Genomic DNA, 288,358 nt, shown 5'->3' with positions numbered 1-288,358 from the left:
GTTCGCTGTTCGCTGTTCGCTGTTCGCTGTTCGCTGTTCGCTGTTCGCTGTTCGCTGTTCGCTGTTCGCTGTTCGCTGTTCGCTGTTCGCTGTTCGCTGTTCGCTGTTCGCTGTTCGCTGTTCGCTGTTCGCTGTTCGCTGTTCGCTGTTCGCTGTTCGCTGTTCGCTGTTCGCTGTTCGCTGTTCGCTGTTCGCTGTTCGCTGTTCGCTGTTCGCTGTTCGCTGTTCGCTGTTCGCTGTTCGTGTTCGAATTCGAATTCGAATTTGAATTTGAATTTGAATTTGAATTTGAATTACAATTTGAATTTGAATTTGATTTTGAGTTTGTGTTTGTGTTTGTGTTTGTGTTCGCTGTTCGCTGTTCGCTGTTCGCTGTTCGCTGTTCGCTGTTCGCTGTTCGCTGTTCGCTGTTCGCTGTTCGCTGTTCGCTGTTCGCTGTTCGCTGTTCGCTGTTCGCTGTTCGCTGTTCGCTGTTCGCTGTTCGCTGTTCGCTGTTCGCTGTTCGCTGTTCGCTGTTCGCTGTTCGGTGTTCGCTGTTCGGTGTTCGCTGTTCGGTGTTCGGTGTTCGGTGTTCGAATTGGAATTTGAATTTGAATTTGAATTTGAATTTGAATTTGAATTTGAATTTGAATTTGAATTTGAATTTGAATTTGAATTTGAATTTGAATTTGAATTTGAATTTGAATTTGAATTTGAATTTGAATTTGAATTTGAATTTGAATTTGAATTTGAATTTAAACGTTTATCGTCGGGTACCTTTCTTGTGTCAATACGTATTGAGAACACTCAGTCGAACATAATTAATTTAAAAAGTAATAAGTGTAAATATTGTGTTAAATCCGTGTTCATCACAAAGGACTTACCTTCAGTGTATCAAAACCTAAAAAGTTTTAATAATTAACAGTGGTAAACACAAACTTAAGTTTAACAATTGTGTTGAATGATACTGACTTTTCTCGAATACCCTCAAGTTGAGAACGTAATATCAACCGGGAGCATTTATTAGTGTGCTTTTTTACAAAAACCGGTAAAACACCGAAGTATTGGAGCATTTATTACTGTGCTACTTTGACTTTTGAATTATTTTTATTACTTTTATTGTTCAACTTAAATTTGCATGATGGTAGCCTGCTCAGCGTGTAATGTGAATATTTTAGTAACCCAAAAAAGAATTAAATGCACCAATGGAAACTGCCATCACCTATATCACCAGGATTGTGTCAAGTTTAATGAAACAACTGGTTTACGTTCAAAATGGGTGTGCCCTGTCTGCGTGGCTTCCAGACCCAAGGTGGGAGACAACTCCAATACCCCCGTTCACGACAAAGTTCCTAGAGATTTGATGGCAATGCCAGTAAGCTCCGTGCCGACGACCTCAGACAATGACACGGTGATATTGGAAATTCGCAAGCTCCGTGATGAAATGAATTCAAGATTCGAAAATCAAGAAAAATGTCTAAATAATATAACTCCACGCTTATTAAAGTCCAACAAGACTTAAAGGATCTTGGCTCTCAATTTTCTTTAATACGAGAAGAATTGGATGAAGCTGTAAAGTCTATAAAATTTTTATCAGACGCACACGACGACCAAATAAAAATAAATGAACATACTGAAAGTTCTCTTTCGAAAATTCTTGACGAGAACTCATTTCTCAGGTCTGAATTAAATTTATTAAATACAAAAATGGCTCAGCTAGAACAATCCACTAGAGACAACAATTTGGAAATTCAGTGTGTCCCTGAACAACGAAATGAAAATATTCTTAACATTATAAACAAAATAGCAAGCACAGTAAAGTATGATCTAAAAGACACTTACATCGCGGGTTTCCACAGAGTAGCTAAGTTGGATTCAGAATCAAAACGCCCACGCAATATTATACTGAAAATGAACAACCAACGTACCCGAGATGATTTCCTAGCCGCTGTAAAAACCTTTAACCGCCAAAACGGAGAGAAATTAAACACATCTCATATTGGCCTTGCTGGTGCTAAGTCACCAATATTCATCTCGGAGCATCTCAGCCCTGCCAATAAACAACTTCACGCTGCCACTAGACTTGCTGCTAAAGAAAAGAAATACGACTTCATTTGGATAAGGAATGCCCGCATTTTTATTCGTAAGGATATTAAATCAGAAGCAAAGTGGGTAAAAAATTTAGATTTTCTAAAAACCTTGTAAACTTTAGCAACAACATATTTTCTCTTTACTGTATTTATTTTAAAATTCACTCTAAAATGTTATTACCAAAATGTACGAGGCCTCAGAACCAAAACAGAAGAATTTTACAAGTCTGTATTGTTAAATAACTACGATGTAATAATTTTAACCGAAACGTGGCTTAACAATAGTGTATTTGACCATGAACTTTTTGACCATCGTTATAATGTTTTCAGACGAGATAGATCGTCAACTTCTTCTAGTGAGAATAAACGAGATGGAGGTGGTGTCTTAGTTGCAGTGAATAACCGTTTTCGTGTTATAAGAAATTCCAACTGGGAATCAGCATGCGAAGACCTTTGGCTCTCATTAAAAATTAATAATAGTTTTTTAATACACATATGCGCTGTTTACATACCTTCACCTGTTAACTCGTCGTACCTCGAAACTTTTTTAAATAATACTACTCAAATCATACATAATGACGTGAACTCTCAGCGCTCTTCCACTTTTGTGATAGGTGATTTTAATCTATGGGAATTAGTATGGCAACGCGATCGTGATTTAAATTACCTAAAAACGTCTTCCCGTTGTAGTTCACTTAGTACATATTTCCTCGATTCCCTTGCATTTAACAATTTACAACAATGCAATGCTGTCGCGAATTCAAATGATCGTATTCTCGATTTAGTTTTAGCCAGCGAGCCGTCGCATGTCAACGTCTATAATGCTGATTTTCCTTTAGTTTCGATCGATGCGCATCATCCCGCTCTTAAAATTAATATAGAAAATCCATCTCAACGTCGTTTGAAACCAAATAGCGACATTGTTTTATATGATTTTTATAAGTGCAATTACGAAGTAATAAATTTCGAACTGGAACAAGTTGACTGGACTTCCCAATGGACAAACGCCTCCAACGTTGACGAAATGGTCACAACTTTCTATGACACTGTATTAAATATTATTAAAAGTAATACTCCAGTACGCAAACTACGCAATGAAAAATATCCCACATGGTTTAGTCGCCCCTTAATAAAATCTCTTAAAGAAAAAGCTAAGTTTCATTCAAAATACCTAAAATATGGGAATCTCAGAGACAAGCTCCAGTTTGATTTACTTCGAAGGCGATGTAAGGACATGCTAGACCACTGCTACTCAGAGTTTAAAAATCACGCGGCTGATCATTTACGTCATCGTCCTAAGCATTTTTGGAAATTCTTTAAAGATAAAATGAGCAACTGCACAAATTTACCACATGAAATGGTTTTTAATAATACGGTTGTTAAAGGTGGTCAAGAAATATGTAATGCTTTCTCTGATTTTTTCCAATCAGTATATTTTTATTCTTCGAATTCAACGACACTATCCAAAAATATGCATGATGCAGATACAGACAGTGGTGTCGCCCCTTTTAGCACGTTGGTGATATCTGAAAAAGAAGTGTTAAATCGCTTAAAACTTTTAGATGCCAATAAAGGCCCAGGACCCGATGCAATACCACCAATATTCTATAAAAATTGTGCCAAAAGCCTATATGTACCACTTACTCTAATCTTTAACGAATCATTAAAAATCAGCGTCTTCCCATCTACTTGGAAACTCGCACACTTAACTCCGATTCACAAAGCAGGCTCATTAAACGAGATTACCCAGTACCGACCTATCTCAATTCTAAGTACACCTGGAAAAGTTCTAGAAGACATAGTAAATACTAAACTTTTGGCCCACATTAAATGTAAAATTGATCAAAACCAGCACGGGTTTCTGCCCCGTAAATCAACAAACACAAATCTAGTAGGTTATGTATCTGATATAGCTGAAGCACTTGATAAGAATCTCGAAGTGCATGCCGTGTACACCGATTTCAGAAAGGCGTTCGACTTAGTAAATCATGATCTTCTATTACATAAGCTCTCAAATATGGGGATACACGGATCCTTATTAAGATGGTGCGAGTCATATTTACGCAACCGCTCCCAGCTTGTCTCAATCCGAGGTTTTAAATCTACCCCCTATACTATTCCATCGGGAATACCGCAGGGCTCCCATCTCGGTCCTCTCTTCTTTTTAATATTTATCAACGACCTCCCCCGTGTAATACAATCAAACTATAGAATGTACGCTGATGATTTAAAAGTTTATAGAACGATTAAGGATAAAACAGATGTTAATATACTTCAATCAGACTTAAATAATATACAAAAATGGTGTACAAATAATCAGATGTGCTTAAATATTAATAAATGCCATCACATTACATTCTCTAGAAAGAAAATTCGAACACCCGTAACTTACCTTATCAATAATTTACCACTCACGGAAGTGAGCTTTATTCGTGACCTAGGCGTGATCATGGATAGTTCTTTAAGTTTCAGAAACCATTACGATCATATTGTTAAAAAAGCTTCACAATTATCCGGCTTCGTCACGAGACAAATGAGATTCCTGAAACAACCTCAACTTACCATTTTAATTTATAGCACCCTCGTTCGTGGAATACTAGAGTATTGTTCAGCTGTCTGGAGCCCTAGTTACCAAGTCCATTCCGATAGAATTGAAAGAGTCCAGAAACGTTTTTTGTATTATCTTAGTTACTCAGAACATAAATGTAGGGTTTTAACTTCCTATGACCAGCGTCTATCGTACTTTAACTTGAGTGGTTTACATACACGCAGGAAAGTAGCAGATATCTTATTTCTTTATAAGGTTCTACATGGGGAAGCAGATTGTCCTGATGTATTGGAGCGCATTTGTCTTTCAGTTCCGCGTATCACTACTCGTTTACATAACAGATTATGTTTTCTGCCAGCTTCAAGTAAAACTAATCTTGGTCAACATGCACCTTTGTTTCGAATGTGTACCTATGCAAATAGTATCCGATCAGAAATAGACATATTTAGTGGTTCTCTGGTCTCAATTAGGAATAAATTATTAAATTTCATCAAATAAATAGTTATTATAATTATTGTTATACATAGATAAGGTATCCAATTGAAATTTGTAAATTTGCATGCTGTGTCTACATCCAGAAGGTTATAAATCAACTGCATGATAGTACATAATTAATAGAATAAATCACAAACATTTGTAACCAGTTTTGTAGACCAATAAATAAAAAAAAAAAAAAAAAAAAAAAAAAAAATTTGAATTTGAATTTGAATTTGAATTTGAATTTGAATTTGAATTTGAATTTGAATTTGAATTTGAATTTGAATTTGAATTTGAATTTGAATTTGAATTTGAATTTGAATTTGAATTTGAATTTGAATTTGAATTACAATTTGAATTTGAATTTGAATTTGATTTTGAGTTTGTGTTTGTGTTTGTGTTTGTGTTTGTGTTTGTGTTCGTGTTCGCTGTTCGCTGTTCGCTGTTCGCTGTTCGCTGTTCGCTGTTCGCTGTTCGCTGTTCGCTGTTCGCTGTTCGCTGTTCGCTGTTCGCTGTTCGCTGTTCGCTGTTCGCTGTTCGCTGTTCGCTGTTCGCTGTTCGCTGTTCGCTGTTCGCTGTTCGCTGTTCGCTGTTCGCTGTTCGTGTTCGAATTCGAATTCGAATTTGAATTCGAATTTGAATTGGAATTTGAATTTGAATTTGAATTACAATTTGAATTTGAATTTGAATTTGATTTTGAGTTTGTGTTTGTGTTTGTGTTCGTGTTCGGTGTTCGGTGTTCGGTGTTCGCTGTTCGCTGTTCGCTGTTCGCTGTTCGCTGTTCGCTGTTCGCTGTTCGCTGTTCGCTGTTCGCTGTTCGCTGTTCGCTGTTCGCTGTTCGCTGTTCGCTGTTGAATTTGAATTTGAATTTGAATTGTAATTTGAATTTGAATTTGAATTTGAATTTGAATTTGAATTTGAATTTGAATTTGAATTTGAATTTGAATTTGAATTTGAATTTGAATTTGAATTTGAATTTGAATTTGAATTTGAATTTGAATTTGAATTTGAATTTGAATTTGAATTTGAATTTGAATTTGAATTTGAATTTGAATTTGAATTTGAATTTGAATTTGAATTTGAATTTGAATTTTAATTTTAATTTGAATTTGAATTTGAATTTGAATTACAATTTGAATTTGAATTTGAATTTGATTTTGAGTTTGTGTTTGTGTTTATGTTTGTGTTTGTGTTCGTGTTCGCTGTTCGCTGTTCGCTGTTCGCTGTTCGCTGTTCGCTGTTCGCTGTTCGCTGTTCGCTGTTCGCTGTTCGCTGTTCGCTGTTCGCTGTTCGCTGTTCGCTGTTCGCTGTTCGCTGTTCGCTGTTCGCTGTTCGCTGTTCGCTGTTCGCTGTTCGCTGTTCGCTGTTCGCTGTTCGCTGTTCGCTGTTCGCTGTTCGCTGTTCGCTGTTCGCTGTTCGCTGTTCGCTGTTCGCTGTTCGCTGTTCGCTGTTCGCTGTTCGCTGTTCGTGTTCGAATTCGAATTCGAATTTGAATTTGAATTTGAATTTGAATTTGAATTACAATTTGAATTTGAATTTGATTTTGAGTTTGTGTTTGTGTTTGTGTTTGTGTTCGCTGTTCGCTGTTCGCTGTTCGCTGTTCGCTGTTCGCTGTTCGCTGTTCGCTGTTCGCTGTTCGCTGTTCGCTGTTCGCTGTTCGCTGTTCGCTGTTCGCTGTTCGCTGTTCGTGTTCGAATTCGAATTCGAATTTGAATTCGAATTTGAATTTGAATTTGAATTTGAATTTGAATTTGAATTACAATTTGAATTTGAATTTGATTTTGAGTTTGTGTTTGTGTTTGTGTTTGTGTTCGCTGTTCGCTGTTCGCTGTTCGCTGTTCGCTGTTCGCTGTTCGCTGTTCGCTGTTCGCTGTTCGCTGTTCGCTGTTCGCTGTTCGCTGTTCGCTGTTCGCTGTTCGCTGTTCGCTGTTCGCTGTTCGCTGTTCGGTGTTCGGTGTTCGGTGTTCGGTGTTCGAATTGGAATTTGAATTGGAATTTGAATTTGAATTTGAATTTGAATTGGAATTTGAATTTGAATTTGAATTTGAATTTGAATTTGAATTTGAATTTGAATTTGAATTTGAATTTGAATTTGAATTTGAATTTGAATTTGAATTTGAATTTGAATTTGAATTTGAATTTGAATTTGAATTTGAATTTGAATTTGAATTTGAATTTGAATTTGAATTTGAATTTGAATTTGAATTTGAATTTGAATTTGAATTTGAATTTGAATTTGAATTTGAATTACAATTTGAATTTGAATTTGAATTTGAATTTGAATTTGAATTTGAATTTGAATTTGAATTTGAATTTGAATTTGAATTTGATTTTGAGTTTGTGTTTGTGTTTGTGTTTGTGTTTGTGTTCGTGTTCGCTGTTCGCTGTTCGCTGTTCGCTGTTCGCTGTTCGCTGTTCGCTGTTCGCTGTTCGCTGTTCGCTGTTCGCTGTTCGCTGTTCGCTGTTCGCTGTTCGCTGTTCGCTGTTCGCTGTTCGCTGTTCGCTGTTCGCTGTTCGCTGTTCGCTGTTCGCTGTTCGGTGTTCGGTGTTCGGTGTTCGGTGTTCGAATTGGAATTTGAATTGGAATTTGAATTTGAATTTGAATTTGAATTTGAATTGGAATTTGAATTTGAATTTGAATTTGAATTTGAATTTGAATTTGAATTTGAATTTGAATTTGAATTTGAATTTGAATTTGAATTTGAATTTGAATTTGAATTTGAATTTGAATTTGAATTTGAATTTGAATTTGAATTTGAATTTGAATTTGAATTTGAATTTGAATTTGAATTTGAATTTGAATTTGAATTTGAATTTGAATTTGAATTTGAATTTGAATTTGAATTTGAATTTGAATTTGAATTTGAATTTGAATTTGAATTTGAATTTGAATTTGAATTTGAATTTGAATTTGAATTTGAATTTGAATTTGAATTTGAATTTGAATTTGAATTTGAATTTGAATTTGAATTTGAATTTGAATTTGAATTTGAATTTGAATTTGAATTTGAATTTGAATTTGAATTTGAATTTGAATTTGAATTTGAATTTGAATTTGAATTTGAATTTGAATTTGAATTTGAATTTGAATTTGAATTTGAATTGGAATTGGAATTTGAATTTGAATTTGAATTTGAATTTGAATTTGAATTTGAATTTGAATTTGAATTTGAATTTGAATTTGAATTTGAATTTGAATTTGAATTTGAATTTGAATTTGAATTTGAATTTGAATTTGAATTTGAATTTGAATTTGAATTTGAATTTGAATTTGAATTTGAATTTGAATTTGAATTTGAATTTGAATTTGAATTTGAATTTGAATTTGAATTTGAATTTGAATTTGAATTTGAATTTGAATTTGAATTTGAATTTGAATTTTAATTTTAATTTTAATTTTAATTTTAATTTGAATTTGAATTTGAATTTTAATTTTAATTTTAATTTTAATTTGAATTTGAATTACAATTTGAATTTGAATTTGAATTTGAATTTGAATTTGAATTACAATTTGAATTTGAATTTGAATTACAATTTGAATTTGAATTTGATTTTGAGTTTGTGTTTGTGTTTGTGTTTGTGTTTGTGTTCGCTGTCCGCTGTTCGCTGTTCGCTGTTCGCTGTTCGCTGTTCGCTGTTCGCTGTTCGCTGTTCGCTGTTCGCTGTTCGGTGTTCGGTGTTCGGTGTTTGGTGTTCGAATTGGAATTTGAATTGGAATTTGAATTTGAATTTGAATTTGAATTTGAATTTGAATTTGAATTTGAATTTGAATTTGAATTTGAATTTGAATTTGAATTTGAATTTGAATTTGAATTTGAATTTGAATTTGAATTTGAATTTGAATTTGAATTTGAATTTGAATTTGAATTTGAATTTGAATTTGAATTTGAATTTGAATTTGAATTTGAATTTGAATTTGAATTTGAATTTGAATTTGAATTTGAATTTGAATTTGAATTTGAATTTGAATTTGAATTTGAATTTGAATTTGAATTTGAATTTGAATTTGAATTTGAATTTGAATTTGAATTTGAATTTGAATTACAATTTGAATTACAATTTGAATTTGAATTTGAATTTGAATTTGAATTTGAATTACAATTTGAATTTGAATTTGAATTTGATTTTGAGTTTGTGTTTGTGTTTGTGTTTGTGTTCGCTGTTCGCTGTTCGCTGTTCGCTGTTCGCTGTTCGCTGTTCGCTGTTCGCTGTTCGCTGTTCGGTGTTCGGTGTTTGGTGTTCGAATTGGAATTTGAATTGGAATTTGAATTTGAATTTGAATTTGAATTTGAATTTGAATTTGAATTTGAATTTGAATTTGAATTTGAATTTGAATTTGAATTTGAATTTGAATTTGAATTTGAATTTGAATTTGAATTTGAATTTGAATTTGAATTTGAATTTGAATTTGAATTTGAATTTGAATTTGAATTTGAATTTGAATTTGAATTTGAATTTGAATTTGAATTTGAATTTGAATTTGAATTTGAATTTGAATTTGAATTTGAATTTGAATTTGAATTTGAATTTGAATTTGAATTTGAATTTGAATTTGAATTTGAATTTGAATTTGAATTTGAATTTGAATTTGAATTTGAATTTGAATTTGAATTTGAATTTGAATTTGAATTTGAATTTGAATTACAATTTGAATTTGAATTTGAATTTGATTTTGAGTTTGTGTTTGTGTTTGTGTTTGTGTTTGTGTTTGTGTTCGTGTTCGCTGTTCGCTGTTCGCTGTTCGCTGTTCGCTGTTCGCTGTTCGCTGTTCGCTGTTCGCTGTTCGCTGTTCGCTGTTCGCTGTTCGCTGTTCGCTGTTCGCTGTTCGCTGTTCGCTGTTCGCTGTTCGCTGTTCGCTGTTCGCTGTTCGCTGTTCGCTGTTCGCTGTTCGCTGTTCGCTGTTCGCTGTTCGCTGTTCGCTGTTCGCTGTTCGCTGTTCGCTGTTCGCTGTTCGCTGTTCGCTGTTCGCTGTTCGTGTTCGAATTCGAATTCGAATTTGAATTCGAATTTGAATTTGAATTTGAATTTGAATTACAATTTGAATTTGAATTTGAATTTGATTTTGAGTTTGTGTTTGTGTTTGTGTTCGTGTTCGGTGTTCGGTGTTCGGTGTTCGCTGTTCGCTGTTCGCTGTTCGCTGTTCGCTGTTCGCTGTTCGCTGTTCGCTGTTCGCTGTTCGCTGTTCGCTGTTCGCTGTTCGCTGTTGAATTTGAATTTGAATTTGAATTGTAATTTGAATTTGAATTTGAATTTGAATTTGAATTTGAATTTGAATTTGAATTTGAATTTGAATTTGAATTTGAATTTGAATTTGAATTTGAATTTGAATTTGAATTTGAATTTGAATTTGAATTTGAATTTGAATTTGAATTTGAATTTGAATTTGAATTTGAATTTGAATTTGAATTTGAATTTGAATTTGAATTACAATTTGAATTTGAATTTGAATTTGAATTTGAATTTGAATTTGAATTTGAATTTGAATTTGAATTTGAATTACAATTTGAATTTGAATTTGAATTTGATTTTGAGTTTGTGTTTGTGTTTGTGTTTGTGTTTGTGTTCGTGTTCGCTGTTCGCTGTTCGCTGTTCGCTGTTCGCTGTTCGCTTTTCGCTGTTCGCTGTTCGCTGTTCGCTGTTCGCTGTTCGCTGTTCGCTGTTCGCTGTTCGCTGTTCGCTGTTCGCTGTTCGCTGTTCGCTGTTCGCTGTTCGCTGTTCGCTGTTCGCTGTTCGCTGTTCGCTGTTCGCTGTTCGCTGTTCGCTGTTCGCTGTTCGCTGTTCGCTGTTCGCTGTTCGCTGTTCGCTGTTCGCTGTTCGCTGTTCGCTGTTCGCTGTTCGCTGTTCGCTGTTCGCTGTTCGCTGTTCGCTGTTCGCTGTTCGTGTTCGAATTCGAATTCGAATTTGAATTTGAATTTGAATTTGAATTTGAATTACAATTTGAATTTGAATTTGATTTTGAGTTTGTGTTTGTGTTTGTGTTTGTGTTCGCTGTTCGCTGTTCGCTGTTCGCTGTTCGCTGTTCGCTGTTCGCTGTTCGCTGTTCGCTGTTCGCTGTTCGCTGTTCGCTGTTCGCTGTTCGCTGTTCGCTGTTCGCTGTTCGTGTTCGAATTCGAATTCGAATTTGAATTCGAATTTGAATTTGAATTTGAATTTGAATTTGAATTTGAATTACAATTTGAATTTGAATTTGATTTTGAGTTTGTGTTTGTGTTTGTGTTTGTGTTCGCTGTTCGCTGTTCGCTGTTCGCTGTTCGCTGTTCGCTGTTCGCTGTTCGCTGTTCGCTGTTCGCTGTTCGCTGTTCGCTGTTCGCTGTTCGCTGTTCGCTGTTCGCTGTTCGCTGTTCGCTGTTCGGTGTTCGGTGTTCGGTGTTCGGTGTTCGAATTGGAATTTGAATTGGAATTTGAATTTGAATTTGAATTTGAATTGGAATTTGAATTTGAATTTGAATTTGAATTTGAATTTGAATTTGAATTTGAATTTGAATTTGAATTTGAATTTGAATTTGAATTTGAATTTGAATTTGAATTTGAATTTGAATTTGAATTTGAATTTGAATTTGAATTTGAATTTGAATTTGAATTTGAATTTGAATTACAATTTGAATTTGAATTTGAATTTGAATTTGAATTTGAATTTGAATTTGAATTTGAATTTGAATTTGAATTTGAATTTGAATTTGAATTTGATTTTGAGTTTGTGTTTGTGTTTGTGTTTGTGTTTGTGTTCGTGTTCGCTGTTCGCTGTTCGCTGTTCGCTGTTCGCTGTTCGCTGTTCGCTGTTCGCTGTTCGCTGTTCGCTGTTCGCTGTTCGCTGTTCGCTGTTCGCTGTTCGCTGTTCGCTGTTCGCTGTTCGCTGTTCGCTGTTCGCTGTTCGCTGTTCGCTGTTCGCTGTTCGCTGTTCGCTGTTCGCTGTTCGCTGTTCGCTGTTCGCTGTTCGTGTTCGAATTCGAATTCGAATTTGAATTCGAATTTGAATTTGAATTTGAATTTGAATTTGAATTACAATTTGAATTTGAATTTGATTTTGAGTTTGTGTTTGTGTTTGTGTTTGTGTTCGCTGTTCGCTGTTCGCTGTTCGCTGTTCGCTGTTCGCTGTTCGCTGTTCGCTGTTCGCTGTTCGCTGTTCGCTGTTCGCTGTTCGCTGTTCGCTGTTCGCTGTTCGCTGTTCGCTGTTCGCTGTTCGCTGTTCGCTGTTCGCTGTTCGCTGTTCGCTGTTCGCTGTTCGGTGTTCGCTGTTCGGTGTTCGCTGTTCGGTGTTCGGTGTTCGGTGTTCGAATTGGAATTTGAATTTGAATTTGAATTTGAATTTGAATTTGAATTTGAATTTGAATTTGAATTTGAATTTGAATTTGAATTTGAATTTGAATTTGAATTTGAATTTGAATTTGAATTTGAATTTGAATTTGAATTTGAATTTGAATTTGAATTTGAATTTGAATTTGAATTTGAATTTGAATTTGAATTTGAATTTGAATTTGAATTTGAATTTGAATTTGAATTTGAATTTGAATTTGAATTTGAATTTGAATTTGAATTTGAATTTGAATTTGAATTTGAATTTGAATTTGAATTTGAATTTGAATTTGAATTTGAATTTGAATTTGAATTTGAATTTGAATTTGAATTTGAATTTGAATTTGAATTTGAATTTGAATTTGAATTTGAATTTGAATTTGAATTACAATTTGAATTTGAATTTGAATTTGATTTTGAGTTTGTGTTTGTGTTTGTGTTTGTGTTTGTGTTTGTGTTCGTGTTCGCTGTTCGCTGTTCGCTGTTCGCTGTTCGCTGTTCGCTGTTCGCTGTTCGCTGTTCGCTGTTCGCTGTTCGCTGTTCGCTGTTCGCTGTTCGCTGTTCGCTGTTCGCTGTTCGCTGTTCGCTGTTCGCTGTTCGCTGTTCGCTGTTCGCTGTTCGCTGTTCGCTGTTCGCTGTTCGCTGTTCGCTGTTCGCTGTTCGCTGTTCGCTGTTCGCTGTTCGCTGTTCGTGTTCGAATTCGAATTCGAATTTGAATTCGAATTTGAATTGGAATTTGAATTTGAATTTGAATTACAATTTGAATTTGAATTTGAATTTGATTTTGAGTTTGTGTTTGTGTTTGTGTTCGTGTTCGGTGTTCGGTGTTCGGTGTTCGCTGTTCGCTGTTCGCTGTTCGCTGTTCGCTGTTCGCTGTTCGCTGTTCGCTGTTCGCTGTTCGCTGTTCGCTGTTCGCTGTTCGCTGTTCGCTGTTGAATTTGAATTTGAATTTGAATTGTAATTTGAATTTGAATTTGAATTTGAATTTGAATTTGAATTTGAATTTGAATTTGAATTTGAATTTGAATTTGAATTTGAATTTGAATTTGAATTTGAATTTGAATTTGAATTTGAATTTGAATTTGAATTTGAATTTGAATTTGAATTTGAATTTGAATTTGAATTTGAATTTGAATTTGAATTTGAATTTGAATTTGAATTTGAATTTGAATTTGAATTTTAATTTGAATTTGAATTTGAATTTGAATTTGAATTACAATTTGAATTTGAATTTGAATTTGATTTTGAGTTTGTGTTTGTGTTTGTGTTTGTGTTTGTGTTCGTGTTCGCTGTTCGCTGTTCGCTGTTCGCTGTTCGCTGTTCGCTGTTCGCTGTTCGCTGTTCGCTGTTCGCTGTTCGCTGTTCGCTGTTCGCTGTTCGCTGTTCGCTGTTCGCTGTTCGCTGTTCGCTGTTCGCTGTTCGCTGTTCGCTGTTCGCTGTTCGCTGTTCGCTGTTCGCTGTTCGCTGTTCGCTGTTCGCTGTTCGCTGTTCGCTGTTCGCTGTTCGCTGTTCGCTGTTCGCTGTTCGCTGTTCGCTGTTCGCTGTTCGCTGTTCGCTGTTCGCTGTTCGCTGTTCGGTGTTCGGTGTTCGGTGTTCGGTGTTCGAATTGGAATTTGAATTGGAATTTGAATTTGAATTTGAATTTGAATTTGAATTGGAATTTGAATTGGAATTTGAATTTGAATTTGAATTTGAATTTGAATTTGAATTTGAATTTGAATTTGAATTTGAATTTGAATTTGAATTTGAATTTGAATTTGAATTTGAATTTGAATTTGAATTTGAATTTGAATTTGAATTTGAATTTGAATTTGAATTTGAATTTGAATTTGAATTTGAATTTGAATTTGAATTTGAATTTGAATTTGAATTTGAATTTGAATTTGAATTTGAATTTGAATTTGAATTTGAATTTGAATTTGAATTTGAATTTGAATTTGAATTTGAATTTGAATTTGAATTTGAATTTGAATTTGAATTTGAATTTGAATTTGAATTTGAATTTGAATTTGAATTTTAATTTTAATTTTAATTTTAATTTTAATTTGAATTTGAATTACAATTTGAATTTGAATTTGAATTTGAATTTGAATTTGAATTACAATTTGAATTTGAATTTGAATTACAATTTGAATTTGAATTTGATTTTGAGTTTGTGTTTGTGTTTGTGTTTGTGTTTGTGTTCGCTGTTCGCTGTTCGCTGTTCGCTGTTCGCTGTTCGCTGTTCGCTGTTCGCTGTTCGCTGTTCGCTGTTCGCTGTTCGGTGTTCGGTGTTCGGTGTTTGGTGTTCGAATTGGAATTGGAATTGGAATTTGAATTTGAATTTGAATTTGAATTTGAATTTGAATTTGAATTTGAATTTGAATTTGAATTTGAATTTGAATTTGAATTTGAATTTGAATTTGAATTTGAATTTGAATTTGAATTTGAATTTGAATTTGAATTTGAATTTGAATTTGAATTTGAATTTGAATTTGAATTTGAATTTGAATTTGAATTTGAATTTGAATTTGAATTTGAATTTGAATTTGAATTTGAATTTGAATTTGAATTTGAATTTGAATTTGAATTTGAATTTGAATTTGAATTTGAATTTGAATTTGAATTTGAATTTGAATTTGAATTTGAATTTGAATTTGAATTTGAATTTGAATTTGAATTTGAATTTGAATTTGAATTTGAATTTGAATTACAATTTGAATTACAATTTGAATTTGAATTTGAATTTGAATTTGAATTTGAATTACAATTTGAATTTGAATTTGAATTTGATTTTGAGTTTGTGTTTGTGTTTGTGTTTGTGTTCGCTGTTCGCTGTTCGCTGTTCGCTGTTCGCTGTTCGCTGTTCGCTGTTCGCTGTTCGCTGTTCGCTGTTCGCTGTTCGCTGTTCGCTGTTCGCTGTTCGCTGTTCGCTGTTCGCTGTTCGCTGTTCGCTGTTCGCTGTTCGCTGTTCGGTGTTCGGTGTTCGGTGTTTGGTGTTCGAATTGGAATTTGAATTGGAATTTGAATTTGAATTTGAATTTGAATTTGAATTTGAATTTGAATTTGAATTTGAATTTGAATTTGAATTTGAATTTGAATTTGAATTTGAATTTGAATTTGAATTTGAATTTGAATTTGAATTTGAATTTGAATTTGAATTTGAATTTGAATTTGAATTTGAATTTGAATTTGAATTTGAATTTGAATTTGAATTTGAATTTGAATTTGAATTTGAATTTGAATTTGAATTTGAATTTGAATTTGAATTTGAATTTGAATTTGAATTTGAATTTGAATTACAATTTGAATTTGAATTTGAATTTGATTTTGAGTTTGTGTTTGTGTTTGTGTTTGTGTTTGTGTTTGTGTTCGTGTTCGCTGTTCGCTGTTCGCTGTTCGCTGTTCGCTGTTCGCTGTTCGCTGTTCGCTGTTCGCTGTTCGCTGTTCGCTGTTCGCTGTTCGCTGTTCGCTGTTCGCTGTTCGCTGTTCGCTGTTCGCTGTTCGCTGTTCGCTGTTCGCTGTTCGCTGTTCGCTGTTCGCTGTTCGCTGTTCGCTGTTGGCTGTTGGCTGTTCGCTGTTCGCTGTTCGTGTTCGAATTCGAATTCGAATTTGAATTCGAATTTGAATTTGAATTTGAATTTGAATTACAATTTGAATTTGAATTTGAATTTGATTTTGAGTTTGTGTTTGTGTTTGTGTTCGTGTTCGGTGTTCGGTGTTCGGTGTTCGCTGTTCGCTGTTCGCTGTTCGCTGTTCGCTGTTCGCTGTTCGCTGTTCGCTGTTCGCTGTTCGCTGTTCGCTGTTCGCTGTTCGCTGTTGAATTTGAATTTGAATTTGAATTGTAATTTGAATTTGAATTTGAATTTGAATTTGAATTTGAATTTGAATTTGAATTTGAATTTGAATTTGAATTTGAATTTGAATTTGAATTTGAATTTGAATTTGAATTTGAATTTGAATTTGAATTTGAATTTGAATTTGAATTTGAATTTGAATTTGAATTTGAATTTGAATTTGAATTTGAATTTGAATTTGAATTTGAATTTGAATATGAATTTGAATTTGAATTTGAATTTGAATTTGAATTTGAATTTGAATTTGAATTACAATTTGAATTTGAATTTGAATTTGATTTTGAGTTTGTGTTTGTGTTTGTGTTTGTGTTTGTGTTCGTGTTCGCTGTTCGCTGTTCGCTGTTCGCTGTTCGCTGTTCGCTTTTCGCTGTTCGCTGTTCGCTGTTCGCTGTTCGCTGTTCGCTGTTCGCTGTTCGCTGTTCGCTGTTCGCTGTTCGCTGTTCGCTGTTCGCTGTTCGCTGTTCGCTGTTCGCTGTTCGCTGTTCGCTGTTCGCTGTTCGCTGTTCGCTGTTCGCTGTTCGCTGTTCGCTGTTCGTGTTCGAATTCGAATTCGAATTTGAATTTGAATTTGAATTTGAATTTGAATTACAATTTGAATTTGAATTTGATTTTGAGTTTGTGTTTGTGTTTGTGTTTGTGTTCGCTGTTCGCTGTTCGCTGTTCGCTGTTCGCTGTTCGCTGTTCGCTGTTCGCTGTTCGCTGTTCGCTGTTCGCTGTTCGCTGTTCGCTGTTCGTGTTCGAATTCGAATTCGAATTTGAATTCGAATTTGAATTTGAATTTGAATTTGAATTTGAATTTGAATTACAATTTGAATTTGAATTTGATTTTGAGTTTGTGTTTGTGTTTGTGTTTGTGTTCGCTGTTCGCTGTTCGCTGTTCGCTGTTCGCTGTTCGCTGTTCGCTGTTCGCTGTTCGCTGTTCGCTGTTCGCTGTTCGCTGTTCGCTGTTCGCTGTTCGCTGTTCGCTGTTCGCTGTTCGCTGTTCGCTGTTCGCTGTTCGGTGTTCGGTGTTCGGTGTTCGGTGTTCGAATTGGAATTTGAATTGGAATTTGAATTTGAATTTGAATTTGAATTGGAATTTGAATTTGAATTTGAATTTGAATTTGAATTTGAATTTGAATTTGAATTTGAATTTGAATTTGAATTTGAATTTGAATTTGAATTTGAATTTGAATTTGAATTTGAATTTGAATTTGAATTTGAATTTGAATTACAATTTGAATTTGAATTTGAATTTGAATTTGAATTTGAATTTGAATTTGAATTTGAATTTGAATTTGAATTTGAATTTGAATTTGAATTTGAATTTGATTTTGAGTTTGTGTTTGTGTTTGTGTTTGTGTTTGTGTTCGTGTTCGCTGTTCGCTGTTCGCTGTTCGCTGTTCGCTGTTCGCTGTTCGCTGTTCGCTGTTCGCTGTTCGCTGTTCGCTGTTCGCTGTTCGCTGTTCGCTGTTCGCTGTTCGCTGTTCGCTGTTCGCTGTTCGCTGTTCGCTGTTCGCTGTTCGCTGTTCGCTGTTCGCTGTTCGCTGTTCGCTGTTCGCTGTTCGCTGTTCGTGTTCGAATTCGAATTCGAATTTGAATTCGAATTTGAATTTGAATTTGAATTTGAATTTGAATTACAATTTGAATTTGAATTTGATTTTGAGTTTGTGTTTGTGTTTGTGTTTGTGTTCGCTGTTCGCTGTTCGCTGTTCGCTGTTCGCTGTTCGCTGTTCGCTGTTCGCTGTTCGCTGTTCGCTGTTCGCTGTTCGCTGTTCGCTGTTCGCTGTTCGCTGTTCGCTGTTCGCTGTTCGCTGTTCGCTGTTCGCTGTTCGCTGTTCGCTGTTCGCTGTTCGCTGTTCGGTGTTCGCTGTTCGGTGTTCGCTGTTCGGTGTTCGGTGTTCGGTGTTCGAATTGGAATTTGAATTTGAATTTGAATTTGAATTTGAATTTGAATTTGAATTTGAATTTGAATTTGAATTTGAATTTGAATTTGAATTTGAATTTGAATTTGAATTTGAATTTGAATTTGAATTTGAATTTGAATTTGAATTTGAATTTGAATTTGAATTTGAATTTGAATTTGAATTTGAATTTGAATTTGAATTTGAATTTGAATTTGAATTTGAATTTGAATTTGAATTTGAATTTGAATTTGAATTTGAATTTGAATTTGAATTTGATTTTGAGTTTGTGTTTGTGTTTGTGTTCGTGTTCGGTGTTCGGTGTTCGCTGTTCGCTGTTCGCTGTTCGCTGTTCGCTGTTCGCTGTTCGCTGTTCGCTGTTCGCTGTTCGCTGTTCGCTGTTCGCTGTTCGCTGTTGAATTTGAATTTGAATTTGAATTGTAATTTGAATTTGAATTTGAATTTGAATTTGAATTTGAATTTGAATTTGAATTTGAATTTGAATTTGAATTTGAATTTGAATTTGAATTTGAATTTGAATTTGAATTTGAATTTGAATTTGAATTTGAATTTGAATTTGAATTTGAATTTGAATTTGAATTTGAATTTGAATTTGAATTTGAATTTGAATTTGAATTTGAATTTGAATTTGAATTTGAATTTGAATTTTAATTTGAATTTGAATTTGAATTTGAATTTGAATTACAATTTGAATTTGATTTTGAGTTTGTGTTTGTGTTTGTGTTTGTGTTCGCTGTTCGCTGTTCGCTGTTCGCTGTTCGCTGTTCGCTGTTCGCTGTTCGCTGTTCGCTGTTCGCTGTTCGCTGTTCGCTGTTCGCTGTTCGCTGTTCGCTGTTCGCTGTTCGCTGTTCGCTGTTCGCTGTTCGCTGTTCGCTGTTCGCTGTTCGCTGTTCGCTGTTCGTGTTCGAATTCGAATTCGAATTTGAATTTGAATTTGAATTTGAATTTGAATTACAATTTGAATTTGAATTTGATTTTGAGTTTGTGTTTGTGTTTGTGTTTGTGTTCGCTGTTCGCTGTTCGCGGTTCGCTGTTCGCTGTTCGCTGTTCGCTGTTCGCTGTTCGCTGTTCGCTGTTCGCTGTTCGCTGTTCGCTGTTCGCTGTTCGCTGTTCGCTGTTCGTGTTCGAATTCGAATTCGAATTTGAATTCGAATTTGAATTTGAATTTGAATTTGAATTTGAATTTGAATTACAATTTGAATTTGAATTTGATTTTGAGTTTGTGTTTGTGTTTGTGTTTGTGTTCGCTGTTCGCTGTTCGCTGTTCGCTGTTCGCTGTTCGCTGTTCGCTGTTCGCTGTTCGCTGTTCGCTGTTCGCTGTTCGCTGTTCGCTGTTCGCTGTTCGCTGTTCGCTGTTCGCTGTTCGGTGTTCGGTGTTCGGTGTTCGGTGTTCGAATTGGAATTTGAATTGGAATTTGAATTTGAATTTGAATTTGAATTGGAATTTGAATTTGAATTTGAATTTGAATTTGAATTTGAATTTGAATTTGAATTTGAATTTGAATTTGAATTTGAATTTGAATTTGAATTTGAATTTGAATTTGAATTTGAATTTGAATTTGAATTACAATTTGAATTTGAATTTGAATTTGAATTTGAATTTGAATTTGAATTTGAATTTGAATTTGAATTTGAATTTGAATTTGAATTTGATTTTGAGTTTGTGTTTGTGTTTGTGTTTGTGTTTGTGTTCGTGTTCGCTGTTCGCTGTTCGCTGTTCGCTGTTCGCTGTTCGCTGTTCGCTGTTCGCTGTTCGCTGTTCGCTGTTCGCTGTTCGCTGTTCGCTGTTCGCTGTTCGCTGTTCGCTGTTCGCTGTTCGCTGTTCGCTGTTCGCTGTTCGCTGTTCGCTGTTCGCTGTTCGCTGTTCGCTGTTCGCTGTTCGTGTTCGAATTCGAATTCGAATTTGAATTCGAATTTGAATTTGAATTTGAATTTGAATTTGAATTTGAATTACAATTTGAATTTGAATTTGATTTTGAGTTTGTGTTTGTGTTTGTGTTTGTGTTCGCTGTTCGCTGTTCGCTGTTCGCTGTTCGCTGTTCGCTGTTCGCTGTTCGCTGTTCGCTGTTCGCTGTTCGCTGTTCGCTGTTCGCTGTTCGCTGTTCGCTGTTCGCTGTTCGCTGTTCGCTGTTCGCTGTTCGCTGTTCGCTGTTCGCTGTTCGCTGTTCGCTGTTCGGTGTTCGCTGTTCGGTGTTCGCTGTTCGGTGTTCGCTGTTCGGTGTTCGGTGTTCGGTGTTCGAATTGGAATTTGAATTTGAATTTGAATTTGAATTTGAATTTGAATTTGAATTTGAATTTGAATTTGAATTTGAATTTGAATTTGAATTTGAATTTGAATTTGAATTTGAATTTGAATTTGAATTTGAATTTGAATTTGAATTTGAATTTGAATTTGAATTTGAATTTGAATTTGAATTTGAATTTGAATTTGAATTTGAATTTGAATTTGAATTTGAATTTGAATTTGAATTTGAATTACAATTTGAATTTGAATTTGATTTTGAGTTTGTGTTTGTGTTTGTGTTTGTGTTCGCTGTTCGCTGTTCGCTGTTCGCTGTTCGCTGTTCGCTGTTCGCTGTTCGCTGTTCGCTGTTCGCTGTTCGCTGTTCGCTGTTCGCTGTTCGCTGTTCGCTGTTCGCTGTTCGCTGTTCGCTGTTCGGTGTTCGGTGTTCGGTGTTCGGTGTTCGAATTGGAATTTGAATTGGAATTTGAATTTGAATTTGAATTTGAATTGGAATTTGAATTTGAATTTGAATTTGAATTTGAATTTGAATTTGAATTTGAATTTGAATTTGAATTTGAATTTGAATTTGAATTTGAATTTGAATTTGAATTTGAATTTGAATTTGAATTTGAATTTGAATTACAATTTGAATTTGAATTTGAATTTGAATTTGAATTTGAATTTGAATTTGAATTTGAATTTGAATTTGAATTTGAATTTGAATTTGAATTTGATTTTGAGTTTGTGTTTGTGTTTGTGTTTGTGTTTGTGTTCGTGTTCGCTGTTCGCTGTTCGCTGTTCGCTGTTCGCTGTTCGCTGTTCGCTGTTCGCTGTTCGCTGTTCGCTGTTCGCTGTTCGCTGTTCGCTGTTCGCTGTTCGCTGTTCGCTGTTCGCTGTTCGCTGTTCGCTGTTCGCTGTTCGCTGTTCGCTGTTCGCTGTTCGCTGTTCGCTGTTCGCTGTTCGCTGTTCGTGTTCGAATTCGAATTCGAATTTGAATTCGAATTTGAATTTGAATTTGAATTTGAATTTGAATTACAATTTGAATTTGAATTTGATTTTGAGTTTGTGTTTGTGTTTGTGTTTGTGTTCGCTGTTCGCTGTTCGCTGTTCGCTGTTCGCTGTTCGCTGTTCGCTGTTCGCTGTTCGCTGTTCGCTGTTCGCTGTTCGCTGTTCGCTGTTCGCTGTTCGCTGTTCGCTGTTCGCTGTTCGCTGTTCGCTGTTCGCTGTTCGCTGTTCGCTGTTCGCTGTTCGGTGTTCGCTGTTCGGTGTTCGCTGTTCGGTGTTCGGTGTTCGGTGTTCGAATTGGAATTTGAATTTGAATTTGAATTTGAATTTGAATTTGAATTTGAATTTGAATTTGAATTTGAATTTGAATTTGAATTTGAATTTGAATTTGAATTTGAATTTGAATTTGAATTTGAATTTGAATTTGAATTTGAATTTGAATTTGAATTTGAATTTGAATTTGAATTTGAATTTGAATTTGAATTTGAATTTGAATTTGAATTTGAATTTGAATTTGAATTTGAATTTGAATTTGAATTTGAATTTGAATTTGAATTTGAATTTGAATTTGAATTTGAATTTGAATTTGAATTTGAATTTGAATTTGAATTTGAATTTGAATTTGAATTTGAATTTGAATTTGAATTTGAATTTGAATTTGAATTTGAATTTGAATTTGAATTTGAATTTGAATTTGAATTTGAATTACAATTTGAATTTGAATTTGAATTTGATTTTGAGTTTGTGTTTGTGTTTGTGTTTGTGTTTGTGTTTGTGTTTGTGTTCGCTGTTCGCTGTTCGCTGTTCGCTGTTCGCTGTTCGCTGTTCGCTGTTCGCTGTTCGCTGTTCGCTGTTCGCTGTTCGCTGTTCGCTGTTCGCTGTTCGCTGTTCGCTGTTCGCTGTTCGCTGTTCGCTGTTCGCTGTTCGCTGTTCGCTGTTCGCTGTTCGCTGTTCGTGTTCGAATTCGAATTCGAATTTGAATTTGAATTTGAATTTGAATTTGAATTACAATTTGAATTTGAATTTGATTTTGAGTTTGTGTTTGTGTTTGTGTTTGTGTTCGCTGTTCGCTGTTCGCTGTTCGCTGTTCGCTGTTCGCTGTTCGCTGTTCGCTGTTCGCTGTTCGCTGTTCGCTGTTCGCTGTTCGCTGTTCGCTGTTCGCTGTTCGCTGTTCGTGTTCGAATTCGAATTCGAATTTGAATTCGAATTTGAATTTGAATTTGAATTTGAATTTGAATTTGAATTACAATTTGAATTTGAATTTGATTTTGAGTTTGTGTTTGTGTTTGTGTTTGTGTTCGCTGTTCGCTGTTCGCTGTTCGCTGTTCGCTGTTCGCTGTTCGCTGTTCGCTGTTCGCTGTTCGCTGTTCGCTGTTCGCTGTTCGCTGTTCGCTGTTCGCTGTTCGCTGTTCGCTGTTCGGTGTTCGGTGTTCGGTGTTCGGTGTTCGAATTGGAATTTGAATTGGAATTTGAATTTGAATTTGAATTTGAATTGGAATTTGAATTTGAATTTGAATTTGAATTTGAATTTGAATTTGAATTTGAATTTGAATTTGAATTTGAATTTGAATTTGAATTTGAATTTGAATTTGAATTTGAATTTGAATTTGAATTTGAATTACAATTTGAATTTGAATTTGAATTTGAATTTGAATTTGAATTTGAATTTGAATTTGAATTTGAATTTGAATTTGAATTTGAATTTGATTTTGAGTTTGTGTTTGTGTTTGTGTTTGTGTTTGTGTTCGTGTTCGCTGTTCGCTGTTCGCTGTTCGCTGTTCGCTGTTCGCTGTTCGCTGTTCGCTGTTCGCTGTTCGCTGTTCGCTGTTCGCTGTTCGCTGTTCGCTGTTCGCTGTTCGCTGTTCGCTGTTCGCTGTTCGCTGTTCGCTGTTCGCTGTTCGCTGTTCGCTGTTCGCTGTTCGCTGTTCGCTGTTCGCTGTTCGCTGTTCGCTGTTCGCTGTTCGCTGTTCGCTGTTCGCTGTTCGCTGTTCGCTGTTCGCTGTTCGCTGTTCGCTGTTCGCTGTTCGTGTTCGAATTCGAATTCGAATTTGAATTCGAATTTGAATTGGAATTTGAATTTGAATTTGAATTACAATTTGAATTTGAATTTGAATTTGATTTTGAGTTTGTGTTTGTGTTTGTGTTCGTGTTCGGTGTTCGGTGTTCGGTGTTCGCTGTTCGCTGTTCGCTGTTCGCTGTTCGCTGTTCGCTGTTCGCTGTTCGCTGTTCGCTGTTCGCTGTTCGCTGTTCGCTGTTCGCTGTTCGCTGTTGAATTTGAATTTGAATTTGAATTTGAATTTGAATTTGAATTTGAATTTGAATTTGAATTTGAATTTGAATTTGAATTTGAATTTGAATTTGAATTTGAATTTGAATTTGAATTTGAATTTGAATTTGAATTTGAATTTGAATTTGAATTTGAATTTGAATTTGAATTTGAATTTTAATTTGAATTTGAATTTGAATTTGAATTTGAATTACAATTTGAATTTGAATTTGAATTTGATTTTGAGTTTGTGTTTGTGTTTGTGTTTGTGTTTGTGTTCGTGTTCGCTGTTCGCTGTTCGCTGTTCGCTGTTCGCTGTTCGCTGTTCGCTGTTCGCTGTTCGCTGTTCGCTGTTCGCTGTTCGCTGTTCGCTGTTCGCTGTTCGCTGTTCGCTGTTCGCTGTTCGCTGTTCGCTGTTCGCTGTTCGCTGTTCGCTGTTCGCTTGTAGTGTGCGGGTTGCGGGGTAATGAAACACGTGTATCTTCCTCGAGTGATTTATTATAACTGAACTTATAATACACTACAGTACAAGACAAGAAGCTTATATCTAATACACTACACCACAGGGGTAGGAAATAAAAAAAAAATGTTATACTAAAATTTTTTTTTTAAGTAAGTAACAAATATGAGATTAAAAGAAAATTCCTAATTTTTATACAATTTTGTTCGATTTTTGTGTACAATTTCTTCTTTATTGTTCTTCAAAATTATAACATTAGGTTCCTTATCTTCAATAACAATAAATGGACCATTATACAAAGTATCTAATTTATTTGCAGTTTCATTTTTTAACAATATTAAATCACCTTTCTTATATCGGACTTGATTTATGTTTTTATCATATACAGATTTTCGCACTTGTTTACATTTTAACAAATTGTTTTGTGCGTCTCTATGTGCTACTTGCAAACGATATCTTAATTCTAAACTATAATTATCTGGGTTATATAAAGGTTCTATGCTAGTACTTAGTCTACTCGGAATTTCACTTGGTTTTCCAAAAACTAATTCATACGGGGTATATTTTGTAGAGGAATGTACAGTATTATTAAAATTAAAACACCAAAAGGGTAGCCAATGGCTCCACGTTTCAGGGTAATTATTGCATTGTATTCTTAAGAATGAACCTAAATGTTTATGTGCATTTTCGAGTGAACCAATCGACTCGTGATGGTAGGAGGTTGAGTTTAATTTTTCAATTTCTAAAAGTTTACAGACCTCTATCATAGTAGATGACATAAACTCAGTGCCTCTATCTGTTGCTATAATTTTTGGGATTCCGAACCTTAAAATAAATTGATTAACAAATGCTCTAGCAACGGTGACCGTTTCCTTATTTTTAAGAGGATAAGCCTCAACAAACTTACTTAATTCACACTGTAACGTAAGTATATAATTATTACCGTCTACATCTTGATCCAATGGACCAACTAAGTCTAAAAATACTTTCTCGAAAGCAAACGAGGCTGTGGTTGTTATAACCATCGGCTCTTTGGTATTGCGGGAATACTTAGATTTTTGACATTTTTGCATTTAGTTACAAAATCTCTTATGTCTTTTTCCATTTCTGGCCAGAAATATTTTTTCTTAATATTATTTATCATTCTACGAATGCCTGCGTGGCCACTAGTGGGCAGTAAGTGATAGTCATTAATAATAAATTGTTTATCATTTTCATTATCAATTCTTTCTACACCTCGTAATATACATATCCGTGGACCGGTCCATATATCTTTACTTTTAATTTCTTCTATTAGTTCTTTTATAAATAACGCGTTATTATTTGTTTTTATTATACATATTTCGTCGACATTAATATTTTTACTTAATTCACTTAATTTCTTCACAAAAACGGCTCGCGTGTATTGTGCTTTGAAATCAAGATTAATGTATAAAATTTTCTTATTTTGGGAGAAAGCAAAACACTCGGTTTCTACATCTATACCCATTCGATTTCGAATCCTATTTAACTCTTTTCCTTCTATTAAAATCATCTCTATCGCACCACTCGGAACTCGCAATAATTCCACGATTCTCGGTTGATCAGGCCGATAGTCTGTGTCATTATTGGTAGTTGGAGTGTCACTCTTTACTTTAACTTCTTCTAGTTTCTTTTTCTGTGCTCTAGTCATTACGTTAATTATTTTATCGTTGATACATTTCAATTCGTTTGAGTTTATTGTAATTCTAGACAACGCGTCTGCTACGGCGTTTTCTTTACCTTTAATATACACAACGTTAAAATCATATTCTTCTAATGTTAACCTAAATTTTAATAATCTACTCGATGGATCTTTAATTCCGAATAAATACAATAATGGTTTATGGTCCGTCATGATTGTGAACTTTTTACCTAAGAGATACGGCCTAAAATATTTAACTCCCCACACTATCGCAAGTAATTCTTTTTGTATAGTTGGGTAATTTTTTTCAGCTTTGTTTAAAGGCCGACTTGCATAAGCGACTGGTCTTTTATCTTTATTGCAAAGTACTGCTCCTACTGCAATGCCAGAAGCATCAGTTTGTAAGATGAACTCGTTTTCGTCTGAAAAGTCTGGATATTGTAAAATGGGGGGTGATACTAACGCTTTTTTCATGATTTTAAACGAGTTTTCGCATTGTTCAGACCATATAAAAGGGACATCTTTACGACACAAATTATTTAAAGGGAAAGTTATTTCCGCGAAATTCTTTATAAATTTTCGGTAATAGTTACAAAATGCAACAAAACGTTTTACTTCTTCTGTATTTTTTGGTGTTGGGTAATTTTCAACAATTTTTATTTTAGTTTTATCTGGACTAATTCCATCTGCTGACACTGTGTGTCCTAAATATAATAATTCCTTTTTCAAAAAATTACATTTGATGGGATTTAATTTTAAGTTAACTTTTCTAAGTCTCTCAAAAACATCTATTAAATTTTTATTATGACCTTCTAAATTACGTCCAAAAATTACAAGGTCATCAAGATAAACAAAACATTTTTCATACGTTAGACCTGACATGGCTATAGTCATTAACCTTGAAAAAGAACTTGGACTGGTTTTAAGACCCATTGGCATTCGTTTCATCTGGTATTGTCCAGTATTGGTTGTAAAGGCAGTAATCTTACGTGATTCGGGGTTCAAGGTCGTTTGGTAATAAGATTGACTAAGGTCTAAATGGGTAAAATACACGGCACCAGCAAGGGACTCTAAGATATCAGTGATATTCGGTAGCGGAAATTTATCATCTTGTATAACTTCATTTAATTTACGGTAATCTATCACTAATCTCCACTTTTTGCTATCATCATTTGACTTTTTAGGAACAAGTAAAATGGGGCTAGACCACTCACTTTGAGCTTCTTCTATAATATCATCCTGTAACATTTTCTCAATTTGCTTATTTATTTCAGGTTTTTGACTATGTGGTAACCTGTATGGTTTTGTATAAACGGGGCTAGCATTCGGTTTTAAATAAATATTATGTTCATATGAATTAGTAGTTGTAAGCTTATCACCCGGTAAGTGAAAGATATCATTGTATTTAGTACAAATTGCTTGTATAGTCTCACGCTCGGTAGGATGTAAGTGATCCAATTTTAATAATTCTAACAAAATATTAGCTCTCTCTGCGTTTGATTTACATTTATTAAACTGACATATTTGGTAATCGTTTAACGAGTGTAGGTTTGGTTGAAAGGTCGGTATAGTAATTGATTCTTCTTGAGTATTTAATATTTTAATGGGAATAACGTTATTTACTGGCTTTACTATTAGAGCTGCTAAAAATAGACCCTCTTGTAATTGTTGTGGTAAAACAACACAGTCATTATTTAATTTATTATTCATAATTGGTATGTAGTGAATGGACTCGCTTCTCGCAGGAATAGTTAAGTAGTTATGTGAAGTAGTAGGTGACGCATATAGTGGTATAATATTTTTGCATTGGTTATATAAAATTAATGTATCGTTTTCTAGATTAATATGTGAATTAAATTTCGATAAGAAATCTAAACCGAGGATTCCATCTGATTTACACGGTAAATGATCGAACAAATAAAATTTATGATTAAATCTACTATTTTGAGTACGCAAAGTAAGATAAACATATCCTTTTGAGCATATTTTTCCACCGATACCATTTATTATAATGTTATCTTCATACAAAGTAGTATGTTCTAATAAGGCGTTCTTAGAAACAGCGGAAATGGACGCGCCGGTATCAAGTAACCACGAATACTTGGAATTGTTTATGTCGAAATGGACGTACCTAACATTTTTATTGCAGGTTAAAATATTATAACATTTAGGACCGAAAAAACTGGTTTTTGGTCTCTATTTCTTCGTTATTTGCTTGACGGTTCTCGCTCCCTTCGGCTGAGAAAATTTTGTGTTGGTTGTTCCTACCTCGACTACCTCTACCACGATAATATCCTGATGCATTATGATTATTGCCAAATTTTGGAAAATTATTACCTCTTCCGCGTATATATCCACCACGGGGATTGCCATTATAATTTTGCCGATAATAATAATTATTATTATAAACTTGACCTCGAGAATTGCCACGGAAATTGAAACCTTTATTATAATAATTATTCTGCCCTCTTCTAGTGAAATTATTATTATATCTGTTGTTTGACTTACCCTTGGCGCTGAAAATACCTCCGGAAGTCGAGGGCTGCCCCAGCTCCTCGTCCTCCGCCGCACGCACCGCATCTTTCAACTCGGAAAAGTTCCGCGCTGAAATGATAGTGCTCAAGCGTTTATTTCTTAATCCATCAGAGAATCTTTTAACAGCAATTTTTTCGTTTATAGGTCTCAGTATTTCGCAGGTCTTTTCGTTACCGTTAGCCTGTGCAATAGTGAGGTCTATAAATAATTCTGATAGTTTATTTCCATAATCACAAATTGACATATCATTTTGACTCAAATTATTTAATTGATATAGTATTGCATTGGCGGACTTTTTTGTAAGTAAATAAGTTTTTAAATCTTGTAAAAGGCTTGCTACATCATCATATTTGCATTTTAGTTTTAGTTTAGCGGTTTTAGTTAATCTAGTTTTCAAAACAAAAGACATTAACATTTTTTGTTGGTCTGTGTCCTTTAGGCAATCGCTATATAATTCTACCGCGTCTATGATTTTTTCTGTCGTACTTTCTGAACCATCCATAACAGGTATCAAGGATGTTGCAGTTTTGATTTCAAACTTCTCCATGTTTGAAGTAGTTGTTTCTACGTTACCTTGAAAATCATATGATAGAATCTTATCGTAAATAACTTTTATTCTCTCCTTCAAGACTTCATAAACGTATTCAGCTAATTCTAACGAGGTTTTTCGCTCAGAAAATATACTAATAATAGTTTTATAAGATGAATATAATTCCTTAGCTCTTAATATATTATCCTTAACTTTACTTTTATATTGTAACCTTCTAGATGGGCCTAACTTCCTCAAAGTAATTTGAATATCAGATAATTCATTAAAAATCCTTTCTAAATCTTTTTCCATATAAAACGAAATTAAAACATACTTACATAAAAATGATTTACCTAGTAGTTTGGTCCTTACATGAATGCATTATGGCCAATATATTTTCCATGTGACATTCCGAAATACTTAGGCTGTAAAATACAAGAAACATAAAATTATGACAAAAGTAACAATTACATTGGCATTGTAATATAATTATTAATTATTTTTAATCCGACACTTATAGTTCCTATTATGTCGATAGTAGATGACGCAACACAGTTCGTTGTTTTTATTACTTTTGCTCACTAAATGATTACAAAAAGAAAGCACTTAATATACGATATATGTTTTTCACTAGGGCTCACTAACACCATCACGGAAATCACTTTTTTTTTTTTTTACACGGATTCGTTTACTTCTTCACGTTCTCGCCTTCCCGACAACCGCAAACGCATTCTTCTTATAAATTGTGATTCAATTTGTTTCTCGATCCATTTCTTTTGTCTGTCCTTCAGCTTTTTCCATATAAATATGACAATTATAACAGCGAAAATTGTCAAAGCCGTCGCCAATAATATATTATTTATCTGGATATGGGATTCGACCGCAGAATTACTTCCTTGAGATGCATTTTGTGCAATTATCACCTCCTTGTCTCCCGTTTTAGAGTAACTTTTGCCCATTTTAGAAGCGACGTACGTGACTCGTTATGGAGAATGTTCCTTGCGTTATCTCCATTTTCATTACTTCAATATTATAAACGCTCTAACTTAGAGCACTGAGGCACACAGGAATCCGCTGAATTGCATAATTCGCCCGATACGCGACACCCGGCAACTTACACCGCGGCGCTCGCGCATGGCAGGGTCGCCATGTAGTGTGCGGGTTGCGGGGTAATGAAACACGTGTATCTTCCTCGAGTGATTTATTATAACTGAACTTATAATACACTACAGTACAAGACAAGAAGCTTATATCTAATACACTACACGCTGTTCGCTGTTCGCTGTTCGCTGTTCGCTGTTCGCTGTTCGCTGTTCGCTGTTCGCTGTTCGCTGTTCGCTGTTCGCTGTTCGTGTTCGAATTCGAATTCGAATTTGAATTTGAATTTGAATTTGAATTTGAATTACAATTTGAATTTGAATTTGATTTTGAGTTTGTGTTTGTGTTTGTGTTTGTGTTCGCTGTTCGCTGTTCGCTGTTCGCTGTTCGCTGTTCGCTGTTCGCTGTTCGCTGTTCGCTGTTCGCTGTTCGCTGTTCGCTGTTCGCTGTTCGCTGTTCGTGTTCGAATTCGAATTCGAATTTGAATTCGAATTTGAATTTGAATTTGAATTTGAATTTGAATTTGAATTACAATTTGAATTTGAATTTGATTTTGAGTTTGTGTTTGTGTTTGTGTTTGTGTTTGTGTTCGCTGTTCGCTGTTCGCTGTTCGCTGTTCGCTGTTCGCTGTTCGCTGTTCGCTGTTCGCTGTTCGCTGTTCGCTGTTCGCTGTTCGCTGTTCGCTGTTCGCTGTTCGCTGTTCGGTGTTCGGTGTTCGGTGTTCGGTGTTCGAATTGGAATTTGAATTGGAATTTGAATTTGAATTTGAATTGGAATTTGAATTTGAATTTGAATTTGAATTTGAATTTGAATTTGAATTTGAATTTGAATTTGAATTTGAATTTGAATTTGAATTTGAATTTGAATTTGAATTTGAATTTGAATTTGAATTTGAATTTGAATTTGAATTTGAATTTGAATTTGAATTTGAATTTGAATTTGAATTTGAATTTGAATTTGAATTTGAATTACAATTTGAATTTGAATTTGAATTTGAATTTGAATTTGAATTTGAATTTGAATTTGAATTTGAATTTGAATTTGAATTTGAATTTGAATTTGATTTTGAGTTTGTGTTTGTGTTTGTGTTTGTGTTTGTGTTCGTGTTCGCTGTTCGCTGTTCGCTGTTCGCTGTTCGCTGTTCGCTGTTCGCTGTTCGCTGTTCGCTGTTCGCTGTTCGCTGTTCGCTGTTCGCTGTTCGCTGTTCGCTGTTCGCTGTTCGCTGTTCGCTGTTCGCTGTTCGCTGTTCGCTGTTCGCTGTTCGCTGTTCGCTGTTCGCTGTTCGCTGTTCGCTGTTCGCTGTTCGCTGTTCGGTGTTCGGTGTTCGGTGTTCGGTGTTCGAATTGGAATTTGAATTGGAATTTGAATTTGAATTTGAATTTGAATTTGAATTGGAATTTGAATTTGAATTTGAATTTGAATTTGAATTTGAATTTGAATTTGAATTTGAATTTGAATTTGAATTTGAATTTGAATTTGAATTTGAATTTGAATTTGAATTTGAATTTGAATTTGAATTTGAATTTGAATTTGAATTTGAATTTGAATTTGAATTTGAATTTGAATTTGAATTTGAATTTGAATTTGAATTTGAATTTGAATTTGAATTTGAATTTGAATTTGAATTACAATTTGAATTTGAATTTGAATTTGAATTTGAATTTGAATTTGAATTTGAATTTGAATTTGAATTTGAATTTGAATTTGAATTTGAATTTGATTTTGAGTTTGTGTTTGTGTTTGTGTTTGTGTTTGTGTTCGTGTTCGCTGTTCGCTGTTCGCTGTTCGCTGTTCGCTGTTCGCTGTTCGCTGTTCGCTGTTCGCTGTTCGCTGTTCGCTGTTCGCTGTTCGCTGTTCGCTGTTCGCTGTTCGCTGTTCGCTGTTCGCTGTTCGCTGTTCGCTGTTCGCTGTTCGCTGTTCGCTGTTCGCTGTTCGCTGTTCGCTGTTCGCTGTTCGCTGTTCGCTGTTCGGTGTTCGGTGTTCGGTGTTCGGTGTTCGAATTGGAATTTGAATTGGAATTTGAATTTGAATTTGAATTTGAATTTGAATTGGAATTTGAATTTGAATTTGAATTTGAATTTGAATTTGAATTTGAATTTGAATTTGAATTTGAATTTGAATTTGAATTTGAATTTGAATTTGAATTTGAATTTGAATTTGAATTTGAATTTGAATTTGAATTTGAATTTGAATTTGAATTTGAATTTGAATTTGAATTTGAATTTGAATTTGAATTTGAATTTGAATTTGAATTTGAATTTGAATTTGAATTTGAATTTGAATTTGAATTACAATTTGAATTTGAATTTGAATTTGAATTTGAATTTGAATTTGAATTTGAATTTGAATTTGAATTTGAATTTGAATTTGAATTTGAATTTGATTTTGAGTTTGTGTTTGTGTTTGTGTTTGTGTTTGTGTTCGTGTTCGCTGTTCGCTGTTCGCTGTTCGCTGTTCGCTGTTCGCTGTTCGCTGTTCGCTGTTCGCTGTTCGCTGTTCGCTGTTCGCTGTTCGCTGTTCGCTGTTCGCTGTTCGCTGTTCGCTGTTCGCTGTTCGCTGTTCGCTGTTCGCTGTTCGCTGTTCGCTGTTCGCTGTTCGCTGTTCGCTGTTCGCTGTTCGCTGTTCGCTGTTCGCTGTTCGCTGTTCGCTGTTCGTGTTCGAATTCGAATTCGAATTTGAATTCGAATTTGAATTTGAATTTGAATTTGAATTTGAATTACAATTTGAATTTGAATTCGATTTTGAGTTTGTGTTTGTGTTTGTGTTTGTGTTCGCTGTTCGCTGTTCGCTGTTCGCTGTTCGCTGTTCGCTGTTCGCTGTTCGCTGTTCGCTGTTCGCTGTTCGCTGTTCGCTGTTCGCTGTTCGCTGTTCGCTGTTCGTGTTCGAATTCGAATTCGAATTTGAATTCGAATTTGAATTTGAATTTGAATTTGAATTACAATTTGAATTTGAATTTGATTTTGAGTTTGTGTTTGTGTTTGTGTTCGCTGTTCGCTGTTCGCTGTTCGCTGTTCGCTGTTCGCTGTTCGCTGTTCGCTGTTCGCTGTTCGCTGTTCGCTGTTCGCTGTTCGCTGTTCGCTGTTCGCTGTTCGCTGTTCGCTGTTCGCTGTTCGCTGTTCGCTGTTCGCTGTTCGCTGTTCGCTGTTCGCTGTTCGCTGTTCGCTGTTCGCTGTTCGCTGTTCGCTGTTCGCTGTTCGCTGTTCGCTGTTCGCTGTTCGCTGTTCGCTGTTCGCTGTTCGCTGTTCGCTGTTCGCTGTTCGCTGTTCGCTGTTCGCTGTTCGCTGTTCGCTGTTCGCTGTTCGCTGTTCGCTGTTCGCTGTTCGCTGTTCGCTGTTCGCTGTTCGCTGTTCGCTGTTCGCTGTTCGCTGTTCGCTGTTCGCTGTTCGCTGTTCGCTGTTCGCTGTTCGCTGTTCGCTGTTCGCTGTTCGCTGTTCGCTGTTCGCTGTTCGCTGTTCGCTGTTCGCTGTTCGCTGTTCGCTGTTCGCTGTTCGCTGTTCGCTGTTCGCTGTTCGCTGTTCGCTGTTCGCTGTTCGCTGTTCGCTGTTCGCTGTTCGCTGTTCGCTGTTCGCTGTTCGCTGTTCGCTGTTCGCTGTTCGGTGTTCGCTGTTCGGTGTTCGGTGTTCGGTGGAATTCGAATTGGAATTTGAATTTGAATTTGAATTTGAATTTGAATTTGAATTTGAATTTGAATTTGAATTTGAATTTGAATTTGAATTTGAATTTGAATTTGAATTTGAATTTGAATTTGAATTTGAATTTGAATTTGAATTTGAATTTGAATTTGAATTTGAATTTGAATTTGAATTTGAATTTGAATTTGAATTTGAATTTGAATTTGAATTTGAATTTGAATTTGAATTTGAATTTGAATTTGAATTTGAATTTGAATTTGAATTTGAATTTGAATTACAATTTGAATTACAATTTGAATTTGAATTACAATTTGAATTACAATTTGAATTTGAATTTGAATTTGAATTTGAATTACAATTCTAATTTGAATTTGAATTTGATTTTGAGTTTGTGTTTGTGTTTGTGTTTGTGTTTGTGTTCGTGTTCGGTGTTCGCTGTTCGCTGTTCGCTGTTCGCTGTTCGCTGTTCGCTGTTCGCTGTTCGCTGTTCGCTGTTCGCTGTTCGCTGTTCGCTGTTCGCTGTTCGGTGTTCGCTGTTCGCTGTTCGCTGTTCGCTGTTCGCTGTTCGCTGTTCGCTGTTCGCTGTTCGCTGTTCGCTGTTCGCTGTTCGCTGTTCGCTGTCGCTGTTGAATTCAAATTCAAATTCAAATTCAAATTCAAATTCAAATTCAAATTCAAATTCAAATTCAAATTCAAATTCAAATTCAAATTCAAATTCAAATTCAAATTCAAATTCAAATTCAAATTCAAATTCAAATTCAAATTCAAATTCAAATTCAAATTCAAATTCCAATTCGAACACCGAACACCGAACAGCGAACAGCGAACACCGAACAGCGAACAGTGAACAGCGAACAGCGAACAGCGAACAGCGAACAGCGAACAGCGAACAGCGAACAGCGAACAGCGAACAGCGAACAGCGAACAGCGAACAGCGAACAGCGAACAGCGAACAGCGAACAGCGAACAGCGAACAGCGAACAGCGAACAGCGAACAGCGAACAGCGAACAGCGAACAGCGAACAGCGAACAGCGAACAGCGAACAGCGAACAGCGAACAGCGAACACCGAACAGCGAACAGCGAACAGCGAACAGCGAACAGCGAACAGCGAACAGCGAACAGCGAACAGCGAACAGCGAACAGCGAACAGCGAACAGCGAACACCGAACACGAACACAAACACAAACACAAACACAAACACAAACTCAAAATCAAATTCAAATTCAAATTAGAATTGTAATTCAAATTCAAATTCAAATTCAAATTCAAATTGTAATTCAAATTGTAATTCAAATTCAAATTGTAATTCAAATTGTAATTCAAATTAAAATTGAATTTGAATTTGAATTTGAATTTGAATTTGAATTTGAATTTGAATTTGAATTTGAATTTGAATTTGAATTTGAATTTGAATTTGAATTTGAATTTGAATTACAATTTGAATTTGAATTACAATTTGAATTACAATTTGAATTTGAATTTGAATTTGAATTTGAATTACAATTCTAATTTGAATTTGAATTTGATTTTGAGTTTGTGTTTGTGTTTGTGTTTGTGTTTGTGTTCGTGTTCGGTGTTCGCTGTTCGCTGTTCGCTGTTCGCTGTTCGCTGTTCGCTGTTCGCTGTTCGCTGTTCGCTGTTCGCTGTTCGCTGTTCGCTGTTCGCTGTTCGGTGTTCGCTGTTCGCTGTTCGCTGTTCGCTGTTCGCTGTTCGCTGTTCGCTGTTCGCTGTTCGCTGTTCGCTGTTCGCTGTTCGCTGTTCGCTGTTCGCTGTTCGCTGTTCGCTGTTCGCTGTTCGCTGTTCGCTGTTCGCTGTTCGCTGTTCGCTGTTCGCTGTTCGCTGTTCGCTGTTCGCTGTTCGCTGTTCGCTGTTCGCTGTTCACTGTTCGCTGTTCGGTGTTCGCTGTTCGCTGTTCGGTGTTCGGTGTTCGAATTGGAATTTGAATTTGAATTTGAATTTGAATTTGAATTTGAATTTGAATTTGAATTTGAATTTGAATTTGAATTTGAATTTGAATTTGAATTTGAATTTGAATTTGAATTTGAATTTGAATTTGAATTTGAATTTGAATTTGAATTTGAATTTGAATTTGAATTTGAATTTGAATTTGAATTTGAATTTGAATTACAATTTGAATTACAATTTGAATTTGAATTTGAATTTGAATTTGAATTTGAATTACAATTCTAATTTGAATTTGAATTTGATTTTGAGTTTGTGTTTGTGTTTGTGTTTGTGTTTGTGTTTGTGTTCGTGTTCGGTGTTCGGTGTTCGCTGTTCGCTGTTCGCTGTTCGCTGTTCGCTGTTCGCTGTTCGCTGTTCGCTGTTCGCTGTTCGCTGTTCGCTGTTCGCTGTTCGCTGTTCGGTGTTCGCTGTTCGCTGTTCGCTGTTCGCTGTTCGCTGTTCGCTGTTCGCTGTTCGCTGTTCGCTGTTCGCTGTTCGCTGTTCGCTGTTCGCTGTTCGCTGTTCGCTGTTCGCTGTTCGCTGTTCGCTGTTCGCTGTTCGCTGTTCGCTGTTCGCTGTTCGCTGTTCGCTGTTCGCTGTTCGCTGTTCGCTGTTCGCTGTTCGCTGTTCGCTGTTCGCTGTTCGCTGTTCGCTGTTCGCTGTTCGCTGTTCGCTGTTCGCTGTTCGCTGTTCGCTGTTCGCTGTTCGCTGTTCGCTGTTCGCTGTTCGCTGTTCGCTGTTCGCTGTTCGCTGTTCGCTGTTCGCTGTTCGCTGTTCGCTGTTCGCTGTTCGCTGTTCGCTGTTCGCTGTTCGCTGTTCGCTGTTCGCTGTTCGCTGTTCGCTGTTCGCTGTTCGCTGTTCGCTGTTCGCTGTTCGCTGTTCGCTGTTCGCTGTTCGCTGTTCGCTGTTCGCTGTTCGCTGTTCGCTGTTCGCTGTTCGTGTTCGAATTCGAATTCGAATTTGAATTCGAATTTGAATTTGAATTTGAATTTGAATTTGAATTACAATTTGAATTTGAATTTGAATTTGATTTTGAGTTTGTGTTTGTGTTTGTGTTTGTGTTTGTGTTCGTGTTCGGTGTTCGGTGTTCGCTGTTCGCTGTTCGCTGTTCGCTGTTCGCTGTTCGCTGTTCGCTGTTCGCTGTTCGCTGTTCGCTGTTCGCTGTTCGCTGTTCGCTGTTCGCTGTTCGCTGTTCGCTGTTCGCTGTTCGCTGTTCGCTGTTCGCTGTTCGCTGTTCGCTGTTCGCTGTTCGCTGTTCGCTGTTCGCTGTTCGCTGTTCGCTGTTCGCTGTTCGCTGTTCGCTGTTCGCTGTTCGCTGTTCGCTGTTCGCTGTTCGCTGTTCGCTGTTCGCTGTTCGCTGTTCGCTGTTCGCTGTTCGCTGTTCGCTGTTCGCTGTTCGCTGTTCGCTGTTCGCTGTTCGCTGTTCGCGTTTCGCTGTTCGCTGTTCGCTGTTCGCTGTTCGCTGTTCGCTGTTCGCTGTTCGCTGTTCGCTGTTCGCTGTTCGCTGTTCGTGTTCGAATTCGAATTCGAATTTGAATTCGAATTCGAATTTGAATTTGAATTTGAATTTGAATTTGAATTTGAATTACAGACAGTGGTGTCGCCCCTTTTAGCACGTTGGTAATATCTGAAAAAGAAGTGTTAAATCGCTTAAAACTCTTAGATGCCAATAAAGGCCCAGGACCCGATGCAATACCACCAATATTCTATAAAAATTGTGCCAAAGGCCTATACAGGGTGTCCCAAAAAGTATGGATGAACTGAAGCCAGGAGGTAGAGGACCTAGAGGGCTATCCGAATCACCCCCATGTATGTTATGCGATTTTTCGTAGTTTCGGAGTTATGACTCTTTTTTCAATTTTTCACTTATCGCCGAGTACGATGAGATTTTGACTCATGGTGACGTCAATTATTGCGGTAGATGCTTGATTTTTTTTGTGTGCTAAGCTGAAAGATAGGTCAATTCAGTATGGTTACATTTACTGTCGTAAGATCTTTGAATGGAATAAAAAAAAGAATTAAATGCCAAGAAAGATAAAATCACCCAGTAAGTTCGCAACTTCAAGGGCCCGTAAAAAAATAAAATCACATAAAAATAGTTTTCCGTTTGGCATTTAAAAACTTGCTCTATCCATCAGGTAGCTACCCTAAAAATTTAATTTTATTATTCAGAAGGCTTCAATCGAAAAATTGAAATCTAAATGTGATAAGTGCAAAAATTTAATTAACATGATGATTAATAAAAACAAATTGAAACCAATAAAAAGGTGTTTAATTACCAGAAATTTTTAAAATAACCCCGCTGTTGGTCAATGCAAGTGCGACATCACCGTAAAAAGTTGTCTTTAAATGTCTGAATGCCCTTTTATCATTTTTAATGGTTTCTTTTGCTACTATGAATTTCGGGGTTATTTCGTCCAAATTGTGGCTTTCTCTCGTTTTTGTAGTATTCCCACGGAAAAAAAATCAATGGGATTTATGTCTGGGGACCGTGTAGGCCAGGCTAAAGGGCAAAGACACCCTGAAAGATGGATTGGTCGTTGCAGCCTGCGCATGCGCCGGTGACGCCTGCCTTAAAGCCTGGCCTCCACGGTCCCTCGACCTAAACCCCATTCATTTATTTCAATGGGGATACTACAAAGACCTCGGCTACTTGAGAGAATGCCACAATTTGGACGAAATAACCCGGAATTTCATAATAGCAGAAGAAACCATTAAAATGATAAATGGGCATTCAGACATTTAAAAGACAACTTTTTATGGTGGTGTCGCACTTGAATTGACCAACAGCGGGGTTATTTTAAAAATTTCTGGTAATTGAACACCTTTTTATTGGTTTTAATTTGTTTTTATTAATCATCATGTTAATTAAATCTTTGCACGTACCACATTTAGATTTCAATTTTTCGATTGAAGCCTTCTGAATAATAAAATTAAATTTTTAGGGTAGCTACCTGATGGATAGAGCAAGTTTTTAAATGCCAAACGGAAAACTTTTTTTATGTGATTTTATTTTTTTACGGGCCCTTGAAGTTGTGAACTTACTGGGTGATTTTATCTTTCTTGGCATTTAATTCTTTTTTTTATTCCATTCAAAGATCTTACGACAGTAAATGTTACCATACTGAATTGGCCTATCTTTCAGCTTAGCACACAAAAAAAATCAAGCATCTACCGCAATAATTGACGTCACCATGAGTCAAAATCTCATCGTACTCGGCGATAAGTAAAAAATTGAAAAAAGAGTCATAACTCCGAAACTACGAAAAATCGCATAACATACATGGGGGTGATTCGGATAGCCCTCTAGGTCCTCTACCTCCTGGCTTCAGTTCATCCATACTTTTTGGGACACCCTGTATGTACCACTTACTCTAATCTTTAACGAATCATTAAAATTAAGCTTCTTCCCATCTACTTGGAAACTCGCACACTTAACTCCGATTCACAAAGCAGGCTCATTAAACGAGATTACCCAATACCGACCTATCTCGATTCTAAGTACACCTGGAAAAGTTCTAGAAGACATAGTAAATACTAAACTTTTGGCCCACATTAAATGTAAAATTGATCAAAACCAGCACGGGTTTCTGCCCCGTAAATCAACAAACACAAATCTTGTAGGTTATGTATCTGATATAGCTGAAGCACTTGATAAGAATATCGAGGTGCATGCTGTGTACACCGATTTCAGAAAGGCGTTCGACTTAGTAAATCATGACCTTCTATTACATAAGCTATCAAATATGGGGATACACGGATCCTTATTAAGATGGTGCGAGTCATATTTACGCAACCGCTCCCAGCTTGTCTCAATCCGTGGTTTTAAATCCACCCCCTATACTATTCCATCGGGAATACCGCAGGGCTCCCATCTCGGTCCTCTCTTCTTTTTAATCTTTATTAACGACCTCCCGCGTGTAATACAATCCAACTATAGAATGTACGCTGATGATTTAAAAGTTTATAGAACGATTAAGGATAAAACAGATGTTAACATACTTCAATCAGATCTTAATAATATACAAAAATGGTGTACAAATAATCACATGTGCTTAAATATTAATAAATGCTATCACATTACATTTTCTAGAAAGAAAATTCGAACACCTGTTACTTACCTTATCAATAATTTACCACTCACGGAAGTGAGCTTTATCCGTGACCTAGGCGTTATCATTGATAGTTCTTTAAGTTTTAGAATCCATTACGATCATATTGTCAAAAAAGCTTCACAATTATCCGGCTTCGTCACGAGACAAATGAGATTCCTGAAACAACCTCAACTTACCATTTTAATTTATAGCACCCTCGTTCGTGGAATACTAGAGTATTGTTCAGCTGTCTGGAGCCCTAGTTACCAAGTCCATTCCGATAGAATTGAAAGAGTCCAGAAACGTTTTTTGTACCATCTTAGTTACTCAGACCATAAATGTAGGGTTTTTACTTCCTATGACCAGCGTCTATCGTACTTTAACTTGAGTGGTTTACATACACGCAGGAAAGTAGCGGATATATTATTTCTTTATAAGGTTCTACATGGGGAAGCAGATTGTCCTGATGTCTTGGAGCGCATTTGTCTCTCAATTCCGCGTATCACTACTCGTTTGCATAACAGATTATGTTTTCTGCCACCTTCAAGTAAAACTAATCTTGGTCAACATGCACCTCTGTTTCGAATGTGCACCTATGCAAATAGTATCCGATCAGAAATAGATATATTTAGTGGTTCTCTGGTCTCAATTAGGAATAAATTATTAAATTTCATCAAATAAATACATAGTTATCATAATTATTGTTACATAGATAAGGTATCCAATTAAAATTTGTAAATTTGCATGCTGTGTCTACATCCAGAAGGTTATAAATCAACTGCATGATAGTACATAATTAATAGTATAAATCACAAACATTTGTAACCAGTTTTGTAGACCAATAAAAAAAAAAAAAAAAAAAAAAAAATTGAATTTGAATTTGAATTTGATTTTGAGTTTGTGTTTGTGTTTGTGTTTGTGTTCGTGTTCGGTGTTCGGTGTTCGGTGTTCGGTGTTCGGTGTTCGGTGTTCGGTGTTCGGTGTTCGCTGTTCGCTGTTCGCTGTTCGCTGTTCGCTGTTCGCTGTTCGCTGTTCGCTGTTCGCTGTTCGCTGTTCGCTGTTCGCTGTTCGCTGTTCGCTGTTCGCTGTTCGCTGTTCGCTGTTCGCTGTTCGCTGTTCGCTGTTCGCTGTTCGCTGTTCGCTGTTCGCTGTTCGCTGTTCGCTGTTCGCTGTTCGCTGTTCGCTGTTCGCTGTTCGCTGTTCGCTGTTCGCTGTTCGCTGTTCGCTGTTCGCTGTTCGCTGTTCGCTGTTCGCTGTTCGCTGTTCGCTGTTCGCTGTTCGCTGTTCGCTGTTCGCTGTTCGCTGTTCGCTGTTCGCTGTTCGCTGTTCGCTGTTCGCTGTTCGCTGTTCGCTGTTCGCTGTTCGCTGTTCGCTGTTCGCTGTTCGCTGTTCGCTGTTCGCTGTTTAATTTGAATTTGAATTTGAATTGTAATTTGAATTTGAATTTGAATTTGAATTTGAATTTGAATTTGAATTTGAATTTGAATTTGAATTTGAATTTGAATTTGAATTTGAATTTGAATTTGAATTTGAATTTGAATTTGAATTTGAATTTGAATTTGAATTTGAATTTGAATTTGAATTTGAATTTGAATTTGAATTTGAATTTGAATTTGAATTTGAATTTGAATTTGAATTTGAATTTGAATTTGAATTTGAATTTGAATTTGAATTTGAATTTGAATTTGAATTTGAATTTGAATTTGAATTTGAATTTGAATTTGAATTTGAATTTGAATTTGAATTTGAATTTGAATTTGAATTTGAATTTGAATTTGAATTTGAATTTGAATTTGAATTTGAATTTGAATTTGAATTTGAATTTGAATTTGAATTTGAATTTGAATTTGAATTTGAATTTGAATTTGAATTTGAATTTGAATTTGAATTTGAATTTGAATTTGAATTTGAATTTGAATTTGAATTTGAATTTGAATTTGAATTTGAATTTGAATTTGAATTTGAATTTGAATTTGAATTTGAATTTGAATTTGAATTTGAATTTGAATTTGAATTTGAATTTGAATTTGAATTTGAATTTGAATTTGAATTTGAATTTGAATTTGAATTTGAATTTGAATTTGAATTTGAATTTGAATTTGAATTTGAATTTGAATTTGAATTTGAATTTGAATTTGAATTTGAATTTGAATTTGAATTTGAATTTGAATTTGAATTTGAATTTGAATTTGAATTTGAATTTGAATTTGAATTTGAATTTGAATTTGAATATGAATTTGAATTTGAATAAAAATTTGAATTCACATTCACATTCAATATTCACATTCAATTTCACATTCAACATTCACATTCACATTCACTTTCACATTCACGCTTGGCGAACGTTCATAATGCTACATCCACACGCTGGCTGTTTGTCACAAACACCGCAAACAGCAAACGAAGTCCCAAACACCAACCACAATCACCCAACACAAACAGCCATCCACATGCTTGGCGAACGTTCATAATTTTTATGCTCATGTACGAAATTAAACTTATTGACGTGTTCCTTAACTGCTACACCATTTTAAAGATTTTTTTACATCACTAGCTGTGAAGCAGAACGCTCCTTCTCCAAGATGTCATATGTAGAAAATAAATATAGGACAACAATCGATGATCGGCTAAATAATTTATCACTTCTTTCCATAAATTGTGATCTAACAAAAGACTTGCAATGTGATGACCAAATAAAAGAATTTGCAGCACAAAAATGCAGAAAGGTTGATTTCTAAATTACTTAGCTAAATTATTATTTAAATAACATAACTGTCTCATACATAATCTGTCAGATTCTTTTACTAATTTATTATCAACTAGCGGTCCGCCCCGGCTTCGCCCGTGGTACATAATATTGCACGCCTCATAAGCGAAGCGTTGAGGTGGGTACTACTGTCACTTCGCGCAAAACATCTGATTTTTCAAACTTAAAATGTCTTTATGTATCATACATTGCACTTGTAAGATAATACATACACACACATATTAAGAAAAAACACTATTTTTAACGTTCATGATATTTATGATGTCATTTTTGTTATTTAAACTAGTTAAAAAACAGTTTAAAAAAGTTCTGTCTTGGACGTCCGTGTGTCTGTATGTGCGGATCCTTTTTCTTGTTAACACGATAGCGACCGAAATACTTTACTAATCGAGTCTTTTTTTTTCTCTTACGCTTGAGTATGCTCAGGAATAAGAACCCTTTCATTTTTCAGGGTCTGATTCGATGTGGTTTAATTGTTATTAAATAAACAAAAATAATAATTAATAAATATTTATTAAAAAAAAATTATGAGGCGTGCACTTTTGGATTTTCCAAATTATTTACGTTTTCTCTACATAAGAACCATCCTCGTACTTCAAGGAATATAATAAAAAAAGAATTATCGAAATCGGTTCAGCCGTTCTCGAGTTATGCGCTTACCAACACATTTTGCGATTCATTTTTATATATAAGATTAAGGGCTGATTTTTCAATCCTTGGTTAAAATTTATTCGTCGAATAATGTATAAAACTACCATTTTAAAAATGTATTCTAATTACAGTTTACGTGACATTTTTATAGTATCGTGTAATACTTTATTGGACGGATAAGTTTTATCCAAGCATTGAAAAATCAGCCCCAAATAACATTATTTTATTATATTTTTATTATCTCTATATTATCTATAAAAAAAATACGTGTCACTTTGTTTGTCCGCGATAGACTCCTGAACTAATGAAACGATTTAAAATAAAATTTGATTGTGTTAAAATAACAAAATTGCGAAAGTAAGTATGAAACTAATATGAACATTTCCAAAAAAAAGGCCCCTGGGTAGTTACAGCCCAGGGCCCCAAGAGTTCACGGTCCGGCCCTGTATGACTTTCTTCATATTTTAATTAAACGAACGAGCAAACGAATTATGAAGTTGTTAACTGCGAATAATAAAATTTTCGCCAGCGGCCGCCATCTCCACACATAAACACAGCGCTTGCAGCGCCTCTACCAATGATTAATGTGATGATGTTACGATATGATCAAATAATTTTGATCGTTTCGTGAAAAAACCGCGCGTTTAGTTGCCAATATCGAGAAACGATTTCTTATCATTGATCTGCTCAAACCACATCATGTTGTGGCCAATAGACAATTAACCATTTCATGAAATGCGACCATTTCGTGTAATGATTAATCATTTCATGAAATGAGCAAATCTACGATATGGCCACGGCATATAATATATTAAATAACCAAATATTTCAATAAATAAGATTTATTTTCTACATATAAGTTGAAAATCAGCATGCAAACATCCTTTTACATGTTAGCAAAAGTTATTCACTGCCAAGTGTCTATATGTCAGAGATAAAATACGCAACTCTGATAACAAAGTTAAAACTGTTTGATAACAAAGTTAAAACTGTTTGGACAATTATTAATGGTGAAATGGGCAAAAGCCTGACAAATAGTACCATAAAACTTGTAAATGCTGGCAGGGTAATTGACAAAAGTGCTGATGTTGCGCTTGCTTTTGAAGATTTCTTTAGTAGTGTCCCTGTTAGTATTACTAAAAAATTAAATTCATCATCAGTGCTTGCAGAGTCCTATTTGAGGGACCATGTTGCGGAGTGTAATGTATTATTTTAATTGCGACATGTGACTGCAGATGAAATTGTTAAAACTTTTAAAACATTAAACTTAAAAAAAACATGTGATCTCTGGGGAATGTCTGTGAATTTAGTAAATAATATTATAGAAAACATTGCCAACCATTTAGCGTTTATATTTAATCAATGTTGTGACTGTGGTATATTCCCTGATTTATTAAAGTTTAGTAAAGTTATTCCTTTATTCAAAAGCGGTGACCAAGAAGACTGTAATAACTATAGGCCTATTTCTATTTTACCAACTTTGAGCAAAGTCTTCGAGAAATTGATTTTAAACCAATTATGTAGTCATTTTGTTTCAAATGGTTTACTGCACGCCAAACAGTTTGGTTTTACAAGGGGGCGCTCTACCACTGATGCTGGAATAGCTCTTTTGTCACATATATATAAAGCATGGGAAAATTCAAAGAATGCTTTGGGGATATTCTGCGACCTTTCTAAGGCTTTCGACTGTGTAGAACATTCCACTCTATTACGGAAACTAAATTTTTATGGTATCAAAGGTTTATCTCAGGACCTCATAGCTTCATATCTTCAGAACAGGGTACAGACCGTTGTTGTTAATGGAGAGAAATCTTGCGGTGCGCCGATTAACATTGGTGTTCCGCAGGGATCTATCTTAGGACCGTTTTTGTTCTTAGTGTATATTAATGACCTACCTTATTATTTGCAGGATATGTGTGAAATAGTACTGTTTGCAGATGATACCTCATTAATATTTAATGTGGATAGATATGACACAAATGTTGACGAAGTAAACTCTGCTCTTTTACGCATATCTAATTGGTTTAATGCTAATAATTTATTATTGAATGCAAAAAAAAACAAATTGTGTAGAGTTTATCCTTCCAAATGTAAAAAAGGTCAAAAGGGATATCATTTTAAACGGGGAGGTATTATACCCTGTCGAGTCTACTGTTTTTCTTGGTTTGACACTAGATGAGAAGCTACAATGGGGGACCCATGTTGCCACCACCGCTGCTAAGCTCAGCTCAGCTGCATATGCAGTTCGAAGAATAAGGCATCTCACCGATGAAGATACGGCTAGATTGGTTTATTTTAGTTACTTTCATAGCATTATGTCCTATGGAATTCTACTATGGGGCAGGGCTGCAGATATAGAAACTATATTTATATTACAGAAAAGAGCCATACGCTCTATATATAATTTACGTGCTCGGGACTCACTAAGAGATCTCTTTAAGAATATTGGTATCCTCACTGTACCATCACAGTATATATTTAATAATGTTTTACATGTACACAAAAACGCGGACTTACACACAAAAGTAGGAGATAGACACTGTTATGGCACAAGGAATAGAAATAAAATTGAAATGCCATTTTATAGGTTAGCTAAAGTTAAAAATTCATTTATGGGCCAAGGTATACGTTTTTACAATAGAATTCCTCATAGTATTAAAGAGTTTAGTAGTGTTAAATTTAAAACTTATTTAAAAAATGTATTAGTTCAGAGAGCCTACTACAGCATTAAGGAATATATGGAAGATGAAAATCCATGGAGGGTTGTCGCGTAAGAATAACAGGACAGTTCTTTGGCATATTATGATAATATATAATATTATGTAGTTAGATGTAAGTAACATGTAATGTAAAATTATATTGTATATGGACATGACTTTAAAAGAGCAACTATGGAGTTTCTTGCCGGTTCTTCTCCATAGATACTGCTTTCCGAATCGGTGGTAAATTTAAAGAATGTAATGACGATTCAAAAGTGCTTCTGGAAGAAGTCTAATTGAATAAATAAATGTTTGAGTTTGAGTTTGAGTTTGAGTATTGAAGTAGGTATGCGATTTTTCATCAATTTGTTTTTTGAAAACTACAGATTTTTTTTTTCAAATTATCGCCTATTTTTTTTATCGGGGTTTGGGGGCCCTTTTAACCTCGGGGCCCTGGGCTGCAGCCCATAAAGCCCTTGGGTAGATCCGGCCCTGTTACCAACACATTTTGCGAATCATTTTTATATTATAGAATAAGACGTAGGTATTCTATAATAACATCATTAATCGGTTTTACAGATCATTAGGAAAATCCTTTTCTTCATTAAATGAATATTTACAGTCGACTCTCGTTAATTCAAACCTGCGATAATTCGAACCTCTCTATAATTCAAAGTCATCACGAGGTCCCTACAAAATCTCTTTATATTTCGAACTAAATCCATACATTTTTGTGCACTTGGTAATTCGAATGAAAATATCATTGCTATATAACAAAACGACGCGTTAATTCGAACTCATCGGCGTCCAACACTCGACAATTCAAAGTTGCAAAGAGAAAGAGGCGGAAAGATTGTAAGCAGGTAGTCAGGTAGGTACATTTTGCGACAAGTTCAAACTTGTTCAATGAGCCGTTGTTTTTGTTATGATTAGTTTGACTTTACACTTCTCACGAATTGGTATGTTTAGTTATCATTCGGTTACTGTAGAATAGCATTTAATAAATAATAATTGATTAACACTTAATAATTCGAAGTTTTATTTATTTCTCACAAATTTCGAACCATTTGATATTTCAAACTCTTGATAATTCGTAATATTTTGAGAGTCCCTTGAGTTTCGAATTAACGAGAGTCGACTGTATATGCAAATAAACAATATGCATTTCTTGTTTATCAATTGGATTCACTTCCCGATGTGCTATGGACTTCCGTGTGAGATCACGACTGTCACAGCCTAATTGTGGTTTACTGCCAATTTCATACTTCCTAAAGATGTTATCAGGAAGACGATTTATTTTATGTATGGTGTTTTTATTTTAGCAGTAGAAGTATTTATTTTGAAGAGAAAACAGTTCGTCTGCTACGACAAATATAAAAAATAACTTTGATTGGGCCATTTTACCTTTTCATTTATGATGATTGTAAGTATAGTACCTAACTAACTATTTATTTTTTTATAAATGGTTAATTTTAAGTAGGTACGTCTACAGCTTTAAGACTTACAAGAGCTCTTTTAACTTAGCATCAAGACTCAGGATAATATGTATGTTCAACACCGGAACTGATGGCAAATATTTATGTTTAATAAATATTGCCTTTTTATTTATTTAATAATAATTTTTATTTCGAGATTTCTTATTACAAATGTTATATTTCTAGAGATCAGGAAGGGAAGAGATATTTATCGCATAGTATTATAATATTTGCATCAATATTTTCAACACATTATTAGTTTAAAGAAAAGTGTAATTCCTGTCGCCGAGAATATAAGAATAAGTATTTAATATAATTACGGTAGTAACCTCGAATCTTCTTACGATTTATGTTTTGTTTCTATATAATATCTATAACTAGCGGTCCGCCCCAGCTTCGCCCGTGGTACCTGCATGTTTAAACTATCCTATCTCTCAAGTTGGATTGAACTGCACATGGTGTGCGAATTTTATTATAATCGGTTAAGTGATTTAGGAGTCCATTGAGGACAAACATTGTGACACGAGATTTATATATATTATTAAGATTAATATTGTTTATTTAAATAATTAATAAACAAGGGAAATAAATCGAGCTTGTTTCTTTATTTTAAGGGGAAACAGGATGGCAATCTATACTAATATTATAAAGCTGGAAAGTTTGTTTGTTTGTTTGCTTAAACGTGCATATCTCAGGAACCACAGGTCCGATCTGAAAAATCATTTCAGTGTTAGATGGTCCATTTATCGAGGAAGGCTATAGGCTATTTTATCATCACGCTAAGACCAATAAAATAGGAGTAATTCGGGTAGAACCGCGCGACACAGCTAATGGTGAAATGAAATATGTAATTAATTTGAAATTTGATTTTTTAATATTTATAAGCATATTATATATATAATCCTAGAGAGTAAGAAAAAACATAGAAGTATTTCTAGTATTATAATTTATTTAAGTTTTATGTCAGGAAGTGCGATGCAACGACTTATTTGACTTTAAACAAAAACACGAAACCATTTGTCAAGTTCCATGACTCTCAATTAGTATTCGCATAAAATGCATGACGAACAAGCCGACCAAGTATTTCTGAAATCAATCACACGTATCGATAAATTAAAATTATTCACAGGAAATCAATTTAAAAAATACTCCATACAGAGACCGTAATGTGCGGTTATGAAGAATTTAGCGTTGTTTATATTTTATACATTACACTTGAGTTGTGATTAATGACAAAAACTTACCTTCCTCATTTTGAGGTGTGGAATTTAAAACGCAGTTTGTCTTAACGACTTTTTACGCTATTCGTGGAACACATCTTTATTCCTTTGGGTTGTCGCAAAATGGTAAAAATTGACAGTAGGTATTTAGTTGCCCCAGAATTTACTATTAAACAATTGCATATTTACTGTATGTATGCGATAGTAGATACTTTTTCATCGTTAAATTTAACCTATAATTGTCTATTATTTTTAAATTGGTCACCAATTTAAATAGATTGCCCCAAAATACTTTTCGAATGCATATACATAATATGAAACTTTATTATTAAATGTAGAGTCTTATTTTTTGTTACTACTTACAATACAATGGGATCAGATCGTGCCGTGTGTGAAATTTGTCCTGAAATATTTATTATTATTATTTTATTATTATAATAAATATTTTTCACAACCCTGACGGCAACATACTATTAATGCAAAATATTAAAGTGAATTCTGTTATAACTTGTAGCTTCATAAACGCGGAAAAAATAAACATAATAATTAATATGTAATAAGGTACTCTTGACGTAGGAACATAACTTCAGTTAATATACAGAAAACAGTTTTTTTCTTCTTGTACTTTTCTTGTTTAATAAATAATATGCAATAATACAATACCACTCTTTTTTATTTTATCACAGTTTCAATGCCCTGACATATTATTATGTATGACATAAAATATCATCAAGATTTATAAGAAATCTAGCTTTCCGCCCGCGGCTTCGCCCGCGTAGTCAAAGAAAAGCCGCATAGTTCCCGTTCCCGTGGGATTTCCGGGATAAAACCTACCCTATGTGTTAATCCACGTTATACTCTATGTGTGTGCTTAAGACGATACACAAAAAAAAATCTACTGCTTGGCGGGCGGAGTCTAATAGCTCGCTATCGCGAACGCGGGTGTGCGCGAAGTCATTCTTGCAAACTCGCCGCGCTGCCGCTGGCCGACTCGGGACAAACATGTATGGAGTCGTCATACAGTTATAATATTCTTATACATATATTTAATTGTTGATTTATTGGTTTTATTTTCTTGCTTATAAACAAATAATCTTCTTTTTAACAACTACTTAGACATTATTAATAATTATTATTATTTCGTAATGTTTACTTTATTACAAAATAATACAGGTTATAAATAATCTTTAAAATAACAAAAAATATTGTTACTCTGAAAAAATGAAATGGTACTCAATAACGCGGACTACTGAATGGATTTAGATAGAATTTGATGCTGACTTAGATATTACGTCATGCCCAGAAATGAAAGGTAATATTTCTGAATTATAAACCCTAATTCTTCTCAGTCAAAGTCAAGAGTGGAAGATATCACTAATACAGTAAAACTGATGCGAAACTTTGGATGTTAATTTGTATATTTTTTTGTTAGTTGTTACTTAATCACGTCAAGACTACATTACCAATTTTGATAAAATATAGCTAATTGCCTGGATTTACACATAGGATACTTTTTATCCGAACTGAACACTTCTGTGGGATAAGACAGGATTCACGATATAATCTAATTCCACGCGGGCAAAGCCGCGGTCGGAATGATATTTTTTTAAATAAAAAAATTGTTTAAAAAAAAACACAAAATATATTGACGCATGTATTTATTTTTTGCACTCTATTATAATTGTAATTATTCATTACAAATAATCAAAATAAAATAGCCAGAACAAAGTTAGGCCCTGGTAGGGTAGGTAGGCAGGTACAGCAATGTGAGACGAACACTGGTTTATTTATACCAATAATAATGTATTATAAACATTAAATTAAGTTTACTTTCTAACAACAAAAATACATAATATTAGCTAATGTGAAAGCGAATCAACCAATCATCCCACAAAAATGAAATGTGCACACAAATATTCATCCAAATCGGTTCATGTCATTAGGAGGAGTGACTGCAGCGCCATCTTCCGGGCCCAATTGTGTTTCCAGATCACCCAGGAACTCAATTTAATATACTTACACAAAATTTTTCGAAATGAAAACTCACATTACTATGTAAATATGAATATAAACCTGTTTTATTACTAAGCAATTTCCCGCACAGGTGTAGTAAGTATAAATGAAATAAATATCAACATCAAATTCTTTATACAACATACTTATCTACCACCTTCTAAGAAATGTAATTCTTGAAATTATTTCGTATTTTTTTTAAATATAATACTACTCCAATGAGCTCCTGTTCCATATTATGTCCACCATACTTCCACTAAGTTCACCATGATTTTTTATTTCTTTGCACTTTGTTGCTTTTTGCTAAAAATGGAATCATGCGATAAAACCAGTAGAGCTTTGATAACATACATTTTTGACTGAATAAAGGTACTTACGAAGGAGTGGATTCACATTGTGAACAATCAGTGGGTTTATTTTCCTTCTGGATTCCGGATTTCTGAACAGATTATTTATGCTATAAATGAAAAAATCTTACACATTCGTTATGTACTTAAAACAGGGGTACATATCAAACATCGTCTATAATACAATTATCATCAAATTTAAAATAAAACCAACTTACTTCATTAATTTGTTCCAATTGTAAGCATTCTTTTTCCTCCAACCTTTATGTTTCTTCTTCTTATTTTCTTTATTGTCCCCATTTGTCTCATTTTGTCTTATCGTGTTGTCGCCCTTTTTTACGATTGCGCGAGCGACACAAGTTCCCCGTGTGACGGCCGTAGCGGGAATGACTCGTGCAGCGATCGGTGTAGGAAGGTACAGGGCGGCTCTCGCTATATTGGCTGGTCGCGCGCTAATTTCAAGTATTTCTTGTTTATTTCAAAACCATCGCATATTTCAAAATTCTAACACGGTAGACGTATAGGTTGTATATTTTATAGTTAATATCCAAAAAGTCGTAACTTTACGTTTGTTATTTTGAAGATGCCAGAGATTAAAAAAAAATAACAATGATAACTTTGTATTTTTTTTCTATCGAGAAAATATCATGGAATCATGTTTCTAAAACGGTAGACGTATTGTGTTACTATTGAACTTTCTTGTCAAGAATTTTCATCACGACAACTTTAATAATATAAAAATTACGAAGGTTTGAAAAGGGCCGTAAATGTTAGAAAAATTAATTCATCACCTTAATTTCATTGTAATCGGTTCAGTAATATTTGCGTGAAAGAGTAACAAACACAAACACATAGTCACAAACTTTCGCATTGATAATATTACTAGTAGGATACACAAGAAGACTCTTCTTTATGCAATTACCCTATAATGAAAATCTGCTGGAAAATCCATGGAAATTTATTACACATACTTCTATAAGTTACACCTAGTAATATTTTACGTCATGTCCTCCTAAATAAATAATGATAAAGAACTTGAAAACCTCACTTTTAAACTAAAAATTCTTATACTATGAGTACTGTCCTTACATAGTTAAATTTAACAGCCCATTGTCTGCCGTCCTTAACCTAACTTTTAGTACATTGTTGAATTGCGTGTTATATTTACTAAATATGTATTAAATGATCTACAAATAACCTTATACGTTTGCTAGTATATCATTCATAATTTGTAACAAGGCATTGGATCTACAAATTAACGAACACACGCTAAATATTGTTTATAGCACACACTTAATTAACTTTAAGAATGTCAGAGAAGACCTTTGCTTATTAATACAAGATTTTATAGAATACTAGCATTCCGCCCGCGGCTTCGCCCGCTTTGTCTAAAACTTAATAAATTATATACTAAAACCTTCCTCTTCAATAACTCTATCTATTAAAAAAACCGCATCAAAATCCGTTGCGTAGTTTTTAAGATGCATACATAGGAACACAGGGCCATCTACGCCTTATCTACACAAATTTATAAAGTGAATTATTTTTATTAAGGCGACCAATTAAAAGAAAAAAGTTTTCCGTTTTAAGCATTGAGTTACTATGTACTACGTACTAGAGAGGCCATCACTACTACACTTTTTCTAACACGAGTTAGAGTCAATCGTCTCAAACCATTTTTTTTTTGTTACATTGGTTGGTTGTAATTGATAAGTTTATTCATATTTTTTTAATAAGATAAACAATATTTATTTGTTACATTGACTGGTTTTAATTTATAAGTAATAATAGGCAGAATATTTGCAAATTGTATGACTCACTAAGTCACTAGACGGCCCGCGCTGCCGCGCTTGTCGCACAGATTTTGTTCGTGGTGTCCTCTCTATAATAATACCTCAATGGTTTTAAGTGCTATTCTGGAGATAATAAAATAGAAACCTTTTTGGCAGTTTATTAACGTAATTGCATAGGTATTTGCTTTATTACTATTTCCTTTATTCATGTTATAATACATCATTTACAATATATAAAATGTATATTTGCTGTGTTATACAATATAACCATATCTACTCCCTTAAGACTGTTTCAATTACCATCTCCTACTAGAAGTCTCTCTCATTTATCATTTAATTTAAACACAACCTATCCAATTATTTTTTACAAAACATATTCTTTCCAAAGGTTTTCTTGCAGAGATTGCTTGTAGGCGATAAGGCGTATTTAACATGATGTATCTTTTAAGTTTCTCCCGTTTCTTTTTCTTTTCTTCTGTACGTGTGTGTTAATTAAAGAATTTTGTATTGTATTTTATTATCATCAAGTATGTATTCAATAACAAACATAATTAGTACGAACATCATAACGAACGTTTTGTTTGCATCACACAAATTACGCAAGACCAAACTGGACAGCGATCAACATACCACGTTACCACCACGCTCCACTTGCGTTTAGTATGTAACGAATAATTCGAATATATTTACACAAATAAATGCTTAAACCCGAATCCTTTAACGCTCTATTAACTATGCCCGTTCTGTGTGAAATAATCGACCAGAATTTTATAATTATTAATCTTCTGGAAATGTTAGTTTTGAGGAATCTTGAAGGCACGCTACGTCTGGAAAAACAGAACTGCATTTTGTAGCAAGAATTTTGAATATAAAATGCTGAATACAACGTTAATAGGATTTCACTATTATATATGGTGTTCGTAACTGGCTATTCAAACGGATAAAATGTACCTACTCCAGCACCATAGATAATAAAACTGTTGTTATAATCTATGCTGATAGGCATGAACACTTCTTGTTTGAATTGGCGCCAAAATCATTAACTTTTTTTTTATTCTCCGTTTGAAAATAGAACTTGAGCAAATATAATACCAATGAGGCGTCATCGTCGGACACGTAGCTGTCTCACTAAATAAGCATTTATATGGAACGTGAAGTTTATGCTTTATTTAAACAATATATTTCGAAGTAAGTTCTTAGTTTCTGACCTCACTTGGGCATGGGAAAATAAACAAATAATTACAAAGATTATATTGTGCAGATACGCCAAGACTTAATATAATTAAAGAGAAAAACTAAATAGAAAAAGTCAATAATTTAACATTTTAACACGTAAAAATTAGTGAGTCCGCTTGTATTAATTGTTTGCTTGAATCACAAAATCACGCAGTTAAAATTGTGGCGACTGGCGGTTTATATATTATAGTGCCTTGAAATAAAATGAGCATAGTACATATTATAACGATATGAGCATATTTCTGTCTATTATAAATTATTATAAAATATTTAGAAGTTCAAAAGTTGAAACGGCATTACATCAGTATTTGACCCGTGACTGTCGTGATTGTGATATTCCTCACAATAATTGAAAGGTGCTCTAAGAATCTCCAAGATTAGCTATGACTGAAGAAATACCAATTCCTATGACTTTATTATTGCTTCTTATTGTACGAGATATTGTATTTTTTGTGATTTTATACTACTTTTATTTAGTTCAAAGTTCAAAATTGTGCATCAAAGAATCAACTAAGAACTAAGAAGCCGCTACCAGAAGAAAGGAGTCAAAGAATTCCGATACTAGAGCCACTTTGGCCCATTTTTAACTAGGTCTATTAGTATTAATAAATAATTTTTCATAATTTCATTCTTTTTTTTTCTATATTCCATTTTCAAAAGACATCTCTTTCTGTCACTAGTCACTACAGACCACAGAGTAAAAAGTAACAAATTCAATTGGCTAGTCAATTGGTGTAGTCATGTAACGAATTCTGCATATTCCGTTCGTCGCATCTGCATTTCTCCAGAGATTTAATCTATCTCAACAATGAATAATTATATAACATCAACCGGTACTAGTGATGCAATAGATCAAGAGTAGGATGCGCATACGCGACAGGAATGAATGGTGATAATTTATTAATAATCCTGCTCAATCACTTCCTGCTTTTGATTTGTTTATTTTGCTGACCACATGGTCATTAAATGGTAATTATTTTACAATATATTCATTGGTTTATGGTTGTAGGTCATGGGAATTGTAGTTATGCATAACCTATAACCTACCTAAACTAATCCCTTATAATTTATCTATAATGTATCTCCGTCTGTCTGGAATATGAGCCCACGCTTTCTTCCATGTTTTAATAATAATTGTCACCTAAAGTGCCTCAGTATAGTGCTATCTAACTCATGAGCCATTTAGTGTGTATCATAAAATTTATTGATTTTGTACGAAGCATATATTGAACATAATATTCTATTAAACGTGTAAAAATATAATCAGACGTATAGATAGGTATATATAAGAATAAAATTATTATAAGATTGTTTGTACCTAAAATAAACACTTGAGAAAACATATTGAAATCAGACAGAGAGATGATTAAAACTGAATGTGAATTTATATTTGGATAGTCATCTTATAAGAAAGTTAGCATAAAATTAAATACCTACATGTTTCAAAAGTTTACTGTTTCCAAGCTAGCTAGCTCAGTAAGTAGTAAGTACTCTTTGAGCTTTTATATAATTTAATTGCTTTATTCCATTTACTAAATAACTATTTCGATAAAGTTGAAGTGGACATTGAAAAAATACATAATCATGTTATATACGTAAGTTGTAATATCGTAATATAACAAAATAAACATCAAGTAAAGTGTATTTGAACTCTGCTTCAGCAAGATGACCTAAGACCTGCATTAAAAAAATCAAGTCGTGAGAAGAGCCCAGTATCCCATTTGTTCACTAAGTGAACTCGCAAATTTTGCGCTTTCAACGTAGATAATTATAAGTTTGACTTGCGTAACAAGAGAACAGGCGCTTCTGTAGTCACGATCACATCAAACAACAAACCTCTTTCACCGTTCACTTTATACTCTATGCGCGATTATAGCTCTTCTCCACAGATACATAAGGATGACAGCTGTCAAAATTGGCGGCAAATTATTTTGGCGCGAGACACAAAGCAGCGAAAATTATATCAAAACTCCAAAGGTAGCCGTTGCATAACCTCGTGCCCAATACAATAATAATGGATGTCGCGAAAAAAAAATGAAAGTGCAATAAGTAGAGCGGGCAATTGATACAATGGCACGGTAGACACGAATTAAAAAGTATAGACGAGCAAATGCATGGCGGAAATTGAACTAATAAAACAAAGTTCCAAAAGGAAAGACAATTGAAATACTAATGACATCATGATGAAAAAATCCACAAGAATATAAGAAATTGGCTCTCAACGTGAATTTGAATAAACAGTCTGGATATTATTCTCGATAAAATTGTGACCCAAATATTTTAATACAAGCAAATTGAACATGTATACTTTTGTGCCAGGCGCGAAATTTTACAAATGTACAAATTATATATTTTAATCACGTATTACCATTTTAATTAAACATTTTCTGAATGAAGACATTCCCCCGTTTGAAGAAATTAAAGATCGTAATTACACACGTCTTTTTGTAGCGATGCGATGCCTAATCAAGGTACCTATATAATAAAAAGTGAGTCGCCAAATGTATTGTAAAACTCGATAACGGCATTTCTACTAATTTTATTAACGTTATTGGTACAAGGAATTAAGATATTTAACAAAATTGGAGCAACATATAAGGCAAAACAAACAAACAAAAAGTCTGCTGAGGCAGTTAGCTTGATAAAAAAAATCTTATAGGTCGTAGATGAGGGGAAATACACGAAAATGGACCAATAAGGCAAAACAACGTTGGCTGGGGCAGTTAGCTTAATATAAAAATAATTCTTATAGGTCCTAGACCAATTGAATTCGCTTTACCTCGACCATATCCTAGTTAGATAGTCTTGTATTTATTTTATTCAGATTTTAAGAAAAAGACTTAACATTTTTGTAGTAGAAATTAAGCGAAAGATACCATCGAAAAAGCGTTGCGTAAAGAGCATAGAGAAACTTTGTCTAATTGTAAGGTCACGACACGCATTGCTTTTAACCTTTACGCATTAAAATGATGTTCAAAAATAATATAATGAAGATATTATCATTGCACATATTTTCCATTTTTAACCGAATTTCACAAAAGATTAGAAGAAGATAGAAGATAGATAGAAGGTTCAAGAAATACGTATAGGTATTTTTTTAAACACTCATATCTGATTGTCAGACCTACGGTATTAGTTTTTATATATCAAGAACTTCGTGTACGGTACCTGAGTCTTTTCATTTAATTATTTTTTTCGGTTCCATGTAGGTGACCCATGGAAAACTGATAGTAAAACATTACCTCTTTCACTGTCCGTGTAAATTATAAGATATCGCTTATTAATATTTGTTACATCTTTTTAACAAGATTTAAGGTGGAGTCACGAGTTCACGACTATGTTCTCGCTTTTGGATTGCCAAATAAAATTCATATGGTATTTAAGGGTAATTATAACATTCACTGGTTACTTAATAAATATGATATAGCATAAAATGTAACTGTTTCACTCAGACCAATAAAAAAGTAGGTCTAAACTGCAAAACATCTTTGAAATGGGCATAATAAATTCCTGGTTCAATAGTTCAGTCTGTCATCATTACCAAATATAATAACTGCCTTGAACCCACAATCTTTCATGAAACCGTAAACTGCAACACTGAAATAGTTCCAAATTAAAACAAATTAGTTTTTGCGCGGAGTAAACACGGAGTGAGGCGAATTCCGTGAAATCGAACCTTGGTCTACTTCGTAACTAAAGGATTGTAAAATATAGAACCATTCTTGGAAAATCCGATTAGGTATATATTTATCAGATGAAATGTCAGGTTAAGTCCGGATCGTTAATGTACATAATAAGTACGAGGTGTCTTCAACTACATATTTATTACGTTATAAAATTGTCTATCTATAAAGTATTTAAATAGATAAGATTTAAATCTATACAGATAACAGAATACAGATGCTTCCAAAAATTTCATCAATGAAACGCGAATTAACGTCGTATAGTTCAGGATCCATCGCCCATTTTTGCAAGTGATTACCATCAAGCTAATTTTCCGTGAGTAGCTTTATTTTGATGAGACGCCCAATAATTTCCTATACGGAACTCTCGAAACTCTAAATATTTGAGAACCATCAAATCAAAAAATTTTATCCTTGTTACCTCTGTTAGCTACCGCAATCGAGAGTTTCGTACAGGAAATTATTGGTCGTCTCATCAAAATAAAGCTACTCACGGAAAATTAGCTTGATAGTAATCACTTGAAAAAACTTTGAGACACTTTAAATTTTCAATATGATCCCTTGATCCATATACAATTTGTATGTCAACTAAAAATTTGTAGAGCTGATGAGAGATGTTTAGAGAGTATCTATATTAGATTAATTGTAGAAAAAATTAATATGATAATAAATAATAATTAAAATGTTTGTAACATCTTTTATTTCTATTTGTAATATACCCAAAATTATGCAGAGTAAGCATACATGATTTGCCTATGCCTGAAAGAATTAGATTTTTCTTACCAAAGATAACAACTTAGATGCATTAAAAACTGACACAAACAGAATTAAGCAGTCAAAGTTGTTTTTTATAATTTACAATAATTAGCAAATAATTAACAATTTATTCTTAGCCATTATCAGTTATATCTTTTTCTTTTAAAAATCCTTATCATATTGAGACTTATCATTAAAGGAATATTGTTTTAAAACAATGTTTAGGACTTATACAATACTCAATTGCAACATTGAGATTTGATTTTTTAATATTTGATTAATCAGTCCCTATCTGGATTTTCATGTGAATGACATTGATTCATGTCTGCATTTTAACATTACTATTACAATAATATGTATTCCTTCTTATCCACTCAAGTGCGGGAGCCATTTTGCAAAAATCGGGTCTTGTGCGAAACCGGCTCCCGGTGCCGCCGCAGTTGGGGTTTTTGGCGGTCCAATATTTTTTTAAAGTCGATTATCTCAGATTCCTTTATCAATAGCACATTTGCAAGTATGTATATTCATAGATAATAAAATAGTCTATGCCTTGTCAAAACATGGTAACATATAAATAAATAAAAACAACTTGTAAGTCAAAGCAAATGTACCCTTGTAATTTTTGTTACATTTTGTCTGCTAATAAAAAATTAAAACAGCTGTTCAGTGAGATTTTAATATTTATTGATCCTTTGTTACACTCTTCTTACGAGAAAATAAAAACATCATACCCTCCCATACATTTTTTTTACACATTCCTTGTTTATTTTTTTGTACAAAAAACTACCTACTCAATGTGTCATGAAAAGTGGGCCACTTAAATCATGTGGTTATGTCGTTATCTTGATTTATAGCTAGCCTGTTCTTTCCTTAACATGTCATATAAGTTAGAAAGAGGAAGGTTATTAGACCGTTTTATAAAGCGAACGCAAAACCCACGACTGTTGATCGACCGGGAGCCGGTCGCAACGCACAAGCCCCTGAATGTGGATCGACCGGCTCCCGGTCGTCCCGCACTTGAGTGGATATATTATTGTTTCTCAAATTATATTCAATTTTTAACAATTCTCAACCTTTAACTGTAATAGACATAGTGTTCAGTACAAATTTATAAGCCTCCATTTCATAATAATCATACTTTTTATCACAAATTCATCTATGCAAATTAGCAGCTTGTTCGCCTGCTTCTGACAGTATTTGAGCCGATTTCAATATACTTTCATACTGGTATCCCATGTGCACTGAAATTAGTTGCATTTTCTTTAAGTTTGCCTCTGTACTCTCCATTAACGGCTCTGTGGATGCTGTGTCTCTTGCTGCTTTCATCAAATGCTGTAATAGAGTAAAATAAATACAATAATGTTAAAAAACTTAAAAGTACATATTTTGGATATTTATTAGATGTACATCTCAGAAGTTAGTGCTGTCACTTAAAATGAGCATATAAGTAATATGATATGGATATTATATATACCATATAAGAACTTAATTCTAATTCCTTCTATTATAGTAAAATAATTATTTTTAATACATATTATAGATGCGGAAGTATGTTTGTCTGTTTGTAGTACGATTATATGGCTAGAGATGAACATAGGCTACTTTTATAAATTTTCCCATAGCACAGTATTTGAAACCAAAGTTTTCTTAAACGTTATAATTATTTGTGAATATTCATTAGGTATTAGATTAGGTACACAAAATATTTACTTCGTTTGATTTGGATCCTCGTTGAATCTGTCGCGCAAGTGATGTTATGTTATTCATATTTACTTGTACTCTCTCAGCAAGACGCTGTTTAGATTCTGCAAATAGAGATCGAGCGCTGCTAGACGATGCTGAAGTCATTATTAGCAGAAGGTAGATGTTTAATATTTTGATAAAATACGCGGGTACTCTTTATTTTTATTTTGCAATTTTGCTTCAATAAAATATCATGAACATGTGTCAACTGTCAACTGTGTGTCAACTGTCAAATATTTGTTTTTTTTTTAATACCACAGATTAGATACTAGATATTACATCGCTGGATACTAAGGGCGTATTCAGGCTGTTTTCCAATTACAGAGCATGATGCGACTCAGTGCCGCACAATGCTGAATTATGCTGATGCTTAATTGGAACGTGAAACGCACCAGCAGGTTGCGCTATGTTCAGTGTTGAAAAAAAAAATATTCTTATAGTTAGCAATAACCTCATTAATGTGTAAATAAAGTGGTATACATAATAATTGGTTGAAAAATATTTACGGTTATTTTAAGTAATTTGGATTTTGATTATTTCATTAACATTTTTTTCAATGTTTGTACCTTCATCCATACTTATATTTATTTTTTTAACACAATTTGAATTAACTTTGATTATTTCGAAAAAACTACAATGAAACGAAAGCTTTAAATTTTTTTCCAACAATTAATAATTACTAACGATAAATCGATTGCACGCATCAATTCACGCGCATTACTTTTTCTAGTGCTCGATTGTGCGAAGCGTTGCTGTAGTTGGAACATTCAACGTTAAGCATTATGCCGCATAATGCGCTCTAGTGCTGTATAGTACGACATAAAAGAGATGAAATTAATTATTTTGGAACTAATTCGTTTTTCATTACCTGGCAACCCTGAATTGGCAATGTAGCTGTCAAGTTGAATAAAAATTTGTTGTTTTTTTCGTGAAGTGGAGAATTATTGAGATAAAATTGTTATTTAGAACAAGAAATTTAAATAAAAAAGGAGACATCATGAAAAAGGTTAAACGTAGCGGTGTCCGTGATGTGGTGTATAAAGTTTTTATTCGGTGTTTGTCCGAATTTCAAGCTGGAAATTTATTGACTGATTTGGAAAACGTTTACAAACGTACAGCAGAATATACCGGTGAGATTCCATTTATTTTTGCTCAGTACTACGTAAAATAGAATATTCCATTAGTGACGAGTGTTTAATGTATGTATGTATGGCGATTATTACGTTTTCGCAATTTAATTTGAGGTTATTTGTATGTAAACAAAAACTAGTTTTTATAGTGCGACCAGCACAATTTGAGTCAAGAAGTTATATCCAATCCAACCAGCCTCAAATAAAGTACCTAGTTTAGATTTTACTACATAGTATAGTGATAACTGTTTTCATACAGGTATTAATCAATCAAACTATAAGAAAAAAAATCATATTTACTGTATCATATTTACAGATACTGAAGATGCCCCGTACCCTCTTGCCAGTACTTCGAAACAGAGTGATGATCAGTCCTTTGAAGGAGTAGAATATTTAGATTATGATGAATTACATTAATGTACAAAATTTATCTACAAAAAAAATAAAAATATGTGGTTTTCAAATCGCCTTGTTTTTTTCTACCCGACGGACCCAGAAAGAGGGTAATGTGTTTGAGCTGCATGTATGCTTGTTTGTTTGTATGTTTGATTCTATGTGCGCCTCTGCAGTCTAAACACTTGACCGATTTTTATAAAATAACTAATTCCAAATACATTTAAGTAAAATTTGACCTAGGTCAATTAAAATACTAATGTATTTTTGTCTTAAATTTACACTATTGCTACAATGAAACAATTATAACGGTTTAAATCGCGGTATTTATTTTAGATTAAGTATATTATAATAGATTTTTGGATTTTTATTCTATAGTATCAAGATCGCTTGCGTCGCAGTATCAGTGTTGCTATATGAGCGACGGTGGCGCCCTCATTTATTTTCATCTCTTTTGTGTCGCACTGTAATTGGAAAACGGGGTCAGAAAGAAAGCTTAAAACTTATAAGCGCTTATCGGCGCTTATCGGCGCTTGTCAACGCTGGTTCGTTCTACACAAAGGAAGAAGGTTGAAGCTGACCAAAACAAATTTTATATGGCAGCGCCCAGCGCTGCCCCCGGGGTTTTTTAAGCTTGTCGACGCCGATCAGCGCTTATCGACGCGTGTTCATATATTTTCCTGCTCGGGTTACCAGCGCGGCGCTGACGCGCGGGTTTCTTTCTGAATACGCCCTAAGAAAGTAACTAGACTTAAAGTTGTAAATATTTAGTAGTTATAGAAATATGGAAAAGAGATAATGCTTTATCATTAACATTAATGAAACGTAATATCGGTTAAAATGCTAAAATAATACACTCTTCATCATAATTTTAATCCAAAGGGATTTGGCTAATGTGTGATTCTTATAAATTGTTTATCACAATTCCAAAATTATTAAGTAATTAATTTTATGATATTAAGCTTATCTTTTTAAATTATTATGCACGACTTCTGTGAAGATTTTGAATAGTAATATTATGGTGTGATGGTATTATTCTAGATTGTCTATGTTGTTGCCTGACTTTTCGCTCGTCACTGGACGTTTTTGTGTTGAAGAAAAATTTCTGATTATTAATTTAATTAACAGTGTTTTTCGAAATGTGTGTTATAAATTTTCTCGTTTTACCCCTCTGTACACTCAACAACACAATTTTGGCGCCGTACATGATATAGGTCATGTTTATTTACGTGACTGTTGTGATTCATTAGATTTGAGTTGAAATTTATATGTTTTATCGGATACCCAGTTGATTTATCGAGAAAATGGATAAAGGCGTGACGTGTGAACATCTCAATGCACTTGTTAACGTGCTGGAACAGGAATTATGGCAGTCAAAAGAGGTAATAATAAATAAATTTAGATGGTACCTAACCTCGAAATGTCAATGAAGTAGGTACCTATTTAATTAGCATTCCTTATTTGTCTTATGCAATGATAATGTTACAAGTAATATTATCTACATCTATCTATACATTACATTGTTGATAGAATATTTACTCAAGTCATTGTTTACAAACTTATCATATAAGAAAAAAATGATTCATAGGCCTTCCAAGTGTCATAATTGTAAAAATTACATCAGTTTATTACAGAAAATAGTTTTTATTCAATTTATTTATATTGCCTATGCTATGAAATATGAAAAAGATAAAAATAAAATGATAGAATGCTGATTGCTTCAATCCTAATCCTAATACTATTATAAAGGCGAAAGTTTGTATGGATGTTTGTTACTCTTTCACATAAAAACTACTGAACCGATTACAATGAAATTTAGCACACATATAGAGGGTAACTTGGATTAACACATAGGATAGGTTTTATCCCGGAAATCCCACGGGAACGGGAACTATGCGGGTTTTCCTTTGAAAAAGCAGGCGAAGCCGCGGGCGGAAATCTAGTATTTCATGTATTCTTCAGTCTTCTTGCTATAATAATGCATAAGTATATATGTGTAATGTAATGTTATTTAGTTCCTAATAGGATTTTTACTATAATCATATGAAATAGCTATTCTCAATGAAATACATAACTACAAAAAAATTAGAAAAAAATTATGTATTTTTTAAATTTACTCTTAATTTCATAGTATAGTTAATAGACCTTTAAACAATTGAATAAGTTGAACTATGGCTTCTATAGTAATATAAAGTAGTATCTTATAGGATTAATCCAATCAGTTTACAGAAGTACTCACAAGATTCAAAAGCGTTGCCATTATTTTTTCAATTATACAATGATACATACAGTGAGAACATATTGTGTTCATGTATTCTCAATTTAATAATCAAGTCAGTGTGAAGTCCCATGTCCCCTAGTGGGGTAAGGGGCAGATGCTTTATACATCTGTTCACTGATCGATTTTCTTTAGAGACAAGTAGGTGATCAGCCTTCTGTGTCCAACCAGACCGAGTCATTTTTTTTCTTAGTCTCCACCGGGAATCGAACCCAGGACCCCTCGGTGCTACGCTCACACGTCAACCACTGTACCAAGAAGGCGGTCAATTTAATAATCAACTCCCAACAAAATCACTACTTGGTTTTGTTGAGCAAATACTACAGCTACGTAACTACATTCTTTTATTTTAATAATTTGCTTGCATTAAATTAATAAATGACTAGCCGTGCCTCGCTGCTGTTGGTGGTTGTGTTAGACAAAGCGGGCAAAGCCGCGGGCGGTAAGCTAGTCATACATAATTTGTTATGGTAAAATTATAAACAGTTTAGATACAAAGTATACCCCTGATAAGAATAATTATATGAAGAAAAATTTTAAGGCCATACACATTTGAATATAATAAAAATCCTTAGTTTAATATGAAATACAATAAAATATCAAGGTAAATGTTACATTTTAATGAGAATAAATAACCATTATATGTATGAAGTTTTTGTAAAAGTTATAATTACTGTTATTTGGTGTTGTGGTTTTAATGTGTTATTTTCAGTTTATTTCTATATTATTCAAGGGCAATATTATTGAAATAATGTTTATATTCACCTTAGTGTCACTTAATTTATAAGTATTAAAATAACTACAAAATATATTGTAGGAGACGATAGTTTAACTACCAACAGACCTACGGAATATTTAATACAAACCAGCCAAGTCATTTCGATTTAGTAGAAATGATTAAATTTAGCATTATTTGTTCATATGAACTTGCATTTTAATGCTGAAGCCATTGCAGTTTTTACTCATTCTCACTATAAATAAATATGTACAAGAATAAATATATATGTAAGTACTTATTGCTTTTATAAAAACAAACAGTGATATGCGTAAATAGTAGGTTCTAGCAGATTTACGAATATATACCTGAATATATTGAAAAACAAACCTTGTTTTAATGTTAAAAAATGGTATTAGAAAATCTTATTTGATGTTTATTTTATAGTGTTATAATTAATCCAATTGTAATTTGAATAGGTATTCAACCAGTCTCAAAACTTTTGAGAAATCGTGTTTCATATGCTATAGATAATATAATATTCACTAGGCAGGTACCCATAGAGCCGCCTCTTTGGTACAGTGGTTGACGCGTGAGCGTAGCATTGAGGGGTCCTGCTCCTGGGTTCGATTCCCAGTGGAGATGAAGAAAAATAAATGTCTCGGTCTGGTACGGCACAGAAGGCTGATCACCTACTTGTCCCTAAAGAAAATCGATCAGTGAAACAGATGTATAATGCATCTGCCCCTTAACTTCACATTCCCATAGAGCAAGTAGCCTCGCATAGTAGTTACTGTGTGAAGCAGCTCAGACTTAAAGACCTGTCTATTGATCAAAACAAAAATACTAGCTATTGGCAAACATTTTTCTGCCCTACTTGTATCATTCGTTGTATAAAGGATAGATAATCTCCCATTCTCAAACCTATGCACACAAAATTTCATGAAAATCGGTCAAGCCGTTTCGTGGAGTCTAACTTCAAACATGACAATTTTTTTAAGATGATATATAACTCTTAATTATCTTTATATAATATACAGTTTTTAATTATCCTGTTTAATTTTCAGAACCTAGCATGTTTTGATTGTGGATGCCCGGGACCAAATCTATGGATATGCCTCCAACCTGACTGTCATCACATTGGTTGCTCTGAAGTTAATAATGACCACAGCACAAAACACCAAAAGGTAATAGTAGCATATCTATACATATAATAAATCTGTAGAAGGGTCAATTCTGTACATTGAAAATATTGAAAAAAAAATAGCAGGGGGTGTTACTGGATCGATACCAAACCCAAATATGTGATTAAAAAAAATTTTTGTCTGTCTGTATGTGAAGGGATCACGTAAAAACTAACGGTTCGATTTGGATGAAACTTGGTATAATTATACCTAATTATCCTGGGCATAAAATAGGATACTTTTTATCCCGGAAAAATACGTAGAAATAAATAAATCTTAATTTTTCCGTGCGGACGGAGTCGCGGGCGGAAGCTAGTAGTTATAATAAGGTTCTAGGAATTGTCTTAAACGAATTTTTAATACATTAGTAGTTTTTGATTAATATAATATATGCCTATTCAATAATCTACTGTATTTATTCTTAATAATCTAGATTATCTCTCTCTATATATTCTATCTCTGTGCCAAACAGGGGTGTAGCTACCGCCGTATCTGCCGTATCAATTATACGGGGCCCCCGCGCCAAGGGGGCCCCCAACGTGCGCTTTTGTGAGAAATCTTTACCCTTCCTAAGGGCCCCCAAACAAATTTTTATACGGGGCCCTGCCAAGGCACGCTACGCTTCTGGTGCCTCATGTTTTGTTTTATTTCGTTTTCGTGTAAAAGCTTATGTGGACAGGGAAGTATACTTGTCTAAAATTGATAAAGACCAGAGAAACAGCTATGAAACGCCATATAAGATCAGCGAATTAAAAAAAATAGCCACATAATTAATTTGAAAAAATCACAATACAACAACGATTATTATCATAATAATTAGATTTTCGCACAATCTTATCTTTTGCCACTCGAAAGTCGAAGCGATCATTACAACAACGATAATATTTTAGGTATTTTAAATCATATTTGTAAGTAGCGAATTTACCCCATTTTATAAAAAAGTATCTAGATCAATTCTTATGATGATGAAACTTCAATAAGAAAATACTAGAGCATAAATTAATGAATGAACGAAAATCCTTTATTGTTATAGAAATAAAAAATATATAAAATACAATTAAATTTAGCAAAGGGCGGCCTTATCGTTAGGTAGCGATCTCTACCAGGCAACCTTGAGCATATCTTGAATATGTATTGAAATCTCATTACAAAAATAAAAACGTCTCAGCTAAAAAACATTTTGTAAAATCTATTCAAACATTGTTTTTTTGTTGTATTGTATATGTTTACTTGTACGCATTTAATGAAATATTGCCAATTTGCAGTTTGCACAATTCATATGCCCTTTGCCTCGTGGTTCATCTTAATTTTCTCATTTGTTTTGATAATAAAATGTTCGATGCATTGTCGTAAAATATAATTGAAAACAATACATTATAATTCATAATATAATTAAACTAGCGACCCCGAACGGATTCGCACGGGTGCAATTAATATTGTAAACTAGTTTTATACCAATAAATTTTGGCTACTTGCGTCAGTAATGTTTATTATTTACATAAAAACTCACTGGACTTTACACATAGTGTGTGACGATTGTTATAACTTATTATATATGTAGTATCTAATACCAATGATATCCATACTTCTTACTAGTATGTATATCTATACTACTTAATATTATAAAGCTGAAGAGTTTGTTTGTTTGAACGCGCTAATCTCATGAACTACTGGTCCGATTTTAAAAATTCTCTTGGTGTTAGATGGCCCATTTATCAAGGAAATCTATAGGTTATCATCACGCTAAGACAACAGGAGCGGAGCCACGCGGGCGAAACCGCGGGGCACAGCTAGTTATACATAACTAGCTTATTAAACAGTGTTTGAAGAAATATGCAGTAAAATTTTAAAAGATAATATTTTGATCATGTTCTTTTCAATATTATATACTTACTTAAATTACAGTCCCCTATAAAACCTTTCAGTTGACCAGACAGTCTAATTTCATTTCCAAAAAGCACTGAATCATTGTACTTAATAATCTCTGAAACAAAGAACAAAGTCTTATATGAGTTGTATTAATTTTATTAATTTGGAACAAAGCCAAATCAAATCCTTATGTTCCTTGTTCCAAATATATGAAAATAAAAAAAATCGTATGCAGTTTTCATCTCGAATACGTAAAACAACGTTTTCAAGTATGTACTTTCTTTGCTTTGTTCAAATACATTTAGGTACTACATTTAGAACATAAGAAAAAAAATCTATCTACCCTGCAAATAAAATCTAAGCATGATTGAAATTGAAATCTTAATCTTAATACTATTATAAAGGCGAAAGTTTGTATGGATGTATGGATGTATGGATGTATAGATGTATGGATGTTTGTTACTCTTTCACGTAAAAACTACTGAACCGATTACAATGAAATTTAGCACACATATAGAGGGTAACTTGGATTAACACATAGGATAGGTTTTATCCCGGAAATCCCACGGGAACGGGAACTATGCGGGTTTTCCTTTGAAAACGCGGGCGAAGCCGCGGGCGGAAATCTATTATAGTAATATATCGGAAAATATAAGGGTTTCCTGATAACGCTGGAAATGATAAAAAAGAGAAACTTGATCCTAAGTAGATAAAGAATAGCACTTTTTTAGTCATGTTTTTTTTTATTTTGTTATTGATAGTAATAATATGTAGATAATGTACACGCACACCTTCCTGTATTGCCAACTTAAAATAATTTTTATGTAAAGATATTACATATTTATTAATGAATATCGGCCTATTAACGCACTGAATAAATTTATTTGGTTGTTGTTTTAGAAATGGTTCCAATATAAAACAATTGACCATGTTACCTATATTTGCCTTTCTGGGTCACACAGTCCATACTAATATGTATTAGTAACGAGATAGTTATTAAGCCTAACTATTAATTATGCCTATTACAAGTCATAGGAAAAAATGGATATGTGTATCGTAGTTATTAATATTGATAAGTGATATCTAAACTTTAATATTATAAAGCTGAAGAGATTGTTTGAACTTTGAACGCGCTAATCTCAGGAACTACTTGTCCGATTAAAAAAAATCTTTGGTGTTAGATAGCCCATTTATCAAGGAAAGCTATAGGCATATCATCACGCTCAGACCCACAGTAGCCGAGCACTGCGGGTAAAACCGCGGGGCACAGCTCATATGGAACCTTGAAAAAGTTTATAGGCTATTTGAAGGGTGCAAATTGGGGGACGGTAATCTTTATGGAAAAACCGTCGCGTGATAATGTGTGTTAAGTTTTTATATCCAACTAGCAGTCCGCCCCGGCTTCGCCCGTGGTACATATTTACGTTTTCTCTACGTAAGAACCATCCTCGTACGTCAAGGAATATAATAAAAAAAGAATTAACGAAATCCGTTCAGCTGTTCTCAAGTTATGCGCTTACCAACACATTTTGGGATTCATTTTTATATAATAGAAGATAGATGAACTTTTCGGCTCAGCAATAAAAACAATGACGACATTGAACACGATTTTGCGCCATTTTTTATTTTATACAGAGTTATTATTTTACAAATGTCATTGTCTTTTATTACGTCAAAGCAAAAAAAAAACTAGACGCGTCGCTTTATCGCATGTGATAAACGCATACAAACCTTGACGACGAGTACGAATCGTAATTCGACACTTTTTTTTTTTGATAGTGATCCTAGACGATTTATCAGTGAAAAATAGATGAACGCTGATCATAGCAATGATTATATTATCCATACTAATATTATAAATGCGAAAGTAACTCTGTCTGTCTGTCTGTTACTCAATCACGCCTTAACTACTGAACCAATTTGCATGAAATTTGGTATAGAGATATTTTGATACCCGAGAAAGGACATAGAATAGGTTTTATCCCGGAAATCCCACGGGAACGGGAACTATGCGGGTTTTTCTTTGACTGCGCGGGCGATGCCGTGGGTGATAAGCTAGTTTATAATATATATTTAAATTATATGATACAATCTGTTGGAACTATCTGAGTGGAAAGTGATTCTACAAGGATTAATTAGTTGTAAAATTAATGAGAAATTTCTAATTTTCTGCGCAATTTAACTACATTTGAAAACTTACAAGTCGAATGAATTCGGTAATATCGTGGACAAGGGAAAATAGGGATTCATTTTTATATTATACTTCCAAACCTGAATATTTGAAGCTTATTGTATTCAAGGCAATATCAAGATATTAGTTCCATCTGAATAGATCCGAAAGTTTGAATGAATTGAATACATATTATGTTTATTGCTCTCTCACGCATATTCAACGGAAAATTCTAACTAAAATTTGGCAGACACAAAATTAAATATAAAGACGTGTGGCACTCGGGGACTGCCGCGGTAAAGCTATTGCATGCTATGCCTTCAAGCCACACCTCCGTGCCCGTCGGAGTGGGGAGCGTGAGGTTTTTTCGTTACGGAATTTCTGGATTCGGTCCCCGCGCTCAAGGCCCGCGATAGAAGCTATGCAATAGCTTAAAAAAATAGGATACTCAGTAATATATTTTATTTTAGTCCTTTACATTTAGATAGCAAAACTCAAAAGTATTTTTAATCAATATATCGCAATATAAATCCTTAAAAAGGATATATTTTTCTACATGCTCACTTTTTATCCATAGGACCTTGTAGAAAGTGCGGTGCTTTGATTAACAATGAAGTTTTAAAAAAGGAATAAAAATAATATTTTAAATAACCTAACAGTATGCCTGCCTGCCTCAAAAAAATATTCATTTAATCTATTCATGAATTTTTTATTTTTATTTATGATGCAATGATTGTTGGTCATATTTGAAAGAATTACGCAAATTCAAATAACATGATGCACTGACGTTGTGTCAAATACAATATTTACTTGGCTATAAGTAGGTATACGTTGGTTGACTTCGTGTTTATATATAAGAAGGACCCTCTCTCGTATCGAAGGTCATAAAATTTATAAATGAATAATGCACGAAGTTATTGAGTATCAATAAGTTAATAATATTTAGATATAACCCTTCTATAGAATTTTATAACCCTTCTTCTTCTTTTACCCTACTCTGAAACTGAAGAGAATAGTTCCTTATCATGTATATCAATAACAAAAAAATATTTTCGCGTCGTCAAAAGCGAAGTATTTTGCGAAGGCGTGTCAGACTGTATACGAGTCCGGGAATTGTCTGACTTGAATATGTACTACATGTACTTAAAAGAACTTGAAAAGAATCTATAATTGAATATGAATATTGTCTCTTTCAGAATTTACCACTGCACTGTGTTCATATGAACGTATCCACGGAACGAATATGGTGTTACTTGTGCGAGAAAGAGGTCCACATCAGAGCTGCCTTGACACAGGCCAGGGTAAGATCATATTTAAAATATTTAGATAATTTATTGTAAAAACATAGGCCCTCTTCACAATGAGCAGCGTTGGCCCAACAAATGATCGTCTTTGATTGCGGCCATTACGGCGTACGGATCACAGACATTTAGGCCCGCTGCACTATCGATACTCGCCCAACGCTGCCCATTGTGAAAGGGCCCAATACACATTAAACGACAAATCAGTTTGATCTCTTTACATTAATTTATCAAATGTCTATACTCTATAATATTAATAACTCAGGCCCCGGAATCACAGACACAATAGAAAATCTATTGTGTCGTGGACCGATCGGGTCGTTCGGGGCTCAATGGGTTAAATATTAATGCTGTTGTATTGAAATGCCGGATTTGACCCCCGTTTTATTATAAACTCAAATGTACGTAGAATAGAAATATTAGAGCAATAATAACTCAATAATTGCGAGTAGGTAATAAATAACAAAACCTAACACTGGCATATTAGAATGACGTGTAAATTAAAAATCAACATCATGTTAAAGTTTTTTGAATTGTTCCTGTACATTCTCCAAATAAATAATATCAAGGAAAAAGCATAGTATATTGAAAAGTAATTTAAACTAAACTGTTTATTATCCACTAATGTTAAATTTATTAATAATTTCTCCAGATGAGCGCAGATTCAACAACAATAGAAGACATGGCGGTTAGTACACGGCTAGGGTCGGTTGGTATCAGTGTGAACGATGACTTGGAGGTAGAAGACACAGAGTATGATGATGATGAGCGGCCTAGAGGTGTGTACAAGAACACGTTATTAAATACTATAGATAATTTATAATGTAATTAAAAAAATCTAAACTTAAACTCTTGAAATTATTGTATTGTCACCAATCCTTGATAAGTGTACAAAGTTTGAATTAATTCTGTCTGTTTAAAGTGGGTCAAAATCGAGTCAAACATGTCCGTTACATACAAACATCTCTTGAAAGACTCTTCTCTGTTGAAACTGCTTTCCAAAACGATGGTAAATGGTATCTTTTCCATTTTTAACTTTAACTATGTTCCTTCGAGCCGGATCTCTACTTACGACCTCATTATTTTATTTAATTTTTCACTGTACATATTTATTTATTTAAAACAATTTACTATGCTAGTTATACTTACAAATTACTTAAAACTAAAACTTATAGCTAAACTAGCACAGAGGGCGGCCTTATCACTAAAGAGTGATCTCTTCCATTTATGTTATATTCCACACTATAATATAATAATTTAGTACAATTATAAACTCCATTTCAGGTCTAGTAGGGCTCCAAAACATGGGCAACACGTGTTACATGAACGCGGCATTACAAGCCCTAAGTAATACGCAGCCTCTGACGTCATACTTCATGGAATGTGCCGCGGCGGTATCAGTGCTGGCCGCTGATAAGAAGCCAGGGTTGAGTCGGTAAGTAGTTTATTGCGAGATTAAATATAAGAAAAAGAGCGTGTATGTCAGAAGTGAAACTTCTTTGGCAGGATTCAAAGATACGGACGGACGATATTGCTATGATTGGACGGTATCGCCATGACGCGACCCTGAAATTTTACACTCAACGCGCCAGAAGTTTCACTTTTAAAATATTGAAAATTTTGATTATATAGTATGTTGAAAGTGGACATTTTTGCACAGTCAAAAAGTAATGTGTAATATTGTAATTTGATTTTAAAATTAATGGAGTTTTATCGAATTATAATTCCATCAGAACTCGCACAAATAAAATAGTGAAGTAGTATCTAAAAATAAACATTCCAATCATTTACAATCAATCATTACGGCTATTAAAAAATGTTTAATTTTTAAATATTTTGCTTGTTACAGTGCATACCAAAAATTAATAAAAGAGATGTGGAGCAGGAAAACAAGAGGCTATGTTGTACCTAATGGTATTCTCTACGGGATACGACACGTAAGTATATATTTGTTTAAAATCTTTTTCCATTATTAATATTTTTAAGCATAGTTTCATTAAAAAAAAGGCCTGTTTCGATGTACAGTGGTAACTTGACTTCAGAATCAATTAAGTCCTAAGTTCGATTCACATAAAGATTAACTTAATATTGGTCACCTAAAACAAGTCTGCAAAAGAGAAATCGGTTTGTTGATGTTTCTAATGGACACAAAAATATTCAATTTACAGTTTTGACTTTCCTACGATTTTATTATATAATATATTATGTATAGATTAAAATATGATAAAAATATATTTTTCCAACAGGTACACCCCATGTTCCGTGGTTACCAACAGCATGACACGCAAGAGTTCTTGCGGTGTTTCATGGACCAGTTGCACGAAGAATTAAAAGAGCCGGTAAATTCTTACTAAAATTATATGTTACAATTTTAACTAGCAGTAGAGTAAATACGATAAAATATATATATAAATTTATAAAGAATAGAAAAAAATTCGATCACGAGGCGGGACTCGAACCCGCATCCTTCGCGCCATTCCGGGGCGGATGCCTCACCAACTCAGCCACTCGTGACCCGCCCGAGTGATCGAATTTATTCTATTCTTTATAAATTTATATTTATAAAGCATTTGAATGCCATAAAACCAAAAATATAAATTCAACAAAAAAGGTCGTGTTCCATCGTTACAATATTGTATTCACTGAAAAGTGCTTCATATTGGTTGAAATGGTTGTTAATCATCTCAATAGATGGCGCGCGGTGTGTCCCTTCAGACACATAAAACTGAAAGAATAGAATAAATTCGATCACTCGGGCGGGTCACGAGTGGCTGAGTTGGTGAGGCATCCGCCCCGGAATGGCGCGAAGGATGCGGGTTCGAGTCCCGCCTCGTGATCGAATTTTTTCTATTCTTTATAAATTTATATTTATAAAGCATTTGAATGCCATAAAACCAAAAATATAAATTCTACGATAAAATATGCCGAAGTGACATCAGAAAAGTCAAGGATTAAAAAATTGTAAGCTCTTTGAAGGTTCCAACCAGTTGTGTATTTTAATTTTTCCAATAAATAGTTGGTTTTGAAGTGGAACTTCTTTAGGCGAGAGTAAAATTTCAAGGTCGTAATCTTGACAAAGAAGTTTCAGTTCTGACACGTGTGCTCGGCACACACGCTCTTTTCTTCATATATTTAAGTTTTAATTCATTCTGTCTATTTTCACTCTAGATTCTAAAATGGAACCAAATGAAAATAACCCACAGAATTATCGAGTTAAAAAATAGTCGTATTGAAAACCTCCTTTTTAGGAACGTCAGATAAAAATAAAAGACGGGTTGCACTCCGGCAGTGCCGGCAGAAGTGAAAACTTGATTATTAACGTTGAGCATGTTTGATATCCATCCGTCTTACGCTTTTTCGATCAGGTCACGTGTCCTGGCGCGAGTTTAAGATTTTATACCAATTACAGAAAAAGTGCTCAACGCCGCTAAAGAAGTTTTCACTTCAAAAAGTTTATGCGTTGTTTCAATAAATGTATATTTCAGGTATGGGACAACACGCCGGAAGATAAACTAGTGACAGAATCGGAAGGTGAACCGCAAGAAAATAGGACATTGCATATACGGCGGAGAGCTGTGTCTTCCGGAGGTAATATTATAGTAATGAATGATATTTATATACGTTTAGGGGATTTAAAACGAGAAAAAAGCATAGAATTTTATTTAACACACGATTTTTTATTTAATTTATATGTATGATTGATGTTATTCAACTACTCCTTGCAGTATCAATTCTTTATAAGTTTATAATCAAACAAAAATAGAATAGAAATGTATTTGCAAAATGTACCATAAAATAAAATGCGTACGCACGTGCGTATGTGTGCGTGCACGTGCGTACTTTATCTGAAGTATGTATGTGATTGGGTGTAATGTGTATAAATTGAAGCGAAATTTCTTTAGGCGCGTTGAGAGTAAAATTGCAAGTCGCGTCATGGCAATGCCGTCACGTCATGGAGTAAGGCGACGATTTTTGTTTCTTTGAAACTTGCCAAAGCAATTTCACTTCTGACACGTGTGATCGGCACACACGATCTTTTTTATATGGTGATGCACGTATGTATGTATATTTTTACGTGTTTTTATCTGTTTGTGTAATAAAAGTATTAAATAATGTGTGTGTCGACAGCCAGTGACGCGCCATACTTCGCGCGCATGAGACGGAAATCACCCGCGTCCTACAATGAGCCCAGACATGATGGATATTTGAGGTTAGTATTAAAATACTTGCAGATTAATTGAGAATTTCATTTTTTGAAGTCGGTTAATTATCTCCGCGGTCGGTTATTAATCCATTATTCCGCAACGCCGTACAAAAATCATGGAGACAAGGGGAAAAAATCTCTACTTGTACTTTCGAATTCTCATCTGCACTCAGTTGGACAGCTTACAAGTGACGGCATAGTGCTGAATCTTATTATTTTATGCTCTTATATCGGTCTAGATAGGTCACCTGGTGGTTCAAATGACCCATAATTTTTTCAACATGGGCCTGTAGTCTATCATATGTTGATAAAGGTATCACATTGCACTATTAGCAATAATATGAGTGAAAGATACCAATAGTCATTTTAAAAGTTATTTTAAAATATAACAGAATACGGCAGCAATCAGAGAGTATGGGATCGCGGCACCGACGCTCGGCCAGTTTTGCGGGCACGCACCATTTCACTTACAACGTGCTCACACAACAAGTTAATGGTAATATGTTTTATAATATTATATAATGTACTTACCATTTTCTGTAGGACTTGCTTTCATGTTACTTTGGTAAGAAAACAAACCACTCAGTTATAAAATTAGAATACATATTTTCTGTACGCAGGAACATAGGCTATAGGCATATGTGTAGGCTATAATTCAACTTTTTGGTTGAAATTTTAGGTTATTTTTTATTTAATTTTTGCACACACATCTATTTTCTGGCCATTTAACAACTACTGTTCAAAATCTGCTTAAAACCTTAAATTAATGTGTCAAAATGTATCTTTATTCCCCCATCTTGTATTAATTTATGTTCCACAAAAAATCACAGGTCCAACAAAAGACTGGAACCAAAGGGAAGCGGGTTCCGAATCGGAATTATCCGGTTCGAGCGAAACCGAAGAACGCTACGAGACTTGTTCTAGTGGGCACAGTGATGCGCCGGAGTCGTTGCAACATACGTAAGATTTGTTTATATATATTTATATACGAATGAAATACTTGTTTTTCGTTTTGAATGAACTTCTAAATGTTTTTATATTATCATTTAAACTGTAATTTAAGGTATCACTGAGCGAAAATGGCAAAAAAAAAATATGTTTGTGTGTTTTAAGCACGTGTTCTCATGATAAGTACCATAGACCTATGAAATGTAGTATACCATAACGTTTCTTCTAGAAAGTAGAAACTACAGAATATGTTAATTTTATATTAAATATGTATGTTTATCAGCCATCTTGTTTCCATAACACAAGCGAAAGCTTAGTATGGGATCAGCGTGCCGTATGTGAAATTGTCCTGAAATATTTATTTTAACGTGATAACGTTTTTAAAATCGTTTTAGTCGGGTGACATGTTCAGAAACTTGTGTCACACCAAAACCTCACGAGCGCGATCGCAGGTATAACGAGAGAGAGACGGACCGATCTCCCGTCTCATCTCGAGCGCTGCCACTGCATTATGTTATCACATAAACATCTCGATCGTAAACCTACTTTACGAACAACCAATTTTTTTTTTCTAAATCTTTACTCGTCCTTTTTTAATGCAAAGAAAAAAATCAACTTTTTTTTCGGTTTTCCCCACTTTTCAGAAAATCAAGTTCAGGAAGCGTGTGCGGTGGTGGGGGGGATGGGACCAACCGTGGTGTGAGATACCGAAGTATTGTGTCTGACGTGTTTGATGGCAAGCTGCTGTCGTCTGTGCAGTGTCTTATTTGTAATAGGGTATGTTTTGGTATAATATAGTTTAGGAATAAGAAGTATTGTAGGTAAGAAGGTGTAGACTAGAGAAGGGTCATCATAACAACGTTCGATCTTCAAAATTTTGTTCGATGCAACATCTTATAGCGCAGATGAAGGAAAATTGTGAAAAAGATACATTTTAAGTTACAGCATAGAAAAAAACGTTTATACGGAACCCACGGTGCGCGAGTACCACTTGCAATTGGCCGTTTTTTTACTTATATTCATTGCTGTAAACAGCCATAAAGTTCTAAGTTGGTTGAGCTTAAAATTGATAGATTATGTTTTTTTTTTTCAGAATTTTATAGATACAGTCTTTCACTTCACTTGTGGACGAGCGTTCTATGTATATTAATGTATATTTTTACCTATAACCTACCCTACCTAACGATCAATAATTATAATAATCCATATCTTACCAATGTCTATTATATTAATTTCTAAATAATTTATATCTCCAGGTATCAACGCGAGTGGAAACCTTCCAGGACCTATCCCTACCGATACCTTCAAGGGAACACTTAGCTGTGCTTAGATGTCAACAGCCTATACTTAACCATCCGCATGTATCTCAAGAGAGTTGGGTAAGTGATATTTAAGTTAGATAATTTTAAATAATAGAAAAAATTCGCTTGAGACAGGATTCGAATCCGCGTCTTTTTGCCAAACCGGAGCAACGCCTAGCCTTTGCCACTTGTTACTTTAAAACTTTCTGTTAAAGCATTTGAATGCCACAAAACTAAATATAAGTTAATCAGTTATTAATAAGTTATCAATAAGTTATTATGTTCATATTAGCTTTCCGCCCGCGGTTTTCTTTCTATCAGTGATCACTCTATGTTTAAAAAAAAAACCATCAAAATCTGCTCCGTAATTTTAAAGAATTAAGCGTACAGACGGACGGCGGAAAGCTACTTTTTATTCTATGTATTTTCTATGTTCTTTGTTTTATATCTCAAATATTTTTAAAAAGTAATAACTAAGTATTTTTTAATATTTTTACCTATTTTTCAAGCTATGGTGGCTAGTAAGCTGGCTAAGATCGTGGTTCTACGGCCCCGTGGTGTCGCTACAAGATTGTCTCGCGGCTTTCTTCAGTGCGGACGAACTAAAGGGCGATAATATGTATAGGTATGTGTGTTTGTTGGAAATTGTGTTTTATGGTAGTGGTTATAAGGGTGAATTTGTCTTGAAAGGGATGAATTTTGGTTTGAGTCACAGATTTAATACAGTCTGGTTTCGATAATCCATCTTATAGACATTTACTGTATTACCTGTTTTTCCATATATTTTAAGTCAAAAACATAAAATATAAAACCATTTAAATAATAACAGTTTCCTATTTATTACAACGATAGTTTCAGTTTTACATTATTAAATTCTATAATAATTCTATAATTCTTCAAACAATGCAAATGTATAAGTCAATCATGATATAATCTTAAAACGTACACCAAACACCGGTTTCAATAACGGTATTAACACTATATAAATATTTGTCATTCAGCTACTAACTGGCTCCTATATTCATCAACTTGCAGTATAACAGATTTTTATTTATATAAATATTTTTTTTATGAAAAAAAAATATTTTTCTCAAATACCGATACCGATACCCATGGTATATATTTTTCTTAATACCGATACCCATACCGTTACAGCTGTTCCCGTTGCAACAAACTCCGCAACGGTATCAAGATGTCCGGCGTGATCAAGTTACCGGAAGTGCTCTGTGTGCACCTCAAGCGCTTCCGGCACGAGCTGATGTTCAGCGCTAAAGTCGCTGCGAGGGTCTCGTTTCCTATCAACGATTTGAATATGGCGCCGTATACGCATAAAGGTTAGTAATGTGGTAAAAAAAAAGACGTGTGTCACTCGGGGACTGCCGCGGTAAAGCTATTGCATGTTATGCCTTCAAGCCACACCTCCGCGCCCGTCGGAGTGGGGAGCGTGAGGTTTTTCGTTACTAGATTTCTAGATTCGGTCCCCGGGCTCAAGGCCCGCGATAGAAGCTATGCAATAGCTTCAAAATTAGATTCAGTTCATTATGATCAGTTCAGTTCAGTTCAGTTCCTTTCTTCTGTAATTTCCCTTTCAGAATGCACATCGAAAATAAGTCGCTATTCCCTCTGTGCGGTTATATGCCACGCGGGCACGGCTGGCGGCGGCCATTACACTTGCATAGCTCGTGCCAACAACAGCAACAACAGCAACAGTGACGACAACTGGTACACGTTCGACGACGCGGCGATATCGCCGGTGCCGGTGCAGCACCTGGCCACGTGCGAGGCGTACGTGCTGTTCTATAGGTGCGTATCGGTTTGATATCGGTATCGATTTCGGTGTGTACCGGTATCAGTATCGTAATTTCAGTAAGCTTGTTACCTTTTGCCCAGGTTGCCTGGAAGAGATCACTTATAAGTGATAAAGCCGCCTAATAAACTATACTTTTCTTCTTTTGCTTTGTATAAATTAGCAATAAGTATCCTATGTATAGTTTTATTAAAGAGTAATAAATAAATAAATATCGGTAACGGTTTGTGTACCACATGTTGAATGCTCGAGTAGACAACTACAGCAACGATAACTGATAATGCGCGATGCGTATGTGCTGTTCAATAGGTGCGTATCGGTATCGATTTCGGTGTGTACCGGTATTGATAACGGTTTGTGTACCACATGTTGATTGCTCGAGTAAACAACTACAGCAACGATAACTGATAATCACACGAGGCGTATGTGCTGTTTGATAGGTGCCGTCGGTATCGATATCGTAGTGTTGTTCGTATTGATAGCGGTCTATGTCCATGCTTTTCCAAAGTGACAGGTCTATGCATACAGTGCTCCATGAATGTGTGATATTGACGTAGACATTATATATTGATTACTATCGATAAAAAAAAACATGCTATGCCAAAATTTAATCGGTATTATTTAATTTAAATAAAAAAATGATCAAACCGTTATGAACCTTAAAACGGTACCGTGTAACGTTATAACGATAACATATAACGGTGTTGATACCATGTTCGTAACTATTTATTTATTTACAGGAAAGTTAACCCCCAAATGGCGATACTGCGACAGAAGGCGGCGGAGATATTGGAGTCGTCGCGGAATGAACCCAACGATATTAAGTTTTATATATCCAGGCAGTGGATTAATAAGTGAGTAGAAGTGTATTTATTTTATCTGTAATTCCTAAATTGCGTTATAATTTTAATATGTTACAGTATTATTGCTTAATTGTATTGTATGGTTATATTATTTAGTTATAACCAACTTCTCTAGAGCATTTAAAAGAAAATATCCTGCACGAAATGGCAGCCATCACTGTGTCTACCTGCCGAGCTGTCATAAATACTGAAATTTTACTGTTCGATTAAATGAGTGCCGTGAACGCAATGGACTGCATTTGGACGATATTATTTTTAAGAAATAAATTCCCATATTATGCACTTTAATAATTAATAAACATTTTTTCAATACACCGCTTACTTTTTTTTTTATTCATCCACAAAATATAAACTTTCTTTTGAGACACCCGGTATATCATCACGCTGGGACCAACTGGAGCGGAGCAATGCGGGTGAAACTGCGGGGCACAGCTAGTTGTGGAAAAAATGCGTGTTATTTAAAAAAATAAACTATGAAAATGTAGTTCCATCAAGAGTCTGATATGACCCGTGATGCTTGGATATGCCTAAACGCATTGTAAAAGACAGCTCGAAGGACCAATGAAAGGAATTAAATTTCTTGTCGCAATGCTTTACCAAGCAAGTCGGTAAGACAAAAATCTCGCGATCGAATTTTTTCTATTATTTAAAAAAAATTCCTATTACTATTTTATGAATTTACCTTATTATTCCGATTTATAATGTTTATTATATACTAGCTGCGCTCCGCGGTTTCACCCGCGTGGCTCCTGTTGATCTTAGCGTGATGTTATGGTGCCTATAGTCTTTCTCGATAAATAAGCTGTCTAACACCGAAATAATTTTTCAAATCGGACCAGTAGTTCCTGAGATTAGCGCTTTATAATATAAGTATAGATAAGTCATGTTTATGACGCCTCACTATGTGTTTTTAGGCCCGAAAAAGTTTCATTCTTGTTTTATTGGAAATATCTAAGGAGCTTCTCTTTTTAAATTCACGAGTAGAACACCCAGAGTTTTATTTCAAAAACACGATTTTTAAAAAAATATTTAAAATATTGGAATTTTCGCGGCCGACTGAGCTAAATAAATTCGTATAAAAAAAAATAGATACACTAGATAATTTATTATGTTGCTAATATATTATGTACTGACTACAGGCGCAAATTATCCCTTTTTGAAATTTTCGATATTGTCGATAGAGGCGAAAGTATTGTAATTTTTACTGATTTTCGTTTTTATTTTTTTATATTATCTGCAGGCGTTAGTAGTAGCTCTGTTTAGTACCAAAAGAAGCCTTGAACTGAGGGCTACATGTGACAAAAATACTACATTCTAACCACGAAGTTATTACGAGATATAGATTTTCAAAGAATTCAATGTCAGGGTTGACCCTAGTAAAGAAAAAGTCAAAACTTTTTTTTAACAATTATATATTTATCATCTATCTATTACCAAGTTTTTGTTTATGTTTTAAGTCGTTAGTTTGAAACTTGAACTTAAACAGCTTTGACTTTTTCTTTATAAAATATAAAAATAAGTCTGGTTTTCCTTCCTGACGCTATAACTCCAGAACGCATGAACCGATTTCCACGGTTTTGCATTCGTTGGAAAGGTCTCGGGCTCCGTGAGGTTTCTAACAAAGAAAAGGTGTCTCTGGTGGCGGAACGGAGTTCGCCCGGTTTGCTAGTTAGTGATATATTGTTGTCCAGATTCAACACGTGGGCGGAGCCGGGGCCGATAGACAACAGCGACTTCGTGTGCTCGCACGGCGGCGTGCGGGCGGAGCGCGCGGCGCACCTGCACGCGCTCGCCGCGCGCCTGCCGCAGCCGCTGTGGGAGTTCCTGCACCGCCAGTGAGTGTATATAGATAGACACTTCGTGTGCTCGCACGGCGGCGTGCGGGCGGAGCGCGCGGCGCACCTGCACGCGCTCGCCGCGCGCCTGCCGCAGCCGCTGTGGGAGTTCCTGCACCGCCAGTGAGTGTATATAGATAGACACTTCGTGTGCTCGCACGGCGGCGTGCGGGCGGAGCGCGCGGCGCACCTGCACGCGCTCGCCGCGCGCCTGCCGCAGCCGCTGTGGGAGTTCCTGCACCGCCAGTGAGTGTATATAGATAGTGTGGTTTTTACATGGAACGCCTCAGAACGAGGTAACGCCGCATGAGTCATGTTTTTTCGTGCGTGCAGCCGACTCTATCGAATTATAAGACGTTGTCACGTCAAAAAATATGTAATGACGCTTCAAAAGTGCTTCATATAAATAAACGTTTGAGTTTGAGTTTTTGAGTTTAACATATTATTTTTTCCACAGTTTCGGCGGTGGCCCTGCGGTGTCCCACGCCCACGAGTGCGGCACGTGCGTGCGCGCACAGCACAAATTGCGTGCTAGAAGAGAGACCGAACTAACCGCGTTTGCCGAATTACACGCTAGCTTCCAGGTAATATAGCTGAATAATCACTATTAAAGTATAAAACAAAGTCGTTTTCTGCAAAGTGATTTCTGTGTGTCTGTTTGACTACTTGTGACTCGTGTGCTCGACACACACACAATCTTGTTCAAAATATATGTAATACAATTAATTTTCGGTTTTGATTAAACAATTTCTCAAAATATTCGTGTTTCAATATGTTAATGTTGTTTGTTTGTACTACAGGAGCAAGACCATCCGCAGTCGATATACGCGATCAGCATGGCGTGGTTCCGTCAGTGGCAGGCGTTCGTGCGAAACAAGGCTCGCCGCCCGCCGCCGCCCGTCGACAACGCGCCCATACTGCACCAGCAGGTACATACACACACATACACACTCACACACGTCTAACGTGTTACACGTCACACATGTCTAACATGTTACAGTCTGACATGCTACACCTCACACACACGTCTAACATCTGACATGGTACACTTTACACACGTCTGACATGTTACACGTCACACGTCTACCATGTTACACGTCACACACGTCTAACATGTCACATGTTACACGTCTACCATGTTACACGTCACACGTCTACCATGTTACACGTCACACACGTCTACCATATTACACGTCACACACGTCTACCAAGAGACGTTACACGTCACACACCTCAAATGTCACACGTCACCCACCTCACACGTCACACGTCTAACATGTTACACGTCACACACGTCTAACATGTCACATGTTACACGTCTACCATGTTACACGTCACACATCTACCATGTTACACGTCACACACGTCTAACGTGTTACAACTTACACGTCATACGTCTATCATATTACACGACACACACGTCTACCATATTACACGTCACACACGTCTACCAAGTTACGTCACACGTCTACCATGTTACACGTCACACACGTCTAACATGTCACACGTCACCCACCTCACACTTCACACACGTCTACCATGTTACACGTCACACACGTAATTCACTACACGCCCTGCATTCGTTCGTGCGCAACAACGAATGCCGCGAAACACGCCGTACAACACGTCATACGTCGCAAACAATGTTAAAAGCTCATAATATCAAAATCTTAATCTCGTGTCACAATGTTTGTCCTCAATGGACTCCTAAACCACTTAACCGATTATAATAAAATTCGCACACCATGTGCAGTTCGATCCAACTTGAGAGATAGGATAGTTTAAACATGTAGGTACCACGGGCGAAGCCGGGGCGGACCACTAGTATACACATATATGCATCTATTTAACCATATGAAAACTTACACTTACCATCTCTTACAGGAGATCGACGGCACGATAAAGTGCACGCTGAAACCGGGCTCCGACCACGCGCAACTCAGCGAGGAACTGTGGCGGTTCTTCATCGACATTTACGGCGGAGGGCCAGAAGTGCGGCTTAAATCACCGCTCGAGTCTCTGCCAGACAACGAACGGACGAGAAAACTGTCCAGGAAGTACTCAGAATCCGACAGAGAGGAATACTGCACGAAATCCAACTCCGAAATGAACATTCGTGACTCCCTGCACAGTGAATTGCAAAAGAACCAATCGTTGCAAAACATCAGCAGACGGTACAAAGTACGCACGGACTCGGACGACGAAGTCAACTACCGACACTCGTTCCTATACAAGAAACATGAACCGAACGGCAATTACGACTCCGACGAAGACATGGCCCTTAACACGATACGATTAGAAAACGGTATAGACAGTTCCGATCACGACGCGCACGATATCGTGTGTAAAACGGACTCTGAACTACCGGCCAATAAGAAGAGACCGGGCAAAGTGAGGAAATACAAGCGGCGGACGGTTAAATGATTCCTTCTCGCGTTACAGTTCGTGCATAGACTGAGGAAGAGCGGACATTCCTAGTGGTTAATGGTGCATTTATAGTGTTCTGTGCGACTGGTGGTTCTAGTGTAATGGCCAATCTGAACATTGGGCAGCGTTGGCCCAACAATTAATGATCGTCGATGTTTCCCATTCAAACTCAAACATTTATTTATTCAATTAGACTTCTTCTAGAAGCACTTTTGAATCGCCATTACATATTTTTTACATTTCCCACCATTACGGCGATTATAAATAAAAAAGACGGGTTGCACTCCGGGAGTGCCGGCAGAAGTGAAAACTTGATTATTAACGTTGAGCATGTTTGATATTTTGGAATGGTATCCGTCTTACGCTTTTTCGATCAGGTCACGTGACCCATTAAAGAAAAAGTGCTCAACGCCGCTAAAGAAGTTTTCACTTCAACAATGAAGAGTGAAGACCAATCATAGACTAGGACTACACTATCGTGATTGCCTCTACTCGCCCAACGCTGCCCATTGTGTAGAGGGCCCATAATGTGTGTATAAGGTGGTGAGAGACTAAAGTGAAAATCTAATCTAATGTAGGTAGGTAAGGGGTATGCTGTTATGGTGTATTCGCTAAATATATTCGGCTTGAATATATGAGAGTAAGACTTTTAAATGTTTGTTATGAAAGTAGATAGTGATCTGTGGCCAGAATAAATTGTAAGCCTGTGTAAATTGGATAAGACATTTTTATGGTTTCATTTAATTTTTTACAGAAAAGCAAATAACGGCATGATTTCAAATGTTTAAGTTGATTTTTTCATTGCGACTGTTAAACCTAGGTTAGGATAGAAGTTTTGTATTCTTTTCCTAAAATTCATTAAATTACTATATAAAACCATGATTTTCTTTAATTCTAAAGTTCTGGGATACTGCATTTGTTTTTATAGTCTTATTGACCTTTGACCCTACTAGGAATTAGTTCAATTATTTGATTAATATTTACAACAATATTTTATACTGTCTCAACAATTTTTAAAAATATATGTCTGTTTTAAAGACGTCTACATTTTTATCATAAACAATTATTATTGTTTCATTTCAAATGCAATACATTAAAATAAAACTTATTAGGGTTTTTGTGTAAAATAATATTATACAAACGGTAAATAATTAATTTTGAATGATTTGATATCATCATATTGTAATACAAATATATTTTCCAAGGAGCAACCACCAGTCGCGCTCCAAAATCAGTAAGCCTTCTACAGTAAGGTTTCTAGTATTTTAGTACAATTTTAGTTCAAATTGATATAGAAATGAAATTAGATACCTAAAAAATGTTCATATAATCGAACCTGTATATTTTACGGATAATGTGTAAATGTATAAAAGTTTATAATGTATGCTGTACAATACAATGTACGCGTAAATGTAAATTTTGTGTTTATAAAAACTCCTTGCATTTCTTTATCACCAATGTACCGTGGGTTAGGTATTTATTTTGTTATTTCTGGTTTTAATTCTATGTGTTATTTGTTAATGGATTGATCAGCAATAAAATATATTTCAACTATGCTATTTTTTATTTAGTAGCTCGTAAGATTTAATAATCATTATGTTGCCTACACTACTGAGGCAGTTTTATGTACTCTTATTTCCAGACAGTTTACGCCGTGAATTGAACTGACTGGGAAATTCATATTATGCAGCCATATAATATTTTTAATTTCAAATTATGATCATGCGATCATACAAAAACAGTTGAATAGAAAATTGAAAAAAAAAGAGTCGAACAGTTGAAAAGAAAAAACAATATAAATTAAGTCTTGCAATAGAATTCTACTATAACGGGCAATTCTTCCTGATTCCTGGTTAAAGAATTAAAAAAAATGGCTAAGTTGTACCTACCCTAAGCTAAAAAACTGAATATGTATAAACTTATTTATTATGAGACATTCAAAGGCATAAGTATATTATTTACAGTAAAACCAACAAGAATGAAATGAAAACACTTTATTGCATATTTTAAAAGACAGAAGAGAAAAGAAATAAAAAATCGAATTTAAGATGCACTGTCGGCGTTATGGAGCGGCATGTCTTCCAGGTTTAGAAAAAACAATAAACAGAAACAGGAACAACGGTATGCATAATGTGTTTGGTGAATTATACTTTTTATTTTGTGCCGTAGCATATTCCATAGTGCGACTGTTGCCCTGGTGGGCAGTGCTGCGGTTCAAAACTAGCCATCGAAAACTCAATTGCTAGTACGATAAGAACAAAAGCTGACAATATCCACTTCATTGCGACTTTCTGGAATTAATTTGATACTGAACAACCTTAACCAGCTATTTATACAATTCACAATGATACAGTTATTTGCAAAATTAGAGTTTACAAGTTTCAATTTGTTATTCTATTAAATTAGTATTAAATTGAACAATAAAATGCGATAGGTCTAAAGGTTATTTAAAAATGTCACGATTTTAAACGGTTTCTAAGTGCTACATTTTATTGATTGTTACATTTTTAAATATAAATAGCGATTTCATGCATTCCATAATCCATGCTAGGTAGTTTATACCTATAAAACATCAGAGCCTTATTTTTTAAGTCTAACTCACTCTAAAAAAAATATGATGTCTATAAATTATTGCCTATTATTTAAAAAAAATATATATGTAGGTATACCATTAACCATTCTGAAAACTTTATAAAGATGTACTAAGGGACACCCCTTTCTATTTAAAGAATTATTGTTAAAGGGAATTAAAAATGGTTATTCTTAACTATATTATGACGTATAGGTAATGCGAAAAATTGAAGTCCCGTGTCCCCTAGTGGGGTATAGGCACGGTATAGGGCAGATGCATTATTCATCTGTTTCACTGATCGATTTTGGTAAGTGAAACCGTGACATTTTTACATAATAATAATTAAATTAATAACCATAGAGCATTTAACCAAATAATAACCATTAAATCTATCGCATTTTCTTGTTCAATTTAATACTAATATCTTTACATATATATAAAAATGAATCGCAAAATGTGTTGGTAAGCGCATAACTCGAGAACGGCTGAACCGATTTCGATAAATTTTTTTTAATTATATTCCTTGAAGTACGAGGATGGTTTTTCTGCAGAGAAAACGTAAATATGTACCACGGGCGAAGCCGGGGCGGACCGCTAGTATATAATAAAATCGTAGGAAAATCAAAACTTGTACATTGTATAATTTGTTTAAAAGAATACTTGAAGCGTGATCTACAATCAATATCGATAATCGAAGCCAAAATTATGGTTTTTAGAATGTTTGTCTGTATGTATATCCGGGCTAAACTTAAAGAGTACTGCATGGAATTACTTTAAATTTGATACAGAGATTGCTTGAGACCTTAGGAAGGACATAGGATAGGTTTTATCCCAGAAATCTTAGGGGAACGGGCACTCTGCGGGTTTTTATTCGGCTTGCGAGTTTACGCGGGAGAAACCGCTGGTGGAAAGCTAATAGGAAAGTAATACAATAACAAATTGAAACTTGTTAACGATTCACAACGATACAGTTATTTGCAAAATAAGAGAATTTTGCAAATAACTGTATCGTTGCAAATCGTATAAATAGCTGGTTAAGGTTAGTATCACTTTAATTCAAGAAACCCAGTCACAATGCAGTGGATTTTGTCTGTTTTTGTTATTATCGTACTAGCAATTGAGTTTTCGAAGGCTAGTTTTGATCCGCAGTATTGCCCCGCAGGGCCAGATGAGCCCTATGGAGTGTGCTAAGAGACAAACTAAACTATGTAACGTATACTTCACAAAAAACATAATGTTAACGTTGTTCCTGTTTATGTATATTGTTTTTCCTAAACCCATTGAAGACATGCTGCTGTGTAACACCTGTGCGTCTTAAATTTATTTTTATATTTATTTTCTCTTCTGTCTCATAAAATATACAATAAAGTGTTTTCATTTCATTTTACATGTATTGGTTTATATTTCAATAAGATTTCATTATAAATTTTTTGTATCAATGCAAAAAATTCTTTAGCATGATCAAAGAGATACCTAGTTTCTTACCTACCTACCTAAATTTACCTACCTAAATTTCTTATATGTATATTGCAAGAAAAAAGTAGAGTTATCATAGAACACGGAATTTTTTAATTATTGGTTTAACTGTATTTTAACCGCATCCCTTCAAAGGTATTTTAATCGATAAGTCTTTTGGGTAAACGCTTTTTTTCAATAACAAAAGTTGGTAAAATAATTAGAGCCAGGTGCTATTTCATATACTTACCCAGATATTACAACGAGTAGGCCTAATTATTATTGAGTTTCGTACTGATTCTAGCCAACAGGTGGCAGTTAAATAAAAAAATCGGTTCCGAAGACGTAAACGATAACACAAATAGTTTTGAATTTCATGACATATCTCCAAAGATTGGAATTATTGGATTTTCTCTTTTATAAGCATATTATCCACATTTGTCTCCTGGTAGGTAATAGGGCTGGGAGTTATAGCATGGACTAATAAAATATTTGTCTATGGTATTAATAGTAATATTATTTATCAAAATAATGTGTAAAATAGGTAAGTACATACGTAATAGATTTCTCTGGATTAAAATATTACAAAGACCTATAAGATAGTTTATATTTCTAATTTTCTAGCTGTGCCGCGCGGTTTCGCGAGCAAAAGGATGAATTCTTATGTTTATATGGTACATGAGCTTTATCTCAGCTGAGTATCATAGAAATTCGTTCAGTAGTTTTCGCATGAAAGAGCAGCAAATATTATGTTCTTACTTTCTTTCATGATTATAATAAAAGAGGGATAGGGATAGGATAGTAAGATTGTTTTAGCCTTTAGGTAAAATTTAACAATAAAATTAATAATATAATACCTATTATTTTGGCATTTCTTATAGTAACTATAAGAGATACCAAACTATCCAATTATCCATACTAGCTTGCATTTTACAGGTATAGGTAGGTGCTTAGATTTGCTAAGTGGTACGAGGAAAATCAAAACAATAAATATATGATGTCCAAAATATTTATTACAATGAAAACGATACACTATTTTTATTATAAACCAGGTACAATGTTTATTTATTGATCAGCTATTTTATCGTGGAAATAGAATCAATTTTGCGTGTCCACAAGAATTTGGCAGTGTTAAAAACTACAACAATTAGTTACTATCGTAAAAAAAGAAAAAAAAGACAGAAAAAAAGTCATTTATCTTTGGCAATACATAGATAATTAAAATCAATAAAATAACGGCATCCAAAAATGTTCCCGGTTCTCAAAACAAAAGAAAAAAACTTGAATAAACTTGAAGTTATCAATGAGTACATTCTTGTGGACAGGCATTCAGTATTATCAAGTTACAAACTGTTTTACATGAATTAAACAAAAAACAGGTTTCACAATATTCAAATTGAAATAATGATAATAATCCATCGTTTTATTTCTTTCTATAAAAGGATCGTTAAAAATATTTAGAATTACATAAAATTCTAACATCCAATATAAAATGCCTTACTTCTTTATAAAAAGCGTAACAAAAATAGATCACTTCTATTATAATATTGTAGAATTTTCAAAAATATATATTTTTTTGTTTTAATTTCAACAATCTTTTTATTATTTAAAACATTTTAAGGCCCCTATTTTATGTACCATTTTACGTATATACCTACGGATCAATGTCCTTCAACTACGAGTAAAAAATTTCAAATCAATTAAACCAACATTATAAGCGAATATTTATCAATTCGAACACATATCAAATATGTATAAAGCATAATAAACATTAACGCTTTCGCCTTCATTATTTCGGATTTTTTATTTATTTATATTTTAATCATTACTCGTAGTATATTCGTTGCTGTTAACCAAAACTTACGTATATAAAGTTACATATAAATAAAAAAAATATTCGAACTCTTAGTTGTAAACACGAATAAAATTATGTAATTATTTGGCTTTACACATAATGTTCACAATTATAAAAAATATAAATACGAGTCACACTCATTAGATGTTATATAAAAAAAATAAAAATAAAAACTGGGAAATAAAAATTTAACAATAATTACAATAATTATGCATAAAAACTCCAATAATAAGGGAATATTGAACACTTTCAGTGCTACAAAACAAAAAAGTGGATACTTAGTATATTCGTTTTAAAAATTCAGCTCTTTAAATAAATAATAACAGAAACTTTCTACCTAACCATTTGAAACAGGAAAGCGAATGAATATAACTGATATGTATTAGTAGATAACATTTTTTAATCTACATATTTATTAGGTTCATAAATCATATACCAATTTTTCATAGTACATTTTTCTAAACGTACTATGAAAAATTGGTATACATATATACCCAGAAATACTGTTACCAACACGTGGGTTACTCCTTTGCTGTTTATATATAAATATATTTAAAAATTTACATGAAAAATACCTGCTTTAACTATTATAGAATGTAGTATTTGTATGTATGACTAGCTGAAAGGCTTAAGACTGGTGTTAGTGTTAAAGATCAATTTTAAAATAGCTATATCCAATATATGTAGGCTTAGAACCGATATGTAACAATAAGATTTTTTTTCTAACATTTTTATCCATATTTCTATCTACACATAATAATATTCTATACAATGCGATGAATATTTAAATGTAATGAGAATGCCATATTTTCTTATTTTTTTTTTTTTAATTTAGAATTTGTTAATGATTTTTTTTTTATCTCACATTTCTCCTGAATGAGGATTTGGTATTGTACTTTTTATCAAATATAAAACGACAGCTATTCTTAATTAATATAAACAAAGCGAAATGATAACAATATATACTTATTGTATTACAATTTTGAATCAGCACACACTAAATTTAAACATAAACACAAAAAATCTATTGAATGCTAACCAGCCCTATATTGCGTGTATTTCTCATAAAGAAAAAAAGAAACGTCTTCCTCACTAACCTAACAATTAAATTTCTAAACGTAAGAATAAGTTGCAATTGAGGTAGATTAAATTTTTTACAGTCCTATTAACCTAAAAGATTAGAATTATTTACATATTCAATAATAATAAAGTGTGTCAACATTGGATCTCTCATACATTTGTTTCTATTAGACGCCACACATTGCAATACACAAAACATGTACATAAATATGTTATATTATATATTTTGCAACAAATTAATCAGAATTACAACAATAATAGTTATTATACAACACATAGCTAAATTTTTAGCTAATACAATTTCCAAAAATATGTACCTACATTTTAAAATTAATATGTATAATATAAAAATTAGGATTTATTGAGGTAAATTGTTCGTTTTGTATTACAACTCTTTTGTAATAAATGCAGGGCACCTAATAACACAAATATGTAACAAAGATAATAAAATATAATAGAAATATATGATTTGGGATTGTCGTTAAGATGCACACTTACAAAGAATCAATAAGACATATAGAGCCATAATATTGTGTATGGATCGCAATGTCAATAATAGTAGCAAATATGAATTTTGGCACATTCAATTTTTACATATTGTATTTTCGAAGACCCAAAAATCTGTTTTAAAAACTAAGGAAGCCAACGCTTCTGAGGTAAGAATATAGTTTCAATCTGATTCATGATTTCAAAACATTCCAAATAACAGAACATAAGTGAAACCATTGTAACTAATGAAGTAAATGTTTACAAGTGATTACTCTGGACACAACACGGTAGGTCGTAATGCATTCTATGAACAGATCTGATGTTGTCACCCAACTATTACTCTCCTATAAGACATACACTCTCTGTTGTATTATCGCGCAGAAAACAGTGAACATCTCTAAAACATATTATACAATTCACTGCCTTCAAGAGTCATATGCCTTCATACAAATCCTCCTCTCTTTGCTTAAATTATATCCCTAAAGAATAGTTAGAACTTCATGAACTATCCTACTCTCCCAAGTTCACAGAGTTGGTCCCATTTATACCCCATAAACGTCATACATGTACCTTATAAATAACAATTTACAATTCCGAAAGTACATACACGACTAGATAATATATTCATGTAGAATTCGGAAACGATATAACTGAGATGGGGCAACGAGTGCCATTAGATAACAGTGGTTTAAAAACAAATCGCAAACACGATTACTTGGACTATTACTTAGACCAACGTTACCTATGAGGTAGTTTGGTTTATAAATGCAGGAGATGCGCCGGTGACGGCGACGCTAGTGAGGCGGGGTCGGAGGCGGAGGCTTGGGGCTTTGCGCTGTTTGAAATGCTTGTGTGAAAGCGGGCAACCGTTGCTGACTGCGACTGGTACCTTCTTCACTCGAGTAGGTTGCTTCGTTCTCCTCTAACAGATCTAACATCTCCCTCGTCAGGCCGGATGGTCCTTCCCCTGGGTCCAGTAGCAACGACCCGACGTTTTCTGAACCGAGCAAATGCACATCCATTGTATCACTTAATTGCTGTGTTATAAACGGCAAGCCAGATGGCGTTGGAGGGTACGAAGGGGGCACCACATAAACCACAGGGTACTCTAGCATTTCACCTGGCGATGGTGGCTCTTCTATTTTAATATCTAATTGTGGTTCCACTTTTATCTCTAATTCAGGCATTTCTACAATTATGTCACAGGCAGGCACACTAGTTCTACCGTCTGGAACCTCCTGTTTTGGCGATGGTGGTTTCCAGATTCCAAATTCAGATGTAGCAATGGGAAAATCTGTGAAGCTTTCCTCAAAGGTAACTTCAGGGGGTGGATCTCTTGAAGTCCCCACTGCTGCAGATTTCCATGACTCTTCTGGATGAGCGTTCTTAACGTGCCTAACCAGATGATCCTTCCGTCCAAATTTTTGAGGACAGTAGGGACACAGGAAATCCCGTCTGCCTGTATGTACTACATTGTGCCGGCGTACATCTTTTGCGGTGAAAAACCTTCTATCACAATGATCACATGTATACTTTTTATCTGTCTCACTTTTAACAGTTCGACTCCCGGTATGAATTTTGAGATGATAAATAATATCTTGTTTTGTACTGAACACTTCATCACAGATCTTACATTGTAAATTGCCCTCTTCGGCAGAATGAAGAGCAGCATGCTTGCGGTAGCTTAGCAAAGATGTATATGATTTTCTACAATCGGGCCTTTCACAAGTATACAAATTTTTGACAGGGTTGTGCACCCTAACATGATTCGTAAGATGGTCTTTACGATTGAAAGTTTTGCCACAGACCGTGCACGCGAAGGCTCTAGCCTCGCTGTGAATGAGACTGTGGCGTACGAGTTTGAATTTAGAATTGAATCGCTTGTCACAAAATTCACAAGAGAAGGGGAGCTCACCGGTGTGGGACAGGATGTGCTGGCTGAGCTTGCCGGGGCTGGAGAAGCGCTTGTCGCAGGTGCCGCAGACGTGGCGCTTGCCGCGCTCGCGGCGGCGGCGCTCCGGCGCGGGCTGGCCGGCGCCCTCGCCCGAGCCCGAGCCGCTGGCGCCCGACGCGCCCTCGCTTCTCTTGGGCGGCAGCGTGGGCACTCTCCGCGCGACCTTCACGGTGCGGAACGTGTGCTTCACGCTGCGGCCGGTGCCCCCGCGCGCGACGAACTCCAGCTTCGTGGGCAGCTGGGAGGCAGGCGGCGCTATGAACGTCTTCTGCGGGGCGGTCGCACGTTGGCTTCCCGTCTCCTCCGCGAATTCGGAGCCGCCCCCCTTGCTTTCCCTTGGGTTCGGTGGTGGACTGGCCATCTCGCGCACATTTTTGACGCTCTTGACTATATCACCGTTCGTTTATCTCGCGTCGAGGTCGTATCGGCTCCGCAGTAGCGCTGGCTCGTCGAGATGGCAGAAAACATTTCTGTCACATTGACGGTCTGGAAGCCCTTTTTCGTATTCGTGTCACATGGTTCTCGTGGAATTTCTGGGGTACATCCTCATATTTTATCGCAAACTGTCTTCCATTCGACTGTGTGCTCTATTAATCGAGTGGAAAAAGCAGAGACGTTATGAAAAATTAAGAGAAGTCGACTTTTTTCAAAGAAATACGTAGCGGTTGACATCGAAATGTCAAAATAATAGAATAAAGCCAAAAATCTTAGGCCATGTCAAAAAAAATCCGCCGAATCCTCGTCAACGGGCTGATTCATTGTTGCCATTTTATCTCTACAAAATTTAAAAGGTGTCTACACCGCTCTAAGCCTAATCCTAGAGTGTATTCTTGTTTCAGAATCTAAGTACACATGTTTTTCTTGCATGCAATATCACATAATGATCACATACAATATTGAAAAATTGAAAAGAGCAGTTCTACAAAATTTCATGCGAACTTTTCTCTGCATAAGCCGATGGAGTAGTTACTACTCTATAGTTGGTGAAGAATGCATGAATGAATTGAATTACACCTTGGTGAAGAATGGTCAATCTATGGAAGACCATTCAAAAGTTCTTCTAAGGCCGCGTTTCCATCTGCAAGAAAACTTCCGCAAGAAATGTCCGACAGTCTGTCTGACAGCAGCTTGCAAGTCTTATTCCGCGTTTCCACCTGCAAGTAGACTTGCAGATGTTGTTTTTGTTTTGTTTTCTTGCAGATGGAATGGCGGCCTAAGTGAAAAAATAAACGTTAGAGTTTTTGTATGCAATACGCATGGGTGAAGTATTTTATTTATTACATATTCATTAATATCTTCTTGCCTATTGAAATAAATATTTTATTTAAATCTTATTATTATCATAAGCATTAAATACTTTCCTAATGTCCTTTGCCTACGCCAAAAAAAAAGGTTTTATCTGTCAAAGTGACGATGTCATGTCAATTTTGTCATCTGTCGTGTGTCAACAAATTTCAGAAAATCACTAATTTTAACCTTTAAATTTAGTCATCAAATATTTTATATTTATCTTTAATCCGGATAATAATAATAGCCACTGTCCGGCTAACGACTGATTATTGTTATATCAAGAATTTCATATAAAGTAAGTACAAATTTTTGGCCTATAAATAGAGACGCGATTCGAATATCTTACGATAAAAACACTTAACATAAAAACGGTTTTCTTTGTGAACTTTTCACAATATATTTGTGTTTTTTCAAAAATAATAAATTTCTTAATAATACCATTTTTTGGTTAATTTAAAGGATAAACTTTAGAATATGGACCGTCGAGTTGGATATCGGCGATTTTATAGCGATAAGATAAGACTCTGAGAAGTAATTTTACGAAGTTTCAACTTGTGAAGCCGCGTATTTTTTTTATAATAAAATAAACAAATTTGTTTAATTTTGTACTACTTTTCGTAATTTTGACGTTGACAGATGCTTGTCACTAGCAAAGGATTCACTCATAGGTACAGCTTTATATAGTGATATTTTTCTCACAATAATACTTTATAAAATACAAAAATTGATGGTTATTTTAGTATTATTGTATATAAAAGAACTAGAAGTTAAAATATGTTAAATTGGTTATTAATATTTAAAATTCATTAAAATAATTGTGTTTTATTATATTTCCTCTAAAATATAAACATATTGGATAATAATAACAACGCACAAAGTTAAATAAAGTATTTTAGTAAAGATAAAGACATTACATAAAACACTAGTTTACATATCATCATCACATCAGCAATGTAGCTGCTCGGCTATTAATTAATAATTCAGTTCAATTACATTTCATTCTAATTCAATTTAAGTTAGTAATTCTAACAATAACAATTATGGGTAATGTAACACACATAAATCCATTACACAAAAGATGAACAGTCACATAACCAAATCTGTCAACCCCGACTCCACGTGGTCCTTCCGCTGTTACCCCTAGAGTGTATGTAAAAAATCGGAAGCGCGGAGGGAGAGCAGCCCTCGCCCGCTGTAGCTAAGTGCAGGCACCGTACGAGCCGAAGCGGCTGAGGCTGGTCGCCGAAGGCGACCAAACAGCCGAAGCTGCGTAGGCGAGTTAGGTGCCTGTACTTAGCTACGCAAGGGTGATAGGGCTGCACTTCCCGCAGCGCTGGAGCAGAAGCAGAAGCAATATAGTGAAACTGGAGGGAGTTTGGGAGTGGAGGGAAGGGAAAGGTTTATCCTACCATCCATTATTTGCAACTTTAGGCCAAATTATAACCTCAAACTTTGACCTTGAATATCTCAGGAACTACTGGTCTGCGCCGGTGGGGGGTGGTACCTAGGAGTTCCCCCCGACCCCCCTCCCCTCCCCTCCCCCTCCCCGCCCCCCCATTGACGGTCCACATTCTAAATTTTTACCAATTTAAATTCAGGCTAACAATGTCGGAAGCAAATGTTGGATCGGCCCCTGCGTCTGCCGTGCCCTCTGCCACCAGCGTTGCAGAGGAACAACGATCGGGCACCACTACTGGAGGGTCAGGTATGCATCATTCATTATATGTATAAATACTGCTTATATATATTGGCATATCCATACTAATATTATAAATGCGAAAGTAACTCTGTCTGTCTGTCTGTTACTCAATCACGCCTTAACTACTGAACCAATTTGCATGAAATTTGGTATAGAGATATTTTGATACCCGAGAAAGGACATAGGATAGGTTTTATCCCGGAAAACCTACGGGAACGGGTTTTTCCTTTAAACGCGGGCGAAGCCGCGGGAGGAAAGCTAGTAACAAATAAATAATTATTTAAATTTTAAATTAAACCACATACAACAAAAGTGTTATTTATTTTCCAACAATACTTTTTGAAATTCTTTTAAAACAATTTAAAAATTATCCATATCAGTTAAACTTGTATAAATTATGTAGTTTGCAATGTAATTAATTCATATTATTATGTTTAGCTAGTTTATGAATATAACAACTTGTCATTTTGATTGATTTAGTGTATTTTTTGTAGGCAGTTATTACATGGTAGTGTTGGTGTATATTTAAGTTGTAAATAGCGACATAATTCATATAAAATGTATATATCAATTTAACATAATGGTCTAAGATCCAAACATAGGTCGACCTTTACTGGTGTGATAATGCCATTGGTGTGAAATGAGACCAATTTTATAATAAATTTAGTGTATTAAAAAATGTATTAAAAATGGGTTTACTGGGAAAATCTTGGACAGGATATTTTTTAATTAATTATTAAAAAATCTTTTATTTTCATTTTTTATTAATTGCAGTTTCGTGATAATAAAACAATTTTGTAATAAAACAGCGCTGACATATTTTTTTTTTCATCATCCTGTCAAGTGAAAGTAACTGGTACCGACATACCGGTTTTATTTTGGTGTTTACTATTACACAAAGATGCCACACTAACGTGCAAGATGATTAAAATTGATGGATAATCTATTTTTTTTTAAGATAACTTGTACATAAAAAGGACATTCAAACACAATTCAATTCAATTATTATTTAATTTTGCTTTATATAGTCACATTGGGAAGATTATACACTAAAAACTACATAGTATAAAACCTTATCACTAGGTACATAGTATAAAACAAAGTCGCTTTCTCTGTCCCTATATCCTTATGTCCCTATGTATGCTTAAATATTTAATGTGATTTTTTTAATAGATAAAATATTTAATAGATAGTGTGGTTCTCGAGGAAGGTTTTAGCATATAATTGATTAGGTTTTAGACAAAGCGGGCGAAGCCGCGCTAGAAAAGCTAGTTATGCTTAACTAAGTAAATCAATGTCAATCAATACATTTTATTTATTTATATTTTATTGAATAGCATTCAATTTAGAACACACTTTAAATAAATGTCTCATTTCTTATTATCTACCAATAGGAACAGAGGAGAAGGTGTACGGTGGTTGCGAGGGCCCAGACGCTATGTACGTGAAGCTTGTTTCCTCGGACGGCCACGAGTTCATAGTGAAGCGGGAACATGCGCTCACGTCGGGCACGATCAAGGCGATGCTCAGTGGGCCCGGACAGTTCGCTGAGAATGAAGCGAATGAAGTCAACTTTAGGGAGATACCGTGAGTTTATTAAGCTACTAGCTTTCCGCCCGCGGCTTCGCCCGCGTTTTCAAAGAAAAACCCGTTCCCGTGGGATTTCCGGGATAAAACCTATCCTATGTGTTAATCCAAGTTACCCTCTATATGTGTGCTTAATTTCATTGTAATTGGTTCAGTAGTATTTGCGTGAAAGAGTAACAAACATCCATACATACAAACTTTCGCCTTTATATTATTAGTATTAGGATTAGGATTGCATAGCTTATATTCCGGGCCTTGAGCGCGGGGACCGAATCGAGAAATTCCGTAACGAAACCTCACGCTCCCCACGGGGACGGGCGCGGAGGTGTGGCTTGAAGGCATAACATGCAATAGCTTTACCGCGGCAGTCCCCGAGTGACACACGTCTTTTTTATTTATTTAAAAGGTCCACACTATAATGGGCAATTCTGAGTATTTATACACAATTTTACAAATTAAATACATGTTGCGATATAATGCACACACAGCATGGGTTGTAAAAAAATGACCATAAAAAAACATACTAAACATAATATTATCTACTTACTTACATCAGTTTTTTTTTTCCTTTCTGTGTATGAAATAAGAGAGATGTTTATGAATAGATATAGCATAGCGAGATAGTCCTAACTATATACTCCATGCATCAAATCTGTTCTGTTCTTTATTTTTAAACTCGTACGAGAATTTAAATCTGTAATAGAGCGACTGACAGATAGACAGACAGATGGGAGAGTCACACATACAGACAGACAGATAATTAAATTTCGCATTTAGAATTTTATTAACAATCAGAAAAAAAATTGAAAATAACTTTCTTACTTCATTTTCAGTTCGCACGTGCTACAAAAAGTGTGTATGTACTTCACATACAAGGTGCGCTATACAAACTCGTCGACGGAAATTCCGGAATTTCCGATTGCTCCGGAAATCGCTCTGGAACTCTTGATGGCCGCTAACTTTTTGGACTGTTAATAAAGGAATATATCTCGGAAAATGTGTTCTTTATAATGCAATATGGTTTATGAGAATTTTTAATGATGTTATGGTCTATTTTTGAATGATCAAGCAACTTTTTCTTATAAGTATTTTAAAGTAATGCTATTTCATGTTTAATAAAGTGAAAGAAAGAGACAGATGCAGTTTTGTTTGCTTGATGATTGATCAATAGACTGCAAGTACAGGAAATAACTTTGTATGTACGGACAAATCGTTTTTTAAATATCTTCATAATAGAAGATATTGAATTAGTAAATTTTCAGGCAACAGTATTTTTAGGTGCAATGGTCGTTCGTTTCTCACATTTTGAAAGGAGTATAAAATTTGTAATTTGATAGCAATAAACTCAAATTCAAACATTTATTTATTCAATTAGATTTCTTTTAGAAGCACTTTCGAATCGTCATTACATATTTTAATAATTACCACCGATTCGGAAAGCAGTAAGTATCTATGGAGAAGAACCGGCAAGAAACTCCATAGTTGCTCTTTAAATTAAATAAATAGCAAAAGATGTGTTAAATTTTGAATGAAGCTAGTTTGAAAATTCAATCACCTCTCACTAATGTTAACATTTTACTTAATAACATGTCATTTAGTATGAAGTATAAAGATTCTTATTAAAAAGTATGTAAAGTATAAGAATATTCACCATTTTCATTAGGTGTTAAATCTTAAAATTTTGAGTGCATTCAAGTTTGCATTTCTGTATGTGCTTATGGTCTAGTAATTCTAATAAAAATGGTACAATGATTTTATTAAAATTGCCGGGTTTGCTTGTAATATTAAATACAAAATGGTATTGATCATTTTTTTTAAACAATTAAAAAAAGTCTTGAATATAACTGATATCGTAGTTTATACTAATTATATAGACACTAATTCTAGCTTTAAATATAATATTCATAGATTAGACGAACAACACTGAAAAACGAACTTTTAATATCCTTAAAACGCGCGTGCGCAAGGAATGATAGTCACTTTTTATTATGTAGATGAATAAATAAAGGCACGTTTATGAAAAATTGCAGTTACCTCAAAAGCAATAGCGAGTTTTCTAAAGCACTCGGTATGAGGGTACCAAACTAATTCACATTTTTTTAAAAGTTTTGTTCTTTACTGTTATTTTTTATTATCTCGCCCACAGATCTCGCCCATTTTCATAAAAGATGACTGTGTATAAACTTTATATATCAAGCGGTGGAGTTAATAAGAGGGGGCTTAACCTACTGTGTACAAAAGCAGTGTACGAACATAATTTATTAAGTATTTTGTGAAGCTGGATACTTGTTCTGTAATGTTTTGTGTTTTGCTAATAAATTTCTTATAAAATAAATTGTGTTTGTTTATTTATAAACCTACCCCGTAAATGCAATGACAAAAACATGCATTACACTATTTATAGTCCTTTTCACATATGATGATTCCTGTGACACTTCATCGTGTTCCGAATTACGTATTTATGTTTAAAACGCCAAAATAATTTTAGTGCATAATATTTTTATTTTATGGCGGCATTATTACCAAAAATATAAAAATGAAACATCTTAAGCTTATTAATCAAAAACAGTATTGTTTAGTTTAATATAATGAAAAATAAAATAAAATAACACAAAAATATAATACCTACGCAATTCGTGTACATGAAATGGATCGTTGAAAAATCATAGAGATGGAAAATCATTTAATCGACGCCCATCTTGTGATCGTTTGTCAATCGAGTTAATCGTCTGTACGAGTGCGTCAGCCTTGTATACAAGTTGCATTTTTATATTGATACTTTACGTGGTATTCTGTTATTGATACTAATTGTTATTGTTGACTTTTTATTGCTGTTGCTTGCTAAGTTTCCTTAGTTAATTGTTGCCGAAATGCCGAAAAAACTAATTTTGGTACTTTATTCAAATCGATTTCATTTCTATATAAAATATTATCGATTATCGGAAACAATTGATACGATTTCAGTAAAGGACGTCTCTAGACGTGTCAAAAATCGATGTGTCACAGAAATCATCTTAGGTGGAAAGGACTATAAATGCTTTTTAAATGAGAATAGAAAACAAATCGATTACGAGGCAGGATTCGAATCCACGTCTTTTTGCAATACCAGGGCAACGTCTAACCTCTCGGCGACCGTGAACTCGCCTATTTCTATCGTCTATCGAATGTCTAGGCTAAACTCAAAGCTATACTTTTCACGAAAATATAAAGGCCCGTTTAGACAGTTCACGCCCTTGATGTTCTCAATTTTTTACGGATTGAAATGTTCTGAGATAATTACATTTTTCATTGATGGGTACCGCCTACTCGGCCAATATAAAAACTTTATGCACATAAGTGCATAAAGTTGTTTTAAAAATAACGTGAAAATAATAAGGCACATTTTTATGTTTTGGAAAACATTCGTTTTACTTACCTACTTAATCTATGCTAAAAAACTTAAATTAATACAACAACAACATAATAGACGTTAAAAATTTTAGTTAAAAATTCATTTTATAATATTTAAAAAAAACATGTTTACCGACGTGGTCACGCCTTTGCCTATAAAATAGTAAAGTATCGACACGACCCATCATACGAGCAATCACTTAAGACGAACTGTCATAGGGATCATCATTCGCCGTGCCGGGTTATAATGATAATATTATGTCCACAATTCTGTCGCAACAAGGTCGTAACGTTTTTGACAACATTATTAATTGAATTGATTGGTTGTTGCATAGGTATGCTATTCGTAATAATATAATGACTACTAGCTATTACCCGCAGCCTTGCCTGCGAGATTAAAGAAAATTTACCGTTACAAGTAGGTAGCCCATGACTGCTAAATAATTAATAATAGTCAAAATAAAACTATGATAGGTACATTTATACAATAATTTTCCCATAACCATATCTGATTGATTGTATGAACGAATATCGTTCAGGACACTTGTGCAATTGAAAGACTAATTTATTAAGCCATCTTACTTTTTTTAACTATAAGGCGTTGATAAATAGATTATAGATATTAGACCTATTTAATATTTATCATATAAAAAAATGTAAAAGTACTACTATAGGTGCAGATTTCTATCAACAAGGTGTAATAAATAAAACACAGAAATATACGGTTTGTCCTTTATTCAGTTAATGCATAAACAAAACCCAGTCAAGGAATATATTCGTGAAGTAATCTCGGGCAGCCTCTACCGCCTATTGCATTTCACTATCTTACTGCCTATAGTATCGTACTTTGGAATGACATCCTGTTAAGAACTAAACGCGTTAAAAAAACAACTTTACATAAAAATCGAAAGATTAATCAATAAATAAAAAATCTGCACTAATTACACAACTTATACGCTCTATATCGCTACAAATTCCGCATGAGATCTTAGCTTATAATAAAACTTTGGATAAGAATTAAAATAATTATGGACAATTGTTATGATTTGTACATTTTTACAAAGAAATTATTGTTAGCTCGAGTCGAATACTGAGTTACAGAAGTAAATGCGACATTGTGACACTGTATAGACCTTAATAATAATAATAAAATATACACATTCACTAGCGTTAATACATTCACGACTACAAATAATACTTTACGATAAACAATTTATATAAAATTATTGTTTGCCACGGAAGATTTAGTTGTATACACTGTTCGGTTGACTATAAACGAATACAAATATGCAAATATATCAATTTATAATTATATAAATCAAGGTGCGTAAGGAATGTGTTTAGGTGTAATTTCTATCCACAAAGCGATGATTTTTCCAATTGTAGTAGATTGAAATAATATAATAACATACATTAATGTGTGAATAAATAGATATGTTATAATTTTTACGACAAGCAACACGATGATAAAATTTGAAGCGCAACAATGCCGATGATATGTAAACGTTACATGTATCTAGAAATTACAAATATTCGCGTATACCCGTGAAATGGCAGGAAAATGGAACGTGAGTAAAAAAAATTACACAGACTACAAATGCAAAACAGGTTAGGTATACGCGATGTGGTTATGTATGTATAATATAATCTATGATAAATAGACACAGATATTTAAAAAAAAAACGACATAACAGGGGTGAAGTCTAGAACGTTCTAATCTACAAACAATATTGAGCTTTTTATGTCTTTTAAGCTTCCTACTAAGCGGCATTGCGTACGTCAAAAAGGAAAATTAAATGCATCCATTTATGGAACATAGCCCGGCTGAAACTACACTACAAGCGAATGCATCAACCTTGATCGCTCTGGCTCATAGATTGATCTATAGAATTTTTTTTGCTGATCGAATATATGGGGGGAGGATCGATCTTTCCAGAAATCGCTTGAACACGACTCTTCACTGACTCTATGGGGGCTGTATCGATTTTCGAGTCATCTACTGACTGAGAGTGTTGAAAAGCGCCTTCATTCCCATATATGTGTGGTTCTCGAACATTTCCGTACAAATTATAATTATGTATGAGGGTAGAAACGCGGTTCGACGTGATTGGAAGGCTGTTGTGTTCTTTTGGGTGGTCTAGCACCGTTGCGCTTGTAGTTACTGGCTGGTTGATCTTGAAGTCCGGTTTGGGGGGTTCCTCTTGGGGGGTGGGGGGTTGCGAGGGGTCGTGGGGGTGTGGGGGGTCGTGGGGGATGGGGGATGGAGGGGGGGATAGTAGGGCGGATCTCCAGTCGATGTGTGGGTGTCGTTCGCGGATACAGTCCACAACGTCGAGAAGGTTTTTAGCGTCCATTGCGAGCACGTGCGCGGCTGCTAACATGCTCCTGTGGAACAGAGGTTTTCTAGTAAGAGAGTGCAGAGTTTTTTGAAGATTAAAATGTTATAATTTTTAACATATAAAAACTGTGAACATAACACAAACTACGATATTAAGAAATAAAAGAGTAACATTTTTTTCAGTAACAACAATAAATTGGTTGTTTGGTAACGATATTTTAAGAGTTTCTGATGATAATATATCTTCTTAGCTATAAGTCACAAAAAAAACGAATATGTCTCGGTACGCCATAACGTGTTACACAACAAAGTTATATTATGGTTTACCCTCCCATAAATCGTTATAATACAAAAAAGTTTTTGAAGTGAAACTTCTTTATCGGGGTTGGAAAAAAATTTTGTGTAACACTTTTTCGTTACGCGTGACATTTTTCCGTCACGCGCCATCTTTTTTTATCCCTACCACGCGTGATTCGACGTATTTCTGTAAAGTTGCCTAAAGTAAATTATTTTTTGTAAAATAAGGTCATAAAGGAGTTTCACTTCTTACGTGTGTACACACATTTTTTTAATGATTTTGAACAAAAGCTACACAATAACTTAACAACTTCAAATAAGTGCACTAACTTGGTGTACTCGTGGTGCAGCGTAGTGCTGTGGTAGTGTATGGCGAGCCGCATGGCCTCCACTAGTGCCGACATGTCCTTGCTCAGCACCTGGTGGGCCATCTCCACCTCCCTAACACATGTTATACAATTAATAAATGATGCTACAAATAATCTATACTATAAAGCTGAAAAGTTTGTTTGTTTGTTTGTTTGAACGCGCTAATCTCGGGAGCGCATGTACAGGCATTCATACAACATACGTTGTAAAATACAAAGATAAATTGAAATTGAATTAGTCTAATCATTGAGATTTTCTTACTAGAGAAAAACTAAAATAAAAATCGTAGGTTTCCTAAAAGATAAGTTAAATAAAAAACTTTTTTAAAGTACGGAGAGTGATTAAATAAAATGTCCTTGTCCGTGAAGTTTCAATTCTCCCTATAATATTATTTTATTTTTTATTTTCATTTGATTTTGACTCATTATTGTAAAAAAAAATATTGTCACACTTATAGCAACATTTCACATCTATCTAAGATTATAAAATAGTACAATACTCTAGAAAAACATGCCATAAAATAATTACAATTAGGGCCGATTTTTCAATCCTTGGATAAAACTTACCAGTCCAATAAATTATTACACGATAATATTAAAATGTCACCTGTAAACCGTCAAATACAGGCAATTAGAATACCTTTCATAAATGGTAGTTTTAATACGTTATTCGACGAATAAGTTTTAACCAAGGATTGAAAAATCAGCCCTTAGTGTATATTATGTAAAGTCATACTAACCTCTGCGCAGACGGCGGGTAAACTGGCACCAATCTATCCACAGTCGCACATAAATGCCTCAAAGCCGCACCAACTGCTCTCACCGCACGCAATATCCCATCCGGGCCTGCCCCATTTGCCCCGTTTGACCCATTTGCCCCTGAATTTGCCCCATTTGCCCCAGAGGCAGCGTGTGCCCCGCCAGCTAGACGCATTACACAGCGCACTACTTCTGTAGTGGCTACGTATACTGGCTCTTTGTTCGTGGTTGATGAGCTTGGAGTGCTCTAAAGTGATAGATAATAAACAAACTGTTACTGAATAATAAAAGAAATAAAGACAGTTAAAATGTAATTAATAAATATAAGCTAATTAAAAACTGTAATTCAATATTAAACCATAGAAATTTGTGACTTTTTAAACAATTAGTTCCTTGTTTTATGTGCTTTGGCAAATGCGGCCAAAAAAATAATAGGAACGTAAGAAATAACACACAAATTCAATATTATGATTTTTATAAAGCTTTTGACAACGTATTACTTCGCCGATAGAAATACACATAAAATTTATAACTCATAATATGCATTTGGAAAACAAAGATGCAATTTTTGTCATGTATTTATTTAATTCCATGTAAATTGTAGCATAAATACCATAATAATCAAAATATTTGTATAGAATTATAAAAGGTGTTCCCCAAGGATTAGTTCTTGGTCCCATATATTTCAATATTTATCTGCAATGTTTTTTATAAAAATATTATTTTTACTCTATTTCACATACATAATAATATCTAAAAATACAAACTAGATCACTTACTTTCTCTTCACTGGGCGGTTTTTCTTTGGGTTTCACTGTATTCGCTGGACTGGTTTCTGTTGAATTTGTCACTGTGAAAGAAGAACAACATTATTTTTCATTTGAATCATGTTATTATTAATTTATTTCATTCATCTTAAACGATTAAAATACAAAAGAGGTACTTTGGCATATTGGCAATTGCTCTTTTTAATTGTACAAACTGCAGACATCAATAATGACAAAAGTTAATGATATTTCAAAACAAATTAAATATTTGTATGTCTACACAGACAATCTATGTAACACACAAACACAACAATACATTTCTACAATTTTTCTTTACTCTATAACTATAATTGTTTTTCAAATAAATTTCAAGTACTTATATTATATTAGTATTAGTATGTATTTATTCCTCTATTGTACCAAAGGTTGTCTGGAAGAAATCGCTCTAAGCGATAAGACCGCCAATTGTACTTAGTGTAAGTTATATTTAAGTGTTTGTATTTCTTGTTTTGTTATCTTTAAGTGCAATAAAGTATTTATAAATAAATAAATTAGTTACCTGAATGTGTTTGACTAGAAGGTTTATCATGTATAGCGGGCGCTTCGCCCTTGTTCTCGCCGGACTCTTCCGTGCTCGACGTTGTTAGCTGCACGTTTGAGAGCCGCTTCTGTTCAATAAATAATATTATTTTCAAAAAAATGTTTTTTTCTTGCAATTTTTTTATTAATTTCATTATAGATGTAACTCGAATATCATTTTAATGTCGATTTTCCTTGATAACTTTTTAATTGAATTTAATTAATATTGTATCTGATGTGCTCACTAAATTATTTGGTTGACCATTGATTACTTGATTTATAAATTAGTGCATCAATTATTATAGGTACTGACTACAGGGCTTTGACTTTAAAATGTCACAGGGTCCTTTATTTCAATCAATATTATTCGAGAAACGTTTGTTATATTCAATTTCAAGTAATATTTTGACACGTAGGTATTGCCTATAAAAAATATTTTCTACAACTTTTTCATTCTAATAGTATATCTATACTTCAAGGGTCATAATTTAGACATAGATAGATAAAGTAACACAAAATACACAAACCAAATTATCCTCTTGCATTTGCAACCATCTTCTATCCTCTTCGCTCTGATGTTGCTGTCTCGCTAACTCAGCTAGAAGCCGCCTTTCGACCGCTTGCTCCGTATCGAATTCTGGACTCTATGCATATAGAAATAAGGGTTATTCTCCCATCAAAAGCTTTCGATAGAACTAACAATGTTAGGCATTCTTTACAACCAATTAGTTTTTAGTACCAATTTGCTATTCACATATTGAATTTAGGTAAATAGCCCTTTATTTTTAACCCATATTTATAGTGAAAAATATACAATATATTTTGGTGTTAACATAAGGTTTTCATAGCTTATAGACGTTTGTGCTCCCATAGAGAAAATGAGTTATTCATTGTATACACATAGTAAGTCGAATATATACAGCATTTTTTAATTCGGTCAAATAGTTTTTGAGATAAATCGTTATAAAAACCAAGCATAAAAAAATCTTCTTTACAATATTCGTTTAGATCAGTTTGTCCTTTTCTCACTCTAAATGTTAGACAGAGAGGGCTGTGTTATATCTTTGTTCATATTCACAATAGTTATTTCCACTACCAAATAGAATTTAGACTTTACCATCAACATTGTTAGTTCCATTCTTATAAGAAAGTTAAAATTATTTGGAAATCACATGTGCTCGCAAATTTATCAAAATTCTAAGGCTTTAGCGCACTAATTTATCAAATCACTCAAAATCAAAGCTTGTATTTAACTACATAGCTGAATATTACAAAAAAAAACTTGCAAATAAAAAATTAATAAACATTTATCAATTATACGCAAAATAAAACACACATGTGACCTCAATAAAGTTAAAAAAATAAAAATAAAAACCAAATTCTACCGGAGAACCCAACGAACACACAAAACTCTGTAAAAAAAGGAAAAAAATACTTTAAATCCAACCGGAGTAGGTCATCCATATCCGAATACAAAAAAAAATCAGTTTATTTACAAAACGAACACGACTGTACATATTAGTACACATTTCCTCTATATTACAGACAAAAACAGAAAAAGAACCAAAATCATTCAAAACATGCGAAAAGGAACCTTCGAACTACGTCACAAACAAAAACAGAGCGTGTGTGCTGAGCACACGTGTCAGAAGTGAAACTTCTTGGATTCAAAGTTTTTTGAATTTGTGATTCGAAGAATTAGTGTAAGTAATTAATTTTCGTTTAAATATTAATAACAACACGTATATTTGTAATTACCTTCATGTAAATAAATGTAATTTGAATTTGATACTAATTTCCTCGCCTTATTTAATAATAATAATAATTATGAATATGAATTTTCCTTTCAACGCGCTTAAAGAAGTTTCACTTGAAAAAACAAAGCATGCTCTACGGTGCACTGTACTGCCGTACATTCACGAGCGCAATCACCTGCGCCATGTCGCAGTCCATTGCGCCGTGTGTGGGGGGCCTTGTAGGGCCCGCGTTGTGTGTAGCAAGCTGGGGCCTTGCAGGGCCCGCGGAGCCCGCAGTGCAGGCTGCTTGCGAGCTGCCCACCTGCGGCCGGTAGAGTACCGGCTGCGCGGACCCGTGCAGTTGCGACCCCCCAGAGGCCTGCTGGGGGCCCGCTGAACCCTGCTGGGGGCCCGTTGAACCCTGCTGGGGGCCCGTCGAGGCCTGTTGAGGACCTGCCACTCGAATAGGACTAGACTTCGCCTGCCCTGGCTTTGGACTTTGATACGGAACACCCTGCACTACACCAACTGGAACGCCGTAAGAAGACGGGTGGGAAGCGACCATGTTAGAAATGGCGCGATACTGCGGTTTCAAACCCGCTTTGTGAGCTGCGATCGCCGCGCAACTCTTAACGTTATCACCACCGAAGTCGTATATCTCCTCTACGAGGGGTGGGTCGGGTTGTTGACGCATTTTGTTAACTACACTCGCTGCAAGCTGCGCGTTAAGCGAACCTTGTACTGCAAATTGGCCTATATCTTGTTCGCGGCGGTTTCGGGGTGGGGAAGCGGGGACTGAGTGTTGTCGTGTGAAGGGCGCGATAGGGACAGGGGAGGGGGCGGGGCGTAGTGCGCGTTCCAACGAACCCATACGGGCTGGGGCACGTTCAGGGCGCGGGGCACGTTCTAGCGAACGCACACGGCTGGGGTACTCGGGGGCCCCGCATAGGTTATCGCAACTTTGGGGCTGTTCCACGCGCCCCGCTAGAGTACCCCCGGGGGGCGACCCTGGGGGTACTGCGGGGGGTTCGGGGGCTACCGGGTCGAGCCGGTGCAGTTTCCCCGCGGGTATGGGCGCCGTGTGCAGCGGTATATCGATGACCTCGTCCGGCTTCGGGTTCGCGATCTTTTCGAGTTCGTTCTCCGGTAGAGTTTGCGCGAAGTCCACGGCGACCGTGTTGAATACCGAGGCGGGTGTGTTGTAGGCCTGCGGGTGGAGCGGTCGGGCTTGGTTCTCACGTAGAAGGTGGGCGAGTACGAGTGGGTTCTGTGCCACTATGTAGGTCTGTGGTCCGCCCGGGGTCGATGATTCCGCCGCTGAAATTAAAGTAAATGTTTAGTAACAAAAACGATGCACATACGATATTTGCAACTTGTTAAAGAAAACAAGCAATAAAAAATAAAAGTAACAAAAATATTACAATATGATTATATATAGTTTAGTAAAAAATGTTGTGTGGTTTTATGAAACCACGGTAAAAGTGAAACTGTTCGAACGGTTCCGAACACTGCTTTGTGCAGCGCATGTCGCGTGACGGTCGGCTGCCGAGTAGGTATACCTACTCGGCAGCCGCGATACACGTGACATGCGCTACACAGACCAAAAAGTTTGAGACGATGTAACAAAAATTTTCACTTTAAAAATGCATTTTTAATGCTATATTAAGGTAATGGTGAAAATAAAAATAAAAACACACTATTTATACACGTAAAAAATTTCATAAAATAAAGACTTTTCTTGCATAAATTTATATAATTATAAACCGACTCGATAAAAGATATCAAGTTATATTTTAATACAAACATTTTACGTTACAATCCGGCTCGAAGGACCAATCAATCTTTCACTTCTCCCACCTTATTTCCCATTTTTAACCAACAATACTCACGTGTGAGGTTGTTAGCGGGTCTGGTGGGTTTGGGCGGCGGGTGGTCCCCCCAGGACGCGGCGGCCACGCGCCGGTTCTCGCGCCGCATCGTGTCCCACGCGGTACTGCGCTCCTCTTGTAAGATCTCGCTGTATATTATAATAATAATTATTATTGGTGAAAGCGAAATTATATTTTGTCCAATACTACTCGCTATACACATATTTATATAATTATCTTTCTTATATATAAAAATGAATCGCAAAATGTGTTGGTAAGCGCATAACTCGAGAACGGCTGAACCGATTTCGATAATTCTTTTTTTATTATATTCCTTGAAGTACGAGGATGGTTCTTATGTAGATAAAACGTAAATATGTACCACGGGCGAAGCCGGGGCAGACCGCTAGTTTTTAATAAATTAGCTATTCCCCGCGATTTCACTCGCCGTGCTCCGCTCCTGTTGGTCTTAGCAAGATGATATATAGCCTATAGTCTTCCTCGATAAATGGGCTAACAAACAACGAAAGAGTTTTTCAAATCGGATCAGTAGTTCCCGAAATTAGCGCGTTCAAACAAGCAAACAAACAAACAAACTCTTCAGCTTTATTTATTATAGTAAGTATAGATTATTGATGAAAGCGAAATTACATATTTTGTCTAATTCTACTAATATTATAAATGCGAAAGTACGTATGCTTGTTACCTCTTTCACGCAAAATCTGCTGAACCGATTTTCATGAAATTAGGCACACACACATTCATATATAGACTTTATCATAGAAATGGGAACCATGCGGGTTTTTGTATGAAAACGCTGGCGAAACCGCTGGTGGAAAACTAATTAAAGATAATTGACCGGGCCGTGCCCAGGTCGGCCGCTAGGTCACGATCGGAGCCCGGACAGGGCACGGCCATGGTCCGGACAGGGCACGGCCATGGTCCGGACAGGGCACGGCCATGGTCCGGACAGGGCACGGCCAGGTCCCGGACAGGGCACGTATACTCACAAGAGCGTCTCCTTTAGATGCGAAGCGGTGGGCCGATGAGATGGCTCGTAGGCCCAACACCGAGACATCAACGAGTACAAGCGGGGAGGACAACGGGGGGGTAACGCTAACCGTTCCCCGTTCTCAAGCTTGCCTATAACGTCGTTGTTCTTAACGCCGCTAAACGGTTTGACGCCCAGCATGAGGATCTCCCACATGCACACGCCTGAATATAAGGTGAATGAATGACTGAATAAATACTTTATTTGCACCAGAAACAAAAATAATAACAAAAAACGGTATAAGGTATTCTGAATACACAAATATTTTTTGTATGGGGCAATTGTTCGGTGACAAGTAATTGTGATTGGAAATTGTGTAAGGGCGGGAAAGAGAAATCGGAGTCGAATTTTAATAATTTTATAGGGAAAAAATTTCGTCCAAAGTCCTAACAATAGACAATTTATGCAAATAACTACAATTTATCAAAATAATAATATGGTCCTTGGAGACCATCCACGAAAGAACCAAATTTATTATATACCTTCTTTACTATATTACATATATACTACCTACCATTCGTAGAAAACTATCAAAAATACGTAATTTTTGTTTCATCATACATATAATACACGTGTCAAAACAGTTATGAATAAATAACTAAGTTTTTGGGAGATAATAAGAAAAACAAAATTAGGCAAAAAATTTAATACTAGAAATAGAGAAAAATAGCACTTACCAAACATCCAAACATCAGAAGCAGATGTAAATCGTCTAAAATTAATAGACTCTGGTGCCATCCACTTTATGGGCAGTTTCCCGCGCGAAGCTTTGTAGTATGATTTATCTTCTACCATCTTTGATAGGCCGAAATCCGCTAACTGTAATTATTTTAATGTAATTTACTAATTTAAATATTGATCATAGTTTAAAGAATTATTTATTAAAATTGTTAATTTAAATAGTTAATTTAACTAGCTGTGTCGTGCGCATTTACCCGTCGACGAACCCGCGGGAAAAATTAGATATTTGTATAGCTCGTGTGTTATTCTGACGTACAACTATCATTACTGTTAAGTTTCATCAAAATCAGTATAGTAGTCTATCCGTGAAAGAGTAACATACATGCATCTAACTTTCGCATTCATATTATTAGTAGTAAACTTTTCTTTAAGATTGTGTTTTTATACTTTCACATTTTAAATGACATGATGAAGTTTTGTTATTAATACAAGACAGATTTTACTGAGTTATTTATAAACTATATTAGAATGTATTTATTAATATGTAGAATGTATTTGTTAATAGTTATCTGCTTCAGTACATGCGTATAAACTGCAACTTTATAATTACTCAATTTAATTTTTTCATTAATATCTCATTTATTTGCATAATAACAGAATCAAAATTACTAATGATTACCTTAACACAAGTAGGAGTGGAGACTAGTACGTTTCTCGCGGCGATGTCTCTGTGCACGAACTTCTTGCTCTCCAAATAACTGAGCGCGGTCGATAATTGGTAGATGTACAACACTAGCGTGCATGTTTCTAATCTGTAATATAATAGATACTTTAAGTGTGTGACTCCAATGAATATGGAAAATAGATTCGATATGAAAGATTAATTTTAGATTTTAGTTTGACGTATAGCAATAGTTTCTTGGAGAAACTATCCAATTGAAAAACATAAATTTTACGTTTTCCTACCATTTTAAGAACATCATACAAATTGTTTGATTTTATTCCTATATGTTTGGTAAATTTTTCAGTTTAGTTTTAATTTTTCTGTTCCAGTAATTTTATAACATATCAAATGTTACATAACCTTTTCCAGTTAAAAAACGAAGTGTAGTAAATAGGTGCTTTATAAGCACACTAACTTGTAACTTTTTTTTAATAAAACCACCTTCTAAACTCCCCAAATCCCCCCTTTTCCCAACATACCTATGAGAATTCTGCTGTAAATACGCCCTCATTTCTCCCAAAGTAGCGAGTTCCATCACAATCCATATCGGCGGCGCGCTACACACTCCCACTAGACCGATTATATGCGGATGTGAGAACTGTTGCATTATATCTGGAAAATACATGGAAAAAATATATTTTAGAATGGCCATTATGACCTAAAATTATATTTGAATCAAACAGATGGACTTTATAATTTACTTGCACATTATATTTATTAAACATTAGAAAATTAACAGGATCAAAGCTCGCTAGGGACTCATTTTAATGATAATAATTCTTATCTGTCCTTTAAAGGCCGACAAAGCACGTGTAACACTGCGGATATCTTGTGTAGTTGTAAAATTTTAAATTTTAACTTTGGGATACTTTAAATGTTTTAGAGTCGGTACACGTCGACGCACCACACACATGTATCTGATAGACCACTTGCTTCGGAAGTGTCCGCAAAACTTTGCACCGATCCATGGATGAAATTATTTCTTTAGAATTTTTATCCAACTACGACGTGTAATAACTACCAATTACATTATGCACAATATTTATTAATTCTAATTTATAATATATACTCACAAGCCTCTTCCAGAAACTTTTCAGCGGTGTCCAAATCGGCGTCCATCTTGCAAGTTTTCACCGCTACGGGCAATACATATTCCCCCGCGGGAGTTTTCCCTTGTTGCTTTTGTATTGCGAGTTGACGGCGTAAGGATGGGTGGTTGGCTGATGTCACTTTGCATGTACCTTTATATTGAGAATTAATAAGTGTTAGGCAAAAAAGAGTAGGTAGGTGGTAGCAAACAACTAATTATTGAGTATTAAACATATTTGGACACAAGCAAAATGGATAGGACAGTTATTCAAAGAAAATAAGAACTTTAAGTATTTCAATAAATATGAACTATCTAACAAGAGATATTGGACAAGATGTAAAAATAGTTAATGAGAGTACAATTTAATTCCATTCACAATTTTCCTAACAAAAATTAACAGATATTGGACAAGACAAAAAAAGTTAATGAGGGTACAATTCTATTTAATTCTACCCACATTAATATTGGATATTGTGGCAAGTACAATCGTTATTGACGGTATTAGGAGTTATTAGACAAAAAATAAATACTGAAATTTAGAATGGTTTTTAACCAATAAAGTAAAATCTCTTACCTTTATGAACGTCACCAAATTGCCCCTCGCCAATTATGCCGGTTAATTCAATCTGATTACGAACCAACTCGTAGTCACGAACTGTGAATAATAAAATTAGCTTAGACATTTTTTATTATTGATATCTTGTAATTTACTAACTCTTGTCAATGAATTTAAATTTAAAGTTGGTCGACAGCTGAAGTCAAGCGGATATCTTCAATAAGGAATAATTCCACCAAGAGTATTAATATATTGTTACAATTAGCTTTCTCGTCGCTATCGACTATAGAGTCCTCACATAAGTGAGGAACGCAGTGGTTTAAGGTTGATGTTCCGACCGTCCCTCCATACATTTTTGATTACCTCTAAACACTTAACACAGACACTATTTCTTTAAAACTAATCATTTTATCACTTCTCTATAATGAAATGTGTGCGCGTTCGACCTTTTTAATCAATAATTTACAATATTTACTTAGAAAAACAACAGTAAAATACCGGAAAAATTTGACACTTCTACAGTAGTGTGCGTGACTTTTGCCAAGCGAAACACGACATAAAGCACGACATCTAGCGCATAGACTATATACTTATTACAGATCTAGCGCGTCAATGTCTAAACGAAAGGCGATGTTTAGACATTGACGCGCTAGATGTCGTGCATTCGCGTTCGTTATCTTATGCATAATGAGCATAATTCTAATAAATCAAAGTTCTGTGTAAAAATTGAGTAATTTCATTTCCAATCGTTCAAAGAAAATAACAATAAAATAAAATAAAACTAATGACCTTAGAAACTATGTTTTTTTTTATTTATTACTCATTATTGTTCGTCCGTCGTAGGTCTGTAAACTGTATTGTACACTGAAGGTAAATGGTACTGTAGGTACTTTAGTTCGGCGTCGTCGCTCGTCGGCTTGATATAAAATTACATTCTTGATTTCATTGACACGCGCTATGATTTGCGCGCGGAATTTCTTGTGTTGTGAATTTATTTTTGTATGCTATGCATTTTAATTGATTCAAATTGCAATGTTTCTCTAGTATGCATTTGAGACTATATTGTAAATTGTAATAATTGATCGTGGGTATAGTAATTAATTATTCTAATAACGCAATTAGTAATATATGTATTTTCGGTGGGATTCAAAACAAAAAATTGGCCCGTGATTTTTATGAAATTTCACCACATTGCAAATCACATCAATCATAGTTCATACACATGTATGACGAAAGTGATTAGTATTGTGGCTAACATTGACTCATCAGTTCATCACTGAAACCAGTGATAAATCAGTACCTATATCATATTGTGTTTGAATATTTTTAAACAATGATATAAGTATACAATTATTATAAATCGGTAAACTATCAAAGTAATCACAAACTTGCAAACATTGGTAAAATGTCCAGTAGTTTATGAGCCTATTCATTACAATCAAACAAACAAACAAAGTTTTCCTCTTTATAATATTAGTGTAGACAAACACTATGAATACGATCACGAATGCAAATTCGGGGATTTTCTAATTATTGCTAAATAATAATTGAATTCGTTTTGAAATACTCTATAATTTTTAGTGTATAAATAGACATTTATAATGTGGTGCTCATTTTTTTTGTACTGCTAACGCTATTGTAGGTACCTATTTTCGTTGTTTTATTTCAAGTGAACACGGCCATACAATTTTGTCACGAGCCGCCTATGATTGTAGGTACTTTTGTTAGGCTCCTTCGTCGTCCGCGTCGGCTCGAAAGTTCTTGATTTCATTGTCACGCGCTATGATTTGCGCGCGGATTTTCTTGTGTTGTGAATTTATTTTTGTATTATTATTATTTTTTATTTATTTTTTTATTTTATTGATTCAAATAAAATATTTCACTAGTATGCATTTGAGACTATATTGTATTATGTATAATTTATCGTAGGTATAGTTATTCTTATAACGCAGTTATATTTTCGGTGGGACAATTTGACCCGTGATTTTTCTGAAATATCACCACGTTGCAAATCACATCAATCATACACACGTATGACGAAAGTATAGTGGCTATAATTGACTCATCAGTTCATCACTGAAACCAGTGATAAATCAGTACATATATCATATTTTATTGTGTTTGAATATTTTTTAAACAACGATATAGGTATACAATATTATTATAAATCGGTAAACTACCAAAGTACTTCCGAATTTTCAGACAGACAAACAAGTAGTTTGAACACGCAGTTTTCTTATACTAGTAGCAAAAATCAAAACCATAATATTATGTTTCCCTACTATATTTTACTAAAAGTCGAGTGCGTCGAAATCGTAAATAATAATATGTTTTTCACCTTCCTGGTTATTTTCCCATAGTAAATAGTGTTTTAGGTTTGTTGTTGTAGGTAGGAATAATAATAATTATTCTTACATGTTGGTTATGAAATGTATATTGAAATAATTTACTTTTACAAATCATTAGTGATATAAGTTTTGAGTGAAAATGCTTGGATCAGCATAATATTATATGGTACTTCAAATACATGTTTTGATAAAAAAAACAATAGTGTAATAAAATAAAACTGCGTTTTATTGTAATCAATGTTGACAATTTTAAATTCCAAAATTATTGATCAATAAAATAGTTTACACCAACAAATATAACTTTTATTTTTATAACAATCGTTCATAATATAAACCGTAGCAGGTGGCGTTTTGAAGTTCTGTCTACTCATACAGAAAAATGGAAAACTTGTTTTTTTTGTAAACAATTTATTACTCATGTTGTTTGGCAACTCGAAGCGTGGTCGTCCGTCGTAGGTACTTTTGTTCGGCGTCGCGTCGTCGTCCGCGTCGGCTTGATATAAAACATTCTTGATTTCATTGACACGCGCTATGATTTGCGCGCGGAATTTCTTGTGTTGTGAATTTATTTTTGTATGCTATGCATTTTAATTGAATCAAATTGCAATATTTCTCTAGTATGCATTTGAGACTATATTGTAATAATTGATCGTGGGTAGGTATAGTAATTAATTATTCTAATAACGCAATTATATTTTCGGTGGGATTCAAAACAAAAAATTGGCCCGTGATTTTTATGAAATTTCACCACATTGCAAATTATATATTATACAATTACAATTACAATTATTATAAATCGGTAAACTATCAAAGTAATTACAAACTTGCAAAATATGCTTTTCCGAATTTTCAGACAGACACACAATTTTATTAGTTTGTTTTAGCAAAGTAGGTACCTATACCTATACGCTTACGTCGCGCGTCGCGTCGTCGAAAACGGTGCGCCCAGAAACAAACATACCTAATTCAGTTACAATCCTTTTTTTGTTCCGTAATTTATTGTATTTATTCTAATACGATTTTTTTTATTCGTCGGCCAGTTCTACTAGGTATAAAAAGATAAAATTGAAATATAATTATTGTAGCGACAGCCATATTATGTAACTATGTTTTCGTAAATATGTTTTTCACCTTCCTGGTTATTTTCACATAATCTTATCTTCTTATATATAAAAATGAATCGCAAAATGTGTTGGTAAGCGCATAACTCGAGAACGGCTGAACCGATTTCGATCATTCTTTTTTTATTATATTCCTTGAAGTACGAGGATGGTTTTTATGTAGAGAAAACGTAAATATTATGTACCACGGGCGAAGCCGGGGCGGACCGCTAGTCTTCTTATATATAAAAATGAATCGCAAAATGTGTTGGTAAGCGCATAACTCGAGAACGGCTGAACCGATTTCGATCATTCTTTTTTTATTATATTCCTTGAAGTACGAGGATGGTTTTTATGTAGAGAAAACGTAAATATTATGTACCACGGGCGAAGCCGGGGCGGACCGCTAGTATATATATATATAAATGAATCGCAAAATGTGTTGGTAAGCGCATAACTCGAGAACGGCTGAACCGATTTCGATAATTCTTTTTTTATTATATTCCTTGAAGTACGAGGATGGTTCTTATGTAGAGAAAACGTAAACATGTACCACGGGCGAAGCCGGGGCGGACCGCTAGTCTTATATATAAAAATGAATCGCAAAATGTGTTGGTAAGCGCATAACTCGAGAACGGCTGAACCGATTTCGATCATTCTTTTTTTATTATATTCCTTGAAGTACGAGGATGGTTTTTATGTAGAGAAAACGTAAATATTATGTACCACGGGCGAAGCCGGGGCGGACCGCTAGTATATATATATAAATGAATCGCAAAATGTGTTGGTAAGCGCATAACTCGAGAACGGCTGAACCGATTTCGATAATTCTTTTTTTATTATATTCCTTGAAGTACTAGGATGGTTCTTATGTAGAGAAAACGTAAACATGTACCACGGGCGAAGCCGGGGCGGACCGCTAGTCTAATATAAAAATGAATCGCAAAATGTGTTGGTAAGCGCATAACTCGAGAACGGCTGAACCGATTTCGATAATTCTTTTTTTATTATATCCCTTGAAGTACGAGGATGGTTCTTATAGCTAGAGAGCTAGTTAGTTTAGTTTTAGTGCAGTGGCAGTGTAAATGTTGTTGTTGAGGTTATGTAAATTTAACACTTTAGTTAACTACCAAGATATAAAGAAATGAGGATAGGACACAATAACTATTGGTTGAGGTATTTATAAACTCATAATATACTTTTAAAAAAATCACGTTTTAATAAATTTCTAGAATTAAATTAGAACAGCTGATTCAAAATAGCCTAAAAAATCTTAATAATAATAATTACGCTTCACAGCAAGAAGAAATGTACCATATGTACCCGCACAAAGTCGATATTGTGTTGCCTACCGTTCGACTCAATGGCTAGGGTTGTAACTACCTTTAATAATTATTACCAAACTAATAAACCGAGTGATGCGAAATAACCATAATTCTTTTAGAGTTTGATAAAATGATCAGGCAGGTATTTTCTTTAATCCTCTGAATTCTCGGTTACTAAATTGTATCGTTGAAATTATTCTTAATCGCGTAAATTTAATAAATAATCATATGGAAAACACTTTTCATTTGTTTTTTTACTTTCACGCCCAACTACTATACAATAATTACGTTGTTTCGGTATTTTGACGAGAAAACGCAGGAAACATCCGTTGTATCATTTTAGATAGATTGTATATTTTGTATCTGTAGAATTGAAATCAAAGCTATGTATATATTGTCTCCATTCTTTTCTTATCGGATTGTTGATCCCAATGCGAATGCGTCACTTAAATTTTATAAAAGACAATTAAGAACATCAAAAATAAAGTGATACGTAAATATTTCACAGTGCAATATATTATGTAATTAATAATAATTATATATTTATGAAAAAATAATTACATCAGATTTAATAATAGCAATTGTTTTGAATGTACATAATATGAATAAATGATTACATCATAATAGTAATAATCACAATTGTTTTATTTCCCATTTGTTGCAACCCTAGCATATTTTCATGTAGCAGCAGAAGTACCTACACTGGCGGCGCGGCGGCATCGTGCGACATCAAAGGCATTGCCTTACTAGGTAAGTTTATAATGACTCATTTCTTTTATTATATAATTTACGTTTTACTTTTACAGAATCCGATTCAATGGATTATGAAGACGAGTCACACAACGCCATACGATAGTGATGATGAATGAACATTTCAATAAATGCATGCGTGTTTTTTTATGTTGTTTTGTAATTGTTAATTGTTTCTTAAATAAAGAAATAAACTAAATATTTAAATGATGATTTGTTATTTGCAACACAACTTTATATTTGAGATTCTTTACAAATGTATATTTAGTTTTGTATCATCAAATTTATAAATTTTATTCCATAGTTTTCAAAATTAAATGTAAATGACCATAAAAACATTAATAAAGTAAATCATTGATGTAAGGTCAGGGAACGTAATACATATATACATCTGACCATGTAGAAGCTAAGTCTTGTTGACTGCTGAAGTCTGTAAAGTTTTGTTGTCTGCTGAAGTCTGTACGCAATGAAAATGTCTGCCGTTTCGAAAATAAGTTTTTAAGACCCTAATAAATAAAATATATGAATGGCAGATCTGGTCAAATACTTTCAAAATTGTATTTTTTTCAGCACTTTCATAAGTGTCTGCCAGAATGTTATCCGCGTGATAATGGTCTGCCATTGTTATTTTCCGATAGTAATAATAATCTATTTTCAAATATCAAAATGGCAGACGTGGTCAAATGGTTTCAAAGTTCGCCAAAAATTTCCACCTGTCTTACCTAAGCGCGCGCCCCGTCCACCACTCTGGGCTTAGTGACTCCTCATCTCATGTATAGTAGGTATAGGGGAATCAACACACAAAAATCCAGGTCTGGTCAAATACATACAGGTAGCTTTGCGCTAGCTCTCTAGCTATTACTTCTTATGGAGAGAAAACGTAAACATGTACCACGGGCGAAGCCGGGGCGGACCGCTAGTAAATAATAAAATAATAAATAGTGTATTAGATTTGTTATTGTATCTTGTATACCTACGAATAATTATTCTTACGTCTTGTTGGGAAATGTTCAAATACCTACCTATTGAAATAATTTACTGTTACAAATCATTAGTGTTATTAGTTTTGAGTGAATAGGCATGGATCAGAAATTCAGAATATAATATGCTACTAACTACTCAAATACATACATGTTTACACAACAAACACCACTGACCTCTATAACTATAAGTTATAGACAAACACTATGGATACCTACGCTCGCGAATGCAAATTCGGTGATTTACTAATTATTGATACCTAGTCATTGAATTCGTTTTGAAATAGCCTGTACTTTGTAATTTTTAGTGTTATAGACATTTATAAAATGTGGTGCTCATTTTTTTGTAATAAATCATCCCGAACGCTATTGTATTTTCGTTGTTTTATTTCAAGTGAACACCTATACAATTTTGTCACGAGCCGCCTCTGGCCTCTGGGTGAAATAAACAAGTCAAATGATTTTTGTTCTAATTGTATTTTGGTAGGTAGGTGGTATTTAGGTTAATTTTTATTTTGTATTTGCAGTAAAATAAAAAGATGAAAAACTTCATTAGGTATATTGTACGACACCTCACTCTGAATCGCGCTAGCGAAATTTTTTCGTTACAGAGCACATATACAACTTTCGGACAATCTTCATTGAGGCCGGCCGGCAAATCGAGTATGTCGAGAAACTTCACTTATTCGATGGAGGTATTCTACCTTCCTTCCTCCACAGTTGTGGGACCCCGACGTGCATTGAACACGCAGCTTTCTGATACTAGTAGCTAAAATCAAAACCACAGATATGTCTGTGATCAAAACCATAATAATATTTTTACCTATTATTTTACTAAAAGTCGAGTGCATCGAAATCGTAAATATGTTTTTCACCTTCCTGGTTTTTTTTCCATAGTAAATAGTGTTTTTGATTTGTTGTTGTATGAATAATTATTCTTACTTGTTGGTTATGAAATGTATTTTGAAATAATTTACTTTTACAAATCATTAGTGATATTAGTTTTGAGTGAAAATGCTTGGATCAGCATAATATCATATTTGCTACTTCAAATACATGTTTTGATAAAAAAAAAACAATAGTGTAATGTAGGTAATAAAATAAAACTGCGTTCTATTGTAGGTAATCAATTTTGACATTATTTATTTCCCAAAATTACAATAAAATAGTTTACGCCAACAAATATAACTTTTATTTTTATAACAATCCTACTTCCTACTAATGCGAAAGTTCATACATGTTTCAAAAGAAAAACTTTTACTTTTACTATTATTTCAATTTATCCGGTTTAATTAAGACTTAATATTGATACATATGATCATTATAAATACAAATAGGAATTAACAATATAACGAATACGTGGCACAACTAAAATTTTACCGATACCACCCGTGGTCATTCTCCTTTGTGGGTCATTTGTAACAGGATGGCGGTTCTACAGCGAAAAAAGAAAAATGATGGTCAGAACGCTGATACCGGATACCTTAAGATACTGTAATATAAAATATTACTAGATTAGATAAAATATTATAGGTAGTATCTTCACCGTGTGTGACGCGCTTTACATTCACGCCATCTAGAGTTAAATCTTTATCATTTTTGTATACGTCTGTGTGTGTAAACGACCCTGTATGCAATGACAGATGTTAAAACGCATAATTTTACCGAATTGGGTGGATTTTAAGGCAATGATATAACATATTTCAATAAAATATAATATTCAGTAACCGCCATGACTATTCCTAGGTTTGATGACTATTCCAATTACGCAAAAACTCAAATAAACTAGAAATGTAGAATTCAGCGCCATCTAGCGGGATATTGGCTGGGAACAGATCGTTGCAATCACCTTAAAGATAAACAGACTTACAGATTAACAAATTACAATATTTGTAAATAATAAATACAAATAACAAGGCCAAATTGAGGCCAATATTGTTCAATTCTATATTTTCTTTTATAAAAATTCATAAAAAATATACTTACCAGCCGGAGTAGAATAGTCAGCGTCATCATCAACGATCTCAGCGTAATCCTCAGACAGTATTGTGGCTGTATTTCCTTCCCAAGAACTGGTTTTACCTTCCGACGAACTGCTGCTCATTTCCGCTGGAAATTTAGAACGTTGTTATAAATAAAATTTTAATTAAAAATTGTATAATAGTGTAGGAGCTTTGAAATGGTCTTGTTATATAATATCAAATATTGACAGTAATATTTTTGACCGACTAATGCTGAGTTAATAAAATAGTGACAAAACTACTGCACTTAGAAGTGTCAAATTAATAACCATGATAAATAATAATAGCGGATGGTTTATCATAGAACAACATAATAAGTTACAAAAAGGGTTTCCTAAAGAAACTATCTACAGTAAAACTTACTTTTACATTGACAGTTGAGTTGTTTCCAAACGGTAGCTTGAAATATAATATTACATTTATTTTTCGTGCTTTGAATGCAGAAACACACATCTTGTTAAATATTTTTTTATTTTTATTACAAACCCTGGCAAAAATGCAAGATGGAGTCTTCAAATAAAAATTACAGGTTCTATTCAAATTAAACTAATATTGAATTTAGTCATTATAAGATTATCTCGTTTTAAAAATGATATATAGCGGCATTCTATTTTCTTTATTGAGAGCAGATACTTTGTATTTAATACTTTAACTCAGTGATTCGATACCAAAAAAATAATATTTAAACATTAACTAAATATAAAATAATAAAACTATTACATACTGGTTCTGTTCCACAGTGACGTCTGCGAGTCAGTGACGAGTCGGCAATAACCATCGACTAGATCCGCTAAGCTTTCTGCAGCCTGCAATATACATAAAATTTTTTCTTTATATTTTAGTTAGTACAATTTATGATATTTAAATTTCATAGAACTGTTCAAAGAACAAAGATATTAAGTATTTACATCATATATTTTTTTGGGATTACATTTTTCCTACACTAACCCAGAACTGGCGTGTACAGGTATAATCAAATTTTTAAGATTTTTACTACCTATTCTATAATCTTGTAAAATTAAAACGTTGGTAATAAATAAATATCATTATTCCAGTACGACATTCGATATTTCTCCCATTCGAGCCAGGCGAATCCGCGGCTACATACTAGTATACTAACTTAAATTAATAATATAATAACTAAACTCACATCAACACTACTGCACGTGATAGTTAGCGTTTCACTTGCACCTTTAACTCGTAACTGTAACGCAGCTTTACCGCAAGACGATCCACTCTGCGAAGAAAATATGATTTTTTACTTGAATAAAAGTTTAATTTGTTTGTACAGCAGTATTATACAAATATAATAAATAAATTGAATCAATGAAGAACAGCTATGAATAAATACTTTGGCCAATTAATAGAGCGATTAATCAAAGTATTACAGATTAATTTTCCAGGCAGTTTACTTTCATTAAAATAGAATATTTTATTGAATAACAGTCATGATAATAATATAAAAAAAAAACTGAAAACATGTTATATATTTTCACCTCTGTTAAATGGATTCCAAACATGAGGGTAGTTCAAAATATAGCCTATAAATACCTGCGTCTGAGACTGTTGCGTGCAGTTCGACTTGAGCGTTTGCACGGCGATGATGTCGCTGAACGACGCTATTTTGGTGTACGTCGGCGGCTCGCCCGCTTTGTGCGATACGTATGATATATCTGTGGAGAGGAAATATTTATACTACAAAATTTAAAATGTAAAAAATTCCTAGTCCATTGACTATTTGGTCGTTTGTCAGAAAGTAGCTAGAACGACCACGGCGACCCTTTTTAAAGTACTAATAAGTTAATAGAAATCTTGTGTCAATGGGGTCTTAAATAATCTCATTCAATACATGAAAAAAATTAAGAAACAAACAAAAGGTACGCTATTTTCTTAAGTAACATTACAAAATAAGTCCTGTCAAGCTGTGATTGAACGCTACAATATTTTCTTAGCCCACAATTTAATATGCATCAAACAACTCAACGGGCAAAAAACACCCATCCTCACCGATATCGGGCCCGATAGCAAGCTCGACGGGTATCGCCCACCCGGAGCCGAGCGCCGCCGTAAAAGTCTCCCTATCGTACCCGTAGTGCGTGTGCATCGTCTCCACGTACTTCAGCATGCAGTCCGCGTCGCTCAGGTGGCCGACCACCTGCGAGAACAAGGTGAACAGAATGAACAAGGTGAACAGAATGAACAGGCTGAACAGAATGAACAAGGTGAACAGGATGAACAAGGCGAACAAGGTGAACATAATGAACAAGATGAATAGAATACCATTTATACTAAATCACATACCTTTTTAAACTGCTGTTGTATGGACTTCTTAAGCACCTTCGGTTTGATAGCATCCAGCACGGATTTAGGCACAAACTTGTGCAGGCCAAACTCCTTCTCTAAATACTCGATGTTCGATTTCTTGTCCATGGATATTTGCATGTCCTTGCAGAAGTATCTGGAAGTTAAAGAAACATTCAATAACAAATGTTTTGGAAATGTCTAGAAATCTAGAATGCTCCTAAGTTATTAGTGTGATATAGTGGAGTGTCAAGGGTCGGATTGAAATAATAGATTTTCCGCATTTTATACTTCCAGAAAAAATCTTGTGATTACGTTTGAATGCTTTTAAAATACGTTAATCAGCATTTATAGAAGCAAGTACATATTTCTTTCAGCATAATATATGTCAAGACCTAGAGATAGTTAATAATAATAGAAATTATTAAGAAAGAGTTACATACAAAATCTGTGATCCCACATCGGAAATCATTTATTATTATTGTACTCACTTGATTTCCAAGCAACATATTTGTATCGCCAAGTCGTGGTCGACCATCGGATGGTTGGCGTTGAGGTAGTCATGTCGCACCTGGAACGTACACAACATACAAATTATTATCTAAATTTAATATAAACTATAAAGGAAGTAATGATTGGTTGAATGCCTTTCATATCAACGACAGAACCTAACTTCCAAACTAATATGATAAGGAACTTGAAATTTTCACCAATACTATTTTTCAAAGCGAGCACACGAAGTATTTCTGAAAATTCGCCTCCTAGAAGGTAAATTGGTATTGACATTTGGATAAGAATGAATGATTTTTAATTCGAATGAACTTTCCACCATTTATAGGATAAAATGAGTGGCAAATTCTTGGCAATAGTGCAGTGTTATCAGTACAAACACACATCGTCGTAATTAAGAGGGCCCGATCCAAGCTGCACAGATGCGTACTTTACTCTTACTTATCACAATAACGCACCTTATCGTAGTAATCGTGGAAAGTAATGCGGTTTTGTTGTACAGATGGAAAAGGGGGGTAACTTTTCTTCCCTACTTTCACTATACTTGTACTTCTTATCTATACCAAAATAACCCACCTGGTCGTAGTAATAGTAGGTGACGCGGTCCTAGTACCGTAAATGGCCAGACTAACCTTTCTTCCATGCTCTGAACTTTCTTATCACAATAACGCACCTGATCGTAATAATAATGGAAGGTGACGCGGTCATTAGCACAGATGCCAGGAGCGTAGATGGGGATTTTTTCCCTGCTTTCACCCCACAACCCACCTGGTCATAGTAATAATGGAAGGTGACGTGGTCATTGAAGCACAGATGCCAGGAGCGTAGATGGGGATTTTTTCCCTGCTTTCACCCCACAACCCACCTGGTCATAGTAATAATGGAAGGTGACGTGGTCATTGAAGCACAGATGCCAGGAGCGTAGATGGGGATTTCTTCCCTGCTTTCACCCCACAACCCACATGGTCATAGTAATAATGGAAGGTGACGCGGTCATTGTAGCACAGATGCCAGGAGCGTAGATGGGGATTTCTTCCCTGCTTTCACCCCACAACCCACCTGGTCATAGTAATAATGGAAGGTGACACGATCGGAGTCGCACAGGTCGCGCAGGTTGGCGGGCAGGTAGCGCACGCGCAGCTCCAGCCGCCACTCGCTCGCCGGCCACGCGGCCAGCAGCTCGGAGACCGGGGTGTCTTGGTGGATCCATCGGATCTGGGTTGGATATAAATAAATAATCATAATCATTTATTCACCATAAAAACAAAATTAAATATATAGTATCATTATCTTAATTAATAAAAGATTCAAAATATAAGGACATTATATAATATACATTGAACCTGATGATTAAAAAAGATAATAATGAAATGTAATGGAATTTATGCGAACTCGTTTTTATTAATACATTACTAGGTATAACACCTAATATACACCTTTGCATAAAGGTAGATGGGACTTCAGAATAGCTTAAAAACATTTGAAAAGTGCAACAAATTTGAATTTGTGACTGTAGTAGATTACACGAAGATCACGTGCATTTGCAAAGTTCATTAAAACTTGAATACAAAAATTAGAACTTAAACAAACAATAACCATTAAGTAATCATTATTCAATAGAATGCAATCACAATTCACAATTGTTTATAAAATATATAGCTTGTAGAAATAAAAAAAACATTAATTTGTCCAACACGCGATTTATTTGTATCATATACAAATCTGTATATCTACGAACGTAGGTACTGCTTTTTATTCAGAGCAAATCACGTTTACAACCCGCTATCATAGAATATAACTTTAACATCAACAATATGTTCATATACTTCTTTAGACCACAGTTCACTGTTCAACTCACCTTCCCGGTAGTCAACCGCCTCGCCCGTAACGCGAAGCAGCTCGCATACACACGCTCGCCCGCCGCAAGCCTCGCCGCGAGGCATCTGATCACGGAACGCACGTCCTCGTCTGCTGAGGCGCGGACCACGTTGAAGCCGCCGTTGGGCAGGTGGACCTTCAGCGTGGACGGGTCTTGGGATGTGCCTGGAATTATGTACTTACTTTTATTATCTTAAAAATAAAAATGAATCGCCAAATGTGTTGCCAAGGGTAAAACTCGGGACTGGTTTGACCAATTCGGATAATTAATATATAATATTTTGGTGATTTGTGGGAGAAAAGCGAGCAAGCTCATTGTGACTATATTAAAATCGAGATCAAACACATAATATGTTTCTGCTTAAATCCAACAAAAATTTTAAAATTAGTTCATCTGCTCTTGAATGAGTTGTATAATGTCTATAAAAATATATATATGACTATAACGACTTTCTTAAATAATATAGTCATAGAAAATAGCAATTACAAAACATAATTAAATATGGAAATATTTAAGCTTCAGATACCTCATAATCTTAACGAAGATTTTTTCAAGACAATAAGGAAAATTGATAGAGCAATTACTTCTTATTTTCGAAGTCACTGTGCGGAACAATTGATAAAAAATAAACACTCATTTTATCTCAAAATTACCAAGGATTAGTAAATGTTTTATATGAAACTATCCAGCACTCAATCATAAACAACCTACCAAGAAACCGTTTTCATTAAACTATGACTAAACACATGAAATGCAAAACGACACACAATTTCCATAATTCATTCTCATCTTCATAAGTTCATTGTTCAATAAACCGCATGATATATAACGTGAGACACTAAAATAGTTCTCGCCAAACGCCAGCCGCTCTGACGGACGACATAAAAATTTATAATTTAGGGCCCAATAAAATATTTTCAAGAAGCACCATTGTCATCCGTGGGTACAGCTTGACGAATATAAATGATTTTATTAATATGAAATTTGCATGTCGCACATACAGAATGCTAAACCGACGTCCGGCGTGTCCCGAGAAGCGCCTAGAAAACGCGATTATAGGGGAATAATATGTTAATACGTTCTGTGGAACTGTGAGGCCGTATATGGTCGTATACTCGTATACTAATTAGTAAGAAAAACAGATTAATATGTATTAAACTGGCAGAAACAGGTGTCCTGGTGTATGCAAATTAATTGTAATCGATCCGTAATTTCCCGCTATTTTTACTGAGTATCGATGGGAGGCGAATCCTGACGCGGAAGTCTGTTTCTGTTTCGATTGTGTTTTCCTGTCATTGTTTTTTTGCACCATTTATTTATATGTGTAATTACTGTGATGACGGGTGAGTCCGCTTATTTGAGCTTGTAAAAAATATTTAATTGAAGATGTTTTGTCTTCTTCTTGTCTTCTTTGTTTTGTCTTCAAATTCTTGTTACTTGAAATATTTCTACCCAGAAGTTATTTCATTTTATTTAACAATCATTCTTATAAAACCTTATTATTATATGAAATAGATATTCTCTATTGTCTCATGTCTGAAGCATTACAGCGAAACTATTTTTTTACTAAAATAATATCCATTGTTTTCATTCTGATAATAATTTGTTATGACTCATAGAGAGTGCACTGTGCATGGCTGCAGAATGGTTTATCAATTTTGTTAAATAGTCACACGCTTGTATCCCTATAAAGAGAGTCCAAAAATATTTACTCTGCCGCTTTCCCCCCAACCCATTACCAAAAACATACAACTAACTACCCTACACAATACCCAAGTCGGAAAACTATAACCACCGCAACCTCTGCACCTAATTACCTAATTAACATATCATTTTACAGCATCCATACTTATCAAGGAACGAATGCGTTCAATCAAAATGACATTCACGAAATTTACGAATCACCGCGGGTTGCCGCGTCTTGCTCGTTAACCCCACCGGCTCATCACCTATTAATCGAGCGAAGGAAGCGACAAACGACCTTTGACGGCCGAGTATCGCAATTATTCCTAATTGTTACTTATGGATTTGCCGTGTTGAGTGAGATATCATGAGTAATTACGGTATGAACTTTCTTGATGAATCATTTTGGATCTGACTTTGAACTTTGACTCGAAATCCATGCTAATAAGTATAATCAATGCTGTTTGGACCTTCATTGTTGAACAGAACAAGATTAAAGGTAAATAAGACATAAAGCACATTATAGATATTTAATATGGTGAGCGATTGTGACGATTACGAATTGAAAACGCAAACCTAGCTCTAGTTATTAGTTAATAATAGCGTGGCAACATTTAAAGGTTCTTTTCTGTATGTAAAGAAAATAATAATTTCAAACGTTAGGAATGTTGTAAGGTTTCCTTCCCGTTAACGACAGCTGCCTAAATGATATCAAACGACCGTCTGTCGACGAGAGGGTACATAAATACTACACAGAAGTCACATTAACAGACTGACCACATATTACGTTTCTAATTGTTTCTTATAAACGTTTTGTCGTATGGCCACATATTTTGTTAAACTTTCCTCGTGTCAAACAACATTGGTAGTTCTGGCATTGTAGTCAAAAATAATTATTTATCAATATGAAGTTTTACTAATTAATTTTTGTACAATGCTTCTTTTCTACTGCTGTTTTTAGGTCATTAGGTTATTTTGTAGGCATATTTATTTCATTTTCCCCTCATAACACCGTAAGTCCCATCCATTCATTAACATCCAATTCTAATCTAGCATCACAAACCATCAGCGCGTGAATAGCAGCCCTTAGAACAAAATAAAGCCGGCCACTCACCGTGCGTCTGCGTCGGCGCGTGCCGCTTCGGCGACGCGGGCTGCATGGCGCGCGCTAGCGGCCCCTCGCCGCACCGCCCGCCTCCTTCCGGCTCATGACTGAAACAATTAATTTTGAAATTAAATAACATCATCAAGGTGTTTGAATTTTATTATGTACCTATAAGTTCAAAAAATGGGGGGGGGGACAGGAAAGAGAACTTAGAGAAATGTAAGGATGGTTACATATCGTGAATTTTTTTATTAACTGTCTTAGAATACACGAATTGTGTTATATGATAATAAACTCACGATACACGATATAATTCAATAAAGCCTAATAAAGTTATTAGACTAGTCACTAGTGTCTTGAGTTGATGAAAAGTATAGTCACAGATTATACTAGGTATAGTAGTTACAATACCTACTCATAAATTTCAGTCACAAAATTGTTATCTACAATGTGTGGTAGAACGATCTTATATATTTTATTGTAATTCTATCTACTCTAGATTATGTTCTCTATCTGCTTCAATATTTTTACCAATACTTTTCTTCATTGTTAAATTGTATGTTTATAAACTTACAATTAAAACACCATCAACCAAGTCTAACCTATCCAACAAATGTGGGGAGAGCCACATAATGAATTTACGTGTATTCCAATGACGTCACATTAGCTCTGACTGACATTATAATATAGTGCGGGTAGACGGATATATCATCGTTAGATGGAGGTATGGACAGGGCTGATTTGTCAATGCGATTGAGCGTCTCGCTCGTTTGTTGGTGTTTAGAGAGAGATACTGTATAGTAATTTTATTTATGTATTTTTAGAGAACAGTGTAAACATAGAATTCTATACAAGTAAAAGAAATAAGAGTCCATAAGAGTATAAAATATACCTCAAATTATTCCCACATACTACCTTACAGCAAGCTTATACCTACCTACATCATAAGTCATAAGTCATAACATATTGTATACATATAAAATATAAATATAAAAACTCCTTTTATACGAAACCAAACAAGGAAAATCATAAAAAATAACAACACCCCACGCTTATGCGCTGATTACACCTAACGAGTACAGTGGCGAGTCAGTAAATACGCTCTCGGCCGAGACAGTTGCCGAACCGAGTGGGTGTTTACACGTATTTCACTAGTGGCGAGTCAGTTCAGTTTTGATCCCGACGCGGACGTCTGCAATGGATCGAAAAAAAAAAGAATTTAAACGGGTTTTAAATCGGCTGTTACCAGATATTATTAACGAATTGTGGGATGTATTAGAAATAATAAATAAAAATAATAATTCTTTGAAAAAATACAATGACGAAACGAACGAGTGGCGAGTGGCCGAGTGACGCGACGAGTGCGTGTTTATACTTGCCGAGCGGGATAGCGAGTGAGTACTCGGCCGAGTAAACAAATTGGGATTCTAGTGACTGTCTCGCCGCTCTTCTCGGCCGAGTACTCGGCCGAGCACTCGTTGAAGTGTTTATACCAACCGAGCACTCGGCCGAGGACACTGACTCGCCACTGTACTCGTTAGGTGTAATCGCCGCATTAAGGGTGAAGGCTTTTACAAAATCCCCGATAACAATACAATTACTTATAATAATTGTAAGTAACAAGCTACTGAAAATTGTAATTATGCGGTTCCTAATTGGCGATTTGAATTTTCCATACAAAAGGGTTAATCATTATTGAACAGTAATAAAATGAGGAAAGTTCTAGACTTATTGTTCTCTGTTCCGTGCTATTTATGTGGTAGGTATTATAATTGAATTGAAACAATAACTTTATTTAACTACTAGCGACCCGCCCCGGCTTCGCACGGGTGCAATGCTGATACTAAATACACTACAGAAAAACTGTGAAGCGCGTCACACACGGTGAAGATTTTATCTTAAGATACTGTTATATTTTATATTACAGTATCTTAACGCATCCGGTATCAGCGTTCGGACCATCATTTTTCTTTTTGTCATTGCGTACTAAGACTCCTGTAGAACCGCCATCCTGTTACAAATGACCCACAAAATTTCGCGTCATTTGTAACAGGATGGCGGTTCTACAGGGGTGGGTGGTACGCAATAACAAAAAGAAAAATGATGGTCCGAACGCTGATACCGGAAGCGTTAAGATAATGTAATATAAAATATAACAGTATCTTAAGATAAAATATTATAGTATCTTCACCGTGTGTGACGCGCTTGAACGTTGTACATATAAAAACATAGCGGCCCGCTCCGACTTCGTATAGATAGCCTGGCGGCCGGCCGGTACCGCCGCAAACGCTACGTCCCGCAATTTTTAAATCTGTAATATCTTCGAAAATATTCACTTAAATCATACGGTGTAAAGGGCCATATAGATCTATATTAAACGAACAATGTATTCAAGGTATTTAATTGGTTAAGGATTAATGCTGTATTGGTTAAAATCGCATCGAAATTTAGCCATTATTTTTCGTAAAAAGTAAATGACAAAAAAATGTTGTGGGTTATCCATAAGAGATAGACATATACCATCGCGGACTTTTCTATAGACCTTTTCAATGTGTATAATACTTAGTACATTATTTTGATAAAACTCGTAGGGTTCAGCCTGCGTTTGCAATGTAAGCGGAAAAAATGTAATTTTTTACGACATCACTTTAGAAACCTCAAAAATAACATTACTTCTCCACTATTTAATGGATGTTATTATACATATAAACCTTCCTCTTGAATCACTCTATCTATTAAAAAAAACCGCATCAAAATCCGTTGCGTAGTTTCAAAGATTTAAGCGTACAAAGGGACATAGGGACATAAGGACATAGGGACAGGGAAATCGACTTTGTTTTATACTATGTAGTGATAAACAGTAAGTAAATTTACACCTTGGTTTCATCCATATTCTACTAGAATTATAATACATATTTAGAATCTAGGCGGAATTTCGTAGTTTTTTTTTGCGAAAGAGCAACAAACATATTCAAAGCTATCCTTACAACTTTCCTCTACTTAATACCATGAATTAAGACCAATTAAATCGAGACAAAAAAGTAAAATCATCTATTTAATCAGTATTTCATCACATCAAATACTACTATTTCCAGACATGCCTCGAACATTGAATGTTAAGTCATAGTGCACATGAATCCAGTGCATTATTACAACCTCAGCACTGACCATAGACAAGGCTATAATTACCATGCAGCGCAGGGGTCAGAAGGGTGCCTAACCCCCTCCACCCCCATACATCGATTGGCAGCATGCTGGCCAACATTACGAAATTATAAACACGGGAATAATTTGATAATGCCTATCTGCTTGTTATCTGTTTATGAGGTTTTGTATCGAGTTTGTTCTCGGAAAGCTTTAGAGTTGAATTAACTTGCGAACTCCTATATGAATACAGCTTTAGTTATTCTTTATAACAAGCTTATGCTTCCTGTCAGTGAAACTTGAGTCGTTGTTTGAGATTTTGTAAGTTTTTAACTAGTTTGACTATAACGGGAACTAGGTAACCAACTAAGGATGACCATATAACAAATAATTTTACCATATTCGTATAAAACTAGCTGGAACCCGTAGCTCCACGTCGTACCTGGGATAAGATTAACTTAGTAACAGTCTACAATAATCAGCAACTTTGCAACCATAGGTACTATAATAATCTGTTTTTATACAAATTCGTTCATTGATTTTTTCGTCATCAAAAAATAAACATAAAATAGTGGTAATTGCTGTGACGCTGTTTAGAATTAAGATGACTAGAGCTCCATACAACATCCATCCTTCCAAACATCCTCATCTTCATCCAAATTGTAATTTTAATACAAATTTTCTCGAAATTCCATCATGTTGGCACCCCTGCAGTCCGCCATTTCGCGCATCTGTGTGCAACAACGCATTGTGCATTCGCCATTGCCGGCCAGCCGTGCGTGTTATGCAAATGACAAAAAATCAATGTTTCGTGTATCATATAAGTACATGTATATCTTATTTAGCGTTGTGTACTGACTGTAGGACATAAAGAGTCCTGTATACTATAATGAAATGGTAGCAATGCACTTTGTTAAAAAGAAGGAAACTAATCATAAAAGCTGTTTAGTTTATAATCAAAGAATGATATTGAACAAGCTTTCTGCTTATGAAATTATATACTAAAACCTTCCTCAAGAACCGCGCGCTATACAATAATGAAAACATAATGAAAATCGGTTCAGTGGTTATTAAGTTTATGACGAATAGACAGTCGTAGCGGACGACTTTGTTTTATAATATGTGATGACTAGGATCGTGAAATTATTCAACGCTAAGAAAACATAAAAGCGTAAACAAAATAACTAGAGCTCAAACGAGCTTCAATATTATCTCTAACTACGAAGCATTTGTATCGAAAAATAGCTATCAACATGTAGGCGTAAACGCGTCATGGACACATCATATAGTCTAGACATGTCATAACAAGAATAAGAAAAATACATCGCAATGATTCAGCAAATATACAGTGAAAGTTTTAAAAGAGTACTACTAAAGGATCCGTATACATGTCCTAGAAAACTTTATTGTAATTGAAGAATGGAAAGGTCGAGAAATACATAGTCAATACATATCCATTACAAATTTAGTACCACCCTCTTTTCCTGGAAGTCGGGTTTAAAACTGACAGTCACATACTTTCATAATAAGCACCTACTTTTTATGTATAATAATCCAGAAAGCTTGTAAAGATTGACGCATATTTAAATCGTTAATTACTCTGACGAAAACACGAAAACAGCTGATCGAATCTGCATGAAATGTATTTCTGTGACCATTATCTATTTATGTGTAACGGTATGAGCTTATGTACTAAGTTTAGTACATAAGCTTTTCATACCGCTAAACGCAAATAAAGCTACATTTTGAAGCTATTTCTTCTTACACCAAGCTAATCGATCGAATCATCCTACATTCTCACTCTCATTTATACAATTAACTGTTAATTGCATACACTTAACCGACTACTATAATAAAAGTACAATTACTATGAATAACAAACGTACACTTACAGAATCGAGGCCGTAAATTAGCACTTTACCGACTTCAACAAAGGATGATACGCCTTAGATGGGGAACGTCATATTTAATAAGCGACTGCTCGGAATACCTAACCACCAGTGATTCATTATGCATAAATAATAACGGAATGAACAGACAGACGACGAATTTATGAATTATAATAATTTATGAATTATAATAATATTATTTCGCTAATATATAATTAATATTAGCGAAATAATAAATTAGGTCTTGATTTGATCACTAGGTATTTGTGTTATTATTTTCTTTCTTCATGTTCATACCAAGAACTTGGTAGTTGATCGACGATACTTATAGAATTATGGTACAGAATACATAATATAAAAGCACGCCTACAGCATTTATTCATTCCGCAAGAAAGATCCACAATGCTTCTTTTAGAATCCATTTTGAATCGTCCAATTACAAGGCAATTACTACGACAAAGTATCACCGGTTCGGAAAGCAATTTCTACGTATACAATACCCGGCTTGAAGCTGCTGTTTACGAATAATGTAAATTTTATATAATATAAAATAAAAAAATTATGCTCAGAGAAGTGAAGAGTCAGGAACAAACAAGAGATGCATCATGACATGAAGATAATGTTGCAGTAACAACATTACTAACTCTAATCCATCAAAAAATAATTAAATTTCAGCACATGTTCGTTATTATTTGTGTAATTATTTTGTTTTTGTTTGTGTTTCTATCTGTTCTAATAATTCTAATTAATCTTCAAAACGTCTTGACCTAATTTAAAACTTTCACTGGCACATGGTTTATGATATTGGTGTTAAAAGAAATGCTCAAAAGCTATAATATAAACAGCGCTTTCAGCTTTTTCACATCAATTTCCATTTACCTATTTTCTGAGTATTTTTAACCAACTTACTTAATTTAATACCACCCCTAGGTAATTGATCAACTATCCTTCTCTTTACCATATTAAATAGCGTTCTAAACAAATATTTACTAACATTCTAGTCCTCTTTCCTTCTATTATTACAATTATTAACAACTAGGAGATCTATTTACACATAATAATCAACAATTTTTTCACTTATACATTCCACGCTACCCACCATATGTTTTGATACGTCGCTATTCCGTTAACAGATACAGATTAACAGCTAATAAGCAGTTTTGACAGTCGACATTCTTCAATCAAGGCTTCGCCCACGCCACGCCCACTCGAGCAGCGTGGGGAAAGCTGGAGGCATGTGTTACAGTGAACTTGCGATTCTATGGAGATATGAAAGCTATGAAAGTGCTTCTTAGTAGCAATGCAAACTCAAACTCAATACTTTTTCATTTATGTTAACTTTTACTAGTATTTATTAATAGTATTTTTTCAACAACTATAAAATAAATACATAGTTTGAAAAAAATAAAATGCTCTGGAATTTTTCAAACTGGAAACATAAAACTTTTTCAAAATATTCGACCGAAAATTTTTTATTTATATTTTCATGAATTATTTCTATAGTATTGGTATCAGTATATAACAAGCTTTACGTGTAAACACATTGATTGCGATATAAGAGCCTTAAGGTTAAGTGTCGTGTCGAGATAATTTCGGAATTCGTTAATTAAGAGCCCTTTGTACTGAAAGTTTAGGCATTTTAGGCACTGAGATGGCTCGCGCCCGCGTTGCGCAGGAGCCGGCGCGGCATGAACTCCGGTGACCTATGAAGGCGGGCGATTATGCCACAGTATAAATAAATCAGTAGTTCGATTTTATTTGCTATCGTAGGAATGTTGTTGATAAATAAATTTACTACTTATCCTATACCATTAAACGAGCAATATTTGCATATTTATATATTTGTTTGTATATATACAGTGTGGAAATTTTCGATGTGCCCTGAATGGAAAGTACTTGAAATACTAGGGATAGCAAATTTTTCTGAAAGGAAACATTCCTTTTTCAAATTTTATTTTATTATTCAAATCGATAGAAACAATATAAAAGATAATTTATTGTTAATTTCTCGTAAAAATTTTTTGGTCTATTTTATACATAGTTACATTTAAAGTTTAAAATGAAACTCTCGTTCTGGATACATTAATTTATTTTCTTCTGAAAATATTGGTAATAATAATTAAAAGTAAAACAAATAAAAAAGGCAAAATAATAATTGAATATAAGTATGTTAGCGCGTTTAATTTAAAGATAAAATTATATTTTAAAAGTAAATCAATTGACGAACTTAATTAATTATTTTAATAATAATCAAATGGATAAAAGTATTAATAATCATTTAATTATCAAATAATAATAACATTACATGTCGTATTCAAAATAACGATCAAAACAACACAAATAACACCTGCGCTGACTCACACAGTCACGCCACTCGAATAATCGTCCTATAAATAACGGTCGTCTGCAGTTGCGAGTCATTCTTGTACCGACTTTGGTCGAGTTAAGATGTCTAAAAAGTATTATATCAGTATTTAATTACGTAATACAACCACGCTTTAACATCAGAAGTAGAAGATGAACCAGCCCTTACTCGGAATCCTGGCAGGCTGGCACAAATTCTTCCATCATACTACGTGACAGTGTGCAACTGTCACTGTCACCATCATGACAGTATACCACTGTGGACTTCAATCTACGAAAAATTGGATTGAATTGACTTCAAGTAAACAAGGATGAAGGAACTCGCACAATGTGTGTTTTCTTGTGCGTTGTGTGAAGTTAATGTTTGTGGTGTGGAATATTGTAACGGTAATGTAGTTCATCAATATTACAATGTGATGTGCAATCCGGGCGGTTGTCCAGGATATTTGAGCCTTTAATAATTGTGGTAAGCGAACGACGTGCTTATGTCACAAATAATAAGTTTTTGATCCCATGGAATTTGGATCCAATGTGGTGCCTTCGATGGCGCCCAGTGTAAGCTATTGTGGTGCTAAATTATTATTTTTCTGTATATTGACGATTGAAAAACGCTTCTATGCGAAGTCCAGTTGAATAAATCAATATTTGAGTTTGAGTTCATCGTATGGATGTGATGGTGTTCTATAAGGTCAGTTTGGCCGAGCGGTTATGTTTGTGTTATAATACATTGTGTTTTGACATCACGAGATAAATTACCGTACTCATTTCAAATGAACGTACGAGGACGTTTTGTGTTATTGTTTTACTATGGCCAAGCCGGATATAACTTGTGTTTTAACTTTTAATTATGTTCCAGGACTTATGGTTATCACTTGAGAGTTGAGATACAAATGAGATACAGAAGCCGCTGTTCGCAGCTGGAAAAACTCGTTGAGCTATCGAATCCTATGTAAATCACAAAAATACTCGACAATGATTGCTATGAAGCGAAAAGTACAAGCAATTGCTAGACTACTATTGTGTCCTGTGTACGTGTAACAATAGTACCAAAGCCAAATTTAGATGACCGTGTTAGCGGTAATGGAAACTAAATATGATAATCGACTGCCACTTGTCTGTACGGGTCTTCTGTGGCTTAGTCTTACAACTGGGCAGATAATAATACAATCGACTGCCACTTGTCTGTACGGGTCTTCTGTGACTTAGTCTGACAACTGGGCAGATAATAATACAATCGAATGCCACTTGTCTGTACGGGTCTTCTGTGACTTACTCTGACAACTGGGCAGATAATAACACAATCGAATGCCACTTGTCTGTTCGGGTCTTCTGTGACTTAGGCTGGCAACTGGGCAGATAATAATAGAATTGAATGCCACTTGTCTGTACGGGTTTTCTGTAACTTAGTCTTACAACTGGGCGGAAAATAATACTAACATGATTGTCACTTGTCAGTATGGATTCAGACAGTGGTTTAGCCTGACAACTGGACAAAGAAACAAATACTTTGAATATAATGTACTACTTAAAACAAGTCGGAATGTCACCAGCTGAAGTGAATTATATCATTGATATTTTGAGTTTTGAATTACCGCTCAGAGCACGAGCTTTTTTCAGAATGGCCGTGTTAGCGCGTTTAATTTAAAGATAAAATTATATTTTAAAAGTAAATCAATTGACGAACTTAATTAATTATTTTAATAATAATCAAATGGATAAAAGTATTAATAATCATTTAATTATCAAATAATAATAACATTACATGTCGTATTCAAAATAACGATCAAAACAACACAAATAACACCTGCGCTGACTCACACAGTCACGCCACTCGAATAATCGTCCTATAAATAACGGTCGTCTGCAGTTGCGAGTCATTCTTGTACCGACTTTGGTCGAGTTAAGATGTCTAAAAAGTATTATATCAGTATTTAATTACGTAATACAACCACGCTTTAACAAGTATGTAATAAGTAAGTTAGTGTATTCAACCAACTTAAAAAAGTGTGACTATTTTACAACAATTTGAATAATAATCAATTAATGATTTGTATTATTGTATACAATATCGAAGCTTTTTAAGAAATGTATAAAATACTTTTTTATGAATTATTAATTATTATCATACATCATAATATTATGTTACCGGCAATATATTAAACCCTTCTTAGTAAATGTATGTTATTCCGAGAAACGGTCGGAATGAAATAAATTATATTCGTCACATTACCTATGATATCTTTAAATCTGAACTTTTCCTAAGTAGCAAATGTGGGTGGTTTTTGGGGTAGCGATTAACCAATATGAGGTCAAAACTAAAATCTAAGATGGCGCCGACGAAAATTTGAAATGTTTTCGTCATGGGTGTCATTTTCAAAGAGTTGGAGTAGCTATTAATCAATATGAGGTCAAATCTAAAATCCAAAATGGCGCCGACGAAAATTTGACAAAATTTCGTCACGGGTGTCATTTTCATGGTTTTTGGGGTAGCTATTAACTAATATGAGGTCAAAACTAAAATCCAAGATGGTGTCGACGAAAATTTTACATCTTTACGGCATGAGTTTCATTTTCAAGTTTTTTGAGACAGCTATTTACAAATCCCCAATGTTACCGTCGATAATTTGGTAAGTATATTTTTCTTACAACCGTTTACATATTTTTCGAGCAGAATTCAGAAACCTTGAAAATGACACCCGTGACGAAAAGATGTAAAGTTTTCGTTCGCGCCATCTTGAATTTTAGTTTTGACCTCATATTGGTTAATAGCTACCCCAATAACCATGAAAATGACAACCATGACGAAAAGATGTAAAATTTTCGTCGGCGCCATCTTGGATTTTAGTTTTGACCTCCTATTGGTTAATAGCTACCCCAAAACCCATGAAAATGACACCCATGACGAAAAGATGTAAAATTTTCGCCGGCGCCATCTTGGATTATAGTTTTGACCTCATATTCGTTAATAGCTACCCCAAAAACCATGAAAATGACACCCATGACGAAAAGATGTAAAATTTTCATCGGCGCCACCTTGGATTTTAGTTTTGACCTCATATTCGTTAATAGCTACCCCAAAAACCATGAAAGTGACACCCATGACGAAAAGATGTAAATTTTCGTCGGCGCCATCTTGGATTTTAGTTTTGACCTCATATTGGTTAATAGCTACCCCAAAAACCATGAAAATGACACCCATGACGAAAAGATGTAAAATTTTCGTCGGCGCCATCTTGGATTGTAGTTTTGACCTCATATTCGTTAATTGCTACCCCAAGAACCATGAAAATGACACCCATGACGAAAAGATGTAAAATTTTCGTCGGCGCCATCTTGGATTTTAGTTTTGACCTCATATTGGTTAATAGCTACCCCAAAAACCATGAAAATGACACCCATGACGAAAAGATGTAAAATTTTCGTCGGCGCCATCTTGGATTATAGTTTTGACCTCATATTCGTTAATTGCTACCCCAAAAACCATGAAAATGACACCCATCACGAAAAAAGTCAAATTTTCGTCGGCGCCATCTTGGATTGTTGTTTCATAAAAATAATATTTGTCATACTCATTGAATACAGATCAACCAACATCATAATAGTCTTTCTACTAGTACTTCAAAACTTTGCCGCTATTCCTATTCAATAACCCATAAAAAAGAGGATCTCAGGCAAGGTAATTTTTAAAACATAATTTTAAATCACTACATAGTATAAAACAAAGTCGCTTTCACTGTCCCTATGTCCCTTTGTACGCTTAAATCTTTGAAACTACGCAACGGATTTTGATGCGGTTTTAATAGTTCTTTCGATTCCCGGTCGAAGAAAATGAATTTTTGAAAATCTTTGAATGCAGTTCTATTTCTTTTTAAAAATAAAGGAAATTTGCTATCTCCAGTATTTCTAGTACTTTCACCCAGGGCCCATCGAAAATTTCCACACTGTATTTACAAACGAATATATTAATATGCAAATATTGTTCGTTTAATAGTATAGAATAAGAAGTTAATTTATATTTACAACAATAATCCTAGGATAACTAACAAAATCAAACTACTGATTTATTTATACCGTGACATGCTCGCCGTTTTACTCGCCGCTCGGTTCTAATACGCGAGCGGCGACTGCAACGTGGTCGGGAGCAAAACTAGCACAGGTCCTCCCTCGATAACGTCCGGCTGGACTCTGGCTGCACTGACGTGGTGCGCGCGAGTCGCATTTTACGTATTATATTTTATATAGAAAAAAATAAGGGCTAAATTAAAAATCTATCCAAAAATTTCCCTGTAAAACCTGATTAGTACATGAAATGTCAAATTTTCATAAACATAGCGTTCCCCTAATTCTCATAAAACTGATTATGCTTTTAAAATCGATGTTACTTCTGATTTTTTTTTGATCGAGTCAAATGTTTAATATTGTGTTTTTATCCAAAAAAGTCACTAGATCAAACGTTTATCTGTGCTATATATTTTTTTAGGATTTTAAATATGATGATTTCTATCCAAAAACCATGATTTAGAAACATACATTTCGGAGCAGGGCCCCTTAATTACGCGTTAATTTTTTATACTTTTATATCCGTATATGGGCGAAATAATAACCATATGTGTAAACAAAAGTTTCATAATTGCCTCCAAGTATTTTAAGGTAAATAGACGTTTAAAACAAAACATTACCATCATTTATTGAATATTATTAAGACGTCACTGTGAACTGATTAAAATTGTAAATATAAAAATGTAAATGAATTAATCGAAGAATATATAAATACAAATGGATTAATTAATAATTGAATTGTTTCTGATCGCGGTAAAAAAACTGTACACACTGTTGTGTAATTTATCTCATTTAAGTGTCGCTTAATAACATTTGAATATGTTGTTTATGCGTTTTTTACTGGATTTTAATAAAGTATCATAATTTTCATATCGAAAAAACGAAAACCGCATATATAAATAGCATTAAGCCTCTTGTGCCTTCACTATAATATCATCCCATTTGCCTATTATTTTCCTGCAAAGGGAACATAATAGGCAAATGCTAATAAATAACAAAGCATTTTCCGGTAACAACCAAATACTTAATAAACCAAAACCTACCTCTTTGACCGCACCCTGGTGTACCGCCACGTATTGCTGCTATAATGCCCTGAACTGGACGGACACAACAACAACTGTAGACTGTTAGGCCTTGGCTCCCTCCGCTTCTTACACCTGAGCTTAACTTCATCAGCCTTTTCTTCCTTGACTACTTCTCTCTTCTCTTCTTTTATATCTACATCCAAATTCAAATGCTCCAAACGATTTATAAAATGCCTTGTTCGCAATAAATCTGGGGTTTCGTCAATTCGATGCTTTCGTATTTCGATAGGCGATAAAGGAGGTTTTCTCGGCTCGAACACCACCTTCGAATATTCGCTGCTGCGTCTCCAGAGCCGCGGTGACAGTGGCCAGAACCGCCCCGTGGGTTGCGCCGATTCCATCACCATTTCGACACCTCACTTTAACGCACTTTTATTGATCGACTTTACCAATGCTCACTAGAAAATTACCTAATTGAGAATTGCCAGTATTTAAATGGGTTCAATTCACTAATAAATATTTACATACGAGTTGTCTTTTGAAACGTAATGTTAACGTTATGGTAACGCATTCATAAATAAACCACTGACGTTACGCTTGTCAAAAAAGCTCCAACAACACGTCCGTATCATTAGAAGCGCAAACTATCAATACAACGCTACAATACAAACTAAACAACGTCTCATACACCCACGTGTCTAGTATCTAGACGAATCACTGTCAATGCATCACATGCAACTGATAAGAGACCCACCGGCAGCGTGCTTTATCAACCGAGCTTCGTAACCCCTCGTTTTCACCAAAGTATAATACATGTATTTTACAAATTTGATGCAATGTTTTCGTTTCTCATAGACATGTGTAAAACATGTTGTATACAAAATTTAATACATGTAGGATAACTTATATGAAACTTGTTGGTTGAAAACTTCTAGTTGCCTGATCTAAGTTGCCTACATGTTTATGATCTCTTGTTTTTGTTGTAGCAATACTTGTAGAATTCGAGACAAATTCAGTCGTACCTACTTGTATAATTTCTAAAAAAAAAAACTTGTGTTAAGTATGTATGTTGAAAACTTTATCCAACAAACATGGATAAAGTTTAAAACGTGTTTGTTACTAGTATTATACAGAAATTGCAATAAAATAAACAATACTTATCTAAACCACGACTGTGTTTTGTAGGTGAGAACGCTATCAATGGATCAGACAAGTTCTACCATGTCACAGACTTCAGTGTAAACGCAAATGTGTTTTATACTTGTATAAATACTTGTTGGCTACAAAGTGTGAACGAAAGAATGTTTGAGACAGTCTCAATACATGTGTAAAATAAATAATTATGTTTGGAAAAGTATTCTACAAGTTTTGTATCAAACTAGTATTTAACTTGTTTCTTGGTGAAAACGAGGGGTAAGAATTCACGTGACGCAAGGAATGTCATACAATTTTCCGCCGAAAGCGATTACAAATTCCTACGTAGATACGTATTTTTTCCCTTAACGGAGAGAATTTTCTTGTTTTCCAACAATCGATTGTGGAATGATTACGTTACGATACATGAATGGAATAAGATATGAGTGCCTACGTCACGATTGCAATGCGACCTATATACTCGTATGTATGCCGGTTATTATCCTACGATTACTCACTTATTGCGATGCTCGAGCTCTAGAGATTTATGAAATACGTATTACCTAGATTGATACAATCAAGATTATCGCCCCATCGATCATATTGCTAAATATTTAGTCATAAGTTTACGTTTTTCTTTGGTCCGAACTCCGACTGAAACTAGTAGTAGATTAACGTATGTATAATTAACATATTTTAAGATGTTAACATCCACCAAAAAATTTAATCAAACTGAGTCCTACTCAAAATCCGTCCTACCAAATAACTAAAATTATGCATTATATCACGTCCTACGAATGTCAAAAGTGGAGTCATCTCATGAATAAAGTAGATTAGAAATATGGACCATTACGTAGGCCTAGTGTAGTCTGCGTAGGATATGATGCATTTGTTATAACTCTATATTTAACCGACTTTACAATATCAAGGACATTTATTATTTACTACTAAGTACTATGTAGTTCTTTTACACGTATCAGCATCGTTGTTTATTTTATCGTTGTTTATAGTTTGCATAGGTATGTTTATTTATGTTTTAAAAGGTACATAAAGATTTGAGAATGCAATATTTTTTATTGGAGTTAACAATAATATTGCATTTTCTTTTACAATATTTAAAAACAGATTTTCTTCAACCGACATTTTTATACGTCATCAAACGCCCCAACCTTCCAGAACTATCTCATATAAAAAAAAATAATTGTCTGTAAAGTCGGTCGCTTTGTCGCTCGAACCTTAGGTACATGGAACGCCTCAGAGCGAGGTAACGCCGCATGAGTCATGTTTTTTCGTGCAGCCGGCTCTATCGAATTATAAGACGTTGTCACGTCAAAAATGTCTAATAAATTATGTATATTGGTCACTTAAAAGTACACAATAAAATGCTCACGCTTGATTGTAATAGCTTCAAATCGTTCTGTGTTGAATGCTAAGCGATTCGCTAGGAAGTTGGACAGGATGTAATTCATTTGAGCACGTTATGGTAATACTTTAAATTTGGCTTAAATACGTTGGTGATATAAATGTATAAATTGATAATGTTATAATTCTCACGACTATTTATTTGAATTGGAAAAATGTCGTTAATGAGGTGTAAATTTGGCAATTATTTAGTAACTATGTACCTATACTAGGTATATAACAAAATTAATACACTTCCTTAAGTTCGTTATAAAAATACTTAAAAATAAAACTAGATAATTTTATGAATGAAAAAAAAATGAAAAAATATGAAATGAATTCACTTGTAGATTTTTCATGGAAATTAGACCTCGTTAGGAATAGGACATACATATAAATTGGCCGAATACTTTTGCTTTACTTCGTAACAAACAAAACTTCCTCCCTATTCACCCTTTTGTTTGTATGAACGCGCTAATCTCAGTAACTACGAATTCGATATGAAAAAAAAACAAATTCGATATGAATATAAAACCGCGGGACACAGCTAGTTATGTATAATATGATAGATTAGCCAACTTAACATTTAAACCTATAACTATATCCCTTTATCCTTAACGGGTTACATACTAACATCGGAAGGCACTCAACGGAAGCTACTCAATGGCAGGAAGCGAAGGACATTATAATTCGATACGATGACTCAGTGGTTCTTGATATTGAGCCGTATAGACTGACTGATTTGCATGTGTTGGCAATATATTTGTGTAGTATTTTTGGTCTGTGAGAAAAAAAAAATATTTGGTCAACTTACTAAATCATATAGAAGATTAGATTTATTTGAACAATTTGCCATCGAGACTACGAGGCCGAGGAAACGAAAAAGCTGAAAATAACATATTGTTACTAAATGCATATGCCATTCATATACCAACATAGTCATTTTTATAATTTTTGTCTGTCTGTCTGTTTGTTCCGACTAGTCTCAGGAACGGCTAGATCGATATTGACGGGACTTTCACCGAACGATAGCTGTTGTTATAAGGAGTAACTTAGTATATTTTTTATACCGATATTCCCACATAAACATAAGGATTAAAACGAAAAACTCATTTACGCACGCGGATGAATCCGCGAAGCGCAGCTAGTAGAAAATAAAATCAGTAGGTAGTAGTACTATTGTTTCAATCATTTTGCTAACACATCATTAATTGTATCATTCATGCCACTTGATCGCTTCAAAACTGACACGCAAAGAAAACCATCAAAGACAATAATAATTGTTAAACGAAACCTTATTCCCAAGAATTCATCAATGGTAGGACTTTTCGTCACCATATCCGATACAATAGCCGGAAATCGGTATGCAGCAAAGTAAATACTGTTACACCATTTTAGATCTTATCATCAAGAGATAGGAGCTATATTGGTATGATGGTATATTTAATTGATGTATGAATCAATTGGGGACACGTTGAATTTCTGGAAACACGTGTTCGTGTGCATTAAGTCACACTTGGTAACAAATAATCGATTGCATTTTGATATAAAATTAATTAAAAATGAATTCTTCTTATCGTGTCTTCATTTTATTAACTCAAATTATATAGATTTACTTTATTTTGCTTACAGTGAAACTTTGGATCGATGGTTAGGTTGAAGGCTCTTCTAATTATTTTCTGCGTTCCTGTTCAATTTCGCCTCCAAGAAAATAGTGTACCTATACCTATTTAAAGACCTGTTTATGAATAATGTATGCTTATATTTAATATCTTTAATCTATATTAACGCAAAGTATTTACCATATTTCGCTGCACAAAGCCAGAGCAAGTCTCTACATAGTATCAACACTATCAACTATCACCAACCAATCAAATAGTTCCAATCTATACACACCAAATTCTGCACTACAAATTCGATTCAACAACCTCATTTCATTGGGAATCACGAATATAACTCGCCAGACCAAACAAACAATGTTATTGGCCGCTGAAATCACCGAATGTATCCAATTTATACGCCAAAACTATCGGGTAACTAACTACTAATCGTTGATAAACTCGTTAACGAAACAGATAACTATAGTTGAATAGTTAGAACATTGAACATGGGATTTTTAACATAAGGAAAAGATTTATCACATCATAGTTAATATCTACTTAAAAAAATCTTCAGTCGGTTACTCATATAAACATACAGGTGAAGCTAATAAAAGCGTGTTAAAAATATGTGGGTAGGACATATTATGATATCGTAACCATAAGTTATTCTTAAGAAATTAACTTATAATCCAGAAATTCACATTTTGTTAAATCGACACAATAAACATAAACTTAGACTTTACGACTACTGCATTTAAATAAAAAATCGCGTACATATATTCTAAAGTATTGGATACTACAAGTAAAGATTACAAAATGTTATCATATAAAAAGCGCACAACAAAATGTGGGTGGTCTATTCGACTGCTATAAAACAAACACTATTAAAATGTTTACAACTGTCATAAATATAATTGTGAACCAAACTATACGTTCACATTAATCAAGTGAATTTACGAACATTGTTAGTTAGGTCGTGTTTATGGATAGTGGAACGAGCCAAACTGGAGGGAAATACGAGCTTATACTAATAGATAACATATTATTTAAACATTTTTACTAAATACTAGCTGTGCCCCGCGGTTTTACCCGCATTGCTCCGCTCCTGTTGGTCTTAGCGTGATGATAATATAGCTCGATAAATGGGCTATCCAACACAGAAAGAATTTTATGATTTATATAGACGCATTTATACCCCAGTCCCGTATTCTTAAAACAAAGTTAACTGCAGGCTCTTTTTAATCAACGTTAACAAAACAACGGAAGATGTAGAACTAACGTACGAATTTATTTATATATGTATTGTTCTTGATATGTTAGATACCTAATATACTATTATAAAACATACAACCTTTATAATAAATGCTAAAAGCTTCATGAAATTGAAAATGCCGCAAGACTCGCAAGAGTGAGTCCTAGATTTGAAACTTCTGACATCCACCATAATTCCTCGCGACGACCATCCATCCAGGTCTATCCGTGCAATTATAATTCACATAGCTAATTTCCATACAATCACGCGTGACGTCATCATTACGTCACATGCCAGTACATCGACCCCGTCGGATGTGTGTCAGGAAAGTGTACCGAGCTTAATTCGCGAAAGTTTCTTAATGTCACTTTCATTAGTGGTGTGCTTTTTAAAGTGTACGCATTTACGCAGTTTTTGAGTTATGTGGAGTATACATGGGATTGATTTTCGCAGTACATATCTCTCGCGAATATGTTTAAATGCGAAGGTTTAGTATGAAGTTAATACTATGACTTTTACTTTATTCTGTGTCTAGCTCAGAGGCAAGAGGAGAATCTATATTAGTAACGAATTTGGTCCTAAAATTTCAGTACTTATGTGAAAAGCAACATCTTAAAATCGACAATGATTTTGACAGCGTTAAAAACTGTATTGCGTAGGTAATTGAACATCAAAACAAAAATTAACATAATTAGAGGAAACTATTATAATAGATACTTATATTTAATAGTTAAATCTGCTATTTCCTTAATAATAATCGAAAACACATAAACATATATAAAGTCCTGCCAAACAAACATACAATGCACTTTAAACTGATGTAGCGAACAAAGTCGGAGCCAAGAGATTCTCACCACTACAATTCGCGAAGCTCGTCAGTCATAACAAGGTGTGATCGGATCGAATAAAGCTAGGGCTGCCAAAATGTTACTAAAATATTAAGTATATTCTTAAAATTGAAAAGAAATATACTGACCTCATTATATTAAGAAAATAATAATAAATAATACCAGAAAAACTTTTATGCTTGAAGTATAATTACACAACCAATACGAATCAGGTAATTTTTCTTCTGGACTTATTTAAGGGGGTGCATAAAGCAAAATAACCAATCTTCTATTAGATGATACGTGTAATATGCAAGACCAAATCTAAATAATAAAATATATATCAAACTAGATGATATGTTCAACGATTCTGTTTAATCAAAAACATAAAATATTAAAATTGACTCGATAAAAAAAAATCACAAAGTTAGCTCTAATTTTCACACTTTTACGTTTTCTACTTGACATGGTAATACTTATTATGATTTTTTTTTTCATAAACAATTATATTAAAACATTTGCAAGATATTTGTCAGAGCATTTTGTGTAATTACTTTTAGTTTTGGTTTTATCTGCGATAAACCACTTTTATCGTGACAAAATCAAACGTTTATCTCGAGAAAAAAAGAGCGCCAAAAGTGGTTTATCGCAGATAAAACCAAAACTAAAAGTAATTACACAAAATGCTCTGACAAATTTCTTGCAAATGTTTTAATATAATTGTTTATGAAAAAAAATCATAATAAGTATTACCATGTCAAGTAGAAAACGTAAAAGTGTGAAAATTAGAGCTAACTTGGTGATTTTTTTTTATCGAGTCAATTTTAATATTTTATGTTTTTGATTAAACAGAATCGTTGAACATATCATCTAGTTTGATATATATTTTATTTTTTAGATTTGGTCTTGCAAATTACACGTATCATCTAATAGAAGATTGGTTATTTTGCTTTATGCGCCCCCTTAACTAAAAACTATTCTTTGTTGTGTATACAAGATTTTTACGAACACTTCTAAGAAATATTTTATCATCAGCATTTTGGCGTACTTTTTACTTTTTCAAAAGCATTCGTACAACTGTAGTACAGAACATCTTATTAGTTATTATATTACATTCTATGTGGCAACCCTATACACAGCAGTTCCCGGTTAGTGGAGTAACCGCAAAATTGGCAACCAGCCAGCTCCTATTGATACCGAATGCTATAACGAATTATTATTTTAATCTATTTAATGTAACACCACAATAATATTATTTCTCTTGTCCTGTATATCCAGTGGCAACATTTTCCTAAGTACCTACTACGAAAATGATAAATAGTAGATATGTAATGCTACGGATCTGCTTCAAAGATACTGTAATGTGGTTGTTTTTTAAGATAATCACAATTGTAAAAGGAGCATATTGATCGATTTATAAATGCGAACTGACGGGCTTTATAAAAAGTAAATTTGGAGGATAAAATATAATAATAAAAAGTCTGAATTTTTTGTTGTATTCCCGTATATTTTTTTTAGTTCTCGCATTTTATTCTTTCATAGGAACGTAAACAAACACGCCAAAAACTACACACAATATCTTACTCTCCTGGGAAAAGCGACAACAGAGGCTAAGTGAATAAGGGGCCGCAACCGAAAACCGAGTTAGCACAATTTGGCTAATGGACATTGTCCCGCCCAGAAATTGGAGTAAGGGCGTTTGTCCACTACAAGGAATTTTACGGTCCGGCATTCCGATTTTTTACGGTCCGGTATGGCACGCAATTAATCTAAATACTAGCTTGTGCACTATACGTAATTTTACTGTCCGACATTTTACTTTTCCCTATTCCGGATGGTTTTTTGAGTTTACGAGTCGCTGTTTTCGAGTGCCCACTTGCTTGGATTTTACTCTTTTTATTGCATATGCCAATTGAAAGCAAGCTCTTGTTTTACTTTCTTTTAGCTGGCAATGAGATTTGAGAAGTCGGTATTGTTATTTTATATACATTGACCTATAATTATTATCTAAGTAAGTGTTGGTAAGTTAAAGTTCAAGTGGGAATAGCTTTAGCTCCTCGTCACCGATTAAAATAAATAAGTGAAACACGCATTTTAAATCTCTTACGGAAATTTACTTTTTATTATAACGAAGTAATATAATATTTCACCTTCTATATTTTTACTCGTTTCTTGTAAAATGCGAAAACAATCATTTATGATAGCATTATACCGCCATACTTCCTTGAACTGTACCGCATTGATCCGAGTAAAGACGGACAGGTGCACAAGCAATTCATCGGTTTTTTCATTGCACACCGGACCGTAAAAAATCGGAATGCCGGACAGTAAAATTCCTTGTAGTGCACAAGCGCCCTAAGACGGAATGCCACGCGACTGGTTAAGGGCACTTCACACGAACAATCGCGACATACAATCATATTAAAGATAATAAAAGAGGTAATTAAATATTTGGATTTGTACGTAATTGCCAATTGTGGTGAAGCCTTTATGTCACAAGGGATTGACTAGTTGTCGAAATTTGAACATAACCACAAACAAGAGACAAGAAGTAGCGCCATGTGATGGATAAAGACGGATCGCAGCGTTAGGGGCGCTTCACTCGAATATGTGGCAACAAACAAATATACGATGTCGACTAATTAAACATTGAATGAATGAATGAATGAAAGCTTTATTGTACACACCAAAATAATGAAATAACATTAAGTAAAATATACATAAATTGCACAATAGGCGACCTTATGGCTACAGAGCCATCTCTTCCAGGTAACCCAACCAAGGAGAACAGTAACAAAGAACGAATACAAGTAGGTGGTGCATACCAAAGCAATATATACAATAATAATATTATAGTAATACCAAGAAAGTAGGAATATAAATAATACATAATTTACAACAATAAAGAAAATAATATATAATAAAATAATATACAATAAAATAAATAAATACAGATAAGAGAAAGAATATAATATAAAGTCATCAATTAAACATTTAGATGTGCAAGTAATTGGCACGTGTGGTGACGCCTTTATATATCACTAGCGGTCCGCCCCGGCTTCGCCCGTGGTACATAATATTTACGTTTTCTCTACATAAGAACCATCCTCGTACTTCAAGGAATATAATAAAAAAAGAATTATCGAAATCGGTTCAGCCGTTCTCGAGTTATGCGCTTACCAACACATTTTGCGATTCATTTTTATATATAAGATAATGGTTTATTAAATTGAACAATATGAAAACACCTTATAATTTCGGTTGACTCATACTCTAATGCTCTTTTAATTCAACTAGAAGTCCCACTAAACGTCCCATATCACGCGAACCTGGTTTCCTGCTATTTATGACATCATTGTCGTCTCTGAGTTCATTATTTTCGCCAGTAATAAAAGTCCACATTCTACTAAATTAACGATCATTGATAGAACTGTACGAGGAATGTTTAAAGCGGGATTTCCCTCTTCGATTGGAATTTCGTCTGAATAACAGTAACGAATTATTAAAATAAGTATACCTTCTTGTTTGGTTAAATTTGCATAGCTTATCCTATGTAATTTTTAAGGGTCTTATGTTTAATATTCAAAAATGGCAAGAGCAACAGTAACTCTATGTTCGCATATTTTCGGCAATGGTGAAACAATTTTTATAATATTTTCTTTTTGTTATAAACTAAGAATCGAAATTTAAGTTTATTAATTATTTATATTATGTATTTTATTTTAAATAATATTTAAAGTTACACAAAGTAATACTTAACCCGTCAAGTGCATCGCCTTAAACGTGCGAATAATCTATACATATAATAAAATCGTAGGAAAGTCAAAACTGTACATTGAATATTTTTTTAAAAGAATACATATTCCATGATCTATAATCGATATAGAAGCCAAAAATATAGTTTTTAGAATTTTTGTCTGTTTGTCTGTTTGTCTGTATGTTTGTCCGAGCTAATCTCGAAAAGTACTGCATAGATTGACTTCAAATTTTGCATGAATATTACTAACAGGTCGAGTGAGGTTTTTTTAAACATATAATCATGCTATCACCTCCGGGGGAGGAGCTGTGAGCCTTTACTTTTCTTACGTATTCCGTGTACTACGACAGCGTACAATCTAAAGACTCATGTTTAAATGTTGTTTTTGAGTAAGCCATGCTATTATCTAGCTTTACACTATAAAAACTACGTCATTTACGTAATTTGGGCAGAGAAACTGTTTAATGAATCTTAGTACTATAAAGACAAATTTGATTCAGCGCCATCTATGAGATTTCGTAAAAATCAAATCAATTTACATGTTAACACTACTGAACACAATGTTAAAAATTAATAATTTAAATATAATTATGTTAGTTATTTATTTAACTCTTTAACCCATAATAAATCTTCCCTTCCCTATAAGGTGCGCTTATATAATTCGTGTGAATATACTACATTTTTAAAAGTGAGGGTAGATGTATATTATTTTAGGTCAAACTAGACACCATTACAGTTAATCTAATATTGATTGTGTTCATTGGTTACATTTTTAAAAATCTTCGTGTTTTAATAATTCGATCACGAGGCGGGACTCTAATACAAAAAGGTTAGTTCGTTGATAATTATTATTCCTTCATCATTTACATGTTGTTAGTAAAAAATAATATACTTTGACTGTTAATACTTTTGTTCTATATGATTATTGCTTGGTAATTAAGTAATATATTTTCATGTCGTATACCTAATTATAAACATAAGTGTGATGTGAAACTAGCTGGATTTATTTTTACACACTCACAGTCTTATATTTTGTGTTAATAGTATTAATAATAGTGTAAATCATAATATTTTTTCAAAGTTAAAAATATTTCCTTTTTTCTGATGGTTTTGCCATCGAATTAAACCGCGCTGTCGTTTCGTTCACAAAAAGTCATGTTATTAGGACCGAATATGTAGCCGCCTCAACTTACGGAAACGAGAGTAACCTGCGTTGTCTGTTAGTTATTGTATAGTCGAATTTAACGTTACATGGAAATTGGAATCTAAATATATGTATACCTACTTATATTAAATCTGTAGAGGTCAATTCTGCACATGAAATATATTTCCTAAATAACTATTATTTTTCATATTCGTGAGCAGAGCAGCAACTCCATTTTTAAGCTTTCGTCGCGTGTGCGTTCTTAATGCGTGTATCTTAATGGTTAAAGCTACACAGAAATCAAGTATGAAAGAAATGTTCTCCATATTATATAAAAAATATCTCCCGACATCATAAATGTCTATCTTTTATGGTTGAGCTTAGGAGTTCAAAGCTTTCTGATTATATTTGTCTACTAGCTGTCCCCGCGACTTCTTTCGCGTGGAATAGTGACTATGGGACCTATGACCATGGGCTCAGGGTGGGGCAACAATAAAAAATCATTTTTATTTTCATGCTCCCACTCCCGCGCCCACTCGCACTCCCACGCCATATGCCACGTTCAGTCCCAATCCCACGCCCACGCCCACTCCCCTTCACAATTAGTACCTACCAGATCAAAGCCAGGGTAAGCGCCCCACCCAGCCCCACCGTGGCTACGCCCATGCTGAATTACTACTTAAGATACAATTATTGAGTAAATACGTACTAAAGTCCGGTCGCGAAGCAGAAAGAATTTCGTACAATGACCTCTTTACCTACTGACAGTGGTCACAAACATTTTTGAATGAAGTGCATGAAATATTTGGAGGAGAAAATGTTTTTTACTAATTTATTAAATAAATGTCCTCTATTCATTTACAATACTTATTAGTTAGTTACATTTTAACTTTTTCAATAACAACGATATATTATATAAAAAAAAGTGTGCGTGTACACACATAAGAAGTGAAACTTCTTTATGACCTTATTTTTCAAAAAATAATTTACTATGTAGGTACAATATTACAGAAATACGTTATTCTAACACGCGATTTCGACTTAGGCGGATTTTGATTGGACATAAAGAGTTTGAGGTTTATTCTTATAAATTTTGAATTCACAAAATCATAATTGAACACCTGACACCAATCAAGCAAACACAAACCTTACGCTCTCAGGTTAAAGGTTTACAATCCCTAAGGACGGCGGTCATTGCACCTGTGCGAGCAAGACACATTATTTTTACAAGGGAGTGACAGTGACAGGTTAATGTACGAAATTCTTCCTGCTCCGCGACCGGACTTTACCATAAATAATTAAAAGAATTGTTATTAAAATTTCTTACTAAACTGAGCTAAAAAACTTACGTACCAAATTATTAAAGAAAATCAAGAAATGAAATGCCTAACCTATACCAAATAGTTACTACATAATGTAATTAAAAATTATGATTAGTATATAATATCGAAAATAAAAAAAGAAACGCCTAACTAATTCTACGTACGTGTACGTCTACGTAAAATTTCTTTTAAATTATGTCATATTATTTTTTAGGAACCAGGGGGGGGGGAGAGGAGCAAATTCTATTTCCTTCCTTTCTTAAACGGATGTTTTTAATAATCTATGGTGTAGCCACTGATCAGCTAAATCGATACTCAGTTTTTATCAAATCCAGCAACAAATCCAAATTAGATCTTTCCTGTCTCACGCACGTAACTAAAGGCTGAAGAGAGAGAGAGCACGTAACTAAACCGTTTAGACGAAGAAAAGTGTATAGAAAAAGGAATAAATAATTTCATAAACTTCCCGACGATCTTTAAAAATAAATTATAACTTTCATTTTTTTCATTCCCACTTTTACCCCTATGTAGGTATAATAAGTGGATGAACCAATTTTGATACACTTTATCTAAGAACCAGCGCGGCGTCGGAAAATATTCTGCCTAACAAAAAAAACCGCATCTAATTCGGTTTACCTGTTAGCCAGCTACGGTGCCATAGACAGACACACACACACACACACACAGAAACACATAGCGGTCAAACACATAACACCAGTCTTTTTGCGTCGGGGGTTAAAAATGTAATATGACATAATTTAAAGGACATTTTATGTGGAAAATTTACCTATACACCAGGGTAGATAATTTTTGAAACAAAAAAAAATCGCAGTAGGATGAAACCCATTAGAAAAGGATATGATAAAAATGTAAGGAAAAATAAATTACGGTCAATCGGAGTTCGGGAAGTGGGAGGGGGGGGAGCTTTTAAGAGAAAAAAATGGTTTCTCTCGATTTCTCGATAATAATAACACCTGCTAATTTTTTCTACATATTTTAATTGTACAGACATCACTTTTCCACAATTTTATTATATGTATTGCTTCACAAGCATTGGCAGACGACAAGCGCTTGTCGCCATCCGTCGCGATTTGAACTGAGCGTTCCCACGGCATGTGTGCGTATGGCAAGCACTGGCGAGCGACAAGCGCGCCGATTCCCATGGCATGTGGTGTGGTGTGGCGCGGTCGGATTTGTGAAGCAAACATGTCGTGGGAATCAGGCTTTAACTTAATTTTTATTCACCCGCATCAGTGCCACCTAAAAAATCTTTATATCGAAATTCGAGCAAAGTTAAGAAAATGAGAAATAAGAGTTCTCAAGGATCGTTAGAGATAAGAGGCTTACTATTGACCGAAAACAACATGTGTTATGCCGAACCTGAAACCGCTTCACAACGAGAATTGCGGCTCACAGCTGACCGCGAATGGCATGTACTATCCTGTGAGACCGAAACCTTCACTGAGAGGGTATAACGTCTCACAGCTGATCGCAAATGGCATATTGTACTATCCCGTGAGACCGAAACCCTCACTGAGAGGGAATTACGTCTCACAGCTGATCACGATCGTCATATTTTATCTCGAGAATCTGAAACTTTTACTCAATATGAAGACCGTTTGACAAATAATAGGGTGCACCATAATATTATTCGATCTCTCGAAGATGAACATGAGCATAAGCAATGACTAGAGTAGGGACGCGAATATTACCATTATTTGAGACAAGAACGATTAATAAGTTTGTTTAATGAAAGATTAAGAATTGAAACTATTGGTCTCTTGAAACGGACGAATAGCGAGAGGCCCGTCTTACTGCAGACAGATTTCGACATAGTCTTAATGACTTAGAGGTAAACATAGAAGATCAATCTACAAATTCGGTGGTGTGGTCCGACAAATATAAAAGTGGGTTTGCTTATAACCTCACAATTGATTACCTGCAGATCATCTTCTGTTAATAGGCGATATTAACGTAGTATGTTCTTTTTGTAATGCTTTAAAGTGGAGTAAGGAGTCGGCTTTCGTTTGAAGATACGCCGGAACCTTTGAAATCACTACTTTTAAGTTTTAGAGGAACATGTGCAATCTAAACAGTTCTTAGACAATATTAGCTCTTATAGTATTGCGTTTTAAATGATCCTTTGGTGCTCAACAATTATCAGATGCTCCTTTCATTCTTACTTTTAATCCATTGACCACCGAGCGGCCCGATCGGGCCGCGACACAATAGATTTTCTATTGTGTCTGTGATTCCGGGACTGAGGGATTAAGATACAAGGTCAAGTTTATCATTTGATAGGATCCCTTTTGCTTGAAGGCCAACCTAAGTTTCTTTAAATATATTTTGTATTCGACTACGACGAATAATCGAATACAAGAAATCAATATTTCTCGAATTTAAAACTGAACTCATTTCACAATTTTAGAACATGTTAATTCATCAGGTTAATCCGTATATATGCGTTTTAAATCGACATTAGAAGCTTTTCCTCAAGATGGTGATATTAATATAAAATTGGTATAAATGCCGATAGACGGAAGTCTATCAGCACTCAGGAATTCCCTGAGCGTGTTATAACGCCCAGGCCACAGTATTACAATTTTTCCTACAGTAGGGCGACGAATGTATTTTCGCATAGCAACGGAGGGGAACTCGTGGGGGGTAAAGTGACGCGGGCCACGTACCACAAACATGCTTAGTTTGTGGTACCGAGCGCGAAAGAAAGTCCTCGTGTTTTTAGTAAAGTTACTATGTACACTAACGTAATTTATTACTTAGGTACATATTCTTTAATGGTGCGCTCAAACTGTTAATCTACATTTAATTTAGATTATTATTTTAATTACTAAGAAATGTAGAATTTAAATCACATTCATTCATGTTTTCCTCAGATATTCGATGTCTATGATTTTCGATGATTTTAAGATATTCTTATCAGAGTATTCAATTTTAATGTAGTTAAATTTTATAAGAGACAATTAGGAACATTCAAATATAAAGTGTCACGTATTTTTTTTAAACGACGAATGATGAAAAACGACCGAATCGCGGACGAAGTCGCGGGCAACAGCTAGTATTTAATAAATTGTTGAATCGTTGCCAAAATCATGATTAAAAAAAAAACAATACAATAAGAGTTAATGCACTTTAAAACATACGTTAGAAGACCTTGCGTTAAGGACATTACGAATTAACATTTTTGGCTTGAACACATACGGGAAGTAATGTTTGCGGTTTGTAAATACCCTAAACGTATACATATTTAAATATATATAAAAATGAATCGCAAAATGTGTTGGTAAGCGCATAACTCGAGAACGACTGAACCGATTTCGATAATTCTTTTTTTATTATATTCCTGGAAGTACGAGGATGGTTCTTATGTAGAAAAAACGTAAACATGTACCACGGGCGAAGCCGGGGCGGACCGCTAGTTTAAATATAATGATTACTGTACATATATTATTAGTGAAATGTCCCTACGTCTTTCCTAAACAAAATTGCAATCAACCAAAGGTTAATAAAGTGAAATAACTTTATTTAAAAAAAATACGTTAATCGTTCGTTATTCTCTAATAAAATATAACCGACTGAATCTCTCTAAATTATTATATTGTTGTGAATAATCCTGATTACACCAATAATTCGATCTATGCCATATTTTAAACAGTAATTACCCCCTCTATTAAAGTCTATACCAAAACCAAAACCGATTCAAAGTACACAACTTTACAACTGTTCATAAAGAAAAAAAAAACTGGCCACACAAATTAAAAGTAATTAAAAAAAAAGTATCACCTCAAGCTGCAACAATGCATTTATAACCATTACACGGTCTGTGCGGTCGACGCGGAAATAATTTCTTAATAACAACCATCGTAAAGCCCTCACACTCATTAACCAGCCGTTCGTCAATCTTGACGTTAATGTTTAGCTTTATTTGTTGATATAATTAATAATGGGCGGACCTCTTGTCTATACGCGCCGAAAATAATGAGATTTTGATCGTCATCCCAGTTGAAGCTGAGCATCCGCATTGCCCGGCAAGGCTCTTCGATTAATTGCAGATAATTATAATTAGTGTGTAAAATTGTAGTAATAAAATAAAGATAATACCGTAAACACAATGTCGCTTAAGGTTTTTTATCGAAATTAAGAATCGTTCAGGAATAATTGAAATTGTTTCGCGGGAATGTGGCGGTGCCTTGATCTTTTGAGCAAAAATTTCCTTTTTATAAAGGGTTGTGTAGATTTATTTTTCGTTTTTGGCAGCAGCTCTGCCGTCTTGTTAAAAAGAAAAATTAGATGTTATTTTTATTCTATACGCATTTTGTTATCTTTTCAAATTTTAATTAAATTTTTCATCACAAAAAATCTATCCGTGGTTTTTTGGGGAAAATAATCATACAATATGAATACTTGTTTTGATTTTTGAGGCATAATTGAAATTTTCTGAGAAAATATAATTTTTATGTTTATTTATGTACAAAGATACGCAAACTCATGACAAACTGTTTATTTTAAGGAAGGTAAAAGGAAATGATTTACGACACTCGCTGAGGAAAATGAATCGAGTGATAAAATCTATGAAAAATAAAATACGACTTTCGAATAATAGCTAATATATTATGATGATATAGTAACAGGTTTTTAATGGAAAATTTTATGTTACATTTTAAGAAGGAAAATATTCTTTACTAGTGGTCCGCCCCGGCTTCGCCCGTGGTACATATTTCGCAATAAAAGGTAGCCTATGTCCTTTCTCGGGTATCAAAATATCTCCATACCAAATTTCATGCAAATTGGTTCAGTAGTTTATGCGTGATTGAGTAACAGACAGACAGACAGAGTTACTTTCGCATTTAAAATATTACTAGTGGTCCGCCCCGGCTTCGCCCGTGGTACATATTTCGCAATAAAAGGTAGCCTATGTCCTTTCTCGGGTATCAAAATATCTCCATACCAAATTTCATGCAAATTGGTTCAGTAGTTTAGGCGTGATTGAGTAACAGACAGACAGACAGAGTTACTTTCGCATTTATAATATTAGTAAGGATTACTATACTACTATAACATCATGTAAGTATACCAATATCAATTTCGTTAACTAAACGTTGAAATAAAACTCGTAACAAAACGTTGATTTCTGGGTTGCCTTGAAATTAGTTATTATTATTTTAATGTAATATTTCCTTACTTCTGTATGCAATAGAGTTGTTTACGTTTCATTAACTCATACATTGATACGTACGACAAATTGTCGGCCTTACTAATCGCTTAGTGGAAATTTCTGCCAAGCAAGCTTTAAAAAGATTTACGAGTACAACATGTTAATTTAAAAACATGATCAAACTCTTTTACTCTATCGCCGTGTTTGAAGTTCAATTCTTGCAAAACGGCAACTTTTGTGTGCATATCGGGTAGATCTGAAAATCGGACATCTATTTATCAGCCCCCTAATTGATAAGAGTAAGGTAAAACGTTTGCCGGGACAGCTAAAAAGTACTAACATATTTTCGTTAAAAATTTCACCAAGTAATATGATATTTAGTTTAGCAAGTGACAGTTAAAATAACGTCTGACTCAGATCGGTCCACGACGTTCGTGCGTATACGCATACATACACACGTATTATAAATATCAACATGATACATTTATAAGGAATAGTCGTGTACGGTGTCACGTTTGAACTGAATTACTACTGTTTCAATATTGAGATATATTAAATGGAGTAAAATGTTAAAACAATTTCCGCGTGCAGTAGCCCTTTTTAACTTTTCCGGGATCAAAGAAAATGCTTTTATCAAAGCAATAATTGTAACAAATACAATGTTATTTGATTGAGTGTTGTTTTTACATTATTTTTAATTTTTAATTTTAGCACATTTGAAGAGCTTTTTAGTTTCCACTATGTATTTCAATTAATAACAATTTGAATTCAATATTTCTGGAAATTTTTTGACATATTTAAATATTAGAGTTTGAGTACCACACCATTTCTCCCATATATTATTTAGGTACCATATAAACATAAATAAATATACATATCATACAACATCACACTATAGATTCCCGACCTTTTTTTTCTAGACCCTATATTTAACACAATCCTTCAGAACTACAAGATTCACGTAACCAACTTCAAAAGCAGACAAGATTACGTAGCGGCAGAACTAATAATGCACTAGGTATAGGCACAGATAATATAATACTATAGTTGTGTAGTATAGGTATAATTTAGGTGCCCTAGACATCTTGGTAGTTTGAAAGTTATCGCCTGTAATGTAGGGGCTTATGATGTCGAGTTCATGTTCGTAATGATACGGATGCTTTGAGATTAAAGACTTGATTGTGTTTGGTTTTACGCATGTATAGGTTAAAGTTTTGTATAAGATTTAAATTATTTTTCTTTTATTATTTTGCACGAATAATACAATAGTAACAAAGAGTAGGTATAAATTACGTTCATGAATTATATATTTTTAGAGGTCTAACTTATTTAGATATCAGGAGACAGAAAATAGAACGGAATTCCAATCTTTTGTAGCTCGTTGTTTTTAAGATTATTTTCTTTATACCTATCCTCTTTGCTTAACCGTACTACTTATTCATCTATAATATAAACGCAAGGGTAGATCCACGATTTACAACTAGTCAAATACCAAGCCTATCTATTTCCAACCACATGGAGACAACGTTGACATTCAAACACCCATAAATCCATTCCAAAAACAAACAACCAACAGACAGACGCACTCACAAACAGTCGCTTTGTGAATGCCGTAGAGAGAGTGGGAAATTCGTCACTACATAGTATAAAACAAAGTCGCTTTCCCTGTCCCTATGTCCCTATGTCCCTTTGTACGCTTAAATCTTTGAAACTACGCAACGGATTTTGATGCGGTTTTTTTTAATAGATAGAGTGATTCAAGAGGAAGGTTTATATGTATAATAAGATCCATTAAGTAGTGGAGAAGTACTGTTATTTTTGAGGTTTCTAATGTGATGTCGTAAAAAATTACATTTATTCCGCTTACATTGCAAACGCAGGCTGAACCCTACGAGTTTTATCAAAATAATGTACTAAGTATTATACACATTGAAAAGGTCTACAGAAAAGTCCGCGATGGTATATGTCTATCTCTTATGGATAACCCACAATAACTTTTTTTGTCATTTACTTTTTACGACAAATAATGGCTAATTTTCGAAGCGATTTTAACCAATACAGCATTAATCCTTAACCAATTAAATACCATGGATACATTGTTCATTTAATATAGATCTATATGGCCCTTTACACCGTATGATTTAAGTGAATATTTTCGAAGATATTACAGATTTAAAAATTGCGGGACGTAGCGTTTGCGGCCGCCCGGCTATGTATTTTATACCCGTGCGATGCCGGAACCGGCCGCTATATTTTTATACCTATACAACGTTCACAATTTTTCTGTAGTGTATTTAGTATCAGCATTGCACCCGTGCGAAGCCGGGGCGGGTCGCTAGTTTTATTATAAACTAGCGGTCCGCCCCGGCTTCGCCCGTGGTACATATTTACGTTTTCTCTACATAAAAACCACCCTCGTACTTCAAGGAATATAATAAAAAAAGAATTATCGAAATCGGTTCAGCCGTTCTCGAGTTATGCGCTTACCAACACATTTTGCGATTCATTTTTATATATAAGATTACAAGTACGTATACTAAATTTGTATACTGTTGTCAAAATGCAGTAGTACAAATTATGTGATATAAATATAATTATTTTTCGTAGGTTATATGATTTTAAAATGTATTATAGTACCTATTATGTTTTCATTTAATAAATTTTGTCTTAAAACGTTAGGTATAAAAGTTTTACGCTAAATAATTACTCATCTTCCTTTCTTTTTTTATACATCGATACATTGTAAATTAAAGCCAGTAATAAAGAAAATTTCATGGCCACAGTAAAATTTATACGTAAGATAAGTGTAATGGCATATTGACTTAAGTTGTCGATAAATCCAAGTGAACTTCACAGATTACATTGACAGTCAATTCGCTAAGATTGAATATCAGACCTTTTATTTTTCTACAATTATAAAAAAAGTGACAATCTCTTTAGCATGGAGATAATTAAGCGATTTTTAAGAAGTTATTTGTTAAGCAGGTCTAATTTATTGTCTACTAGGTTTCCGCCCGCGGCTTCGCCCGCGCAGTCAAAGAAAAACCCCCATAGATCCCGTTCCCGTGGGAATTCCGGGATTGCGTAATTTTCCCGGGATAAAAAGTAGCCTATGTCCTTTCTCGGGTATCAAAATATCTCCATACCAAATTTCATGAAAATTGGTTCAGTAGTTTAGGCGTGATTGAGTAACAGACAGACAGACAGAGTTACTTTCGCATTTATAATATTCGTATGGATTATCGGTTTCTGAATTGAGTATTTAACGTTAAGAACGTAGACGAAGAACGTATCAAACCATACCAAAATGCTGCTTTAGCATTTTTTTGTATGTGACATAAGCTTTCTCAAACCTTAATGAAATCAATTCTCAATTCAGAAAACGGCCTTGTAAACGTGATGGTTAAGTACATCTCTATACATATAAAATTCTTGTGTCACATTGGTAGTTACCATACCCCTCCGGAACGGCTTTACCAATTCTCATGAAATTTTATAAGCCTATTGGGTAGATCTAAGAATATTTCATACCCAGAGTAAGGCAGAGCAACGTTTGCCGGGACAGCTAGTAACATATTATAAGTATAAATGAAGATTTTTGTTTAGTACAACAAGTGATTTCCTAAAAAGTCTGTATCCCCACACACCCGTGACACACACAAATGGGCTATTGTGTGTCTATGGGACGATATTGTATCACCAATTCGGAATGTTTTGGACATGAGCCAAATCGGACCCATAACCTATAATGAGTGTTTTGTTATAGAAAATGGACGTTAAGTTAACAAGTGTTATTGTTAACATGACGTTTAACGGACGTTTACGTTGTTATGGAGATAATATTTGTCCGTATGTTTACAGTTATCTGTAGAAATACTACGCTTATGAATTTTGGGTAATAGTAACATGGATTTACATATGGGCTTGTTTTGCTTGAGCTTTAGGTAGGTGTGAAATATTTAAAGCTCTCTACTAGACATTGATTTTATAAACAAACATATATAATATGTACCTAAATAATTAGTAGGAACATTTTGTAAAATACATAATAATGTGATCCATGAAGTACCTAATCACAATTACCTACTCAAAATCAACCTAATCAAATTTCGAAAACTGATAAAATTTTAATTTTAAAAATATAATATTATGTATGTAGCATTTATATTGCCTTACTTAAAACAAAAGCTAATGAGCTACATTCATGCATTAAACAGAAATTAACAAATTGCGTAAATAAATAACGTCATGTCAAACATGATACAGATAAATAATTTATATTAATTAATTATACACCGTCCTTGTTTTCACACTTACCATGTAGGAAGTGAAAAAAATGATACATATTCCAACAAGGCAACACTGGCCGGGTAAAAAGCGAGGTTTTTTTATAATTAATGTTCTAAATATAGAGCTTTTTATGCTCTATATACATAATTGTTATTGACTAGTTTGCTTTATGAAGCAGCGCCGTTAATTTATATGCAGAAAAAAAAATCGACAAACGTGTCGTAAACTTTGTATTTTAAAAATAAAAATTGTAAATGTAACGATTGCATTAATAAAGCAAAAATAAATAAAAACCGGCCAAGTGCGAGTCGGGCTCGCGCACAAAGGGTTCCGTAGCAGCAAATATAATAAATTACAGTTAAATCAACCTATCTCAAAAACTATAAGAGATACTTTGATCAAACCAAAAATCGTTGAAAGAGTTAATTAGCATGCATTTCCTCTATTTTTTTTAGAATTTTATACCCCGTAGTTATAAAAATAGAGGGGGGGGGACATACTTTTTACGACTTTGAGAGCTGATATCTCAAAAACCGTTCACTTTAAGAAAAATGTTTTTTAGAAAACTTTATATCATTTTAAAAGACCTTTCCATTGATACCCCACACGGGTATGTACATCGAAAAAAAAAATTTCATCCCTCAGTTACATGTATGGGGGGCCCCACCCCCAATTCTTTTTTTTACTATTTAGTGTCATATTTTTGTAGCGGTTCATACAACACATATTCCCATCAAATTTCATCACTGTAGTACTTATAGTTTCCGAGTAAATCGGCTGTGACAGACGGACAGACGGACAGACGGACATGACGAAACTATAAGGGTTCCGTTTTTGCCATTTTGGCTACGGAACCCTAAAAATTGCCTATGTATGACGAAGGCTGAAGAAGGTACTAACTAGACAAAAAATTAGAAAAACGACCAGGAAAAACCCAAATGGTGAACCTTTTTTGCTCAAAACGATGTTTGATATGTAAGCAAGTAATTAAAAAAAATACATTAACCAGTAAATATTTCATATGATCACATATGAAATATGAATAAATATAACATTTATGAAGTGCTGCGCGTCTTTCGTCGAAAAATGTTATTTATATAATACTGGTTAAATATTTCATATAATTCCAGAGTTAATGACAATTAAAATAGGTTAATAGTTTGCGTGATAAATTAACAAAAGCTAGCGCCGTACGCGTATGCCATTTAAATTCCGCAAAATTGTTTATTTATATGTTTTGACGTCATCAACCTAGTTTCCATTCAATTATTCCAACTAAAAGGATACTCCGTTAAAACTTGAAACAAACCGTTAAATACTGGCAACTCAATAAACACACACCGAGTTTACACAGATAAAAAAAACATCGATAAACTTCGAATTTCGAACACTAAAACATCGATTCAAGAAAGCGCGCGAAGCGCGCCGCGTGCGCGTCGAGACTGGCTGGAGACAGGAGCCACTACAACACACTTTACTGCCATTCTATTCACGTAAAAGGCATTTCCTATTCGCTAGAGAGGGACGTAAAACATCGATAATTGATCATCTTCAGGTGTCACAGAGGTGTTTGTTTCGTAAAGCTTTGTTTGAGTCAAGGACGATTTACAAAATCGTTCGGATACAGATAAAACGTCTATTTATGAACATGTCAGTTTGCCTACGCTATTTTAACGGCAGTTTAAACAGCTGGAGGCGATCTTATGTTTTATTTTGAGCTTGTAATATTACCACATGTAGGGCTAGATTGTAAGTGGTCGTTCGGAGCAAGAAGCTTGATAAAAGTTATTTATAAACATAAGTATTTCAATTAATGAAAAAAAATACGGTCATAATCGTAAAAAGTTGTTATAGAACCTGTTTAGTATTCAATTAATGCTTATACTCTATTAACTACTAGTTTTAGAAACACATTTAATTAAAAATATGAATATCTTAACATATAGAGCTTTGAATATCTCAACATTGAAAATATCGCGTGAAACTTGAACTGAGAAAGTTTGTTTTTAAATTTTACCGCCAAAGAAATTTACCAATACCAATGTTGAATAGTTGAATAATACCTTATACATAAAAAAACATAGCGCATATAAAATATTTCTTGCACCTACAGCTACGACACAAATTCTCTAAACACGAAATTCTCGTTCACAAAAATCTACATAACCTCAATTCAAAATCATGCTCCGTGTGTTAGCATTCGAACCTTGAAAACCATAACTTATTCTATTATGTACCATATTATAATACAAAGTTCTTCGCCGCGTCTGTCTGTCTGTTTGCAATAAACAACAATTTTCATTCAGTTCCCAATAGTTCTCGAGGAAGGTTTTAGTACATAATTTGTTAATGCAATGATTATCATCCTCTTTTCACTTATGGATAGAGTGGTTATCAAAAAAGGTTTTTTAACTGTACAAGTAAAATGTTAAGTTTTAGACACCACGGACGAAACCGCGACGGAAAGCTCACAATAAAGCACCAAAAAGACAACGGAAAATTCAAAGGGCTTTATATATTTTTCTTATTATTTCTAACTTATAATACAAGTATGAGAATTAAATATAACTTTGAACTTATATACCTATTGTATCTTAATTTATCATTACTCACTAATTATATATATTTAAAAAATTGTTTTAAATTATTTAGCACATGACTTGCATTAACAAGCAGGAAACATCATGGAAAAAGCAATTCACGAGAAACACATCACAAAACCACAGCCGTACTGCAATTATCAATTAATTAATATGTGTCATACCGCATACGTTGCATTTATCAAGTGTTTTCATAAAATGCGGAAGATATATGCACATAGTCGTATGATCGATTTGGGAATATCAATTCGATATATTAACAATTATTGACTTGAAATAAATAATAAACAACTCTCGATTTCTCGTTTGTACACAAATTACTTTCTCGCAATAAATAATACTGGTTATTTGATCGCTATTTATGTTTTCAGTATTAAAATGCTCCAAATGAATAATTCTTTGAGACGCTATTCACAGTTCACACACAGTATATACAGCCACAGTATAGTTAAAATAGATCAAAATCAAAGAAAGATAATACATAAGATAAGGTCATAGACGAACAATTGAATTATTTCATAAAAACCTCCATTGCTGGGAACATTAATAAACCTTACGATCTGCAATTTTACAAAAATATACGAGACATCTATTTTTATATTGTCTCCTATTTTTCATATACGAAATATGCTAAACAGCTGTTTTAAATAAATATCTACACATAAACAATGAACGCCCTCCATCCTACACACTACATTTAAAATCTGAAGCCCTTGAGAATAATGGCTGAAAATACTTATAAGAATATGTATAGGATTTCGAATTTCAATACGCTATGATATTATAATTTTCTATTATGCCCAGAATTGCCCACATTTTGTTACTATGTACTGTAACTTTATATATTTAATTCATACATCATTACAATGTTAATTGGCTAAAAGTTGTTCGATTGAAAATACGATTTAAAAGATTATTAACACAGTAATAGACTTCAACAAGGAATCATACATTTAGAACACTAAAACCGATTATACACACAAATAAACAGTAAACACGATCATGTACACTAAAACAAGAACCACAACCAACTTTAAATATTCTCAATACTATAATACACTCAAAGCAAAAAGCAGCGAACCTACAAAAGCATTAAACCGTAAAAGAGCAGAAATTAATTGCACTGGAGCTGTCGATAATTAAAAAGCCGTAGATGCCTTTGTTTGAGTTGAGGCCAACGAACAGGCATTCAGCGTAATTTTATTTATGTATCTACTTGTAACTTGTAACATTACTACGGCTCGCTATTGACGACCTTTTTTCTGGCCCTGCACCATAATGTCTTAAGGGCGGCCGTCCACGGACCGCTTCAAGCAGTTGTGACCGACGGCTTGAAGCCGCGACCGTGCGGTGAACTAGAGACATTCATTCACTGCCGTACGCGGACTGCTTGAGCAGTCGCGACCGCTTCTAATCGTCAACTGCGCGGTTTGTAGCGACAGCTCGAGCAGTCAACGACCGACCGCTCGAGCAGTTCGTGTACGGCCGGGCTGAAGCAGTATTATTTCCATTTTCCGTTTGTATCTATTTATATAAAAAATAAAAACAAGTTTCTTCGATAGCGACATATAGCGCATGGATGTCATTCATTCATCTTTTAAATGCATGAAATTGGAATACTCGACAAAGTCAGCCACTATTTAAATTTCGCATGATGAAGATAGGACAACGGGTAGAAAGCTAGCTACTGTACATAGTGAATTGAGCATTAGATTTTCTAATTTATTACTATCTCTAATCATGTCAAACTCATAGAATACCATTCTATGAGTTTAACGTGCCTGTTGACAAATTCATAAATTCTCTTAGCACAAAGAATACCCATGACCTGAGTATATTTGTCTCTACCACCTTATTTCATTTTCAAAACTGACCATCCTTTTACGTTCTACTAGTAACTAGTTAGTAATCGTTGGTTCAACCATATTATATACCACACTAACATTTCTTCGCAGCTTCGCCCGTGTAGTCAAAGGAAAATCCGTCATTACCATGTATTAATCCAAGTTACACTCTGTGTGCGTGCCAAATTCCATGAGAATCCGTTCAGCAGTTTTTTCGTGAAGCAGTAACTAACAAACAAACATACAAACTTTCGCATTTAAAATGTTAGTAGGATAAAAGGCGGTAGCATCGGACTATCAACGCTTGCACAAACTAAAGAATCCCATACAGTCCATACAGAACTAGTACACTGTGTTTACATGACTCACGCCTATTTGTGTGCCCCTTAACACTGTACATCGACCCCACTGCGCTACACATTTTTAATGTTACACTTTGACATAGTTTTGTACGCGTTGTACACGCAATGTACATGTATATTATGTACACCATGTATACTTAATCTGTAGCCAATGTCATTGGTATGCAGTTATACCTGTATCTAGGTTATGTTCGTGTCAAACATCTTAACTGTAATTCTGTTTATTATACGTTATTATCCAAAATAGTGACAAATAAAAATAATTCAAAGCCGTATAGGTCATCAATTTGTTATTTATTATTTGTAAGCTTTTTTATTTATCACTAGCTTCCGCCCGCGACTCCGTCCGCGCGGATGTCGGTCTTCGCGTGGATGGTTTATTTCTCCATTTTGAGTAACTCTGACAATGACATCTTATAAATATCTATTGGACCCAAATACGGCTAGGCCTATAATAATACGCAACGTGTTCGCGGTTCTACAGAACAACGTCTATGGATAAAACTGAAAAATTAAGATTAATTTTTTTATACGTATTTTTCCAGGATAAAAAGTATCCTATTTTACGCCCAGGATAATAAGGTATAATTATACCAAGTTTCATCGAAATCGAACCGTTAGTTTTTACGTGATGCCTGAACATACAGACAGACAGACAGACAGACAGACAGACAAAAATTTTTTTAATCACATATTTGGGTTTGGTGTCGATCCAGTAACACCCCCTGCTATTTATTTTTTCAATATTTTCAATGTACAGAATTGACCCTTCTACAGATTTATTATATGTATAGATGTTATTCTAAAGCAAATTTTCTAATTTTCATTATCAATCCGTGTGTTGATAGAAAGTCAACAAAACAATTCTTTCAATCCCTACTTCCCTACCAATTAATATTATAAATGCGAAAGGAACTCTGTCTGTCTGTCTGTTACGCTTTCCCGCTTACACCTCTCAACCGATTTTGATGAAATTTGGCACAGACAATTTTTAGACCTTTTATTGCGAAAAAACAGCACGCGGGCGGAAGCAAGTACTGGATAAAGATATTGATTATTTTATATCACCATTTCTTTTACATACGAAAACGTTATCATTTTACGTTATAACATAAAACTCAAGGCTCCCGTGATGCTACTGCTTTTATGAGCATCGTGGTTTGCGGTTGTCAGTTGGCCAAGTTACAGTTACAGGTGACGTTTTGAAGTGCCAATAAAATTTAAGAACATTCACATAGCACACATAAATAACAATAATAAATAATTTCAGCGCTGATTTTGAAAATCATTTAATATATAGAGGTCTAGCAGACATATTATTTAACCAAAAATAATTAATTAATTGTTTGTTACGCCTCACTTGCAACGTCTATCATAGTTTATATTACGAATATTTTCAATAGCCAGTAAAAACAACGCGTTCACAAATAAATAAACGTAAACTAATAGACATAAACACCAACAAATCTATCATCCGATATACATATTAAATCAGTTCCTAGATACACCTTAAAAAAAAATCCCATTCACACAGCACAGCTAAATTCGTGAAATGGACTCATGATTCTTTCATATTAGCGACGGCAAACGTCAGATGTTGATTGAAATAAATGACAGCAAATTGAGCGCCATATTTTTTATCTATGATGACTGTTGACGAAAATCATTTGAATCGTTTATTTGTTTAACTGTCCGCAGCATTGTATTTGAGTTTTCAATTAGAGAAACTAACGAGTGTCGATTTTTGGGACATTTTTCGAGCATGGATAGATGCGATTCAACTGTACGGTGCTCGTTCATTTTGTATTTTATGCAACTGGTTATTCGTTTAATGTTCATGTTTGCAAAAATATAAAAGAATATTATTTCTGTTGCCTAATGAGACTATAGTGATGACTTCACTACATAGTATAAAACAAAGCCGCTTTCTCTCTCCCTATGTCCCTATGTATGCTTAAATCTTTAAAACTACGCAACGGATTTTGATGCGGTTTTTTTTTAATTGATAGAGTGATTCAAGAGGAAGGTTTTAGTATATAATTTATGCCGTTTTTGATAAAGCGGGCGAAGCCGCGGGTGGAAAGCTAGTTGATTATATTATGAGCTTGAGAAGTTCTACATTTATCCCTATAGTCATATTGGAAGAAGAAAATCACGTGAGAAAGAACGGTACTTTAAGATTAAAAGATTATTATTGCACGCCTCATAAGCGAAGCGTTGAGGTGGGTACTACTGTCACTTCGCGCAAAACATCTGATTTTTCAAACTTAAAATGTCTTTATGTATCATACATTGCACTTGTAAGATAATACATACACACACATATTAAGAAAAAACACTATTTTTAACGTTCATGATATTTTTGATGTCATTTTTGTTATTTAAACTAGTTAAAAAACAGTTTAAAAAAGTTCTGTCTTGGACGTCCGTGTGTCTGTATGTGCGGATCCTTTTTCTTGTTAACACGATAGCGACCGAAATACTTTACTAATCGAGTCTTTTTTTTCTCTTACACTTGAGTATGCTCAGGAATAGAACCCTTTCATTTTTCAGGGTCTGATTCGATGTGGTTTAATTGTTATTAAATAAACAAAAATAATAATTAATAAATATTTATTAAAAAAAAATTATGAGGCGTGCACTTTTGGATTTTCCAAATTATTTAAACATTATTCTTACTTATAATGGATATAAACTCCTATCCGTTATACTAATACTGATGATGATGATGACGCCTACTTCTTGATAATGCCAAGATTATCTAACAACTTATACTAATCTCTAAGCCAGTAATATGGGAAAAATACTAATACTAATAAAAATACGTAACCGTACACTTCAATATGTGAAGGTCACATACCCTTAATCGAACCAACCTCGATTCGATCAATCGACATTATTGCATAGTTAAGAAAAACTTAAGGCATTATTGGAGCATTTGATAATCATCTATTATATAATCGGTTCATAATAATGTGTTTTTGGCAGTTCAGTCTTATCTAGACAGTTAGATAACTGTGTATTACCTCAAACAAAAGTCTAATGTAAGAAGGCTGAAATTTGAGTATGAAAGTCACGAAGCCACACTTTTGGAGAAATTATCCTCTGCAAAACTTCCCAATTTAAGAAAAAAAGCAAGAGAGTAGTCATGCTTTGGTTTTTCTTGTTCCTATTCGTAGGAGCGGTATTATCATTTATCACTCTACAATCTCCTAGCATCAGACTCCGGAAAACATTCTCCAATGGAAAATAGCCATAAACATTCCAAACTTGTACACGATGATTAAAAAGCGAATACATTAACCACTAGACCGGCGAGCATTTGCATCGCAAAGGAACACTTGATTGGCTTATAAATAAACCATCGCATCGGACATCGATGTATCGAATTATCGATTATCACTCGGTGCGTAAACAAGAATCGAATAATTTGTTTGTGACTCACGCTTCGCAAGTCGCTTATTATATTTTTATGGAACAATCATAATAAATATGTGATAAAATATTGATTTTTACGCTTACGAAGTGCACTTGATCGTTCCAATCTCATATAGTACGTAATGATGGGTTAAAAAGGCGTTTTGTTCATTATTTAAACGCGATGTTTCGGTAATTACTTGTATTTACAATCAATGCCATCACAAGTCATTGTAATGAGATGATTAATAATTTTCCGCATCGCAGAGTATGTATAATCATATTTAGCAACTAATGAAGCAGAAATTTCGTTATATAAAGCCGGGTATCCACTTAGGTTCGCCGTGGTTTGCGAACGCGCCCGCTCCGCAAACAGAACATAATGGATACGTCGTGATCGCGGAGCGCGACTGGAACACGATCGGAGCACGGCGGAGCGCTCCGGAAGCGGTTTTTTGCGCGAACTCAAAGGGGAGCGCAGTTTGTTCGTGGACGCGAGCGTGTGTTTGTTAAGTTCGCGAACATGTAGTGGTCCGATGAAATGATGAATATATGCATTATTTCATTATTTCTTCTTCCCTTATTCATATTACCTTGCCAAAATCGAGGAGGTTGTTTGTATTCCATCACAATATAATGTATCAAAATATAAGCTGCACTTCCTACTAATTCTGGAGGCGGCATGTTTGCACCGACCGTCTGTCGTGTGTCTACTGGAGACCGGAGCGCGGAATTTAGCGCTCCGACAGGAGCACTGATGTTGCAGCCTAAAGTGTGTACACTACACACGTTCACGTTCGCGGAGCACACATTGTTCGCAATCCACGGCGAACCTAAGTGGATACCCGGCTTTATCTTCTTTACTTCAAAATTTCTAAACATGTTTCTAAAAAAAAACTTTACATTCAATAACTTTAACCTTTTTATTAATAAATCTTCGTTAAATTAAAACACACCTATCGAAAATTAACTATACGTAGATTATGTTAAAAGCAATAAAATCGGGCAATATAAAATTTATAACCTCCTTGTAAATGTCACGGTCCGACAGAAGCCTGATAACGAAAGTAGTTAACATTAACATAGAGAGGTTCGAGCAAACCACGGGAAAATACCAGACGAGTCATGATACGGAAGATACCGTCAAATGTGGCTACTTGACCTTTACTTGGCAACTTGACCACACCTTCCGTTTAACAACAAAATATCAAATTTTGTAGAATTGAAAGCAAATTGACCTAACGTATCGATGTTGGTAGGTTTTTAAAATATTAATTGGCAACATATTTTAATTTTAAAGCGGTAACGCTGTTGGTTCTCGCAATATAACGTATCGAAGTGTGACTGTGACTAAGGATCTTTTGCCGGTGTCAGTATTATTATGTTTGTAGAGCTTAAACTGCACATCTCAGGTGAGTACAGTTTTGATATGTTGTGTAATAAACCCTAGAGATTGATTTTACAGTGGGAACTATCCAACTTTAGGCTCATCTGTCGAAATATTTGCTTGGGCATTGATACCTCAGATTAGGTCAAGTTGCCATTGACCGCTGCGTGGCAACTTGACCTACGCCTAGGGTTGACACAAAAAATAACGTGACTGCATTTTTTCCTTTTTTTATCTGTTTCGAGTTTTGCATAGTAAAATCAATAAATTTGCTGCCAATTTCGGACAATCCAGATACTTATACTCCCTTTGATGACAACGATTTAGCATATTTCTAATGAAAAATAAATGTTTCCTTACATATTAATAAATACCTATAAGTATTAAGTAATATACATATACATATATTATATTATATTATATACCTATAATATAAGTATTAAGTAATATACATATACATATGTATTAAATTTAGTTTAATAAATAAATAGTTCATTAAAATTTGTGTCTTGTTTGTGACAACCCTATCCGACATGTAATGCTTTGTATGAAATCATTACAAATCCCGTGGCAACTTGACCAGGTAGCCAGAGCCTAACAGTTTATTGTAAAGCTTCGGGCTGCAATATTTAAAAAGTCGAAGAATTAAAAAGTAATAGCAACTTAGCCTAAAACAAGAATGTTAAGCATCTACCTATGAAAACTGATGTGCAAGGTCAAGATACCACATCAGTGTCAACTTGACCTGTATTACGTTTATTTGTAAATAATGTAAGATTCAATATATTTTAAAGAAATACCTAGTGAAAGTGAATGATGAAATCATTCATGACATGAACAAATCATAAAATGTTAATAAAAGTTTAATATAAATAAGTTAGCTAAGAAAAAGTAAAAAAATGTGGTCAAGTAGCCACATTTGACCGGTACTAGCTTAACCATGCGACTTTGTCCGCAAATATAAATGCACCCGGAGCAAGTAATATGTCCTATCTAATCTTTTAAGTTTCGATTAAAACAATCTTATATATAAAAATGAATCGCAAAATGTGTTGGTAAGCGCATAACTCGAGAACGGCTGAACCGATTTCGATAATTCTTTTATTATTATATTCCTTGAAGTACGAGGATGGTTTTTATGTAGAGAAAACGTAAATATGTACCACGGGCGAAGCCGGGGCGGACCGCTAGTCTTATATATAAAAATGAATCGCAAAATGTGTTGGTAAGCGCATAACTCGAGAACGGCTGAACCGATTTCGATAATTCTTTTTTTATTATATTCCTTGAAGTACGAGGATGGTTTTTGTGTAGAGAAAACGTAAATATGTACCACGGGCGAAGCCGGGGCGGACCGCTAGTTTAAAATAAACTCATAAATACCTGCTCTACATAAGTTTAAAAAACTATATTTCTACTTTGCCTACTAGATATTTCTAAGAGGAATTTATCAGAAGAAAACAGGTTGTTTTAAGCAACTGCCTAAAAGGCAATTAATAATTATTTGTATAAAACAAAACAAATTAAATCAAATGTATCATAAACTCATATCTAAAGTATCTACATATCACTATCTTTAACACAAGATCCTAGACAACATCTAGTTCAATATAACAAACACATAAACATGTAATATAAACATCTAGCCGTGTTTCAATAACAATTACTTATGCTTCGTTTGAGGAAGAGTTCGCATACCGCTCGCCATATATGACTCTTATAGACGTTAAATAATTAATTAAAAATAACAATAAACAGCTATTATGCGAACATTATCTATAGGTGTAAATAAAATTATCATGTCTCAGTGTTTGTAATCAAACTCCGTCGAAACGGCTTGGCCGTTTTTAGTTATTTTTTTTATCTACGCCTGAGAATAGGTCGTATATTATATTTGTACGTAACTGATTCTGTCCCGGAATAAAACTGCGTTTGCCAGCTCTGCTAGTAATCATATAAATAGTCCCTTACGTCACTTAGTAATGACCCTGTTTAAGATTCTCATAAGAGCTTGGAAATGGACCCCCGCGATGATGTTGATTCTTTGCCCAATATCAAGGAAAACATTGAGATAAAAATTGTTTTTGCTGCTAAAATTGATATGTTGATAGGTTGTGTATTGAAAGGTTCTGTAGGACTTGATATTAAGTGCTGGGGAAACCAAATTAATTCGTGTCAGAAAGTGCGTTTTCATAGGTGGTAATCTATCACTAATAAAAAGTCGCAGGATTGACCTAGTCTATCAAAAAAGCTAAATTTCACGATTATCAGACCATCCATCAGTTCTCACAAACATAGCATTGACAACAGCATACAGTAGTACAAATCACTTGATTATCACACTACTGTATAAGCTACTGGTCATACAGTTTATGAACGTCATAAAATTTTATACAGTCTTACAGGTAGCTCATAAATGTGCCGTTAATATTTTCATATTAATAACGTTACGTGTCCTTAAGCAATACGAAAGCAAATAGTGTGGTACCTATTTAATTAGTTTTTTGACCTTTCAATGCTGAGTAATCACTATACAACGTGAGTATATTTTCTAGTAATCCAACTGTACTATAAAATAGGTTTCAGTGTGATTATTGACACGTTTGAAAACGTACAATCCTACTAATATTATAAATGCGAAAGTTTGAGGATGTGTATGTGTGTGTTTGTTACTCTTTCACGCAAATACTACTGAACTGATTATAATGAAATTTAGCACACATATAGAGGGTAACTTGGATTATCACATAGGATAGGTTTTATCCCGGAAATCCCACGGGAACGGGAACTATGCGGGTTTTTCTTTGAAACCGCGGGCGAAGCTGCGGGCGCAAAGCTAGTTTGATATATTTTCAGAATCAATCAGGAATTCACACATTTTCCATTCCTAACTTATAATGCCTGTCTTTAAGTACCTAAAGATCTTTTTTTTTCTATGAAAAATATTTTTCAATAGATTTTTTTTGTATTTTGCCTTTGTTAAGTTCATAGGTTCTCCATGTCATTAGGCAACTTATGAATGTTAGCTAATATTAGAGACACGGGTTCAATCCACCCGCTTGCGACTTTTTCCGCATTTACACGAAACACTCCAAATTGTTCATTGTTCCATTGACCCGACACGGGCTACGGCAAGACGCTTTGATCGAACCAATTATTCTCAGCACTGTATTGTGTAGGAGCTAGTGATGTTTCTGTGTGCCATGTTTATGTTATGAACAATTTAGTACTTGCGGTGCTATTTGCTTATAAAAAAATGTATGCAAATCAACAACTATGTATACACGGCAGCAATATAAACAATTATAATTTTAAGTACTATTTTCACATAAACTGAGACACATAAACTAAGATAAAATTTAAAGGTTTTATCTACAGGTGTTTACAAAAATGAGTCTAATAGCGTTACGAGAAAGAAAACATGTGAATTGAAAATCTTTGCTGCAATCGACTAATATTATAATAATCATAATTCATCATGTTATTTATAGTAGCTAGTTACTTTGCTATGTTAACAAGTTTCACAATGCTTATATAAAGTTACATTTATCACTTCATAATAGAATGTTCAGTTAATGAAAATAATTTTATTTAATTAAACTCGTCATATTATCATCATATATTAACTTATTTGACTAACGACTGAAATATTAACAATGCAGCAGCTCTTACACTACAATAAGTACATCGATAGGGTTGGCGCGGCGCCAGGAGGCGATTTTATTAAAAAACTAACAGTATTGTTAACATCTGTTGTAGTCTGCATTTACGTTGCTTTATTAAGCTGCCGGTCGATGACCCCAGCCAGTCATTTTGATAAGTATTTTGGAATAATTTTTACGTATTTTTTGGACTTATTATTTAATCTAACAACCAATTAAACAACAAAGAAGTACATTTTTTAAATAAATAGCTATTAAACTACATTTATAATTTATATTATATTTTGTCATCAGAAAGTGGCAAAAAGGTGTGAAAGGAATTTTTTAAAAAGTATATTAAGGATACACATTACACATTTCATAACATGCTGCTTTTAAATTAAAATTGTAGCATAAAACAAATAAATTATTGTCGTTAAAAAAATGTCAATTTAGCGATATTTTCGTTGGCGTAAACCCTTACAGCAATTATTTTAACGATATCATTGTTTCTTATTACCGTCGATTGATAAAATCGCGCGCATTCTCCGAAATCGGGTAATCTATACTAATATTATAAAGAGGAAAAGTTTGTAAGTATGTATGTAAGTATGTATGTATGTATGTATGGTTTTCACGCAAAAACTACTGGACCGATTTCAAAAATTCTTTCACCATTAGAAAGCTGCATCTTTACTGAGCAACATAGGCTATATTGCATTTTCAAAAAAATTAGAGATCCTTACCAAAAATGCAATAATGTAACCCAAGGTGTAAAAAAATCCTCAATAAAACTTCTGTCATCGCGTGCGCTGCGGAATCTATTGAAGATAGAACAAAAAAATGTCTACGGTATTATAGAATGGATCAATATCTACAAGAAAGTCCGCGATACCATATGTCCATCTTCAGTAGTTATGTTACTACAACAACTTTTTTACGTTTTCAAAGTAAATAAAAGTGCCGACAGTAATCAAACCATGTTATCCATACACGTATATTAATCCTTATCCCATTAAATGATGTTTTATTATAGACTGTTTCAATACCAGCAAAATACTTTTTAAATGAAAAGAATTGGATATTCCATTCAAAAGATATAACGAATTTTTAAAAGTGTCAATCTACAGAAAATAGTAGGTATACTGTTCGAGCAGGCCGTAGTGCGGGGGTCACGGAGGAATTCTACCAATATGCGTCTTGACGGAACACAGTGGGGTTTTGGTCGGTAGGAATCCGACATAACCCACGGCCCCACGGGACGGGGTAAAGGTGATTTTCATGTGATTAAAAATTAAACCTATAGTCCGACCTATATAGTAGACTTTTCACTGTAACGATATCGCTATCTATGCGGGTGAAACCGCAGGGCATTGCTAGTAAATAATAAAGAGCACTTTAATTTTTAGTATAGGTATTTAAAGCTTTAAAGAATCAGTTCAAGATACTCAAAAACCACATTCATAATCGGTATCCAAGATCAACATTTTCCAATATAACGTTTTTATAATAAACCCAAAATACGTTTCACAAAATGAATTCTTATTGAATACTTTTTTAATTGAATTCTTTACGACATATTTGAAAAAAAAATTGCTTTTTATTTTATACTAGCTGTTGCCCGCGACTTCGTCCGCGATTACGTCGTTTTTCGTCATTCGTCGTTTAAAAAAAATACGTGACACTTTATTTTTGAATGTTCTTAATTGTCTCTTATAAAAATTAACTACATTAAAATTGAATACTCTGATAAGAAAATCTTAAAATCGGAGGACATCGAAAATCTGAGGAAAGCATGAGTGAATTTGATTTAAATTCTACATTACTTAGTAATTCAAATAATAATCTAAATTAAATGTAGATTAAAAGTTTGAGCGCATCATTATATAATATGTACCTCAGTATTAAATTACGTTATAGTTTACATAGTAATTTTGCTAAAAACACGATGACTTTCTTTCGCGCTCGGTACAACAAACTAAGCATGTTTGTGGTACGTGGCCCGCGTCACTCGACCCCCCGTGAGTTCCCCTCCGTTACTATGCGAAAATACATTCGTCGCCCTACTGTAGGAAAAATTGTAATATTTTAAATTCGAGAAATATTGATTTCTTGTATTCGACTATTCGTTGTAGTCGAATACAAAATATATTTGAAGAAACTTAGGTTGGCCTTCAGGCAAAAGGGATCCTATCAAATGATAAACTTGACCTTGTATCTTAAAAGTAAGCATGAAAGGATCCTCTGATAATTGTTGAGCACCAAAGGATCATTTAAAACGCACTACTATAAGAGCGAATATTGTCTAAGAACTGTTTAGATTGCACATGTTCCTCTAAAAGTAGTGATTTCAAAGGTTCTGGTATATCTTCAAACGAAAGCCGATCCTTACTCTTCTTTAAAGCATTACAAAAAGAACATACTACGTTAATATCGCCTATACAGAAGATGATCTGTAATCAATTGTGAGGTTCCTTATAAGCAAACCCACTTTTATATTTGTCGGACCACACCACCGAACTCGTAGATTGATCTTCTATGTTTACCTCTAAGTCATTAAGACTGTCGAAATCTGTCTACAGTAAGACGGGCCTCTCGCTATTCGTCCGTTTCAAGAGACCAAATAGTTTCAATTCTTAATCTTTCATTAAACAAACTTATTAATCGTACTTGTCTCAAATAATCTTGTCTCAAATAATGGTAATATTCGCGTCCCTACTCTAGTCATTGCTTATGCTCATGTTCATCTTCAAGAGATCGAATAATATTATGGTGCACCCTATTATTTGTCAAACTGTCTTCATATTGAGTAAAAGTTTCAGATTATCGAGATAAAATATGCCATTTGCGATCAGCTGTGAGACGTTATACCGTCTCAGTGAAGGTTTCGGTCTCACAGGCAATTCTCGTTGTGAAGCGGTTTCAGGTTCTCGGCATAACACATGTTGTTTTCGGTCAATAGTAAGCCTCTTACCTCTAACGATCCTTGAGAACTCTTATTTCTCATTTTCTTAGCTTTGCTCGAATTTCGATATAAAGATTTTTTAGGTGGCACTGATGCGAGTGAATAAAAATTAAGTTAAAACGGACTGAGAGTGTTATAATCATCAATCATCATCATCATCAATACATATAATAAAATTGTGGAAAAGCGATGTCTGTACAATGAAAATATGTAAAAAAAAATTAGCAGGTGTTATTATTAAATCGATCTTGAACCCAAAACTGTAGTTAAAATTTTTTTTGTCTGTTTGTCTGTATGTTTGTGCACGCTAATCTCAGAAACGGCTTACCCGATTTAGATGCAGTTTTCACTAATGTATTGTGGTAATTTTCATTTAACATTTAGTGTTTATTTCATATCAATCGGTTCATAAATAAAAAAGTTATGACAATTTATAAGTAATCACGGCGAACATTTGCTAAGGCATTCTATTGTACACTGTACAGTGTACGATAAAACGTAATTTATCTGTTATATGTACGCTACAGTTATTCCTTTACATGTCCAGGTGATCATATAAAAATTCCCCAAGGGTTTGGGGGTAAGCTGAGGTAGTAGGGGGGGGGGGGGCGGGGTCAAATTAACATTATGGTTACTTCTAATAGGTAAATTTTCCACATAAAATGTCCTTTAAATTATGTCGTATTATATTTTTAACCCCCGACGCAAAAAGACGGGTGTTATGTGTTTGACTGCTATGTATTTCTGTGTGTGTGTGTGTGTCTGTCTATGGCACCGTAGCTGGCTAACGGGTAAACCGAATTAGATGCGGCTTTTTTTTTGTTAGGCAGCATATTTTCCGACGCTGGTTCTTAGATAAATTGTATCAAAATCGGTTCATCCACTTATTATACCTACATAGGGGTAAAAGTGGGAATGAAAATGATATAATAATTTATTTTTAAAGATCGTCGGGAAGTTTATGAAATTATTTATTCCTTTTTCTATACACTTTTCTTCGTCTAAACGGTTTAGTTACGTGCTCCCTCTCTCTCTCTTCAGCCTTTAGTTACGTGCGTGAGACTGGAAACATCTAATTTGGATTTGTTCCTGGATTTGATAAAAATTGAGTATCGATTAAGCTGAGCAGTGGCTACACCATACATTATTAAAAACATCCATTTAAGAAAGGAAGGAAATAGAATTTGCTACTCTCCCCCCCTGGTTCCTAAAAAATAATATGACATAATTTAAAAGAAATTTGACGTAGAATTAGGCATTTCTTTTTTGATTTTCCATATTGTATACTAATCATAATTTTTAATTACAATATTATGTAGTAACTATTTGGTATAGGTTAGGCATTTCATTTCTTGATTTTCTTTAATAAGTTGGTACGTAAGTTTTTTAGCTCAGTTTAGTAAGAAATTTTAATAAGTAACAATTCTTTTAATTATATTTTATGGTAGTACGTATTTACTCAATAATTGTATGTTAAGTAGTAATTCAGCATGGGCGTAGCCACGGTGGGGCTGGGTGGGGCGCTTACCCTGGCTTTGATCTGGTAGGTACCAATTGTGAAGGGGAGTGGGCGTGGGCGTTGGCGTGGGCCTGGGAGTGAACGTGGGAGTGGAAGCATGAAAATAAAAACAATTATTGTTGCCCCACCCTGAGCCCATGGTCATAGGTCCCATAGTCACTATTCCACGCGGACGAAGTCGCGGGCACAGCTAGTAGACAAATATAATCAGAAAGCTTTGAACTCCTAAGCTTAACCATAAAAGATAGACATTTATGATGTCGGGAGATATTTTTTATATAATATGGAGAACAGAGTTACTGCTCTGCTCACGAATATGAAAAATAATTGTACCAAGTTTCGTTTAAATCCGTCGAGTAGTTTTTGTTTCTATAACGGTTATACAGACAGACAGACGGACAAAAATTTTTGGCGTCAGTGTCGATCCCTAATCACCTCGTGATAGTTATTTAGGAAATATATTTCATGTACAGAATTGACCTCTACAGATTTAATATAAATATATAAGTATACATATAATTAGATTCCAATTTCCATGTAACGTTAAATTTGACTATACAATAACTAACAGACAACGCAGGTTACTCTCGTTTCCGTATGTTGAAGCGGCTACATATTCGGTCCTCATAACTTCACTTTTTGTGAACGAAACGACAGTGCGGTTTAATTCGATGCCAACACCATCAAAAAAAAGGAAATATTTTTAATTGTGAAAAAATATTATGATTTACACTATTAATACTATTTTAACATTAACACAAAATATAAGACTGTGAGTGTGTAAAAATAAATCCAGCTAGTTTCACATCAAACTTATGTTTTTAATTAGGTATACGACATGAAAATATATTACATAATTACCAAGCAATAATCATACAGGTAAATACTGAACAAAAGTATTAACAGTCAAAGTATATTTTTACTTACAACATGTAAATGATGAAGGAATAATAATTATCAACGAACTAACCTTTTTGTATTATTGTTTATAAATATAAATTCATAAACAATAAATTTATAATGAATAGAAAAAATTCGACCACTAAAGAATGCTGGTTCGAGTCCCGCCTCGTTATCCAATTTTTAAAACACGAAGATTTTTAAAAATGTAACCAATGAACACAATCAATATTAGATTAATTGTAATGGTGTCTAGTTTGACTTAAAATAATAAACATCTACCCTCACTTTTAAAAATGTACCTAGTATATTCACACGAATTATAAGCGCACCTTATAGGGAAGGGAAGATATTATGGGTTAAAGAGTTAAATAAATAAATAACATAATTATATTTAAATTATTAATTTTTAACATTGTATTCAGTAGTGTTAACATGTAAATTGATTTGATTTTTACGAAATCTCATAGATGGCGCTGTTTCAAATTTGTATACTAATAAATTCATTAAACTGATTCTCTGCCCAAATTACGTAAATGACATAGTTTTTATTGTGTAAAGCTAGATAATAGCATGGCTTACCCGAAACCAACATTTAAACATGAATCTTTAGATTGTACGCTTAAGAAAAAAAAAGGTTCACAGCTCCTCCCCCGGAGGTGATAGCATGATAATATGTTTAAAAAAGCCTCACCCGACCTGTTAGTAATATTCATGCAAAATTTGAAGTCAGTCTATGCAGTACTTTTCGAGATTAGCCTGGACAAACATACAGACAAACAGACAAACAGACAAACAGACAAAAATTCTAAAAACTATGTTTTTGGCTTCTATATCGATTATAGATCATGGATTATGTATTCTTTTAAAAAAATATTCAATGTACAGTTTTGACTTTCCTACGATTTTATTATATGTATAGATATGAGTATATAGCCTAGTCTTTAGATAATAACGTTTTTTATTGTATGTTTGTCATAGATGAAAATTTTGTATAAATACCTTGGAATAGAACAAAATTTACTTGTTTTACGTGGATACTTTTATCACATGATAAATCATATCAATCGTAGTGCATACAGATGAGCGAAACTGCGTGCAAATACTGGTACAAAAATAAAGACGCAACTATCATTACAATATAAGGTAAAACACTGCCATGATAGCTTCAGTCCATTTTCATAAAGGCGCTCGTTAAATTCCGCTCTGAGCGACGTCGCCTGTTACAGAGTAAGAGTCACAGTATATTATTATAGCGGTCCTGTAAACATAGCTGTTAAAATGAAAAAGAATATTGTATCGTTGGATTTCATTTTGCGAGATTTCTATGGAATTACTGCAAGAGTCTTGTAGGATTTAACTCGATTTAGATATGTCATATTCACCATTTGCTGGTAAATAAATAAATAATAAATAAATAAAATATCCTTTATTGAATTATTATGTACATTAAAAAGCCTTTGTTTGTCTATTTACCACTGTTTTACTTGTAATTTCTAACATTATTTGTTCTTGTTATACCAGACAAGAGAAACAAATCATGTAGTAATTTTGTGAACCGGGCTTCTACTACTAACATAGGTAGACTTTTCTATTGCCAGGAAATGAACATAGAGTGAAATGTCACGTCAAGAAAATTGTCCTTCTCTTTTTCAGCATATACGTGCTATTTTTCCAAAAGATTTTCTGAAGAGAGAATCCTCTTCAAATATTGACGGTCACGTCAAAGCACATCGACACTTTTATTACCGCTGTGTCAACTTCAAACGTTATAAAAAACTATAGTTCTTTTCTGAATGTTTTTGTTTAATATTTCCCATGTTTTAATAGCATATTTTCTACCAAAAAGAACTAAAAAACATCCATCATTATATTGGCAGTATCACACTCCCTCGTTCGCCAAAACTATGTGATTATAGCGTCGTCCATTACGATAGAGGGCTCGTTAAATGTCGCTTATGGCAACATTGAGCGATAGCGCGCAACTATAGTGGGACAAAGTTGGGCAATTAGTTTGCAGTTATGAGTTTATGGTGCTCTTCTTTCTTGTAGTTTAAAGCTTATGGTATCGTCCTTTTAAGGAGAATAGTCTTGCTAATAAAGTAGTATAAGTATCATACGTTTTTCTGGTTTTCAAAGGAGTGTGAAGAGTTTTAATAATATTTAGCACATTGAAAGATTCTAGTTGGAATTCAAACATTAGATACTATCTACCTATTACCTACCTACCACCCACATGGAAGTATCTACCCACCACATGGCAGATAACTTTAAGTATCTACTATCTACCCACCTTAGGGCATGCAAAATAGGTTCGATTGGGAGGTTACAACATTTTTGAATTCCTGTAGGAGTATATCGAATAAAAAAGTACTGAATTTGTGAAGAATCTAGTTAAAAATAATAAAAAATGCATAGCTTTATGAAGACAGATCCATAATAAGCGAGACAGTACAGCATAACTACATTAACCAATTCGAGGTAAGGTTCCCACAAAGTACTAACAAATCTTGTAAAATGTACTCAAACTCAAACATTTATTTATTCAATTAGACTTGTTATAAAAGCACTTTTGAATCGTTATAACATTTTTTTACATTTGCAATGAACACCATATTTCCCAAACACATAATTAATAAGGCCTTTGAAAGCCCCAAATCTCAACATCATTAAACCAATCGATAAGCCCATTCTTCCAACGTGTCAAAACATCGATACGAGCTTTATCGAAAAGGCAAATAAAATAAGCGAAGACAATACTTAAAATAAAAAATAAACCAAAGGGCTTGGCAGGCATTTATATTTTGTGGCGATGTGTGGGCGAACGGATGCTGTGCGGATAAGATATGCCGACATTACGCAACACTAGTGATGCGATTAGGTTATCGATGAATTATAAATCGAACGCATAATCTATCGATAAGCTAATCGTTTGGGTTTGTGCAAACGTTTATTAAGTAAACGCGTAGGCTGTAGGATCTGTGGAGGCCCACTAGAGCAATAGCTCAGCGATTAAGATCACACACTTAAACCAAAATTTCAGGGATAGAAGAGATGATAAAATTAAAATTTTCCCAATAAGCAATATAATCTGTGACTTATTAAGTATTTCGTTGCATCAATTTCCAATACTATGAAAAAAGCACTAGAAGTTACACCGAATATTTACGTAAACCTTATAATTATCAATAATTTAAACGACATATAATCAAAGGATAGAAATTAAGTGCATATATAAATGAGTACTTTACATATGAACCGATTACGACACAACAAATTAAATATTCGCAACTATCGATAGTTGTTCCCGACATCACTATAGCAACGTATGATAATTGACAGGCTTTGTTTACGACGGTTTAAAACACAACATTATTATGAAATAAAAACGATATTTACGATTTGGATAACACGCATTAAATGTTTCGCGTTTTGTAACTCTGCATAGACTCTATTTTGCAATTCGATAGATTATAATATTATGTAGTAACTAGATGTTTGCTGCGGCTTAACTTGAATATTTATTGACTATCTGCGAATGAAATTTCATTTCAATACACCTTAAAATACACACAAATTAATAACTATAACTGATTAAATACTTACAATTTGTTTTATTTGAATTACCTATAGATAGAAATATTTACGTAAAGATAAATCGATTCATTTTAATATAATGAAATGTGCTGCATTACTTACAATTTTTTCAATATATTTATATAGCCCCTGTAAGTATCTTAGCGATAAAGAAGTATGTACACACACCCCTCTTAATCACCCTGGATACTCATTTAAAACAGACCAAACTGAAATATATTCCGTTAGCAAATTCCCGCGCCAAAACGTCCGCCATCTTGTTTCTGCATTTCCAATTCAATTTCACCGCACTCTAATCGAAAGTAATTGAGTGATATTAACTAGTTAGGCTAAGTTTCCATCAGAGACGTTTGAGGATGCGTAGCGTCTTTTTAAAGAACCAATAGTATCGCTTCATTTACCTCGCCTCGGGCAGCAAACAAAACATTCGAGAGATGTGTGCGAGGTATGTTTATTAGATCAATAATTTTGAGCAATAGAAGACATTTCAACGCATTCTTGCACGACACATTTCCCTCGCACATCTCTGATGGAAAAGCACCATTATTCACTGAATCAGGTGGGCATTATACCGAATGCCATTGTCCCATTTTGTGAGACAATGAAGCCATTCTAACGCAGATTACCGAGATACTCCACAGATTATATATTAATTAGGGACGTTTGACGTTTACAATTAGATTATGTATTGCATTATCTGTGCTAACACTTCCACAGAATATTATAATCAAAGTAAGTATCCATTAATCCAAACGAAGGGATAGTAACATAAATTATTTTTATTTAAAACAAGGACATTTTCATAATTAATAAAAATATTATAAAGAGGAAAGGTTTGATTTTTTGTTTGTTTGTTTGTTTGTATGAATTGAATAGGCTCCGAAACTACTTGGCAGATTTGAAAAATTCTTTCACTGTTGGAAAGCTACATCATTTCTGAGTGACATAGGCTAGGTTTTATCCCGGAAATCCCACGGGAACGGGAACTATGCGGGTTTTTTTTTGAAAACGCGGGCGAAGCCGCAGGCGGAAAGCTAGTAATTAATAACGCGCAACGCAAATGCGTACTTTCAGTTACACATCCATACTAATATTATAAATGCGAAAGTAACTCTGTCTGTCTGTCTGTCTGTTACTCAATCACGCCTTAACTACTGAACCAATTTGCATGAAATTTGGTATAGAGATATTTTGATACCCGAGAAAGGACATAGGCTACTTTTTATCCCGGAAATCCCACAGGAACGGGAACTATGCGGGTTTTTCTTTGACTGCGCGGGCGAAGCTGCGGGTGGAAAGCTAGTAATATATACATTTTATTATAAAAACATTCATCCTGTATTGTTCAGTGAAACATATAAAAGCCACCCCTTACCCCACAAAAGAGCATAGACCTTAATTCTACTAAGTATTTAGCGTCTTTTTATAAAAAAAATCGGACAAGTGCGAGTCGAACTCGCGACACCAAGAGTACAAAAAAGCTAAAGAATCAATATAAAAAAATAATTGGTCACCCATCCAATTCATGCCCGTGTCAACGATTGCTTAACCTCGATTTCTTATGAAGTATTTATTTACATAGCGCCAACAGATATAGATCATCTCTGAAAATGTCAACTTTCTAAGTATGACGGTTCATGAAATACAGCCTGGTGACAGACGTACACAGACAGACTGAGAAGTCTCAGAAACAGGGTCCCGTTTTACTCTACGGAACCTAACATAATCTGCGGTCGATGTGTGTCTATGGCAATGCAATATCCGCGAACGTATCTGTGCCAGGGTAACGTAGTGATAGACGATAGTGCGTTCAATCGATTAACTATTTGCTTATAGTTATTTTGTATTTGACGATTCTGACGGTTATATTTAACGTTAACAATAGCTTTAACCGATGAAATGCAAGCGGTTATGGTTAGTGTAAAAAATATGCCATCTATAAAATTGTCAAATGGTAACTCATATTTTCCCTAACAGTTACTTGAATATGTTTGTTATTGTTAAAGTAATATGATGGAACCCAGCCTTAGTAATAGGGTTCCGTTTTACCCTACGGAACCTTAGATAACACGACTCGACAAAAAAATTTTCGTTCTTTGTCCTAAAGTTTATACTATTATTTTCCAGTTAGTTATGCACAAAAACGAAAAGAAAATACCTTTTTTCGGTATAAAGTTTGCTTTTGTGATAGTTATAATAATAATACTAATTTTTCAATTTTTTCATAAATTTTAATTGATTTTAATATTTTTAAAAAGACCGCGCGGTGAGAGTGGTATATTAACGTTTACACTGTGCCGCTAGATGGCACCCGAGTGATAAACAACCATCAGGTATTATTTACAAGCCCAGAATAACTTAAAATGTCGTCACGAAAGTGCAAATACGATGCTGATGCATTTTGTTTTATATGTGGTCAATTTATTAAAGTTCGAGACGTGAAATATGAACTAAAGACATCTCACGTTCTCTGTGAAGCCTATGAAGCATATTTTGACTGTCCTGTACGGAATCAAGATAAGCCATGGGCTCCACATGTTGCTTGTAGATATTGTAAAAGGTGTTTGGAAGGAAAGGCAAATTCCAATTACAAATTTTAAGGCCATGGGCTGCAGGATGTCATTAAAAGTACATATGCTGCATGCTCATTTGGATAAATTTAAAAACAATATGGGAGCCTATTCCGAAGAGCAAAGAGAACGTTTCCATCAGGACATCATGAATTTTGAACAACGCTATCAAGGCCAATACAATGAAAACATGATGGGCGACTATATTTGGGGTTTATAGAGAGAAAGTAGCTATGAACATAAAAGAAAAAGTAAAAGTGTGCACTTTTAAGTTATTTTCCACTCCTCTGTAAGCTAATTTGATAGTAAAACTTAATAAAAATAATAAACATTTTTATTTCAATAGTTTTATTTTCAATAAAAAATTAAAATCCGAGATTTTTAAAAATTTCCTTCAATCAGTCTTCTAAACACAAAAGCAAAGTTTTTCATGCCATATATTTTTTTTCCGTCTAATTACGACCTAAACTACGAAATTTAATGCTTTGCAATCAAAGTCAAATTTCATGGTGACCCGTTGTAATCTCTGGTCGATGTGTGTATGGCAATGCAATATCCGCGACCGTAACTGTGCCAGGGTGACGTAGTGATAGTGAGTTCAATCGATTAACTAATTGCTTATAGTTATAAACTACTAGGTTTCCGCCCGCGGCTTCGCCCGCGCAGTCAAAGAAAAACCCGCATAGTTCCCGTTCCCGTGGGATTTCCGGGATCGCGTCATTTTCCCGGGATAAAAAGTAGCCTATGTCCTTTCTCGGGTATCAAAATATCTCCATACCAAATTTCATGAAAATTGGTTCAGTAGTTTAGGCGTGATTGAGTAACAGACAGACAGACAGAGTTACTTTCGCATTTATAATATTAGTATGGATTTACTAGTCAAACGAGATTCGGGGAAACTGTTTGTTTATATAATTTTAGAGGCATTTAAATAACATATGTTTTGTTTAGATTTAATTTTTTAAACAACCTTTCCTACCCTAATCTTAACTGTTGTTTTGTGTAATACGCTTGTATCGAATATATATTGTTACGAAATCGGTTCAGCCGTTCTCGAGTTATGCGCTTACCAACACATTTTGCGATTCATTTTTATATATAACTAGCGGTCCGCCCCGGCTTCGCCCGTGGTACATATGAAAAATAGATGTTGGCCGATTCTCAGACTTACCCGATATGCACAGAAAATTTCATGAGAATCGGTCCACCCGTTTCGGAGGAGTATGCAGACTAACATTGTGACACGAGAATTTTATATATAAGATATATACTAATATTAAAAAGAGGATAATTAATTGTTTTATTGTAACGAAATAACTCGGCCGATTTAAAAATTCTTATTCCACTAGAAAGCTACATCTTTACCAACAAACGCAAGATAATTACAACAATATTTTTATGGTCCTCTAATATAGCAATTTTACTAAACTCTCGTTCATGATTTACGACCTTTCAAACGGAAATAACCACAAACATATAGATCAGGAAATGGTCATTAAAAATAAAATGTATTATAATTTACAATTTAAACTACGTGTTAATAACCTAATCATAAACTATACAAATAATTAAATTGGAATGTCTATTTGTAATATTGAAATAATAGATTTTTACTTATATATGGATGTATACAAGGTACATATATACCAAAATTGTATTTTTTATAATTTTTGTCTGTCTGTGTGTTCTCGCTCACCTCTGGAACAGCTGTACCGATTTTGACGGGACTTTCACTGACATATAGCTGATGTTATAAGGAGTAGGTAACTTAGGCGACTTTGATTCTGATATTTCCAAAGGATTAGGAATATTGAGAAAACCTTACTTACGCGGGTCAAACCGCGGGATGCAGCTAGTTTTGATATAAAATTCACTTCCTATAAATAACAGAATCATGTCATGAAAACCGCACCTTGCAGTATTTAATTGAATTACTGGCAATATATAACTGGGTGGTATAATTTCTACATTTTCTCGTTTTATCAGGAAATATAACGTCCTTTTAGTAATTCACACGTATGAAAACAACCTTAATAATAACACTCATATTGATATTGATTTGTTGATAAATTTTAATTAATTACGCACGTAAAGTTGTTGTCAACCTTTTTTCGAAAATTATGTTTCAAATTAACCATTTTAATAGTAGCGTGAACTTTTTGTTAAAACAAAGCGTAACCTAGTATCTAATCTGTGGCGTAACAAAGAACCGTCAAAACACTGTTGCTGTTTTAGAGATAAGCCGATATAATATAAAAGAATAATAAACAATAATTAAAATACCTAGTGACAATCAAAGGCAGACAAAAGGTTTAACATAACATTTGATTTTTTTGTTGTTTTTGATTAAAAATTAATAACTTAACACATTCTCTCCACAGATTTAATACTATTAGTTTGTCTTGTCTCTGAAAATACATTAGATATTACCTAATATTTTTATAAATCTTCAACTCAATATTTATTTAATACTTCCTTCTTTAGACCTGTTACAAAATACATTTATGTATTTTGTAACAGGTCTGTTAAGTTATTAATTTATTAAGTTATTAATTTTTAATCAAAAACAACAAAAAAATCAAATGTTATGTAAAACCTTTTGTCTGCCTTTGATTGTCACTAGGTAATCAATAAATAACCGCTAATGCATTGAACTAAAGTCAGAGATTGTATAATTAATATAAGTTTCAATGTGAGTGAGATGTGAGTATACGCACGCGCATACGAAATCCGTGATAGCTGATAAATATATCTTACAACTTAACAAACGATTACAAATAAATCTATTATTATATTTTGACATATCACTACATAGTATAACACAAAGTCGCTTTCTCTGTCCCTATGTCCCTATGTATGCTTAAATCTTTAAAACTACGCAACGGATTTTGATGCGCTTTTTTTTTAATAGAACGAGTGATTCAAGAGGAAGGTTTTAGTATATAATTTATTAGGTTTTAGACAAAGCGGGCGAAGCCGCGGGCGGTAAGCTAGTAAGGTATATTTCTTTTCGCGCCTGAAACCGATCAAGCAATTTTGATAAATTTTTGTATTAAGATAAATTAGAAAACACAAACAGACATTCGCATTCCTATCATACAAAAATATGCCCTTCATTTAAAATAAATATTCAAACTGCCATTTGTATTAAAATCAATACTTGGCGATGGAATACTAATAATTGGCTACAACTTACACCTTCAAAGGTGTTATTGTCTTATTAGTTCAATAAGCTGGAAGCCTGCCAGTGTTCACTGCACTCGCCACTCGGGGCTTGTGTGAAGATGTATACAAATACTACATACGTCAATATGTATACTGGATTTTTGCACGTGGCTTCGTCCGCTTTGTCTGTTAGCTAATAAATTATATGCTAAAACCTTCCTATTGAATCAATCTATCTCGTAATTTTTAAGATCTAAGCATACAGACACAAAGACAGCGGCTTTGTTTTATACTATGTAGTGAAATGGCTTTTCGCACGTGGTTTCGCTAGCCAAAAATGAAATTCCCACGGGAACGAAATGTTTCACCGCGGTAAAAAAGTAAAAAAACCTATGCCTTTTTGCTATCTCTAAACATCAAATTCCTATCTTAAAATATCTTAAATAAGAGAATTGTTCGTGAATTTTATGAAAATTACACAACACATGGATATCTATATATGGATTTATATACCTACTATTTTTCACCCTGTTTATGGAACATGCAATTACTACCTATATATTAATTAATATATAATTAATCGTAAAGTTAAACATAAGGAGAGAAGAAGAATCAAGTACATAAAGAATTTCTCTTCAATAAGCTTGATTGCATTCTCTTCATTAGAACAATACTCAATTATTTCTACCGCAATACAAATAGATATTTACAAATGACAAATGTTGATTGTAAGCTTGCGCGTGCGCATGTGTGCGTTAACATGTACAGGTGCAAATGAGCGGTGCGTGTGCGCCGACCTTAATTATGCACTTTGCATAGTGTGGTCAACCTTTCCGTAATTATTTTTAATAATAATTAAAATTAATATTACATCGATGAGATATAGATGCAAATTGTAATAGTAGTAAAACTATTAAAATTGAATCTTACTTTAATATAGTTTGTCAAAAATGTGGAGTAAAATTTAAATTTACTTTATATACGTAGATACTTGATGTGTTACATTATGTGTGTATAAATTAAGCCTTAAGCTAATGTTATTGTGCAATATGACAGTGCGCATTTTATAGTAGAGCCATTTTAATAGGCAACATTTGACAGTTCAACAAAATTCAACAACGTAACCTAGTAACGACAACATAGAATAACATGATATTTCTTTCTGTTAGATCTGCACATTTGCTTAACTTTTTTCAATAACGATTACATATTTATAATAATAATGACCGATACAAGTAATTTTAAGATTTCATTTTACTGATGAACCATTCTAAACATAATAAACAATTTTTGAATTGAAGAACTGACGTCGCTACAATTTTGTGTCAATAAACCTTTTTTCTTTTTAAATACCAGAGATGTTACTCTAAAAATCGAGATCTGACATCTAGAATCGAATGCATTGATTACTTGTGAACAAAAATCATCATAAATTAATAAATTCGATTTACAAATGTTTCAAATCCGTATCGATTAATTCACTTTAATCGATGTTTTTAAGCAGGTTACCTCTCTTGGAAGATAAAATTGATAGACGTCAAATGTTGCCTATTAAATTGGCTCGACTATAGTACGATTTTGCGAAAGTTAATTATGAATGAAATATGTAGCTTAGTTATTATTAACAATGAATAACTTAAATAAATATGGGCAGGTAACCTTTGTTATGCAGTTTAAGTAATATGAAACTACTGTGTAAGCGAACCAAATTAAAAATTAATAAAACAAAGGCGCACATTTGAAAGTAAGGTCCTTCAAAATCAAGTATATTTTACACAATTTGACTTTGCACTTAATAAGGCATACTTTAACATGAATATAAAGAGATCTTCCGTTCATGATTGCAATTTCGATGAAAGATCCTAAACTTGCTCGATTTGAATTAAGTATACCTACTAATTACTTTAACCTTCTATATTGCACGCCTCATAAGCGAAGCGTTGAGGTGGGTACTACTGTCACTTCGCGCAAAACATCTGATTTTTCAAACTTAAAATGTCTTTATGTATCATACATTGCACTTGTAAGATAATACATACACACACATATTACACTATTTTTAACGTTCATGATATTTTTGATGTCATTTTTGTTATTTAAACTAGTTAAAAAACAGTTTAAAAAAGTTCTGTCTTGGACGTCCGTGTGTCTGTATGTGCGGATCCTTTTTCTTGTTAACACGATAGCGACCGAAATACTTTACTAATCGAGTCTTTTTTTTTCTCTTACGCTTGAGTATGCTCAGGAATAGAACCCTTTCATTTTTCAGGGTCTGATTCGATGTGGTTTAATTGTTATTAAATAAACAAAAATAATAGTTAATAAATATTTATTAAAAAAAAATTATGAGGCGTGCACTTTTGGATTTTCCAAATTTTTTTCATTTAATTTCCGTTCGCTTAACAATACCACCAAAATCTTAATCAACTACATAATAAAATTAAAATTGAAAATATTTGAAAAGGTTGTTAGCCGCTGCGCCCGCCACCACCAACAAATGTTTGTCTTACCGACGGAAAGGCAGCGAGAATGTCACACGTCTACTTAGCATGCCATGCAGTTAACAACACCGACTGCCTTACCTGCAAACAAAAATACGAGTTAATTACATACGTGTGTAATGTAAATAGGGGCGAAATTCGCTAAATATACATGTCTGTGTTCGCTTGCGTTGATTAACTTAGGACTGAACAGATTTGATAGTATATAATTATAATTAACCGTTTTGAAATGGGATTGATTAAGATAGATGGCAGTCACGAATTACTTTCACCGCTAGTTATTATATACATTTCAAAGCTTATAAAGTCGATACGAAAAATAGGAGTATTTTTTTTTTGTGTGGTGTCTCTCAATGTTAGCCAGAAGGGCTTCTACATTTTAACGCGGACGCGGGGGTGAACTGAAGGTTCACCCTGGTAGCGACATGCACAAGGGCGTCCCCCCTTGACGGGGATCTCGAACCTCGGCTTGGGCTGTCGCTTGAGTGGAGGAGGCCAGAAGGGCCCTAATCGGACGGGAGAAAATAGGAGTAGTGAACATATTTTGTAAAGGTAAATATGTGAATTTCCATTAATTGAACATTGAACAGTCAAATCGTTTACTCAATAAGTAAATGTTATATTAAAAGTGAATATTGGCTAAACCTTATTAATAACTGCGAAGTTTCTCTATGTTGGTATTAATTTATTACATTCTTTATTATTAACACTATGACACTAGGTCATAAAACATATAAACTGCACCTTATATCTATCAAGCTCTACAAACAATTTCATCATAATCGTTCCAACAATTTTCACCCAATCTATGATCAACCACAAACCCATACACAGTGCTACGAGCTACGCCGCACGTAGCACCTACATACAGGGTGTTACGAATTATTGAATTTTCGTATAAAAATCTCCAAGAATACAATCAGGAAGATTGTACAGGATGCATTGCCAAGTGGCTGCCGTGTCAAGGCTTGCCAAGTTGGGTGCACGTGATAACTCGACTAAGGCACCCTGTATGATAAGTACTAAACCTGAAAGTTGGCCACGTTATGTTATTTGAAAGGTCGTTGACTCGAACTGCTTCTACTTGATATTCTTTAGTTTTAATTGGTAATTTTTAAAGTTGTTTAAAATTATCATTATGACTAAAATATCTTTTTAGTCATAATAATAGATATCTTCCTTCACCTTCACTTCAATAAATTCATAGGTCAAATAAATTTAATTATGAAATAAGTAGTTCAAGTTTTAATTTATAATTCAAACCATACTCTTAAATATATTTTGCATGGAGAAACCTTAATGTGGGGGTGATATTTTCAATGTAATTTTAAATGCTATAACTGTTCATGTAAATTTTGTTTATCGTGTAAATTTAAATGTAATACCAACCGATTATACAAATTCGTTTAACCGTAAGTATGTAAACGTCGAGGTACTTTACATAAAATTCGAGATAGAGGGTCGTTTGGGCTGAAGTCCTTCATTACAGCCCTAAATTTGAGTAAGCGTCTACTTGACGAAAATAAAGGGGGGAAACCTCTTTAGAAAACGGATGCGCCAGGGCTGCCACATGTATATTATACGAGTATTTTTTTCAAAAGTTACAACAAATAGGTGCTAGTTTAATCATATTAAGGTGATTGCAACGATCTGTTCCCAGCCAATATCCCGCTAGATGGCGCTGAATTCTACATTTCTAGTTTATTTGAGTTTTTGCGTAATTGGAATAGTCATCAAACCTAGGAATAGTCATGGCGGTTACTGAATATTATATTTTATTGAAATATGTTATATCATTGCCTTAAAATCCACCCAATTCGGTAAAATTATGCGTTTTAACATCTGTCATTGCATACAGGGTCGTTTACACACACAGACGTATACAAAAATGATAAAGATTTAACTCTAGATGGCGTGAATGTAAAGCGCGTCACACACGGTGAAGATACTACCTATAATATTTTATCTAATCTAGTAATATTTTATATTACAGTATCTTAAGGTATCCGGTATCAGCGTTCTGACCATCATTTTTCTTTTTTCGCTGTAGAACCGCCATCCTGTTACAAATGACCCACAAAGGAGAATGACCACGGGTGGTATCGGTAAAATTTTAGTTGTGCCACGTATTCGTTATATTGTTAATTCCTATTTGTATTTATAATGATCATATGTATCAATATTAAGTCTTAATTAAACCGGATAAATTGAAATAATAGTAAAAGTAAAAGTTTTTCTTTTGAAACATGTATGAACTTTCGCATTAGTAGGAAGTAGGATTGTTATAAAAATAAAAGTTATATTTGTTGGCGTAAACTATTTTATTGTAATTTTGGGAAATAAATAATGTCAAAATTGATTACCTACAATAAAACGCAGTTTTATTTTATTACCTACATTACACTATTGTTTTTTTTTTTATCAAAACATGTATTTGAAGTAGCAAATATGATATTATGCTGATCCAAGCATTTTCACTCAAAACTAATATCACTAATGATTTGTAAAAGTAAATTATTTCAAAATACATTTCATAACCAACAAGTAAGAATAATTATTCATACAACAACAAATCAAAAACACTATTTACTATGGAAAAAAAACCAGGAAGGTGAAAAACATATTTACGATTTCGATGCACTCGACTTTTAGTAAAATAATAGGTAAAAATATTATTATGGTTTTGATCACAGACATATCTGTGGTTTTGATTTTAGCTACTAGTATCAGAAAGCTGCGTGTTCAATGCACGTCGGGGTCCCACAACTGTGGAGGAAGGAAGGTAGAATACCTCCATCGAATAAGTGAAGTTTCTCGACATACTCGATTTGCCGGCCGGCCTCAATGAAGATTGTCCGAAAGTTGTATATGTGCTCTGTAACGAAAAAATTTCGCTAGCGCGATTCAGAGTGAGGTGTCGTACAATATACCTAATGAAGTTTTTCATCTTTTTATTTTACTGCAAATACAAAATAAAAATTAAACAATGGTAATGTAAATTCTAAACAAACTACTACCAAAATACAATTAGAACAAAAATCATTTGACTTGTTTATTTCACCCAGAGGCCAGAGGCGGCTCGTGACAAAATTGTATAGGTGTTCACTTGAAATAAAACAACGAAAATACAATAGCGTTCGGGATGATTTATTACAAAAAAATGAGCACCACATTTTATAAATGTCTATAACACTAAAAATTACAAAGTACAGGCTATTTCAAAACGAATTCAATGACTAGGTATCAATAATTAGTAAATCACCGAATTTGCATTCGCGAGCGTAGGTATCCATAGTGTTTGTCACTGACCTCTATAACTTATAGTTATAGAGGTCAGTGGTGTTTGTTGTGTAAACATGTATGTATTTGAGTAGTTAGTAGCATATTATATTCTGAATTTCTGATCCATGCCTATTCACTCAAAACTAATAACACTAATGATTTGTAACAGTAAATTATTTCAATAGGTAGGTATTTGAACATTTCCCAACAAGACGTAAGAATAATTATTCGTAGGTATACAAGATACAATAACAAATCTAATACACTATTTATTATTTTATTATTTACTAGCGGTCCGCCCCGGCTTCGCCCGTGGTACATGTTTACGTTTTCTCTCCATAAGAAGCTAGAGAGCTAGCGCAAAGCTACCTGTATGTATTTGACCAGACCTGGATTTTTGTGTGTTGATTCCCCTATACCTACTATACATGAGATGAGGAGTCACTAAGCCCAGAGTGGTGGACGGGGCGCGCGCTTAGGTAAGACAGGTGGAAATTTTTGGCGAACTTTGAAACCATTTGACCACGTCTGCCATTTTGATATTTGAAAATAGATTATTATTACTATCGGAAAATAACAATGGCAGACCATTATCACGCGGATAACATTCTGGCAGACACTTATGAAAGTGCTGAAAAAAATACAATTTTGAAAGTATTTGACCAGATCTGCCATTCATATATTTTATTTATTAGGGTCTTAAAAACTTATTTTCGAAACGGCAGACATTTTCATTGCGTACAGACTTCAGCAGACAACAAAACTTTACAGACTTCAGCAGTCAACAAGACTTAGCTTCTACATGGTCAGATGTATATATGTATTACGTTCCCTGACCTTACATCAATGATTTACTTTATTAATGTTTTTATGGTCATTTACATTTAATTTTGAAAACTATGGAATAAAATTTATAAATTTGATGATACAAAACTAAATATACATTTGTAAAGAATCTCAAATATAAAGTTGTGTTGCAAATAACAAATCATCATTTAAATATTTAGTTTATTTCTTTATTTAAGAAACAATTAACAATTACAAAACAACATAAAAAAAACACGCATGCATTTATTGAAATGTTCATTCATCATCACTATCGTATGGCGTTGTGTGACTCGTCTTCATAATCCATTGAATCGGATTCTGTAAAAGTAAAACGTAAATTATATAATAAAAGAAATGAGTCATTATAAACTTACCTAGTAAGGCAATGCCTTTGATGTCGCACGATGCCGCCGCGCCGCCAGTGTAGGTACTTCTGCTGCTACATGAAAATATGCTAGGGTTGCAACAAATGGGAAATAAAACAATTGTGATTATTACTATTATGATGTAATCATTTATTCATATTATGTACATTCAAAACAATTGCTATTATTAAATCTGATGTAATTATTTTTTCATAAATATATAATTATTATTAATTACATAATATATTGCACTGTGAAATATTTACGTATCACTTTATTTTTGATGTTCTTAATTGTCTTTTATAAAATTTAAGTGACGCATTCGCATTGGGATCAACAATCCGATAAGAAAAGAATGGAGACAACATATACATAGCTTTGATTTCAATTCTACAGATACAAAATATACAATCTATCTAAAATGATACAACGGATGTTTCCTGCGTTTTCTCGTCAAAATACCGAAACAACGTAATTATTGTATAGTAGTTGGGCGTGAAAGTAAAAAAACAAATGAAAAGTGTTTTCCATATGATTATTTATTAAATTTACGCGATTAAGAATAATTTCAACGATACAATTTAGTAACCGAGAATTCAGAGGATTAAAGAAAATACCTGCCTGATCATTTTATCAAACTCTAAAAGAATTATGGTTATTTCGCATCACTCGGTTTATTAGTTTGGTAATAATTATTAAAGGTAGTTACAACCCTAGCCATTGAGTCGAACGGTAGGCAACACAATATCGACTTTGTGCGGGTACATATTATGGTACATTTCTTCTTGCTGTGAAGCGTAATTATTATTATTAAGATTTTTTAGGCTATTTTGAATCAGCTGTTCTAATTTAATTCTAGAAATTTATTAAAACGTGATTTTCTTAAAAGTATATTATGAGTTTATAAATACCTCAACCAATAGTTATTGTGTCCTATCCTCATTTCTTTATATCTTGGTAGTTAACTAAAGTGTTAAATTTACATAACCTCAACAACAACATTTACACTGCCACTGCACTAAAACTAAACTAACTAGCTCTCTAGCTATAAGAACCATCCTCGTACTTCAAGGGATATAATAAAAAAAGAATTATCGAAATCGGTTCAGCCGTTCTCGAGTTATGCGCTTACCAACACATTTTGCGATTCATTTTTATATATAAGACTAGCGGTCCGCCCCGGCTTCGCCCGTGGTACATGTTTACGTTTTCTCTACATAAGAACCATCCTCGTACTTCAAGGAATATAATAAAAAAAGAATTATCGAAATCGGTTCAGCCGTTCTCGAGTTATGCGCTTACCAACACATTTTGCGATTCATTTATATATATATATACTAGCGGTCCACCCCGGCTTCGCCCGTGGTACATAATATTTACGTTTTCTCTACATAAAAACCATCCTCGTACTTCAAGGAATAAAATAAAAAAAGAATGATCGAAATCGGTTCAGCCGTTCTCGAGTTATGCGCTTACCAACACATTTTGCGATTCATTTTTATATATGTATAAGATAAGATTATGTGAAAATAACCAGGAAGGTGAAAAACATATTTACGAAAACATAGTAACATAATACCTATGGCTGTCGCTACAATAATTATATTTCAATTTTATCTTTTTATACCTAGTAGAACTGGCCGACGAATAAAAAAAATCGTATTAGAATAAATACAATAAATTACGGAACAAAAAAAGGATTGTAACATGATTGTAACTGAATTGAAATTGAATTGAAAAATTGAATTGAAATGTTTGTTTCTGGGCGCACCGTTTTCGACGACGCGACGCGCGACGTAAGCGTATAGGTATAGGTACCTACTTTGCTAAAACAAACTAATAAAATTGTGTGTCTGTCTGAAAATTCGGAAAAGCATATTTTGCAAGTTTGTAATTACTTTGATAGTTTACCGATTTATAATAATTGTAATTGTAATTGTATAATATATAATTTGCAATGTGGTGAAATTTCATAAAAATCACGGGCCAATTTTTTGTTTTGAATCCCACCGAAAATATAATTGCGTTATTAGAATAATTAATTACTATACCTACCCACGATCAATTATTACAATATAGTCTCAAATGCATACTAGAGAAATATTGCAATTTGATTCAATTAAAATGCATAGCATACAAAAATAAATTCACAACACAAGAAATTCCGCGCGCAAATCATAGCGCGTGTCAATGAAATCAAGAATGTTTTATATCAAGCCGACGCGGACGACGACGCGACGCCGAACAAAAGTACCTACGACGGACGACCACGCTTCGAGTTGCCAAACAACATGAGTAATAAATTGTTTACAAAAAAAACAAGTTTTCCATTTTTCTGTATGAGTAGACAGAACTTCAAAACGCCACCTGCTACGGTTTATATTATGAACGATTGTTATAAAAATAAAAGTTATATTTGTTGGTGTAAACTATTTTATTGATCAATAATTTTGGAATTTAAAATTGTCAACATTGATTACAATAAAACGCAGTTTTATTTTATTACACTATTGTTTTTTTTTATCAAAACATGTATTTGAAGTACCATATAATATTATGCTGATCCAAGCATTTTCACTCAAAACTTATATCACTAATGATTTGTAAAAGTAAATTATTTCAATATACATTTCATAACCAACATGTAAGAATAATTATTATTATTCCTACCTACAACAACAAACCTAAAACACTATTTACTATGGGAAAATAACCAGGAAGGTGAAAAACATATTATTATTTACGATTTCGACGCACTCGACTTTTAGTAAAATATAGTAGGGAAACATAATATTATGGTTTTGATTTTTGCTACTAGTATAAGAAAACTGCGTGTTCAAACTACTTGTTTGTCTGTCTGAAAATTCGGAAGTACTTTGGTAGTTTACCGATTTATAATAATATTGTATATATCGTTGTTTAAAAAATATTCAAACACAATAAAATATGATATATGTACTGATTTATCACTGGTTTCAGTGATGAACTGATGAGTCAATTATAGCCACTATACTTTCGTCATACGTGTGTATGATTGATGTGATTTGCAACGTGGTGATATTTCAGAAAAATCACGGGTCAAATTGTCCCACCGAAAATATAACTGCGTTATAAGAATAACTATACCTACGATAAATTATACCTACATAATACAATATAGTCTCAAATGCATACTAGTGAAATATTTTATTTGAATCAATAAAATAAAAAAATAAATAAAAAATAATAATAATACAAAAATAAATTCACAACACAAGAAAATCCGCGCGCAAATCATAGCGCGTGACAATGAAATCAAGAACTTTCGAGCCGACGCGGACGACGAAGGAGCCTAACAAAAGTACCTACAATCATAGGCGGCTCGTGACAAAATTGTATGGCCGTGTTCACTTGAAATAAAACAACGAAAATAGGTACCTACAATAGCGTTAGCAGTACAAAAAAAATGAGCACCACATTATAAATGTCTATTTATACACTAAAAATTATAGAGTATTTCAAAACGAATTCAATTATTATTTAGCAATAATTAGAAAATCCCCGAATTTGCATTCGTGATCGTATTCATATTGTTTGTCTACACTAATATTATAAAGAGGAAAACTTTGTTTGTTTGTTTGATTGTAATGAATAGGCTCATAAACTACTGGACATTTTACCAATGTTTGCAAGTTTGTGATTACTTTGATAGTTTACCGATTTATAATAATTGTATACTTATATCATTGTTTAAAAATATTCAAACACAATATGATATAGGTACTGATTTATCACTGGTTTCAGTGATGAACTGATGAGTCAATGTTAGCCACAATACTAATCACTTTCGTCATACATGTGTATGAACTATGATTGATGTGATTTGCAATGTGGTGAAATTTCATAAAAATCACGGGCCAATTTTTTGTTTTGAATCCCACCGAAAATACATATATTACTAATTGCGTTATTAGAATAATTAATTACTATACCCACGATCAATTATTACAATTTACAATATAGTCTCAAATGCATACTAGAGAAACATTGCAATTTGAATCAATTAAAATGCATAGCATACAAAAATAAATTCACAACACAAGAAATTCCGCGCGCAAATCATAGCGCGTGTCAATGAAATCAAGAATGTAATTTTATATCAAGCCGACGAGCGACGACGCCGAACTAAAGTACCTACAGTACCATTTACCTTCAGTGTACAATACAGTTTACAGACCTACGACGGACGAACAATAATGAGTAATAAATAAAAAAAAACATAGTTTCTAAGGTCATTAGTTTTATTTTATTTTATTGTTATTTTCTTTGAACGATTGGAAATGAAATTACTCAATTTTTACACAGAACTTTGATTTATTAGAATTATGCTCATTATGCATAAGATAACGAACGCGAATGCACGACATCTAGCGCGTCAATGTCTAAACATCGCCTTTCGTTTAGACATTGACGCGCTAGATCTGTAATAAGTATATAGTCTATGCGCTAGATGTCGTGCTTTATGTCGTGTTTCGCTTGGCAAAAGTCACGCACACTACTGTAGAAGTGTCAAATTTTTCCGGTATTTTACTGTTGTTTTTCTAAGTAAATATTGTAAATTATTGATTAAAAAGGTCGAACGCGCACACATTTCATTATAGAGAAGTGATAAAATGATTAGTTTTAAAGAAATAGTGTCTGTGTTAAGTGTTTAGAGGTAATCAAAAATGTATGGAGGGACGGTCGGAACATCAACCTTAAGAGTGAACACTTCCAGGCGAGCAACTATACCTATAATACTATGATACTAAACACAGGTACACTATATTCCTTATCCAAACACAAAATCTATCTCTCACAGCTATTAAATCTATACAGTATATAAAAAAAATAGTCATAACACGGGTGGAAACAGAAAAAAATGTTTACTGCAATCAATTGCAATTGATATAATCAAAGATTGCAATTGCAACTGCAGTCTGATTACTTACCTACATGAATATTTTATATACAACAAACCATCCAGACAGACCACGACACACGTCCTAAACTTTTCCACTATCTTTCGTAATTTTACACATAAAAGATTTCAACAAAAGCGTGTGCCAGCCCTTATCTGCATTCCCTTGAACGGCATAATGGTAAACAAACATTGGAGGCTGCGTCAAAGGTGAGCGTTAAGTGACGGCGGCTGCTTCAACTTGACGAGCTTTGTTGTTATATACGAATATCGACCTTATACTAAATACGAATAAACACTAATTTACTTTATAATGTATATGTATAGTAGATCTTTGTTGTTGTTATATGCGACTATCCGACTATCGACCTTATACCAATAATGAATAAACAGTAATTTACTTTATAACGTTTATAGTATCATCTAGGTTTAAGTGTACGCAAATAGATGGTTTTGATCTATCGTATCCTACCCTTATATTATAATTGGTGACGTATGAAATGGTTAGGTCGTTTGGCTCCTGACTTGTCTAAATAGGTACTTAAACTGGTATTGTCCAAAATTTACATGAAGATGGACTCAAATGAATTAATAAGATAATATCATGATTCATGATGGACAGCATCGAAGTGAATAGTTATTATTAGAGGTATGATGATTTTTAGTGGTTTATATTAACGTTAAAATATAAAATTTATTCCAATTTTATGATTATGATCTTCACCCATATTATTTGCTACTACCTATATTAGAGACATTATTGAGTTTTAAATTAAACCAATCACAAAACTTATAATAGACGACTGTAACGTCGCAATTTACGCTGCACACTAAAACTAACATTACATCAAAACCAAAAGCAATTACAAAACAGTACCATTATCATAACAGAAGCACGTAGGTGATAAAAGCATCACACGCTAGACAAAAGGCACCAGATGAGCAATATATAAAAAGAAAATAACAGCACATACAGAAATATGAACAATGTTACACTAGACTGTAGAGCTGAGGCTCACGGCTATTTATTTTACATTTCCTACGTCGCATACACATTTACAGTTACGTAGCAACAAAAACTCTGCGTTATCTCCTGTACGGTTTTACGCGAGAAAACGTTTTTAAATTGAAGCCTTTTTTATTTTTCATACACGAACATAAACCACATTTATGCCCGATATTTGTATTTACGATTACATAAATGGTGCAGAAAAAGATATATCTGTGTGAATATATTATATTTGATGTGACATATTTTATTAGATTCATCTGCATGATTGAATAACGAATATCCATCCTTTCAAGCAATGTTTCAGAAATAATTCTGCCTCCTATCAAATAAGTAGGAAGAAAATGAAATATTGGAGGATATTTCAATTCTAGAGTAGGTACGATAGTTTATAGGTTTTGATTTAACTGTAAAAATAAATAATAATAAGACACATATTATTATTATTTAATCACGTTACTATTTTTTTTGTATTGATTGATTTTATTATGTAACTCAATAAAAATTATTTGACATACAAATAAAATCCACCATTAAAAAATATTCTGCCAAAAGTACCAGGCTGCCATAAGTCGTAACGAGTGCGAAACTGGAATACTGTATCACGAGAGCAACGCTAGTGGCAAATTGCCCTCTCGAGGGTTCTAGAACCTTCCAGCGGCGCCTGTGGATGACCCTGCAGCACTTTTTTATTAACATTTAAATATTTTCCAACTGTTGCGCCGTTTTAATTAACTTTATAGTTATTACTTGGAAAAACGAAATCAGATATGATTTTCCGATGAAATGGGATTTTCGTAATATTGAAATGATCTTTCTGATTAACTTCACTGTTCAATTTTAACATAAATATGTTTAGCTATATACGTAATAAAAACATTTTTCCTATCAAATTAACATTTCACAACAAAATTAGTATCACAGGACATAAAATAATCCTTAAAAATGTACTAGGATAGTAGCAAAAAACGAGTTCAACCTGCGCCACTCTGACACTCAAAGGGGAATTAGCCCCTCAAGCGCTGTAGCGCTTCCCAGCCGCCGTAATGACACGCTAAGGTATTCTGAAGCTGCATCTTCATGTTGAACTAATTACACTTTATAGTATCTGCGATATTAAATTCCGCGTCTATTCTTTTAATATCGAATAGCAATCGGTTTTATATTGTTGACAACTTTTTAATGAATGTTCAATTGTAGACTTTTATCTTTATAAGCGATCTAATGAGAATGGAATACTTTGTAGTTCCAATTTATGAAAAGAAGTATATTTTCTCTATGAATCTGATAAAAAAGAAGAAATATAGGATTATCCTTAAATTGTATCTTTATTCCAATGCCTTAAAGGCAATAATACTTTAAAAAATGTGTGCGTGTACTAGTGTACACACGTAAGAAGTGAAACTTCTTTATGACCTTATTTTTCAAAAAATAATTTATATACTGTATTTAAGCAACTTTACAGAAATACATCGAATCACGCGTGGTAGGGATAAGAAAAAGATGGCGCGTAACGAAAAAATGTTACACTAAATTTTTTTCCAACCCCGATAAAGAAGTTTCACATCAATAAAGTAAACACTTCATTATACATACATTTCCATACCTATTTATTAACTTAATCCTCTTGTATGCAAGTCTACAGGACACAGGTGAATTAACACCCTAAGCTCTATTGAATTGAAACCTAACACCCCAGATTGCTGAAATCCCAGTCCCTTCATGCTGCACTAATTAGTCTGAACTTATCACTGATATTAAATTTTCACTATTTATGCCGGGAATATACTTTGTGAAGTTAATTAGGTATTTATTCAGTGAGTGAACTAATATTATTAATACTGGACATAAGTAAGGACGTGGTTGTACTTATTAAGTAAACAAGTATAATGTTTACAATATTTTTTATATTTCATGATTTACAGGAGAATTGAGGGCGAGGTAAAATAGAAAAAAAAAACATTGTTTAAAAGCTATTATCTCAAAATAGGCAAAAACAAATAAAATCGTTAATGAAAGATGTGTGTAATATTTAAGTATACCTATACTTACTATAAAATTAAACACTTTCAACTTTTTCTGTACATTTTAATCACTACCCAACTCATACTACCCTAGTACCATAACCTACATAAATATGAAAGCGACAATTACTAGAACGAATCAAAGCCACCCCATACAGCGCTGCATCGCTGCCAATGCATTTCTCGTGTCGCTGCAAAGAGCTCATTTCTATACGGAGATAACGTTGTAGGGAATGGCTCTTTGTAATATTAACAACTGGTAGTCAATGCAACGTTTGTACTGTTAAGGGTGCTAAATGGCTATCGAGTGTATTGTGAAAAGTGAGCAAAACAATTCTTGAATGAACTATACGTTTGTTCGTGTCCGGCACCCGATATTATAAAAAATAGGCTATTCCACTCATGAATAATCACGACTCGACAAAAAAATTTTCGTTCTTTGTCCTAAAGTTTAAACTATTATTTTCCAGTTAGTTATGCACAAAAACGAAAAGAAAATACCTTTTTTCGGTATAAAGTTTGCTTTTGTGATAGTTATAATAATAATACTAATTTTTCAATTTTTTCATAAATTTTAATCGATTTTAATATTTTTAAAAAGACCGCGCGGTGAGAGTGGTATATTAACGTTTACACTGTGCCGCTAGATGGCACCCGAGTGATAAACAACCATCAGGTATTATTTACAAGCCCAGAATAACTTAAAATGTCGTCACGAAAGTGCAAATTCGATGCTGATGCATTTAGTTTTATATGTGGTCAATTTATTAAAGTTCGAGACGTGAAATATGAACTAAAGACATCTCACGTTCTCTGTGAAGCCTATGAAGCATATTTTGACTGTCCTGTACGGAATCAAGATAAGCCATGGGCTCCACATGTTGCTTGTAGATATTGTAAATGGTGTTTGGAAGGTAAGGCAAATTCCAATTACAAATATTAAGGCCATGGGCTGCAGGATGTCATTAAAAGTACATATGCTGCATGCTCATTTGGATAAATTTAAAAACAATATGGGAGCCTATTCCGAAGAGCAAGGAGAACGTTTCCATCAGGACATCATGAATTTTGAACAACGCTATCAAGGCCAATACAATGAAAACATGATGGGCGACTATATTTGGGGTTTATTGAGAGAAAGTAGCTATGAACATAAAAGAAAAAGTAAAAGTGTGCACTTTTAAGTTATTTTCCACTTTTCTGTAAGCTAATTTGATAGTAAAACTTAATAAAAATAATAAACATTTTTATTTCAATAGTTTTATTTTAAATCAAAAATTAAAATCCGAGATTTTTAAAAATTTCCTTCAATCAGTCTTCTAAGCACAAAAGCAAAGTTTTTCATGCCATATATTTTTTTTCCGTCTAATTACGACCTAAACTACGAAATTTAATGCTTTGCAATCAAAGTCAAATTTCATGGTGACCCGTTGTAATAGAAGAAAATCACTAGAGTAGGTAGTTAATATGAAAAAATGATCCCCTTTTTTAATATGAGTATCACCCGGTGATAGTAATTAGTAATTCAATATTTTAAAGAACTGCATAACACCTAAAATTAAAGCCATATTTTACAAAGTATACATTTTCATTGGAAAATCATAGCTAAATGAAAAATGCCAAGTTGCACTAAATTCTCTACATTTTATATCGACCGAACAAATAGGTTAAGTTGACTGTAATCCCAATGTAAACAAAATCCGATTAACGCCAATTACGACGAGGATTACTCTGTTTTACTTTATTGAAGTTTTTCACAATATTTTAATATATTTTTAGATACATCGTAATTTATAAATGCCTCTATAAGACAAATAATAATTATCTATTTATATATTAAAGGCTTGGAACTGCAAATCGATTTCAATTTTAAATGTGTTATTATTTCTATAGTGATTTTGATTTATTAGTTTTTCACACATTAGATAATGAACAAAAAAAAAACATGAATAAAATGTATAAAACTGCAACGCAATAAAGAAAGCTAACAAAATTAGGCCCAAAAAACCATAACATCAATTAAAATTCCAAAAACGCAATCTCCTCTACGGCGCTGCAATCAAAGCTTTACCTTTCAATATGTTATGAGGTGTTTACTCCGCGCGCGCCAACGAATATAGATAACTAATTATTTTTATTCGTTTATTGAGCACAGATTATATAGATGCATTTCTTTTTAGCTTTCGGTTATGGCACAGATAAAATAAAGGATAAAGGATAAAGTAAATAAAGGATAAAGTAAATGCATTTGTTTATTTGCTACTTCGAAATTCAAATGATATCATTATTTTTATATTTTAATTGAAATATTATATTTTCACCGGGTAAGTTTAACAGTAAGCTATTGGAACTATCCAGACTTCTAGAACTTTAAATATAACTATTTTATCACCACACTACAAATATTTTTCCAGGCTTCCATCTAATAAAGGTTTGTCTACATTGCAACACGTACTTTATTTACAGAATAAATTCCTCCACGGAATGCAATCCAAATTCCAGCCGTGTCACAGGGGTTTTGATTTTCTTTTGTAGTAGATAAATAATAAATAGATAAGAAATTATAAAAATTATACAGTGTCAAGTTACGCAGTAAAAAAGCCGCTATGCAAATAATGAAAAAGAACCTTGAAAAAAACATTTTTAGTAATAAATAATTAAAAATGTTGAAGGTACCAAAAAAATTAAGTGTTCATCTTTTTGAAAATTATTTTACTTTTTGTACCATGTCTACCTAATAAAAATTCATGTTGTGAGTTCCTTAAGTTTGAAAATATAATAAAGATCCATAAATTTAATTTGATCCCATTTTACGTGAAGATAATTTAAGTACCAGGGCGCAAGGAGTCTGCAAGAGCCGTACTAAAAGATACGAACATTATAACACGGAACGTACCGTATTTGCATAGAAAATATCCTCTAGCCTAGACTCCAGGGGTTTCTCAATTTCCCATTTCACTGCTAATGGCTAGCTTGCTACAGACACTTGAGACTGCCGCAATTCACTATACAATATCCATTTTGACTGTCTGTCTATACTCTATAACAAGGCAAATATTTAAAATGATAATGGTGTTGTTGAAAATAATGGATCCTCATATTTAACAAAACGCATCGTTACAAAATTATGGGACAAACAAATATAATAAAATGTTTAATAAAAAATAACGGAAAATTCTGTATTCTTCGAGAAAAAACAGCGCCAAACCTGGCTACCATCTGTATTTATATATGTAATATTTATAAATATAGATTATCACTAAGTTTTTATCCACGTGATTGTTAGTAAAAACCGGCATTAAATGGTATACATAGAAAATGCCAATAAAAACAAAATTAATAAATACACACTACAACTAGACCATTGTACTAATTCCAATAAGAGCTGATTATTGTCTAGACGACTGCTTCTAAATCCGTGTTCCATCCCAACTTAATACTGCGAACGTCGCTAAGAACAAACTCTATAACCAAGACTTCCAATTAAAATATAAAGATTACAAATAACACATTCTACTTGAAAATAGTTGATGATATCAGACTAGGATCAATGAATTGGTGCTAAGTTATTATTTTTAGTATGTAGTAAGTAAAAGATTCTCATAGCGAAATTCGTATAATGGCTCTTATGAAAACGCTCACGACCGCGACACATTTGGACAATCGCAGAAAGACTGCACAACGAAATTCAAGAGATGAGGGTATTTTTTCTTTTATTCACACAATGAACAGTATTCATTCAGTACCTCAACACTTAAGCTCACAACACAGAATCCTATTAACTCCATTAAATGGAACATCGATTTTGCACCATATTTCCCTCGGGCTTCACAAATAACAATATAGTCCGGGATACATCGCCCATTTTTGCAAGTGATTACTATCAAGCTAATTTTTCGCGAGTAGCTTTATTTTGATGAGATGCCCAATAATTTCATGTACGAAACTCTCGATTGTGGTAGCTACCAGAGGAAACAAGGATAAAATATTTTGATTTGATGGTTCTCAAATATTAATTACTAACTGAATGTTTTTTTTTTGTTCAATCTCAAGATAATTATCTAAATTATTCGAAAAAATATTTGTCCTACAAAATCTATGGTTTGATCAAAGAGTCCCCCTTTCCAATGTGTATCGATAACGAAGTCATCATAAATGATTACTAACCAGCTGATTTTTTTATTTTCACTTATTTAATACTTATATAATTCAACAGACATATTGTCCTACAAATTGCGTAATAAATATTTGAGAACCGTCAAATCAAAAATTTTTATCCTTGTTACCTCTGTAAGCTACCACAATCGAGAGTTTCGTACATGAAATTATTGGGCATCTCATCAAAATAAAGCTACTCACGAAAAATTAGCTTGATAGTAATCACTTGCAAAAATGGGCGATGTATCCCGGACTAATATCGCACGCTGTGTTATTTCATAAAACGTCGCTGGGTTTATTGCCTCCTTCATTTTCTCTTTTAAAAGGTTTTGAAATTTTTATCATTCACTAGATTCAGACAAAAAGGCGAAAGAATCTCAAATTTTATTAAAATTATGTGTACCAAAAACACATAACTAATAAAATTTTTCAAACAGCTAGAGATTGTCTAATCTAAAAATGAACGCCCTTCCACTAAACTTAATTGTTTCAATGTGTGAGGACAAATAATTATTGAACCACTTTATATGTGTGCGTGCGTCGATTCTACTGCAAACTTTGACACTCGCGCACTGATTTGTCAACTAATCGGGCGATCAGTTCAGGTGCCTAGCATTGTATGGCGGGGAGAGCGCGCTATGTACGGAATGACACGTCCGTTCTGTCGTGCATCGCGTCATTTATGCACTAGTTGGCCAACTGGTCCTGTCGTTCGGGCATGGACAGGACTGGAGGACTGAACGACCAATGAGGCAGACCAATTTGTGTGTATTGCGTCTATACACGTACTTTGAATGTGAGCGTAAACACAGTGGAGGGGCGTTCATTTTTAGATTAGACAATCTCTACTAGGATCGAAGAATTGAATAGAATATTATTCAGAGCAATTTTTAAGCAAATGTCAAGTGTCAGAGTGGTTTAATAAATAAACTGCTCAGGCTTATGCAATTATAACTTGGCCAATTTTTTAAACTAATTACAAAGATGTTTCAAATCCTTACCGTCATCTCGCATACGTCATAACATCCTATGCCATATTAAAATCCGGAGCCAAACCCGCGACGTACTGTGAAATATTTGAACAGATTTAATAAAGAAAATGCCAGTTTAATAAAACCCGTTTATTTCTAACAAGGATTAGTGTAAGTCGCTGATCAACAAAGAATTACGTGGAATGTTCCACGTTTATCTGGGATTAATATGAAAATTTTTAATTTGAAGCAAATCCTGTGTTACATTTTGTTTACAGACATGAAGGAAGGAACCTATCCGTTAAAATCACATGATTTAACTAGTGAACAATATCAATATAAATTAAACGTTTTTGAATAATATTCGTTAAGTTTCATCAAACTTTTTTAATTTATTACATCTCTAGTCGCACATTTTTATTCCCTGCACATCACGTGTTTAATGCAACATTCTATCATTTCATTTTTGACATTTCTTCCTTTGAGTTTGAAGTATGTGTGCGTCCACACTGAATGCGCGGTGGCGGCGGCCTAGGCGGGCGCGACGAGCGGGCGCTCGCGGTGGCCACACCGACGCGCGAGCTCAAGTAGCGGTTCGACGTTTTTCGGGTGTTGCAAACTTTGGACGATTTGCTATTTTTACTGGACAGTCCGATTTTGAGATGAGATCATTATAGAAGTTGTACACGAAATAAATAAAACAGAGGAATAACGGGTGAATCTTATATGAAGAATAGAGATTATACCCTACAAAATTACTGTGGTGTATATAAGTGTTTTAGATTGAATCGCACCTATTAATAAAGAAGTTTCACTTCAACAATTAAGTATTTACCGCTATTTTACGAAAAACAATAAAGGATATAATATATGAAGTCGAGCGACAAGACCGAACTGGTTTGATACCCCCGCCGTCCGCGCATTGGGTCGCTTGCTGACTAGGCCCGTAGTGTGGCCAGAACGCGCGGATAGGAGAGTTTGAAAACTACGCGCGCTGGCTCGCTCATTACCGTCGCACTAGGCTTCCGCCATAGTCATTTCAATGTGGACGCAAAGGCGCGTTTCATACGTTTGATATTTCGCGCCCGCCGTCGCAACCGCGCTAGGCTCGCAGTGTGGACCTGCACTATGAGTTTTTTAAGATATAAGATGGAAACTCTTGGGCAGAAGGCGACTATTACTTTAGACTTTGGACCATTGGTTTCATATTTGAGACTTGAAAAAGTACAATATTACGTCGCTCTTACACAAATCGTTCGACGAACTATCGCAAACTTTTCGACTACGTCATTCAAACGGAAAATTAAAATTGACTATTTTTTCCCTTTTACTAGAGAGAGCTTCGTACTTTTTCAGTGGAAACTTTTCTTTCAGTTTTCTGTTCAATTTGAAGACTTTTTCAAGTGCTTAAAATAATTTAGAATATTTTTTCTAATTACTAAAATGGAAAGGAAACAAATAACGTAGTTACTGTTAAATTTCGAAAATTAATAAGAAATAAAAAAATACTCGGCTAAAAAAGCTCATTTGTTTTTCGTGACCACTATAAAAATTTATACATAGTTAGAAGAAAATAAATTAAGTAGTTTTGACGTAATTAGAGAAACGTTATTGAATTCTACTAGGTACTATTTTTTCAAGATACACCAGCATAATAAATAGATGTCTTTAAAACCTTTCGTAACCGCGCTACCAATTAAACGGTGGTAATTTGTACATTTCCCTACATACATCTCGCGGCTTATCATACCGTTATCTCATTTAAATTCAAGCACTCGCCATATTTTATAGATACGTATTGATCTACGGTTCGGCGCTGTTACAGTCCTCCTATTTGCGACTGCAGAGCGTGAGAACGTCGAGCCACCATATGAATCGCTTCGTGTTTCATGTTCGCCTAGTACTTTGAATACGACAATTTGCAAATACGTAGTACTATTATAACTTTCTATTTATACTATCATACTACTGCGTATATCGTTACTACTCCTAACAATGAATTTGGGACAATTACCAAAGGGAATAAACAAAATTTACGTTTATGGTAACTTAACGTTAAAATGTATCCTGGTTATCCTTAATATAGGGACAGGTTAAGCCCAGGTAAATATACCTACCGTCCGTGCTCACTGGTCAGTGGTCAGTCTAACTTTGCTAAATAATTTCCGCTACGATGAACAACGTCGACGCGTGAACGTGGAAGTTTTAAACCCAAAATCCACTGTTAACGTTTATTATCAAACAAATTAAGGTTAAATATGGCTTTTGTTTAAAATTTCGCACTGATTTCTGTTTTACGTAGAATGAACAAGTTACATTTTATTTTGCTTCAAGTATGAAATGAAATTTTGTAAATTACTAATACAATAATTGTGAAACTATCACGCAATATTACAAATGTGAAAGAGCGAAACAAGGATCTGTTTTTACTAAAAAATTTAATTATGAAATTAATGTAAAAAATATTACTTTAAATCTATTTTTGTCGTCTAATGCATTTTTCAACAAAGCGCAAATAACTTAAACACAGGGTCTAGAACACCGAGGATTATTATTGTAGTTTATTCTTAAGGACCCTCAGAGCTGCGGCGGATGATACTTCAGTCTAAGGTTTCTCCGGAAAACCCGTGAAGAGCGCACCTTTTTAATGCTTGAAAGTATAAAACAAAATAATTGAATTTCACAACAAATTCAATTAGAGTTAGTTTAAAACAGTTTTGTTTTGTTTGATTGAAGGTAGTCTTAAATTACTTTGGGCACGATTTTTATGTTTGCCATATATGGAATTTCACAAACACGCACACTGTGTCTTAAGATTATAAATGTACTATAAAATAATATTACGAGAATCCCTTTTATTAGAGGGTTGTTCCATCCAGTTTAACATAAAAGTCTTTTACGCAAGGGTCTTAGTAAAAGTTCGTTCGAAAGAAATGAACTCTTAAACAAGGCACGGCGAATCAAGGATCATAAAACAAAAAGTCCGTTCCAAACTCACTATTTTCCAATATAAAAGTTTGCCAACGGCTTCAAGTTTGTCTTCGGTCATCCGAGTTTGCTAAGAAGTAGCTTATAAACAATATTGTGGTTATATCTCAATTTATATACTGTGCTTTGCTGTTTTAATCAACCTGCAAATAAAGAGGAATTGTTTAATTCTCTAGGCTTAAGTTCGAATTTTATTACTTTAAGTAGGTATTGAAATCGCTTTAATCAATTCTAAATCTTATTTATATCTAGATTTTATGGTTAAAAATCTCTGCAAATCTTTATTGGAATAATTCCAACATTTCTCGATAGTTATGCGCTAAAATAAAAAGTAAAATAGCTAACACTAGATGGTGGCATAGCTCAATCGGTGTTCGCCGGCTCGCAACAAAAGAATGGACAGAATATGAAAATGTCGTCGCTATAGCGATCACTGAACAGTGATTTAAAATATGAATAGACGGTTAAATTGAGAATTTATAATTCTCCTGTTTAAAGATAAAATGATTAAATATTTATTTTTATGAATTTAATATTTCAAACACCTAGTCGAAGAAATGAATAAAAATAACTTTTCCGGGAACAAAAAAACATTAATAGATAATGGCTCCAATGCTATAAGCACGTCTATGTTTTATAACAATTATTAACAATCTGTATTTTACTGAATTTGTGTATCCATTCACATAATAATCTATTGAACCATATCTATGTATATTAATTTCTGAACTATCCAACACTAATCCTACCTTGCAACCTTTTCTTTTCAACAATACCTTCCCTTACCACGATTACCAAATACCTTATAAGTTATAACGCTACGCACCTTATAAGCTATATTAAAACATTCTACAACCATAACATTGCACCATCCACCCATTCAACGACCTACGTCGCAAGCACAATTCCGCTCTAAGCTAACCTAGCGGCAAAACCATTTCTCATTAATACGGATGCAAAAGGGAAAAAACTGCGAACCTGTTGGGGACACCACCCCTATCGATTGCCCGGCGGGGGACGGTCTGGACTTTGAAATATTTAAACAGCGGCGACGGATTGTGTGCGAGAGAATCTAACCAAGACGCGTATTGGATTGCTCGTAAACGCTCTTGTGAAAAATGTGTAAAGAAAAACATGAGCAACTATTGGAATGTAAAATTGTATGGACAAAATATCACAGAAATTAGAAAGAAATACGAATATAGAAGAACATAAACAATATATTGCATTAGCAATGAAACTTATTCGTATTATTGCTATAAGGTACACCTAGTCACGATTAGAACATGATTAACAAATCAATGTCTTAATATAAGCAGGATCACAGATAAGGCTGGCCATAAATATCATAGATTAACATTGATTTAAACTACAAATATGTATAAATAATTAAGAATATATTTTTATTTAAATTTCAAAACTTATCTTGTTTCCTTTAATAGAAACTTCAGCAACTAAAACTAAAAAGACAACAGTTAAAAAAAACACCATCCAATTCCGTTGAACTGTAGCCAAACTTTTAATACAGTGACACGTCCTACTCGCGCGAATGTTGCGAATGAAATGCAGTCTAAATTTATTTACACATGCGGGTATGTCCACAAAGTGATTGTCACGCGCTGAGTTTTCATATAAAACGAACGTTTTGAATAACTTTTTATTTGCAAAGTCACCAACCAACGTTTTCTATATTTTCCGCTTAGCTTTAAACCTTATCTACGGATATCCTTATCTATGCTACATGATATAAAGATGCTGATCTGTTTTCATCACAGGTTTTCATACACAGATGCATAAATTGTGTAAGTAGAAATAATCCCATCAATTAAATCAAAAATTATACTTTAACCCTCGTCCAACTTTACACATAACGAGTAACAAAAGCCACAATTTTCGCCGTTTCCTTGATAATAATTAATGAAATTAATAATCCAATTTTAAACTCCGACAAGAAACCCTACTACGGAACCGTAAGACGCTGCTCGCTCGCAACGCAATTAAAAATATTGTTTTCGAGTTTCATATTTCAATTACAAAAGTGGGTTACACGAATCAATATAAAATCGTAATTAAACTTGACAGACACGCGTTGAGTTGCGTAACGTCGGCTACGGTTACCGCGTAATTGACGTAATGTGTAATTTGACGGGGCATGTCATTGAATCGATCGAAAATTTGTCATTGGAGAAAAAAGGTGCGTTCGAGAATGACCGATGTTTATTTGTCAACACAATTTTGTTATCAACTAAATTGATCTCAGATCCAACCGCATTCTTTATTGCTGCACCACTAGTGTTGGTCTTACCATGATGATATATCGCCTATAGCCTTATTAATGCTATCTACCACATTATATTTTAAACGGACCAGTAGTTGATGTGATTACCGGATTCAAGCAAACAAACAAACTGGTCAGTTTTATATATCAGAATTCAGTACCGACTCTTATAACTAATACCTTAAAAAAAAATATTATTTCAGTTATATTCAGTTTAAAATCCTATAAACTTAAAGGTGACAAAAGAATCAACTTTCGAGTTTTTCACAAACCCCTAAAAGTGCTCTATAGTCTATAGTGTCCTTCGGGACAGCTGTTAGCTTTAGTATCGATACATATTTAATTTCAAAGACGGTTAGCCTTTATAATACTTTTAACAATTTCTTTACGTTCCTTTTAAAAGCGCTTTTCTTCTCTTTCAAAAACTACACTTTTAAAACAGTTGTTGTTTTTCGTCAGTCTATCATAATACGTTCGCAAGTGGCTATAAAATATTCCTAACTTTTAGTTAATAGGGCAACATTGCCTCAAGCGCTAAAATCACAAAAGTGCCCCAAAACTCTACGGGGCCTTAGGAAAAGCAGGGCCTCAACCTGCCAACGTAATGCCATATTAAAAGGTAAAGGACACTAATTTTACACACAATAAGTAATGTATCTTTAGTTCAAAGAGGAGTGATTAATTTGCTGGTAAAAGGCACGATTCTCCATTACGAGAGAACTGCTAAAAAGAACAATAAAAATAATACTGTTTCATCCGCCGTTCAACATAAAAGACGTATTTAAAACTTTCCCATAAAAGAGATCGTCAACTAAGCATTTCTGTATGACCATATTATATTATTTTTTTGTATACGTAGAATAATTGTATTGTTAGAAACAAATCCTCAACTGGCAACCCAAACCAAGGGGGTGGTTATAAAAATGAATTGAACAGCTGATTTGACACACTTTGCGTTGGGCTCTCGGACGTAACAGTCGTTATTGGTTGTGTCTAGTTGTGTTAATTATTATTTTGAGTCGATTATTATTTTATTGTTGAAGGTAGACATATAAAATCATTTTGCAAAGAATAAATCTTTCTTCGTTGAATTTAAAATCCCTAAGAGTATGATTTGCAAGGGCCTCAAAGACTACAGACTACGTCACTGTCCAGGCCCCGGGCATATTCACAAAGTAAACATAATTCGGCGTTCTCCATGCACCTCGTTAAGTATGCAACGTCTGAGCGAAATATTATTTCAGTATTATACTGAAAACTTTAATTTGTTATGTGAAAATCTTTTATACGGTAAAAACTTTTTGAGCTGAAGTGGCGCGTAAGATTTGACTATTCCTTTTAGCGTATTTACTAATGAAACGAATATGCTTTTAGCAAAATACTTATATGAAAAATATAAATTAAGTACGGTCTCGGGTGACAAATGAAAGAATTTCTTTATTTTATTAGATGCAATAACATTCTTTACCACATTTACTGTTATTAAGTCGAATGTATTCGTATATTAGTAGGTATTTATTTTACCCTCAGAGATGTCTTATGTGAAATGTCGTAATTGATAGCTAAAAAACAAGGAAGAGCCCGGTAAAGACAGTTTCAATTCGAAAAAAATTGCCTTATGTTTCAGTTGCTTTCCCCTCAACATTAATTAATTCAACTAGAACTCCTCTAGCGCTTTTCTATTTTTTATTTATTATTATAACTTGTCTTACACCTTCCGTTGCCTAGCAACCAAACTCCCACTTGTTAACAGGTGTCGTCTGTCGGCCAACGGAACCACTCGCGGGTTGTGCACTCGACCGTTACTGATTAATCACTTGTACTCAATCAGACAGAAAGTGCGGCGATTGTTTATTAAATGTGTAACGATATGGAAACTTCGAACAAACCAAAAGCGTTGATATGGCTGATTGAAAACGAATGGTTTATTGATATCTTTAAATTACGTTTGAAAAAGTACTTTAAGACATTATTACATTGGCTACAAGCATTTTTTTTTTTAATTTTGTATTATATCACACGCTATTACGCGTTAATATTTAGAAATGGAAGACCGAATTTAAATCTCTTTATTGCTTTTAATTAATCAGACATTTTACAACAAAGATAGGTGAATATAAATTGATCAGCTTATTAATTTAATAATTGTTATAAAAATTATTCTATACGACGATGATCTAATAAAATCACACGTCAAATCTAAAGATTTTCAAAACAATATATAATTTTAGCCATCGACAAACTAGAGCCCTTCAAATCTTCCCTGCAAACTTATTGAAAAACTTTAATGAGCTCGTCAAGAACAGCATTCGAGCAGTATTTCCCGAACAAAGCCCAAACTTCGTAGCGTAATGACGTTTAATGTTCAATAGGCGTGTCCACACAGAGCGAGCAGCCTCGCGAAGTATTGTCTGCGCGAAGTCGCGCTGTCTATGTGGAAATGGCTCGGCTAGAATGACAAACTGTCCCGAATCACTTCACCCGCATTGATAAGTGTACAAAGTTTGAATAAAATCTGTTCGTCTTAAGACGATACACAAAAAAAAATCCACTGCTTGGCGGGCGGAGTCTAATAGCTCGCTATCGCGAACGCCGGTGTGCGCGAAGTCATTCTTGCAAACTCGCCGCGCTGCCGCTGGCCGACTCGGGACAAACATGTATGGAGTCGTCATACAGTTATAATATTGTTATACATTTATTCAATTGTTGATTTATTGGTTTTATTTTCTTGCTTATAAACAAATAATCTTCTTTCCAACAACTACTTAGACATTATTAATAATTATTATTATTTCGTAATGTTTACTTTATTACAAAATAATACAGGTTATAAATAATCTTTAAAATAACAAAAAATATTGTTACTCTGAAAAAATGAAATGGTACTCAATAACGCGGACTACTGAATTGATTTAGATAGAATTTGATGCTGACGTAGATATTACATCATGCCCAGAAATGAAAGGTACTATTTCTGAAAGAAGTTATAAACCCTAATTCTTCTCAGTCAAAGTCAAGAGTGGAAGATATCACTAATACAGTAAAACTGATGCGAAACTTTGGATGTTAATTTGTATATTTTTTTGTTAGTTGTTACTTAATCACGTCAAGACTACATTACCAATTTTGATAAAATATAGCTAATTGCCTGGATTTACACATAGGATACTTTTTATCCGAACTGAACACTTCTGTGGGATAAAACAGGATTCACGATATAACCTAATTCCACGCGGGCAAAGCCGCGGTCGGAATGATATTTTTTTAAATAAAAAAATTGTTTAAAAAAAAACACAAAATAAAATATTGACGCATGTATTTATTTTTTGCACTCTATTATAATTGTAATTATTCATTACAAATAATCAAAATAAAATAGCCAGAACAAAGTTAGGCCCTGGTAGGGTAGGTAGGCAGGTACAGCAATGTGAGACGAACACTGGCTTATTTATACCAATAATAATGTATTATAAACATTAAATTAAGTTTACTTTCTAACAACAAAAATACATAATATTAGCTAATGTGAAAGCGAATCAACCAATCATCCCACAAAAATGAAATGTGCACACAAATATTCATTCAAATCGGTTCATGTCATTAGGAGGAGTGACTGCAGCGCCATCTTCCGGGCCCAATTGTGTTTCCAGATCACCCAGGAACTCAATTTAATATACTTACACAAAATTTTTCGAAATGAAAACTCACATTACTATGTAAATATGAATATAAACCTGTTTTATTACTAAGCAATTTCCCGCACAGGTGTAGTAAGTATAAATGAAATAAATATCAACATCAAATTCTTTATACAACATACTTACCTACCACCTTCTAAGAAATGTAATTCTTGAAATTATTTCGTATTTTTTTTAAATATAATACTACTCCAATGAGCTCCTGTTCCATATTATGTCCGCCATACTTCCACTAAGTTCACCATGATTTTTTATTTCTTTGCACTTTGTTGCTTTTTGCTAAAAATGGAATCATGCGATAAAACCAGTAGAACGTTGATAACATACATTTTTGACTGAATAAAGGTACTTACGAAGGAGTGGGTTCACATTGTGAACAATCAGTGGGTTTATTTTCCTTCTAGATTCCGGATTTCTGAAAAGATTATCTATGCTATAAATGAAAATATCTTACACATTCGTTATGTACTTAAAACAGGGGTACATATCAAACATCGTCTATAATACAATTATCATCAAATTTAAAATAAAACCAACTTACTTCATTAATTTGTTCCAATTGTAAGCATTCTTTTTCCTCCAACCTTTATGTTTCTTCTTCTTATTTTCTTTATTGTCCCCATTTGTCTCATTTTGTCTTATCGTGTTGTCACCCTTTTTTACGATTGCGCGAGCGACACAAGTTCCCCGTGTGACGGCCGTAGCGGGAATGACTCGTGCAGCGATCGGGGTAGGAAGGTACAGGGCGGCTCTCGCTATATTGGCTGGTCGCGCGCTAATTTCAAGTATTTCTTGTTTATTTCAAAACCATCGCACATTTCAAAATTCTAAATCGGTAGACGTATATTGACGGTTGTATATTTTATAGTTAATATCCAAAAAGTCGTAACTTTACGTTTGTTATTTTGAAGATGCCAGAGATTATAAAAAAATAACAATGAGAACTTTGTATTTTTTTTCTATCGAGAAAATATCATGGAATCATGTTTCTAAAACGGTAGACGTATTGTGTTACTATTGAACTTTCTTGTCAAGAATTTTCATCACGACAACTTTAATAATATAAAAATTACGAAGGTTTAAAAAGGGCCGTAAATGTTAGAAAAATTAATTCATCACCTTAAGAAGTGTTTACGTGTGTGAAAATGCTTCGCGAGCTGTGTTCGCGAGGTTGCTCGCTCTGTGTGAATCCGCCTTACAACATTTAATGTATAATATAATACGTAATAAGTTGAGTACCTACGTGCACTTATGTGAAACACAATTTATGCGAAATGCTAAAGTTACATCGCGGGAGAGAATGTTCATTCCTACGATATTACCTATGAGATTGACTTTTTAAACTTAAATAAGACGCGAACGATACGACGTCATTATACTTTATATTTTATAGCAGAAGAAAACATCACCAGCAGCTTTTAATGGTGTACGTTATTTCTGGTTTGGATTTATAATGCGATATATTTTTATTATACCTACCTACTTATTGGTTTTCAATTCGCCATACTCAAACTATCACTTTTCACAACAAATCACATAATAATGTAAATAGCATACATCAAGTGCCCCTACACTTGCCTCTAGCCCCTACTCACGACACATCGCGTGATGGCTGAGTACTGTCAATCAGTCTTGAAAGCTAGCTCTACTATTACCTTGACTCCTCAAACTAAACGAATATGCTAAAGCTGAAGAGTATGTTTGGTTGGCTGAACAAGCAAATATCAGGAACTATTGGTCCGATTTGAAAATTTATTTTAGTGTAAGATGGCCCATTTATCGAGGAAGGCTATAAGCTATATATCATTACGCTAAGACCAACAGGAGCGGAACAATGCGGGTAAAACCGCGGGGCACTTTTAATCTTAGGTATGCCTAATTATAACAATTTTGCGTAAAGTAATATAAAAGTATCCGACAGCATTTAGCTTTTATACCAAACATTTTAAAGACAGTACAACCACAATGTACAGATATAACTCGTAGATACATAGATATGTTTATTTTTATCCATCCATACTTCACATTCATAAACATTTGTTTTATCTGTTAATTATAGTTAAACGTATTTAAACATGATAAGCATAGCTTCATAACAATTCAAATATAATCTAACATTTCAATTGTTATACACACAGAAAACTCGAAAAGCGTCGTGGTTACCATAGAACACGATCCATTGCGTGCCAACAAGCTCTTTTATATACATTACTAGCGACCCGCCCCGGCTTCGCACGGGTGCAATGCTGATACTAAATACACTACAGAAAAATTGTGAACGTTGTATAGGTATAAAAATATAGCGGCCCGCTCCGGCCTCCGGCATCGCACGGGTATAAAATATAGACCGGGAGATACTGACACAAAATTTCGAGTCATTTGTAACAGGATGGCGGTTCTACAGGGGTCTTAGTACGCAATGACAAAAAGAAAAACGATGGCGTGAACGCTGGTACCGGCGGCTTAGTCGCGTGGGCGTTAGTCGAACTCGTCGGAAAATAGCGAAAGTCAAACGATTTGTAACAGTATGGCACTTATTTTTCCTGTAAGTTTGAGGATCAACAAATATAAATACAAAATTTCAAAGATCTAAGTGTTGGAAATCCTCACTTATATAAATTAATAATAAATTAAGTTTTCAAGTATAACAGCACTTTTTCCCCCTACTAGAAGTATGGCAAATATAATAATGGTCACATTTTATCAAATACTCTCCAAAAATCCAAATGCAATACTGGTACAAAAAGTTTGGCGAAATAAAAATTTTTTGCAGATTTTCGGCGGTATGGCGACCATTTGGAATCGTCCGAAAAGTATGGCATGGCGATTTTCGTAAATGGCTGCACGACGATAGTTACCTGTGCAAAAGTTAGCCTGGTACAAATGGTTGAATGATTGTTTTATTTAAATCAACACATTCGCGTCGGTATGGCGGGCTGTAAGTCACACCGGAAAAGTATGGCATGACACTACCGCCTACCACTTTTTTATGGGCTATCGGTAAATTCTAAAATTTTTGTGTTACAAATCGTTTGACTTTCGCTATTTTTCCGACGAGTTCGACAAACGCCCACGCGACTAAGACACCGGTACCAGCGTTCACACCATCATTTTTCTTTTTGTCATTGCGTACTAAGACCCCTGTAGAACCGCCATCCTTGTTACAAATGACTCGAAATTTTGTGTCAGTATCTCCCGGTCTAATACATAGCCGGGCGGCCGCAAACGCTACGTCCTGCAATTTTTAAATCTGTAATATCTTCGAAAATATTCACTTAAATCATACGGTGTAAAGGGCCATATAGATCTATATTAAATGAACAATGTATCCATGGTATTTAATTGGATAAGGATTAATGCTGTATTGGTTAAAATCGCTTCGAAAATTAGCCATTATTTGTCGTAAAAAGTAAATGACAAAAAAAAGTTATTGTGGGTTATCCATAAGAGATAGACATATACCATCGCGGACTTTTCTGTAGACCTTTTCAATGTGTATAATACTTAGTACATTATTTTGATAAAACTCGTAGGGTTCAGCCTGCGTTTGCAATGTAAGCGGAATAAATGTAATTTTTTACGACATCACATTAGAAACCTCAAAAATAAAAGTACTTCTCCACTACTTAATGGATCTTATTATACATATAAACCTTCCTCTTGAATCACTCTATCTATTAAAAAAAACCGCATCAAAATCCGTTGCGTAGTTTCAAAGATTTAAGCGTACAAAGGGACATAGGGACATAGGGACATAGGGACAGGGAAAGCGACTTTGTTTTATACTATGTAGTGATTTGTCCCTGACATGCCCTTGTGAGCTTAGAACATAAATATAGGCTTATTATATGGACAGTGATTTATATGTTCCAGTAATGTAAACGTTTTTAATGAAATTTTTCATTTAAACTAAGTTATAATGTATAATAATCGCTGGCTATATAATAATCAATAGATAAAATGAAGCAAATGTAATATAGATATACATAGTTTAAAATTACAGAAATATAAAAATAGAATACGTAAAAGATGCAGTAGCAAATCTCTCTCTCAAGTGTCCCCTTATTCCTCGAAACACGATATATTTTATAGAAGGTTGTCTGAAAATAAGCACTACTTCCGTGTACCAGTAGGTCTACCATGAGTTTACGCACACGATACTCGCTAGCGATTGTAGTAAGCGGTTTGTATGAAATTTCGTACAGCGCCCCCTAGTGTGCCGTATTAGAACTAAAAAGCCTACCATGAGGTGCATTATAGTATACTACAGTAGATAACGTATAGTAAACTATACTACACTCGCTGTAGTAACCATACAATTTTTGCACCATGAGTTCTAATTTTGACATATGTCATAGTTTATAACTATTCGATGATAGATACGTCATTCACGGAAAATAATCTCGTGAACTATTCACGTTTACTATTGTAGTTACGTCAGACGATTTAACTATGTCAACTCATGGTAGGGGTACTGTACCTTTTGTATGTTACAAGATATATTTCAGAATAGATTTATTTTGTGCCGTTTAATCTTCTTATATATAAAAATGAATCGCAAAATGTGTTGGTAAGCGCATAACTCGAGAACGGCTTAACCGATTCAGATAATTCTTTTTTTATTATATTCCTTGAAGTACGAGGATGGTTTTTATGTAGAGAAAACATAAATATACACCACGGGCGAAGCCGGGGCGGACCGCTAGTCTTCTTCTTATATATAAAAATGAATCGCAAAATGTGTTGGTAAGCGCATAACTCGAGAACGGCTGAACCGATTTCGATAATTCTTTTTTTATTATATTCCTTGAAGTACGAGGATGGTTCTTATGTAGAGAAAACGTAAATATGTACCACGGGCGAAGCCGGGGCGGACCGCTAGTATTATATACATACAGCATCGATGTTTACACGCATAAAATAAACCAAATCGGTCATAACAATACGCAGTACGCTAAACCGGCTAAAGTATAACAAATAAGGAAACTTTCATTATCCGTTTTAGTCATTTAAAGCCAACAGATTGGCAGACTATTTCGCATACATTTGCAAGTTTCCCAACTCCCATCACTGCAGTTGCTTAAGGCCCTTCGCTCATGGAGCTATTCAAAAATGACTGAACTAATCAGTAATTACGATTACAAACCAGTTACAAATTGTATCTCGCATACAACGCTACTCAAGTTATAACTTTATAAGGTTTCAGTCACTTGTCAATGTTTGCTCGTTCATTTTTATCATAAAAAGCAAGGAAAATCGGGAAACCAGTAGCGTGGAGACCGGCACGACGCGTCGCGCGTGATTGGTTGCTAACGCGTTACTCACCAGTTAGTAACTAGTCGCGTCGTGTGCGAATCTCCATAGAACATGTATGGGCTGTGAGTTGTGACGCTCAGGCAACTCGTTAGTAATTTGAGTTTGTGACTAGTTCTTTTTGAGTAGCTCCATGAGCGAAGGGCCTAACTGTCATAACTGCATCGTTTTATGCTTTGAATTACAATAACTAACTTTAATAGTTTCATTATATGTATTTTATTATCTTTCCGCACGTGGCTTCACTCGCTTTAAAACAAGACTCACTACGTATTATGTTATCTGTGCTTTTGCTATATTATACAAAAATTGGATACGACGCGAAAGAAGAGCTTGCAAGACAAAGTCTACGTGTTTATTGTTTACGTTTGGTCTTTAGGATAAATCCTATACGATACAAAGACGTAGGTAATTTTATTTTATTCAGTTTTAGACGTAGTTCACTCTATATCAAAATAAGTATGCATAAGAAATAAAATTTTATTCTACGTGAAATAATGTTTTTATGGTATATCATTTTACTATTTATGATTTTTACGAGTTTTACTATTTTCTGGTGTATTGAGAAGTTTCACTCATTCTGAAATTTTTACATATCACTGGGATACGGGTAACTTATAATTAACAAATTACATTCATTGACTGTATACAAAATTTCGATCAGCCTACAGCGAGTGTAATCGGTCAGACGGTCATTCTTCATTCTTAATCCACAGAGATCAATCCAGAATGTATTACACATGTTCAACCAATAAATAAAATACAAGAGAAAAAGTATTACTTTCTACACCGATAAGTCAATTCTATAATCACACTAGCGGTCCGCCCCGGCTTCGCCCGTGGTACATGTTTACGTTTTCTCTACATAAGAACCATCCTCGTAGTTCAAGGAATATAATAAAAAAAGAATTATCGAAATCGGTTCAGCCGTTCTCGAGTTATGCGCTTACCAACACATTTTGCGATTCATTTTTATATACAGGGTGTCCCACTATTGGTATACTAAGCGCGAAGGGACTTGTAGTTTTGCATACACTGATCACGTAAAAAATACTTAAAAAACAAAATTACACCAAAAAAATTTTGCTAAGCTTTTCCTGAAAATCCATGTTTTCTTCTCTAGCTTCGCGCAGCCGGCATATACCGCCTCGCTAATGTGAGCATTTTGTCTATGAAAACATAATCTTAAACGATAGCTCACGTGCTGGTAGCAAAGCTGGGCGGGTTGCTTGTTATGGGTGTACACATAAAGTTTTTAAAAATCATCTATTTGAAAAAAAAACTGCGTTTGGAATTTTATAAGTATTTTTTACGTACTCAGCGTATGCAAAACTATAACCGCCTTTGAGCTTAGTATACCAACAGTGGGACACCCTGTATAAAGATTACCTTTATAAAGTACGAAATTAAACGCGATCCATAACTTTAATATTATATTTTGATATAATATTTTATAAATTGAAAGACGTTGAACTTCACGAAAACTGTTCAGAATGTCTCACAAACTCGAGTTTCCTTTAACGCCTTTAATATTCAACTTCAAAGAAAAATTTCATATGCTCAGTCACTCAAAAAGTATCGCGTATGAAATACAATAAGCAGTGATGTGCGAACTGTTGTCGATATTTTATTTGTATTCACTTCACATGTTTGAGCTATGAGTGCTTTATACATACCTAAATCCACATAGCGTATATAATATTTTGTGAGATATATATCAATTGTCTGGCGTAAGTTTGCTGTAGAATTTATTTCAGTGCAGGGAAAATAGTAACCAGAGATGTAATCTTTCTAATCTTAGTAAAGTTTTTCAATATATTGAATGAGTATAAATGATTGAGGTGTGAGTTTGGTGGAACGTGACTTATGGTCAGTCTGTAATAAATTTCTTTTTTTCTCATGATTCATTAAAATAATTCGTTGTACGATGCAAGTATCAAACTATACTGTAGATAACTTTTTTTGACGTACTGTAGAAAAACATACATTACTAGCTTATTTAAACGCTACATCGATAAACATCATACATCACTAAATCCATATAAATGTGTAGATTAAAGACCACCCGCTTCAACTTGTCACCTGCGCCCGAAACTTTCAAAATGTATTGAAATTGAAAAGTTTCACTGAAAATTCTATCGAATGTGAAAATTATTGCCGGTTATTCAACCCATATTGGAAAGGAAATTGACGACGTTCTTTAAAATGGATCAAATATATTATGTTGTATGATATACATAATTAATTGATCGAATTTGCTTTTGCTGAGGCCTGTATCCGTTTGCTAATCTTAAGATAAATTTTGTAATGTTGTTGACTGTGTTTTTTGCAATAAATTTATTTTCTTTCTTTCTTTCAATTAAGTATTTTTTGTTCTCACGGGAAGGAAATTAATAGGACACATTAAAAACTGAATCTGCAATATTTTTTGTCTTTCAATGACAACCTTCAAAACCGATTACAAAGAAAATTGCTATAAACATAGATTATAATTAAATTAAATTGTATTTTCTACATATGTTTGTGCAGGTACCTATAATGTTTATCCTATCACAACATTATTTGTGAAGTACTGAAACTAGAGCTAAAAGGAAGGATGATTATATGTATAAACACAAACGAACCAAGGGGTAATAACTAGCTCAAAGCTTTAGAACTTGAATAATCTACACAGACGCATTTATGTAATTGGTGCCGGAGCGACTGAGTTTAATGTCTTCCATTAGATTATTGGACTAATAACTAGACCGAAACTTTGGCTAATTTATAGGTTTTGGCTTTAGCTTGTTGCTTATGCAGCTAGCTCATTCACGCGGCTGCACTTGCGCTATAAATTTAAAGTCGTTTAACATGAAATTAGTGAAAAAAATGGTGAGTATTTTCTTGTGTTAATTAATTAAGTTTTTAACCGGGTTTAAACGCAATTTATTCATTCAAACTCAAACTCAAACATTTATTTATTACATTAGGCTTCTTATAGAAGCACTTTAGAATCGTCTTTATATATTCTTAACATTTACTTCAAATGGAAAGCAGTATCTATGGAAAAGATCCGGCAAAAGAAAATCCATAGTTGCTCTTTTAAAATCATGCCAATATTACAATATAATGTTACATAATATGTAACTTATATCTAACTACCTACATAATATGCCAAAGAACTGTCCTGTGGTTCTTACGCGACAACCCTCCATGGATTTTCATCTTCCGTATATTCCTTAACGCTGTACTAAGGCTCTTTGAACTTATACATTTTTTACATAAGTTTTAAATTATATTATTAACAACATTTTAATAACACGGGGAGAATAAGTATCTTAAAGAGAAACAAATTGACCCGTCAAACATGAATACATAGGAACATAGACGTATAAATAATAAATATAGATATGATACCTATAGGTAATACAACCTTCTATTACAGTTGTTAAATTGGCCATAAATCACGTGAACATTAGCAAATGAGGTCCACTACAGCAATTAGCGTAATGGACAAAGCTCCAGTGCCTAATTAGCCCCTATACATGTATGTGTTTATTTTTTGGCGTATTCCCAAGAGCTGCAATCGGAACGGTTACGTAAGCCTCTCTGACCTCCTGTTCGGTTATGCTATCCTGGTACTTGCTTGCTTCGAATTTAAATTGAATAAAACCTTAATGTTAATAGAAAACTAACTTTTTAATGTTTATTATTGGTAGTTGTTTGTGTACCTACTGAAAAATACTGTTTTATGATATATATTACAATTAATTGAATAGTTTTTACTTTTTATGTACGATTTTATAAGCTTAAATTTTATGTTTGTATGTAATCGACTCTTTTAGACTCGATTTTGACCCAATTTAAATTAATAAATGTAATTCAAACTTGGTACACTTATCAAGTATCGATGACAATACAATAATTTCATGATTTTTTTTATTGGTAATAGGGAAGCGCTTGACCACTTAAGTTAGTTAGTTAGTAGTTATCTAACTGAATCGTGTTTTTTTTAGCTTTATTAAACATGTATATTATATTACGTAACATAACAACAAACATTACTAAAATTACTTTTACCATATTAAAAGGATGGGATATGAACACTTTGGCACCATTTCGTGCACTCAGTAATTCAATATAGCAAACTTTAATCAATTACGTCATCAATTTATTAATAATAATAAAACACCCCCACACAGGTTTTCGATAGAGTATCATATCGCAAACGACGGGGTATTATATGGGGTAAATTATTTAGGGTTGGGCAGACCAACCCCACAGTGACGTTAAATAATAATAGGTCTTGATATTTTTAGAGCCTATTTCGTGTAATAAAAACAGCTAGAATTTATAACGAGCCTCTGGAGTTTTGCATATTATATATAAGAGAAGTTTATTACTATTAACTAATATTATTTTGGTTGTTTATAAAAATACATATTATTTTTGTAGAAATCAAGAGATTTTTAAACAACATTAACTAGCAAAATTTTATATTATTTATAACCGCGAACTTGATCCAATTCCCGGATTTCTTGGTAGGTAGGTACCGTACGGTAGTAATTTTTTTTACACAACACAAGTTAAATATAGATACAATGAATTTGCACCTAAATAACATAATATGTACATCTAAACTTTATTAAATACTCATGAAATAATTATATTGTCACCCAACCCTTGAAAAGTGTACAGAGTTTGAATTAATCTATGCGTTTAAAGTAGATCTAACTCGACTCTATAGGAGTCGGTTACATACAAACATACAGGTGAAGCTATTATAAGCGTGTCAAAAAAAAGACGTGTGGCACTCGGGGACTGCCGCGGTAAAGCTATTGCATGCTTACCTTCAAGCCACAACTCCGTGCCCGTCGGAGTGGGGAGCGTGAGGTTTTTTCGTTACGGAATTTCTGGATTCGGTCCCCGCGCTCAAGGCCCGCGATAGAAGCTATGCAATAATGCAATAGCTTAAAATATTAAAGTAGGTTACTATCATACAAAGGATCTAATCAATTTATTCTTCCTAAACACGTGGACGTAACCAATCACTATAAACTATATAATAACACATCTGTCGCCAATAAAAATTAATTATCCTTGCGCTATGGCCTATGACCATGATCGTGGGCGCAAATAATACATGGTTATGAGGCACGAGATGAACATTAAGTAGGGTGATCATGCTTACAAAATTTAGTGGATAATTAGTATTTATTTTGTTGGTAAGTAATGTTGGAAATTATATCCGCATCGGATAATAAGATAAGGGAGTTCAAAAAAAGAAAAAACTTGACTACTAATAACTATAATAAATCAAGTAAGTACAAGGTGGACCAAAAGAAGTCATCCGATGTTGTTTGGCTCTCATTTTTTTTCTAAATGAAAAACTTCGATTCTGTTTTTTGATTATGTTTATTTGAACCTTTAAAATTTTATTGGTTAAGTCGAGAAGATGATATCGGCCAAATGGGCGCCGTCACAATTGATTGCCATACGGGCTCGTTTTATGGCATTTCTTATCGGTTGTGGCTCGCGCAGTGTGTGCCGTTGCTCCGTCCTGTTGGAACCACATATTCTCCAGTCCTAATTCGTCCAATTGCGGCAGAAAAAAACTCAGTCAACATGGCCCTATAGCGTGCACCGTGCCCGTAGCATGTTTCCGGCGATAGCTCGACATCCTCGGCAACAGCGGCGATATTCTCGGGAGAACGGGCGCTCCGGGGCCGGCCACTCTTGGCAACGTCTCGTGTGGTCCCATACTCTTCAAGGTTGGTGGCCAAACGGCGCAGTGTTTGCACAGTCAGTGTCGGACGGCCGGGGAATCGGCGACGAATTGTTACGCAAAAAAGTTGACACGATTATTCCGCGTTATTGGGTACTGTATCGCTCCATGGCTTGTTCACTTGTATTCTACATCTGTCCAGTACACAAATGTCAAAACAGATTTGACATTGGCGGCCATTTGCAAAAATGAGAGCATCTTCCAATAGGGTGATTTCTTTTGGCCCACCTTGTACTTTTAATTTATATGCGAAAATGAAGAACACCAAATATGAAATAATTAATACGAAGCACGCTTTTATATCACACTATTTATTCTTGTATGGTTGTATGGTTTCTTTTCACAACGCGTTTCTTTCACAAACGCTTCAATAGCATCTGAAGTAAAAGCATCAAACTCACATCAAACATTTATCCTGAAAGAAACCATTTAACGGGCAATTATAAAACTTCCCATACTTTCACACCTCCGTACAAGCGCTATTGTTACCCCAAAATCAATAACTACCCTCCTCAGAGGGTGCAATGCGCCTGTTGGGCTTAATCGTGATTTATGGAATCATATTACATGCATTGTGAATGTAATGCACTATGCAATTGTTTATCGCGTATAAAAAATGAAAAAATAAAATATGTGGAATAACCCTATCCTACTGCACTTTGTTGTAGTTATTTATTTTCCTTGTTTAAACTACATTCATATTACAAATATTATCTGTCTATATTATCTCTCATAGAGGTGTGAAGCTGTTATTCTTCGAAAGAAAAATGGATGATTCTCGATAAATCAAATTGCCTTTCATTCCGAAGTCCAAATAAATGTCATCGGTAACTTGTATAACATAATTATTATAATCTAGCCAAACTTTACGACCAATACATACATGCCGCTACAGTATTATAAGTACACCAGTTAAAAGTACATGTGTTACTCAATCAAGCAAAACCAGCTGAAATTACACATAACTATACATTTTGCCTTAGAATGTGCCATTATTAAATCCTAGCTAATCTACGCGCCTAGTAACCCAATATGCTGCCTCGTGATTTGATTTTTTATATTCTTTAAAAATTTATTACTTATAAAGCCCTAGCTTTCCACCCGCAGCTTCGCCCGCGCAGTCAAAGAAAAACCCGCATAGTTTCCGTTCCCGTGGGATTTCCGGGATAAAACCTATCCTATTTCCCGGGGTAAAAAGTAGCCAATGTCCTTTATCGGGTATCAAATATCTCTATACTAAATTTCATGCAAATTGGTTCAGTAGTTAAGGCGTGATTGAGTAACAGACAGACAGACAGAGTTACTTTCGCATTTATAATATTAATATGGATTTGTATGATATAAAACTAAATATCACAGGCTACAATAAAGTATTCCACATGCAGTAAACTCTAAAGTAATGCGACAGCGCGGCACCACATTAGGGAGAGGTAAATATTAACGCCTGCACGGTGCACCATCTCGACGGCTATTCATAAAAATTGCAAGCGGATTGCGCAAACTTGGATATCTGGGAATTTTGAGATTTTTCTATATCGCACTGAAGACGGAAATGCTTTCTTGAAAGATTTATGAGATAGGTATATTTAATGTAAGTAGGTACATAATAAATGTAACGACATGAGATCGATAATAAACTATAAAATATATCGTCAGGAAAAAGTCTGATATTCGGTGACTTAATATATTATTGGAATCGGCAAAAGATTTTTTTGTGTAAATTTTTTTCATAGCAGTATAGGTACTCTACGACCTTTAAATAATCAAGATATCCCATTTAACCTTTGCAAATCGTAACAAAGTTCGTAATATCAACATATTTATTCCGCCTGACAATCTACTCAAACTAATATAATATACTCACGTTTCCAAATACTGGAACACCCTGTACACCGGCTTTCTGTACACGAGGAATCCATCGCAGCGCTCCATTATGCAACACTTTCACTTATAAAAATTCTTTATAAAACTGGTAACACACGATCGATTACATCACACTATGTCCTTTGCCCGTTATACAAAATTTAAAAAAAAGAATACCCGTTTCACTTCACTAGCCGCCAACTACGTTTGACGTTTGTTTTTTTTTTTCTATCTTCTTTTTTAATACAAAGATTATGCAAAAGCTACTTACAGTACTAGGTAAAAAAATTAAGGCGCGTGTACACAGTTTAAAAACGATTACAAAATTTCGACTAATTTGGTCCTTCTAGGTATTTTTCGTTTAGATTTAAGGCTCTCGATTATTGGGCTACGTTAACATGATATAAGCACTTATCCTATGTTATGTTTTAACGCCAGTCGGCCATCACAGTGTATTTTTGATCGATATACTCGACTTCATTTGGCAGTTTTCACTATTGTTACACTTTTTCTGAAAGAGAAAATTCAAATTAGAGTGACTGTATGAAAGGATGTTACATTATATATTTTGGCTTATATTTCCACCGTTATCTGAATATTCATTCCTGAATATCGATATGTATCATGAAATTCAAATTTAATTTTACACACAAGCGTTTTATTGTAATTGGCGTTATGAGGTTGAATGTGTCGACCGCAAAGTACCTACTTGAAAATTAACACCGTGTTAAAATAATAATTATTGCCGATTCCATCGTAATTACAGCAATGCATATAATGCAAATTAGTTTTGATCTAAACAGACAGACCGATTAATACACGTTTTATAACATATTTGTTATTCCTTCTAGGATATTTTAAATGTGCTAATAAATAATTTGTCTTAAACTTTTCACGTGCAAACAAAATCACCAAAATATATTTCCAACACCATCACTACCACGATAAATCGTATTACAGAACAAACAATACAGAAACCAACTTAGACGAATTAAAAAAAATGTTTTCTCGAATAAAATACCAGAAAGAAAACCCATCGTGTAAATTACATAACTATGAGTTCTATTCAAAAATGTTGAATTCAGAAATAGGAAAGTAATAAACGAATTGTAATTTAATATGCCCGCTAAATAATTCCATACACGAACCGCGCCGCGATAATATCAGCAACATAAACAAAATACATTATAAAAAAAACCTGCGTCCGGCCGATGGACGCACTTCCGGTTGTGATAAATACAAGTGCAATTACACTAGTGACAATCAATTCAAGGATTTGTCGGGTTTTTATTATATTAACTGGACCGCCATATGTGATATGATATGAAAGATATTTATAAAAACTAATTTGAGAATACGCACCATCATGGTCTAATTCCTTATTTTGCCTAACAGTAACAACAGGCTACGATCACCAATTATGTAAATTTTACAATCGGTTAATTATTACTATTATTCGATATCAGTCAATATGAGCTTGTGTCAGCGATGTCTCCTGGACTATTGACCAGCATAAAAAAGTAATAGTAAAATGCCAGTCACTCACATTCACACGAATACGCAAACCGAAAAGTGTAGAAATATACGTTTACTAATACTTATGCTCTACATCAGGTCTAACTTTTAGTCGTATGTTTGCACGCAGAGTTACCTAGGTAGCACAATTTGGTTTGTAAGAGTGATGAAATAGAGAGTGTACTATAATAATAATAATGCTAAGACTATAAAAGATCTATATCTAGCTAGCAGTATATTAGAGTATCAGTATACAATAACAGTGCACGCGTGCGCACCGTAGCCCATATACCAACGGAAGCAGCGACCACGCGCCCAGCGTGCCAAGTGTGGCCAAGTGCTATGACCGTAGTGCACAGTTACACACGCTTATGGCTTAATTAATCATTTGGTTGTTAATATAGTTGGTTCGTCGGTGTTGATATTTGGACAGACAGTTTGTTTCGGTCCTTGGAACAAAGGTAATCAACAGCATTGTAATTAACATCTATAAGTATACAAAATTCTTGGTTCTAAAGAATGAGTATAATCGAATCAAATAACGAATTATTATTATCATTAAAATCATAGTTTTTTAACAACCATTTAAAAACAATAAAAATAGTTAGTCCTTACTTTTTATTGTTGAATTTAAAACACCCTTTATAAAAGAACTTGAAGCAGTTATAAATACAAAACAACCACGTACACATACAATCCAACTAATCCATTTTTATCCTCATGATAAGGGTCTTATAAGCAGGTCACTAGCCACCAGGGAGCACGTAACACAGTCTGCGGTATATTCAGTCCATGACGTAAACTAAACCACCACGATATATAATATAATATGACATAATACGTTTCATAAAGAGCCATTACTCTTTCATGACCGTCACCGCAATCCTCTATATATACAGAATGTTCCTAATTTGTATTATGCACTAGCAAACCGGGCGAACTCCGTTTCGCTACCAGAGACACCTTTTCTTTGCTACAAACCTCACAGAGCCCGAGACCCTTCCAACGAATGCAAATCCGTGAAAATCGGTTCGTGCATTCTGGAGTTATAGCGTCAGGAAGGAAAACCCGACTTATTTTTATAGGTATAGTAGATAATACGTTCAACGTACTTATTTCTCTTTTATTATTGTTTTGTTTGTATATGTCTAAATAAATTCCTTTTATCCTAATGATAAGGTTCTATTACAAGCAGGTCACCAGCTTCTAGCCAGCACGTAATAGACTCCGGTAGACTCAGTCCATGACGTAAACTAAACCACCACGATATAATACGTTTCATACGAGCCATTACTCTTTCATGTTCGTCACCGCAATCCGCTATATATACAGCGTGTTTATAATTTTTATTATATCTTATTTCTGTATCCTTGTTTATTATCTTCAGTAAATAAACAATCCTAAATAATTGACACAAATTTATGTATCTAATTCAATTTATCATCAGATTTTCGTTAACACATAACACAGCCTTCATATTCAAATACTAATGTTAGAGTTAGACAACTCTAATACATTCTATGAGTAAGGCAATCATGAATAGAAAATGTATATTTCAACTTTTGTAACTGGATGAAATGCATCATACAACTAGTTTTTTAATCTGCAAAATCAAATTACATTTTCCACATTAAACATCAACTTTTATCCGCTTTAAACGACCATTTTAAAATAATTTCCATTCACGTATACACTCTATTAGCCGCTTTGTATTCCATTAATCGTTCCAGTGTTGCCACATGCCAAATCGATAAATCTGGATATAGTAGTCTAAAAATCTGTATAAAATCTGTATGAAATCAAACCGTAAGCTGTTTAAAATCTGAATGGTATGTTTGTTAAAGAAAACATTGGATTGTACTTAAAACTTTATTGATTAAAAAAATACATACTTTTATTCATTTTATTAATCAATTTCTTGTGAACATTGAGCTTAAAACATGGCTCGTTATTCAATAATTGTTTTGTCAAAATTAGCCCCTCCATCGTTTCGGTGCCTAAATGGTTCCTGGTTTTTGTTTTAATTAAATTAATAGATGAAAAAATCCTTTCATGTAATCAGAAAACGTAGTCGACTCGTAATCATCGTAATGAACGAATGATTGATTTGCAAACATTAAAAAGAAACAAATACATTCATTCGTTAACAAAATACATGTTTCGGGAAATCCCCCAGAAGAATATACAATTATTGTTTGTTTGTTCCTAGGGAAATCCCCGATGTACGCCATGAATGTTGCCGGATTTAAACAACTGTATAAAAATAATATACTTAGATAATGGATTATTTTATCATAGTAGTGTCACAGTATTACAATGTTATTTCCTACAGTAAGGAATCGCCTTTGATGTCGCGCGATGCCGCCGCCAGCGTAGGTACTTACGCTGCCACACGAAAATACGCTACTATACGCTAGGGTTGCAACAAATGGGAAATAAAACAATTTTGATTATTAATATTATGATGAAATCATTTATTCATATGTACATTCAAAATAATTGCGATTATTAAATCTGATGTAATTATTTGTTCATAAATATATAATTACAGATATTGCACTGCTAAATATTATTTACGTGGACACTTTATTTTTGGATGTTCTTAATTGTATATTATACCATTTAACTAAGTAATGCATTCGCATTGGGATATACAACCTGATTAGAAAATAATGAGGACAACATATACATAGCTTTGATTTTAATTCAACAGATACAATTAATACAATCTTTCTGAAATATTGTTTCCTTCTGGGATTTCAATGTAGATTTACATCCGTAAACGGAACAGTTTTTGCGCGTCATAATAGAATATGTAAGTACCTATGTATAATAAAATTATTACACAAAAAATACGACTGCGTCATCCTTTCGCGATAGTTAATGCAAACTCAGCGTGATTGCATTAAGCGGCCCGCGTCGCCCGACCCCCCGCCAGTTCCCCTCCGTTTCTCTGCACAAGTACATTCGTCGCCATACTGTAGGATGGTAATACTGTGGTAGTGTCCTTATCCAAAAAAGGTTTTAACAAATGTATAAAATTTACTTTGCTTATCAATTATTTTATCATAGTTAGTGTCCTTTACCTAAAATCTGTATAAAAGGCTAATACTTGCTTGTAGTTGTTCATTGAACAATTTGAATCATAAGCTTTAGTGTTCACTTTAATATGCTTATAATTTCCATCTTGCATAATATTGCTAGAATTTTGATTTTATTTTAAATATGCAATAGTTACTTGGACATTTTAAAAAGCGATTACTTTTATAATACTCCATAAGCATCCATAAGATCGGAATACAGGTGTCCCTTCGTCCAGCATACTCACCATGGAATCCTGATATTTCATGAATGTCAAAAAACTGTTCTGAAATAGTGCTAAATAGTGCCCAAAGGAAAAAAATAGTGCTCTTGTACTTGCGAAGTTATAGCCATAGTTCGATGAGTATGCTGGACGAAGGTTTCGCCCAGCATACTCACCTCCGTCCGGAGAATCTGTATACGCTTCAAACATAATTCATACTTCAAAAAATAGTTCCCAAATAGTGCCAAACGGTGCCCAAAAAGAAAAAACAGTGCTCGAATAACTTCGGAGTTACAGGCTTCGTTCAGTGAGTATGCTGGGCGTAGGTTCTACGCCCAGCATACTCACCTCAGTGCGCGAATATCGAACGAGCTATAGGTATAATTTACGTCTCAAAAAATTGTGCTTGAAATAGTGCCCAATATCAGTCCAATTTTTGCTTGACTTTTGACTTAGAAAACCATTAAATTTTAATGTAAACTTCTACATACTAACGTAAAATGGGGTACAGTCGTCGACACATGTTTTTGGACAAAAATATTAAACTTTCTAATTGTAGACTTCATGTTATTGGAAATAATTATGGTATTTTCTCACATGTCAAAAACTTTCGATTAAATGCATTATTATATATTTTATAAATAATAATAAATGAATGAAACTTTAAGCGTAAATGAAGTCTATTACTTCATTGCATTGTGTGTTTTGTAAAAAACAACTCGCTTGCTACCTAGTTTTACAGTGCAATTAATGAATGAGTGTAAAATCAATTTAGTTAAATGCCACTATTATAAATTGAAATATACTTACTGATTTGGGTGCAGCTCCTATATTGATTACGTACTAGATACACAATTTTATATAGGTAAATAATGACATCACCAACACATTGTTTGGTTTTGCAACCCACTATGTAGTCAAACTCAAAAGCCGGCGTTATTATAATGATGTGCGACGAAGTAAACAAACAAAGAAACTGAGAAGCGCTTGTTCGTTTCGATTGCTTTGTGACACAAAATGGACCCTTATCACCTTCAAAATACAGATCAGTCTTGTCTAATAATCGTAAGATGTTAGGGCAGCGCCATCTAGTATTTAAACATAAACATATTCATTTGCGTCGCGGGCGCCGCGCGTCGTAAGCCCCATACCTATTGACCGTACGTGCATCCATTACTGCCACACTATATTGAACTTTATCACATGAGGAATACAGGTCAATTCCGTAAACGTTGTGGTACCGTCCTTGATCCGGAAAATGATTATTTTGAATAATTTTGTCAGTTGTAATGTAAGCATTAATAACAGCAACTTTATTTTTCATGCATGATTTACTTCATTTGATATCTTAATCCTTCAAGCGCCGTGATCTAGACAAAATATATAAAATCATTGTTCCTAGCTACCGGGGTCCCATGCGACGCGCGAAGGCTTAATCATATTATTATAAAGTATTATTAAAATAATGTGTAATTAATAATATTGCGATTCTAAAGTAAATACTCCCTTACATAGACAATTAATAATTTACACAAGACAAAAATTGTTAGAAAGAAAGTTAATAATATTGTATTCGACTGTACTCAATGTAATGTATGTAGAAGTTTACAATCAAATTTAATGGTTTTCTAGGTCAAAAGTCAAGCAAAAATTGGACTGATATTGGGCACTATTTCAAGCACAATTTTTTGAGACGTAAATTGTACCTATAGCTCGTTCGATATTCGCGCACTGAGGTGAGTATGCTGGGCGTAGAACCTACGCCCAGCATACTCACTGAACGAAGCCTGTAATTCCGAAGTTATTCGAGCACTGTTTTTTCTTTTTGGGCACCGTTTGGCACTATTTGGGAACTATTTTTTGAAGTATGAATTATGTTTGAAGCGTAAACAGATTCTCCGGACGGAGGTGAGTATGCTGGGCGAAACCTTCGTCCAGCATACTCATCGAACTATGGCTATAACTTCGCAAGTACAAGAGCACTATTTTTTTCCTTTGGGCACTATTTAGCACTATTTCAGAACAGTTTTTTGACATTCATGAAATATCAGGATTCCATGGTGAGTATGCTGGACGAAGGGACACGAATACAGCTGTATTTGCGTTATAGCAAAAAAACAAGCATCCATCCATCATACTTACAAACGTTTACATTTATATAAGCAGGACACGATCACATAATAAACAATAAATCAAACATCAGGCCGTTTGCAAGCACCCTATATATCAAATAGTTCTATGCACTGCAACGCTAGCAAAGTTTTTGACATAAATTCAGACAGAGATATGACTTGGCGAATCTCAAATATGTTTTCGCTCCGCTTAGTTTTATCTTTGTGCTCGTCGCATTTTCTAGATTGCACTTTAATAGAATATTGCGTTTTGTTTGCACAATGCGGGACTAATGTTATTCAAAGAATTTCGTCATGTTTGTATGGCGCGGTTTATGATGCCAATTTTACTTTAAATCTTCTTCTATCTGTTTTATCCCCGGTGCGCTTTGAAATTGAGTTAAGCCTGTTGACTTATGACGAATATAGGGATATCAAATATCGTCTGAAGGTGCAATTTGTTATATGAATTGATTCATTCATCTTATAGAGTTCCCTACCTAAAAGGTAAAACGAGACCCTATTACTAGCATCGTATATCTGTATGTATGTATGTCTGTCCGTTGGTCTAGGAATTTATTAATCATGTGTTCTTTATTCAAACAGCTGAATGCTTACACCTTTTTACATTCCTCATTTATCGAAAAAATCCATTAAAAAGTCTAATTTCCCGCTGCAAAATTTTTCAGGTCACTTTTTCCCTGCCAAATCGCACAGCAGGTGGACGTGCCTTTAAAATGGCGTCCAACAAACGCATTTAATCGGATTACTTCTCGTACAAAGCTTTTCGCTTGTGGACGTCACTGTTTGAATGTAAATACCGTTTAGCTGAAGCACCTATAGCGTAAAGTAAAAACGTTAAATGGACGAGTGTTTGTACTGCACTTTTAAATACTAATGGAATAGCTGTAGCTTTAGCTATGGTAACGGAATCAATATGAAATTTCTTTGATTCAGTAAATTGCTAAATCCTGTTGTTGCTTATAGAGATATTTTATTTATTTTATTTAAAATATTCGATTTACGTTCACATAAAAATATTGTGTGTGTTTGTCACTGAACTCCTCCTCGCTCATCGATTTTAATCAAATTAGATTTTTGTTTGTCTTCAGGATGATTCAAGAATGGTTCAGATACACAATTCGGCTAACAAAGCCGCGGGTATGAGCTAGATGTAAACTTTAATTGTAGTAAATACCCATGTTGGTGTTATCTACATATAAATGAACTAACATACACACCACTTCTATCTATCATGCAACAAATACACGATGCACGATCACGTTGTAATTAGCCAACTTTGCGAAACATTCGTTAATTGGGAAGCTAGCGCTTTCGGGTCAATTTACAGAATCATCAATGGAGCGAATGAACTTAAAACTAAAAGTTGAAATCGAGCTTTATCGAACTTTACACATTTGACTACGAATTGTCTAATGAAGTAATTGGCAGAGTAGGAGTTATTTAAATTATGTTAATTTTCCACCATACTTCTAAAATTGTTTGCTAGAGATCAATTTCACTTTCCAATTATTTCGAGATTATTAGAAGGAAACAAAATTGATACTTATTAACATTTCTTAAAATAAGCAAGGATCTATAACAATACCTATCACAACAAAATAACAGAGAGCTTCTCTTAAACATCCATTAACCGCTACCAATTAGAATTCATAAACGTACGAACCAAGGACGCAATGTATACATTCCTATTATTTTCAATAGTATAATAATAATATAATTGTGGGTAAGGAAGCTCTTGAAAGGGCCTTAATACCTCGATTTTACGCTCAATTACTCGTTAATTGATTGTTTAATATGCCCGAGTTCTTGGATATTTTAAGAGCTGCCAATGTTTGTTTTGAAATGTATATCGCCATTTTGCGTTTGTTATTTTAATTCGTAGCGTTTATATGGAACTTGACAAATGAATAATTCGTACTTGTTACGTCATATTGAGTTTTGAGTTGCTTTTATGATAGATTTAGAAGAAGTATTTCAAAGTTAAATAATTCGGCACTTCGTCAAATATGATCATGGGTACACCAAGAATAAGGTGTGTTCGAAACATCCCGTTTAATATTCAAAAACAGCATTTAAAATACTTTAAAAATAACTTAATTTCCAATAAGTACATCCTCACATAAAACCGACCTCTTATGTCGCACATAAAAATGTAAGTAAACTGTAGGCCATCAAAAGTCACTCATAAATACATTAAAAACTGGAATTATTTTATTTACATTTGCACACCGAGCTATCTACATACAAGCCCCGCTGTCTAGTAATCAGCGGGGGTCAATGAACCTTTGGCTAATGACTCTATAAAATTGCCACTTGTTTAGGCTCTTTACTGACTTAGCGTTTCTTGTGCGTTTCGATTATTATGTATTCTGAAACTGACTGCATCATATTGTGTAATATATCGTATAATTAATCTACCATCGAAATGAGCCGAAGATTGAGTCCCTATTTCATAAAGTAGTACATAATATACTTATATTTTTTATCAATTACACTGTTTTAACATATGCTTAAACAATGTTGTGTATCGTACACTGATATCTTATCTACACACACTTATTCATCGCTTTGGGAAACACATTTTAACATTCTGTACCTATCGATTGATCGTTTTGTCATCATAAGAGATAATTAAATTGCTACTTCAAAAGCAAGATCATTCAAGCAATGCTTATCTACTCCTTTCCAATGAGCTCAACCTACCAAAACGTACCCACTCAAATTAACTTTTCTAATTGTCTCTTCTAATTATACTATAGAAGCGATTGAGTCGCCCAGTATGTCTCATTCTTACTACAGTAGCTGCAAGCTTTAAATGGTTATATTTAATTTAACGACATCTCCATTACACATTAACATATGAGTTAATCTGTCGTGATCTCGCTACTGCGTTACTTACGTCGAATTATGAATAAACAATGATAAGAATTTAATAATAAGGAAAATACGTGTCCAAACAAAGACTTGTTGCTAGTTATGTTTTAGAGAAGGAACAAATTTAACAGTATCATATAACTGATATATCGCATAACAATGCAATCTTAATCAGAAGAAAATTATTTTCACCGTGATTCCGCCACAGCCATAAATACAAATAAAACTAATTTTATAGTCAACAAGCATTCGCCCGCGGCTTTGTCTGCAAAGGATGGGAACGAGATAGTTCACCAACGTTGAAAGAAGCAACGTTCAATGTCACTGTCTAGCCCCCTATCTCCAGACACAATAGTCATACCATAAAATCACTTCATTGCGACATAAAAGACCAACAAACAACACACTTTCGCATTTATCATATTAGTAAGGACTTCCAATACTAATACCCTCGTTTAGGCCGTCTAACATGAATCAGCCTAATCCAGAATTAGACATGCCATTGTCTATGCTGCACTCGCCGACACGTGTGTTTACAAAATGCTAACTATTAATATTAAAGCGTTTAATTATTATGACACTTGCCTACTCGTTAATTGGATCATTTATAAAATGTTCAGTTACTTTACGTATTTAAAATTGAAAACATCATGAAAAACAAATTAATATATTGTATGTAAATAAGTTTAAAATGTTAATTATCACACTCTAGAAATAAAACCGATTGATATAAATGTTTTAAGATTTATGTTCATCAGTTTAATTGATTTAAGATTCAATGTTGAATGTTTTTATTACTCTTTATAGCAACAACTAGCACCAAGCAGCTACTAGCAAAAATCTAACCAATTAAAGTCAAAAGATCAGGGAGACACGACACTAAAAATAGTATTTTCTAAAATCAAATTCCATTTTACACAAAGCTAATATTCTGCAACATAATTCACTTCTTGCAGCATTATTACAAACGCACACACACAGAAGCATCTGACTCACAGGCACACTTACAAGCAGCCTTACACCAACACGATACCAGTCTGTATCGAGCTAATACATGGAAGAAACTTTGCTGTGCTTATTTTCATTTAATTTCCACTCCTTCGACTCGAATGTACTTCAAATTGAACAAACTCTTGTGTCTTTAACGAGTATGCAATTTGCTATTCTTATTACCATCTCACAATAGCTATAATTAACAATTCAATTTTTCTATTTAGGTATTGTTATCATAAGGTATTGTAAACACAAAACATCTCTTAATACGTTTATTAATAAAAGAGTAGACTTCGTTATGAAAATTATAGTCCGGGATCCATCGCCCATTTTTGCAAGTGATTACTATCAAGCTAATTTTTCGTGAGTAGCTTTATTTTGATGAGATGCCCAATAATTTCATGTACGAAACTCTCGATTGTGGTAGCTTACAGAGGAAACAAGGATAAAATATTTTGATTTGATGGTTCTCAAATATTAATTACTATATACTGTTTTTTTTTTGTTCAATCTCAAGATAATTATCTACATTATTCGAAAAAATATTTGTCCTACAAAATCTATGGTTTGATCAAAGAGTCCCCCTTTCCAATGTGTATCGATAACGAGGTCATCATAAATGATTACTAACCAGCTGATTTTTTTATTTTCACTTATCTAATACTTATATAATTCAACAGACATATTGTCCTACAAATTGCGTAATAAATATTTGAGAACCGTCAAATCAAAAATTTTTATCCTTGTTACCTCTGTAAGCTACCACAATCGAGAGTTTCGTACATGAAATTATTGGGCATCTCATCAAAATAAAGCTACTCACGAAAAATTAGCTTAATAGTAATCAATTGCAAAAATGGGCGATGGATCCCGGACTATTATGAGCAAAAGCGACTATAATATGAAATCACAGAGTCTCAGTATGAAAAGCTATTGATACTGCTCATTACGAAACTCTGGTAACGATAAACATAATTTGGTAAAATGAATTTGTTCTAGTACACGTACCTACATTTATCTAGTACTAGCGGTCCGCCCCGGCTTCGCCCGTGGTACATATTTACGTTTTCTCTACATAAAAACCATCCTCGTACTTCAAGGAATATAATAAAAAAAGAAGTATCGAAATCGGTTCAGCCGTTCTCGAGTTATGCGCTTACCAACACATTTTGCGATTCATTTTTATATATAAGATTAGCTGAAATCCGCATTTCATCCAACATTTCACAAACTTGCAATATAAGTAGGAAGTTGGATGATATTATAGTATCCAATCCACTCCAAAGTCTGATTGACTATACTGCCGTGATAACTAAGAATGCAGTAATCGCAAAATGGCGGTTTTGAGATAAACGCGGGAAAGACATTTTTACATATTTGAGGAAGATGTTTATATTTTATAGCCCTTGAAATCTATCAATAAAATTGGAAAAAATACAAGCTTTACAAAGATAATTATCTTATATTTCATAAATTAGTATATCCATTAATAATGTGTATTATTGCGTTTAGGTTTAGCATCAGGCCATGTGAAAATCACAGGATACTAAGTCTAAATACAGTACTTGCGCTCATTACTGCATTATGTTCTAGCGCATGTTGATTACTGCGTTATTGTTTAGTATTTAATACAGGTTTTTAATGTCCGGGGCTAAGTAGATGTACACATAATATCTTCTCACTTTTACACAGATTTAAAAAAATGCTCTACGGTTGATACCTACTGCGGGGATATCAAAATTAAACAATTTGTAGAAGAAAATTAAGTTTTAGGACACGTCACGGGTTAAGACAACATTTATTTTAACGTCAGTTAAACTGACATGTATACAGGTGTAATCGTTAAGTGTGCACAGGCGATTATTCCGTAAGTATTACAGATATCAAAAAACTATTAACTGATATTGAAAGTACTTAACCTAATGAGTAAAATGGCCATAATCAATTTTTTAAAATAAAACGAGAAATATCCAAATTACTATATAATAATATAGTGCCTGGGGGCCTTCACTTCGGATTAGAGTTATAGTGAATGAATGTACACAAAAAAAATTTGGGTAAACATTGTAATTTATAGTTTAAAAAACAATATCCCACATCGATCATATTAATTCATTCAGTATAATTACTCCAATCCGAGGTTATACGGTTTTGAATGCTCCATGCACTCCACTATTATGACGAAGACGCACTGATTTGCTTCAACAAAACGCAGCACTGTATCGTACGGTTACGATCTCGCGAACTTTTACTACACACAAATGCAGTAATGTGGAGAACTGCGTTTTGACGTAGCAATTGATCTACAGTAATGGCTAGATTATGTTACAGTAATGGCTATTACTGCACTTTGTTTTAGGGTATCTTAACAAGAACTGCATTCTTTTTTAGCACATGTTTAATACGGCGCTTTTTCTTATCATTGATATAGTTTTCATGTAAGTACTGCAAAAATCGTTAGCTAAAAAACATACTTCCGGGTACTTTTTTTATGAAATTAATTTTTTTTCATGTTAATAGACCCCTTGGGATCCCATTTCTTGCAAAAAGTAAAAATCCCAAAAATGTCGATTACTGCATTCTTTGTTATCGGGGCAGTATAGCCTCTTCTAACTTTGATCGCGCCGACTCATTCAACGCAAACTCTGTCACAAGATCATTCATTATTATAAACATTGTTTGTTTATAATATAATATACATAGAAGCGCAAACTTATTAAATCATAAATTAATACCGAAAGCCGAAACCAGAGCTTCTTAAGCTTGAAACTTTGCGTGAAACTTTCTTCTGTGACGTGAGTAAGAAATTAAAGGAAATCTTGGAGAATTCACCACCTCATAAATACGTTATGCGCGAAAAGCCGCAAGCAAAACTTAGTTTCAAATTATACTTATTCTCTATTGTTTACTTTCTTTTTCTGCTTCTCCACACTCTTTAGGTAGGTACAGAAGTATTTCTTAAAAATATTGGAAAGTATTAGTCATGTAGTAACTTTTTACAAATTTGTGGTTAAGGCATGTAACATATTATCTGACCCCTGAGCATGTTCTAATCAAAAACTTATATCTTTCTTAGAAAAACAACGTAATGTGTAACAACCCTTTGAATACCTCTCAGCCTTCACCTTCTAAAGCCATATTACCTTAAAGATCAAAGACATATAGAACAATACACCCATAAACTGAACTATAAATTAGTAACCAAAGAACCCAGACGTCTGCACAATCCCGGAATGAAACCTCGTCTCGAGAGAATTCAATTCAATGCTTAATTATTTATAGCGGCATTATGAAAATGTCGAGCGCCATATTCGACAGTGTAGCTGTTCGCGTACCTGTAAATTGTAATTATACTACACATAAAACTATCATGAATATGAATGGTGAAGAAGAATTTATATACGCAAGGAAATAATTTTATTTATCCATAGAGACAAGGTTTCAGGTAATTTGATAATATTTCTGGGAAGGATGACAGAGCTTCTGCAGTCAAAGTTATCAAAAATCAAACAAGATTCGTCACTTATTATTAAAAGTATTTTACATACAAATAAAATATTACAGGGGCACTTTGTATATACATTATTTTAAAAGCCTCTTTATGTACCTATGTTCCTTTTTAATTGGTAAGTAAAAAGGACAATATACCAATTAAACATAATTGAATAAACAATTACTAGGTTTTTTCTTCTTCCTATTTCCTAAAATAAACACTATCCATAACACTAAATAAACCTGTATTAAATGTAGTACCCACTCATCCGAAAACCGTTAACTGTCTATTTACATATAGCCCCATCTTGTTTGTAGACCATCAGACCAAAACTAATATTGGTGAACGCAAGAGTAATCCATCTAAAAGCAAACACGCTGCAGATATCCTTGTGAAAAGATTCGGGAATATATCTTGTTATGTAAATGATAAAGCCATTTATACTTGGTAAATGCCAACGTATGAAGTAATAGTGAATATATTATGGTGTAATGGGAATCCTGATAAGGCAAGATTCTTCTTATACGCTATTATAGAGAACCCTTATTGGTAAGAACTAAAGGAAATAGTCTTCCGGCTATTCTATTTATAGTCTATCAATTTCCTTTAGGAAACTTCTTTAATTTCCTTTTTCAAGAATCGATAAAAGATAAACACTCAAGTATAAAAAAAAGTTTAAATGTCGGTCGAATTTACCTCCAGCATATCTTTTAATTTGAACAAGATGAGTAACATTCAATCATCATCAGAACAAACATTTCCGAGACAAAGTTACGTTCTTTGACATTGTTTATGAAGTCCCAATCTATTTGAATAGTTTCCTTGTTTGTTTTCACAAAAATCTCATCCATTTTGAAATGATATAAAAGACAATTCATTAATTACTATCACATATCCCGATATGAATAGTTACCATCGAACATACCAAGAAGAAGCTATCACTGCTACAAGCATCCCTGCAGACCCGTTTCAAGCTACAAGGCCCCATAAACACAATACAGCAATGTCTGTTAGAGCATACAGTACACCACATATAAAATTCAATCAGTGTAACAATGCTTGCCCGTTGTACCGTGAATTAACTGCATCTGTTTGTTTTGTTCACTTCAGCTTATAGTTCTACCGTTTAAATTTTAGTTAATTTTACAGTGTCAGCACTCAGCAGTATAAAGAATGCTAGGAATTGAGAAAATTATGTTTTGGGAACGTCGGTTGTAAATGGATACCGTTCTTTGTAATGTTTGCTTATCAGAGATGAGAATTTAAGTTATGTTAAGGCTGATTTTTCAATCCTTGGTTAATACTTATTCGTCGAATAACGTAGGTACTAAACTACCATTTCAAAAATGTATTCTTTGGCCGTATTTGACACTTTACGGGTGACATTTTAATATTATCGTGTAATACTTTATTGGGCGGATAAGTTTTAACCATGGATTGAAAAATCGGCCCTTTCTAGTTATTTTCGAACTTACTAGCGACTTAAAAGTAAATATATAAGAAGCTGATAGACTAGACACTTGCTTAGGTGCTTTTTTTCATAATTGTTAAATTGCTTACTTGATCCTCAATAATTTATTAATTATTAATTAATTACTAACTAACCTAACTCATCAGATACAATGATAATTTTAAATTAATCTAAAACACCCGCAAGGTACGACGTTGATGCATATTACATATGCATACGCACTAAATTTCAATTTAAAAGAGATCAAAATTACTGACCAATATAAAACCTAGTAATTATTACAGCTTTATCCAATCTTCTAAAGAGATTTTACACGATGCATTTTACACAATAGTTAATTTTAATAAAATCTTATTAAAGATTTCCCTTTGTACAAATATTTTAATATTATTAAAAATTCTCACTGCAAATTGAAATCGAAATACAAAGGAAACTGTTGAGATAGTTCAAAGAACATTCTAGATTAATAATCGAGTACTGTCGAGTGAGATCAAGTTTTCTTAACAACTTCGAAACTAAATTCAAATTGTACAATTGATCTGAAATTGGCTTCTAGAATAACATTGCAATTTAATTAAATAAATTATCTTGCTACAATGATAATAAAGTTTACTATTGAGTAGATTAATTTGGATATTTTAATACAAGAAGCTTAGAATTTTGATGATAATTAATAGATAGATTTAAAAGTAAACACCTTTTAAAAGCATTTTAAGATGTTTCTTTGGAGACATATTTAAATCATTACATAACTAATATGTAATCCTAAACAGTGTCCTCATAAAACTTATCACATTTAATCACAAACACACACGACATAAACCTAAAATATGCACGTCCAAAGCCGTTAAAACCAAACATGCAGTCGCTTAAAACGGTGGCGTTTCGAAAACACTGGTATTACGTAATTTTCCCTTGCCCCGGGCGAAATCTCTGGCTTTCCAACTTACAAGACTGCCAAGTTTCGTGAAACGGCCCGGTCAGGAACATTAGACGGGCATAAACCGGTTGATACAGGTTCAAACTGGCTCAAATCGGTACGTCGACGACGCGCAGTCTGCGGTTAAGGCTTTAACATCTTATGTGGAGATGCTAGAAGGATAACTATGTCTAGACCTACCACCGTATAAAGGAAAATCGCGTTAAACCACATTCGTTATAATTAATTTAATTAAAACTGGATCATTGAAATTGCTATAGAATTAATTAAAGGCAACATATTATGTTGCAGTTTTAATAACTGCATAATTTTTAATTGCAATTTATATTTTTGATAGAGAAAATGTGAACCTCACTATCGATATAATCGTTTATACAAACGTACACATAACATGTATAGATGTATCAGTTCTATTATTATTTACTTCAATGGCCTTCTTCCCTTTGAACCTTCAAAGCACACAAAGTAACTATCTCCCGAAACGAATGAAAAGATAACAATTGCACGCCTCATAAGCGAAGCGTTGAGGTGGGCACTACTGTCACTTCGCGCAAAACATCTGATTTTTCAAACTTAAAATGTCTTTATGTATCATACATTGCACTTGTAAGATAATACATACACACACATATTAAGAAAAAACACTATTTTTAACATTCATGATATTTTTGATGTCATTTTTGTTATTTAAACTAGTTAAAAAACAGTTTAAAAAAGTTCTGTCTTGGACGTCCGTGTGTCTGTATGTGCGGATCCTTTTTCTTGTTAACACGATAGCGACCGAAATACTTTACTAATCGAGTCTTTTTTTTTCTCTTACGCTTGAGTATGCTCCGGAATAGAACCCTTTCATTTTTCAGGGTCTGATTCGATGTGGTTTAATTGTTATTAAATAAACAAAAATAATAATTAATAAATAATTATTAAAAAAAATTATGAGGCGTGCACTTTTGGATTTTCCAAATTATTTTCTATTATACCTAAATGGTTTGACGGCTTGTCCACTTTAATAAACTAAGAATATACGATACAATCTATATTATTTGCTTCAATTGTAAAGAAAGCGTAAAGGTCTTGTAAATACTATATAATTTCGATGTTTTATAAACAACTTCTGCATTCTGGTTTACTTAAGCAATTCATGCGTACAAAAATAACAAACAAACAGTACAATCATTTATTTGTATGGTATTAATAAACTATAAATTTAAATTGAATTTATTTGCAAGAATGTAGTAGACTTGAAACAGCGCTTATTTATTTGATAATAAGAAACGAACATTGTAAATACAGTAGTCTATCAAATACAGATACAATATCTCTCTGACTTACAAGGCACCAGCCCATTTACGCGAGCGCATGATTCAACAACCATAAATATCAATCTCGCTTCACAAATTACATTACTTCCGAACAAAGATACGCTTTAAAACGGGAAACAAAACCGATCGAATTAATGTAATCCAATCGTGAAACGCGATACCCTAAAATTCGTGGAAATCCGAGCGTTTGTAATGAACGACTCGAGAGTCGAGATCGAACACGATTATTTCGCGTCGATACGGATCCTTAATAAAGTTCGGAACACGGGGATCTTGGACAATTGGCCGGAGATGTTATCGAGTGATCCGATCCTGAGGCAAACCGTTCAGTTCATATAATATCTGCGAATAGCTGTGGAATTGCCGCGTCGTCATGCGGGCGAAGTTTCGCTGAGAGCTTATCGACGTAGATGGAACTTTGGATGTTAGAATGTTTGTATACTGTGGCTAAACCGCGATAAAGGGATTAAATTAGCTGACTGTATCAACACTATTAACGTCTGAGATAACTATAACATTGAAAGAAGTCCCAATTAAATGAACACTTAACACATATCTAGAATCTAAGCAGCGTTGAATATAATAAAGTCATATTACAGATTCTGTGAGAGGTGTGTTTGAGGAATGGATTGTCTATTACGAAGGTTCTTGTTTATCCATGACAAACAAATATAAATCAAATCTTTAATCTAAATAATGTTAGTTCATCAATACGACACAATAAATCAACAATGTAAAGGATATTTGTAACGAAATTGCAATTCAGACATCAAAAGATAAGGACAAAACTGATTGAAATCATAACATAGATAGGACTAGGTGGCTGTACGTACTTTCAAAGCAATACATATGATTACAGTAATAAAATATAAAAGCTAAAAAAGAAAATGTATATAAAGAGAAAGTCTGCATATGGGAAAACATCTTTAACACCGTTAACGAGACAAAATTTCTCACAATATATTACAACCTCAATAAACTATAGTAAGCGGTAATGCCTTACAGGTGTAAATTGCTCAACCTAATTCCCTTTGTGCCTTTTATTTATCACGACTACGTTCTTAATGAGCGAGTCCGTCCTTTGGGATTCCTTAATTATTCCCTTAGGAAATTCAATTCGGTACAGACAATTTCTCTTTCGGATCTTCAGCGCTTTCTGACATTAGTCATAATTGCTGGTAAGCCTCGGCTATTTTCTTTCTTAATCTCGCTTCTGAATTAATTTTTATAAAGGATAGCGAACAGTCAACAAGAAAAGAAAATTGAGTAATTTAAAATAACAAAAATATGCAAACCGTATTTTGCTTAGTCACGTTCGTTCAAAATTCACGTTTTCGTTCAGTGATTTTAAAGGGATCGATACAACTTGAATTCGTAGAAATAATGATAGTACTTCAGCATAGCATTATTAGAGTGCGAGATCGAATATACATGAAATCGTTGACCATTAGCTAAAAACGAAAACCATAAATGGTAAACATATAATATAGTAATACTCGATAAATCGAAAGCAAGATAAATTACGAAGTTAGTGCATATCTTTTTTGGGAGATCTAAATATGATCCGCCGTATAAATCAACTGGGAATACGACAATCAGAATGACTTATTAACGTTGCAAATTACGAGATTCAACGGTCCCAAAAGTTGATCAAATTTTTGTGAAACTTCGCTGTCGGCCGCATCTGCTCTCTAATTAAACGGATGCGTAATACTTTGAGGCCATTAAAATAATTTGCCTCTTACATAATCAAAGGACAACATTCCAGTGGACTGCTTACTTTTTGTGTTCGCCTGTTATGTTCTTTTATCATGTGAGGAGAGATAACAAGCTCCTCTTTTGCTTTGACTTACTACAGAAGCATATTACCTACTTTGATCGTCCATTCTTTAATTTTCATAACCTTAAGGGACAATTTAAATTCACCTCGTTACAGCCATACACCTGAATCTCTTGCAATCGTAACGACATGAATAGCAATGAAGCAAATGTTCAAACAACCGATTCCTATAAGTACATTAATTGGGACAAATTTAATATCATGTTTTGTCAACAGGATCGACAAACGATTGAAGGGTTTGAATACAATTTAGGAATCAAATAGACCTTCACACGGGTTAAAATACATGTCCTAATATTGCTTGATCAGAAATTTAAACGCTACCACCCAATAACTTACAGGTCAGACATAGTGTGGAAAAAAATGGCAAATTATACCCTAACCAAAAATTATGGTACCCAATACGTTTATACTACGAAAATCGTTATATTATAGCATACAGAACGAGCCGATTATAATGTTAACGTATTCAAAATACGACTGCCAGGTAGGTGTGTTTCTTTGTAAAGGTTTTGCATCACAGAGGCCCGGTATGCTCCGTTGAATACGGCCATTGAAATTTGGGACGTTACTAATTTTTGTAAGGTCGCAAGAGGAACGTTTTGGTTTAGGATTTCTTGACTCGAAATTATTTTAAATATAAGAATTATAATAATGGAGAATAAGACCTTAAATAATACATTTCAGACCCTCTTTTAGGTATCTACCTACTTCGAGCCAACCACGTTTATAAAAACTGAGAGTAATTTCATGATAAGTATCCATATGACTAACAAAAAATATTTTTACTGTACATAGTTATAGCATATTATCTATATCTGTTTATAAGCATTAATACAAGATAAGCTTCTTATTTCATATACCTGCATACATTTGAGAGCCCTATACTTTAATTTATATTTACGCAAAATAGACACAAAACATTGAATGCACTTTTAGTTACACTATTATTTGTAAAATATTAGGTTTCTGTTCACCCAACTGTTTTTATTTCTCTTTTAAAAACATGAACATTATTCTAATACTTTTCTTATTAGATATGACTTTCCTATTACCTCTCTTATTTTGATATCATACTAAAAACACACCCATTCAATTTAATCAAAAGTCGCGGTTCCTCAAAATCCATACCGCGTCCTTAACATCTGCAGAGAGGACGACCAATTTGAAGCATGACGTCATTGCGTTTTGTACCCGATAGATTTTTTGGTTTATTTTATTAAAAATATTTTTGCATCGAGTTCGATTTTAGGAATGAACATATTGCATTTACTGTAAACCGAATATTTTTATAGTTCCTGGAAATAAAATTGGAATATAGTTCCTGGAATTGAATGGGTAAAAATGTAGTAGGTAAGGGAGATTTTTAAAGAAAATATTTAAATTTTTGTAATATCGTCTCCAAACGGTCAAATTCCAAACGAAAAAATGAAATATAAATGTTTGTTTCATTTAATTAATTAACAGCTTAAGGGTATCATAAAAAATGCATCTGCAGAAAACCTCTAATAACGAGGTTTAGTTATGATTAATTAATAAAATTCTTTGAAGCTAATCCCACGCTATAATTAAAACCATTTTACAGGTTATTTTTACATATGGAAATATAATTATTAATAAACATACGCAAAACCTCATTATTTTGCTTATTTCATTATGCAAGATAATCTCTCATTACGGACTGATTAATTATTGAAACTGCACTTTATGTAATATTATTTATTTCATAATACATTTAAAACGACCCTCGGAGATGTAAAGAGATATATTAAAATTATTTTCAAAGTGTTGTGGACGAAATACCCACTTTTCTACATATAGGTAAGTAATTTTTTTTAAACATATTAATTACTAGCTTCCGCCCACGACTTCGTACGTGCATCCCCGTTTTTCCCCGTTCCCGCAAGAATTTCGGGAAATCCTTTCTTAGCGGATGCCTACGTCCTAACATCTACCTGCAGGCCAAATTTCAGCCCGATACGTCCAGTGGTTTGGGCTGTGCGTTGATAGATCACTATATCAGTCACCTTTGAGTTTTAAATATATAGATTTATAAGATATAAGTAAACAATGTCCTATTTTATGTCGCGAAAGAAAAACATTCGATAGTAGAAAACAACGGCTGTTACGATATCTGCTCGGTCAATAACTCGAGTGAATGATTATTTATTTTAATTTGTAACATAAACTTTATAAATGAAATCTTTGATGAACTACAACATCTGTAAATGTTCAATTTTTATCTACTAATCAATAAGAATATGATAAAAAAGAAATACCTTTTTCGATTGATTTCAAGATCGAATCAAATCATAAAGCTATTTTTTATCCAGAGTGAGAGTGCAGCTTTTCCACCAGGGCCAAGGTCAAGACTATTGAACATAAGCACGACATCCCTAATAAATGTCAACAAAAACCAGTTGCGAATGTGTTGCCAAAGGAAACAAGATCGGAAATCTGAATAAGGAAGACGAATCGATGCAGACGTCTCTTTATATAAACTAAACATTTCTATCACTATCACATCTATCCTGTAATACATCATAAAATACAACTGCTAGTATCCGATTATAGAAACAGGTCAAAACAGTAACTTTTTTCGGTCTTAATAGGCAATGAACAATTCTAATGCCTAGTAAAGATACCTAATACTTACATGGTAACTATTTAGTAAACTGTACTTAAAAGCATTGATAAAATGTCCTGTATTGAGATCGCACTAAATTATGTTAAAAATATTGGCTTCATACGCGAAATATTCCAACCAGACGCCAAAAGAGAAATAATTAATCGTTAATGAAATTTTAGGCTTTTGAGCTGGGATTGAATTTAATTGAGCCGGAATTTTATTTTAGGAAAAGGTGTGAGGCACAAAGTACTGTCAGTTTATTTAATCACGTTTATTTTTACCACCAACCCTCTATTATTATTATATTGTACCTTTATTAGTAATTGTGCGAAATTCACCTAAAAAACAAGACGTACAATGACTAAATGCCAAAAGAACATTCTAGAACGTTCTACGATTCCCACGAACAAGCAAAAACAAAAGACGTACGCCATGAAACAAACTAAGCGGACGAAATTAAAAATATAGTCATAATAATTCATAGCGTCAAGTTGAACGTTATTTTAAGTCTGACTGCACAGAAATTGCATTTGCATAACCGTCTGATGAATGATTCATTCGAACAATCGTTCATAATATTCATTGTGCCGCGCTACGACACAAAACTGGACGGCATTAAATCTAAATATCAATACGACGTCGTTAAAAGTTAAATAAGTTTCATCATAGAAAGTCCCATATCGTGAAAGCAATTTATAAGCATCAATGACAAATTCAAATATTTGTTAATTCACTTATCAAATATCCTTATAACCATTTGCACTTTGCCAAAATATTAGGAGCTCGTAAATCTTCAGTAGCTTTTAGTTTAAAACAACAAATGTTCGTGGGGTACAAGGTTATTATAGAGGTATTTCTCAGAATATAACCACAACCAAAAAACGACGACCCCGATCTAAGGTATCTAACTCAAAAATTATTTTGTTTTTATCGAATAATGAATAACCTAAAAGGATACCACAATCTTCTCTTGTACCTAAAAACTATTTAGATACACTATCAATATGTACTAAATCAAGCATTCGCAATCCGTTTAAAATCAACTAAAGTTTTCAGTTAACTAAACAGAGAGAGCGATTGCTTCACGAATACGTTTCGCAAATCATTATTTACATTTATAATTAACTCGGCTAGTTCATCTTGCTCGACTGTTATTGTAACGACTGAAGACAAGAATCTATCACATGCTGATTCATTTAGTTTATAACTAATCCTGTCTGTGAAAACATATTTCTTTGGATGGTAGGTACTAGGTAGTAAGGAAGCTATGAATCAAATTTACTTTAAATTTTTACTTGAAGTGTTTTATCGTATTAAAATTCTACACTTAACAGACCGCTCGAAACGTATCATCAAAATTAGACAATAACTATCAGTGCCTTAAACTTAAAAATTCATAATAATATAAACTACCCGTAATTCGCTTCTTATTCTTGTAATTAGTAGGATCCTTAATAAAATTCACTTCTTATTCCTCTAATTAGTAGACTACATTATTTCCCGCCATTTCAGCGTTTCCCGCGTAGAAAATAAAAAACAAAGGACAAAAGTCACCTAATGTCATGTAATAAACGTCAGCTACCTGTACAATTAGCGTCGTGAATTAAAGTCGAGACGAGATTACTGGGGATTTAAAAATATGTATACGGTATTTTAGCAGATACCTAGTTGACTCTGTTATACATTGCTGGGTAAAGCTGGCTCAAACTGGGTATTGTTTAAAAAGAACAATTTGGCGGTGGTATGTCGTCAAATGGCAACCTTATTTATAAAACAAACAGTTGCTGAAAATATCCCGTAGGTATTTCAGATAAATAGACTCTGCTATACAAAGCTATTGTTTAAGACATACATCTTTGGTAAGATAGCTAAACAACGCATGAGCATATGACAAATAGTGGTAGATATTTTGCTAGCATTGGCATCGGTTTTAGAAAAAAGTTATCAAATTAAAATTTTGATAAGTAATTTAGGTACATAAGGCTAATATGACTATTAATTATATTGCTAATTTTCCAATAACCTAATTTTGATAAGTAGATCGATATTGGGTTGAAATATCAAATGTCTATAATCGTATAATGATACAAACGAAGCCACGGTCTAAGGTTGTATAGGAATAAAATAGAAATAGTCCTTTAATATCTAGAATTGCATTCCTAGCATGAGTAACAAGTATTCAAATGCGATCAGAATAATTTGTTCACTAAAATACACAGCCTGTATTAAAATAGGCATTCACGTTTCGAATCTATTACATTTATAACGTTAAATTTAGTTCTTGGAATGGTAAAATATATAAACCTCACTAATATACGAATATAATACGATTAAATGAAGTGTTCATTATGGATAAACACTAAGCAAACGCCGAAAATAAATTATAATGGCCGATTTCACTTTCTGGATACGTCTCGTTTAGTTAGTGTGAATTCAGTCAAACTATGTATGAATATATACTTAAGCCAAAAAGTATCAATAGGCCATCAGAAATATTATGAGCAAGTCATAAGACTTTGAACGGAACGATTAGTGCATCTAAAACTTCTATACCTATAGTAAACCTCACAATAATTCAAAATGAATTGTCCTACACATACCCAAAAAAGTTGACCTCAACAGTCGACACCACAAACAAAAACATGCACTAAATAATTGCTCCACATTCGACCGAAGCATTGTAATGACCCGGTTATTACATCGCAATCTCGAATTGTCTATATTTAGCGGAGCGAGTTCATATAACGCAAAATGTACTTACCATTTGTTGTACGCGCGAGATTATTTCAATAGGCCGAAAAAAAAAGCTTACAAAAAGAAAAAAAAAGAATGCCACTAGCCAGGAACAATTCGAAACAAAAATTTAAAAAATAAAGAATATTGGCCAGAGACTGGAGACATCATTCTTCGAATATTTGATTTAAGAATGGCAAAGGACTTCGTTCATACAGCCTAAAATAAGAGAGGTGACGTGTACCTCTCATATTTTCTGTGTAATATTTTTTATTTCAACATCGGAATTTTATAATGTTGGAGATATAAAAGGGCCACTTTAAAAACAACATTTTTTATTTACATCACATTTCACGAATAAAATTTATAAGAACTATTGAATTAAAAATGGCAAAAATTTCGTAATATTTTTTTATTTATATTCAACTACTATAATGTTGTACAACATATTAAACTTTAGAACTAGAATGCCTTAACGAAGCGGCGATAAAACGACATCATCATCATCATCATCATCATCATCAGCCCATATACGTTCCCACTGCTGGGACACGGGCCTCCTATGAGGGTACAGGCCATAATCCACCACGCTGGCCAAGTGCGGGTTGGCGGATACGTTCACCCAAAAAGGGTCGATGTCCCTATTTAGTATTATGGATTACGATTAGTATTGACCCTTTACTTAGAGGCTCTTTAGTGGCCGACCTTCGGTATTTGTTTAGGAAAACACCGTAAAATACACACCAGTAAAAATAACACTGTATTAAGTCACTGGCCAGTAAGTCTATACCATAAACATACATAAAGAAAATAAAATCGAAAATCGAACACGCATTCTGCCACCTGATTCGAAATTCAAACTACAAATCCAGAGCATGTAGACAAAAAATAGCCTACTTTAACACAAGAGCGTAACAGACAATTAAGCCGTTAATGTTCTTCAGATATAATTATCGAAATACAATTATATAGTTAATCAAGTAATCATCCGATGAGATTGGTTTCTTCGAACTGTCATAAACCGGCCATCCTTCGTCAAGTAAGCAATTAATTAGAATAGATCTGTTTGGGTTTCGAGCCGTATGAATAATCAAATGGAGAGGCTGTACTTAGCCCACAGATAGACGTACACAAACCATCTTTTGTTATTGTGGAGTCATATGTTTTTCGTATTTAACTAAAATTAGCATGGAGTTTTCCTTCTACTTAATATATGTATGTGTTATTCATTATCCTACTAATATTATAAATGCGAAAGTTTATGAGGATGGACATGTTGTTACTCTTTCAGGATAAAACTTCTGGACGGATTTGCGTGAAACTTCACAGAAATATAAGTTATAATTCAGAATGAAAATCAGCTATGAAATTATTTGAATTTGTCCACGGGTTCGGACTTCGTCCACAGGTAAAACCACGTCACAGCTAGAGATGAAATACCTATATTTTCAAAATAGTTTCACTATGAGCCTTAACTGAATCAACGTTTTAGCGGTCTATAAAAGGATTTTCGTTGAAAGTAAATTAGGAGAAATGTTTTCTGGAATAAATGAGATTGTTCACAACATTTGGTTTTATGGTGGATCGTTTGAATAGAAGGGCAAAGCGAAATAAAAAGGGTCCGTTTAATTTTTATTTACTTTCGCTTAGTACGGCGCATCTTTGCTGATGTTTTCATGAATTTGTGGGGTGTGTTAAAATTATTGTTTAGTGTCAATAAGGAAGTAATAAGGACGCTTCCTATAGCGAAATAATCGTTTGTTTTCAACGCCTCCCTTTTATAATTTTGTAATTATTAATTAGAAAATAAGTTGATTAAAATTAAGATACAGTTCGATGCATCAGGCAAATCCTAACTGGTGTTCACTTCCATTTTCAGATATAGGTTTTATATATTTAATATTAAGTAGTATGCTTAGGTATTAAGTGTATGTCTGTTTAGAACAATTTAATTATGATAAATATTGTTTATCAATTATATTTTTAAACAACGCAGCCGCGTTTTGATTATGAAGTTTTGATTTACTTTTTTTCAAATAAATTAACTTACGAGGAATAAAATAGTTCTATTTTAATATAATGTACTCTGAGTTCCAAGTAGTTACTGTAAAATATATTTCCTCAACTGAATCCAAAACATTTAACACTAAAATCCTCCATACAGCGACGGCAGTATCTGTCCATTGTTTTCCTTATTATTAAACAAACAATTTACCTCACGGGAAGACACATTCAACACTCAAAACAAGTGGAAATATAAGCCACAAACACATAAACCATTCAATACCTACATAAACACTCCTCACATTATCACATCACATACAAAACAACACCACAACTCCTTTTATAAAACACGTCAACGAAAGCTACCGCTACGGTCGCATGTTTTTAAATAAATAAATGACATCGACACGTGCATCGTAGCCGGCGTCCGGCGCGGCACTGCGGCTTCCAGGCTGCCGCGTGGAACCCAACCCCCACCAAAACCCTTACGACCTAACTCCCTTTGGCACTAAAGAAATTTGAACCCTGGGGTAGAGGCATAAGGTCTATAATTGTATAGTGGGGAGACGGTACGCCAATCGATGCTCCTGGTCAGATCTATCCGCCTCCGCTTCTGTCCTCACAACCATGTTAAATTCGCAAATTCCACCCACCAACGCGCACATTGTACAACATAAATATTTTATCGTGTTCATTATAACGTAATTATCTTTCTTCCGACGTTAGTGTAAAGCGAGACAATTATCAATGAGCTGGCTATCTAAAAATAATAACAAAAGAGTTTATCGTCCCTGATATTTTATAATGTGGTATAAAACATCTAAGTAGGTATAGTATGTGTAGACATAGGTACATAATTCTATCTTCGATACAAATCTATATTCATGTCTTGATCAAAAGCTGTTTCTTCTAAACCAAAACATCCAACAGATGTTAGTTACTCAAGATAAGATTATTTTCCAAACATGTACGTGCTTTATTTACTTCAGATTATTATAAATTAATTTACAGGGATTGCTTTTACACGTTAATATGAAATTTGCTATTTTCCAGTATGATTGCTTGAATCAGATTATAACATCAAAGAGACATTCAAAATTAGGATATTATGGGCTGGATGGTCATGATATCTTCTTTTCTTCGTGCTTGATTGAAAAATGTTGATTCTCTTGTCTGTATTCTTATTATTTTTGATTTAAAAGCTTGTATTTCTTCAACATCATTTCGTCAAATGTGCATAATATAAATGCCGTTACGTAGACAAAAACGTTCACTGAATGATTTTAAATCGATCGGCCACAAAACACTCGCTTCCAATTTCGTACACTTGCATTTGTCACCCGACAACTGTACCGTACAATAATTACGTATGCGATTCATAAACGATTCCGAGAACAATATTCTATATGCAATTTTGACGAAAAAAACGCGCCAAAATTGCCAAATTAATTGCAATGCGATCTTAAACAGCAATTCGTATGCCAAATCGAATTGGCCGTTGATAAAAAATCACCCGCCTATATTTCCAAATAATTCGATAATGTTTTTATGTAACGTACATGCTTAACGGGAGCTATACGGTAGTATATTTAACTTCGTTCACGTTTTTTGCCCATTCAATAACATGTTTTAAAGAACAGCGACAGTTTCGAACCTACTTCGAAACTTGCAGAAATTGAACCAAAAAGAAGTGAAGTAAACACTTGATTCTTTATATAAATATGTTAATATAATGTTTTTAGTACAAGAAGATGTGAAGAATAATTTCTTGCCCAAATAAACTTTCAGGTTTAAGTAAAACAGTGTCATACACGACACAGTAAGGACTGGAGTTCCAATTTTTAAAGATTTATCTTTGGAAAGACATTGCGTATCCGCTCTCTAAAGGAATAACCAAATATCAGGATAAATGGCACTCCGGACTCGCAAACACAAATAAAAGGCTCCCAATTGCAACAACAGTCAAAGACTTTGTTTCCAGAGCATTCCAGTCCCATTTGTCTATGGCTGAAAGCATTGAATTACCTCAAGAATAAAAGCCGAATGTATTAAAAGCGTTAATTTTTAAAACGTGTGCTCGTACAGTGACTTCGATAGTGTGGATATATTGGCAATATTTCACCGGTACAAGTGCATATGCCCCAGAAAGCTATGGCAATAAGATTAAAAATGGTTCCTATCCATATAGGGTCTGGAGCTAATTTCACGTCTGTTTCACTGATCGATTTTACTCTACGTGCAAGGTTGTTTTTTGTCTTGAATACAGGACTTAGCGCACTAGACATATAAATGACTATCAACTTTACTTTAAGTGATATAAATATATCATCATTCACTTTGCTCTTATTATGTGGCTACAAAATGATGATTGTTCAAATTATTTATTGAGGGGTTCAATAATTTGAAATATCGTGACTAAAAACGGGTTTTAAAACGATTATTATATTATCCCTTTTTGTGATAACTTCCTCAATTTAAAATTTCTCATAATTTCGATTAATTATATCAATTATGAATACATATCTTTACGATTTGGCACGCCACGAATTCGGTAACTATCCCAAGGCAGGCCACTTGCGTCTTTTTGTCTGTAATAAATAACTCTCCAACATGACATAAACAGTAATTAAAGCATTGCGTACAAATTTATAACCATTATTAAAGTACCTCCTACTTACATCATGTCGAGATAATCGCGTGCTACGCTGCGAGGCGTAATTATCTAACGTCCGTTCACCTCAACCTCCAGTGGGCTAATGAATGTCATATCTTAAATCTGGAATTATTTTAAATTGAATCGACGCAGTTGAGGGTAATTTGGGATTCCGTGAAAATTAACAGTTCTTTATAAATTTATAATTTAGTTTTTGAAATAAATAATATATAACAGAATTACGTATTGTATGTACATACAAAACGTTGCTGTTTCATCGTATACAATATTTACAATAACCTAATGCTAAGGTTAAAATTATTTACGTTTCCCGTACAAAAGAAATCGTTTTATATGTGAAAGTTCAGATTTTGCATTGAATGTGGTTATGTCAATCCCTTTTCCACCGGACAAAGACATGTGTCACAGACAATTTAGTTTGGGTTGAAATATGACCTTTAAATAAGTAAAATGTGTACCTTCCGTATAACCTATACACTCCTATACATAGCTTACTTTTTAAATGATTAAACAAAAATAGAATAATTATGGACATGCAGAAATACAGTCATTTAATTTCACATACTTGATTATTATTTTTATTTTAAAAACATCTTTCAAACAGATAATGATTATATGTATTGAAACTATTGATATTGCTGCCAAATTGTAAACTAAAATTCATTAATTCATTCAAACACAAATCCAATAACAGAAAAAAAAATTATAATTCACGACATTAAAACTGAGATAGAGCTGATTGACTGGCCTTTTCTGAGGCCACTTCATAGTATAAATGCATAACTATCAGAAACAGAGTTCGAGATGAGAGTCGAAACTCAATACGGTTCGGATTACACTCCAAGTTTCGAAGATATCCGAGATGGCACTCATTACATTCGATACCTGTTTAATTACGTATGTATAGATTAATATTTGAACTCGATTGGCATTATTTATTTTCTACGATTACATTTTCATAGTTTTAACAGTTTACAGTTAACACTATTTTAAAAGTCAATATCATTTTAGACGCGTTTTAATATTCGTCGTATTATATATTTTTATGTACACGGAATACGCAATATTTTCTTCTCTATAGGAACTTAGATGATCATTGTTTGTTCTTAAACAAAAGGGAGATAATACAATGTATCATTATTCTAAATTAGTCACCCAATATCGAGCACTTCCTCATAACCCAAACAAAAGGTGTCAACAATAAAAGCTTCAAACGATTAACTCAAAATATTAATAGACCGTAAACGTTAAGTGGGCGGCATCTTCACACGTCATCTCCAATTTCGTGAACAAAAATTAAATCCATCCTCATTAAGGACACTTCCTTTGAGGGACATTTATTTCGAGTCCACAACAATGCAGTGACGAAATATATTTCGTTTCCCGCCATAATTCAATTCAGGGAACGCATTAAACGCAATCGTATTTTAATTCTGTTTGGATTGGAATGGTGTTCATCGCGATTCGCACAAAGCGAAGCTGTTTGCGATGCCTGTACATTCGTTTTGCGCTGATTGACTGGCCTTTTCTGAGGATAACAGCGAAATGTTTATTTGTTTGGTCTAGGATTGAGATTTTACGTTTTGTTTTACATCCTTATTTTTCATGAGGTTTGTAGATTTATGTGCAGTGTTGTCTATTACATTCAATGCCTACATAATTTGTTTTTCCTTTGATTTTATTATAATCCAACTACCTTCCTTTATGTTTCTCATAATTATTAAATCGCTACTTAAACGTACACTTCTAATAGCGAATCATTACAATTTATAGAAACACTTGAAACTGCGATGGTCAATCCATTATTACCAGAATTTACCCAATAGTCCTCTTTCCCATCATTGCCATCGTAATATTCCTTTCATCCAAACTAGTTCTAATCCCATAATCCTGTGTAAACAAATCTTTAATCCTCACTAAAAGAGCGTTACGCCCAACGCACAGTGGCGTGGGAACCGAGCGAACCGCACAAAGGCTTTACGGTTCCAATCCGTTTGTAATGCTGTTTGCTCGTTACCAAAGCTACAATAGAATGATAAAAACATAAAAACTGAAGTGGCTTCACCTGCTTCTAAATCAACAAATCTATCAGTACAAACATATCATCCATCGGAGGCTATCATTTCATTATGGAAGGTTAAAAATACACTCCCTATCTCCAGACTACTTGGAGTCGATATTTCTCCGTAGACATTGCTTAAAAAAATTGCCATCAGAAACCCCTCTACATTTTAAGAGTCCTCTATAACCTCATATGGTAGTGGCTTTTCAGTAAAAATAAAAACTGCTGTGTTTGCAAACAGCTTACCATTTGCTACTTCAACATTTCGACGATTAAGATAACAGGTCATTGTCGTTGTGATAACAATCGGCGTTTTTGCAAGATACTGATTAGATAATAGCGAAATTAATGCGTTACTCATAGATGTCCTAATAACAATTATTGTGTAAATGTAAGTTTAGAAAACTGAACATATGATTTACCGCTTGTTTTGGAATATGAAGTATAGAATAGTGTTTCCTACATATAGAAGAGTATGCCGAGCACACGAGTCAGAAGTAAAACTGCTTTGGCAAGATTCAAATATACCAAAATCGTCGCCTAACTCCATGACGTGACGGTATATCCATGACGCGACTTTGAAATTTTACTCTCAACGCGCCTAAAGAATTTTCACTTCAACAACTTTGCCGTCTATGCAAATGTACACCTACATTACGTACAGAATAGCCAAAATAAAATATAGCATCTATGAGTCCTCCTTCATCACTACAATTAATATCAATTTCATTAGCATCAGTTATAGACTAAACGATGTTGCTATCAGATTATACATTACTAACAATACCGCCGAGATTCAAAGCCAACCGTTAATTCCCACGACACGTTAACACTGTTAATATCAATAATTACAGTTTCAAATCTAATTATTGATCGTGAGAATTGTTACCAACTGTTACTCCGGTATTCGTCTTCATAAACAAGCTTCAGAGTGTTTAACTAAAACTAGCTGCGCTTCGCGGTTTCACCCGCGTCGCTCTGCTCCTGTTGGTCTTAGCGTGATGATATATAGCCTATAACTTTCCTCGATAAATGAGCTATCTAACATCGAAAGAATTTTTCAAATCGGACCAGTTGTTCCTGAGATTAGCGCGTTCAAACAAACAAACTCTTCAGCTTTATTATATCAGTATAGATTACAGTTTCAAATCTAATTATTGATCGTGAGAATTGTTACCAACTTTTACTCCGGTAAACGTCTTCATAAACAAGCTTCACAGAGAGTTTAACTAAAATAACAGTTAAACAAGAGATCAGATTAGAATTAAAAACAATGGTACCATAAAGTTGGGTACGTGAGTCAGATGTCTGGAGACCACAGTCCACAACACCGCAGAACAAAAACTTTCTATGTGTGTTGTTTTCAGTTCGTGTTAGACCAATTGTAGCCAAAACTGTAGAAGTTCTCTTACGACTGGGGAGAGATAAATACTGGTTCATTACGTTCAGTAGAACAGATTCGCTTTAAATTCAAGTTTTTCAGCATTTGAAATAACATGTACCTACCATTAATGTGATTTTTTTGCCCAACTGTGAACATTGTCTTATTTTAAGCGTAATGTGTAAAATTACAAGTACAAGATATACATATATTAGACTGATAAATTACATGGAACAAGACCCGTCTTAATTTTGAAGATTATAGTTTTATGGCACAGATACGAGTACTTTAATGAACAATAGTCCGAACATAATGGAAGCCACATCAAAGCACTATTTATAACAATTTCAATTTCAAAAGGTATCGGAGGTGTAAACTTAAGTGTTCCACTTCGATCGGCCTAGAAATTACAAGTGATTAGAAATCTTACTTCGTTAACCAGTTACAGTAAGACGGTTAAGGTACGAATGGACAATTCCTGCAGAGTATAAATGAGCTTGAAATACTTTTGTTTTGTGAAATCAATACAATGTTTTATTCTAGCTTAATTCTCCATTGAGAATATTGATTTATAAAAGATTTTAATAATTATGATAATTATTAACTAAGCTATGAGTAGATCGGTTACAGAATTTCTGGACATGTCCTATTTAGCTTATATGCCAGTTAAAATACGTAAAAAACGTGTTATTACCGCATCAGTGACTTTATCAGAGTGGTGACAAAATCGCGGCTCAGATAGTATACCTCCATGAACCAAATAGAACATAGAGTTAAGAAAAATAAAGTTTGACAATTCACTTGCATGGCGGCAAGTTATTTGCTCTATATAAAATTTGTTTATTTTCAAATATCACCAACGAGTCACGTGAATCCTGATTGAAAACGAATTTCCGAATACCGTGACATTGCTCTTTGTATACCCCAGTTACCAGATAGCGGAAAAACATCCAATAAAAGGTGTAAAAGGATTTAAACAAAGGGTTCAGCCTACAATAAAAATGCTACTCCCTTTGTAAGCTGATACATAAAATTTGGAGTAAAATTCTTCACTGAATTCGGAAATAAATATCGTACAGAAAATAAAATTACTCACCAATCGGTGCGTCACGGGAAAGATGTGAAGACACCTGGAAAAAGAAAATTCAGTTATAGACTAATGATACGCTATAAACTTTTACTAGGATAACAGGAATAGCATATACCTACGTCCAACATTTAACATATTTTTAAAAATAGTTGGTTTATGTACTACTATCAGTATTTTATACCTAGTTCTGAGTCCCTATTTAATATCTATTTACCCTATTTAATATCTAGGCAATGCACGAACAAACACGATAAAACACCCGGCTAGCCTATTTTCCCATTAAAGCGTGTCCCATTTCACTGTGACGTCACCGGAAATAAATGGACCCGTATCAGGCTGTTGCCGCCATAAAGCAGACGCCATTTTGACTGTAACTCTGTAAGAATTAAGCGTTTTAATGTACTGGAATCTCGTTACTTTTCATGTTCTAAAAGAACAAAAACATCGCTATTTCGACTATGTATGTATTTACTATTTATTCAATGCAATCTCAACTTTTTTGACCACTTTTTTTCAATTTTTTTTATTACATACCTGACAAATGATATCTACCCACATTTGATATCCTTAATCAAGTGAAAATTGAATGAAAATTTATGTAGCCTCCAATAAACCTTATTGATTTCTTGTAAAAACCGTTCGTAATACGATACTAGTACAAATTACACTCAACAAATATCACAACTTCATCCTGTCTATGTCAATATTGAATTTACCCTCTCTTTTATTCGCAAGATCTCTATATTTTATCGCTACGTAGTTAAACAAACTCGCTGTCCGTCTGTGTATTCAGTTAATACTACTGAAGTACGCTTCTAGAAGGGTTAGTTACGAACTTAAGTAAAAAGTTGTTTGATTATCTTTAAAAAAGTACCGAAACCTAATTGAATTTTACCAGTCTGGGTTTTAATATAAGTGGTACATTTATACTAATCTTAGCCCCAAATTCAGTTAACGAAAGCTTAAGTACCACATTATCTTTAAATGTTTCATTTTCTAAATTTAAGCAATTTTAATAAACCCGCAGTGTGAAAACACACCAAAATCAAATTAGAATTCACATGTTAAAATAAAAATGAAACCCTTTTTCCTTGGTCACGGCATCACGAGTGAACGGGTGGACCGATTTCGATAAGTAATTATTTTTTTATAATATTCCTTGAAGTATGAGGATGGTTCGTAAGGAAAGAAAACATAAACATGTACCACGGCCCACGGGCGAAGCCGGGGCAGACCGCTAGTATATAATAAAAACCGGCCAAGTGCGAGTCGGGCTCGCGCACAAAGGGTTCCGTAGCAGCAAATATAATAAATTACAGTTAAATCAACCTATCTCAAAAACTATAAGAGATACTTTGATCAAACCAAAAATCGTTGAAAGAGTTAATTAGCATGCATCACCTCTATTTTTTTTAGAATTTTATACCCCGTAGTTATAAAAATAGAGGGGGGGGGACATACTTTTTACGACTTTGAGAGCTGATATCTCAAAAACCGTTCACTTTAAGAAAAATGTTTTTTAGAAAACTTTATATCATTTTAAAAGACCTTTCCATTGATACCCCACACGGGTATGTACATCGAAAAAAAAAATTTCATCCCTCAGTTACATGTATGGGGGGCCCCACCCCCAATTCTTTTTTTTACTATTTAGTGTCATATTTTTGTAGCGGTTCATACAACACATATTCCCATCAAATTTCATCACTGTAGTACTTATAGTTTCCGAGTAAATCGGCTGTGACAGACGGACAGACGGACAGACGGACAGACGGACATGACGAAACTATAAGGGTTCCGTTTTTGCCATTTTGGCTACGGAACCCTAAAAACACTGGATTAAAACAAGTATTTTACACCTTTCCTTTCATTTGTACCATTTATTCATTAGCATCTTTCCTCTCTGAAACTGTAACCAAACACTTTAACCAACTTTAATTAAAGCGTTGCGAAATACAAATCGAATAGGCTATAGAAACCGATCGAATCAATCAGATACCGTCGCTTCCGCGAACGCGTGGGAAATGGGCCAATGGGATAATGAGATTTAAATACAGCCTTTCTATTGGTTGTTTATCTGTTTACGTTCTAAGGGAATCTGTATGAATAGGCATGACGAAAGATTTTGAAAACCTCTTCCATAATGTGTGTATACGTTTATTAAACAAGAAAAAGCCTATATTTCGCTAATATACTTAAAAACGAAGATAAAAGCCATTTTTCAAAAAATATTTATTATCTGTGCCAAAACAGCTCACAGGTGTCATGGGGTAGGCGTGACGTCACTCTTACGTAAATACGTAATTATCTGTATGCACAGCGAAGCAAAATTTAACAAATATTTTAGATACTTCACATCTATACTTTTTATTTTAATTACCTATGTGAAATAATAGTATTATTTAAAATGTAACTTAAAAAGTTAAATCACATCAATATTCTAGTTAATTCTAGAAACCATTTCCAATTAAAGGTTTTTCATCATATTTAGAATTATTTTCCTAACATTGTAAAGGATGAAAAATATGTTTTGCTTTGTTAGATATAATCAAACAGTATTTAGCTTTAATTTATTAACTTAAAGGACATGTTGCAGTCCAGTGTTTAAATCAGCCATTTTATTAATAGCTTAGGCTCTTTATTGAACAGCCCTAATTAACTACCTTAATTAATATCCTTAAATAGAATGCCATAATTTTTAAGAAAAGTTAGTTGGCAAGGGTCATCGACATGTTCCTAATTACATTATTTACTAGGCGTCCAAGCAAACATTGCCTGACTCTTCCAAAATTTATTTATGAAAAAAAGATGTTGGCCGATTCACAAATTTGGTTATTAACATTGTGATACGAGAATTTTATAAATAGAAAGAAACAACACTAAATATCCAATACTGAAGATGTTTTAAACTTCATATAAAAAACATCATTGTCATTGCCTTGTTTGGTCTAAAGTACAATTAATTATACTCATTCTATTTGTGACTCAGTCATTGCTGATAATGAGACATAGAATGTAGCAGAACGGTCTACATAATTTAATACTTTATGATTTATTTTAAAATATATTTGATTGTATTCATTAAATTAAAAATAAATACTTAAATAAATATTTCAGGACAATTTTCACACAGCACAATCTGATCCCATACTAAGCTTTTGCTTGTGTTATGGAAACCAGATGGCTGATAAATATACATAAATAATTTTAAATAAATACTAATATAGATAATTAACACCCAGACACAGAGCAAACATCTATTCTGTTCATCACACAAATATTTGCCCCGGGTGGGCATCAAACCCACGACCTGAGGCTTGGAAGGCAGGGCCACTACCAAACAAGCCAACCGGTTAGTCAATTATACCAAGGAGTTAAATTAACTTAACATTTTAAATGAATTAAAAAGTTGCTCTAGTCTGTCCAAAAAACATTGTCTAAATAAATGATACTTATACATTTATATAAGTTTTGTGATGCGTGATATATAAAAAACACACCTAATAAACATAAGAATGAGATTCACTTACTATTACAAAGAGTAAACATTTAGTTTTAAGTGTAACTACCTACTTGGTGAAATTTATAAAATCATGTTACATAAACACCCACTTTATATTCGGCATTTATTTAAGTTATGCTTTCTAATAGAACATACTTCATACAAAGGCATATCTTCCTATTTGAAATAGAATGTCTTTCTACCTATTGAATCAATATAAATTAATGTAATAAATGCAAGTAGGTAATAATAAAATCAGAACAACCCAAATACCTTTACTAGCAAGTTAAAAAATTATGCGAAATTAACAATTAAGTATAATTCGCAACATAAGCACGATGACTCCATACAGACTGATTAGAAAATTGAAATTACAATGGTTTAACATTAGCTGTCTCGAGGGCCGATAAGAAACCGGGTTAAAAAACTAAATAATTCGACCTAATAAGTAAAGATTGATTCTTTTGCAACAATAACATTTTGTACTATAATAACGTTATTCATTTTTATGCATATTTCAAGCCAAAAACATAAAATAATGGCTCAAAATGAATGAGATGTGCAGAATGTTTCTGTTTACAAACTGTCTATAATTGGAGGATTTAACAATTTAAAAAATATAATTTACGTACCTTTAAAGTTTCTTTACAAAGTTTTATACACAAAACAATAAAATAATAGAAACAAACAGGATTAAACGATAAATAAACAACAAACACTAAAATCAGAGTTATTGACACGATTGACACCCGTTTAGGCATAGACAAAAAATCTAAACATGTAGATTGTAGAGGTTCTAGGTCACAACCAGTGTCAAAATTATTATGAGTATGCCTAAAGGGTAGGCAAGACTCAAGACCACACTAAAGACTCTATTTTTATCAAATTTCGGTGATTAATTATATTTAAAATAGTCAATTAAGCATTGTATAATAAGTCAGTACTACGCACTCTAACACCTTATTATAAATAATCGAAACTATTTATCACATCATTAAAGTTTAAAAAAGTATTCTATTCCGGTTTTAACAATACAGAATTTCTGGTTTTGAAATTATTAATGCAAACGGTAAATTAGTCTTGTACATCTTCAATATATTGTCAGCAATAGGTAAAGTTTAAGAAATTGATGGGTATATTAACTAATAAGGACTATGGTAAGTTCCAAATATTCCTTATTCTATCAATAATTAGATCTGAAGATTTGTCTTTTACATTGTAATAACACAAACGTATTTGCTTGTTAATGTAAATAATAAAATAAAGACATTTGTTTCTTGATAAAAAAATTTTGGCTATAATAGCAGTTCCTTGTGTTGCAGCATATTTGTTTCTAGAAATCTATAAAATAAAAAAAGTCTGATACCTTTTTAGATACCTTAAATATTGGAATTAATTTATGTGATAATTATACGAAAAATCCACGAAAGATCACATAAAAAATAAAAATAGGTACGTATGTAAATATGTTATTTATTCTGTGATAAGATCAATACTGATTCCTATTTATCGACTGTCACTGTCAAACGTCAATAATTGTCAACATTCTACATTCCAATTCCATTTTGATTTTTGTGAGAATTGTGAGCGTTTCTGCGTTTTGCAGCGTTTTGTGTGTTGCTGTGGAGTGTTGTGTGGATTTTTTCCTCTTTCATATCGATTTGCAAGCGGAAATTAATTCAGTGGAATCGTAATTTAAAACAAGAAAAATTAAACGAAGAAGGGTGCAGTGTCCTAGGCAGTTTATCATAATGAGTGAACCAATGAAACATTTCGAAGTACACTCTGACCCGACCTTATCAAATGTTGGCGTAGCACGGGTTGTTGATGTGCAAGCTCCGATGTTTAGAAACGCCGTGCCGTCTCAATCCACAGCTGTGCTTGTAGGGCCACCTGTGCTACCACCGAGACCTGATATAGGTGTTCAACCTAGTTATTCTATGAATAGCTATGGGGGCCTTGGTGGCGCGTATGGTATGGGTGGTTCTTACGGTATGGGGGGGTATAGCAATTACGGATATGGTGGGATGGGGGGATACGGAATGAATTCTTACGGCATGGGGGGAATGGGACCTTACGCCAGTTATAACAGGTTCCCTCCATATGGAGACATTGAAAATAGGTGAGTTATGAGCTTTTGCAAATGTAAAATTGTGTATAGGAGGAAAAAATTGAGTTTATTGTAAGGAAATAGGGATTTATTACAGAATCATACAAATATTTAGCTCAATGCAAATGGCGTCGCGTCAATTCGATCGAATATTGAAGTATATTTGCAAGTATTTTACATTGATTTGAAAGAGTCCTAAAACTAGTTTATGTATGCTTTTTGCAAAACTTGATACTAGTTGATAGGTAGTATTTTGAATACTTTTCCCCATCAATGATATAACTTCTAATCTTATCAATCTATTGTGTTTTTAATGATTGACTTTATCTTAGGGAGATAGTAATGAACTATGATGTATTGATATTGTTTATGACAGACAAACAAATATATATTAGAAATATGTATTAGCTGTTTGCAAATCGAATCAGAATACTTTTTATAAAGATAAGGAAAAAGAAACTTGGAATTTTGTAGATAAGTTGTCCAATGTATCTCTAATGCTGGATAAATAAGTTATCTAATGGGTAAAGAAGTTTCAAAGCTTTTTTGACACAAACACACAAAAAACAAATCCCTGTAATTTAACATTAACTCATTGACCAACGAGCGGCCCGATCGGGCCGAGACACAATAGATTTTCTATTGTGTCTGTGATCCGAGGACTGACGGATTAATACCTTGATTCATTTATTGGCAATAGAGCCTTGAAAATATAAATGCTTAATAATAAAACTACATCAATAATTTCATCTCTCTCACTTGATATTTAAGATCAGCCCCCCTAGACAAGTGGCTTTCTATTAGCGTAAAGTTCAATACAATTATGAATGTATGAGATAGACGTTTGATTACGACGACGATGACGATTGCTTACGTCAATCTCATACATTCATAATCTATTCTATTGAACTTTACGCTAATAGAAAGCCACTTGTCTAGGGGGGCTGGTACAGTTCAATTTAAACTTAATGGCGGTTCGGAAGTTAGGTGCAGGTGCGGACAGGTCCCTTAACATCCCGCTAATACCTAAAATTGTTTTCTGTGCATCGGATCGTACGATGTTCCGAGCCGCCATTAAGTTTGAATTGTACTGTAGTAGTTGTTAGATAAAGTAAATTGAAGGGATATTAATCATTCCTATTCCTAGAACTCAATAAATAAAAAACAGAGGTGATTAAGTTTTGATATCAGTTATAAATCTGCAGCCGTACAAATAAACGAGTTATAACATTTTATGCAAAGAATAAACTAAGAATAAGGAAAAATCATACAAATAAACACGAAATAAATGTAACCTAGTATAACTTCGTAATAAGTATTCATACTAATGCTATTCCGACCTTATTACGGCTACCACCCTAGTATAAGTCTGACATAACCGAGTTAGAACATATCTTTTAGTACATTGTGCTGTGTTTTACAAGTTTTAGAAGCAATTTTCAATCTAAATTTGAGATAATAGCAATGAGAGTAATACGAGAAGTAGAAAAAGTTGAGCAAATTAATAATTTCATTACGTACCTATTGAAATGGAAAATTTTGTATGAAATGTCAAAATATACGAATATACGATTATGAAAAACCCTTTTGATAGTTATAATGATTTATTTATTTAAAACATGCGCCAAACCATACATACTGATACATAAAACTTATTTCTAAACTTATCACAATAATATACACTTTCGTTGAAAATATAAATCTTCTAAGCTTGGAGTTGTATGTTTTGAGTAGGTACCAGTTATTTGGCAACTCTCTATCTCAAGGTGGGTTTATCTTCTGTTCTCCAGATATTGGATAGCGTTATCTGTCATTTGCTTGCATATTTAATGATATATTTAAATTATTTCCAATAAATATATTTTAAAAAATAAATAAACAGAACATCGTATGATGAAACTTCACAACAAATTCGACGTTGTCAAACGAGCGTCAGCAAAATGACAGCACCAAGGTGACCAAGGCTTAACCGTAGACAATTTCAATGTTTTTTCATAATTTTGTGAATGAATTGCGACGTTGCCGCTTTGAGCCTATTGCATAGCGTGAGCATAGTTACATCGACGTTATTCCAAATTTATTTGTAAGAAATTATGACATCCTTATTCTTTATTTATTCTTATCATATCTATGCATTGCATAAGGTTTGAATAAGCAAGTTTTTATTTGTACGGCTGTTAGTGTTTATCTTATTTTTGATCGATAGATATATTTCAATTGATGTCTACTTCCTTTTCACGATTTCTGAACAGATTACAGATATGTGTATGAAATTTTTATTAAATTTTATTTGTTAAATAGTTTGCATGATTGAGAGGTAAGAAATATAGACATCTAGATGAATTTCTTCACAATGCAGCATTTATTACTTTATAACTGTGATACATTTCAAAGAGGACTTATCCGTCCAATAAAGTATTACACGATAAAATTAAAATGTCACGTAAACTGTCAAAAACGGGCAATTAGAATACGTTTTTAAAATGGTAGTTTTATACATTATTCGACGAATAAGTTTTATCCAAGCATTGAAAAATCGGCCCTTAGATTGATGATGATTGTTGTCAATATTAAAAGTTTAATCCTATTCTAAAGATTTATGCTTTTAATTAAGATACAATTAAAACAAGCAAGTAAAATATATCTTATTTGTTGCTAATGTCAATAGCCGCGTCCAGACCGGCTGAGCGCGGCTCGCGAGCCGCGCTCAGACTTCCTGCTCGCGAGCCGTGGCACCAGAGCTATTTTTGAAAAGTTCAGAGCCGCGCTCGCGAGCCAAGGTGAGCCGGTTTGAGCATTCAGTTTATCTCCGTATAACGATGGAAAACCACGTTTTATTAGCTGCTGCGGCGCTTGTGTTGTCTGGATATATCATAAAAAAAAGAAAAAAGAAACAAAAAATCTGGATTAAAAAATTGTACCAAAACCGAAACCAATACGGTAACAGTTTGTTAAAGGAACAGGAACTCGCTTGTTTTTATTTAAATGATCTGGATCTTTCGAATCCCATAACATTTTGAAGCTTCCGTATAGTTGTATTAAGCGAATACTGTCTTCTTTATCCATTTTTGATTCTGGCTCGCGAGCGTCGTTATGTCCGTCCACACCGGGCGAGCCGCTCGGACTGAGCCGCCTTTGAGCATCGCCAAAAACCGACAACGCATGGCTCGGGGTCGAGCGGCGCTCGGCCGAGCCAACGTGCGCCCGAGGAAGCCCGAGCGCCGTCCACACCGGCCGAGCTATTGGCTCGCGAGCGGGACTCGCGAGCCGCGCTCGGTCGGTCTGGACGCGGCTAATGACAGTAAAATCATATTTCGTTTGATCAAACTTGTATGCCCTTATAATTGTTAACAATTGATACATGAATCAATATGTCCAAAGAAAACAATAGCCATAATATCGGACAGTTGAATAATATAGGTCTAGTTACTAAACCATTGTCATCACAAACATTCAACTTTATCTTACAATATAAGAATAAATACGTATAACAGTTTTGTTCATTATAAACCAGGTTCATACAACTGGCTGAAGAAAGATCACGTCCAGCGTTCGACTCCATACAGAGTGTGGTGAACGCAGTGGGCAGCGTCGCTATGATGCTTGAGAACACGTTCTTTGCGCTGACCAGCTCATTCAGAGCTATTTTGGGTATGTAACAATATAATAACTGACCTGCGAATGTGATAAATCAGTTCTGGGAAAAAGGAACCATCTACTCTAATATTATAAAGAGGAAAGAATAGGCGCCTAGTAATTATTAATAATAATAACTAGGCGCCTAGTATAATATATTTATTATGTATGATATTCAAAATTATTATATTCAAATCTTATTGTACACTGTGTTATTGAAAGTAATAAATGATTTTTATTTTTTATTATTTGCTGTGCCGCGCGGTTTAATCGGCAAAAGCAATATTTATATAGCATAATATATGTTATTCTGTAGCATATAGTTTTATGTCAAAACTGCCAATTATCATCGATATTCGTTCAGTAGTTTATGCCTGAAACAGTTGCCAAACATATAGACATCTTCAAAAACTGTCATTTTTATTATATTCTTCTTCTCTTTTTTCCAATAGTAAGATCTTCATTTGAATGCAGTTAACATTCTATTAATCTACCAAGTTTCAGTCAATTAAGTACTGTAGTTTTTACTTAAATGTGTGACAAATACATAATATGTATAAATACAGTCCAAAATGCAACAATAACAAAGTTAAAGTTTTTGCTTCGTCGCTAATATGAGGAAAATGGATATTATTTTCATGACATATATAATGTATGATGTATGACATCCAAAAGTAGCTTCAGAAATATTTGCCATCATATAAAAGCCATGTTATAGAATGAATTATGTTCCTCTATAATTGAATCAAAATCAGTTCAATATAATTTAATAAAGTATGAAAGGGATCATTATTTGTGCTAAAAAGAAATACATAAAAAATAAAATTACCTTAGGAAAACTATAACTACTTAGGTATGCACGCTACATTGTATGTGGGATTTTGAGTGTTTACAGCAGATTTCCTTGCTTTAATATGTAATAAATTAATGCTTCATTTTCCTCAAAGGATAATATTTGTTTGTATGAATTATGTTTGTTATTTGAAATATTCTTATTCTAAAATTACAAGGAAATACTAAATCGACGGATAAATGAAATTTTCATGGTACCAGTTGATTAAGAATTCAAGATTAATGATATAATTGGCGTACCGTGATTATATACCTATTTTAATTAATCAAGTACTAATATTATAAATGCGAAAGTTTGTGAAGATGTGTGTATGACGTGTGTGTGTGTTTGTTACTCTTTCACGCAAATACTACTGAACCAATTATTTACAATGAAATTTAGCACACATATAGAGGGTAACTTGGATTAACACATAGGATAGGATTTATCCTATGTGGGTTTTTCTTTGAAAACGCGGGCTAAACCGCGGGCGGAAAGCTAGTAACTTATCTAATTTTGACAATTGCATAGTTAGGTAATATCTTAATTTTTATCCAAATTCTAAACGATAATTAATATTGATTAAAATGAGGCTATTAAGTTAAATTTCATACTAATTACAGGTACTACGCATTAAAACTTAAGTTGGTACCATTGAGATAATATTAATAGGAGACGACACCGCCTACATCACTTATGTTCCACTCAACATACGTCATGTGACGTATGTTGAGCGGTATTTTTTAATGGTTTTAAAGTGAAACGCATCAAACATGCCTTCGTGTGTGTTACGATATTGCACAAATAATACAAATAATACGGAAAAGTGCAAAGGAATAACTTTCATCGTTAAGTACCTAACTAAATAATAATTTTTAAAACTTAGTTAGAGCAAAAAAATGGCGCACAGATTTTGTTCGTGGTGTCTCCTCCATACGTAGTAATATTATCTCAATGGTTGGTACGCAAATGGTTACGTGATAGTGATATTTGTTTAAATCAATCTTTTTATTGCCAGAGTTAAATGTACAAGGTTATTTATAATTAACTATGCGAATCTCTCGATTACCGTCAATTTGAGAGAATAATTAGGTATTTAACTTCCCAATCGTGTAAAGGATATTTTATATACTTTTCGAAGTAGATGACGTAATATAACATGAGTACATATTTAATTATTCGTGTATTATATTGTTAAAATTTTGTTCCCTTTCCCTCATTGCTTTCAATACAAATAGCTCTCTACCCGCTCTCGAAATTTCATCCAAATCAGTTCTGTTGTTTTTGCGTTCATTTTAATTTTTATACAAATAAACTTGATTTATCCATTTGAAGATTTCTCTCTCTTTTTCTTTGATGAAATAAATTAATATCATAATATAACTTGTTGTATATTAAACTTTTTTTTGTAAACAGAACTCTTGAAGTAAATTATTCTAAAGTTAGATTGCGAAACTTTCTTGTAAGCGTTGCGATATTAGCATTTATTTGAATTTCATTTAGGCCTGACCTGTCCTGTACTTAAAGTCTATGTACCTGCATACTAACGAATATATTTATATACATGTATATATGTACTATTTACTTACTCATTTTACTTATTCATTTATAGGTGTCTGTTTGTTATGTTAAGACTGAACGACTGAATAGATTTGAATGGATTTTGGTGGATTGATTGTTTGTACTTTATTTATGGGCTATCCACAGAGAATGGAATCGTTATAAAGGTTGGATATGGAAGCAATATGAAAAATGCTAATAAGTAGGTAACTTGTTTTTTCCCCTATAGATTCTCTACATTTAAATTGCAATGTTTCCTGTGAAGACCGTACACTATTTTATGAATTGCTTTAATTTTTAATATCTTAATATCAACAAGTGAATTTTGTAGGCATGTAAAAAGTTAATCAAGTAGCAGATTTGCTGTTTTAATTAATTTACAAGGCCTAATTATAATGCTTACAAGGCCAAACATTTATTTATTCTTAAAGCCTACTTTTCAATTAACCTTTTTTACCGCGTCGTAGCCGCTTCTTGTTGGAGTGTATTAATGAGGTTTTAAATATTTCGTTTAAATTAGTTTTTAGTGAACATACTTACTATATAAAGTATAAATTACCTGTGCGGTACGATTTACGTTAAAGAATAATATCGTGGAATTTTGTATCGATCTATCCATTTAAATCTCAGTCGTTTGCTCATTACCACGACATTATTTTTAACTAAGTAGTTTAACTATTACTAATAAGTAATATTTTCAATTTCCAGGTGTAGCAGAGAACTTTGGCCGTTTGCGCACACTGTTCGCGCAGTTCTGGTCGACGTTCGCCGCGGTGCGAACCCTCAACTGGTTGGTGAGGAAGCTGATGGTTCTGCTCGGTATTCGGACTGAGTGTGAGTTTAAGGTGAGTCGGTTTTTGGTATTGGTCTTAGAGTATTTATACTGTAATATATATACTCTAAGGTATTGGTACATGGACGTAGAGCGTCTGGTTTTTCATCTTTTTCTCGTAAAATAGGCACTTGATGTCGAGGAAATATCCTCGTTTTATTGTTATTGGGTGTTGGTAAGTTGGTACAAAAATTCAATGATTGTCTACTCCACCCACTAAGCTTCTTCAATTTTTTTTTAGAGAGAATGCCGTGAAATGTAGCATATTATGTTCTATGTTAGACCTGTAGTTCGTTGAAAATAACGCAGTAGTTTGTGCATCGTGGGTATTGGTTGACATACAGACCGAAATTCCTACACAGTAAGAATTGCTGTGTAGGCATTTCAATGTGAATAGTTTTTGTTCCATATCTTTAATGAAAAGTTTTATCTACAGCAAGTTTAATTACATTTTTATTGTTGATAGCAAATCATTATCTTGTACTCATATTGCTGAATACGAAGATATCACAATCACACCGCTAACTAAGGATGATACATCTTATCTGTCTTTGCCACTGTGATTGTTTGCTTCAGATAATAATAATAAAGCAATTTATTTGATCTCGCATAAATATGTTTTGAAATAAGTTTATAAATATAGTAAATAACACGCTATAGTCAATGATATTATATATAGAAACAAGAGGTAGATACGTCATCAACGCACCAAAACTGATTCCGTGAATTGGTCCTATTTGGGACCAATGCAATCAGTCAGATTGTCACCGGTCCCAGTGAGCGCATGTGCCGATAGGTACATTAAAGTTGTCGAAAATGCCTTCCTGTGTGTTCAGAAAGTGCACGTATTCGTGCAAAAAAATAAAGAAATATAAAGGAATATCATATCACAGCAAAATATATTAAATTATTACAGTTTAAGAGCAAAAATAACAATTTACAGTTCTTTATGAATGACACTTGCTTGACACGTGTATTGAAATAATGAAAGGGATAAAACATTGCTTCAATCACTAGTGTGACAAAGCTAGCGTACACTGTGTTCAAAGATTATCATGTAGATACGATTATTGAAAATAGAACGGTTATTTTATTAATTTCGATTTGGGTAAATACTTCATTATTTTTATATTTAAATCCACACAGTGCATATAATTAACAAATATATCTATTTATTATACAGGGTGTCCCACTATCGGTATACTAAGCGCGAAGGGACTTGTAGTTTTACATACACTGATCACGTTAAAAATACTTAAACAAAAAAATTACGTCAATTTTTTTTTGGTAAATTTTTCCTTAAAATCCATGTTTTCTTCTCTAACTTCGCACAGCCGGCATAATATACCGCTTCAATGTGAGCATTTTGTCAATGAAAATATAATCTTAAAAGGTAACTCACGTGCGGATGGAAAAGTTGGGCGGGTTGCTTGTTAGGTGTCTACACATAAAGTTTTAAGAATTCATGTATTTGAAAAAAAATGCGTCTAGAATTTTATAAGTATTTTTTACGTACTCAGCGTATGTAAAACTACAAGTCCCTTTGCGCTTAGTATACCAACGGTGGGACACCCTGTATATATATACAATGAAATCGTGATGGCAAAAATGTTTGTTTGCAAAAATGATGTTGAATATACGTATATACATTAAAGAAAAGATTATCGCTACTGACGAAAAATGCTATTTGCTTTTCTGTAAATAGCTATTGAACATAAATTTCATTTGTGTTTTAGATAAAAAAGGCTTATACTTCATCCTTTCTTTTATTTCATCCTTTTTTTTCATCTAGGCACCACTATTATTATAATTATCCTACAAGTTGGAATGATGACCTTGTACGGGTTTCGGGAACTGCCTTGAAACGAATAGCGTAAGATCGGTCCTTATGGAGTTTCTATAAGGAGGACTATGCAGTATGCTCAGCAGTGGGTGTTTATCGGGTGAAATGATGATGACCGAAAACGAACACCACAGCTAGTAATAAATACTTAATACAGTTATATCTCCAAAAAAGTTTTTTTTTTTCATTTTAATACGTCATCATATTAATCAAAAAAGTATGCCAATTACTATGGCAACTATTTGTTTATTTATATTTAATTGGTGAATTCTTATGACTTTTGCTTACACCTGCGCGGAAGTGACAAACTATCTTTGTCTTTTTTGTTTATATCATTTTATTAGAGCCATCTCTCTTATACAGTCTGTCAATGTAATAAATTAAGTAAAATGAAAATTGTATTTGTGTGTGCCTGACACTGCATATGAAGCATTTTTTTGGATATATTGTGAGTATATAACGTATCTATACATAAAATATCATTGGCTATAGTAAGATAAAATTATGAAATTACTAGCGGTCCGCCCCGGCTTCGCCCGTGGTACATGTTTATGTTTTCTCTACATAAAAACCATCCTCGTACTTCAAGGAATATAATAAAAAAAGAATTATCGAAATCTGTTCAGCCGTTCTCGAGTTATGCGCTTACCAACACATTTTGCGATTCATTTTTATATATAAGAAGAAGAAGATTGTATTGTCACCGAAACTTGAGATGTGTACAAAGTTCGAATTAAAGGGTCAAAATCTAATCTAATGTAGTCTGTAACATACAAACATACAGGTGAAGCGTGTTTAAAGTTTATGTATGGCAATAGATGAATCTTATTATGAAAAGGTTCATTTTTCATAAAATTTAATGGCATTTTAATGAAGCTAGAAACTAAACCAGTGCTTGGTATGGTTTATATATCAAGTATTTAGGTGAATTAAAAGCATTTGAATGGTCACATGAGAATATTAATAAACTTAATTTTCTAAGTCGCAATATGAATCTTGAGTACCTATGTTTCTTTTATAATTATTAGTTATTACAAATTGTTATCAGGCATAATAATCGGTATCACTGAAATATATCACGTAGTTCTGCAAGTCAGAAGTCATAGACAGCATCTCAGTTTTGTAAAATCTCATTTGAAACGTTATTGATGTATTTTTCTTTCTGTATAGATATATTTATTGTATAGTTAATGCACAATAAAAATATTTAATCATCACACAGGCATGGGCAGAAGCAGTAGCCGCCACACAAACCGGTACAGCTACGCCAGAACAAAAAGCGAAGGGCTCCAGTTGGCCGATACTGCTGTTCTTTGGCGTGATCGCCGCAGCACCGTATATTGTGCTGAAGATGCTGAACGGCCTGTCCAACAGTATCCATGAGAGATGTAAGTATATAATAGTTGAAAAAGTTTTAAAAAGTGTATGATTGTAGGATATTGTAAATGTAAGAAAGGCTTAAGTTTAATTATGTTTAAAGAAAGAGAGGTTGATTGTTTGTAAATATACAATCAATGTGCATACGCAGTTTTTTTTCCAAGTGCTACTGTCTAGTTTTAATAGAATGTTAATTTACTTTAAAAGTAAATTAACATTACGTAGTAAGTAAACTTATTTAGTCACCTTTTAAGCTATTGGAATATCATTAACTAGCTTTCCGCCCGCGGCTTCGCCCGCTTTGTCTAAAACATAATAAATTATATACTAAAACCTTCCTCTTGAATCACTCTATCTATTTAAAAAAAACCGCATCAAAATCCGTTGCGTAGTTTTAAAGATTTAAGCATACATAGGGACATAGGGACAGAGAAAGCGACTTTGTTTTATACTATGTAGTGATATCGACATGAAAACAAATAGTTATTTATACGCACATAACATGTACTTTTTTACATTCCCAGTGCAAGACCCCAACTCATGGCAGAACCCGCTCCGTGCGGTCGCCCAACACGACTTCCAAGCGTCCTCTCCCCAGGAACTAAGCTTCCGTCGCAACCAAGTGCTAACACTAGCTCCACAACACTTGCAAGGACACCTCTGGAACTCAGGATGGCTTATGGCCACAATAGATCGACAATTCGCCGGCCTAATCCCCGTTTCGTACATTAAAGTCATCAAACCGGCGGTGATGAATGAAAAACCAGTGGAAACGCAGAAAATGGAAGCGACGAAACCGGAAAATCAAAAGGTGGAAACCGAAAATGTTGAGAAACAAGTCCCGCAACAGGTGTAAATTGACAGCTGTCAGCGTGGTTGATGTTGTGTTTTTTTTTTCGTTCGATCGTTGTCTGTGGTTTTGAAGTTACGTCAAGCGACAATGTCAATGTGACATGGCGCGTATTTATCGATCAAATGTTCGTTTTAAATGTTCTGTCATATCCAAGTAGGTTAAGGTTCTATGATAATCACAGTATAATTAACCAATAATCAGTGGTAATAGGCATGACGAAAGATTTTGAAATCCTCTTCCATAATATGTGTATACGTTTACTATACAAGAAAAACCCTATATTTCGGTAATATACTTAAATTTAACGAAGATAAAAGCCATTTTTCAAAAAATATTTATTAACTGTGCCAAAACAGCTCACAGGTGTCATGGCGTAGGCGTGACGTCAAACTTTGGTAAATACGTAATTACATACGTACACATTGCGAAGAAAATTAAAAAAGTCTTTATTTAATATGTGTTATAGAAACGAATTTCAAAGTTTATGAGTGGTGTGCAGTATTGCAGTATGAATCCACATAAAAATAATGCTCAAAAATGTGTTAGTAATTATTTCAAGCGAGAAATAATAAGAAATGATTGTATAAAGTTGGTGCGGAGAACCCCGAACCACGTATTCGTGAATTCGCAATTGTATTTCTGTTCTGAGTCGATAAAGCATACGTGAAACAATAGAAAATAAATAAAAATGCGTATTCTCAACATATTCATAACAACAAAACACATCTGACGCGAGTTGTTTACTTAAGCGTGACGTCACGCGTGTTTTAGTCAAAATGGCTAACTGCAGAATTTCAATGTTTTATTTTATTGATAATCTCATTAATCTTAATGGTTTTAAGATTTCTAAGTCAATATATTGAATTTATTTATTGTACATTTTCCCTTAAAAACACTAATACGATCATTTATGGATACTGTCGTCATGCCTATTGGTGTATAAAACGGTTAATAAGATTTTTAACTCATTTAAAAAAAAATGATGATAAAAAATAAATACTTAATAAAAAAAAAACGTTGTGTGGTTTTATGAAACCACGGTAAAAGTGAAACTGTTCGAACGGTTCCGAACACTGCTTTGTGCAGCGCATGTCGCGCGGTCGGCTGCCGAGTAGATAGGTACGCGACATTCGCTACACAGACCAAAAAGTTTGAGACGATGTAATAAAAGTTTCACTTAAAAAAAAAAGATTTTGCCAAATGGTACCTGCAGGAAAGATTTGTGCCAATTTAAATCGAATCCTTGTGATGTGAGAGAAGACAAAAACATATTTGTATATTAAAAAAAAATTTTTAACTCTTCACCCCTACCATATTAGACGTAGTTTTCAATCTAACCATTGGGCTACCTTAAAAAAAACTGTCTCGAAATTATTTGGTATATTGAAGGCTAAAGAATAAAAAAATATACTAGCTGGTTTTGTAAGAAATGGGGAGCGTATAAATAAGTGACTTAGATAGGTCGGAATTTCTTAATTGTGGGATGTTTTAGGTACCTTTTCTATTATGTTGAATTTTTTTTTTTTATTTGTACAAATGTTTTTTTGAATGTAAATAATGTGAATTTTGTTAATAATGTATATTATGTTTATGATTTAGTTATAATTATTTGTAATTATGAGTTAGGATGCTACGGGATAAAGGGTTGTGCATTGATTTAGAAAAATGCGTTTTAAGATATTTTTTATTACTTAGTTTTTACTTTATTAAAAAATAATGGGTGATGATGAAATGATGTGATTTTGGAAGTGGTCTTTAATGTTATATGATAACCTAAAATGTATGTATCTTTTAACATTCATAATAAACATGATATTATGAACATGTATATGAATAAAAATAAGCTTAAAACTCGGGAATGGCTGTACCAATTCGGGTGATATCTTTAGATGGTTTTGGATGAATAAACCTTAAAAATGCATAATATTTTCTGACACAACGACGTCTATGTCGTATACTGACTGAATCATATTTTAAAATCTTATCAATAAATGTCTTAAATAATATTATATTAATGTACCTTTGAGATTTGGACTATAAAAAAATCTGCATTTAATATTACTTTTCAATTTGTTGTGGTGTGGTAAAATTTCAAATTTAAACATTACATATTAAAAAAATACCTTATTTATTATTTGTATAAGAATAGCCAAAAATATAATTCGATTTGCATGTTTTCTTCATTTATATGAAATAATGTCAATCAATTGCTTGCATTTATATATTATGAAGTATAATTTGTCTCAACGTACTTAGCCGTTATCATAAGCTCTCTGTGTAACTACATTTGTAGAAACGTATTTAAATGGACTGAAATATACCGATTAAATGTGTATTGGAGTTTTATTTACACTACCCAAAGAATAGACAATAACCTTATATTGTAGGTAGGTAACACAGAGGAAGTAATACAGTAGGTAAGTTAAAAGCGAGTTCGATTTTTCGATAC

The 288,358-nt window shown here is 33.9% G+C and overlaps 8 protein-coding genes across 13 annotated transcripts; 4 read left to right on the top strand and 4 right to left on the bottom strand.

The window, feature by feature from the left end:
- Positions 1–1,686: 1,686 nt before the first annotated feature.
- LOC149897517 (uncharacterized) lies at positions 1,687–2,458 on the top strand. The gene is made up of 2 exons (XM_090116517.1): positions 1,687–2,122; positions 2,400–2,458. The coding sequence occupies exons 1-2, from the start codon at positions 1,687–1,689 to the stop codon at positions 2,456–2,458; spliced, it is 495 nt and encodes a 164-aa protein (XP_089972643.1).
- Positions 2,459–59,269: 56,811 nt separating this feature from the next.
- Positions 59,270–60,072, bottom strand: BORCS7 (BLOC-1 related complex subunit 7). Its single transcript, XM_090116301.1, has 2 exons — positions 59,930–60,072; positions 59,270–59,551 (listed from the first exon to the last, which is right to left on the bottom strand). The coding sequence occupies exons 1-2, from the start codon at positions 60,065–60,067 to the stop codon at positions 59,372–59,374; spliced, it is 318 nt and encodes a 105-aa protein (XP_089972427.1). The 5' UTR covers positions 60,068–60,072; the 3' UTR covers positions 59,270–59,371.
- Positions 60,073–62,543: 2,471 nt separating this feature from the next.
- Positions 62,544–85,941, top strand: Usp20-33 (Ubiquitin specific protease 20/33). Its single transcript, XM_090116029.1, has 21 exons — positions 62,544–62,867; positions 65,546–65,665; positions 70,898–71,002; positions 71,655–71,781; positions 72,287–72,437; positions 72,852–72,939; positions 73,249–73,341; positions 74,488–74,590; positions 75,131–75,212; positions 75,599–75,702; positions 76,037–76,166; positions 76,799–76,931; positions 77,411–77,533; positions 77,965–78,080; positions 78,611–78,789; positions 79,048–79,258; positions 80,003–80,116; positions 81,817–81,960; positions 82,418–82,544; positions 82,761–82,889; positions 83,845–85,941. Exons 1-21 carry the CDS (start codon positions 62,790–62,792, stop codon positions 84,382–84,384), a joined length of 2,997 nt encoding a protein of 998 aa, XP_089972155.1. The 5' UTR covers positions 62,544–62,789; the 3' UTR covers positions 84,385–85,941.
- A 3,575-nt stretch (positions 85,942–89,516) lies between these two features.
- On the bottom strand, positions 89,517–94,523 carry LOC149897514 (uncharacterized). The gene has a single exon (XM_090116235.1). The coding sequence runs from the start codon at positions 94,151–94,153 to the stop codon at positions 92,633–92,635; it is 1,521 nt and encodes a 506-aa protein (XP_089972361.1). The 5' UTR covers positions 94,154–94,523; the 3' UTR covers positions 89,517–92,632.
- A 694-nt stretch (positions 94,524–95,217) lies between these two features.
- Positions 95,218–100,703, top strand: EloC (transcription elongation factor elongin C). The gene is made up of 4 exons (XM_090116347.1): positions 95,218–95,377; positions 96,681–96,787; positions 98,176–98,368; positions 99,202–100,703. Exons 2-4 carry the CDS (start codon positions 96,688–96,690, stop codon positions 99,341–99,343), a joined length of 435 nt encoding a protein of 144 aa, XP_089972473.1. The 5' UTR covers positions 95,218–95,377; positions 96,681–96,687; the 3' UTR covers positions 99,344–100,703.
- Positions 100,704–103,167: 2,464 nt separating this feature from the next.
- Fak (protein tyrosine kinase 2 Fak) lies at positions 103,168–273,625 on the bottom strand. Of its 6 annotated transcripts, XM_090116463.1 has the most exons (27): positions 273,499–273,625; positions 269,371–269,404; positions 195,434–195,505; positions 130,584–130,681; positions 127,766–127,950; positions 126,967–127,122; positions 125,889–125,968; positions 125,398–125,554; positions 125,104–125,251; positions 124,648–124,769; positions 124,247–124,333; positions 123,821–123,902; positions 123,062–123,184; positions 114,591–114,671; positions 114,000–114,167; positions 113,406–113,538; positions 112,882–113,014; positions 112,199–112,340; positions 111,481–111,685; positions 110,492–110,619; positions 108,799–109,919; positions 107,394–107,510; positions 106,847–106,955; positions 106,300–106,370; positions 105,502–105,767; positions 104,724–104,834; positions 103,168–104,143 (listed from the first exon to the last, which is right to left on the bottom strand). In XM_090116463.1, the coding sequence occupies exons 3-27, from the start codon at positions 195,472–195,474 to the stop codon at positions 103,609–103,611; spliced, it is 4,599 nt and encodes a 1,532-aa protein (XP_089972589.1). In that variant the 5' UTR covers positions 195,475–195,505; positions 269,371–269,404; positions 273,499–273,625; the 3' UTR covers positions 103,168–103,608. The 6 variants fall into 6 exon arrangements, with proteins under 6 accessions (XP_089972589.1, XP_089972590.1, XP_089972587.1 ...); XM_090116464.1 differs by lacking the exon at positions 195,434–195,505; XM_090116461.1 differs by lacking the exons at positions 195,434–195,505; positions 269,371–269,404; positions 273,499–273,625 and adding exons at positions 234,906–235,415; positions 262,445–262,602.
- On the bottom strand, positions 220,801–224,144 carry LOC149897512 (uncharacterized). Its single transcript, XM_090116478.1, has 4 exons — positions 224,128–224,144; positions 222,506–222,739; positions 222,318–222,379; positions 220,801–222,243 (listed from the first exon to the last, which is right to left on the bottom strand). Exons 1-4 carry the CDS (start codon positions 224,142–224,144, stop codon positions 222,203–222,205), a joined length of 354 nt encoding a protein of 117 aa, XP_089972604.1. The 3' UTR covers positions 220,801–222,202.
- A 777-nt stretch (positions 273,626–274,402) lies between the features above and the next one.
- Pex13 (peroxisomal biogenesis factor 13) lies at positions 274,403–286,115 on the top strand. The gene is made up of 5 exons (XM_090116188.1): positions 274,403–274,988; positions 278,491–278,627; positions 281,713–281,849; positions 284,902–285,067; positions 285,581–286,115. Exons 1-5 carry the CDS (start codon positions 274,618–274,620, stop codon positions 285,910–285,912), a joined length of 1,143 nt encoding a protein of 380 aa, XP_089972314.1. The 5' UTR covers positions 274,403–274,617; the 3' UTR covers positions 285,913–286,115.
- The last annotated feature ends 2,243 nt before the right edge of the window (positions 286,116–288,358 follow it).

This window comes from Colias eurytheme, chromosome 25 (assembly GCF_061535395.1).
Source record: "Colias eurytheme isolate Ceu_HAF_F1 chromosome 25, ilColEury1 Martin Lab GWU primary, whole genome shotgun sequence".
Classification (NCBI taxonomy): Eukaryota; Metazoa; Arthropoda; class Insecta; order Lepidoptera; family Pieridae; genus Colias; species Colias eurytheme.
Note: the sequence above shows the minus strand (reverse complement) of the source record. Positions and strands in the feature narration are given on the sequence as shown.

What these genes read in the sequence shown, in the direction of transcription:
- LOC149897517 (XM_090116517.1), top strand. Translation starts at nt 1,687, where the DNA reads ATGGCTCAGCTAGAACAATCCACTAGAGACAACAATTTGGAAATTCAG. An exon ending in GAATGCCCGCATTTTTATTC is followed by an intron (nt 2,123 to 2,399) that starts GTAAGGATATTA and finishes TAATGTTTTCAG; the next exon opens with ACGAGATAGATCGTCAACTT.
- BORCS7 (XM_090116301.1), bottom strand. Translation starts at nt 60,067, where the DNA reads ATGACTTCAGCATCGTCTAGCAGCGCTCGATCTCTATTTGCAGAATCT. An exon ending in GAGGATCCAAATCAAACGAA is followed by an intron (nt 59,552 to 59,929) that starts GTAAATATTTTG and finishes ACTCTATTACAG; the next exon opens with CATTTGATGAAAGCAGCAAG.
- Usp20-33 (XM_090116029.1), top strand. Translation starts at nt 62,790, where the DNA reads ATGGATAAAGGCGTGACGTGTGAACATCTCAATGCACTTGTTAACGTG. An exon ending in AGACATGATGGATATTTGAG is followed by an intron (nt 75,213 to 75,598) that starts GTTAGTATTAAA and finishes AAAATATAACAG; the next exon opens with AATACGGCAGCAATCAGAGA. An exon ending in TCCAGGCAGTGGATTAATAA is followed by an intron (nt 80,117 to 81,816) that starts GTGAGTAGAAGT and finishes ATTGTTGTCCAG; the next exon opens with ATTCAACACGTGGGCGGAGC.
- LOC149897514 (XM_090116235.1), bottom strand. Translation starts at nt 94,153, where the DNA reads ATGGCCAGTCCACCACCGAACCCAAGGGAAAGCAAGGGGGGCGGCTCC.
- EloC (XM_090116347.1), top strand. Translation starts at nt 96,688, where the DNA reads ATGTCGGAAGCAAATGTTGGATCGGCCCCTGCGTCTGCCGTGCCCTCT. An exon ending in CACCACTACTGGAGGGTCAG is followed by an intron (nt 96,788 to 98,175) that starts GTATGCATCATT and finishes ATCTACCAATAG; the next exon opens with GAACAGAGGAGAAGGTGTAC. An exon ending in GTCAACTTTAGGGAGATACC is followed by an intron (nt 98,369 to 99,201) that starts GTGAGTTTATTA and finishes CTTCATTTTCAG; the next exon opens with TTCGCACGTGCTACAAAAAG.
- Fak (XM_090116460.1), bottom strand. Translation starts at nt 143,462, where the DNA reads ATGGTGATGGAATCGGCGCAACCCACGGGGCGGTTCTGGCCACTGTCA. An exon ending in TGACTATTCTACTCCGGCTG is followed by an intron (nt 114,672 to 123,061) that starts GTAAGTATATTT and finishes TATTATTCACAG; the next exon opens with TTCGTGACTACGAGTTGGTT. An exon ending in TGGACTGCGACATGGCGCAG is followed by an intron (nt 107,511 to 108,798) that starts GTGATTGCGCTC and finishes CTATATGCATAG; the next exon opens with AGTCCAGAATTCGATACGGA.
- LOC149897512 (XM_090116478.1), bottom strand. An exon ending in AATTGGAACAAATTAATGAA is followed by an intron (nt 222,380 to 222,505) that starts GTAAGTTGGTTT and finishes TAATCTTTTCAG; the next exon opens with AAATCCGGAATCTAGAAGGA. An exon ending in CAATGTGAACCCACTCCTTC is followed by an intron (nt 222,244 to 222,317) that starts GTAAGTACCTTT and finishes TTCCATTTTTAG; the next exon opens with CAAAAAGCAACAAAGTGCAA.
- Pex13 (XM_090116188.1), top strand. Translation starts at nt 274,618, where the DNA reads ATGAGTGAACCAATGAAACATTTCGAAGTACACTCTGACCCGACCTTA. An exon ending in GGACTGAGTGTGAGTTTAAG is followed by an intron (nt 281,850 to 284,901) that starts GTGAGTCGGTTT and finishes ATCATCACACAG; the next exon opens with GCATGGGCAGAAGCAGTAGC. An exon ending in CAACAGTATCCATGAGAGAT is followed by an intron (nt 285,068 to 285,580) that starts GTAAGTATATAA and finishes TTACATTCCCAG; the next exon opens with TGCAAGACCCCAACTCATGG.